Source organism: Corvus kubaryi, unplaced genomic scaffold (genome assembly GCF_017639235.1).
Source record: "Corvus kubaryi isolate FWS band 111438036 unplaced genomic scaffold, C.kubaryi_AGA036_p1.0 37398, whole genome shotgun sequence".
Classification (NCBI taxonomy): Eukaryota; Metazoa; Chordata; class Aves; order Passeriformes; family Corvidae; genus Corvus; species Corvus kubaryi.
The window spans coordinates 39,371,374-39,644,041 of NW_024581137.1; the positions used below are offsets into that span (position 1 = coordinate 39,371,374).

Consider the following 272,668-nt stretch of genomic DNA (forward strand, 5'->3'; position numbering starts at 1 on the left):
TATGTAGAGCGAGCATGACTGCTTGGAAATCCTCAGGAGCAGTGTCATGCCAGAGATGTCCTAAGGACAAAATCAATAATATGGGAAAACTTGGTAGATAAGGGGTTTTTATTTTTAGTCTGGTTACTAAGGTGTATACTTTGTTGAGACTCTCTCTAGATCTTAGCAGCCTAATTTTCAGCTCTTGGGCATATGGACATGTTTCAGGACTAAAGTTAATATTTCTGGAGACACAAACCTCGGCTGTGCTGATTTAGCTCCAGTTATGGGAGATGAGCCCAGGGATATTTCTTTCTTCCAGATTTCTCCCTGATTGTGCTGTTTTTTCTAACTAATGTTGTGTATGACAGAAGCAGACAGACCATTGGAAGGATTTATTTGCCCTCATTGCATATTTAGAAGTGATACCAAAGGGTAAGTTTATTTTACTGTTAAAAAACATCAGGCATCTCTAAAGTTGTTTCACTCAGAGATAGACCTCTTTGGGTGGTTTGTCCTGAGGAGGTGTTTATCTGTCTGTGCTACCTCTAATGTCTTTGGTTGCTGTCCCAGTCTCTGGCAGCCAAGGTTCGGATAGATGAGTTGAGATGGATAATTTAATTTATAACTGTTTCATTTGGTTCAGGTTTAGTTTTTATAATATGGTTTTTTCACCACACTTTGAAAGAAAATTAGATCTGTTTATGTTCCTTAGGAGGAAGGGAAGGCCAGCTCTTTTTCCAAGAGTTGCTAAGCATGCTTAGCACGTTAACATTTTGTTTCTAATGAGGGCTGCATTATTGAAAGAAATGTTCCAACAATCCCTGCACCCGGAGTGACCTGAAGCAGAGGAACCACAGAGAGTGTGAAATGGACACCCTTGCATGAGACTAGAGCAGAGAATGGACTCTGGGAGCACTCCTTGGCCACCGATGGGTGTTTCTTCCCAGGACTAGTCTGGGGCTAGTTTAAGTTAAACACCTTCTGAAACATCCTTAGCCATGTTGTGTAATAGTTCATACCACATAATGCCTCAGGTCCTCTGCTTCATGGGTTTCACTCTCCTGTGAGACAGTGCTACTTGCTGTAGGTCCCTTGCAGGGACCAGGGAGCTGCTTATAGGAGAGAACAGACCAAAATTCTTGGTAGAATGATGTGATAGAGGAAAGACAGTGTGGGAGCAGTACATGCTGAAACCCGTTGGAAGTCTTTCGTCTGCAAAGCAAATGCTGAGAAAATCTTTATTCCATTCTTATTTCCCTGAAGAAGCGCATATAGGCAGGAGGTAGAAAAGCTTCTGCATGATCAGAGTTTATGCCAATTAATAGTTTTGCCTTCTAATAGGATATTATTTTATGGACTAGAAGCACTTCTGGAAATTTTTCCCCTCTTCTTACTTTGCGGTTTACAGAAAGAAGGGCAGTTCTTGACAGTTCAGAATTGAAGTAGTTTTTTTCTTCAAACTCTAGGTGCAGAGACAATTTGTAGTACGTGGTATACACAGGGATTTTAGTATCTCCCACTAAATATTTTCTCTACTTTCTCTTTATCAGCACATGTGGTCTCCTCTTGAAATTTATATGGTCTGTCATTACAAAGATGGAAAATATGCTACCAAATTGTTTCCTGAAGTGTAATCTTTTTTCAGACTGTAATGATCTAGGACTTTGACCTGATTATATCTAGTTCATCACACCTTTTCCTAATATTATGGAATGTTTTCCTTTACTAGTTGTAACTATAGTGCTCATGCTGTGCACTGATCAATGCATTGTTTGGTTTTAACCTCTCAATTGATTTTACTAATTTCTTTTAGCAGAGATGAGTAATAAGAACAGTTACCCACAACCCTTTTTAGTCCAATATATTAATATCCTATTCCTTTTTCAAGATAACTATTGCATTAGCGCCACTTAACTGGAAGCAGATGCCATGCAATTATTACCTGTCACATCAAAAGAAAGAATTCTGTCAATTCTTGTTAAAAATGGATCACTTTGGGGTAACTGTGATTGCTTGACTTTCTGCTACTGTACAGAAGTCTTTCAGTTACAGTTTGACAGTTTAAAATTAGAATGGTCATATGATAATATGAATATGATTTTTTTGGGAAGGGGCTCTCAGATTTAAGTCTTGTCTAAATATTTGGGAATTATTTCAAAAATACAGTTTTGGTGGTTTTATTAACAAGTGGCTAAAATTGTTCTTGCATAAAAAATTTGTGAGGATTTTATTAAAACTAATGATGTTTACTAAAACTCTATATTAGAAGAAAAGGAGATAAATGTTAAAGATTTATACACTGGCACAGTACTGCTCCCCAGTCTGACCACATTAAAAAAAAAAAAAAAGATTATAAGTTTGCCATTAAAAAGTTATGTTAAACTTAATGAAATTTTGATTACTCTGAAAGGGTGACTTTGTTCTACTCTATAAAACTTTTCCCTGAAAGAAAGTATTTGAAGCAAAATTTGAACATGTTCTCCGATGGTGAATCTCATAGCCAGTTTTTTAGATCTTTCCTCTGTTTCATTGTTAATAATTGGCTCTACAAAAAACTAAAGCAGAATTCCTAACTGCAATCTATTTTCTGCTTAAGCAAATAACTTTCTGTTCACATGAAAAATGGACTTAAAAATGCCAAATTTTTCTGGCCCTGTTTCAGAGCCTGTTTGGACTTCTTTCTAAGACTTACCTTTTAAAACTCCTAGGTTAAATACCTAAAAATTTGTCAACAGATTTACTTAAGTTGAAGGCTGAGTGGGCAATCTTTTTCACTTACATGAAATGTGGTATGTCTTGCCTTAAATGAAATTAATTAGGCTAAGCCAGAAAAATCCAGCTTTGACGTAAATTCAAACACTTTTTTCTTTTAACTTTTTTTTTCCTTTTAAAAACTTCTTGTTTGCTAAAGCAACTTTGAAAATAGACATAGTGTTTTGCTCTGCTTGTTTTCCTTTTAGTCTTCATTTTCTCTGCAATATTTCTCTAGTCCTTTAAAAAATACCCTTTGATTAGTGCCAATCTTCTGCTTTTCTTGACATCCTGCACGTTTTTGGCAGTTTGTACTTTTCATTCTCCATCTCTGACTCCTTTTTGGTTTTCAGGGTGCTTGCTGTGTAGTACTTGAAGTATTTGTCCTTTTGACATTCCCTGAAAGTCCTTTGCTTCTGAGTCATCTTCTTGTTCCTTTCTAGATAATTCTCCAAGATATAAAAACCTTTGCTCTAATTCCTAGTTGACAAGAGGGCCGAATTGTTGCAATCATCAAGAAACACTTGCCCAAAGAAAGAAGAGTCACTTTTTCTTTGGTTTTGCACTTTCTGTTAGACCTTCACTCAAATACTTTTTCCCTTATTCACTAAAAATCCATGGATTGCACTCTAAATATTCCTGAATATTTAATGTATTTTTCATTTATTTCCACTCATAACAGATTTTATTGTAGCTTTGACTTGTTTGGGCTATGTGAATTTGCTTGTTATGAATGTTTTAGAGCATATGAAACTGTAAATGGATACCAGTTCCTGTAAAAAATTACCCTTTGACTCAGAATACTTGTATACAGATTTATACTACAGGCAGAGCAGTGCAACAGTTGGGAACAATGCAGTGGGAGTTTTAATAAAATGAAAGAAACCTGAAAGACAGGGAAATCCTGTTATTGTGAAGTTTATCAGTGTGAGGGGGAGTTTTAGAATATATAGAGGACAAGGAGAAATAAGATGAAATATTGTATATTGGAAAAAATGAATTGAAAGCAGCTGAGTAGCAGAAATATTTAAGCTTTTACAAAGGTAGTAACATGAAATATATGGCATAGGGTTTTCTGTTTTTTGGTTTTTTTTAATATAAGCTTCTAGTAAAAGCTGTACTTAGAGAATGGAAGAAAACAATTCAATGATATGCATTCTTGAGGAATATATATATCTCTCAATGGACTCTTAATTAATTTAGTCATAGATCTGCTTTTCATCCGGAAGTTTTCCAAACAGCTCTGTGGCCTGAGGACAAAGCATTAAAACAAGGTAGAGAAAATGATATCCACAGAAATAATGATGGAAAGGGCGGAGTTGAACCAAATGAGCTGGAAAATATTTTCTAGGCAGAACAGGAACCTTTGTCACAATAAACATGTGCCTGCCTCTGGTGTTGGAGATAATAGGAAGTTACATCAGACCTTGCACTTCTCGCCTTAAGGTGATGTTGGAGTAGTAGTCTTTGTTCCCTGACAAGAGATTTCTCACATTATGAAAATACAGATCTGCAATGCTTTATTCCCTTCCAGGCAGAGGCAGCATGTTTCTCTTCACAGATACTGTGGCACTTGTGCTTTCCAATCAGTATACTTTAGTTACAGAGATATATCCTGTCTTATTTCTGCTCACCAGGTCTAACAGGCAAATCAGAGTTATGCACAGTGGAATGTGCATTCCCCTGACTTGATATTGTGAATTTGCTGGTGACAAAATCTCCAGACATGTTGGCATCAGTTACTTTTACAAGCAGTCACTTGGGAAATTTTTTTTTGTCTCACTATTCCTATTAACGGAGTGCCATGTTTACATGATTGCCAGACTTATTTTGTCTAGTTCTCACCATCATTCGCCTTGGGCTAATATTGTCCTTTACTTTTACAATAATCTTGTCTTTCACCTACTATCTCTCCATCCCCGGGTTTGGGGCATCTAAAGAGTTTAAGGTACTTCATTAAAACAATTTCCCTGATTTCATGTGATTCTAGGTTGATGAAACAAGTTGATTCAATTTTCTCTCACAAGGCTGGCTTTTCTGATTGTCTGGATCTCCCTCCCAAGTCCCCCTCCTCCATTTGAAGATCCTTGAGTCATCAGTCTAAAAGCATGGCCAGAACCAGTATGTTTTGGTGAAACATTGAAACATGGTGAAAGGCATTACTAAAACATTCTCATACAAAGGACTCTGATGCAAAATCAACTTTGAATTTCTTGACTGTTTTTTACATCTGATGTACAAACTTTTCATACATTTTGTAAGCATTTGTCAACTCCTTCTGAGCAAATAGAGATCTTTATGAATGTTGGTCATTTAGTAATTCTACTTTGTTTTCCTGTTGTTTTCTTTTGTAATATATTTTCAAATCACTAAGCAATAAATCCAATCAGTAAGTTAATGATATACAGTTGACTTGCATAGCATGTGCCAACATTTTTTAGTCATAAAACGTTATAATTCAGTTAAATATTATCCCAAGACATACCAGGTTGAAAGTCACTGCTTTGCAGAAGCCGTATTTCCTGTAACCTTCAGGTTCAAAAAGAGAGATTCTAAAAACATCTCTGAGAGAGATGTGTGTAAACACAGCTTGGTCAAAGGCACTTCATGACCAGTACTAGGCAGTTTCAGTAATTGTTTTCCAAGTGAAGGCTTGGATAATAACCTAGCCCATGAAGAGGCTGATACATGTCTATGTGTTGTGTTTCTTTGCTCCGGTGGATACTCAGTCATCCACAGCAAGTGGATGCCAGTGCTGTAATGGCTCTTCTGCGCCACCTGGAGAAGTCTGCATCTCTACCAGCTGGTGTGGGGACAGCAGTGATGAGAAACAAGGTAAGTCTCATGGGCCTTAGCAGAAGTGTGATACAGTTTGGTAACCGAATGCGACAGCGGAGAGAACTAGGGGGATTTTTTTATGTTAAAAAATGTTTGAGAATTCTTTTTTTACCCTCTTCATTTCATTTTTTAAGAAAGGTTTTTCCAGCTTCAGTTTGATTTTTCCTGCTCTTTTTTATTTCAACATTTGTGAAGTGCAAGGCTCTAAGAAATCTTCAGATGGATATTATTTGGCAAAGCAAGTGTTTCCTCATCCAAATTCAGTGCAGATCAGGCAAGTAATACATTTTTCTTTAATTTGTGGTAAAATTGTTTAATAGAATTCAGTTTTAATCCAAAATTCCTAGACCAAGGTATAAGCTACAACAGCGCTGCTTTTTTTTTTTTTTTTTGCCTAGACAAGGCTGGAAATTTTCTTGAATTCGTGAGCTGATTATCCTGGCTTTGTGACATTAATTGGTTATAAATACTATTGGTGCTGTTTCCTGTAAGGAATTGATCTAAGTGGTGAGAGTGAATTTTAACTGCTATTGTCTGAGAAAATTTGCATCAGAACTCTAGTATTTCCAGAATACTGTACTACGGAATGGTGCTGCAAATAATTTAATGTCAGGTTTTTAAGCTCAGCTGGAGATGAAACACCACAGTCACTTGCTCATGCTGGAATGTAAAGGAGATTTGAAGTAAAATTTGTGTGTTGAGATTAGAAGGGTTTGAAAATTGAAAATAAAAATAAAGTAAAATACAATAATGGTAAGGGTAATAATGATAAATCAAAATATTAATAAAAAGGAAAAAAATGCAAGTGATGCACAATACAATTGCTCGCCACTCCCCCCAGTTTATACATTGGGCATGACCTTTCCCAGCTATATTCCCCCAAAGCTTTGGTGGTTTTCTTTTATTTTTTTCACAGAATTACAGAATATTCTGAGTTGGAAGGGACCCAAAAGAATCATTGGGTCCAACTCTTAAGTGCATGGCCCATATGCAGACCATACCTACAGCCTTGGTATTATTCGCACCAGGCTCTGATCAACTGCGCTAACCCTGCGAACCTCACTGGCAGAGCATGAGACAAAGGGACAAAATAAGTCCTTGCCATAGGATATATATGACTTAGCAGAAACCCAAAACATCAGTGTGTTATCAACAACACTGTCATTCCAAATCCAAAGCAGCACTGTAACAGCTACTGAGAAGAAATTAACTCTACCCTAGCTGAAACCAGGACAGACGCATAAGATTATCCTTCTCCTTGAGGATTTCTTGTTCTGAATGCAAAGAAGAGCTTGTATTTATCAAAAATTTTAGTTCTAACTAAAAATCTTATCTAAGTTCTTCTACTCACTATGCAACAAAGGAAGCTACCACCTTTGTTGGGATTCTAAATTTCACTTTAAATATAAAAGAGATGGTCTTTAGATGAGCCTGTGTCTTTCTGTCCACACTGAAAACTGCTAATTAAAACTGATAGCAATCACTGAATTCAGCTGAAATCTGTGAGAAAGAGCAGTGACTTAAATCTAGGTTCTTCAAATTACAGTTGTGTGTCCAGCTATGTAAAGTTTTTCTTTCTCTCATAAGACTCCCTGTTTTATCCAAAGAGGATGCAGAGATCTGTTTGGAACAGGAGTCTAGAATCAAATCTTGGATACTTGACTTTTATTTCTCTGCAAATAGAGCAATTGTTAAGACTGTATTTGATATCAGTACATTTTTGTAAGTTTCTGGAGCTGTACAAAAATGTATTAAATGGCAATGGCTGCAAATTATGCCTGTTGAATTCCCTAACATGTCTAACACATCTCAGATTAGAATAGATTTTTATCACTTGCACAAGAGATGGTTATCCTGAGTTCTGCTGCATAGCCTTGAAATTCTGATTGTGCTTGGTCTTAATTTCCCTGGAAAGGGCATTTCCTCCAGGCAGCATTTTCTATTGTGATTGTAGAATATGGAACAAGAGGTGCACTCTTCCATTATTTTTTTATGGAGGCTTTTTACACTGGTTTGTTGAAGGAATACAGCTATAGAGAAATACTTATATGAAAGAAAGGAATTAAAGGTTTCTCCAAAGAGCATTATAGAAAAATGAGTCTATGGGCTCTGTAAAAACCTAAATATGAAATTATATTGTATTTCATATGAATGAGCCACAGGTGTAGAACTAGGCTTTGAGGGACAGGCTGCATGCTGGGACTGCTTGGATAATGCTCCGGATTACTTCAGGAGATAAATCAGCTGTCAGACATGAAGATACAGATCAGGCTGTCGAATCTAAGATTTGTCCTGCTGCCACTCTTTCTTGTGATTTGGGATTATTGCAAAATTATTTTTCTGCTTAGGTTTCAGATCCTGATCACATGTTGGTGACAGGTTCCTGCTCTTTCCCTTGGGCTTTGCTCAAATTTAAGGAAGCTTCTGCAGTGAAAATATATAAAAGTTGGAATTCCAGTTTTTATTGTTCATTTGATCTTCATATTGCAAAATATTTGCCAGGAAATTAATGATAACTAACTACTCTTAAAAATATTTTGTTCCTAGAATATCCCAAACTGAGATTTTATACACACACACACTTAAAATAGAATGTTTAACTGTAGTCTCTTCCCGGAACACTTGGAATTTTTTTGTAGAGGTTATTTTAGATAATTTTTTTGCTCACAGGAAATTCAGCAAAAGTTGTCTAAAAAATCCCACACATTTCATCCTTCTGAACTTTTCCTCTCTAAGCAGTGACTTTACCTTTGTAAATCTATCTTCCAGCAAATTTACATTGGTTTGCTTTGAAGTTATATTTTCTGTGAAAATGAATATTGCTTTGGAAAATAATGATGATTAATTTTTAATTTAAAACCTAAAAATTAATTTAAAAGGGTACAATTCTTGCTATTTCATGCATATTAATTTGCAATTGTTTTTTCAGGTATGAGAAAATTCCTGAAGAAATACTGAAGATGATTTAGTTCATTTCATGCAATGTGAAGCAGATATGCTTCAGCAGTGTTTGTGCTTTTGATGAACATCTGACATGCTTTTTAGCCACTTAAACATCCAAGGAATAAAAGCATCAATAAAAATTTGGTTGATGATTCAGCCAATCTGCACATTAACTTGAGTCTGGAATGCTTGTGTGAATTATTTCTGTTTTCCCCTCTCTCACCTTGTAATTAATAGTTGCAGTAAACTGACATGAATATGAAAGTCATGAAATTGAACATCATAGTGTGACTATAAATGCTGCAGTTGCAACTTTATTTAAAACGACTAGTGAACTGTGATAATACAGACTAGACCAAAGGCATTAGCTGGGGCCTGGAGCAAGCACCAATTTGAGAGGGAGTGTGAAGTCATTGTAGTTCTTGTGTCTAACCAGAATCCCAATTAGAAGGCAGGGTCTTAACCCATTTTCCTCTGCTGTGTAAGACAAAGGGCAGGGAAACAGAAAGTTTCCACACAGGACATGAAATCCAGAGACAGAACCACATACTGGTCACCCTGCTTGGGCTGAAGTTGCAAAAAGTTTGCTCTTTACAGCTGCCTCTACTTAGACTTTTTTTTTTTTTTTTAATTAAATCCTTCCACCGCCACAATAAGTTCTTCAAGGAATGGGGATATCTAGCCTGTCAAGCACATCCAGGCACTTTCATTCAGCTTGGATATGATGCATAAAGAGCTTTTTGACACCCATGCAGAAACCAAAATCTGTCCCTCCATCCCAGGAAGTAATTATTTATCTGGTCACATACCCTCCTCAAATTGCCTGAATGAACTCGTACACCAAACTGGGTTCTGAGGACTCATTTAATCTCTTGTTTTAATGATGTGGAATACAAAAAAATTGCTATCTGATTACATCCTGATGTTAAGTCTTTGTTTTTCTATGCAAGAACTCTGGACAAATTCTTTTCCTTAGAGCTGCAGTGTATTTTAAGAACAGTCTCTGCATATAAACTATACTAGCTTGGAGAGTTTCCTACAAAAAGGTAACTACACACACATTTGTGATGAGAAGAGCATATATTATAGTAATAAAATATAAGCAGACGAGTTTGGATTTGGTTTGGTGAAGGAAGGACTTGGTTCTTTGTTTGGGGTTTTTTTCCAATGTTCATTTTCATTCCCACTTGTCTCTCTTCCACTGTGCTGTTTCTTTGTTCATGATTTTTTTTCAGGCCCTGTTCAGAGTGTTTCTGTGTGTTAATTAAACAGCAAGTGATGGTGAAAAAATACTCTTTTGCTTCTGTTTTTAAGCTTTTAATTTTTTGTTTGTTTTCTTCAATTCAGGTTCCTCCTGGGACAAGTGTGATTTTGAAACCAATCTGTGCAAAGCTCTTCCTGAATTCAATTTACATCCTGTCTGGATAAGAAGAAATGGCCAATCTGGCATGGGACCACCGTATTCTGACCACAGTGGGAATGAGAGTGGTAAGACTCCTCATGTTCTTTGAGGAAGCCACGGACTCTTACAAATTATGTAGTTTTCTATTTAGTTTGCTACATTTTGCTAATTTCTTGATAGTTGAATTATATTCAGCTATGTATTTTCTGAGCAGTTATGTCTTACGTTGTTAGGTGATTGTAAATACAATAATCCAGAATTTGAGGGGCGGGGGGGGGATGGGGAAAGACAGTATTCCAGTAAGCAATTCTCGTTATCATAGAGGAGTAAATAATCCATTTCAAAAGATGTGCTTATCTAGCAGAGTGATCTTTACTTGTTTTGGAGATACTGGGTTATAAATTCAGTCTTGATGATTGCAAAGTTTAGAAATTTTGAGACATATTTTCATGTTTTCTTGGACTGGTAAATGCCTGGATTGTATATCTATTATCTGTGGCTAATATTACTGTTTCAAATATTTTGAGAGAGGAGGACTTTGTATCTGGAGACAGAATAAGCTTTGATAGTCTGTCTTTGAGCCAACTTCTTTCTAAATCTTCTTACAATTCTACTTTGCCTTGAAGACTATCTCTCAACTAAGTAATTCCTTTTCTCTGTTCTCAGACAGAACATACCCTTTATACTTGTCCTATGGCCAAATTAATCCTGCTTTTCCTTCTGTAATACGAACTGTAATACAATAACTGTTTAGTTCTCCATATTTTTTGTTATTCTCTTTCCCTTCATCTCCACCCACACCCTCTCATCTCTCCTGGGCACAAGCAGTGCTTTGGCAGCCCTCAGTGTGAGCACCCGGAGGCAGGCATGCAGTGTTGGAGCAGGTACAAGAAGATAATCCTATGTGGGATGCAAGTGTTGTTGTGATTAGCCCACGTGCTTTACACCTTTTTCCCAAACTGTGATGATCTGGGAGCGTGGAAATCTGCACTGTTCTAAAGTAGCATCTCTTACACATTGCATAAGGTACCAAACAGGTAGAAGTTCCCTGACCTGATGAGTATAAACTGGTGGTTTCAAGGTGAATGAAGGGAAAACTTGCTTAGAAATCAGCAGATGAAAATGGAACCCAAGTTTAAACATTTTTATTGAAAAAAACAACAAAAAACCCCACTCTACCTTTTCCTTCTGATCACTTCAAGTTCTCATCTCACAGTGGCTAACTCTCATGATACTCTGCAATTAGGAAACTTTATACATGTGGTACGGTTTTAGTAACTTCAGGTTTTGCTTGTGTGTATCACAGAAGCACTGCTGTGAGTATTACGCTTCCAAACATAAGGTTGCTCTTGAATAAGCATTGATTTAAACTGATACTAGCACAAAAATATGAGCAGCTGCCAAACCTTTTTCATAAACTTAAGCTTTGTTTCAAGTATGCAAGTTGTGAAATAGTTTATCTTTAAAATAATAAAACACTTCTGATCAAGAAACACATTTAAAAAACCCAAAAGTACCATGGAATACAAATGTAGCAAACTCTTGGCTGGAATCTAAACAGGTTAGCCAGACAACAGTCTTGCTGTAGTTGAAGTTTCTAGGATTTGTGCATGATTGCTAGTACACACCACATCAGGACATAACAAAGTCCAGAAAAATGCTCCTATAACCATAAAATAGGTTACACTTATCTTGCAAAAAACTAGTGGGGAATGGAAAATTTTACTTATATAGACAGCCAAAGCTATCAAAAGATTGAGAATCATCAACTGAAGTGTTTGTTATACACAAAACAAACTGTTCAGTCACCTGTATATTCACATTTACTTGTTTTGGGCATTCAGTCACTGCTGTGTCTGCCAGGTCTGAATTGTCCAGTCGTCATGTTGATCTAAGTTATTTTATTCAGGTAGCAGGAAGCTTGAATACTTGCAGCTATTCAGCTTTCTGAGAGGCTGTGTACTCAGATCTGTGAACTGAATAGCTAAGGAGATTTAAATATATTTTATTAATTTGCTTTTATTTTTCTACCTGGAGAATGTCTGAACTGTACTTTCATTTTCTAAATGCCGGTTCTAATCGCCTAGGAAATATTTATCTTCTTATGGCAGTGAGTCAAGTTTTCCCACTGCTGGTGACTCAACAGCCTATGTAATCAGTTTTATGTTGTATCCTGCTTAAAACCCAGAAATGATTCTCTATTGTGACAAGTGAGCAGAGTATGCTCTGTGGCAGAGTGTTAAAGGGAAGACTTCCTGCCATCAGGATAATACATGCACACTAGCAGAAAAGCAAAGATCCCTTGGTAAATTTAACTCCTTTGAAGATTTATGTATGTATTTAGTAGAACCCAAAACATTTCTTTAGGTCAGTCTCTCACGGCTCTTTTTTTTTTCACTGAAAAAGTAATTGAGCAGACCAGTGACAACTACTTTGAAAAAAACCCAAACCAAAACACAACCTGATTTTGCTAGCTGAAACTACTCTCTATGCAAAGGTCCAATGTGAGATGAATGTTCAAAGAATTTCTTAAAATTACTATTTCTGCCCCATCTGTGTAAAAAATCCTGTGGCAGTGAAAAATACATTTTTAACTCTTAGACACATTTATTTTCGGAGAACTAAAAGAAAAGTTTCAAAATTTCATGGAAGCTAACATCCAATGGAACAGATTGGAGTCAGGGACAGGGCTCTGCAGAGGCACCAAGCCATCTGTTGTGGGTAGGAACAATATCCTTGCAGCTGGCAGGCTCTGAAAGTGCTGTCTGAGCAGTCAGGAAAGGTCTAAAACCTGGGGGCAGCATGGCCATTGCCCTGGTATCAGGCTGCAAAATGCTCCTCTGTGGGATTGCTCAGCTGGCTCCAGACCTGAGCTGGGCTGGTGGTGCTTCATCAGGGGCTTTCCAGTTCCACATAAGGATGAGAGGTCAAGGTGGGTAGTTTAATAAATTAAGTATTTAGATGGTTTGATTTATCCTCTAATATTTTGTTAATGTAATAGTCTTTATTTTTATGATTTTTTTAATTCCTTTTTTTTTTAATCCTTTTTTTTAAATTCCAAGTCCCACTTGGCTTTTTTTCTCTTTCATCTTCCTCCTTTCATTAGAATGTTAATGTCAGAGGACAACAGTTTACTTGACATTGTTTGGAGTTTGGGAAGGAGAAGAGAAAGGAAGAAAAAGGATTAAAAATAGATTGAGTCTTTTTCTATTCTTTATATTTCCTCTTGCATCCTTTAACATCTAACATCTCTGAAATCTTCATGTTCAGGAAGAGCCAAATTTTGACTTGCAGTGTTTGATATCCTAAAAAAGGGTGGTTGCCTTCCATCTTTCATAAGACCTGAAACAATATTTTTAGGAAGATACACAATCAATCAAAGGTCAGGACAACAACCATGGTTCACTGACTCCTCTTGAGCTGTTTAGACTTTCAAGTGAAGCAAGGGCTTGTTTTGTAAATGGAAGATAATGGTACCTTTAATGGTAGCTTTGAAATTCTGAAGACAGCTTTTTATGTTGGGAATGTGTACAGGGATACCACAACCTTCTCTCTGCAGTGAGGGAATTTTCTCAGCAGCCAGAAACCAGACACCTATCTGAACACCAGCAGAACCTATAAACACACCACAGTCTTCTCTCCCATGTTCCACCATCTCCTCAGAGACCTGAATTGTCATGATAAATGTGTACTGTTGCTTATGGCAGTTTGATGTTTAGGCATGAAATATGTTATCTATTCAATAGTTGGAGTTTAAAGTCTTTGATCAGCTTTCTGAGTTAGTCTCACTTTGTCCCAAAATTTTGCACTTCCAAGTTGAGTATTCAAGCCATCACCACATGAAACATTTTGGAATCCTACTTAAAATTTTGGCTGGAACATGGAGCAATACCATGACAATATTGAACATGAAAAAAAGCTTGGAACACAATGGCTACAAGTGCTATTAATCTTTTCTGAGGAAACAATTCTAGCTGGCTTTTTGGTTATTAATTTATACCTGTGCATATTGCTTTTCGTGTTTTGTTGTTGATTTTTTTTTTCCAAGCTTCTAAGTTTTCTCTTTTTATTCCTTTTAATAGCTTATTTCCTCTCATTGTCCTCTGAAATGCAATCATCTTCTGCAACTTTAAGGACAAATGTTTTCCTTCCAACTGATGAAGAACACATTTGCCAGGTATTTTAATACACAGTCCTTGTATTACATTCTTTGCCGTAGTATTTCCCTAGAATAATCAGATGTTCTTATTTTTCCTAGATTAGATTTCATTATTGGGTCAGTCAAATGAGTGGAGCATTGATGGTGGGGCTTCAAAAGCACTCTGAAGATACCATTACAAATATTTGGCAAGTGTCTGGAGAACTACGAAATCAGTGGAATGTAAATAACATCACAATCAATAGCACCGAAAAGTATCAGGTTAGTAAATTGAGGTTGCTGTAAAGGAGATTTCTTAAATGGGTTATAAACTGTGGGCCTTTTTAATAGGTCAGCACTAAATATTTTGTAAATGGAAAGACAGCACTATCATGAGGTAAACAAGAAAAAAGCCATTTTGAAGATCATAGTTTGCATTAGCAAATGCAGCTTGTCCTTATCTCTTAATGGTGTTAAAACTAATATCAAACTTTGCTTGAACTGTGCATGTGTCTTAAATAAAAGTCAGTCTCATTGAGCCATAAATTATCTACCAGCCCATAGAGGTGATATACTTCTGATCTTAACTTTCAGTACAGTATTCTCTTAGCCGCAGCCTAACGGGACTGATAAACTCAAGGTTTCATTTGTATGGGAAACAGCATTTTATACTATGAGATACTTTTTTCTATAGGGGTGCTGCAGGTGCCAAACACAGTACTTAACTATTAATTGCAGCTTTGGGCCTTTGTAACAGAACACATGTGTGCGGTTTTATTTTGCTCAAAGCTACTGAAGAGCAATGCAAATGTCATAAGCTATTTAAATGTTATTACATGTGCATTTACAGAGCACATTAGCATAGTAAATGTAACTTAGGGCTGTAATATTGTGGGTGATGTACACTCTCTGTCATGTGTAATACTGGAGAGAAGGTGGGGAGCAGAGCAGAAAATGAGAGGCCTTTCCTGCTACAGCAGTTACTGTGAAGTTGCTTAGCATACAAACCTGAAGGCATAGCAGCACAACCTCATTTCAATACACCAAATGAGTAATATAATTACTTGACTTGCATATTGTGCTAAAGCATCCAACAGGATCTTGATGCTTGAAGTAATACTGGCCTGCTCAACCCTTCTGAGAATGTATATTGCAAAATACCCGTACCCAACTTAACACAAGTATCAGTGCTGGTATTGGTCAATAACTTATCTCTACCTGATAGGAGAGTATATATAGCAATCTGAGGTTGTACTGGAAGGGTTTACTTCTAGATTTATTTTTTTCATCCTTCATATTATTTGGAAAATTGACCGAGTCCGGGAATGGTTAATATAATATGGCATCTACTTCCTCTGAATTGCTAGGTCAAATCCTAATTAGATCATTGCTTGCAAACCTGGTTATCCTTTGGCCTCTATCAAGTGAACTGATGGGCAGAGTCCAGCTTTAAAGAGGCAGGTGTCAAACTTAGTGCAGTAATCATTACAACTAGTTTAAGAAATACAGCTCAGCCCCTCACAAAACCTAGAGTCTGAAGCTGAGCAAATTTTCTTCTTTGTTTGCACATTTTGCTCCAGTGAAAACATGCAAGATATCACTGTCATAGAACTGAATGCAACTCACTTGCCCTTTTGCACTTGTTCTTTTATATGACAAGATACTTAGCCTACAGGGATACCTGTGGCATTTTTCAAGACAAAATTTTGATTATTAATGTTTCTATGGAAAAAAAATGATGGGAGACATAATTTTTATTTGGATGTACAAATCACTTTGAAATAGGGTGCTTTAATACTTTTGTCAATTTTACAAATATTTTTGAAGTGAGATGTTAGTTAAAATCAATCTCTGAACCTCCACTGCTTATTTTCTTTGCTCATTTTGATGTTGACTGTTTAACACTTAAGTCTCTTCCTACTAAGAGTCTGGATTATATTTATGGGTTATAGAATTTCATGTTGGCACTTAAAAATCTCCATTTTTTGGAATTCTGAAATAAAAAGATTGTCAGTGATTTAGCTACTGAACAAGTAGCAAACTCAGTATGTCTGTTTTGGCTGGGTTTTGTAGAACTGTGTCATGATTTTTTCTTCTAAGCTTATTTTCCTCTTATTTACTGAGAACAAATTTCTGTCTCCTAGAATTCATTAAGGGAAGGGGTTCTAGGCTTGGGGTTCATTTCTGTCTTTGTGCTTGATTCCTATTCTACCTTGTGCTTTGCTGCTGTGCTGGCAATCTGTCCCTGTGGCTGCACTGTGGAGTCAGTCCAGCTTGTGTTTGATCCCACCTACAGTCCACCTAGAACTTTCATCCCACTAATGGGGCCGCAAAGTTAATTTGTTCTGGTGCTCACAGATATTGCATAGATATAGATCATTGCAGATATGAGCAAAAAGTGCCACTAAGTAGACTCTTTTTGTTATTGACTTGTGAGCTTAAGGAACTCTAGACTTTGTATGAGAAAGAAAACGGAATGAGTCCTTGCTGGAGTAAACTTGGGTGTGAGTCTGTTTGGTTGGTATTAGACTGAACTCAGCGGGGGTCAGCTGGGCATCTGCACGAGTAAAGCCTGTATAATATTTTTTAGATACAAGAGCAGCTGGAGGCATCTAGCAATATTATCTTCTGGAAGTGGGGAAGTTGAGAGACTGTTCATGAGTTTTGGGGAAACACAAGTTCATACAGACTTAATGGGCTATAATGGAATATGACCTTGAAGCAGCCTCTGATTTTGGACCAGCAAAGTGAGCTAGTCCCTCTTTAGCATTGTCTAAGTCACTTTGTTTCACTATATAATAAAATCTTTGAAAACCCATCTGCAAGCTACAGAAAGATATACATTAAAAATGAAGCTATTAATAACTGAATTTTGAGTTCACAATGAAACAGCACTCTGCAAAGGTGAAATATTTATCAAATCCTTGATATTAAATAATATTTCTTGTTTCTTCTTTCTAATTATAAAACAGTGCACTATATTGTTTTAGAAACTTATCTGAAATCATGTAATGATAGAAACAGAAAATATAAATACACTTTTTGTCCTTCTAGTGGGGATGTCATGAAAGTACACATTAACTGCACATATCATTGCAGCAGAATTCAGGAATTCAAAATACTGTTCTCTGAACTAAATCAAATGAGTGAATTTCCATGATGCTGCATTTCAGTCATATAAACATATTTTTGAATGGGATATGGCTGCCATTCTTCCTGTGCAAGCCAACTGCAGCTTCAGAGAAACGAACAAAAGACAAAAGGTTACACCCCTCAAAACAATTCCCACTCATAACATAATGGTCATATAATTGGATAAGTTGTGTCATCTTGTACAGTGAAAAACCCAATTTTTGATAATTTATAGGTTTTCTGCATCAATATGTTAAACTATGCACAACATTGTTTCTGAACTCTCAAGGTAATATTTGAAAAATTATTGCTAACACTGTGAATTCCTTATTAAGAGCTAGAATGTATCTCTAGGTAGATTGTGCCTCCAAGACTCTGGAAAATTCTGGAGCTGTGTCATCCCTAGCTGTGGCTAGGGAATAATTTAAGGAATGTTATTCATAAGATTGATTCGTTGGGTTGTTTTGATTGGTATGTTTTCTTGTTGTGTTTTCCCAAGCACTGTGACTGATCAGTCAGTTCCCTTGTACACCACTGCAGAAAACCTGTGACAGTCTGTACATTTACAAATGTGGATTGAAATCTGCCCTTAAGATGGAAATGTAAAATATTTGTAATTTTTTCTGTATAGAAGACTTTGGTAGGGAAAACAAATATCACTGTTGTAACATTAGAGCAGAATAATGGTCGACCAAGTACTCCTCAAGGTTTTTTTTTTGCTAAAAACTTGATTAAAGACTTCTGAATAATGGTGGTTTTTTGCTGTGACTTTCCTCCAGGTTTCTGAGAAATTCTGAAATCAACCAGAAATTGTTCACATTTATAGTCTCTCCTTGAATAATGACTTGATAAAACACAAAATCCTTTGTGTTTTATTCTTTAATTGTCACGATCCTTGCTTAGATTTTAAGGCATTTTATTGTGATTTTCAGATCCTTCCTGTTGAATTTTACTTTAATCTTGAGTTAGATGATTGGACTACATATCTGTGCTTGTGTGAATAAGCCACAGATGTATGAAAAAGCCAGGATGGTAATCCTTCAAAATTGTTAAATGTGTGATTAGAGTTCTCTTATTTCCAATAGAAACTCCATGGGCTAGACTGGCATATACTGTGTGATCTTTTCTTTTTTCTGTGACACTGGTAAGTTCCGTTTCTTGTTGATTTGCTGTTAATCTCTTCAGGTTATCTTTTGGGGGATGGTGAAGACCCAGACAAAAGGTGAAACTGTTGCCATTGATGATATTACCTTCAGTGAAGGATGTTCTTTGGCATGTGGTAAGAATACCTGCTTTTCAGGAGTAGGTCTTTGTACTTTGTCTTTTCCTTGGATTAGAAAAGAAGAAACAATGGAAAGCCTTTTGTTGTTCAAGGGCCTTCTTAACGCTGTAAGTGGTTTCATTTGGCTCGTTTTAATTTCCCTAAACAATCATCTGTCTTCTCACATCTAAACACAGTTACAAAGAAAGACAATAAATACTTTAAGAAATCTGATACATTATAAATGTAGGGCTTAGTGGGCAAAAAAGATCTACTGTTTTTGGCAGAAGAATTGATGTGTTCAGCCAGCTCAGGCAAAGTTTTGGAGCTGACTAGGAAGATTCCCAAGGCACTTGTGTATTTCTAAATGCGCAAAGGTCCTGATCCTCAGCTGTGCGGTGGGGTTATGCTGTTCTGCTCTGCTACATCCAAGAGCTGTAATGTCAGGCTGGTCATCTCTGCAGTCAGACCATCCCTGCATGCCAGGATTCTTTAGCAAAACATTTCCTATTTCCCTTTTCAACCCAATGTATTTTCATGGAAAAGGAACACTACCCATCCTAGCATAAATTAAGTTGCTTGCTGCTCTGTATTACACAAGAGTACTGCCCTGTGGCACCTAGGTCACAGCCTCAGGTGAGGGCAGTCCTGATTCAAAGCACCTCCTTTGTTTTCCTTTCTCTTATTCTTGGCATGGGCACAGAGGGTTTAGACTTTAAACTTAACTTGAGATATGGAAAGCAATGTTTGACACAGACGAAGCTAGGTTGCATGGTTGGTTTTGTGTGTACCATACTCCTAAACAGTGCTCTATAGATTTCCCCATAGGAAAAAACTGTTGAAAAGAGATGCACATGCCTATTACTATCTTAGAGTGCTGAGCAATTGCAAGCAGATACATTCAAAGCAAGATACAAACCCTAATTTAATGATGCCAGCAGGCATGCCTATTTAGTTAAAAGGGGATCTATATTGGGGAAATGAAGTTTCAGGTACCTAAACTCGATCATGTCAGCTTCCTCATGTTAAAACTTTCTTACAGTGGAGAATTATAGATGTAAATATTATATGAATATTTTCATGCCAGGGCACAACTTGCTTTTCTGTTTTGTAAAGCTTTTCTAGCTGTATTAATTGAAAGGCAAAGATGCTAATTTAAAATTTTGGGTACTCTTGTCTATGAACTCAGGAAAGTATACAGTGTGCTTACTTTGAAAAAATGAATTTGAAATGGAATTTGAAACTTGTCCTCAATGTAAAGATGACAAGTATATGATTTTTAACCCAGCTTCTTTCTGCTCCCTGGAGGATTTCTGCAGATAAAAGGCTGGCAAAAATGAAAAAAATGCACTGCTAAATTCTAGAAATCTAGGTACTTGTTTAACCAGTTCCTGCCAGATGATGTAGATCTGTCTGTAAAAAAATATCAAATTTTTCAACACAGTTATTCTAAAGCAAAAAATATTAAACCAAAACCAATCAGTTATAAAGATGAAATACCATCTCAAAGAGAGGGAAAAAGAAAAAAAAGAAACTGATTTATGTACTCACCATATCTTATAAATCCAGGTGTTAAACTCACCTTACATGCCAGCTGTTGAACTGCATACTGTGTCTTACAGGTTGAGCTGCTGCACTGTTAAGTGCCTCAGGTATATTCTAATAAGAGCCAGTTCTTATCCTGTGTTTCCTCATTAGGAGAAGTCAACTTCATTAGGTGACATCTAAATGGCTCACAGCAGCCAGAAACAGGGTCAAAGAATCTTAATTTTCTCCCTGAAAGAGGAATGTTACTACAGAACATTTTCCAATAATTAAAACAAAAGGTCAGACTACTGTTTTTTTCTCTAGTCCTTATGGAATGTCTGGATGAGTAGACTCTTAATGAAAACCACTTTAATTTCATGAAATTCCTAGTTAAAACTTGCATTTTTAATGTACCCTTCATGATTTTTAATCCCAGTATAAATGCACATAAGAGATGACCTGCATTTGTGTTCATTAGTATGACTGTGCTTTAAGGGTTGTAAGTCAAATACCTTAAATATTTGTGCTTTCAGGAGTTTCTTGATACAAACTGTGACTGTTAAATACAAAAGTATTTTCATTATGCTTTAAGTTCTCCCTTCCCTTCTATCCCTCCCCTGTCTCTCAAAATGTCTTACTTCAGTCTGTTGTCCAATTCTACTGGACTAAACTTCATGCATTGAAAAAAACACAACTAAAACCCTATCTTCAATATAGCAATTTAAGATACTCTACAGTTTGTAGTTCCCCCAACAGCTGCCAAATAGTTTGTTATCACTCAAAACCCTCACAGCTCTTTGCTATACATTTGAATATGGGCTGCTGAAAAATAAAATACTTTGGCTGTAGAATAGAAAATATTGAAGTTATTTTCTGAAACACACTTAATGCAAAATCTTCTTTAATTATACCTTTAGTAGACCCTCAGTCCAAAGGCTTCATATTCTTATCCAAATGGCTGCTCTGCAGAATTTCCTCTCAACTGCCAGAGAATTATATATGAGAAGAACCCCACTAAGACTGTCCTTCTGATCTCTACATATAGAGATGAAAGCAAAGAGGTCTAAGGCATGAAAGTGGAATGCTATAAGGTAGAATCAGGCTTTTGTCCTCCTTAAGTCACTTGTAACACAGAAGTGACAAAGCCTCACTACAAAGTTATGGGGTTTTTTTCAGGAAACTGAAGTAATTATATATGTATTACTTATGATATATAAATTTTGACAAAAATCCAGTATGAATACTTCAACTGAAAAAATCTTAAACTTAATTCCTTAGTTAATTCTAATCCTGCAAAGACGTAGCCTTTAATATTACAGAAGAGGGTATTTGAGATGAACTGCTACAGGGATGAAAGTCAGAAAATCCAAAACACTAATCTTACTGTCGTCTGACATGCTGTGGAATTAGGAGATGGAAAATGGGTATTTTGTCAAAACAAACAAAACCTCAAAAATGTCTAAATCTAAATTTTAAAAAACACCACAGAATGACTCAAAATGTTCTGTGTCAATACTTCAAAAGTGTTAAAAGAAGATCTTGATTCCTTTTGAAAGAATTTGCAACTTCTTTTGCATGTTGAAATTTGACAAAAGCCATCCTTTTCTAGACCCTTGTGGGATTTTGCATTTTCCATGAAAAACAAACTTTTGACAAGCTCTTTGTCGCATAATATACATGGTTTGAAAAAAGTGCACATTTATCCAGCACTGGAAGAGGGAAGAAATGAAAGGTTTGCAGCACTGGCTGGACAGGCCATTTCACTGAGGTGTCAGTAATGTGAATAATACATCTCTCGGATGAAGGAGACAGTAACTGTGTATACTGACCTTAAATTGTTTTCTCCATATAGTTAGGAATCTCTATGTTTTCTCTGAGCTATCCTGACTCCTATTTATTAGTGTCTCTTAACCAGGAGATTACCTTTCCCTTGCAATCACATTAAGAAATGGAACTTCCATTATCATACTTCAATCCTGCTTAAAATCCTGACCATTGCTGAAGGCAACTAGATTAGTCAGGCATGCTGTGCCCTTAAACAAGCTCTTAAAAATATGTGGTGATGCTTTCACAACCTTTATGTCTCTAAAAAGAAGAATTCTGTTACAAGTATTGTGGAGATGCTGCTGAGTTTAACCTCTCAGTTAAAATTGATTTTTCTGTAGCTATCATCTAGAAAGTAAATAGGTATTTCTTATTATTATGTGTCAGTTTTTATATTACCTGGCAACTCTCTCTGCGGAATTGAATTCATGAAGGTTGTGATGACTGGCTAACATAAAGAGCACTCCATTGCTTTGAAAGAAGCACCTGTCTTCAGGAAATGATTTCTTAGAATAATTAAAGATGGCAGGCTGAAATATGGGACAGCAACCAGGGATACACAGGGCTTTTGAAGTAACCTTTTGAAAAAGCAGAAATGTTGTCAAGGAGTTTAATAAGCATATTTTTCTAATGGGGAATGGTCTCATAAATAATGACTTCTTAAGAAGTAATTGTTATTTTTGCCTTTTAGCACCACAGGTTTCCAGTTTTGAGCTTGGCATATGCGAGTGGCACTCAGACCTGCCAGCTAAGCCTGCTCAGTGGGCACAGCTGCAAGCCGGGCACAAGATTGCCTCCTGTTCCTTCCTGAAGGATTGGAGCAACAAGACTGAAGGTGGGGATTTAATTTAACTCAAAATTACTAGCTGTCATGAAGAATATAGTGCTTTTTAGGGCAAGATGGTGCCCCAATGCCAAAACAGAACAAAACTACAAAAAGTAATTGTATATATTTTGTACTTAAATTAGGTTTTGTTTTGGCTTGTACTTAAATTAGGTTTTGTTTTGTTTTGTTTTGTTTAATAAGGGCATTGTGAGCACTCCTGCTGGTAAGACATGAAATATTTTATTGTAAGAATTAATGAAATTTTTTCAGGTATCCATGAAATATTTTAACATAAGAATTCAAAAATAATAGCCGATTTATTCTCCAGTTTATTATTTTTATGAGATCTGTGGAAGAATTTGTGAAATTAAATTAAATCAAATTCATCTAAGCCCACAGCCCCTGTGTGTGCTTTTTTTCTGTTTTGTTTTGATTTTGATACTTGGCAGTTTGACTTGTGTAGTACTACTCTGCTTGAAGGTACAGCCTGGAATTTAATTTTAAACCTTTTATTAGGGAAACTGTAAATAAACAGTTATTCTACAAAATAGTTTCCTACCCTTAAAACCAATAAAATTAGCCCAGCTGCAATTTTAAGAAGCAAAGAGCATCACTTGTTTTGGAGGTCACTGTGTAGTATGTGTCTATGGGTTTATGGGAAAGGTTTTTGAAAGCTTAATGGATGTAAATCTCTCAGTGTTCTATTGTGAGATGGAATTGTCTTGCCTGCTAAGTGTTTGGCTTTTGTATTGGGACTGCCTTCAGAGCGGTCAAGTAGTGCTAGTTGTAATAGTGCAGTTTGTGATGCAGCTCTGAAGAACTGAGAGTGTGGAGATTACTGCTTGAACTTTGAGCCCACAGAAATGGAGCACATCTCGTTGATAGAAGCAGAATGAGTGTTAGATACTGTTTTCATTTTAAGAAAGATTTTTAAAATAAATTTCAGCATGCATTTCAATACAGTCTAGTAACCATAAGTCAAATTATCATTGAATAGCAAGCAAAAGAACCTGAGTGTATACACTATGTTAAAATGAATTTTTGCAGGTATGTATAATGGAGAGCATAGAGTACAGCAGATACTTTCCACCTTAAACATGAGGAAAAAAGTCACATCATCTTCCAGTTTCCACTGGGGTATCTAACAAAGGAGAGACTTTTCATTTGATTTCATTTGAAAAACCTCCCTGAAAGTTGTTGTATCTGTGCCATACCTTAACATGAGACCTTAAGGGCTATTAAGAGGTATGGATTTCCCTTTTAAGGCAATATTGAGAACAGAAAAAAACCTGGAATTCTGTAAGTGGCTTTTATAGGACTATATTACAAGCACTGTCTATGGAAAGAGAACATATTTGGAAATGTTTGCTATATAGGTGCTTGGGCATTGTTGTATGGATATGAACAGGGAGCTGAGTCGGCTGAATTTCCCTAACTGCTTGGGGACATTCCCTGTACTTCCAAGTCATAAAGAAATGTGTGAAGAAACAAGCATCAAAACAATATACAGAATTTAACTCATCATTAACATTGGAAAGTATTGAAAAATCTGAACTGTGATTGCTGACCTCTCAATACATTCAGTATTTCTATTCATGCAGATGTGTTGAGATATAAATGAAGAACCTGAATATTAAAAAAAAATATTCTAAAAAGTAAAGAAATGGTATGCAAACTGCAAAATGCGACGCTTGAGGGCTCAGACTTGCAATGCAAATAGAGCTTGACTAAGCTTTGTATTCTGATTTTGATCAAAGCTTTCACTTCTATGAATAGAAGAGAGGTAAGAAGCAAAATTATAAAGCAGAGGTCTAGACAATTATATTTATAAAGTAAAGATTTCTTATAGTCTTTGAACAGTCCTCCCTTGCTGGTATCCTTATATTTAATAAAATACTTTCTGTCCTTGGAAGACTATTTTTCTTTGTTCCTTTATTGCTTTGTTAAACTGTTCTACTTTTAGAGGCCACAGAGAAGAGGTGAGAAAAAAAAGTCAGTTTTCAGTTTCGGTAGTCTTCATTTATGAAAAGGCCTCAATTTTCCCCAGAAGTAATCACAGTACTTGCATAAAATATATTCCATAAAGAAGATTAAGCATCCCTCTTTGGACTCAGGATCATTCTGGATGCTTCATAGGACTATGACAGATCTAGTCCTGTGCACTTGCTTTCTTGTCAAAAAATCATGTCAACTTCTCTTTGCCCTGCTTTTAAAGATTCAGGTACTTGAAAGGAAAGAGTGAAAAGAATGTTAATTACCATTGGGCTCAGAAACTAAAATTGGTTGGTTTTATAATGGCATCAGAGAACTCTGAAGTTAGATAAAGAATTGGTAGCATATCTTCTAATGTTGTATATTGGTTTTATGCACAAGATAGTAGTCATAGAAGTGTAGATGCTTTATTGATGTCAGTCAGAGAGAAATCTGGGTTAAATCTATAATATTTCCTTATATCAGGGCTAGTTACTGTGGCATGAATTTACAAGCTTAATTCCAAGGAAATTGCAAGAATATATTACAGTGTAAATCATTGCATAACACAGAGTAAACTGGCAACAAAAGGAAAAATACATGGTTCTTTATAAAGATCAGCATTTTTCTTGTGAAATGACACTTTCTTCCTTCACCTTGAGATTTTGTAACATTTTCATTTGAGATAAGTTGTATTTAGAAAAATAAACACAGAAAGTGCAAACTTAAGACCCTTAGTCAGTCCTTGTTTATTACTTTAATAGTTGCTGCAGAAGGCAGCAAAATATTCAGTGACTCAGGAGGCAGGGGAAAGAGCTGATTTATTTGGTAAAAATATTTAGCCTTTTTATTTCTGAAAACTAATAGACACTGTTGGGGGGATGGAGTACTCCTTTAGATCTCTGTAGGAATGCTTTTATAAGGGCCAGTAGGGCAAGAAGAGCACAAATTGCTTTTCTGCTTCAGATGGAAAGACAATATGCTTCCAACATTTTGTTGCAGAAGTTCTGGCTGAGAAGTAAAGACCTTGATTACACAGTGCAGATGGGACTGCTTCCTGTAGCAGCAATGCAGACTGCCTTTTTGTTTTGTTTTGTTTTTTTTAAGCATTGCTGTAAAAAGCATATTTCCTGGAAACCACAGTGGGAAGAAAGCCCAGTTTCCACACATATTTGTCATTAGATATTGAATGGTTGTAAATGTAAGGAGGCTGAGCTGGGACTTCTTGCAGGTTTTAACATGCAAAGTAAAAACTTTGAGATACTATCGACTGATATATTTCTTGGTTGCTGGGGCTATCTGTGAGTAAAATGAAGATATATATCTATATCTATTTAATAGGAGACAGATGACATCCAAGTCACATCATCAGCATGATGATCAGATTTCATTCTTGCTGGGATGGGTCTTTGGTGTAATTACATGAGAGCTGTCCTTACTTTCAAAGATTGAGAAATGTGTTCTGTGAAAAAGTGACCTTTATTTCCTTTCATTTTTTCTTCAGGCCATTTTGAGTGGTTAGAAGCTAATGACAATGCACTATATGAAAGTGCTTCTCTAAACAGCTCCATGTGTCATTGTTCCAGCAAGAATTGCCATTTTCAGTTTCACTACTCCATGGCAGACAGCAGTGCTCTCAAGGCAGTACTGCTTATGAATCAGGTAAGGAGAAACACGTGTTCATTTCCAAAAGGTAGCCAGGTGTTACCAGACAAAATGCAAGAAGATACACCTGCTGCTACATACCTGTCCCCTAAGTTAGTTTGTGCAAAAAGTAACTTGGTGCCATTCCACTGGTCCATGCAATTGCAAAAACCGGGTGTTCGCCATATCAGCTCTAAACTAATTTGATGGGTGAATCTTCTGCAATAAGACTTCAAGGACAAACCCAGCTGTTATGGAATTTAAATAATTTCAGATTTCAGGGGTGAGATCTATAGTAACAGCTTTTCTATCCCTCTTCCTGTTATGGAAATAAGAAAATAGGTGTTTTTGTCTATGGAGATATATTAAAAAAGATGTCATTCACTCAAGATGACTGGAAAGTTCTTGATTAAACACCTGCTTTTCTTTGCCCAAGTTTTAGAGCAGTAAGTTTTCTATTCTTCTACCTATTCGTAGCTAAAAGAGCCCTGTCAGAATGAAACACAAACGTCAGTTAGCAATGCTAACTATTTCCATCTTTCTTACCTCCCTTACCTTGTGAGACTTTCTAATGCTAGGATGTTCTCTTTTGAAAACCTGGTTTAATAGGTTAGTATTGATGCTTTGTACTGCTACTTAATGAAAGCAGTAGAGCTGCTCTCATTAAGTTAATGGCTCTCATATCTTGATGCTGGAGTTGAATTCTTATCACCCAACAATATACATATTAAAAAAATTAGATCCACTTTGTTCACAAAGATAAGAAGCTAAAAACCCCGAAGTGTAACACAACCAAGAGGTCTTCAAATCAGGACAGGTAATGGAAATAATTTATTTCTTTCCAATTGTGTCTTTGAGTATTCATGAAAACAACTCCAGGCTTTTGCTCATGTTTCATTTATAGAAGTGCATAGTGGTATTTTTCTATGACCCATTACTGTGTCAGGGAATTGTAACATAACCAGTGCTCTGGTCAGAATACACTGAGTTTTGTGCCATAGTACTTGCCAATAAATTCTCAGGCATGACACTTGCTGCAATCTTGAGACAGAATAGGAATATTGATTTCAGGGGTTCACCTAAGTAGCAGCATCAATGGACCCAATTTAAGAGTTTTCTTTCCCTGAAAACAGAGCAAATTATGTAAGTGAAAACCATAAGAAAACTGACATCTAAGTTCCCATAGAACTGGGAGCTAGATTGAATTATTTGATAAACTGGTTCTTACATGCCCATTAGAAGAACATTTTCTGGCATTTATTACATCCGTCCACTCTGTTTCCACAGGTTCTCTTAACCCTTTTGTGGTTTAGGTATTGTATTTCTCCTTCAATCAGAAGTGTGTTTATTGCACATAGACTTATTTAAAGCTGATGTGAGTTACTCATACTGTGAAATTTGCCAGAAAAAAAACCTTCCAAAACATAAGCTTCTGCTGGTAGCTTCAAAACCCCCCGCTACAGACTCATATTTAGGACTTCTTAAACTGAAATGAAGGAAGAGTTGGCTTTTACACATTTTGCTACTGAATCATTAGTTTGTTTATGAAAAACAAATGAATTTTCAAAACTAGCCATTACTAAGAAACAGAAGTGAGGGTCAAGTGCTTTTTCTGACCCTGGAAGACAACAGAGCTGCTGTCATGGAAGCTGTCATTTCAAAATAACATTTCACTTGTGTGTACCTTGCAGTTTTCTTGCACATCCTATCACTATATTTACTGATCAAAACCTCTTGTCTTTGGATAACTCTTGCTAAATCCCAGCACTGACAGGCCTAACACACATGGACTGGATTACACTAAATGTACAGTTTTGGTACTGTTAGAGGGCAGGTGCCACAGATGTTGAAAATTTATCCCTGGCTTTCCTCACCCTTTCAGCAGCAAGGGAAAAGATGAATGAACATATTTTGTAATATAGACATTATGGTATCAATCAGAAGAAAGGGAATTTAAATTGCTCTTGGGTATGAAGAAGGATAGGGAAAATGGACTCCTTTTGTCAACAGTAACCTGTTGTTTACTTACATTTAACTTGCAGTCCATGATAATCTGCAGCTTTTCCTCTTTTATTGCTGGTTTGCCAAACTACTCTTCATTAAACACTACTGCATTTGACCATTTGATTTTTCTTAATTATTTAATTGTGACTCATATATCTTTGAACTTTGTCTCATTGGTTTGGAACTGGTGTCTGTACACTGAGCTGATTTTAAATTCTAATGATGTCCTTCAGAGTGCTTGTAATTCCTCCCAATATAGTATTATCCACATTATTTTAAAATTTATTTTTCATCCCACTCTCCACACTCTCCAGACAGTTCGTTAGCACTATAATTATATGAGGCTCTGGAACAGACCTATGCAGAACTCTATTATGGTTTTTTTTTTTAGTTTAATGGAAAACTATTGGCATCTCCTCTTTGAAATAAGATCACACTTCTATTTGCACACACATTTTACAGTAATTTTATCAACACCAAATCACCACAAATTTTTTAAAGCATGTGTTATATGAGATTGTTAAAAAAACCTTAACAAAATGAAGCGACTGATTTTTCAAGTCTGTTTATGATGAAAAAAATATTACACTGCTAAACACAACTTGCTCCTCATCAGAAGCAGCTAATGCAGGTTTCTAACTTTCTAATACTCTAGCTGCTTACAAGGTTGTTAGCAATTTGTTCCAGTGTCTTAAGAATTGTTCAGCATCTTGGCTATAATTGCATAGTCTATATTTTTCTCTTAACTGTAATAGATGTCCTTTGTTCTCCCAGTTGTCTAATTTCCTGCATATTCTCCTCAGGTTCTCAGAGCTTGCTGTTGATAGTAAGATATACCTTCCAGTATGTAACCTTTACTTAAAACTTCCTAATTCCATTCCAGTTTTAGTAATTCTGGCTTATATGTGTTTGTAACATTATTCTTCTATTCCGGTCCATGTTTCTGTTCCCATTTGGCAATATTAACTGCTCAACTAACATAAAATATTCACAGAATCATAGACTGTCCTGAGTTGGAAGGTACATACTAGGATCATTGAAGTCCAACTCCTGGCCCTGCATAGGTCACCCCGAGAGTCACACCATGTGCCTGACAGCATTGTCCAAATGCTTCTTGAGCTCTGTCAGGCTTGGTGCTGTGACCACTTCCCTGGGGAGCTGTTCCAGTCCCCAGCCACTGTCTGGGTGAAGAACCTTTTCTTAATATCCAACCTAAACCTCTCCTGGCACAACCTCAGGCCATTCTCTCAGGTCCTGTCATTGGTCACCACAGAGAAGAGATCAGCGTTTGCCCCTCCACTTCCCCTCATGAGGAAGTTGTAGATTGCCATGAGGTCTCCCCTCAGTCTCCTCTTCTCCAGGCTGAACAGAACAAGTGACCTCAGCTGCTCCTCTTATGACTTCCCCTCAGACCCTTCACCATCCTTGTGGCCCTCCTTTGGACACTCTCCAATAGTTTAATATCTTTTCTATATTCTGGCACCCAGAATTGCCCCCAGCACTCGAGGTGAGGCCACCCCAGTGCAGAGCAGAGCAGGACAATCCCTCCCTTGCCCGGCTGGTGATGCTGTGCCTGATGCCCCCCAGGACACGCTTGACCCTCCTGGCTGCCAGGGCACTGCTGGCTCATGTTCAACCTGCCATTAACCAGGACCCCCAGGTCCCTTTCCACAGGGCTGCTCTCCAGCCTCTCAGTCCTCAGTTTGTACAAAATTAACCATCTCTTAACTGACAGATAAATTTTGACATTTTCTGTAAAATCTAAAACCAAGTAAGATAATGTTGAGTCTATCTTTTCCTGTTCATTACTTTTTTGTTACTCTCCTTGGGTAATGGACTTATTCTTCTTCCTTTTATTGTCTTAATCTTTACATCTTGTATGGCTTTAAAAAATATGGAAATTAATCAATAAAAGGTAATTTAAACTAATGCTTATACATGCAAGAATATTTGTATCCTAATGCACTAAAATTTTTCTGCGTGTTCAACAACACTTGCAAAAGTCGTGTGAGTACACTTCTCTGCAGAAGGTAAAGTTGATCTATTAATCATTGTGAGGGAACAAATAAGCCTTTGTTCCAAATTACTCTCTGAAAAGAGAAGTAGGACCAAAATAATGGGTGCAGTTGCACAGCAGTGCACGTATCTATAGAGAAATATATTAAAAAAAAAAAAAGATAAAAAGTATTTTATAAATGGAGAATTTTATAAAAAGTCATGATTTCTCTTCCATCCTTCAAATCTGAGTACCATTATCTCAGAAAAAAACATTGTGAGGAAAAGGAACATTTTAGCTTTACGAAAGTTGTTTATTGATAGTAATATATCACAGTAAGGGGAATAGAGTAAAAGTATCTTGAGAAACTGCTCCCCTGCATCAACAAAATAAATCTTGAAGGAAAGTACTGGAAAAGCAACACCTTCCATATTTTAAAAGAAGGCTAGTGACACAAGGAATGTGCTACTGGGATTAACCCATTTGTAGCAAAGAGGTGGAAGAATATGGCAAGCAGAGTGAATACTACAAGTATTGTGAGGAAGAGAAATAATATTATTGGCTTATTAGAGCTGTATAAAATCAGGGGGTAAAATCTGCTTAAAATATTGGTTCACCTGAGGTGTCTTACAGCTTTCAGTGTAAATAAAAGTCCTAGAAGGTCTGGATACTGTACAGAAAACTCAGGTTTTCTGCTACAAGCCATTTTTATTAAAATGAATCTGTGAGAAAAATGGTCATGGGGCTGGGTTTCTAAGCTGTTATGTGAACGTGAGGTGCATCCTGTCAAATACACAGCAAATACAGAGTGTTCCCCAAAGACATACAGATGTGTTTGAAGGGGTTTTTATGCAGGTATATAGGGGGAATATGTTAACAAAAAGCAGACATTTAACCACAGGCTATGGTTTTAACCTGCCATGCAGTATGGCTCCTAGTACATCATCCTTTTCTGGGTCTTATATGTGCCTGCTGTAGGCTAATAGATTTCCTTTGGAAGATGAATTGTTCAGTAAAGTGAAGCAAGTTTTACACAGAATAAAGTCTCCTCAACCAAAAGACTTTTGCTGAATATGTTGCATAAACAAGTGGACAAATACATCTTATAGTGATGTGGAAACTCACGGCTGACTTTTATTTCTGAAGTATGTCGTGCTTTATCCAATTTGATCTCTTCTGTTACTGAGTGTCTGTAATTACAGTATTGCCTTGGCCCTGTCTTGCAGTTTTCCAAAACTGATCTTTGAACATATGTTCAATAGGGATGTAATCTTCCAGCTTTGCTAATATATCAGAATGGCCTTAGTAGGAAAAGAGCACTAATTGGCTGCCCATCACAAATCATATCAGTGTTGTTCTGCTGGCTCAGACCTCACAGCCTATCAAGCAGTAGACAGCACATTTCTCCTTTCTTATATTACAAAACAGGAAAAAAATAACTGTCTTTGTCTATAGTATTGATAACATTTCACATACCTATCATAACCCATTTTATTAATCTCCTGTAAGATAAATTGTTTTTATACTATCAATTTCTCTTCATACAAGAGACTCTTCATTCCTCTTACCCTGCTTTGCATCTTTTTCTGAACTGCCACTAATTCTGTAGTATCCTTTGTGGAAAAGGTATGACCAATACTTTGCACTTTCCTAAAAATAGTCTCAATATTGATATTTTTAATAGTAAGTCTGTGTGTATGTATAGCCTATATTAACTTTTCCTGCAGGCTTTTTCTATCTTTCTCTTTTTGCTCTATTTTGCAACTGCTTCTTGAAAAGATTTTCTAAAGATATATAAAGTTCAAATTTCTGCCTTCTTTCCTTTATGCCTCAGTATGTTCCAAGCAGGATCATGACCAGAAGCAGAATGAGTGGGAGCTACTTTTGCCAGATTATTGAATCAAAAGGGCTTGGAGTGCTTCTATAAAGGGAACATCACCATAATTAGCACTCCTGCTGTTATCCTTAGGAGATGGAATGAAAATGGGAGGATTAAGGTAACTCAGAGCATGACTAAAAGTTGTTAGGTTTTACTCTGTGTGCTTGCTTTACAGATCTTAAAAAAAAATGTTTTTAGCACAATTGATTGGGCAATTCTGGCAGACCCAAAATTCAGCTCTAAGAGAACTAAATCTAATTAATTACGTGACAAAATATAAGCAGTTATTTATGAAAAGGAAACTTATGTAGAGAACACCATGGAAACATATTGTTAAATTCAGCAATAACATGGCTTAATTTGCATGTTAATTAACTTTAACTATACCAAGTCTACTCCTGATAATTATATTATTAGTCTGTTTAGCCAGAATACACATATGTTGTTTCTCCTCTCTCCAACAGACCTCAGTGAAAAGATTGCAAATGAATATGAGAAACTATTTTTTCACATGGAGCAACTTTGTGTATAGCGGTTGTTCGGCTGGGAGATGAAAAGATGGAGGACAAAAAATGGCCTTGACAACTTCTGGAGGAACAAAAATTATCTTTATAACATTGTTTTCTACATTTTACAGGAGGAGCAGGTCTTGTGGGAAACCAACAGCATGACTAAGAGGGAATGGGTCAAAGTGACTATACAGCTACCAACAGGGCTAGAAAATATAAAGGTATGAATGAAAAAGGCATGTCCTCAATTTTTGAAGATGCTTTACTTTGTTGTTTATAAATCTTCTAGGAAGCCTAAAAATTTGTTAAAATTGTGTGTATCTTGAATGTCTTGCTATTTTTTCATTGCTTCAATATGAGTAAATCTCTGGTGTTAGCTCAACAAAACATCTACACAAACATGACATGCAGAAGCTGCTGGGCTTAATTAACATGCAAGAAAATGAATACAAATCTCATCTGATTTTAAGTAGTCATCTGAGTCCAACTCAGGTATTGCCAACTCATTTAAATGTATATATACTATTAAGTGAGATGCTGTCAATGATCTTTGTGGAACTTCAGTGAAATGATGTAAACCACTAATTGAGAAGATACCTTCTCCTTGAAATTTCGGGCATAGAGGTAAATGCTAAATTGCAACTTCTTAATTCTTATATGAATTTACAAGTTCCATTTTAAATAATTTTTCCTTTACACTTTTTTTTTGTAGTTCTGTAAATAACCATCATATTTTACTGTTTCAGCAATCAGCTGAATATATAATCTCTATGAAAGGACAAAAAACTAAGCCCACTCCAGAAATCGATGTTTTGACAGGTATAGAATGAATGCATTTCAGCAAGCTAGTAGGTTCTAAGTGTGTGTTATTGCCTGTCTCTCCTTTTCCCGCAAGGATAATTTTGAATAAACAAGCAGATGTGTAATTAAGCTACTATAGTATCTAAAAATAAACAAACAAAAGCCTGCTCAGTTTATATGTGTATAAGTAGGAAGGCAAAACGAGGTATTCTTGTACAAAGACTGCAAGGATCCCTTGCACTTAGGGAAGGAAACATACTATCTTTAAAATTGTGTTTATTTCATATTTTCAGCACAGCATTCTGCTTTTTGAACTGGTAGAGCGAGAATGGAGAGTATTAGAAGACTTTTGTCATTTTGAAGAAATTGTCTCTAGCGGAAGACAACGACACATAACTTATTTTTTAGAAAGACAAATGCCTCTTGAGATTTCACTCCAACCTAATTCCCAGGCTTTGGGGAGTGTGTTGGACCCTTCTGCTTATGCCCCAAGTCACATCTGTTGCAGTTTCCTTCTGTTTTGCCAGATACTCTTACACCTTGCTTTCTGACTCTTGCACATAACTACTTTCTGAGACTCACACTTTGGTCATGTCCCAGCCTGTCAAAACCCACAAATTCATTTTTTATTTATTTCTCCAACTTCTACTCTTGTTTCTCAGTGCTCTCTTTTATTGCCATCCTAATCTTTTTGATGAATCCAAGCTTTCTTCCTCCTGCTTGCTGCTTTAACTAGGTAAAAGAAACCTGGAGAGCACAAATTGGGTAATTTCATTGCTTTGAGAGCCAGGAGAGCTGGGCTCCACCTTGGAGCAACAGATGTTCTTCTGGAATTTCATTGCTATAAATCAGCTTGTGCTAAGTCTGCGCAGAGCAAGGCAACTCCGTCAGAGAGACAAATGGTCTCTGAATCTCTGTGTCTATGTCAATAGCAGTAAAATAAGCAGGGCAAGGGCACAGGCCCAAGACTGGTGTGTGATAGGCCAAATAACTAAAACATCAGCATGGTTCCTAGAAAGGTTTTGACCTAAGAAAATGGCCACATCCCATCCAGTGCTCAGAACAGTTCCAGGATTACAAGCAGGTAGGGAAGAACCCCACTGCAGAGACTGCGTGCATCCATTTTATTTTACATGATGAAACAGTTATCACTTGTTAAGCTCTGCTATGCCAGTTGGTGTCTGAGGACAGTCCTCAGCCCAATTTATGTACCTGTAACTGGAAATTTTTCTCTAGAGCATCTGCAAAATGAGATTTTGCAGACACTTCAGAAAGGAAGATGGAGTCTTTGGGATATTACGTTTCAGGACACCTTTCTAAAGCACAGAAACATTACTACTTTTTAGCTAAAAATTTATGAGATCAGGAGTTTTTCTTTAAAATAGACCTTTTTTTTTTATTAAACTTCAGCTTAAAATTTTCTGTAATTTCCACCTGAGATAGTCACACTAAATTTCAGATTCTGACTGGAAATTTATCATGATTCTGCAATGGAAATTATGCAGCACTTTTTACACCTAGAACTGCTTTGTGAAAATAAAAATCAGTTTCACTCCGTTGTCTGTTAATGCAAATACTTTAACTGTAACAATTTACAGCTTATGTTTAAAGGAACACTCCATAGCAGGGCAGGTTTCATCTGCCTGAATAGCATCCAGCTCTTGGATGCTGCACCATCAGAGCCACCAGCTTTCTGCTCCTCAGAAGGACCCACCTGCAGCGATGGGCAATCCGCGGTGCCTGGATCAGCCTGTGCCTCTCACCCGGATTGCTCTGATGGCAGCGATGAGGACCCAGCCACCTGCTGTGAGTGAATCCCATTGCTTTGGAGGGAGACTGTGCTGAAGAGTGCTGTGAAACCTAAATGGTTCCATTCAACAAATCACTAAAAAAGTATTTTAAATTTATATGGCTTCTTTTCCCCAGAATATTTAATGAAGTACAGGTTAGAGAAAATGTTCATGGCATTTTCTTCTTTCCTGTCGGCCCTCAGCTTTATGTTTTATATACAGCTAGTAATTATTACCTCAGGCCTGGGCCCTAGGGTATATCACCATGTCCTGCAGCCATAGGGAGGAGGAGGAGAGAAGATCCAGCAGGCAGCAATTGTGCAGCAAGATTGATTTATTTAATTATTTTACAAACTCTTTTATAGACTTTTTTCTTCATAGTCTAATTGGACAAAGTATCAGCCACCCCTTGGGGTGATTGGCTAAAATCCTAAAACATCCATTATCAAAATATTTTCCTACTATACCATAAACAAGACTTTTCAAGGTTGCAGGTGGCTTGGTTGTTTACATACTCTGCTACCTCTTCTGTGAGAGAGAAAAGTCTCTCACGGATTTAGAAAATAGCAAGAAAATCCTTGCTAGCAGCATTTTCATATCTACAAGTAATTTGTTTAATAATCTGCTGAAATGCTACATTTACCGTATTTTTGCTTAAAGGTACTCCTTACATACCAGTTTTATAACCTCTACTTCCCTAATTTGCAAGGGAATGAAATTTGTCCTGGGATTTGTTGTTTGAACAGTTTGCTAATTTAGATGGTTTGTGAATTACCATCAGAAAATGTATTGTGACATGATATTTGCACTGTGATACAAATCACCACAGAAATGGGCCACAGTTCAGAAGCTACATCTTCTTCATTATATTTGCAGTTAAAGGTAACTTTGTTTAGAAGCCACAGTTTCTACTGTACAATCAAGTGTAAGAAGAAAATAAATAACTGAAAAATGTCTGTAAAAAATCTGAATAGTTTTAGATCTCCTTGTGAAAATATCTCTAGAGAACCTATCATTTCTACAGTTACTATTATATGGCATGCATCTGTGTGTATATTTGCCTGTGGTAGTAACACTTAAGTATATGTTGCAGATACAAATGTGAACATATTTAAGATACTGGTGATATATATTGCTGCTGGGAGGTACCAATTAAAATTTCGTGTATTGCTCGAGGTAGCAGGATGAAAAATACTGATAATGCTTTATTTTCTAATTGCTTGATGAGACTTTAGGAACTGTTTGTGACCGTAAGCCTTTTTTTAACTCACAGTCTGAATCTTTAATTTTTTTCAATTACTTAAATAACCATCTGGGAACCAACTCTGAAACAAGTAATATATGCAAATGATGAAATAACATTTTAAATAGGAAGTTATAAACTGTTTTGTCTCTGGGTAGGATCTAAGCAAACATTAAAGTCTGTAGGGACTCTGCCTCTGAGAGGTCTTTTTGATTTTTACAAGGCTTGACCCTATGCTGCTAGCTCTGTGTCTGTCGTTCCTCCACTGGTAGAAGCGTGGAGAGTCCTTATAAATTCTTTGGGAGGAATGGAATGAAGGTGAATTGTACTTTCAAAACTGGACTTTATTTCTCAGCAATTTAGAAATCCCACTTCATAACAATGAGAGAGAATTGTGGTGAACAACTGGAAATAAAAGAGGATAATTTTTAGGTTTAAAAGGATGAAGAAAAATAATTGTCACAGTTGAAGGGAGCTTCTAACCAAACTACACAAAGTGAAAATAAAGATAACTCCAAACACTTGCAGGCCTGTTTCTCAGACATTGACATTGACACTGGGTAACCAAAAGATTACAAATTACGTAGATCTACTCAGTATTTTAAAGATCACAGTAGGACTCTTGGGAATATTTCTTCCATAATGCTGATGTGGATGGGTCAGCAAAAATGGAGATTGGGCAGAAGAAGGAAAAGTCAGAATGGCCTGGTGGTTTCAACACTGTCCTTTGTGGAATCCCCAGAATTAAGGTGCTGGGACAAGGACTGATGAGAGCCACAATCAGTGCAAAACCCTCTTCAATAGCTCTGCCTGGTGTTCCGTTCTCTGCTGCTGCTTCTGCAATTAACTTTGGTTTTTCTACTGGCACTGATTCTCCACTAGCTCCCTTCAAATTAAAGAAACTATGACACTCAGTTGAACCTGAGATGTAGGAATTGTTTGCTTAACTATGTGTTGAGATAGTCACAGTTTGAAGAGGTATAATTTTGTTGGAGCAGTGCACAAAGTATACCCATCCCCCCAAAAGACGGTGGAAAAAGGTTCTTTTCTAAAGTATAAATAACCAATAGTAGTTGCTTATTGCTCTGACTACTGGCTGAGAAGAAGGAGAAGAAAAAAAAATCCATCTTTAAAATACCAATAACAATGGTTAAAGTTGGCCCATTTTAATAGATAATATTGTCTTGGATACTTCCCACGCTCCTTTTTCAGGAAAGAGAACCCTAATGGAATTTAACTCCTCAGCAGTTTGTTCAGCTTAGAAGATTCATCTTTCAGACACTTTCCACGGTTTTGAGCAAAACAGGTGTAAAGAAAAAATCCTCATTTATTTTTGTTCTTTTATTCCCATTATATCAATTTTCCACAAGATCTTTATATTGTCCTCCATGATGTTTAGAGTTCACTATACTTATTCATATTGATTTTCAGTAAAATTTCCTATCTGGTACAGTGATGCATATTTTAGCCTTTATTAGGTCTTTTAGCATTTATCCTTGGACACCTCCTCAGTAGTTTCCTTTGATGAAGTGCTCTGTGATACTGAAAGAACTGACAGATCTCCTGAATGAAAACAAAGGCAGACAGCTGTTACTTAATGTAAAGGATTCCCCTCTTCTAAGAGTTTCTTTGTTTCATTATAATAAGGAATTAAAATAATGTTTCTCTTTGGTCATTTTGACTTGCCATGAATAGTATTATAATAATACAATTTATTACAAGAACAAACACATATAGGTTTTGAAATGATTCCTAATCTTTCTGTTTAATCTCTGCTCATTTATAGAAATATATATTTAAGTCTATGAGACTTAAATGTCTCCAAAATTAGGAAATTGTCTAGGAAACACTTATGCACATGAGTAACCATCTTTATTTGAGTAGTTTTGTTAAAATCAACACATCTAATGAAGCAACAAGTTAAGAAAGTACTGATTTTACTAATAAATTCTACATTTTCCTTATGTCTTTTTTGACACCTCTTACTTGTGATCACTTCTAAATTTCTTATTTCAGTGAATGACAACAAATTATGAAAACCTAGTTAATATATTCAAACAGAAAATGACATGCAGTACTTAGATAATTTAAAGGACTATAAAGATCCCTTTCATGCTGATGCCTTTTCTTTATTTACTGCCTAATATTAAGGAAGTTTTGCACTAAATACTGTGTCAAATAACTAATATTTCAAACACTATACTTATTACTATTTTACATTATTTATACATAACCTTCACAACACTTATAAACCCATAAACAAAGTGAATCAGTAGCTAGCAGTCCTAGCAACTTGGAAACAAGTCTAGGAAATACTTGTTATTTTCAAGTAATATCACACATTGATGTAGCAGTATTTCTAGAAATTACCTGCTCATCAGCATCCATGTAAATTCAAAATTATTGTAGGGTGGTGTCATCCTACAGGTATTTCTGAAAGATGATCATTTCCATTTAGCTTAAATAGAAACTTTATTAAAACACCCATCTTTACCTCTTCTGCTTTTAATTTAACACCTCTAGTATTACCTTAAATATTCTCAACTTTTCATAGGATTTGTATAATTCATGAATATGGAATACATAGAATGAAGAAAACCTGTATAATTTTAAAGCCATGTACCTTTTACTGCATTTCATTTACTGTATAGCAATTTACCATTGCAAATCCTTGAAATGTTCCACAGCAGATGAACTCAGATGCAAATATTTCTATTACCATTCGACATTAAGGTGGAAAGAGCACTTTTTATTCTGAAACACTTGTTTTACTAAACATTTGTGTGTTTTCTGTGACACTGAATTTGCCTGAAGTTGTCAGTAACTGTTCTTTGATCTGGTATGTGCCTGTGGAGAACAAGAAGCTGAACCCATGTTATTTTCACCGACTTGGTTGCTGACGAGTCCTGTGTAGCACTGCCATTGTGTTTCACCAGAACAGCTCAAAGTAAACATGATCTCTGCAGACCAAGGGTTGACATGAGATTCTCTTAACCTTTCTTAACCCTAAGCAAAGGGGCTGAGTAGTTTCAGAAGGAGACGAGGCCATCTCACCTGTGAGAGTTATGAGTCATCTGTCTAATGACTTACAACATAAGGAAGTTGAGGCTGGATGGCCTATGGCCATCTGTGATAGTTCTGTATGAATCCTTTAGCAAATTCTAGATAAATAAAACTAATCACAAGCTGGTAGGGGAAGTGCACAGACACTCAGAAAGAAGGTATATGCCCTTCACTTTCACAAAATGACATAAAATGTTAGCCAGAAATGACAAAATATTAATGACAAAGAGGTTCTTTGGTTTCTGTTCATACAGATAGCTGTTACCTCAAATTCCAAAGAAGTTTAGGTGCTGCCACGCTGAATGAAGGGACCAGCCCACCACATTCAATACTGTTATTCAGGGAAACACCAAGGTGATGGAGAGACCATCTGAGTGTCCCCATTTGTGTTCATTTGATTGGACTCCCAGACTAGGATTGAAAACCTTTATGCAGTTGCAGGCTAGCAAAGCTGCAATATGACTTGGCTGGTAACCCAGCCTAGTTAACAGAACTGCTTTATTTTCCCCTGGGAGGATCATGAGGAGCAGGGATAAATAGACTAAGCTAGTCAAAGAAAAAAGCATTCCCATTTAACTTCCCAGTGCTCTTGAAATATGTGCTTTGTTTCCTGTTTCTTTTTTTTTTTTAATATGTTGAAAAGGGTTTGTATTAACTGAAAAAATCACTTCAGTGTATTTGATGGCTTTAGTAACCTACACTTATTCTTGAAACTCAAAAAGTTTTTGGGGAACAATTTTTCTTGGTTGCATCATTGGGTTTTGTAGAAATGGTTTCATAATTCGCTCCTTGACTAGTTAAGATATAGCCACATGAATATAGTCACTGATATATCCACATGAATAAAAAAAAAAACCAACCAAATTTGACTTATTGTTAAAATGAAAGCAAGTTGTGGTTTCCTTTCTATTTTCCTTTCTGTTTTGCTGAATTTTAAATAGATAAAGGTCCAAAATAGAGAATTGACTCATTTTCCATTCAAAATGTCAAAAATATTTCTGCATTTTGAATCCAGTGAAATCTTCCTAGTGATATATGAAACATAAGCTCTGGTGCTGAGAATTGCAGTAGGAAGGGACATAATATATCAGAAAAGAGCTTTATGTCAAACTTAACTGTAGTATGACTACTCAAAAACTGTAGGCTGTGCAGGCACTTATTTTGCAACTAAGTGAATAGTGAAAGATTACCTATAATCACTTGAAGGTTCAGATTAAAATGTTGAATGTGTGATAGGAAAGGCACATTTCTTAAGGTTTATTAATGTTTGAGGAATGAAAAAACACCCTGAGAAACTGTCTTACTTGGATTTGGGTTCCAGCCAAAGCACAGAACTTTTCTTTCAAGCTTGATTAAACATTTACAAGTACCCCTTAAGTTTTTAGAATTAAATAGGGATAAAGTTTAAGTTCTACTGTTCATTTGGACAAGTGCATTTCACTCACAGTTGGAGTGCAGCTGTTCTACAACATATTTACACTTTTAAATTGAAGTATCACTTCCAGATACTACATAGGGGAAACTCTTGGGTTTGGTAATTGACTCTGGTCAGTGTTTCTGCATGACTGGGTGCTTGTGTAGAGCTTTAAATTTCAAGTGAAAGGTGTAATGAAAAAACGTTTAGCATCTAAATGGTGGTCAGCATTATCATATTTTATTTGCTCCCCACCACGCAAGAGAAAAAAACCCAAACCAACCATCATCAACAACAAAAAACCAAACCCAAGCATGAACAACAACAAACAAAACACTGAACTGCACCACCATGAATGTTCTACCTTTATAATTGTGTTCAGACTCAAAGTTTGAAAAAATAACTGGACAAAACCAATTTGATTTGGGATCGTGTATGTGCATATCTTTTTTTGCCTGCAACTGCTTATACGTTCAGCCTAAAAGCTGATGTTTATTCATTTCTTTCTAAGTTGATGTTTATACATTTCTTTCTACATCTATAGTGTTAGAAGAAATTTTACTACTGGCTACCAATGTAAGAAATGCTGATTTCACCACATCTCTCTTCCTGTTGAACATCAAGGGCAGAGATGGTCTCTGTCTGGTCACACAAAAGCTGTTGTTTTTATCATGATGACAAGTCTTCTTAAGGTCCTAAATACCTCTAGTTAAAAGCAAAGAATAATTTTAAAAAATGTTTCCATGCCAAATACATTTAGAGCTGTAAAATATTAGTTATTAGTACCATCTTGATTTTAGTTTCATATTTAAACCATTATTTTATGGGGTTTTTTTTCTTTGGTGCCTATGGGGTCATTTATTGATGTATTTTTGGATATCACTATGCAGACACTGCAGTCAGCTGTTTATGCAGAAGACCTTTTGTGGGGTTAGGGAGGCCAGGAGAAAGAGATATTTAAGCAAAGAATATTTTCCTTTTTTGTGTCACTTTGGTTCTCTCAAGACTGCTTAGCTAAGGAGAGCAAAATGCCTAGACATAGTATTAATTGCCAAAACAGATTAGCCTTGGATATCAATTTGCATGTTCAACCTTAATGTACTCTCAATTGAAGTCTAATTAAAAAGATACCTTGTGAAAAGCATGACAGTGTAATTAAATAAGTTAACCAAGTTTCATTTTTAACTAAATATACTGCACTAAACAGAAAACCATGCACCATCAAATTTTAATGTATATAGTGAAGCCAGATAAGAGACACTGATATTTGTGGTTTATTTTGTACCTTAAGATTTAGCTGCTCAAATAACTTCTTTATTCCTGGGAAACTCTTACTATTTAGCTTTGCGACAATAATGCTGAAAGAAAGATGCATTTCATTTTGGTTTTGTACAATCTGAAAGTTGGAGTAATATGTATGATTTTGTCTGAGGCTGATATGATCAGATAAATGTGCTGTGGGAGCAGAAAGTGGCAAATACAGTTCTAAAGTAATGGTTGCAATTCCAATAAGTGACCCCAGGAGTTAAGTGTAGTGCTTTGGGAAGCTGTTCTGGACAAGGAAAGACAACTCAGAGTATAGAATTTTCTAATCAAAATAATTATTTGTACTCAATAAATGTAAGAGTCTGTGAAATTTTTATATAACTTAAATTGGTCTAATCCATACCAACTGAGAAAATGGTCTTTTACTTTGCAATAAAAATTTCTAGCTGATCTGAATAATTCATAAATTTAAATCTCATTTTCAAAAATAAATTAAATGAAAGCTTAATTAATCTTTGCTTTCCATATATTTCAAGCTCTAAATACATTTGATTTTTCTTACACATTCATGACTAAATTACCAGTACAACTCTTCTTTAAAAAAAATTTAGTATTATTGGTCTTTTCTTTGATATAGTTTGTTCTCTTAGAGGTTGTTTGTTTCGTGGTTCTGAGTTTGATTAAGAAAGGAAGGGCCTGCCCGACTTGTTACCTGTATTCTAGAACATTTTATCCATCTGAATAACCTGGCAGTGCTTCTTCAACACTCTTAGTACATCTAAATACACAACAGTCAGAGTTGTGGCATTAAACTGTTGCATCAAGTTCACTTATTGATCTCTTCTTGTTGTTGCTCTTCCCACAGCTAATTACACCTTGTGTGATTTTGAGACTGACCTTTGTGGATGGAAGCCACTGAGCAAAGGTGATGCTGACTGGAACATAAAGAAAGAACAGGCTCCCCTTGACAGAAAACTCCCTGGCAGAGGTCATACAAATAATATGGGCCATGGTGACACTTCTTTTTTTATTATTTTTCTCCTTCTGTCATGAAAATTCCTACTTGTAAATGGTCACAGACTGATAAAAACTGGTTTGAAATGGGTGCCACAAATAACACGGGTAATGTGTTACAGAAAGCCAGTCTGTTGGAGATGCTCTTTCCTAGCTGTGATCTAGTTATCATGTCTTTGTAACCTCTATTTTTAGCTGGCACAATCAGTGAGGTATGAGACTTAATGCAGTTTTTTTGAGATACCTGCCTTTGAACAGACAGCTGACTTTGTGCATAACCATTGTTTACCCAATATTCACATAGGGGCCATTCCTGGAAGCATTGTATACAAATAGCTTTTGAAGATTGCAGTTAAATTAATCCATATTTTCTGGGAAAAATAGAGTGAGTATAATTTCCTTTAAATAGTTGTCCTTCCTTTAGCCTATATTTGCCATACAATGCATTCAGCTGGAAAATAATTTTATTCCAGAAGAGGGCTATTAAAAATATTTTTCCAAAGTGAAATATCGTATAGCACACTGCATAAAAATAAAACTGGCAAGCATGTTTATCATTGTCAAATAATACTGGCAAGTATTCCGTGACTTTAATCTTATTAAAATGTATCTATTGCACTGCTTCCAGTGGAGATAAAATTACTTTAAAATCTGTGTAACACTTCAGAACCCCTTTAATTCAGATTTAATTAAATGTATATTATCTTCAGCCAGAGCTCTACACTTCTCTTCCATGTTCATGTTAAAGAAATGTGACATGTTAAGTGTTCCGCCTCAGGCATTCAAAGGTATAGGAACTGCAGGATTAAAATTCACCTGAGCAAACAGCAGTGGGTGCAAGTATGTGTGCGTGCTATAGAATGATTCTAACTGAGCAGTCATTTGTTCCACCGTTCCTCATGTGATGAAACACATCGAAGTTGCTACTCACTTTTCTCAGCAGCTGTTTGATATTTCATTTAATGTTGTCTCTGTGAGTGGCACTGGATCTGCATTACTGCATTTTATGTAAACACTACGGTGTTACAGGTTCCAAACTCTCAAAGCTCCAGAGGGGTGCACTGATCTGTCTGTGTCTTTCTCTGCTCCAGGTGCTGGTGAGATCTGAGGGGTAACGTGGTCAGAATGAAGGCTGCTGGCAGTCTAAGTAGCATGTTAAAATCACCCATAAGGAACTATGTGGTGCTTCACTGAAGCTGCTTTGACACCTGAATTATTACAAGTTTGGTTCAGTGTTGCTGCAGGTTAAAGCCTCAAGCAGATTTGGAGGTTACCATGCCCCACCTCACAAGTCCAGTAATGTTGCATTCCCCATATGAGTTAGCTGAAAAGGTATTTCTGAGGTGGTTTTGTACCCATCTATCATAGTGCCTGGTACAGCCATGACTTTCTCTGGAATCCTAGAGTCTGAGCAACTTTTTGCCAACATTAAACCATGATCCTTCAGGTTGCAAAAGTTCTTTTTAGTACCACAGAGTGCTCATCTCTCTCCTCTCCTGGGGAGGGCAGCAGTAAATTTTGATTAATGAAGATCTTAACAAGGCTACTGTAGAGCCTCAGCTGCAAATTAAAAGAGGGTCCTTTGAAGTACCCTTGCATTCCAATGAGGGGAGCTTCCCTCGTGCTGCAGAGTGCAGCATTCCTGTTTGTACAGGGAGCTGGAATGGTCCCCTCTTTGTGCCAACCTTGCTAAAGCGGTGCCATTATTCATGTGAGGCTGGACCTAACCCTCGGCTTCATTACGTATCCATGGGAAATAAATGGCTAAGGAGTATGACTGCAGCAGCACAATAGCTGATTTTCCAAGATGTAAGGCAATATGTGTAATATCAATGCTCAAAAAAGACTGAGCCTTTAGTGTTGTTTTGCATAGACTTTCATGAAAAAGTCTCAGTATTCAGCAAAGGCATCACTGACAGCATTCAAAATATGCTGCTTTAGGGCCCCTTGAAAATGTTTATCCTTCCCTACCTTTGTCTGAAGCACATCTGCTGTAGTTCAAATCCAAACGCAGTGCATTTGCCAGAGTTCAGATTAGATCTTTAATTAAGCTTTCATCCCCACTAGCACAGACAACAATGTCAAGTCTGTGGACCCCATGAGAAAATATAGCTTATTCCATTGGCTCCTGTGGTCTGCAACATTGTTAGCATGCTTAAAAGTGGCTGGGCTGTGCTGAGAGTGAATATTGTACCCTAAAGGAACTAATTTCAGGTTTAAATTTGTTTGAAACATTATTTAAGCCAATTAAAATGTGTCCTTTAGGGATCTTGGCTGAGCTCTCTGTTGTTTGATCTCCAGGGTGCTCTGTGTTGCAGCTCCTCAGCTCTCCCCAGTCCATGCAGAGAGTGGATGGGCAATTTGTGAAGGTGATGGTTAATAGTTTGTAGTGTTTTGAGGCTGGAGATCTTAAGGTTTTTGCTTGAAGAGAGCAGATAAAAAATGCTTCCAGCAGGTCTGCACAGTAATGCTCTCAGAGAAACAACATCTGAACTCCCTTTGAGGGGCTCCGTAGTCACTTCCTTGGGTCTAGGTGCTTGCAGGCACCATGACAGGGTAGTCTTAGTAGTCTTAGCTGCCCAAATAGCCTTCTTTCCTTCTCCCTCTCTCCTTGTGTTTGGTATCAGTCATGATAGTTTTACGAGAGGGAAGAGCCAGGAGCATTTAGCAATTCTGTTTTGTCTTTGCCCACACAGACACTGGTTGTCACAGCCTGTTACAACACCCTCCTCATTATCCACAGAGACTGAACTGATAGCAAAGCAGTTTAGATTGTTCTGATCTGTGAATAAGCTTTATGTGTCTCATGAAGCATATAGTTACCTCTCTGACCTATTTGCCATTGGAGAATGATATATTTCTCATACTTTAAAAAATTTTGTTTATAGGAACATTCATTTACTTCAGTGGATCACATCAGATGAACACAAAGACTTCCATGTGTCATCTGGAAAGCCCTTTCCTTGTCAAGCTGTCCCCTGGGCTCACCTGCTGCCAGGTAACCGCTTGATATTAACATTAAATATGTACATCAAATATGTAAATATGTACAGCAACTATTCACTACAAGAAAACATTCACAGCTGTACTTCTATTTGTCCTTTTGCCCCCTAAATAAAATTAATAGATACTGTACAGTTTTATAAATTTTTTTCCTCTTTCCTGAGGCATTTTTGTTTCCTATTCTATAACTTTTCAAAGCTTATGCCATATTGGGGAGAAGTTGTGTAGTTATTATATGGTTTTTTTTCTGATACTGTATAATCTCCTTCTGATTTAAAAAGCAGAGAAAAGAAAAGGAAAAGACAGAGAAAGCTTGCCAAAATAATTTTTTTTTTCAGTGGAAAAAAGAGGCTTTAGAGAAACAAAATAAAATCTAGACTGGTTGCTTAATTTTTCAGACTCAGTGTAGAACAGAAACTGTTAATTCCACTTAAGAAAACTTTTTTCAAAAATAAAAATGTCAGAAAAGAAGGAACTGCACTTAGAAGGCCCAAGAAGTAGCGGAATTTTATTCCACAGGATCTAGGCTTCTTAGGTTATATCTCATCTAAGGGACCAGAAACAAGTGCTAGCTTAGCTAAATCTGTTTTACTTGAAACTGTAGCTCACTTGGGACTGCACGCATCAGTGAGTTACCACATCTCAGCTGAATAGCTACAACTTACAGCTGAGGACTGGAAGGCTCTGAAACAATTCAAGAACAGTGCCTTGCTGTCATTTAAGGTACTCTCACAGTTCTTAATCTTCATGTGACTTCTTAGTGTTATAAAACATTAGAAATAAAACAAGTGCAGGATAAACTCGAGCAGAATGCTGCCGCAGGGAACTCAGAAGGCCTGAACCATCCCATCGAAGGCCTGGGACACCCAACAGCCTTTGTAATCACAGTGCATTTGTTTAGACAGTTTCATCTCTCTTTTGTTGACTTTGATGCTGAGTAGGTAAGTACCTTTCAGATTCAGGTTAGTTTATCTTAGAAACCCTTAAGACAAACTGGGCAGCGCTGATATGTGAATCAATGAATTATTCTGGTAAGATCTATTGCAGAGTTTGGTCTGCATTCAAAATAAACATGAATGCAGTGGGGATGAGCTATTTTTCTCTACTTCAAAGTCAGAAAAGAAACATTTTTTTGTCATAAGTATGCATGTATTGAATGAATTTAAAATTCTCAGATTCAACAAAAGCTAGAGCAAGTTGTTACCTAGCTGTACATGTCTGTCAGGAGAGTGTTTCTGAAGATTGGAAGCCTGGCTTTCTGCCACATTTTCCCTGCAGACTTTTATTCTGGGAAGGAGCAAGGAGTCGCAGTTGCTCATTAAGATGTGTTATGTTCTCTGCCTATAAATGTGAGATGATGCCCTCTGTTGGATGTCTCACTGAGAGGATAAAAGTATCCACATAAATAGATCTATGTTCATTATTAGCTTTACAAGTTCTTTAGCTCCAGTTGTTAAAAAAAAAAATTGAGTTGAAGGATAACAAATTTATATTGTGCCTTTCTGGTTAATTGAAGTTTAGAAGTAACTTCTTTCTGCAGCTTCTTTTAGCTGGGTCTTTTTGTAGATGTAAGCTAAGAAACATCTTCATTAAGCTCAAGGTTTTGGAGTTGTGGAAGCAAATTTCTAGTCCCAGCTCTCTGTTTACAACTCTTTAATGAACACAGTAGTCATTGTATAGTAGAACGTGTAGACATAGAGAAGGAGACTAACACTATTTCTTACTTAATGAAAGCATAAATTTGTTTGAAAAGCTGTTTGATAGACAAAAGCCATCTAAATTGTTTAAAGTTCTTCAAACAGCTCATTTTGGAAAGTGTTTGTATAGTGCTGCTTTCTACTTCTTAAGTTTTTTGCTGGGGGAATGAAAGTTGCATGAAAGTATTTCAATTTATTAATAAACAAGATTATTTTATATAAGACATGATTTTCATAAGTGGAGGTAAAAAGAAACATTGAGAGACTGAGTCTACCAGACATGAAGCCAAAAGATATTAAAAAGTAGCACTGTCTTTTAACAGGAATATTTCTGAATGACTGATCCAGCTCTCGTTTTACCTTCATGAAGACTCAAATATTATCAATATCAAGGGTTTTGCAGGGAACTAAAGATACTGCAGTTGAAGAAATTTTAGTCTTTCACTATGTAGACAAGCAGAAAGGACTCAGGGGAAAAGAAAAAAATTAGTCTTTGAAAATCTTATTTCTTCCCCTCAGCTATCAGCTGAATTTTTGCCTGGGTATTATTAAAAAAAAAAAAAATATGTATCTATATATATCTATATATCTATATATAGCAGACTTACTCTGTGTTGCAGGGGAGTGAACTGTGATTCCCACTCTTTTCTGATCTTTTCTGCCCCACAAGCAGCCTCATCCACCTACAGTTATTGTTTTTTCCTCCCATATATTGGTCAATCTTCTTGTTTCAGGAGATGAATAGATTATTTTAAAAATCTGTCTTCAGATCATATTCATTTATGTTGATTGTGGAAATAAAAGATCATAAGGTTTCTTTCATATGAGAACCTCAATGATTGCACTTCTGAAATTAACACACCTATGAAACTGTCATATATTCAGCATTTGTAAAGAAAAATAATATTTGCGAAGTTTCGTAATGCTTACTAAGATAAAGAAGTTAGGGGAAGTTGTATCATTCAGTCTGCATAAGTTGATGGATACAAGCTCAAAGTAAATTGTAAAAGTAAGCTTTACTTTTAAATATGGTTTTGTCTTTAGGCATGATACTGCTCCTCAACTTGCTGTAATTTCAAACATCCCCATCTTTTATGCCAAGCCTGTGTTTAGACCTGTCATGTCATTCTTTGTTATAATGTACATATATTACTTGGTACTGAATTTCTTGCAGATTGATTATATCATTTTTTAAAGCTTTTCATTAAAAACTCTTTCAACAGGTAAGATTTTGGTACTGGTTATCTCAGGATTCCCAGCTTTCTGTCTTTAGGAGAACTGCATTAAATGGAAGTTTGGAAAAATTACGTGACATTTCAGGATTGCCTGAGATGAATTGGACAAAAGTGAATATACCTGTGGAAAGTGCAGCTGAGGAATTGCCTTTTCAGGTAATTAGAAATCACATTTACATTGCTTTCAAAAAGATATTTTACTTTGGCCTTTAGAATTAATTTACTTTTAATGATGAAATATATAAAAAGAGAATCTCTATTCTTTAATGCTCATATGAAAAAAGAATTTAATTTAGCTTTTTACATAGGTGCAAATATTAAAGAGCATAGCCATTGTGTCAGTATTCTATACATTAGAATAACTTTTTATAACAAATATCAAGGGCCCCTAAAGATTATTTAGTTCCAAGCCTCATTGGCAGGGACACCTTTCACTTGACCAGGTTGCTCAGAGCTCCATCCAGCCTGGTCTTGAAAACCTCCAGGGGTGGGGCATCCACAACTTCTCTGCGCAACCTGTTCCAGGTATCTCAAAGTGTAGGATTTCTTCCTAATATCCAATCTGAGCCTACTCTTTTTAAGTTTGAATCCATTCCCCTTGTTCTGTTACTACGTGACCTTGTAAATAGCTCCTCTCCATCTCTCTTGTAGGCTCCCTTATGATACTGAGGGCTGCAATTAGGTCGTTCCGGAGCCTTCTCATTTTGGGGCTGAACAAACCCAATTCTCCCAGCCTTCCCTCATAGGAGAGATGCTGCATCCCTCTGATCAACTTGGTGGCCTCTTTTGCACTCACTCCAATGCATGCTGGACACCCCAGAGCTGGGCACAATACTCTGCATGGGGTCCCACAAGGGCAGATTAGAGGGGCAGAATCCCCTCCCTTGCCCTGCTGCCCACACTGCTTTTGATGCAGCCCAGGCTTTCTGGGCTGTGAATGCACATGGCCGGGTCATGTCCAGCCTCTCATCCCCCAGTACCCCCAGGTCCTTCTGGGCAGGGCTGTTCCACATTCCTTCATTCCCCAGCCTGGATGGATACTGGGCATTACCCCAGCCCAGGTGCAGCAACTTGCACTTGGTCTTGTTGAACCTCATGAGATTCCTATGGGCCAGCCACTTCTCAAGCTTGTCCAGGTCCCTCTGAATAGCATCCTGTCCTTCAGGTGTGTCAACTGCACCCTCAGCTTGCTGTCACTGGCAGACTTGCTGAGGGTGCACTCAATCACACTATGTCATTAATGAAGATATTAAGCAACACTGGTCCAAATACAGATTCCTGGAGGACACCTCTGGTCTCTGATGTTCATGGGGACTCTGAGCCATTGACCACTACCCTCTGGATGTGAGAAATTCTTCCTCATGCAAACAATTCTTTATCCCCTGAACAGTTCATCCATTAAATCAACCTCTTTCCAATTTAGAGAGAAGGATGTCGTGGGGGCCATGTCAAAGGCTTTACAGAAGTCCAGATATGGGACAGCCATAGCCCTTCACTGATGCAGTCACTTCAGCACAGAAGGCCACTGGGTTGGGCGGGCAGGAAGGACTTGCCCTTGGTGAAGTCATGCTGGCTGTCTCGAGTCACCCCCTCTCCTCCGCGTGCTTTAGCATAACTTACAGGAGGATCTGTTCCATGGTCTTCCGAGGCACAGAGGTGAGGCTGACAGTGCAGGAACTTCAATTTGCAATCTGTCCCTACATTTACTGTACCACATTGCTAACTTCAGCAGGTGTAGTATACATGGACACAATTAACAGTGTTGTAAATCATCATATTTGGTAACCATGAATAGCTAATTTAAAAAGATATGTAATTTTTATCTGTTCCAGCAGGAAGATGATTCATGCAACAGTGATGACTTTTACCAGTTTGATTGAAGCAAGGTCATCTCAGTTGCATAACTTTCCCTAGGTAAATGCAGTTACAGCTTTGACAGTTGAGGAGCAGATTTCTGACCTGATCAAATCTCAGTTGTAGTTTCTCCTGGCTCATGTTCAGAGTTGGTTGTAGGCACAATTTAGTTCCTGTGCAGATGTCATAAATTAAAAAGGAATATATAAATGTGTGTGTGTGTGTGTGTATTTGTGTCTTTTTATCATGTCACCTTTAAAGAATTACTTATTTTTCTGTCTTTACAGATTGTTTTGCAAGGTACTATTCTAACAACACATGCTGCTGTTGCTATTGATGATATCGGTATATCAGAGGAATGTGTAGTTGTGAATAGATCACTTCCAGGAATCAGCCAGGAAAGTGAAGGCAAGTTTCATGGTTTTCAATACATTTTCCCCAATTTCTGCTACATATATCTGTGATTTGACTAACAACTTGAAGATACCTTTAACAAAGTAGAGGATAATCTGAGAAAAAAGTCCATATGCTGTAATCTGTCTTCTCCCTGTAAGTGTTCCATGCTGCATTGGTTGGGTCTTTGACTCTGCCTATGACAGACTAGATGATCTTTAAGGCTCTTCCCAATCCAAACCATTCTATGGTTCTATAATAAAGGTTTTCATCCTTGTGTTATACACTAGCTGTTGTGGGAAGTTTGCACTAATTCTGCAAAGTGAGCTCTTGTGGGAATTTCCTGATACTACTTACTATGTAGTACCTGCTCACATTCACATTTGGAGGCAGAAGCAAAGCATCCTGTATTTTCCACTAAAGAGCAAATTCTGCTGCTTTACTTTTAGGGCAAGAGGCTTTTCCCATCATTACTGCTAAATATCTGACATATAAGGAATGCCCACCAAACTTGTCCTTGTACTCACACTCTGTAGTTTTGAAGTGCCAATGGATGGAAATATAAACCAACGAAACCTTCTGTCAGACTGCTGGTTCTGGTCCTCTTGATGCTACCAGCTGCTTTTCAAAAATGGCATGGGCACATATGCAGTCAGGGGTAATGTTGATAAGTTATAGCCATCAGGTATCTGGATTTAATCCTGAAAAATTTAAAGGCATAATAGAGAACTTAAGTGTTGTGTTTTTAAGGCTTTTATGAACCCTATATACAGTTGGGTTGAAGTATTTAGAGAAACATTAATTTGCTTTCATTATTTTCCCTACAACTGCCTCATTTACCCATTAATCACAAAGATATTGTTCTTAGAATGGAGGTTTTTTTAAAAAAAATCCTGTCTGGATAGAAATATGAGTATTTATAAAATTTAGTTTAAACGAAAGAAATGAAAAGCTGCACATCATTCCTCTCACTTACTTTCCAGAAATCTACTGAAGAAAAACCAGCAGACCCTGGCTTTTTTTTTGCCACATTAATTGAAATTTGGGATGTTCTCTAATGTGTAGGTTGTGGTGCAAGGTAGTAGTGGTGCAGCACCCAGCCTGGGCTTCTTGCAGCTTTCATTGTGACCTGAGCACAGAGATAGCACGGCTACAGCAGGAAGGTTTGGTGAAAAACCTGCTTCTGGCTCCAGGGGAAAGAGCAGGGAGCCGTACCAGCCTCTCATCTCTGAACAGGAGCCCAGCTCTGTAACCCTAAGGTGTATTGGATAAATTTTCACAAAAAAATTTGAATATTGTGGAGGGTAAGATATAGTTTAGGACCGTCAGACATTGAGATCAGCTGTGTTTCTTACCAACTGTGGTATAATCTAGCACACTGCATAGGTGGTGCTTGCTTCCTTATGCTGAACAGGTTGCTATATTAAAAGAAGATAAAAAGCACTTCTAATAATTTTATATATTTGTGGTTTTACTTACATGTCCTTTTCTGATTTTTAAGGGGAAACAGAATCTGCAGATGCTAATGCTTCATCTTTTTACTGCCCAGCGGGATCTTTCTCATGTGGCGATGGGCAGTGTATTTCATCTGGCAAATTTTGTGATTTTAAGCCTGACTGCCCAAATAACCATGATGAAACCAAATGCCGTAAGTGAAAACTTTAAAATCTATGTTGTTAAGCTCCTGTGACTGGGTTTCTTTGTCCTATTTGCAATGCTTTCATGACTTCATAAATCTTGCAATTTAATTAAAAGTAAAAGCTCTTGAGAAACAGTTACTTCACTTTGATTCAGTTCCGTGATTTTTTCCCCTCTTATTTTCTGTAGCAACTACTTCCCTCTTAGCAATAAAACCAGAAGAGAAGATTTTGATTAATTATTTAGTAGAAGCTGCTGCTTAAAATATAGTATTTTATTTTGTAATTCTAATGCACTGGTCACAGACTTGCATTCAAATTTTATATTTTATATACTTACTTTTGATGTGAAGATGCCAGAGCTGTACCACAGCTGTACCACAAGCCTGGTCACAGCTATAATTTAAGCTGAGTCAGAATTTTCTGCTTGGTTGTGCTGTGACTGCTGTCAGGGCCACATGCCCAGACTTTCTCTGCATGGAAGCAAACACGTGGGAAAGTAGAGGGAAGTGGAGCATCTCAGAATCCCTCTCCACTGTACAGTCAGCAGGGAGCTCGGAACTGTTTCAGGGTTTCTAATATGTAGCTTCAAAAGTCTTTTTGATTGATTCAGTTTCCTGCTTTGCATAAGAAATCACAGTTATACTTTGCACTTTTGAAAATGAGTCTCTTGCTTTGAACTATCAACTTTGCTGTACAACTTGTGATACATTTTCAAAAGGAGTTGCCACGAGCAATATTTAATGCAAGTTTTCTTTTTAAAAATAGGACATGATGCTTTCTAGCACATTCAACACAAATGACAGAAATATTGTAGACAAGATCCTCAAATTATTTTCAGTGCCCTGTTATGCATCAAAAAATGTAAACTTCTTCAGAGATGCTAATACAGTCCAAATTCACTGTTTATATTTTATGGTTTTTACTTGGAGATTGAGAGTTGTTGCTCAGGTAAACAAAAATCTATTTGACTATTAGCAGGTAAAAGAAATATTTACAGCTTCAATTAAATTTCTCTACTATTTTAGTATTGCATTTTTCTCAGCTAGAACATTGGTATTGAGGGTTATAAGTGTTTAGAAGGACTGGTATCCAAAATATACAGATCTTTGAGGTATAAAACTGCATTTTGTTATATTAGATAACAGTTTGCCTTGCTAAAATCAGAAATAACTATTAAATGTTCACTAAGCAGAATATTCTTCCTCTTGTGGGCCAGAGTAAAGAAAATTCTGATATTACTGTATCACAGTTGAGGTTGGAAGGGATATCCGAAGATCACTAAGTGGTTAAAAACTACTCTGCTCAAAGCAGGGCCACCGGAGCAGAATGCCCAGAGCTTGACAGAGTTAGGTTCTGAATATCTATGAGGATGGAGACTACCCAGCCAGTCAGGACACCCTGTTCCAGTGTTTGATCACCCTTACAGAAAAAAAGTGCCTGTTGCCCCTTCTCATTTCACTGGACACTACTGAGAAGAGTTTTTACTTCTTTACTCCCTCCCTGCCGATGTTACTCATATTAAAACTCTTGTAACACTCCAACATTTTTTGAATTTACTTTATGTTTTTTCTACTTTACTTATGCTTACACACCTTGTCAGCATTGGGTTATGATAGATTGGATTGTTCTCCCATTACCCTTTTTAAATTCAGGTACTGGGTATTTTTCTCTGACAAAATAATAACACTTCCAAATCAATAGTTTAATTAAATATGTTCTAAGTAGATTTAGCTGCCTGCAACTTTCACTGCACTGTGATAATGAACTGGTAGCTTTTAATCAAGAAAATTAAGATCTGCTGTTTTTTGTGGCTATTTGTATTTCCTTTTAACTATTCAGCCTGTGTTTCCATTTCAACATTACGTATTTGGGTGAAGAAAAATGTCCAGCAAGGTGTTTCACCAGTCCTAGACTGGCCTTAATTACAAGTTGCCTATCTGGCAACTGATTTTCTCCTTCTTTTTCCTCTAATTATATGACTGAAGAAACCTTTATTATACCCAAGTCTCATTTGTCAAGACAATACATTAACAATGCCATGCTAAAGGTTAAACTTTGGAACCATTATATTTATGGTGATCTTTGCTCTAAGTATATTGCTGACTTATAAATCATTGTTACTGCTGAGCTGGCTCAATGTGTGCTAGCACTACAGCTTGTAATGTGGGAAGCAGAATGCAGGTACACAAAGGGCCCTGCAAGAAGTTTGGCAAGTTGGCTGTTTCCAAGCAATAAACTTGCCTTTCAGCACATTAGTCTCATGGTCTACAGCACTAGAATAGCTCTTAAAATTATTTTCAAATAGTATTTCATCATCTTCATGCTTATGTAGTGCACCATTACTTTCTATATTTTCTTTGCATATTCCTGCACTTGGATGCAAGCATTTCATATTTCTCAGAAACTTTTCCTTATTTCCAAACTTGGCTAAACATAGATTTTTGATCACTTCACCTTTTCCAGCTACATCGTTTCTTTCATCAATATTAACATTTTTTTCCACAGTGTTCCATCTAATAGTGATTTTATGCACCTTAACCTTGTTAATGCTTTTCTCTTTGTATGAGAACCAGGCAGGGATATTACATGGGCTTAAAATGTCTTTCGAAATATGTTTCATTTAAATATTAAAACCTTAAATTCCAGTAAGATGATTTACTTAAGTGCTCAGGTCCACTAAGTCCACCAAATAAGCAAGGTCTCCATCCAATTTTCTTATCTCTCAATATCAATCCTTGAGACATCTCTTGATTTTCACTTCCACTCAAAGGAGTACCTTTTTTTCTGTCAGGCCTGAAAGAATTCAGTTGAAGATTAACACTTCTGGGACTGCCAAAATGTTTTCTTTCTTGAGTGTTGCTACCGTTGACTATTGTATCACAGATGAAAAATTTACTATGGTCATAAAGCTTTTATACTTGACTTCCATGCATTAAAGCAGAAGAGAGAAGTGACAGCCTTTTTCAAACTGCAGATTCATAGCAGTGACCTAACATACCTATCACATTGTGTGCTTGTGCTCTGGAAGATGAATGTGCAGCATGAGTTCTATGGTCTACATCCTATGCATTTGGTGGAGTCTAAATGTTCACTTTTGCACCCTAAGAATTATGTTGATGGAATAGGAATAAGAGCAGGTTGGAAAGCAGTCTGGTAACAAATGTGTTCTTGATATTCTGTCTGACCTTTATTAATTTCTCCCTTATGATCTGTCTTTTGTGTCTGTTAATTTTTTTTTTGCTGTCTACATATTGTGTGGATTATCAGGAATAATTATATGGGTTTCTATATAAAATAAACACAAAATAATTTACATTTATATAAAATAATTTACATTTATATAAAATACAGCATATTTTCACAGGTTTATCCATGGTCACATGCTTTGAGGTGCTCCAACATGACCTCGTGCACAGTCACGGATGTTTTGAGGTATACCCGTTGCAGCACTGACTTACCCACAGGAAGTAAGCTGTGGAACAGAAGAGCGTTGAGGAAAGGCCGAGGGCATTTTTCTGACAGAGACCCCACACACTTTCAGAATTTCTATAGAACCCAGAAGTCTTAAGTCTAACTTGTCTACTTCTTTCAGCAAATACCTATGTGGTATTTTTTGGCCAAAACCTATGTCTCATTGCATAGTTACTCTTATTTGGTTTCCAGCAAATTATTCAGTGTGATGACAAATATTGAATGAGCTTCAGTGGCAGAGAAAAGAGGGTGAATAACAAGAAGACCTGAATAGGGACTATGGGATCTTATTTTTGTATAATTCAGTAAAAACAGAAGCTTCCCCTTCAGTTTCATAGAATATTTTTAGAATTTTATTTTCCTCCTGTAAAAGTCTCAGTGTTTGTAAGTCCTGCAGCTGAGTTAGGAGACACGTAGTACCATTGTTGTTAAAAATGTTGGTGCGCAGTGAAATCACTAGAATTATTTATAACAAAAACCCTTTACTCTGCATATTTTGCCTTCCTTACATGCAAAGCTATTTCTCATTTCACAAGTGATATACACCTCTGTGTTATGTATAAGTCATGTCTGTCTAATACTAAAAAGCCCACATGACTGAAATCAAAAAGAGGTCTGTTGCAATTTCATGGCGATTGAAATGGATTTCCCAACAGAATTTAGCAAAATAAAATGTTCTGGAGTGCTTTGTTCCCCTAGCTATCTGTAGAGCAGACTACTATACCTACTTGTTTTAAACTTTTATGTTTTAAGCGTGGATTTTTTGGTTTTGGTTATTTTGTTGGGGTTTTTTTTTGGCAGGGGGAGGTGGTAGTGGTGGTTATTTTTTTCAAAATTGTAGCGGTTAATATTTGGAGATTAAAAGTGAGGGAAGGGGAAGCTCTGCCTTGGATTTTGTAAAGATCAAACTTGTTTGATCTTCAAGTAGTGACTTGTTTTTTGTCTTTTGTTTGTTTGTTCCAGTTAGCATTACTTCTTGCTGATGAACTTTTGCATTAATTTTTTAACTGGCCTCTATTCAGTTTGTCATTGTAAAAATTAGCCAATGCATCTACAAAGTACGGTGTTATTTGAGTGAGCATATATAATGAAATTAGTAAATAGTAGCTGGGATAGAAAACATAAAAATGGGAAGAAAGATTTGTGTTTCAGTGTGTTTGTATTATAAAGAGGGTTAAAATAGTTTAAGATGACTGTGTGTAGAGTTAAACTGGTTCCTAGAACTGATGATAGTTTTATTTTTGCCATCTAGCAATAAGTTCCTAAATTTATCTTTAAATTGTGGATTAAAAATTAGTGTAATGTTTACTGACATATTGGACCCTTTAGAAATAGTTTTTAAGTAAAAGAAAATATTATAAGCCAGTAATAATGATGATATCTCTTCACCTGGATTTTTTAATTTATGATGCATTCTGTATAAATTTACACAAGCTGAAAGACTAGGAGATATTTTGGGGGTTGTAGAGATTTATGAACTTCCATTCTTGAAGAAATGTTAATATCTTAAACACTTGTTTTTAAAATACTGTTTTGAGCAGGACTGTTTATTAAATTCCTATTAGGTGCCACTCCGCTAACAGAGAAACTGCACATCTGATTTGTGGAGGCGTTTGAATAAAGCTCCTCAAAACAGAAAAGGCAAAAGCGCTTTGCATAAGAACCCAAAATCAGGAAGAAATCTAAGGTTTTGTGACAACAAGTCAGCTCAGAGAAAACTGAATCTGTTGAAGATGTAAAGGCAGCTTTCTCAAAGCATCAACAAAGCCAACCACTCTCAAATGCTATGCTCACAGTATCACTGATTCCTTCTTGATTAGTGAGGGAGCTTGTTAAAAAAGATGCGAAAAGGGACAGCAAGGAAAAATGTATCCAAACAGGTGACATGGATACCACTAGAAGTTAAAAAGCATCAAACAAATGGTTGATGTATTTTCTAAATGAAAAATATAGAAAAGATGACGAATTTTGGTAGGTTAAATGTAAAAACACAGTAAGGATGACAAAAGAAGTTTAAGAAACACTAGCAATAAATTAATCAGCATGTGAAGAGAAGACAGCCTGGCAGAGCCCATAGGCTCATGTGATGATTAGAGTATAAAGACAGCATGTAAGAAAATAAAAGAAAATAGGACAAAAGCAAAAACAAAAGTCTTAGGATAGAAGGCAGATTAGTTTGTATGAGTTCACTGTGAGAGAAAGTACAAAAGTACCCAAGCAAAAGCCTTTTTTTCTGAATAATCTGTCTGAAATGGAAGTGCCAGTCGAAGAAGTTATGGGACAAGACAATTAGAAAATTGAAGTGTTATCAAGCATCAAGATCCAAGTGTGTTTCACCCAGGCTCTACCAGTTTGCTCTATTCTTGTATTCTTGTATTTTCCCTAGGTGTTAAATAGTTGGTTTGAGATTTAGTTGAAGATTTCAGGGTTATTCTATCTTAGTGTACTCATCCATGCTTAAGCTAAATGGTCTGGTGCATCCTTTCTTTTGTGTTTTATCTGTGTTACAAGTTACAGATGCAAGAAGTCTGGGCTCAGACTTAACAGTTTTATCTTGTTTACTTGCCTCATTTGGTGTAACCATCTGTGTCCAAGGTCTGTCATATTCTTTGTTGCTGTTCTCTGGGGAATATGTGATGGTTTCTTCTATTGAGTAAAAAGCAAATCAAAAATAGCTCTCCATATTCCTTTTTCATTATGTTCTCTCTGGAGATTTTCAGTCATTTCTCTCATGCCTAGGTCCTTGAATATTTGCAGATATATTTTGTCTTCCTTTTATTCTATCAAAACATTCTGTCAAAAAACTCCTTCCTTCTGTTTTTTAGTCACATTTGATTTGCATCACTTTATCATTGGCATTTCTGACCCACATACACCATATGTAGAGCAAACTTATATTTTCTTTGATCTCTTAAACATTATTTGTCCTTCCACACTTGTGGAATGTTTTTTGTTTTAAGCTAACTGTGGATTTTTAAGTGCTTTGCTTAATAATTCACAAAACCTTCTCTTTTTAGAAGCTATAGCTATCAATATAACTAAGACGCCTCATTAGTAATTTTTCATTCTTTCTAAAAAATTATACATAACTTAGTGTAACATAGTTTCTAAAGAGAAAAGCAAAACAAAACAAAATCAAGCACAACAAATTAAAAAACCTCCCATAATTTCCATAAATAAACACTGATGTAATCTTATTCCCCATGAGACTTCATATGATTCTGATATGTGCATATTCTACATACCATTTTATGACCATAGCATCATATGACCACTGAAAGCTGTGATAAGAATTATAAAATAATGGCAGAATTCTGACAGTCATACCTGAATATTTGCTTTATTTATTCTAGGTATATGACTAATAAATTATTACTTAAAATCTTTAAATAATTCTCTTAATGTTTTCCATTTAGTTACATTTACAGGAATAAAAATATGATTTTGTGATTTAATGAAGATTTTTTATAAAATGCAGGAAAGGAAAACCTGATATAAAGAAGAAATTCTTTACTGTGGAAGTGGTGAGCCGCTGGAACAAGTTGACCAGAAAAGCTGTGAATAGCCCATCCCTGGAAGTGTTCAAGGGCAGGTTGGATGGGACTCTGAGCAGCCAGGTCTAGTGGGAGCTGTCCCTGCCCATGGCAGCAGGGTTGGAACTAGAAGATCTTTAAGGTCCTTTCCAACCCAGATCATTCCATGATTCTATGTTTCTTCATTGTAACATAATCAATATTATTCAGTTTACATTCATTCATAAATGACACCCTTCCACTCCTTTATTTTTCCTTTATTTTCTAAAATATTGCTGCTCTTTTAATTGAAGAATTGAAGAATGCAGCTGAATGCAGCTTTTCAGATCTTTTTCACTTCAGTAGTTTGTGTTTCAGGGATTACAAATATCACAGTACCTCACTAATGCCTGATATTTAACTTTATTCCGATTATGAATAGAAGAAGGATTTTTTTATCATTAGCATACTTGCTGGCATTTAGGAAAAAGGGGATTTAATTTCTGTCTCCAACAAAAAAAAGATCTTGCAGAAGGTTTGTTGCTGCTTTGCATGCCCAATGTTCTTGCTCCATACCAGGAGGACTGTGAGGTCTTTTGTCAGCACCTCCTTGCCTGCTTTGAGTGCTTTGGCAGAAGCAGCCTAAGAGAGAAGGAGTTGTTTCACTGAATGCAGTGCACATAGCGATGGCTTGGTTGTTCCTCTGTGGCTGCTCTTTTACTCAGCTGTTCCTAAGCAAATACCTCATGTCTGGTATGAAGCCACTCTGCTTCTCCATGCCCCTTTCCTGGACTTATTTCTAGAATATTGGTGACATATTAGAAACATTTTATTTGCTCTTCATACTGCAAAGCTCGTTTAGTAATGTTTGGTATAGAAATGAAATGTCTCATTCTTTATTCCAGCTGCTGTATGTGACTTTGAAAGAGAGAGCTGTGGCTGGATTGAAACTGTAAATGCAGATGAATTTGACTGGGTAAGAAGTTCCAGCAGTGCTCTTCCACCCACATTTCAGAAGCAAGCCCCTCCATGGGATCACACCTATAACAAACCTGAAGGTAAGACAAGCCAGGCCTAGAAACAGAGAAGTGGAATAGATAAACCATCTCTTAAAACAGATTTTAAGTGGAGGCCATGAATGCTTTAAAAACCTTCAGAAACCCTTTATTTTTTAAGCCTAAAAAGTTGTTTTCTGTTTTAACAGGTCATTTTATGTTCATTCTGAAGAACAGCAGCAGCATTTCACAAATAGCTCGGCTACGAAGCCCAAAGTTCAGGCAAACTGGATCAAATTGCACACTGTCCTTTTGGTAAGGAATAATTTACATTTAAAATTCCTGGATCATCTCACATTGTTTCTCTTGGACTGAAATTGAAGTTATAGTCTGAAATAGATACATCTTTCTCTGAAGAATTTATTTAATTTTATTCTGTCAGCATAGAGTCTTCATTGTGAACAATATGCAGATATAACATGAAGCGCTTGGAGAATAAAACAGAAACATGACATGACTTTGTTTTCAGGCTCTGAGCAAAATTACAGTAAATGATTGTGCCTGCATATATGTGGGCAACTACCACAGTCTTTTTCCTAACAATTCTTTAGTTAAGTAAATTTAAATATGTGGATTTTTTTCGAGAAAAAGAAAGCATTGAAAAATCTAGTAGGTCCTGGAGTCACTTACAGTATCCAAAAGTAGATGTCATCATTTTTAATTAAAAGTCCCAGTGCAATAACTGGTTCTTTGCTTTCCCTTCTCTTTTTTATATGCACAGAAAAAAACCCGAAAACAAAACAAATATAAAAACAAAACAAAACAAAACAAAAAAAAAAAAAAAACCCAAACAAAAAACCCCCAAAAACACACACAACAAAAAATCAACCATCAAACCCAAACAAACATCTTCAGTAATTGTCTTCTCAGTGTTTGTGCAAACTTGTCAAAGATGGACAAAAAAAATATAACTGTGATAATTTGTTTACTATGGCCAAATTGGTGCTACTGTTTAATTAAAGATTTGGCCTGACCTTGGTGTTATTAAGTGCAGTTTGTCTCAGTGAGGTCATATACATCTGCCATAGGAAGTGGAATTGTCTTTTTATCTGAGATTCATGACTTGAAGTTGGACATTACAAGTTGTTGGTTGTATATCTGCTTCTGCTTCCAGTTTTGTTGTACAATTGCCAACCTAAGTATTTAATAGCTTTAAATGTTGGAGAAGGCAACATGTTAACAATAACTAACATAGATAGAAGGCATGCTTATGCATTCGGTAAGTGTTCTGGTTTTCCTTCTTGAAACTTTACAATTATGTACTGAATTACATTTATAAAAAGACATTACACACCTGAGTGAGCAGTGTTGCTTAATATGAAAGGAAATGTGTCTCTTCAGTTATGAGTTTCAATTTAATGAAGTATACTTCTTCTCTCAAAATTTTCAATTCTTGAAACAAGGCCTAGACTGATAGCAGTCTATCCTACCATCATTCAGAAAATGGATGGAATTACGGGCACTGTGGACTTCCTATGTATCACAGAGATATAACAGAAAAGGTACTGGTCATTGTAACTGATGTCCATTTTCATCACTTGTCCGCTTAACATTCTTATTTTTATCATTTTAGGTATTACAATTACGGACAGTCAGTTGGGGCAGCAGAGCTGCAATTGATTGTGGATGGGCTGAAACAGCCTACTGTCCTTTGGAGGACGTATTACAATGAGGGAAATCAATGGTTGAAGGCAGTCATTCAGCTTGGACGCCTTCCACATCCTTTCCAATTTTCACTTGATAAAATCAGTCTGGGTTTTTATGAGGGTGTCTCAGCCATTGATGATATTAGATTTGAAAACTGTGCTCTCCCGCCTCCAGCATTAAATTGTGAAGGTCCAAATCACTTCTGGTGCAGAGACACAAAAGCGTGTATTGACAGTTTATTGGTCTGTGATCTTGTGGATGACTGTGGGGATGGATCGGATGAAGACAGCTGTAGTAAGTACTTTCCACTATTGCTTACTTATGCCACACAAAAATTGACTTTCCAATTCATCCCTGGACAGAAAGAGTGCAGAATTGCTACAGCCAGTAATGATTCCACTGAATACAGTTAGTGATGAAACAGAATGATAATTTTAAACTTAAATGCATATGATGAGCTACAACTGAGGGTAAACGGAATTCAATCTCCTTTATCCAAAACAATTCTATTTCTTTAACTTGGGTAAAACACGACCATTCATTACAAGTTTATTTTAAAAGAGAGGATTTAAAGTCTGACAGTTGTTTTGGGTCAACGTGATATCTTTGATTTTACTGACAGAAGTACAGCAAAAGGTGTACTGATGGACTGAGAGGTGTATGTCCTGCCTCTTCTTAGTACCTATACTCTACCTATCAAATAATATGTTAAAATATCTATGCCAAAGATAGGAGTCATGTTGGACATATTTGTCCACCCCAAAGAAAGAACTTGAAAGTACTGAGGAAAGCTATGAGTCATTCAAATTTTTGACATTCACCTTGAGTGCTGAAGGGTGCTGTTGATGGTTTTTCCCCTGAAGCATGCATTCATCAATTTTAAGAACTCAAGAACATTAATATAAAATAAAATTAACTAGCATTTGCTTTATCACTTCCTGAGGTAACTAAATTATGCAAATCACAATCAGTTTGAGAAACAGGGGGCACCTTACATGCTTGAGGTGATATCTATCTACAGTAATATTTGCTGAATATCAACTGCTCTAAATTTAAAAGAAAGTGAAGGCTTTCCATCTTGTCTTAGTTTTTCTGCTTGTGGAATGTCTATCCTCTTTATAACCCATTTTGAGGTCTACAATAAGATTTGAGATGAAGTTTTAAACATCATTAAATGCAACAGCTCAATTAAAAAAAATTGTTATAATCTCAGTTACTGCTTATGAAAAGCAGATGCAAAGTTGGAATGCAAGTTCACGACCTCTGACACATTTTATTGTTTAATATTAGAAGTAATCAATATATTTTGCCTTGGTGTCAAATTAAAAAAGCGCAGTTCTGTTATAAACTCTTTGATTTAGCCTTGATAAAGCTATCATGTTAATATTACTGAGGATAATAAAGACCTAGACCACAACGTGTTTTTAGGACTACATCTCACATGCAAAAATACATTAGATCACTTATCACACATACCTACAAGACAGTATGGTGTGGTTTATTTCATCTAATTAACCTCTGTTGATCTGTTCACTTTCAGTTAAAGAACTTTACAGTCTTTAATTTTAATAGTACATAAAAATTAATAACATGGATAATTTTTTCACAGTTCTGTTTATTCAGTAAATTAAGTACAATTTGACAGATATATATTGAAAGATAATATTGAAAATAATTTTTTTATGTACAGACAAGTGTACATATATCCTTCAGAGGGGAATGTCTTCAAGGAGAAGTAGATATGCATTTTTTCTATACATTAGAAATAAATTTTTGTAAGGATAAAAAAAGTATATTAAATCACTATCCCCTTTTGATACTGTTTTTTTTATTTTTGACGGTCTGTTCTGTTTACATTTCAGACCCTGACCTACAGTGTAACTTTGAGAATGGGCTGTGCAATTGGGAGCAGGATGTAGAGGATGACTTTGACTGGATCAGAATCCAGGGTCCAACCCCCACAGTTAATACAGGCCCATTAAAGGATCACACGACAGGCACAGCCAGAGGACACTACCTTTACCTGGAATCCTCTGAGCCATGCCAATTCCAAGATAAAGCAGTTTTGCTTAGTCCTCTTTTCAACCCTTCTGGCAATGGAACCTGTGTTTTCCGCTTTCATTATCATATGTTTGGAAAAGAAGTTTATAAGCTGTCAGTCTTCCAAAGAACTGTGAGTAATACTAAGGGATGGCTGTTGTGGTACAAGTTTGGAAATCAAGAAAACAGATGGATCAGACAGACACTCTTCATCAGCAGTTCTAAGCCATTTCAGGTATGATCCGTCTAGGTTGTGAAGTGCTTATTTGCTGCATCGTGAAACACTGAGAGTATATAAATGACCACACAATCTCAAAGCTATTTGTAACTGTCTGATCAAACTATTGTCCAATCAAACAATTTAAAATTGTTTGTCGGGTTTTTTGAGGAAATATGTGAAATATTTTTGTTCCTGTTGTTACATTAACTTTTCCCCCTAAACTGCTTAATTTTAATGTTTTGAATATGTGTTATTTAAAATAGATACTGGTTTTATTTTTCAAGGATTTGGTGAAAAAATCTTATCCAAATCTACTGCAAAACAGCTTGATTCATTAATGTAAAGACTGTTCAAAAGAATATCCTCTGCTCTGCCTTACTTTTCAAGAGTTACAAATTAACCTTTAATTATATAATGCCAGTAAATACATCAATTCAAAATATTTGGCTGCTGGCTTAGACTAAGAGTCAAAAATCATTTGGAGAAAGATAGGATTATAATAAGTTACAGCTATAAATATTGACTTATTTTCTCATCTTTTAAATATTGTATCTATTATTTATCTTTCACTGTGTGTGATCTGTTTGTTCCAGTGGGATATTCTGCTGGGTTATTAGAGGAGACATTAGTTCACTTGATTGTCAACTGGTCATAAAATTAACACCCCCTCTCCCTCCCACCATATTATAAAAAGAAACATCTTCCACCTTCCTTTTAAATCTGATATAGTGCAATATTTTCTTTAGATTGTTCATGTTTATTTCCCAAAACACTGTTTTTAAGTACAGAGATGTTTTCTCCTCTTTGGAGGAAAAGGCATTAATATTACTGTAGATGCAAAGAGGCACCTGGAAGGAGAGTGTTCATTTTCTGTCAAGATATTTTGTAGAAATATGAAGGCATATAAACATAATGCTATCGAAGCCTCCTTCCCCCCCTTCCCTTAGCTTCCCTTCCCCTTCCCCTTCCCTTTCCCCTTCCCCTTCGCCTTCCCCTTCCCCTTCCCCTCCCCTCCTCTCCCCTCCCTTCCCCTCCCCTTCTATGTTTAGTGGTTTATCTAAAGAGCTATAAACCTACATATCCTGTATTTGACCCCCTGAGAGTTAGGAAGGTCTATTCAGTAACTGAGATGTTTTTCACGTGTTAATGTTGTAGGGTTCTCTGTTGTACTTGTCCAGTTCTGTGCAGGGAATTTCAAAGATCTTATATTATTTTGATGTAGTTTTGTTTCTCATAGTCATTTTTGAGGAGCATGAGGTGTAAGTTTGATTGTTCTGAAGAAAGAGTTCAAGGACTAATGTTCATTATTGTGTATTGTGTATGTTATAATGGAGCTTGCCTTGTCACAACCTACAACGCTTCCACACTCAGAAGTTTTGAAGAGAGCAAGTCGTGTTCTGTTTCTACTAAGTTGCCAAGTGCTGATCTCTTTGTCAGTCAGACCTTAATTTTGATTTTTTTCTCCTCTAAATGTATGAGATAATCATACATCTATCTCCTCTTCCTCTTCCCTCCCTATGTAAGTAGGTCATTTGTTTACCACATTCCAAGAAATAATCACTATAAATAGGAAATCCCTCAAATTCACATTTTCAGTTTATTTGCTAAGCATGGGAAGCCAACTTTGGGAGTATATAAACAATTGTGCCTATACACCAACTCCTACGAAAAGGAGGAATTTTCAGCCAAAAGTTCAAAGCAGCAAAGAAAGGCATTTGAGAACCTCTTGAAAGACAGATTCAATTTTGAAAGTTTAGAACTCTATAGGTATGAAACTATAGGCCCTTTAAGTGAATGCTCTGGCAGAAACCCAAAGGCAATAGCAGACTCCCTTGGCTCACACCAGCTCCCAGTAAGCCTCAGAATCTTAATTTTGTCTGGACAGCTTTGTCCTAGCTTCCATTAAACCATGGTGACATTTGCTGCTGTTCCATCAGATGTTTTACACCAGAGTGTTAAATATGACATCAGTGAGAACAATGGAAGTAGCTGGATGAGGAAAAGGTAAATTAAGAGCTAAATTATTTAATTGAAAGGAATGCAGTTTTCTGAGACAAAATTAAGCACCTCTGTCAAATACTACTATGGACAAGTAGTAAAAATGGTCCCAAATACACATGCTTATAAAAATTTTGCAGCTTTATTGATCTCATTTCTCTTCCTCTGCAAAGGATATTATTGGCAAGAAATTATAAATTTCTTTTAGTTGGAAACATTCAAGTTAAAAATAAATTTCTTATAAACTATTCCTTTTAATTATATGAGATACTTGTTTCAACATGAGAAAACCCCACTGTTGAGTGTCCTTGTCTCTTTACTTGATCTGCATTTATTTTCATCCTGAGAAGTGTACCTACATGTTTTTAGATAAACACTTGAAAAGGTAGTAAAATAAGATTCTCTCTGTGGTAACCTAGTCATATTGATGATGAATAGTGTTTGCTTTTATCTTCCTTGGAATAATCGCATCTAAAATAGTTTCTTCTCAGAACAAAGTGCAAAGATTCTATTTCAACATTTCAGAAAAATTTTGCTCTCTTAGCTTGCTCTATTCATTCAGATTTCTGATGATCCAGAAAAGGAAATGATGATATGTGAAAAATGGCAAAATTCTGTATCTCAATCCTTTTGGACACTGTAGTCTCCTTTTCATCATGCTATAAATCACATAACTTCCATGTCTGTCTTAAGAGACTTAGGGCAACTTTACTATATTGCAAAACACATTGTTAAAAAAGAATCATTATCTTTACCCCCGATACAGTTATTCACTTTTTGCTAATCTGCAAACTATATGTTTATCTCTGTAAACAAAGATTGTTATAGATTTTGATACTTCAAAATCTAAGTTATACATAAGGGAGTCTATCATCCTTTTGTGATGAGTTTATAAAGATAAGTTTTGCTTTTTCTTCATTGGCTCTTATGAAATTTAGAAGTGCAAGTACACTGTTTAAGTACATGGTTAACTATTAATGCTATATTTGGTATCATTACTAAAAGTTTTAGTATTCTGAGTATCATATATAAAATCTTCCTTGTTCCTTCAAATATAAAGGTTTTTCCACTTAAGTGTGAAAGATGAGGACCAAAATCAGGAGAATAATGTTGCAATTAAGTAGATATAAAATGCATTTGATATTTCCCTATTTTACAAGTAGTAAAGAAAAATAAACAAAAAAATTTCACTATAATCATTTTAATCTTTTTATCAGTTAGGTATTAGCTTAGAAAGGAATAGAATATTGATTGAAAATTAGAATGATACATTTGCTATGAATCTAGAAAAGCATTACAACACAAATATAAAACAACCTTATTTTTCCAACTGCTATTTTTATTATCTGTTGTGCTATCTTTTTGTACTATACAGGTACTTCTTGTATTATGTTTTTTAGCATGACTTTGACATATCAGTTTGGTGTCAAATCCATATGTAGTGCACATACATCATTTACATCCAGGCTGTTACTGTTCATCTTGTCAAGAGAGATAGGAAGGGCTAAAAACCATACATAAAATGCTAAGCGGGTTAGGTTACAATCACATAAGCTGTTCTGCTTTTTCACCCTCTACTCTTTTCATTCCTCAGTGAGATGAGATAGCAATTGTTCTTTGGGGATTCTGATGATCTTCTATGTAATAAGCGAAACAGCATCACAAAAATGACTCTTATTTCTGCAATTCTTGCTGTTTCTTGCAATTACTTTTCTGAGAAAAGAGTGGGTTGATCAACAACCTCACCCCAACAGCCATTTCTGTAATGAAAGACTCAGAATTCTAGTGGTAAATGGAATTTTTGGTGTAATTCCATTTTACAAACTATTGTTATAGTGAGTTGGGGTTCTGTTTCAAACAAAAAGAGACCAGTGTGGCAATTTGTGTGGTCTCAGAATGTAATGTCTTTCTTTTGTGCATTTCTACTGGTGATAATTATATTTCATACATGAATAATATGAGAAGACTTACAGTAAACTAAATGCCCTTTTTACCAATTTGGGACAAGATAATGACTTACTAGTCTTCTTTGTTTGCTATAATATCCTTCAAGTAAGAAAAATTTTTTTTTCCTACATAACAAGCATCAAAACTATGGAAATTGCGAGTTTTAGATCTTGTATCCCATTTCACAGCCCCTCAGAGAGAAATTTTCAGTGGGGCTTGTATCATCAATTCTTTTGTAGACAAACTTGTGTGAATTTTTCAATCATCTCTAATCATTAATTGATAAACATTGGGTTGAAATTCTGGACTTCTACTGGTGTATTCCAGAACACGGAGCTTACCAAACTCAACCAAACTTCTTTACATGCAACTTCTCTGGAAGAGTGTGCATTTCTCTTCATTGTCCCAAGGAGAAGTATTATTTCCTAGTGTGGAAAGCACAGGAAGAAAGAAAACAAATCAATGTAGTTGTGCATTTACCCATATTTTTGTAACATTAAACTGGGGAAAAAAAGAAAAGAAGTGGAAATGTTTTGTTTGATGCTTTCTAGAGCACTTGGGTAAACTGTGTTCCCTTTAGAAAAAGAGATGCTTGAGATTTAGCAGAGAAACATCTAATCAACAGTGTCACAAAGAAGCTTCATAGAGAAAGATTTTTAGTGATTTTTCTGAATACAGAGAATGAGAGGTATTCTGTGAAATCACTAAGTAACACAGTCCAAGAAAAAGGAAGTAGTATTTTAGGAGGGTCTGTTGTGCAGTTCATTGCTGAGGGATGTTTTGGATGCAAGAAACTTCAAATGAAATCAGTAAGTAACTTGGCAAATTATCAGAAGAAATGTCTGTTAAGGGCTAGTAGCACAGTAATGCGGCTACGAACCTCTCACCTGTGATATCCTGCTGAGAGTCTGGGTGGAACCAGTGCACGCTGGGTTTGCTCTTGCTGTGGATGTGGCAGCAGTCCGTGGGGAGACACACACTGCAGTTGGCTGGTTGGCCGACCCTGCCACCGTGCATCTGTGCTCATGCTGTGAGGCTCGGTGCTGCACAGAGCTTTTGGTGCATTGGGAGGCTCACTCTTTTTGATATTCTAACTGTGATTTCAGATTTTCTGCAGTCACTTTCACCTTTACTGAACCAGGTTTATTATTGTCAAGTGTTGTTAGCCTTCTGCCTTGATTTGATTGTCTACTTGCTTCCTTCTTCAGGGCCTCATTTCAGCGTGTTTTGACATACCAGCAGGAGTTTGTTAATATTTAGTTGGTCGGATACATATTTTTCATTAAAATCTGGTGTTGAAGCAGCTCTGAATTTATCAAGGACTTATCTAAGACATTTATTACACCTCTAATACCCACTTGTGACCATTTTTATGTTACTGCTTTTGATCCATTCGCTGCTAGTAATTTCCACACAAAGATTTAGTCAGCATGGATTTCCACTCAAAAAACAGCTTCAATTTCAATTTTCAATTTATCATTCCTCATCTTCCTTCTCCTACTCTTATCCTTTGTATTTCCCCTAATAATCTGCTGGGATTAGTATTCAGGAATTCTTTTTTTTTCTTTTTTTTTTTTTTTTTACTGTCCTTTAAATGTTACCATTTGCTTTTGTTGCTTCTTTCTCCTCCAATACTACTTCAAATAAATGGATATCCACACATATTTGCTTCATCTCAGTAGCTCTTTTTCTGACTATTCTTCTTTGATCTGTGTGATGGCTTCTTTCATCCCTGATACATGTTTCCATGTTGCATGGTACTCTTTGGGCTTTACATTTACATTGTGATGTTAGTTTCTAGTCTGTTTATAGTCATCCTTCTCATTTTTGTTTTCAGTGTGGTATTGTACAGCCTGTGGTTTCAGGCAAACCTACAAAGTTTGCTATGTAGTTGGCTCTGGAGTAAGTCTTTATTAATTGGCTAATATGGACCTTTAAATATCCAAATGCACTGGATTGGGAAGAGACATTTGCACTAGATAAAATATTGCTTAAATTCTCATCCAACCTGACTAACACATTTCTCCCCATTGTTGTAAAAAATTTCTTCTTTATGTCCAATCTAAATCTCTTCTCTTTCAATTTAAAATCATTGCCCCTTGTCCTGTCAGTATAAACCTTGGTAAAAAGTCTCTCTCAATCTTTCTTATGACCCAGCTTTAAGTATTGAAATGTTGCCATAAGGTCTCCACAGATCCTTCTTTTCTCTAAATTCAAATCTTTCATACTGTCTTCGTAGGAGAGATGTTTCAATAGGAGAGATGTTCCAGTGCTCTGACCAGATTTTGCAGCCTTCCTCTAGACCTACTCTTAAACAGGTCCATGTCGTTATTATGCTGGGGGATCCAGAGCTGGATGCAGCACTCCAGGTGTGGGCTTGCCAGAGTGGAGCAGAGCAGCACAGTCACCTCCCTTGGCTGGCTGGCAACACTTTTTGTATGAAGCCCAGGGCAAAGCCTACGCAATTCTGCAAGCTATTTAAACAAAAAGGAAAGAAACCCAACCAAACAACCAAACAAAAACAATAACCTTATACCCAAACCCAAAAAGGTTGCTGTGTTACTGGTATTTAACACTCATGCCTTTTTAGGATGTGTCCTGGCAGTTGTGATGTGCAGAGATGGTTTCAGGGTGTCTGTGAACTGTTGCAGCCAGAGGTCACTGATGTCAGGCCAAATCGTGGATTACTCAATATCTGTCCTGTTGGAGTGTCAATGCCTTTGGTATGGCAGCTCTAATTCTTGCACTTGTATGATCTAAGCTCTCCACCATGTGCCATCCTCATGACCAGCATCAAGCGGGCCAGAAACAAAAGATGACATATTTCATGTCAATTTCATGTTAATATGTCAAGCAGAACTTGTACAGGCTCTAGTTTGGACAACTCTTGCTCAGGTTTCCTGACTAGTCCACAATCTAGGCCAGAAACAATATATGTGTAGTGTGGACAATGTGGGAACCAGGGCACTTGTGGGAAGGGGTGAAAAACAACCTTTAGACTTTGTGGTTGGTGGTGAACTTTAGTGGAGGCCATTCAATACCTACAGTATGAAGTAAAGTACCGATTTCAATATTTTCATATTGAAAATGTGTGTGGTGCAATGCAGTATATTCAAAGGGGAAAAAGGAGCATGAATTTTAATAAAAGTCTCATTCCTAAACATCAGTTTTATCATTTTTGGTACATGGACTTCAGAGCATAGAAAACTGTGGAAACAAGTCACATGAGAAGTCAGGAAAATATATTGTACAAACCTTCAGAGAAAATTTCATGGGCTTAGTTCAGGTCTTTGGGAAAGATAGTGGCCTTTTTTCAGTGCTATCAGAATACTTAATACCATGAAAATATAACCAACTCTAAAAATAGAAATAGTTTATTCTTTGTGCTATTGTTTTATTGATATGCTGTGGAAGACTTGTCATGATGTTGTCAAGTCACAATATGTGCACAAAGAGGACCAAGAATAAGAATTTCTAATCTGTCTTTAATAATGCCTTTTCCAGTGGAAATTGTAATCTTAATTTCATATCTGTCATTTCCTTGCAATTTGTTTTTTCTTGAGAAGGGAGAGGACAAGGGGGCCGGGGTGGGTTTTTTTACCTTTTTTCCCTATTTACATGTAGGCTGCTCAAAGGAAATCACAAAAAGTAAAAATAGCCTTTCTATTCACTACTGAACTTTAAAGTTCTGCCCACATTTTAAATATTTATTTAAATATGTATTTAAATATGCCCACTTTAAAACCCAAAGTCATGAAAGGTTTTCACCATCTTTCAGAAACCCACAGCCCACTGAGAAACTGTGTTGGGCCATTTGAACTTGAGGGGCATCATGTAAGATAGGAGTTTTGCTTTCCTGAAAATTAAGAGTAATGTTTCACATTTCCTATTGATATTATTTTATTACTTATCAGCAACTGCTGAACAGGAAAATGAGACTTGGATAACTGCAAGGAAACGAAAAATGTTAGTGACTTTTATCTCATGCCTTAACTGGATCTAGAAGCCATCTTTGAAAATGTAACAGGAAGATTACAGGAAAGCTGTATTTCATTGAAGATTTAATTAAATTTCCTTATGTACTTCTATGCTTGATATCAAGCAGGGAGTTTTAAAAAAAATTTATAATCTTTCTGTTTATTGAGTATGCTTATAGCAGAATTATGAAACAATGTAGAAATTCTACTCCCACTGAAGTATATATCAAAACTCTCATTAATTGTAATGAAGACAGTATTTCGTGTCAGCTCACATGTTCCAGTGATATCCCTATGCTATTGTTTTCTTACTTTGGGAAGTTAGTATTTCTGTATAGCTAAGAAATTCTGTATAGCTAAGTCAGGAAAAATCCTTTGGGTCAGGAAAGGTCCGTATCTGTAGGCAAAAGGTCTAATAGTGATCCCTTTGCTCACTAGCATTTGCTGCTGAAAAGATAATTCACTGTTACCACAAATGTTTTCATAAGCATTGAAAAGAAATCAATGAGTGTCTCCTCTTAGGATGCTCCTTATCTCAGCATGGATGAATTGCCTTATCAGTAAGCACTGCATAGGTCAGATACAAGTCTCTCCATTCAACCCAATTCAGGCTTCCCTACACAGAGATGTGGAAATGCCTTTATGTAGCCCGTTATATCTTGACATGCTCTACTGTACAAAAGGGAGGGACAGAAGTACTCAGGTCATAACAAGTCATCATGATCAATGTGGAACACTTCTTTCAGGACCGTAAGTCCCAGGTATTTGATACAGTAACTCAGACAGACAGAGTTGTGGTGGGTTTTCCGTTTGTTATTTTTTTGCAGTTTTGGGGTTTTTTTCTTACCTATAAAATGTGAAGGAAACTATGGTTGGGAGAAAAGAAAGAAGACTTTGTATATCCTTGTAGATTAAGTAAAAACTAACCATGAACTTAAGCTGGTTTAGATACAGCTTCCCAATTATAATTGCTATATAGATGTTTCCCAAGTGGGCAGGCTAATCATGTTGTTTTATATGTAAAACCAGAAATTTTTAGGCACTGACATATAGTACTTCTGCACTAATTCTTCCAGTGCTAATATTACAGAGTGACAACAGGGTCTTTTCTCTTGAATGAAATTTTGTGGCCTTAACACAGCAAAGTAAAGACTCCCAGAATATGTAGTTATTAATCCCACCAATATAACTGAATAGTCTAAAACAGGATAGGAATGTGATTCATGCCTGCACTTTAGAGAAATGCTGTGTAAAACATCATAAATCAGCAGGAGGGTTCACAAGCTTATAGTGAAGTGTGATAAAGTGCTTTACTGAAGTAGAACTAGGGTTTTTCACTATCTTATAAAACCAATCACTGTAAAACATCAAATATTTGACGCAAGATTTTTCATATTTGATGTGTGTAACCTTAAGGGTGTTGCTAACAATTCATTTGGACACCTGTGTGAAAGGACTGTATGTCAACTTTTGAAGTCTTGAGACATTTATTTCTAGAGCATTTTCAATGGTCATGAACGAAAGGGGCTGATGAGCTTTGAAGAAGGGCAGTGTGATCTTGAGCTTTTCAATCGGTATAATTAAAATGATGTGGTGACCCAGTGTTGATAATCTTTCCAGAAGCTGATGCCTGGTCTCCACTTGTGCTTGCTTTTGGGGGCAGAAGGGTTCCATGTGGCACTGAACAGCTCTGAAAGCTGGAACACACTGTGACAACCCAGGCACCCATTTTTTTTTTCCCAAAAGAAAGAGTGTCACAGAAGGTACAGAGGAACAGTTCAGTGCCACGTAGACAGGATGCAACCACTGGACATCTAGATGAGAGATTGGGGGAACAGTCTCAAGTCCACAGTGCCTACTCCTTTGATGGCAGCTGAGGAAGCAGAGAAACAAAGCCAAGAAGGAATAAAATACTATGTTTGGACTCATCAAAGCCATCAATACCTTATTTGACATGAATTAATAACTGCTCAAAAATTCAAAATTAAATCTAAATTTCTCAGATTTTTTTTTAAATCAAAATATTTCTGAGAGAATTGTGTTCTCATGAAAAACAGTTTCCCTTTTAATGTACTTCTTGAGAAATTATAGGAATATGTTCATGCATTCTTAAAAAAATCATTCTACAGTGAAGACTTATGACATGACTTGTGACAGGATCATTAGATGAAAATATTTTAATAAAAAGGAGCTCTGAAGCTTGGTTCTGTGGCTTGACCTTTGTCTGTAAATACAAAAGTTCCATCACCTCATAAGGAGTTTGTTGCTTTTTTGATGAAAAGTTATTTGTCTTGGGGTGACTTTATGATGTGTATCTCATATTGCTGCCCTATGCCCAGAAATTAATTCCTGTGCCTTTCTATGCCTCTAAACTGAGCCTGAGAGGGGGAAGGAAAAACTGAGCAAAACTTTTTCAAAGCAGTTTGCAGCTTGTTCAAGGTCACACAGAGATAGCGTTGTTTTTCCATCTGCGGCAGGGGAGGGAGGAGGCACCCGGCTTGTGGCTCCCCGAGTCAGTTTTCTGGCCAGTGGTTCAGCTTCTTTTTCTCTGGAGAGAGACTGAGAGTTGAACTTTTTTCCTTCCCTGGAATTTCGGATTTTCTCCCTTTTCCACTGGACTGTTTCAATATCAGAGCACATCAGGAGGACTTTCCACCGAGCGCAGAGGGCCTGGCCCTGGGCCAAGCCCCAGGTCCAAGGAGACCAAAGGGAGGACTTGCACACTTTCCCAGGTTTTTTTCTCCACAGTGAAAGATTTTATTATTTAGCATTATTTTCCTTTTCCCGTGTGTTTGTTAAATAAATAGTTTTTTATAGTTTTTATCTCTTTCACTTTCCTTTGAAGAAAATTTATTTTTCCCAAACCTGGTGGGAGAGGGGTGGTGACCTGCCTTCTCTCAGAGGATATATTTCTAAATTTGGCCAAACCAGCATTATATATATATATAAATCATATCATTTTCTTTATTTATCCCTAGCATTACAACATAGGGTTAGTTTACTTCAGAGATATGCAGTGAAATGTGTATTAATTTGCTTTCAGTAAGTTACAACAAAAGTCTTTTAAAAAGACAAAGTGTTTTGTCAGTTATTTGTGTGTTGTTCTTTCCTGTTCAAACCAAATCACATGATTTCTTGCTGGAAATCATTGTAGAAACCTAATCAAAATAGCATGCTCTAACTACCAATAAAATAAATAAATAACACTGTTGACACCTCCTGCGATACCTGAGATAGTTTGTCTAAATTACAAGTTAAATACATTAGAACTAATATCACTATTTCCTATGCATTCAGAAACCCTCCGAATTTTGAATATACCACAGGTTTTGAAATTAATTCCATTCAATCTTAAACTATGCTTGTATAGAAATTAAGGTTTTATTTTGGTAACCTTCAGTGGGCATTGGCTAGTGACAGAAATGAGCATTACTATAAAAACTGAACATTTGTACAGAACAATATTACCCATTGTAATTTCTCTATTCACACTTGTCATAATGTTACTTCACTCTTCAAAAGCCTATTTGGTTCAAAATCTTACAGGATCATTCCTTTTATGTATAGAGAGTTTCATTCTAATCCAGTCTGCTTTCATTGAGCTGGGCTTTTTCCCCTCTTTTCTTTATGTTGAATACCTTTTGATACCTTTACAGATTTCATTGAGTCTGGATCTTAGACTTCTGAAAATGTGAAATTGGGACTATTTATTCTCATTCAAATAATAAATGTGGTGTGAATTTCCAGGAAGTTGTTTAATAAAACAGTATCTTATGAAGCTTGCAGAATTACAGCTGGCAAATTAATTTAAGTGGTCAAAGTTTAACCACAGCTGCAGAGAAATTATGCTCTGTATCAAGGCCCTAAACTCATAAATTGGTCTTATTTTCAGTTCTAAGTGTATACTTACACCGCTGTTACGTTTTCTGTGTTGCTAATGAGTTCATGCTTTTTGTCAAAATATTGGACTCCCCAAGTGCATAAATGAAGAAAAAACAATTTGTGTGGGGAGATTTTAATCAAATCAATCATAATCATCATCATAACAATATAGAGGTATTCTCAATTTAATTCGCCCTAGAGAACTTTGTCCTGTCACTTCTATATTTGGATATTTTTAATCCCTTTCTAAAAATATTCCTGCTAAAGGTGTAAGAGTGCAATTTTCTTAAGGGAAACGTTGGTGGAAGATGCTACATAAGGATGTCCTCAGCCCCTGTGACTGTCAGGGCTGGGGATATGGGCACAGGCAGCTTTGGGGAGAAAAGCTCCTTGAACATCCAGCAGTGATATCCACCAGTGCACAAACCAGTCCCATGGAAAATTAATGTAGTTGCAAGGGTATTGGGGTTTGTCTTAGTAATAATTGTGTAAGTAAACAAACTCACTGCCTCTTTGTCTGAATTTGAGGTAATTAATAAGTAATTAATTGCAATTGGATAGTCATTCATACTTTGAAAACTGAAAATTATATTTTAACTGCTGTGTGTTTGCCAGTCAAAATTACACTGGAAGGAGATTTGTCATTTTGGAATAATAAATTTCCTTGCATGGTATTTCCAAATAATAGATTGTTTGGGTTGTCCTGTTTCCTGTTTCTAACCATTTTATTGCTTTTGGTATCAGTACTGTAGCACTGTCCCTATTTTAATCTAAAAAACCCAAAAGACTGGGGTAATATTAAAGAATATTTGTGGGTATTCTGAGGGAAAAATAAGAATCCCATACTGACGTGAGAGCAATAAAAAGCAATGCTGTCATTTACTGTCATCATTCACATTAAATATATTTTGTCTAAAATTACCCATCTGGAGCATATCCATAGTATGGGACATATATCCATCTTCTTGTAGCATACTCATTTATTTTATCTAATGTATGTAATATATAAATGAAGTGTAATCATTCTTATTTACTCTGGTGATGTCAGCATCCGTAATAAATCTAAAATTCACATGCAACGTCAAAATAACAGAAACTAATTTGTCAGTGATAACATATCCAGACTGATATTATTTTACTTTTAAAAGGTTAAGACCATTTCTTGCATCTTTTAAGTAATAAATTTCAAGTGTGATGCTTAAAAGCTCTGTGTACATATCATATGAAAAATGGTTCTTGTTCATCATAACCTTTCTTTACAAATAAAATTGCACATAAATAAATTACAACAAAAATATCAGAACTAAAAGAATTCTGAAGCACTATTGTCATATTTTTGCCATTATTTATGCTTCATTCCTATGTAGGAATTTTATACTGAAGTGAGGAAAAAACTGAAAGAATACATTAGAAATTTTATACAGCATTTCAGAAGCTGAATGTGTGTGTGTAGTATGTGAAATAAGTATTTAAAACAATGGTGAAGAAATAACAGTGTTTGAATTCCACTGGATGAGCAAAAACGTACATTTACCTTTTTTCAAAGTGTGTGCTCGAGAAGGCTTTATTATTTTTAAAAATAGGGATTTATTAATTATTCAGACTAAGAATATTCTCACCAAATCTTTCACTAATCACCTTCTGGATATTTATCACTCAGCAACAGACAGAAGACAGGAGGTTTATGTAGTCTTCCAGAAAGTATTCACAAGCACTAACTTCTCCCATTCATTGGCAGTAGACAATAATGAAACAAATATAGCATTGACAACTCTAATGAAATGGTAGAATATTTTTCTTTAAAAGGTTCCATAGATCATTTCTTACCTGCCTAATTGTTTTCATCATACAGGAGTTTGCATAAGAGTCTATAATTTATTCAAATGAATGATACTATATTTATACTATATTTAATCATGATTAATGTCATTGCAATAAATACCAAAGGAGGTAATCATAACATGCCACTTATGATAATGTCTTACCATCATTTTATATCACAGTGATGTTTCAGTGCATTTGCACCATTGTAAAGTCAACCATGCTGTTATGGTTCACTGTGATTAATGTGACCACCAGTGAAAGCTGATAATAATTAGTCTCTTTCATAAATTGTCATTAAATAGAATATATCCCCTAGAATAAATTTAATCTCATTTTAAGTGTGAAACACGGCAAATGACTCCTCTATCAATTCATAAGAAATATTTAATGAGAAGTAGAAGTCTACTATACACTGAAAAATGCTTTTGTAATTTGTGTTTTCCTAGATTTTGGTGAAAGGTACCGTAGGAGATGGTTTCACTGGAGACATTGGACTTGATGATGTGTCTTTTCTGGGCTGTACTCTTTACAATGGTAAGAGCTGAAGTGCACATCTCTGACCTGTGAGCTGATTGATTGCTGTCATTTGAAAATATTGCTACTAGAAAAGTATAAACCAGGTTAAACTGTGACTATGCCTGACAAGGACATCCTGACTTGTTTCCCTGCTTCTCAGACCCTCATATCCAGGCATCAGCACAAAATAGTTTCTGCTGTGCATGTAAGGTCCAAAAGAGACCCTTAGTGAGAAGTGTGCCGCTTCCATACTCTTTGAGATTTTTATTCCTAGAAGGTAAAAGAAACTCATCTGTGTGTAAATGAACTGAACTTTTATTCATCCTATTCAGTTTGATACAGCTTTCCACCCCAATAATTCCTAAGATACTTACTGTGCCAATTGCTCTCACGTGACAGCACAAAAGTAGTTCAGGTGATAGAGCAACCTGTCATCAAAAGTCATTGTTACTACAGGTAGTACAATGTCTACAGAATTGTAAAATATTATATCCCAAAAGACATGTACTTCAAGACACCAGCCTTGAGATCCAGAGGTCATCACAGAAGGGATTTTAAGAGGGCTGCTGTTAGCTGCAGCAGGCATTGCAGGGTTATTATATATGGTGTGACAGTTGCTGTAAAGTCATGACAGGGCTGTAGAGCAGCAGTTTAAAACAGTGTCTGAATATTAGTATCCTAGCACTTCATATATACACCCTAGTGCAGATGAGTTTTGTTCTGCCACTCCAAAAATTTCTTGTAGATATAATTGGTTCTACTAGGAATATCAAATGTGTATGGTATTTCTTTTGCAGATAATTATCTAATGTTTTACCGTACTTATACAGCGTAAAGCTGTTATTATAACATTTTGGATATAAAGGCTTTTTGTAAATAGTTAATGTACCGTGACTTATATTCAGGGGAAATAATCTTAAAAGAACTAATCAGAAAACACCTAAATATTTTTAAATTAGTTAGGAAGAAAACTTTCAAAATAAACAAGAAATTTGGAAATTATTGAGGGTCAGAGTTTCAAAGTTAATAACTAAACAAAGAAAAGCTCATTGTGTGGAAAGATAAAATAGTCAAGTATAATGGTGGACAGGAATCAGGTTTTGTGTTATGTATATACTGAAAATATTTTAAGTGTTGAGAGCAATTTTTGAGACAGTCCAGGGTCCTGCCTTTATTTTATCTCCTCCATGTCATAAAAGTATCCCAACAACCAAAAAACAGTCAGAGAGACTGTGGGAATAGCCTGCAAAACAGACAACAGCTGTGGCATATTCCACCATATTTAACACAAGTGGGATCAGGCTGAAAAAGCAGGGTTCCCCTCTCCCTGTGCACTAGAATCAAGCACTGCCCAGTTGCTCTTGCTCCACTTTAAGTGACCAAGTACTGACAGGGAGAGATGGTTTTGACAGCTTGGTGGTAAAGTCTCTCATAAGTAACATTGAAGATGTTGAATCTTTTGAATCTTGAATGTACTGCTTCAATACATCATTTGAATGCCCTAATCAAAGGCTATTCAGTGATGCTTGCTCTGGACAAAATGGTGTTTAATAAAGTATAGAAAATTAATTGTTTCAAAACAGAGGCAGTATCAGGCCCTCCTTTCTTTTCACGTGTGGCGAAGGCTAGGGTACTTCAAAATTTCTTCTTCCATTTCAGCTTATCAGGAGCAGAGGCTTGAACGTGGCATTTATATTTAAAAATTTCTGACCAATAAGGTCCTTGCTATTATTATGAGTTGTAGATAGATTTATCAATTAATACAATTCTTCCTTCAGAACATTCCTTCCCCTAAGTCTTTTGTGTGAGTTTTAGGACATTATGGGAGTATCATTCATTTGACTGGAATATAATTTATTTAATGTCATAGATTTTCTATCTACCCTACAAAATAGAAATGGGTAATTTATTATCAGTATTATTGCTCCAGCCTTCAAGGGTAAAAAAAAAAAAAGAAATTCCTTGCTATCCCAGACACATTTAATATAAAAAGTCTTCACGCATACTTTTTAATTAACTCAGGTGTATTGCTCAGGTGCATTGTGCACTACAGCTAAAAATTTAATAAATTATTAAATTTTAAAAAGGAGTTTTATGATGAAAATTCATTTTATGGACAATAATAGCAAAGGTTTTCAAGAAAAGAGAGTAAGTTTGAAGAAAGGTGCATTTTAAAGACTAGGAGGACAAAAAAAGATGATTTGCAAGAAGTGGTAATGAGTTTGAATGAAACATAAAGGAGGTGGTGGAACAAGGTGGTGACCTCAGAATAATTTCTCTAATGAGAAAATAATTTTTTTCATGGATAAATTTACAAGGTAAGAAGGTTACATAGTAATTTCCACAGTCACTTGTAGTAATCAACATGTTAAAAAACCCCATTATCATCGGAATGATCTGTTAGCCTTGGTTCACTGAGAAAATCAGTTTCTGTGATTGCTTGGTGAGTCTTGGCATCAGTTTTTTGAAGTGATTCACTGGGTTAATCCAAATTTGAAAGACAGGCAAGAGGTGTAAATAAATTCCTGCAAGTGTCAAAGATTATATGGATGGAGTGACAAAACTAGTGCTTTCCACTGAGGACAGCTCCAATTCAGTTCCTGCTGAGCTCAACTCAACTGTCCCGGCATGTTTCCATTAAGCTATACCCTGGAAAAGGGTGGGAGCGGCAAGGGGAGAAACCATTATGAAGCTGGAGTGCCTTAGTCCAGGTGCTCAACGTTCTTTTGGCTCCTTTTTCAAAGGAAATTTGCCCACTATTTCTACAAGTACTTCAGCAACTTCAGTTCCTGCCACACTCCCCATGAACAACTGCACAGAGAAGGAGTTTGTCTGCAGAGCCTCTGGCCACTGCATCCAGATGATCCAGAAGTGTGATTTTAGACCTGACTGCTCTGATAAGTCTGATGAGTCAGCTTGTGGTGAGTGGAATAGATGATGTTCTTTGCTACCTTACTAGTTTTGTGTCTTAAACACGTTGCTTCAGCAGTTCTATCTTATCTTTGCAATTTGATATTAGCACCTAGATGTTATTTTAATGTGATTTTCCCCAGAAATATAATAGCAGTTTGCTCTTAATAATGTGTGATGTAATGCACTTTCTGCCTTCTGATTCAGACTCAATGTTTCAATTCAAGTAACTGCTGAAATATGGCAGGGGAAGGAATCCTCAGCTCCCTAATGATTGATAACTATACATGACAATTTTAAGTGAGCATAGTTTCTTAAAATGTTCTCTAGTCTAGACTGGAAGAGAGAATAACTTTAGAGTTTCATGTTCGGGGTGGATGTCTGGGAGAACTGGATCCACTTCTTACCTACTTCAATAAGTATGGGTTTCATTTGCTTGTTTGGTTGTTGGGGATTTTTTTATACCAAATTGTTTCAGCAGCAGCAACTATTGTGAAATTCACCCTACTCCACACAGAAGTGAGTTCCAGCCTGTAAAGCTGTTAGTCTTATGGGAATGCTGTAAGTGGGAAAATGGACAAGGTCCGCATATGATGTCCATAAAGATCTAAGGCAATTGTCTGTTGCTTCCGAGTTGCAGCAGTTCACACTGTAGCATTTTAGAAGCTGTTAATGACTTCCTTTTGCCTCAAAGAACAGTACTTGAAAGAACTATTTACTGAAGACAGTTAATGTGGGGGACAGACATCTAGAGACAGTGACCTCATCATGCTTTGCAAGCAAGACTATTGTCACTGAAAATGAAAACTCTGAATTCATTACACAAAGTGTAGGGAATTCAGTCACCTCTCTCAAGGCTGAGGACTCAGTGAGGAAAAGCATCCTTCACTCCCTATGTCTATTTCTTATGTGGGAATAACTGGAAGAAATGAATCTGATGTTTAAGTATCACTGGGTAGTTTCCTATAGTGTGAAAAAACACCAGCCTTGAAATCTGGCCCTGAGAAATAAATGCAGAGCCCTCTGATTATTTCTCTCCTCAGAAATTTACATTATCTTACAAAACATCTTTTCCTTCTAAGCAAGATAAGTACTGTGGAGACTACACCTTTACATATTTGCTCTGTCTGAGGTCTCCCATCACTAAGATGGGAATTTATCACTTAAAAGACAACGCTGGACTAGGACTTAAAAACATCCTGACTGAAACAGAAATATGGTCACAGGAAGGTGTTATCTTTCTCAGAGGCACTTTACATATAATGTTTACAAAGCATGTTAAAAAGGGGAATATGCATTTAATGCAACTCATCGTTCTCATGAAACATCACAAATCTTCATATGGGCAACTCATGAGATCACACTGCCTGCAGTTTGCTTCCTTTGTGAGGATATACAAGCTGTAAATCAAAACTCACTCTCTCTTTAGTCTACCATTTTTAGCCTTCAAGGAAAGAAGTATCAGGCACAGTCTACCAACAAACTATGATTTCTCGATGCAGCATTTTGTATGGGTTTATGGGTTAAAATAAATTCTCATTTTCCTCGCACAAGTCTCAAAAAAGTCACTTAAGCGTAATAATCTGTTCCAAAGTTCTGGAGAGTGACTAGACTCAACTTGGATCATGTGCTGGAGAATAAATATTCATAGGAGAAATGGAAAATAAATTGGTTTCTTTACCCTAAGGAGGATCAGTAGTGAGCTCACTTTTCTTGTCCAGTTGCTCAGGAAGCAAAAAGTCATTGAAAGGCAGTTGCATATTTATTTAGTAAGACAACAATTCAGTATTTGACACCAATACCAAATAGATGCATTTTTATGTAACTTTCAAGTTTTGTGAGAACTGCTTTGTTTTGTTTTGGGTTTTTTTTTAGAACTTTGGGCATGGACTTTGTACACAATTTATAATGGTTTGCTAATGTCATCAGCCTACAGGACTGGAGACAGAACCATACAGCAGCTCACAGATTCTTGGCTGATGAATTTTACATAAATTTCCATGTATATTATATGGCAGGTTATTAGAATGACCTGAAAGCTGGTCAGAATGCATATGAAGGTAGATACTGTGGTGCAAATAAATTGGTGTATTCCCAAAATTAGAATCTGTCTAATAGAGGAGAACATATATAATTCATGTTTTATCTATAAGGAAAAAACTATGCATGTTAGTAATGTGTAAGTATTCACAGATACTATGAATTGAATGCGTTTTATCTACATGTTGCTTTTTGTATTGTAACATGAGTTAAAAATTTTCAATTTTTATATAAACATGAGTAATCACTGTTAATCTCTAAAGTTATGGAAGTCTGTGACTTCGAAGATAAAGGCCTGTGTGGATGGCATCAACCAGCCTTGGAACAGATGTCAAGAAACTATTCCATACATATCACAAACACATTCAAGTGGCAACTTGGAAGAGGAGCAAATCTCTACCCTGAGCAAGAACAACACTGCCCATTAACCGATCATACTACGTGAGTACATTTTTTCAGGTGCTCGAGTCTCTTCTAGAATGTGTGATCTTAACCACATACAGATTGTCTAGGGGAAAAACTGTTCCGTTTACAATACAGAAACAGTTTACTGATTTAATAATGACACATAATTAACTGACAACCAGTGAAGTAGGTATGCAGGATCAATACTACAGATGAATCAAAATAAAAAAACATTAATAAGCAGATAAAAATTACTAAACACCTTTCTATAAGTAATTCCCAAAAGATTCAGTACATCCCCATTCAGAGAAGCACATGTGTACTCCTCCCACAGGATATGTGGAGTACAAGCATGTTCCCACTTACGGGAAAGCAAGTTTGGAAGACATGGCTGCTCCAGCTTTATGTGTACACATGCCATGAGAAATCACCCTCCTTGTAGCATGCCAAACTCCCAGCCCAGCAGTTGGCTGCAGGCTGTTGGCAGCATCCAGTGGGGGTGGTGCTCTGTCTGGTCTCTGCAGTGGTTGTGGCATCAGCAAGATGACCTCTGGCATGTCAAAAACAGATGTTGGCCACTGCTCTTTGCACTGCGTTATCAATCCCTGCTACTAAAAATTCTCATCCTACTTTTACACTTCTTTTCAAGCTGACTTCTCCTTTGAAATCTGGCTTTGTAATTAATTTGGTACTAATTTAGTTCACGGTGGTCATCCTCTTGGTCAGTTTTAGGTGAATACCTTCTCAAATAGTCTTTATTCACACAACTAATTTATGCTCATTTTTCTACCTTACTAACTATGGTTAGTTGTAAGCTATTGCTACCAGTTTTGTTATTGTTATTGTTATTGTTAATTATCGTTGTTAGCTATTGCTCTTATCCCAGCAGTTTTACCCACGGATGGGCAGTACAAGTTAACACAATAGGTCTTGTGAATCCTGCAGTCATTTAATATTTGACTAATGCAGTTCAAAACTACTGTAGTTAGAGCTAACTTCAGTTTAGTTGATATTTTATTTACCATTTATTTTGATTTTACCATTTTTCTGGTAAATTATATCACCTCATATTAAAATGTAAAATATTTCTATTCTCTCAGTGAAGATTTGTAAATTAACATTGCATTCTAGGTAGATTGCTTAAGATAGGTACTAGCTTCCTGGAAGATACCCCTTTCATTTATCTCAAGGAACAAAACTTAAGTTTTCTGCATGCACCTTTGGTTTTAAATGTGTGAGGTTTGTTTTTTTTTTTTTTTTTTTAATTAAGTAAGAAATGTGTTTTAAAAAGATGCATTAATCCAGTTAAAAGTAACAGTAAGATTTATTGATAAAAAACCCCTACAGATAACTAGCAAATGTATTGAGTACAAACAATTTTCAATGTAATACAACTTCATTAATAAGAAAATTTCTGTGCAGTGTATTTATTCTGAACAGAAAAATACTTGCCTGGTTCTAGTGACACATATGTTTACTTCCTGTGACAATAGCCCATAGAGTGCAGAGATGGTCTTTAAATTAAGATCACTCCAACAAAGTCTTTGCTATATTGCTATTAACTAGTTTCAAATTACATTATATTGCATTTAATCAGCCTGAATTCTATCACTATTAAAGAATGAGCTCAATATGTTAGTTTCACTGTGCACTTCATTAAAATTACTGCATTTTTACAAAAATCCCAAAACAACAATACCAAATCCAGAAAAAATCATTCAACAATAGCAAAGAATTGCAATGCTACCTAGTTGTTTCTCGGTCTCATGTGAAAAGGAAGTATATTCCATAAAAAAGAGCAACTGTTTACAATAAATTAGCTGTCAAATCTTTCATTGACTGCTCTTTAATTGTTATATATTAGCCAATACCAGCCCTGTATGTGTACTTAGTAAATCCTCTCACAACCTTTCCACTATAGGTTTGAATTGGCACAGTGATACATGGAATTGTATTACTGGTTTTCAACATATTTTCAGGGTTTAATGCAACAAACAGTATATTGAAAAGGACTGATGAAAAGAGAAAGTAAATGATCCATAGAGATTGCAGTTTTCAGGCAACTCTGTAATGTATTTCTCTTGTGGTGTCTCACATGAGATGCAGTTTGGTTCTATGGTTTCCCCCTTCCCCTTGTTTATTGGTCTATAGAGAAGTACAGAAAATAGATCCTTCCAAATTACAACAGGAGATGCAGAGCAGCAGTTTTGTGGAATTAAAACCCTGCAACATTTAGTTTTATTTTCTCATCCATTTTCCCCAAACTTCCATGGAGTTAGATGAGGCAAGCTGTGTTACTGTAATCTTGTATGTTTACAAATTAAAATAAAATATGCATGACTACATATAGAAATGTTTGGATTCATCCTGATTCAAGAGTAGCTGGCAGTGCAGCTTACAGTGAGTTCTTTCAGCAAAAATACATGTGAATACTTGGACTCAAACCATCTGCTTCCCCAGAATAAGTACTTGGGCTAGCCACATGTAGACTGGTGAATTGTGAGGTGGAGGTGTGAGTCTTTAAAGCTGTAATTACATTAATTAAGTGAAAGTAATTACTTTGGAAATAGTGAGAACAGCTTGTATGTGTATATATAAACCAAAGGCTGGAGGATTAGAAGCCATTTTGGGAGTTTGCCATGGGAGCCTGGCTTGAGATAGACAGTCCCTGGCTTGAGCTAGAAAAAGTCAGTTGTGTGTTCTACAAAGGACTAGGAGGCATTGGCGTTGTGCACGGAAAAGACCAATATTCATGTATGAATGTAGAGCTCCTGTGACATGTTTCTATACTTAGCAAATGGAATTCTCTATTGCAGATTGGTTTAGAAAAGCTATAACAGTAAAAGTAGCAGTTTGTGTAGGCTTAAACAAGTGTACAGAGTTGACACCAGCAAATGGATAAGTCTATCAGTTTATTTCCTTTTTAAAGAATCTGGATAGGGATGTAGCAAATTCTTTGACATTATTAATGATATTTGGGTACAACTGTTAATTGAAAACTTTGTAGTCACTTAATTGACATGATAATTCATGCACCAAATCTAATGAATCAAACCAAAAATGGATGCAGAAATAAAATTCTAAGCTGACATGATAATTATTGCTGTGTAAATAGCTCCCCTGATGAACATATTTTTAACCCATGTGTCTTGCTTTTGTGTCTGCTTTTCAGACAATCATTATCAGAATTCAGGACAAGAAAATCAGGCAAAATTAAAGTTTTTAAGTAATATACTTAAGCCCAGCAGTTTTTTCAACTATCAAGAAATGCTTTAAATTTGAGAGTCTAAGAACTTCAAAATAGGAGAAAAAAATATTAAGTATTGTATATATGGTTTTACTTGTTTGCTTGGGGTTTTTTTTGTTTGTTTGTTGTTGGTTTCTTTTTCCTTGTTTGTCTAACTTAAATAATACCATTTACTTTTAAGAATAAGATAATGGCCAGAAATTATTTGCAGGATGATGTCATATTATTTCATTGCAAGTAATCATAATTTAATCAGACCTAATTTTGTACAAAGAAAGAGAATGTACCCAAAGTCTTTTTTTGCCTCTTATGTTAGGATGCCAGAGCATGGGATTAATCTCATAATGAAAATAAATTAAACTGTGAAGACTTTAATCATTCTGTGTCAGTAAAACTTTGCCAACTCATTTTCTTTCTGGAATTCGTATTTATTATATAAAACAAGGCATCAAAGTTTTATGTGATACACTTGGAGTATGGTCACAGATAGAAATTTTCTTCTAGAATTTTGACTCTCAGGATCCAATAATAAATATACCATGCTTTTATTTAGTACAAGAATTCCTTCTCACACTTCTGGTGGTTTTCTTTTGAGCAACTTTCTGATGTCAGTGTCCAGTTACAGGTCTCAGTATGACTTGTGTTTTGGTGTGTTAAGCACCTTTGGTTCCATTCAGTTTGAATTAACTATTGAACTCAATCTTGTATTTGTGTGACAAGGATAGAATTTTTTTCTCTGTGGCACTATGCAAGGAACTCTGTCTGTTGGCATTCAGCTGTAAACACAAGTAGAGGTTGGCTTCTGCAGTAGGAAATAGCTCTATGGCATCCTTTCAGAAAGCAGTCTTCCAAAAAATTTATGTCTGCTTTATTATGGCATGACAGTCATATTATCTTTTTTTGTTTCTGAGTTTATTATGCCGTAATATTAAATGTTAATGGATGTGAGAGATTACTAGGAAAAAGAAATGTTTCAAATCATAAGAGAACTTACTCTTTTTTGGAATAACCACATTAAAAGTAATTTATCCCATATGGCTGTAAGTGAAAATCTGCATTCCTAATAACTGTTCACTCCCTCTTTTCTCTTTTAATTTTTTTTAATCCATACTGAAATGCTTACATTTCATTCAAGGAAAACTTTCCTTTCTTTTTTTTCTTCTAGTTGTTAGATACAGATTTTAGTTACTGACTATTTAAGACCTATTAATATTTAAGTGGTTGGAAGTGTTCAGCACAGAAAATCCTTCTCTCATGCATAGAATTAATTAAATTATTGGAGTTCTTATTGTCCTTTAGGAATATTGGAAATTACATATTTCATAACATTTTAATTTTGAATATATATTATTTTTCTGAAACAACATCCTCACAGCTGCAAACTGATTTTATTCAGGGAAGAAATTTTTTTAAGCCTATGAATATGTTATATGTCAAACTGCAAGAAGAGGTCTGTGAAGGTTTTGTTCACGTATTGTGATCTATAATAGGCCATCCTATATTATCTACAGCAGGATAAGTAGTCAAAGTATTTCTGATGTAGACACTGAATATCTAACAAGTACAGATAGGAAAGAAACAAGGTATTTTTTTTATCATTCTCCATCCTTCTCATCGTAAATCTTCTCATGCTTTGTAAAGATTTGTGCCCTACTATATTTCTTTCAGATTCGCATTCACTGTAAACCTTAAGTAAAACCTTGGCACTGTCCACCAGGAGTACCCTCTCCTTCCTACACACCTGTGGCCTTCTGGCTGAACTAATGGGCATAATGGGTAGTGCATTGAGGAGCTGTTACCCACACCACAAAGGAAGTGATCAATTTCTTTTTGAATGAATTCTTGCATATTAAGGTGTCTTTCACTTCTGAATTTTTGTAGCATTTTTTGTTATTCCTCCAGGAAGATGCAATGTTGTGGGAAATGTTAGGGTTTGGTTTTTTTTTTTTTTTTACAGAAGGATTATTCTATTTTTATATATATATATATTTCTATAACACTTTCTGTAACAGTTCTAAATTTTCTCTACTCACCTTTGAGCAGTTTCCCACATTACAGACAAATTTCAAGTAAAAGGCTGAATATCTACATGGCTTCCCCATTTTACACTTAATACTGAAGTTACATTGGACTATATATGAACACATAAAGATTAAACTGTCCTCATTCTTTGCCTGTTTCCTTTGGAATATTGTAATAATTAATTTTGAATGCTATATATTTGTATTGCAACTTTTTTTGCTAGAAAATATAACAAGTTTTCTTTTTATACCCTCTTAAATTTTTGCCAGAATTTTCATATCATCTGGTTTTGACACTATAAACAAGAATTAATAGGAGTCAACAGAAAATGAAGTTAGTATGATGGAAAGGTCAAAGTATCACAGTTTACAACCACCTTTTGTCAAATATATAAGGCATTAAAATATCAATGCTATATTCTGATGACAGTACAAGAAAAAATGACAAAAATATAAATATTTTCTCATAAATATGTTTTTTAGGAATTAAAAGGTTAGAATTTAACTCTCTATTAGCTAAAATTTTTTCTCAGGAATCTTTTGATGAAATGTTTTTAGCTAGGAAATTGTAGCTAATCTAGAAAAAAAAAAAAACCCTGCTAATGAATTAACTTTAGCAGAACTTCTGTCAGGTGGTTACTTATGCTTTGGGGGAAAGAAGCTAGAGAAGAGAGTTATCTCCCCTAGCCTCACTACCCTGATAAAGGGTGCCAAGGATGTGGAAAATGCAAACTGAAGCCACTGTCTTGACTGATTGAAACCATCAGCTTGAGCTTTGATGTCCCACATTTTCCTGATATGTCCAATATCCCACTATCCTTCCCCTTTGGTCAAGAGAGTGCTTCTGTTGAAGGTCACCTAGTGCCCTACTGGGTGTTCTTGGCCACTATTTTGGTTTTTTCTCTATACAGAAACCCATCTGTTCTAATTGCAGGTCACTCACACCTGGCAGATCCCGGACAGATGGTGGTGGAGAGCTGAGGAACACTTTCAATGCATAATAGGTGCAATAGGTGTGGGGCTCTGATTTGCTACATAGATACTGCACAGTGTTTATGGACACAGAGAATCAGGAAAAATGGAGCACGTGGAGGCTGCTGCTTTCTGAATTTTGAAGTTTAGTAGGGTATGCTGATCATTGGGATACTTGTAACTCTGACTAAAATTTCCCTCTCCAGTTTATGTTTCCTGTTTGTTTGTTTTTCTCATTATTGCTGAGATTTGGAAGGAAATCAGAACTTTTTAGTGAAAGGGAGTTGTTTCTTTTCTAATCAAGTTTAGCCTTCAGTCCTAGGGAAAAATAATGAGTAAAGGCTATTTTATAAGTCCATTTAAGTGTTTAATCAGACGTTCTCAAACAATTTGTAGAAGATACATGGACGAATTAACACTTTAAAACTGAGAGATGTCCAACAATTCATTAAATAAGAGTTTGAACTTGCTGTACAAGACAGCATCTGAATAATTTCGATCCACTTTCAGACACTGCAACAATAGACAATTAGTACTGTGAAATGTATAACTCACAGCATGAGATGTGACTTGATAGCAGTGCCAGATTTAAGATGGGCCTAATTTTTCTTAACCCACCTAATCTTTCCCTAATTAGTATATTCAGTTCATTGTGTTCTTTTGAATGCCTTGAAGGGGAAAATGCGTGAGGATTCTTCTATGAATGTCCATTCTTTGCCAAATACAGTTTAAAAAATATTTGAAATATTAAGGTATTAACAAAGATAAGTATGCAAATATAGGTCAGTTGTTCATGTTGAAAATTTTATATCCATTACAATGTTGTGAATTTCCCTTTGAAATTAATTAGGATTTTTGGACTGGCACAGGAGTGTCTTTGTATAGGGAATGCTTCTAGTACAGAGGTAAAATTAATTATTTTCAAAGGGTAAATATCTAGATTTTAATGACAGCTAGTGTAGCTGCCAACTAAGAGGTTTTCCATGGGTTAGTTTTCTAAATTGACCTGAGCTCTGCAGCTACTGGCAGGGGAGCCTGCCTATATTCTGCTGAATTTCAGCACTTACATAAGAGCTATGCTACAAGCCAGATTTATTCACTATTATAAATGTTGAAAAATACCTTGTTTTACAGTTCTTACCATTAACTTATTGAGGTCTCATTAAAAAAAAAAAAAAAAAAAACACAAACAAAAAAATACTCAAAGGAGCCTTTTTATGGAATAGGAAAGAAATGAATTTAAGGAGGGATCAGTTGATTAACTCTCATGATGAAGAAAGTTATCTTCTCCAAAGATCACTTAAAAAACAAAGGTTGAGGGTGAAGAGGTGAAGAACATCATCTGAACAGAGTAACAGAAACTGATAATTTATTTTTATGGAAAGCTTCGGAATACCTTCTTACTAGTTTAAAATAAAAATGGGCCAGGTAAGAAAGAAATCCTTTACTTCCAAAGTCAGAGCTTGACAAACTGAACAGGTGATTGCATGTAAGTTAATTGGCTTTCTTCAAACTCTTTCCTGTAGATCATGCACCTCTCTGGAAGTTCCATGCAGGCTTCTATACCAGGCAGCTTAAGATTTCAAGACAGAGAAATTACTTTGTTCTGTGAGCAAACATGATGCAGGTTAATTTTCACAAGAAGAAAGCTTTCCTTTTAAACACGGATAGGTCGCAAGTACATTAGTCTTGTAGTCCTACAAAACTATAAAACTATAAAACTTTTCTTGATAGGAGTGAAAGTGAACAAGGATGCTCTTCACATACTTACCCATCCCCTTCTGATCCCTCCATTTCCCATTACTTGCTCACATAACCTTCATATTCTTGTAATCACATACCACCACCATGTTTAATGGCTAGCACTGTGAAGTGTTTCATACAGGGGACTTTCATCTGGTTTACTAGTTTGAAATGTGATATTATAGCAAACACTGAAACAAGGTCAACAATTTGCAGTGACACCTGTCTTCTTAAGATGGGCTATGGGACAGTAGTATCTGGGCAGAGGTGTGATCTTTGACCTGCCTTCAGGTCAAAGACATGTCTGACAGAACATACCAATGAGAGATGGATGATTGAATTTCATCATGGTATTGATTGTACCCTGCCACTATTTCAAACTGATCTCACTGAGAGGCATGGCTGTAATACTGAATACTCTGGAAAGTATGAGGTCTGCAAATGCTATTTGCTTTTCAGAGCTTTTTATCATTCTTCTTCTTATAGTCCTTTTGAATGCTGTTGTAAATACAGTGCAGACACCCTTGGACCATTGAAGGCATGAGTTCCCAGAAGCAGAGTAATTCTGAATTTTTCAATATTTTTGCAAACCTTAAGAGAACTGGATCCTATTTTACCTCCAAGCCAGGCTCTGGTAGAATACTCAGCACCAAGGCAAAAAAGAAACTTAAAACTGCTACCTTGAAATAACAGCTTTCTTCAGCAGAGAGAAATAAATGAATTGTCCAAATACACACTTCTTGAAAGGTCTGTAACCACGAGTTTTCAAAGCTTTCAACTATTAGTTATATAGCACAGGCAGTTTATTTGGAGAATGTTTTATATACTTAGGCTAAAGGATGAGGTAAATGCATGCAGCAATTATAAAGATGTCTGAGTTGCCAGGATTCAGTGATAAAAAAAAAGCATCAGCAGCAAGTCTCTCATCTGTCTTTTAATGAAAAGAAAAACAAGATCGTGGAGAAAATCCTGATTTCCACAGATCCTTACTCTTCCCCCTAGGATTCCACACAGACAAACTTTGGTCCCTGCTATGTTTATGAGCAGTTTTCAGTGATCTCACATGTAACATATCTGACTATGCAAAATGAAGATCTGTCCCATTAAAATGTTGCCTTTTTAATTGTTTGTTTGGATGGGTGTTTTCTTTTCTGGTGCGACACCAGGGGAGGTAGAAGCAATAGTGCAGCTAACAAGCAGTGAACAAGTCCCTGATTTGTGAGGATTTTTGAAGGCCTGTTTCTGAAGCTATACTATCAAATTCCCGACCCTTCCCATTAGGCAGGATTTTCAGATGTGATGACATCTTTGAGCATATTGTGTTTCTCTTGGCAGTGCTTGCTGGGTATGGTCATTGTCTTCTCACAGCTGTAGTGATACAACTTTACAGAGTGGTTGCTCAGAACCTGGCCAATCAGGAAAACCAGAAAGAAAGAAAAACCTAATATCAGCACCTATTTAAAAACATAGTCTCCATTGTCAGGTTTGTAAGCACTTGTTGGAAAGAGTCTTTTGAGGAGTACTGAGCGTGAAGCAACTCTGTTGGAGAGAAGAGAATCTTAGCTTTGGTAAACAGCTGCATTTTATTTTGGAAAGTAAGGGTTTTAGGGGTTAAATCTTAAGTACCCAAAACACTAAAACTGTACTTCTGGTCCCTCTGTACCCTCAGAGTCTGATGCTTGCTTCAAAGACAGCTTCGTCTTTCCCAGTAGCTCAGGGGACAAAATTTCACCCAACATCCTGGATTTTCTTGACTTTAGGCCAGGATCAAACCTTCTAATTTCCCTGAGGAAATAGGGCAGTAGGGAAAGCCAGAGTCCCTCTACCCACATCTACATGATCCTGTGGGTTGACTTCAGTTCTTTTTTTTCCTTTTTTTGCCAATATCTGATATGGAAATACTAGCTGCCTTTGCAAGGGTTTTTTTTTTTTTTAATATTCTGGCTACACACTAAGTTGCATCCAGATAGTCAGACAGCAGATGCTATCTAAGGAAATATTACAATCATAAATTAATTATGATGAAATGTTTTGTTTTAATAAATTATAACCCTTTTTCTCTGAGCAGGTGCACTGAAGAAGGCTGGTATATCTTTGCAGACAGCTCAAATGGAGAATTTGGTCACACAGCTGACATTGCTACCCCAGTTATCTCCCTTACAGGGCCCAGATGCAAAATCATATTCTGGAATCACATGAATGGTTCAACAGTAGGTTCTCTGGAGGTATGGAGGTGCTCTTTGTTCTGTTTTTCTGCATGAAATTACTGTGAGAAAATTGATGCCCTTTCTTTTTTTTGGTTTCATTAAAGCCTAGGCTGTGAGTAAATGAAAATGAACAATTGCTAACACTCTACTGCTCTCAACATGTTATGATCAGAAGGAAGCATGAGCTCAAGTAGACTGAGAAATAATTTTCTATAACAACCAAAAATTGTGACTGTTATAGACATGCTATGGTGGGAATTTCCATACAAGAAAAAGCTTTGTGTCACACAGTACCATTTGACACTGAAAAGCAACAATAGGTATTTGGACATCAAGGTCTTTGGCTAAATGTGGGAGCATGAAAATAAGAAGTATCAAAATTTGACATAAAATTTTGTAGAAGAACCGTATTCTTTGAAAAGCTGAACATGTCACTTTCAGGGATTAATTATATTCATGTAAGCAGCATTGAACTATTTCTGTGGCATATAAGCAACAAATTTGCTTTCCCACATCCTTTTCGTTACTCCAGTTAAAATAAAAGCTTTCTGTGAAGGAAATTTAACACATTAGCAGCTTGTATGAGTCACTGAAGAGAGAAATGAAGAAAACAGCAATGTTGTTCTAAACAGTTGTTTTTACCATGCAGCTCTGTGCTTATAATGGGATCTCCCAGGAATGCTATGAAATACCTACAGCATCAGGAATGGATTGAAAAAAATACTCAGTATTTACCCAGTCACCAGTGCAGTCAGTATCATATCGGATGTGGGCAGTGCATGTGAATTTAAATATACAAATAAATTCTGACTAGCTCAGTTACTCGGAATAACAAACTATAATAAAAGGCTGACAGAACTCAATAATTTTGTAATTCAAAACAAATTTTGTGATTTGTTTATATACAAATATGTGTTGATATTAGAAATGAAATCTGGGATGTGGTGACCTACACACCCTGCGTGGTTTGCTAGGTATTCAGCGGAAGCATGTTCTGTGTTTTATTGGATTTTTCCTAAATAATTTTTTAAAAAATATAGTTGAATTTCTCCCAGCTAGGTAAAGATCTTGCTAGGCTGCTTGGCAAGCAGTAAAATATTAATTCCTCAGAATCAGTGGGAAATCAGGGCATAAAGATGGTTCATCCTCAGTTTTAAGGCTTGGGACCAATTAACGTGCTTTGGGACCTCTCTGCGTACTCCGGGGTCCAGGGCTTCTTTAAAGTGTAGGAACCCATGTCAGTTGGAATCACATTCAAAGAGTGTTTTGTAGGAATCAGCAGGAAATTCTATGGAGCCACGGCCAGTATTACCACCACAAAAGGCAAATGTGTATAGTATAATTTTTTTTTTCTCAGTTTCAACATAGATTACCATTTCCCTGTGTTCTTTAACTGATTCTCCCTCACCCCCCACCTAATTGATTTTAAGAGGTACCAAAGGAAAATCATGAGACCTTTGCACACTGTTAATAATTGCCTGGTTTCAATTGCTTGATTAATCAATTAATAATGGATGTAAGAATAACTCAGAATATAAAACTATTTAGGTGATATCTCATTATTTATATTAAGAAGGCTCTAACTATTGTATGAATGTGAATATTTTCTGTGCTTAAAAGACCTTTAATCAATATCTTTCCCCAAGACTACCACATTTTTTGGACTTTTGTGTCTTAGTCTGTATCCATGCCATCAAATATCATGTAGGATTGCTGAGGATTTTCCTGCTATTTGCACGAATGGCTACCTTCCTGTGTTTCTATTATTTTCTTAAACATTGATTTGCTGTCACTTTCCTGAGCAACCTCTGTTTGTTTATTTGTTGGAACCTTTTTTATTTAGTTTATGTACTCTGACTTGGCATGGGTAATACTACCAAAGTATTAGATGTGCTTTTTTGTGATGTAATTGAAATGCACAGAGCTTCAAAATGCATTAAGGTACAGGGAAGCCTTGGGTTCTAATAGCTCACAAATTTATGGCCATGTTTTACTTTAAAATTTTAACCTTTATCATGATATGATAGAAAATATGAATTTCTGATGAAGGAATTGGATATATAATAGAGTAGATAATTTACAGTCTGTAAGAGCATGTGCATGTATGTCTATAGTCATACATATATCTACCTTCATATAAATATATAGTTTGTATTTGAGAATAAAAAAAGATATTTTCTTTTTCAGCACACTTTATTCATTCAGATAATATCTGTAATCTCTTTTTCTCTAATATATTTATTTTCACTTAAAGTTCATGTCTTCTATGGGCAGATCTTCCTGTCTATAAAGTCAGAAGTTACTTGTTTTTCTATCCAATTTAATATATTATCTATTTGTTTTGTTCCCCTGAAATGAAAGCTCTTTAGTGTGAGGATTTGCTGTTTGCTTGGCAGAACTTACCTGTTATGCAATATCATGTACACTCATGGGACTGCATAAATTTAAAACAAAAAAATAGGGGTTTTCCATTATGATGAAAAATGCGTGGGCTGCCCTGAGAAGATTACACAGAGTAGCAGTAAATCTTTGAAAGCAGAAGTACTTCAGGCAACTGGTGAATGGATGTTTAGCTCTGCTAGTACTGGCTGGAGACAGAGCTTGACACACTTCATCAAACACCCATCTCGTTATTGTCAGCTCAGTTGAATTTGGATGCCCATGAGGTTGGATCAAAGAATATTTAGGGCTTTCTGCTCATGTTGAAGAGTGTTATCATTCCCCAATTTGCTGTTTACAAGGGTATGGGCTTTTAAAAGTCTTTCATTGCTCAGACAGATGAAATTTGGTCTTTACAAAAAAAGAGAAAAAAATTTATTTGTGGAAGAAACAAAATGTTTCATGAGAAAGGACAAGAAAATCTATCCTGGAAGAGCAGTTAATTGTATGCATGAACAAATATATTTTTCAGTAAGTCTTGTTAGCACTGTTTCCATGTTGTACAACTGAATCACAACCCATTAATGACCAATTTTTATTCATTGCTAGCCACTCTGGATAAATTAATGAGATATGTTAGTCCAGTTAAGGCTCTGGGCTGGGTATGTTCATGAGGAGATCAGAAATTCTCAAAGCATCATTTTCTTAGTATAATCATTTACACTGACATCTCCATTTGTGTTAGATTGGACATTAGGAAAAGGTTCTTCACCCAGAGGGTGGCTGGGCACTGCAACAGGCTCCCCAGGACAGTGGGCACAGCACCAAGCCTGACAGAGTGCAAGGAGCACCTGAACAGTCCTAGTCATATGATTCAGCTTTAGGTAGTCCTGCAAGGAGTAGGGATTTGGATTTGATTGCCCCTTCCAATTCCAGATATTCTATGATTCTGTGAATTTTAAAGGTGGAATAGACATTAGATGTACAAGACAATTTCATACTCTTGTATACAATTATAGGACTCTTAAGTGTGTTGGTAATGGAAATATTTTTTTGTGACCTAGAATTACTTCATTTTTTAGGTACTCTGTAAAAGCAGCAACAAGACTTCTAAACTATGGACTCAAAGTGGCAGCCAAGGTCCCCAGTGGAACAGAGCAGAAGTGTTCTTAGGAATTCGTTCAAATTTTCAGGTGTGTCTTCATATGTGATATGTTTCCTGGAGAGCTGGCTGTTAGTACTTCCATATTAAGCATTCTTCACCTTCTCATTTCCCTTTTTATACCACACATGTACCTCTCCTCCCAAATAGAAGAAATCGTCTTTTTGGCTGTCTGATTGGTTATCTGAGCAGGACTCAATTTTTGGAGATTGCTCACTCCTCTTTAATCTCAGACTGCTATCCTTTTTTAAGACTGAGAATCCCTTCTATCCTTGAATCCAACTCTGCTTAAAATATTCTGCTTCTTTCTCCTTCGTGTGCAGTAAGTAAAAACATCTGGGTTTTGAAAAAAGAACCTTGAGTATGATGTTCTCTTTGAAATCAGAGCAGATTCCCAAGCCTCTTAGAGGCTTGCTTTGTTGTAGACTTATGAAAAAAAATCCCAAAAAACCAGCTATAGTCAGTAACATGTTTTTAAAAGAGTTACATTTCCTGATACTTCTGTCTTGGAATTTTAATGAAATTTAAAAATTCTTTTTACATTCACAGGAATAAATGATGGATGGCAGACTAGTCTTTTTCAGAGTTACTTTGCAGAAGTAGGTGGTACCCTTGCCATTAATTCAGGATGAGTGGGGACTAGTATGTCTTTGAGTGGCATGACTTATTTCCTTTTTTTTGTGTGCTTGGTAATGTTAGCAGATGGTCCTTCAATAACTGTAGTGACAGATCTGTACCAAATGTAGTACAAGATTTTGTAGAATTATGCTTTGACAGTAAGAACTGACCACTTCATATGAAAAGATTTGTGAGGACCAATTTCAGTCTCTGTTCTTTTCATGTTGTGTGTATAAGCTGTTCTCTATCTTATCAGTGGCTTACTGTAATAGCTCTGTAATTTTTATTAGGTTATTTTCAGGGCGAAACGTGGTGTTAGTTACATGGGAGACGTGGCAGTGGATGATATTACCTTTGAAGATTGTTCCCCTCTGCTTATCTCAGACAAACCTTGCACATCAGAGGAATTCATATGTGCCAACAAGTACTGCATCCCAAAGAATAATCTGTGTGATTTTGTAAATGACTGTGCAGATAACTCAGATGAAAGCCCTAGTATTTGCAGTAAGTATGGTAGTTTTTTAAATATAATTATCATAAATAACCTGCCTGCTGTGAATTTTTATTACTCAAATATTTTTGACAGCTCAGCTAAGAAAGCAAACAAGAAGGTAATAATTTAATTCTATTCCTTGGCTTTTAAGGATTTTAAATTACTATTATTTAATTTAAAGTCACACGAATGAAAATACAAAGAACTGCTAATGAATTTATTAAAATAACTCAGAAAGCAGCTGTCTTTAAAAGCAGAATATAATTATCCTGCTTTCCATATGAAAAGAATGTATTAAAGCTGAAAAAAATAATTCAAGCATAATGCCTTTGGGAGATGAGGGACCTACCTTCTTAGATATTTCAAGCGTTATCAGGTCTCAGCAAATCATTTTAATCTGAATATTGTACAATTTTGGTTTTACAAGACATATCAAGAAGCAGCATGTGTAGTATCTGATTCAAAGAATGATATTTCCTACCAAATGGCTCCTCCTGGATCACAATATATGGTATTAACATCTCCTTTTTTTCTACTACTACTCACACAATCAAATTTGCATTGTTTGGTACCATATTAACAGTTGCCTCATTTTTCTTAAGATTATGAATTCAGTTTATCAAATTCTCAGTCAATACATTTCTATGAAGCAAAGGTATGCTGATATCCTACAAAAGCTAGGGTACATGGCAAAGGAATCATGTTTTGCAAATTATTTTCATACTATTAAACTACTCAATGATTTCCCGTCCAGGAAGAGTACATCACTAACCTATATGGGACCAGTTCAGATCTTCTGCAATTAAAAATGAGGAGTATTCCAAGTTGTTATTACTCTGTTGAAAAAGGTTCTCAAACTTTGGCTTTTATTTTCTGGAATTTTCAAAAACTGTTTATTCATGGAGTTTTTTGGGGGTTTTTTTTTAGTTTTCTGGATTGTCTGTCTTTCCCATGAAATATCATCAGACAAGTAAAAACTGAAGCATTAAGGGCAAAATACTTCAAATAAACTGATGGGATCTAGTTTTGCAATTACCACAATGAGGATTTTATTCTAATTTCCCATTGGAAGAGATGAATTGAACCAGCCCTACAAAGTGAATGCTTTCCTCTAACATGTTTTTTAATTATTATTTTTACGTAACGAAAAAAATTGTGAAATTCTTTATAAAAAATTTCCCTAATTGCATCTTTATTGTAAGCTTTACAGTGAAGCATTATGGTGCTTCAAAAGCATGGGAGTCATTTAATATGCAAGTGCACAATCATCTGCAGTAACTTGAGCTTCTAAGCAGGCTGTCTAAATTCTCTCTTTCATCAGTGGAGTAACTTGCTTTCAGGCTGAAGTTCATGCAACTTAAAATCAGTTGTTTGAGTTAGATTAAATAAATTGTCCTGTAGATATGAGTATTTCTCTTTGTTGACTCTAGAGATCCTACAAGGACATCTAAATTTAGATTAAGTAATACCCAATATATACAGCATAATCAGGGATATTAGTGCTCATGCCTTACGGTCTTGATTCTTGAAAACCTGTCTTTAAAATAAAATGGTCAGCTGTATGCATGAATTTTATTGACTTAAGATGGAATTTTTAAATAATGGAAGGAATTTCTTTCTGAATAATATTGAAATATTAAGTAATTAAATCAGTTAAAAAATATGATTATGACGAATTTTATGGGCAGTTGCATTCAGTTGAGTTAATCTACAATTTGGGATTTTCATAAAAGATAATCGTATCATTTAGCACATCAGGTTTGGGTTGGTTTTAATTGTTATTTCAAATGGCATTGTATTTGCAGACAAAGGTAAAAGACAGTGAAGCTAGTTTTCCTAAATAGCTCATATTTTTAAGAAATAGTTTCTAAATTTTTCTCTTTATGACATTCATAGATTAAAATTTAAAAAAAGAAATATTTTATTTTATTTTATTTTATTTTATATGAGCCTGAAATTTTTGTGGTAGCTCTCTGTCCTGTTTTGGTCCATGTCTAGATTCCATGGATTCTAGCTCCTTGGCCTCATTACTGATGCTTCTGAGTTCCTTTTAGTTAAATAAAACTACTTTCAAGTGGCTGAACTTTATAAGACCTCAGAATAGGCTCAGATTTTGTTTACATTTTGGAAGAGACTTTTTTTAATTTCTGATATTGTCCTACAAAATGATCCATACAGTTTCCGAATTTATCTTCAAAGCACTTTCCTTTTCAGCAGTAATAGTAAGAATATTCAGGGCACAGTTGAAAGTCTCTCGAAGTCTCTGCTGAAATTCCAGCCTACTTCAGCAATTTTAGTCTTGGTAAACATTAAAATGAATTTATACATTTATAGAGAGAAAAATATACAGAACTTAAACTTGTAGCATGATGAAATTGACTTAATTTATGTGCACAGTTACATGGTTACTCACCATGATGGCTGTTTTGACATTCAAGATTCAAAAATGCATGTTCTTTCGTATAAAAATCAACCAAAATTATGACAGCTTTCTCCTTTTCTAGGCATTAAGTACAACTTAAGGAGAAATGTAGATTATCATAGAATCATTTAGGTTGGGAAAGACCTTTAGGATCATTGAATCCCACTCTTAACCTAGCATTGCCAACTCCACCACCAAGCGCCACATCTACATGCCTTCTGAAGACCTCCAGGGATGGTGACTCAATCACTTCACTGAGCAGCGTGTTTCAATGCTTGACAACCCTTTCAGTGAAAAAATTTTCCTGGTATCCAATCAGCCTCTACTGGTGCAACTTGAGGTCCTTTTTTCTTCTCCTAGCACCTGTTACTTGGGAGAAGACACCGACCCCCACCTCGTAGCAACCTCCCTTCTGCTAGTTGTCAGGAGCACTAAGGTCACCCCTGAGCCTCCTTTTCTCCAGACTAAACACCCCCAGCTCCCTCAGCCACTCCTCATCAGACCTGTGCTCCAGGCCCTTACCCTTCTTTGGACACAATCCGCCAGCAACTTTATTATCTGTGTTTCTATATTGGCTAATAAAATACAAGTGAATTGAGGAATTTTTCAAAAGTAGGCTAACTTTGTGTGGGATTCAGCTCAAGGTTATCACACCTGCGTTTATCTTTTGCCTATATGTGTCTGTATAGTGACTGTGTTTTTATGGTGCTCAATACATTCATTTGAATGTATCTGTTCCCTAGATATAGGCATTTGCTCTTGTTCTCACCTGAGCTTAACATGTTCCTTCAGAAAGAGGCTGGTTTTCTGCATGTGTCTTGAATGCCCTAGGGAGGTCAATTAAGACCCTAAGGAGCTAAAATAGGTTACTAAATTTGGTTGCATTTACACCAAGGATTCTGTTGACTGTAATAAAAAAAGCACTGAGACCCACCTCATATATATGCAAGTATATCTATCCTATTATTATAGTCTAGAACATTAAAAAAGCTGTTTTTAATGAGATACATGGATATTATTTTTTTATAGTGAAGCTTTTTTTTCCCCATGGATTTGAGTACTACCTTGTACTATATGTACCTAATTAACTACTTGAAAATAAATCTCTTTTCATGTGTGTGCAAATAAATTTCAGGTACATCTATTGGGCATTGCAATTTTGAGTTTGAACTTTGTGGATGGAAGCAAGATGAAGATGATGATTTCGACTGGCACCTCAGAACTAGCAGTACTACAAAACTGGGCACTGGACCAGCTACTGATCATACACTGCAAGAGCCGTCTGGTCATTATATTTTTATAAAGAGTTCATTTTTTCAGCTACCAGGACAGAAAGCTAGGATTTCTAGTCCAGTCCTAAGCAGAAGGAATAAAAACTGCAAGGTATGTGAGGGTGTGGTAGTAGCAGGAATGAAGAATTTGCTTTCTAGATTCCACCAAGGGAGTACTCCTAAAATGATTAAAGATGATTACTAAACTAATTCTTGAGAAAAAATAACCCATCTTGTTGTAGAGAAGTCAGGATCTGATCTTATTTCATTGAAATCACAAGAAAAGAGATATCTTGGTGCAGGAGAATTGTTCTGGAAGTAAATGAATACTCTGGGAGATTCAGATGAAGCTGACAGTGAAGGTAGTGTCTGATTTACCATGTCTTATGCAACCTGTCCAAAGTAACAAACAACTATTTAAGGGTTTCTGATTTTATGGAGAAAGTGTGTATAAGTGCAGTAGTAATTGATTTTCAGAGAATACAACTGCAAAGGGAAGAGTGTGTGACAGATTTTGTCACCAGCTTTTCTCTGGAGAATGGAGAAGTGTAAGCCTTGATCTTCCAAACCAGTACAGCACATTGTAGTGACTTCAGCTTGAACATTTCTTTGCAAACCTGGAATAAAAAGTTTCCTGATTTTGATAACATCTTTTATAGTCTTTGCTAAAAGTATAATTTCCCAGAAACTTTAGCCATGCCTTGTTTTGAACTTCAAGTTCGCCTTTATACATCTAATAAGTAGGTCTCTCAAGAAGATAATTTTGATTAGGCCATTTTTTAAAAAGCTTTTGAAATGAACTGTTTGTGTGATCACAGAAATATGCTCATCAAAGGAAGACTGTCTTAGACTGAAATAGTCCTAAACAATTTACTGGCTATGAAGGTGACATCTCTGTGTAAAATGTCTGGTCGCTTGCCTCTAGTTTCATTTATCTCATACTATTCATGAGGAAAATCAAAACAAGGAAAGAGTTTGTCTGAAACTCGGAAAGTGTTCTGCTTATGTTTGAGATTTTAACCAGTTCATTTTACTGAAATACTTCTGTCTGAAAACTCTCCAAACTCTTTATAGATAAGAAAGTCAAGAAGTATTAAACATAAAATCAAACAATTGTATGATTCAAAAGAAAACTTGACTAATTATGATATTCAGTAGCCATTATATAAATCTATATAAATTATATAAATCTAGCCATTATAAAATTATCTTCAAAATTGGAACCATGTTAATTTTTTATGCCTAAAATACATATATAAAAAAAAATCTGCTTACACAAGTGTGGAGATCTCAGCCTTCTGATTCTAGCATTATATTTGAGAGTATCTCTTTCTCTACATTATCTGGTTTTATGCTCTAAAAACACCTTTTCCATTTTTAATTTCTATGAAGAGAAAATCATGCAAAAAAAAAAAAAACCTGAGAATGACATGTTCACCTCTGTACTGTTATGATGTATCACACATCAAATGCAATTAAGTGCTTGAAGCGTAACTATGGGAAACTGTTGCTTTTATCACATGAAAAATCATTTGCAAAATTGTGCAGGTTTAGGCACCTTGTACAGACCAAACTCTTGACACCTATGATGTGGCCTGAAACAGTCAGTCATATTTGTGATATTTTACTTTTTGAAGGTTCTGAGCAGTTTTGAAACTTACACGTAGTCAAATGACCAAAGTGAAATTTCTGGTACAGGAAATTGTATGAAGGGAAGAAAATATTTCAAGGTCTGAAACTTCATCTTATAAGATCAGAGAGTCCCTTCAAGTATTTTACTCCTTCCTATGGGTTATTTGAGAAGAAAATGCTAAATCATATATTGCAACTGATTTAGTTTGTGATCTTAGACCCTTTAAGATAAATGGAAAAAGGAACATTTACATCAACAGGACAAGTTTCAGGCAGAGAAAATAAATATACATCAGCAATTATAAAGGGACATGCATGAATAAAAATCTTTTTGATTATTTTCTAATTGCATGCTCTAAAATCTACATAAACACATTTTTAACCAGAAAATTGTTCAGTAAACTGAAGTTGTTTCATATATTGTAAATGGCACTACTCCATTCCTCTGTTTCCTTATAAAGTATCTTAGTTCTTTTACATTTATATGCAAGAGTCATTCAAAGGGATTCAAGATTAGCTTTTGAAGATTTTAATGCTGGTTTTAAAGTTTGGCTTGTGGAATAGTTAAAAGATTGCCACTAGTCAGGTTTTTTTTGTTGCATTTTGATTAAATTACTGTTCAATCAGTAAAATTAATGCCTACTTTGAATGCTACTAGTAATGATCAATTTAAGAATTAGAGCAAATACAACAGCAGAATTTGTCTGAAGTCATGTATTGCATACTTTATGCTCTTGCTTTTGCTTACAGATAATTTTCTATTATCATATGTATGGAGCTCACATTGGATCGTTGATTATCTACCAGAGAACTACATTGAAACATGAAAAAATTCTCCTTAATCTTACTGGAAACCAGGGAAATTTCTGGCAGCGCAAGGCACTGACCCTGTCTGGAGATGGAGATGAAGATTTTCAAGTTGTCTTTGAAGGGATAGCTGGAAAAGGTCCCAAAGATGGCATAGCACTTGATGACCTCACGTTTTCCAGGGAGTGCTTACCATCCCAGGAGTTTTTACCAGCAGAACCCACAAAGCTACCTCCAACAGGTATGTTCCTGCTATGGATAGTCTGTGTAAGTTTGGAAAGAAGGACTAACAGCATTGCTTTCATTTCTTTGTCTCTCTTTCAAAAGAGAAATAGTATACATATCTTGCTAACGACATGTAGAAATTAAAACACTTTTAGACAGCCCATGAAATTCTAATAAAATTATTTTATTAAATAATTGTTTGGGTACTGAGTCAACCCTTGTGAATCTGCAAAGTTTCTTGTCCAGCCATGTACACTTAGCCAAAATCCTGCTTAATTCAGTAGGATCTATTTATCAAAAGTTGTAAAATAGAGTTGTAGAATAAAGAACTGAATGGGACAGAGCTAATGTGGGTAATTTGCAATAAGGCCAGGAGGCTTAAATGGTTTTTTGCTGGTGGGAATTGCTACTAATACTGCTTAGGCACCATATCCATATTCTGCCTGTGTGGTATGGTGCCAGCATCAGTGCAATTATTTGCACCATCCTCACTTACTGCACTAGGGAAATAAGACTCAGAAAACGTTTACCAGAAATAATACAGTTTTGATGGGGATGAATCCCAATAACCCCAAGGTAAGAGCTACTCATGAAAGCACTGATGCTGTACATTAGCAATATTTGCTTGGACACAAATGATTTCTTTTTGACAGAACAGGACAAATCTTTTTCCTCCTTCCACATTTATCACAGAGCTACTGAAATGTAACCCCTGAAGTGGAATTTAGGAGATGCATTTTGGTCCTGGGCCTACTACAAATTTCCTGCATGGCTGCAGAAAGTAATTTTATCTCGCTTCTCCGTCTTTCTGATCAATAAAACAAAGTTAATATTTCCCAGTGTCAAGGACTACCACGAGAATGGATCATTAATTTATGCAAGGAACTTTGCTGTGTTACTGCTGCTAATGAGTAGCCTTCCCCTTTAGGATGTCATTAAGCACTGCTCAGGCATTGGGAAATAACACTGATGAGACGACATCAAGCCCAAGAAATTGCACTGAACTTCGAGCACAAGATAAGCAGGGAAGACATGGGCAAAATTTTCCAGACATCTCTCTGATAAGGTGCCAGTTACAGTACTATTGGCTTCTTCTGCCCAGCCTGTCATGGAAATTTATTGCAAATGAAACTGGTGTTTTAAAGTTCAGCTTTATATTAACATTACTCCAGGAGGAACACTAGCCAAGGTTTCTGATTCTTTATTTTTGTTGTATTCAGACTCTATCCTCTTAATGGGAGATGCAAGTCCCTGTGGCAATGTTAGAAGTTTTAAAAGCCTTGGTTTTGATAGTAAAGGATGTTCCAAAACACTTTTATGTTTTATAATAAAAAAGCTACTAAAATCTCAGGAAAGAGCCACCAGAGACTGATTTCTTGGTGTAGCTCATCTAAGATGTACTTTGTGAACTTCATAGGTTCACAACACTTTAAGGCAATAGTTTAAATTCACCCTTATAGTAAACCATATTTTTAATATTGAAAAATTTTACTTGTCCAGGATGAGAGTTTACATGACCCACTGAGGGGTTCAACTTACAGCTGCTACTTAGCAGTGGTATCCGTTTGCATCCTTGCTTGAAACTGGGTCTGCTTCTGCCTATAGAAATGCTCTGAACTGTGGCAAAATGCATGCTGGATGTTGTGAGAAGTGCTCTGTAATGCAACTTTTTAAAATAGAACCACCTAGAATGGCCACGATGATCAGCTGCAAAAATCTGCAGCCCTAGACTTAACTGCTTATATGTAGAAATAAAAGAAAGATTAACCAAAAGTAAAACACTTATATCCATTGCTCAATTTTTTAAAAGTTTCTGAGGATAAAGAAGATCATGCAGCAAAGATCTGTTTCTTTCTTGTCTCCAGCTAGGGAAAACATTTGCTAAGAAAGTAGAAATGCTTCATCTTTAAGAGAGAAATTTTTAGTTTTTGAGGTCTGCTCTAATACAATTCCTTTTCAATTTTTTCTTTTAGATAATCTTTGTAATATACACATCAGAGGAGATCCTTCTGAGTCTTATTGAGCCATATCCCTGTGTAAGACAAGTATACTAGGGTGTCTTTGCTTGTTATTTCTGCACACAGAGTCATATGGCAATGAATGTAGTGTAAAGACAAAATAGAACAGAGTCATTAAATGTTCTCACCTATAACACAGGCTCTTACTGTTCAGAAGAATTTTTCCCTGACTCTATATATAAACACCTTGAAATTCTGCGCATTAACAGAAATATATTCTAAGGTGGTTGTTTCTTTCAGCCAAATATGCAGTAATGTTTAAAGGCTGGAAGTGAGCACTGGACAGCTAGAAAAAATAATTTTGATAGTTAGCATTGTAATTTTCTACAAACTACAGGATTCTGTAGATTGTTCTCAACATGCTGCTTAGCAACAACAATGCTGAAGTGCAAAGCCACTGAGAACCACTGAAATTGCTGGGCCTGAGAAACAATAAACATCATTTTAGGCTGGCCCTTATCAAATTTTCATTGTATTAAAATCAGTTTTTACTCGTATGCTACAATGGTACTGTGTGCAGGAAAATGCGAAGACAATTTTGTTCTAGCAACGCTATTTGTGCCTATTGCTGTGTCTCTGCAGTGTGCTAAGATTCTTGAGTTAGATTCAGCCTTATGTAAAGGGCTGCCTGTACCCACATGAGCCCATAAAGAGTCCCTGGCCACACTGAACCTTGTGAAAGTTGCAGTTGTTTCTGTATTTGCTTTGGGTGGTGAGGTTTTGGTAGCTGGGGGCTATAGGGGTGACTTCTGTGAGAATGTGCCAGAAGCTTCCCTCATGTCTGACAGAGCCAATTTCAGCTGGCTCCAGGATGGACCCACTGCAGGCCAGCGCTGAGCCCACCAGTGATGGTGACAGCATCCCTGTGATAACAGATTTAAGAAGGGGAAAAGTTGTTGCACAACAGCAATTGCAGCCAGAGAGAGGAGAGAGAATATGCATGAGAAAGAGCTTTGCTGTCACCAAGGTCAGGGAGGAAGGAGCAGGAGGAGGTGCTCCAGGTGCTGGAGCAGAGATTCCCCTGCAGCCTTTGGTGAATACCATTGTGAGTTAGGCTGTTTCATGGCAGCCCGTGGAGGTTAATGGTGGAATAGTTATCCACAAGTTATCCATGAGTAATATCTTATACTTACAGTTGTTTACAAAGAGACACCATGGATTTCACAACAATTTCCATGATCTCTAAATTTGATTTTCCTCTCTTCTTTCTATCCCTTCCCTCCTGCAGTGTTGTTACTGACTATAAAAATTGCATATCCCTTCATCAGAGTTTCTGCTCATGTCTCTGTACTATTCACCTGGGAATACAACAGCTGCCAAGGGCTGCCTGATCAGATTAGCAGGCTACAATAAAGAAAAGTTATTCCCGGAGACTACAGAACTGGTATCTGCTGACTTCAGTTTTGGAGAGAAGACAGTTATTTTCAGCAAATTAAAAGCAATTCACCGAAGTGTGGAACATGTCTTTAAGAATTTTGAGAATATAAGAATATTAACAGAGAATCACATCAAGGTCCATTTCACTTGATATCCTGTCTACTGATGTCAGTGAGATGCTGAACATATATGATACTTCCTCTTAATGTTCCTAATATTTCCTTTTTAGGAGACCTTATGAACCAAATGTGGTTTTGGATATGTACTAAACCTTAATGTATTTGCCTTCTGTATGGAGCTTAGTTTCCCTGGAAACACATTCAGAAGTATAGCCCCTTCTCACTTTTTGCAGCAAGTTGTACAGTTCTGCCACCGGCTGAGAAAGTGACTCTGTTTTCACCGTCTCCTTTCACTGAAAATAGTGAACAGCCAAACATACCTACTCCATATTGTTCTCTGTGCAATCATCCTTATGCAACACTATACACTGAAGGAGTTTCAACTTATTTCTTACATGGAAACTATTCCGTATGTTTTCCTTTCTCTGACTTTTAAAAAAACCCACGATACTCTTTTGGGATTACAAAATCAGGTCTGTGTAGAGCAGTAAGGAAATGAATGACCAGTAGAATGATACTGTAACAAAATGATTCTTTTTCTCTTTTCTCTCTTTCCTGAAAAATCCTAAAGCCTTGATTGTTTTGTCCTTTTTGAACATTGGGCTTTTGTGTTCCTGGAACAGTTTCAGTACTGTGCTGTGTCACTCTTTAGGAGTGGTAGTGATAGGATTTCACAACCTGTGAAAGACGGACTGTGTTATTCTGTGTAACTCAATTAACATCACATTTCATTGTCACTCAGGATGCAATTAATTTGCTAAACTGTGATTGTTTATCTCCATTGTAGTTGTAGAAAATAACTGACACACCGGTTGGGGCTGGATTATAGGAAAGTAAGTGCCCTGCAATGGCAGCTGATGTCAGGAAGGTTTTTTCAGTTCATAACTAGCACTGGGTACAGCCCCATTAAGCCACTTCCTTTTCACAAAAAGACTTTTCCTATTATTCATAGTTATTCCTTGCTTATATCACCCTGAATACCTTTGTATCACTGGCAAAGTTTCTTAACTCATAATTCGCGCACTTCCCTTGTGTTTTATAAGAAAACATTAAGGAATATTGCCTTGCTGTTTTTCTGTTCTTTCCTTGTTTGTTTGTTTTTTTTGTTTTGGTTGGTGTGGTTTTTTTGTTCCATACTGATTTTTGAATCAAGTTTCTACTTCACAAAAAAAATTAAAATGCATAGAATTCAGTAATCAACATAATTAAAATAAATATACACAAAGTAATAGAACAATCAGGAAATCAGATTTGCCAAAAATATTTTCATTTGAAATATTGCTCAAAACTCTAGAGTGTACTCTAAAGGCCAAAGGATATTGCTTACATCACTCTTTTGCAGTTGTAATTAGATCTATAAAAGTTTATGGACACTTAAATAGAAATAACTTTGGCAGTTTTTGTAACTAATATATAATTACAAGAATAATAAAATTTTATGCTTCAGTGCATAATATGATCTACTGAAAAGAGGAAAAAAATATCTCTTTATGCAGAACTAATCAAATAACAAAGCACTTATAGCTTCCTTTGAAACAGCCCGCACTGACCATTGCCTGAGAGAACAGGATGTGAAACGAATGAAGTAGAATTTCTAAAGCATTTTAAAACCAGTTCTGGGAAGAGAAAGAAATAAAAACAGAACTGAAACCAAACAAAAATAAAAAATTAACCCTGAAGCAACAACAACAAAAGCCTAAAGAAGCCCAACCAAACAAAGACCCTCCACAAAGCCCCCAAACAAAAACAAGCCTATAAAGAGGACTTATAATTTCTTTTGGAGGACTGATTCTGTCTATAGTTGCCTTAATTATGTACCTCAGGTTGTGAAATTTTTTTTCTTCATTAGTACCTGAACAGCAATATAGTCTCAGATGTAAGTAGAATGAAGTCCCATGCAAGTTGCAACTTTCATTTTTACCTATAAAATAATACAAAAGGTTTCTCATTATGGTATTTTAAAACTAAGAAATCGACATGTTTATTTTTTCTCTCTCCTTTCTGATACAGTATACCATTACTTCCATATTATTCAGAAAAATGGTGGAAATACTGTAGAATATGTGGATTGGTTTAGGAGCTTGATATGAAGCTACTGCTTTTGACTATAAAGTAGTCATTCATACAGGTGACTTGAATTCAACTTCCACATATATTCTCCACCCGTTATGATGAAAATTGTTGAGTGTGAAGGAGAAAAATATACAGCCTACAGATTTTGGTTGTGTATCTTCTAATTCTGTTAAGCTTTTTCCTGTCAAATTCCAAGTCTGTGTAATTATAATCACCGTACTTTATCAATTTAAGTGGAAATACTGCCCTTGTACCACCTTTTTAATTCTACAGTTTCTTCTGATCATTTTTCCTTGTTGGTAGCTTGGACTCTGATTTATCTCCTTTTATTTTGAGCTCTAGACTTACTAGATTGCATAATGGTTTGAAAGCAATGTGCCCATTTGCTAAACTAAAGAAGAAAATCCCATATAGTTGTACCAGTCTAATTTGAAAAATAATGATAAAAATTTAGAATGGGTTGTAATTTCAAAGGAGTTAAAAATATCTTTTCCAGTATTCTGTGGGGATTTAGGACACATTTTAGTCCCTAATCAACTACAACAGTTGAATATACAATAAAGTATGTTCAGTAAAGATAATGTGCAGAAATTTCCCATAATTTATTATAATTTTATGTCAAAGAAACAAATTTTTTCCTCTAGGTATTCCCAGACCTAATACCTTGAATGTGAAATTAAAGCTCACAAATTTTTTTGTAGCAGCAGTCAGATGAGAGCAGAGCCTGGATTGGGCCCATAACTGATTACAACTCTAGAAACTGGCCAACAGAATGTGATTAATGTCATCTCAGTACATGATTAATGTCATCTAAGGTCCTTGGATGTAGGGCATTGTCAGCACTTGTTTTTCGGTTTCACAAAACTATTTAACATCTTCAAAACTTTCTTTAGCCCTTGGGTCTCCAAAGACTTGTTTCTGAGAAAGGTGTCCCAGAGCAGGCATCCAAATAAATATAAGGTTGGGAGAAATGAATTTTCAGTGCTGGCAGTTTGATGTGAGCCTCTGAGCAGCAGGTGAGGGCAGGTATTTATATCTACATTCATAGTATGAGCTGGTAATTCCTTTTGGCAATGAGTAGCTAGGGTTTGGGAATAGCTTTTATAACCAAACTGCTCCAAAAAGTGTAAGAGGAATTCCTGATACTATATTTATAAAGGAGAACCCTCTTAAAGAGCCCTGCTCTTTCATTTTCTCCCTACTGGGAGAACCAAATAAGAAGACTTTTGCCAAATCCGAGCTTTCTCAGGCCCACCAGTGCTGCTGACATTATTAGCTCTCATTACTAGACTTTTCCCTATGTGTTACATATTACACATTCAGAGCTGGACTTTCTTTGGGTGAACTGAGAACGTGAAAGCTCTAACGCTGCTCTGCATTCCAAGAATTAGATAACAAATTACTCTTACTGGTGTGCAATTACTTTTCTTTTTCTCACACATCTAAAAGTAGAGAAATGATGTTACAGTACAGAGCTTTCTTAGAAACACTGAATGTTTCTACTGTTAAGTCTTGCAACAGCAAAAGTAATCTGAAAAAAAAGTTGTATTTCACAGTATCTAGTCCTATTTTACCTTAAGTGCAGTACACCTTTGCTGGGCATTTGAATTTTCTAGACGTCCTGGAACAAAATTTCTTATGTGTGGTTAAGACTGAAGACAAGTGTGGTTCTTTATTCTCCTTCTCTAAATCTAGGAAACAAGATCTAACTCAAATGTTTTTTAAGTTTATACTTTCTGCTTTACACCAAGAAAGATTTCAGGCAACTCACTGCACAGCTTCATTTTCATTCTCTGATATTTTTTCTCGAATTTTTCAACAGAATATGACTTCCAAGTAAAATGATATTTTAGCTTTCACAAGGTACCCAGCTGTCGCAAGATGTGCCTGGGTGCTCTTTAGCGTTAGGATAAAGAAAGTTAATACACAAATAAGTGGTAAAAAGACTGTTAGCTGTCAAAATTTATTAAGCATTTTTGGCTGTGGAAGGACCACAATCATATTTTGCTTAAAAGTCAGATAACCCCCTTGGTCCATCATCCATGTTGAAGACAGAGGTAACGAATGTACTGAACACCTCTGCCTTTTCTCTGTCCCTGTTTGTAAGGAGACCATCCTCCTCCTGTAGTGGGTCGATTGTCATTAATATACTTGAAAAAACTCTTTTTATTGTCCCCAACAGCTCTGCTCAGCTGAGCTTTAGCCACACAAATTTATTCACTACAGTGGAAAGCAGCATCTCTGTATTCTTCCCATTTCACCTGCCCTTGCTTCTGCTGGCCATACACCTTCCTTTTTTGCCCTTTTTCCAAGAGAAGATTCCTGTTCAGCCAAGATGGCTTTCTGCCTCACCTGCTTGACTTTTGACATTTGGGAATTGCCTGCTCCTGTGCCCTTAGGAGGTGATGTTTAAAAAGCAACCAACACTGATGGAGCCCAGCACTTGCAAAAACATTTTCCCGGGGGAAACTCACTAATTGCCTGAGCAGTCTGAAGTCTGCTCTCCTCATATCCAGAGATGAGGTTTTGGCACTTTTCCTTTTGTCAACAGAGATTTTAAACTCAATTTCTTTGTGGTCACTGTGGACAAGACAGCTGCCAATCTCCACTTTGCTCATGAGATCCACTCTGTTGACAAGCAGTAGAACAAGGAATTTGTCAAAGCTTCAAAAGAAGATTGTGTAAGAAATAACTTGGCTTGTATTTGACTTAGAGATGAAGGTTTGGGTTAGGTAAATATGAGGGGTTTACGTAGTATTGTTTTTTGGGTTTCAGGGCTGTTGGTACTTTCCTCTGTATTTCCCTTACCTTCCTTTCCAAGCAGAGGAAAGCTGAATGGCAGAGCTTACATGGAAAGTGCTGTGGAAATCCTGTAAAGTGGCATCAAACAGTTTCATTAGGGTTATCTTTCTAACCATGAACTATTCTGCTCTTTCCATGTTCAGTCACTTGCTAAGCAGATGTGCTACTACTCGCTTACCTCGAAGTGTGCTGATAAATGCGAACACATGCTGAATGGTGGTGCCATTAATAAAGCTATTAATGCTTTTGGGAATAAATGATTGTACTGGATTGGATTAACGTTAAATGAGAACAATAAAAATATGGTTTTGTCTTAATTGTTCATACTGGCTGGAACAAAAGGAACAGATCTCCTTAATCACACTAGGAGACAGTGTAGCAACATTACAGCATAACAGTGCCAAGTGTAATCCTTGTTGTTTTCAAAACCTCACCTCAAAGCACTTTTGCTGACTTTATAGGTGTAATTTTAGTCTTTTTCTTTCACTGTCTGAGAACAAACGCGTAACTAAGAGGAAAGGGAAAAGCTGACCATATTTGAAGCTATATTTCTATAAGATACTGTGTGATTAAGGAGTTTGTTGTTATCTTTCTCCTCCACCGAGCATTAGGCGTTTTTCATTTTCCTGTTGATGTCTTCAGTGGAGGCTTAAATGTGTGTGGAGGGCTGTTCAAGACATCAATGAAATCTTTTAATCATCATATCCTCTTCAGATGGATGTGGCAAATACAGTAGTCCTGAAATTTAGTCCTTCTGAGCAATGACAGATGAGGATTCATAGGGGTCATGAGATTCAATTTAATCAGTTTTGGGCAGTGTTAGTTTCTCCTACACCTGACTCTTACTCACATATTTCTGAAGAGTTTAAATATAGCTGTGTTTAAATGTTGTAATTTCTTATAGAAATTCTGAGCAAATTATCTTTCTTGCAGCTCTTTCACACTTTAATCCCATCTGTACACAACTGAGAATTCTCCAGAACAATTTCCTTTGTAGTTTACATTTGTATTGTTGAATATTAATACTGATTTAAGGGAAGAACTTGACATTCGTAAATAGTAGAGATCCCCAGCTGATAATAGATGTATCTTGTTATCTTCCCCTTTGAATATTGAACAATCTTTTGTCAAATTAAAGCCTTGACTGGACCACCTCATAGTGTCTAACATGGTGAAGAAAATGCCATTTTCTGGAAAACATTTGAGGTCTTGTGGACGTATGATAGAAAGACGATTTACTACTTTCCTGTGTCTTTTTACATGCCTTTATTTGCCAGAGAAAGGTTTCTCAACATACTTTTGTTCACACTTTCAGTTCTGGAGCCAGTGTTTCTCAGGTTCTGGGACTGCATGTCCACTGACTTCTCTCACCAAAGTTTAATCTGGCCAGGACAGTGTCCTGCCATCTGGTCTCCGAGTCAGGGCTGTGACTGTGAATTAGAGCTGGTTGGTCAGACTTTGAGTAGGATTTGAGGGAAGTGCTTTCCACCTGTCACATTTACTGGGCACAGTCCAGCAGCTCTGGTAAGTTGTACAAAGGTGATTTATCACTGCAGTGCAGCTTCACCTTCCACTGTACGCTTTGGGAAACAGCTTGGGGTATGATGGAGAATATGAAATGAACACATATTCCAGTGCAGCCAGTGAAGATCTCTCCCCCTTCAGATTCAGTTATAAAATCATAGAATGCTTTAACTTCACTGTTTAACCAACTTTTCTTTGATCTCCTTGTAGAAATTCCCTTCTGACATACCTCAGCCATTCAGAGTTTGTGAAATCTGCTTCTCCTGGTCAAACTGTTCTGATTTATGCGTGTCTGCTTTACTTCAAGCCATACTTTAAATTCAATCTCCAGACTTTTCTCCCATCAGAAATGCATCAGAAACAACTGACCAGAGCCTGCTCTCGGCACCAGGAAATGCAGATACCATCCCTTCTTCCACCCTCCAAACAAATCAGATAGCAAGTTGGACCATTAAACAAGAGGTCACAACTAAACCATTTGGGGGTCTAAGGCAGAAATGTCACCAGTTAGTCACCAGTCCAGGCTCTCATAAAAGCACTGTTACATTGATTTGCTTCAGGCAAGATGTCGGTCTATAGTTGTAAGATACATTTTATGTGAGCTTCAAGTTGTACTTCTAAAGGACATACTACAGGTTTTTGACATACTTTTAGGATTGTGGATTCAATACCTAAGGAATGTTTCTTCTTTCTGTGCCCTTACTAAGGAGTTCAGGCAGTAAATATTTAGATTTCATTTATTTGAGCAAACCAAAATTTTGTGCAATGTAATTTTATTTTGGATTTTTGCTAAGAGTAAATTCAGGAGTGTGAGTTAAATTTTGCACTGTAGTTAGTATTAATATTTCTCACTGTAGTAGATGCATATGATGAATACTATTTTTTCTGAGAAACCTTTGCTTAAAAACTAGATGTGGATTCCTGTTCTCTTAGTATTTCTTTTTCCACCCTCAAGATGATAGGTTATAAATTTCAACATGCCTTTGGAGAGGGAAGACTGTATAAAAGAACTGATGTATCACTGTTCCCATTAAGCGTATGTCCTGTTACAGCAGTTTTCCTCGCTTGTCCTTTTCTTTATGTTGGAGACATAAACCACCTGACTAGCACTGGAATAACAGTATTAACATGTATTGTATATCTTGTTTCAGTTTTCTGGCAAGGAATAAACCAATCTTGATGCTATTGCAATAGAAGGAGTATCTTTCAATGAATCCAGCCCTGGGTCTCTTCTTATCCAGTATGGGGATTTACCACCTAAAGAAAGTAACTAAAAATTTCCTTTTAAGTTGACCTACTAGCATGTTTTATAGACAAAATAGGGGTAGAATTACTCAAGCAACATGGAAAGTATGCAGTATTTCTATTACTGAAGGTATTAGTATGCTAGCACTGTAAGAGTGGAGGAGTTAAAAAGACCTTGTATCTTTCTCTAGTCAAAACCTGGTTTTTTTTTTTCTTTTGAGTGAATGCACATTTATATGCATCTGAGCAACTGAAACTGAAGCTTTTGCTCTTAATAATATTGCTTTTAGCATGGCCCTGTTTATCTTACATGCAGTAAACTCAGTATGAAGAGGCATTGAGTTGCCCATCTTGCCTTTAGCTCAGGATTTCTGGTTACGTTAAATAAAGTAAAGCACCATGTTAGGACCCATTGAATGTGTCACAGATTGGGTATGTCTTAAAGGGTATTGAGTGACTGATAAAAACCAATACTCTGAATAAAAAAGTACAAACAAACAGAACACAGAAGATTCTTCAGTGCTCTGTTGTGGATGGAGGCAATAATACAGAACAGTGATAGGCTACCTTGCTGTTTATGTTTTTGGTTCTTTTCGGTTCTGAGGTTGAATATTACTGGATCTGATTACTGGAAAATAATTTTCTTGTGCTTGTGTGTTGGAATGGACAAGATAAGAAATCTGTTGAGGAAGTTTTGGTTGTTGGAGAAGCTTTCATCTGCTCTTTCTTTGTAATGGTCGTGACTTAGAAGGTTAACAATTTCTTCTAAAAGTCTCTTTTGCAAATGAATTCAAGCTGTTGTTTTTCTAACTTTCAGTTGTTCACAATGCAAATCAATATGTCAAGGTACTTGCAAGGCTTACAAAACCAAATGTTTGCACTCAATTCTAGAAAAAAAGGCTATTTCCTTAAAAAAAAAAAAAAATCTGATATAGTATAATACTTTTTAAATCTTTTTTTTTCCCCAAAACCCAACATCTGAAAGTCTTTGAAAATTCTTGTAATTTCTAAAGCTTTGCTTTTGAAATGAGATGCATTTTTCACTTTCCTGCACTGACAAGTCAGTATTACTATGCATCATCAACAGTGATAAAAGCACTTTTCTCGGTGTCCTTGGGCTATACTGGTAAGATATTAGAGGAAAGATGTTCTTGTTAACAAATTATTTTTTTAAGGACACATAGATTTCAGTCATACAGTAATGTCAACTCAGAGCAAGAAGGATAATGGAGTAATTGTTGCAGGGAAAAACTCAGAGATCTAAATTATCCAGAGAGCCCCTATCCCTGGGATGTCACACTCTTAGTCTGCTGATTAATTACTCTGGCCTCTATACCAGAAAATGGTTCTCCAGGAGCTCTAGCTTTGATTTAGAAGAAGGTACGCTTCTATCGATGTGAGTGTAAATAAAATATTTTAAAAATCTTTTGAAGCAGATCTAGATTTTCACACCTATTGATGGGTTATTCTGATAATTGTAAACTCTCCCATTCATTTGATTTGGTTTAGGTTTGGAAAACAACAATGTTGATACTATTAAATATAATAAGTTTAAGAAGGTTAAAAATTTACTAAATTTAACTACTTTAAAAAAATCCCAGTTAGAACATAATCTGGCCACTTCTGGAAAGAATAATAAAAATGTTTCTATAAATACATTAATAGAAAAAGGAGGGGCAAGGAAAACCTCCATTCCTTATTGTGTGTGTGGGGGAATATAGTTACCAAAGATGAGGAAAAGGCTGAATACTTGAGACCTTCTTTGCCTCAGTTTTCAACAATAAGACAGGTTGTCCTCTGGAAAAATTTATTTTTTCTCTTGATGTTTGCAGGTACATTTTATTTTTCAGAATATTTAAGAGAAACACTGTTATAAAATAAGGAGATTAACCCTTGTCCCAACTACATATTTTAAAATATAGCAGTTTCACCTGTTGATTTTGCTCAGGCTGAATAAACAAGGGGATTATTTACTGGTGCAGCTGTTTTCCTCTGTTGTATAAATCCCCCTCAATTTAAAGATTATTTATCTGAAGGATACATATAAAGATAAGAAAAAAGATATTTATCTAAAAGGAGGTCTAATAGCCTCTTAGGATCTACTGTAGCCTAGTGTGTTGATGCAGTTATCACACAGGACAAAAATGGGAGGAAAAATTTACTGAACCTTGTTAAGGAGAAGTTCCTCTCAATTATATATCTCTCTCATACCCACAGGAATCTATATAACAGAGTGTTTGAACAATTAGGATTGAGAAAAAGTAGGGAAGAAAGGAAGAGAGCTCAAAAAAAAAATCCTTTTCATGTAGGTTCAGGGTTGTTTTTTGCGGGGAGGGGAGGTTGTTTGTTTGTTTGGTAAGTTTTTTTCCCTGCAGTTTTAAAGCCTTAGAAATGTCATTTAAAGAGAAGCTATACTATGGAAGTACATCCAGAAGCAAGTCACGTTACAGACTCAGTTAGGCAGTGTAATATCATTCATTACACATGCTTGAAAAGATTCATTCATGCCAGGATTCAAGATGGATTTTTTTGTTTTCCTCAGGAAACAAAGACTTCCACTTTTCAACTCTGCTTTTTTTTTCAACCTGAAATTGGAGGCAATGCTACAAAGGGACCTCAAAATTCAATAGTTATTGCAATTATTGATCATTGAACTGCAAGGGAAAGTATTTCAAGGCATGAACTGCATCCTGAAATTTAAATTCCTAGTTTGCTGACAAAAAAAATGTTTTGCTAAATTCTTACTGCCATCCCATAAAAGAAAGATAGGATTAAAATAACTAGCTCCTAAAAATATATTTCATTTAAATTAGGCTGCGACTTTATAATAAATCTCTGTCACCCTTTGGGATACAACACAGATGACTGAAATTCTTAAGAAAATTGATAGAAGTTTCTGATGAACACTGACTGATCGATACTATTGCACCATTCTTTTGATCAGGACCATTTTCAGAGATTGTGTACTAATAAAAATCACACTGATGCTTTTATAAACTTGTAGTTGTGAACTTCAAAAAAGTTCTTTTCTTCTGGTCAGATTACCCATTTATCTTGTCTCTATATCTGGAGACCTTTTCCTGATGTTCTTGACTTTCCAAGTCAGTATGAGATTTTTATTCTTACTTGTGTCTTTTTGATCAGAAATTTTTCGTCCTTTCTCTGAGCAACTGTTAAAAGCCAAAAAATACATAATCATCAAGCCTGATACATATTTTTATGTTACTAAGAAATCAGGAATTAAAAATTAATAATTTCCCTAGAAATCTTGCTAGATATTTCTATCATATTCCAATATTTATTCGTATTTTAAATTTATTTTAATAAGGATTGTATTAGGAGGATTTTTACTTAAAAAGGAGAGGTTAACACTTGTTTTCTTTAGCTGACATCTAGGAATAAAATGACTTGTTTTCACTTTACCCAAAACCAACAGCAAAGGGTTCTGACAATGTTTTTTCACTTTGGGGTATTTGTAATTTAGAGTCTGACTGAAACAAATGCCATGGGATGGATGTTGCCAACATGACCGCTGAATACCCCATCTCTTATCCTCTTTTTACTAATAAATCAGTTTTTCTGACCTCTTAATAAAATCCAGCCTTATGTGAATTTCATTTGGCGCCTTTCAATTAATACAGTGGTAATGGAAACAAGTTTTTAGCACCATGTTATTTTCAGTATCAATTAACTTAGATTCTCCCTGTACTGGTGCAACTTTTAGACATATGTATATATTCAAATTTTTTTCTGTTGAGCTAATATATTGATGCTTCTATTTTTAAGTAAAATTATGCTTGTTAATTTATTTCTGGCAGAGCAGAATGTACAAAGTAAATGGGAAGGGGTCCATTTCAGAATTTTCTGTTTCATTTCTTGATTACAGAATGTACTAAAGTTGCTATGTTTTGTTCAGAGTCCTGCAGAAACTGATCTGAAATGAAAACATGAAACTTGGAAACAGATCCTGTGATCTGAGTCCTACAATCTTTAGGCTGTACAATAGCAGAATTATCCCTAAATAATGGCAGGAATACTGGACAAAAAGGACACCGCCAACCTACTGAACTCATAAAAAAAAATCCATTAAAAGGCAAACCTCTGTAGTTAAAACAGAAAAGTTTCTTCTTCCAAATTAGGGCTTCTAAAGTAGGCTCAACTTTGCAGCTGAAATAAAATGATTTAATCCAACACCACATGAAAGGAGAATGTCAGCAATTAAGTCAGACTAGAAAGCTTTGTTAGTGAAGGAATGCCTGGCTGGAGCTTGCCCTCTGAGGCTTTACAAGGGAAACAGTCATTTATTTAGGCAATCACTTGACAAAATACAAAAGAAATAAACTGATAATGGATTGGCACTTCAGGGGAACCAAAGGATTTTAATTAAAGTGCTCTGGACCACCCTCCTCCCACTAAATATTAAGCTCTCTGAAACGTAACCTTCCAGTAACCTTGCTGGGATGCATGGCACTGTGATTCACCAGGACACCCTCATTATTCTCTTTTCAGGCTCCTGCTCACATGGCCATAGGCAGTGCCAGAATGGCAAGTGTTACAGACCAGAACAAAGCTGTGATTTTGAAGACAACTGTGGGGATAATACAGACGAGAGTAAATGCGGAACTTCCTGCACCTTTGAGAATGGCAAATGTGGCTGGCAAAATTCCCTGGCTGACAATTTTAACTGGGTGCTAGGGGTCGGCTCACCTCAAAGTCTTAGACCTCCCGGGGACCACACGCTTGGAAATAGAACTGGTATGTTGTTAGTTCACAAACAAGATATAATTGCCTTCATGAAATGTTTCATACCTTCACAGGCAGAAGGGGAGTACTAAAATATCTAATCAGGCTGTCATTTTTAATGAATTAGATGTGTTACAATATAAAAATATTAATTACCATTGTACAATAACTTTAATTTAGGACAATTGAATCTTAGGTTTCTTCTCATATGAGTCAGGCAAAATAATTTGATACTTGTCTGGAGAGAGGCGTTTGGTCTGGCTGCAATTTGTAAGGGTGAGTTAGCTCAGCTCTGAGATCCACTGGGTCCCACTCCTCCAGAGCTTGAGGTTGTTTCCAGGAAGCTTACAGTTTCCCATAGTGACTATTCATACTTTAATTTTAGATAATGTTAAATAAATAAATAAATTTAAACAAACAAAGCTCCTTTGTTAGTGCATCTCCTGGCTTTTTTTGGCCAAAGCACTCAGTTATCTGTTCATGTTCTTGCTACAAGCTCTGTGCCTTCATCCTTTGCTTTTGAAGGTCCCATAGCTCAGGCAGACATTACCAAGGCTGACCTCAGAACTGACCTTAAATTGAAATATTTCACAGCAGAGTTGCACAAAGGAGTGGTAGTATTTGTTGAATGTTTACAGGAGCTGCTGAAGGACAAAACCCAATAAACTTGAAAATATGTAGAAAAAAAAAATTCATCTTCACTGTCTAATAATATATATGTTGAAGGTAGTATCACAAATACATCACTACACGTGTTAAATATATGCTTGACCTCAGGAAAAAAGGCAAATTTCTTATCCCATAATACTATGGCAAACATCTATGGTCATACGTTAGCCAGAGAAGTGTCAAAGTTAGAATGAGCCCATTCGTTTATGCAATATCTAGTGAAGTAAAATTTTTTTGCCTAATTCATATGGAAACATTAATAGATGTGCAATTAAAATTTAAGTGTGTTACTTATGCTACATTTATGTTTATGTGAAATACACATTTCTTATTTGTACAAACTAAAAATATGAATTTGAAAAGTTGGGAGAATTTTTTATACTTCTGATTAAAAATAAAGATGGAAGACTCAAGGACCATATCAGTCTTGAAAAATATTGACTGTAGGCATCTCTTTTTGCAATTTCCTCTGACTAAATAATTTATATGTGCATTAATATGCATACAGAGTAAAAATGATAATAGGTAAATTGAAAATGATAAAAGGTAATATGAACCATTAGGGATGCCTAATGATTTATAAATGCAGAAAGGTCTTTTCCATGTTTCAGAAGTTTTTATTTAGTGTGACTTGCTATTTTAAAGATTACCTTTCAGGAAACTTCATCCTGAAATTTATCATGATGTGGCTATTGTATGACGTATTGTCCGAATTGCAACTACTGCTGTCCAGCAGGGGGGACATATAATCAAAGTAACTGGAAAACATGGAAGCGTTCCCAGATTTCTACATAGGCCATCCAAGTCTTAAGCTGCTACAACCAGTTTACTCCTGGTATAAGAAGTGCACAAGGAATGGGATCTGGTAATTTTTTCTCCTAAGCTGATGTTGACTGGTATGAGACCTATGAGGGAAGTGTGCTTCATATGTCTCTGCATTTACTTTGCTCAGTTTTGGAATCTAATTTGAAAATCTAAAACATTTTTTAGTAATACATCATTTAATTTCAGGGCATTTCCTATATCTTGAGGCCACTGCAACAGGCCTAATAAATGAAAAAGCCCATGTGAAGAGTTCCATATGGAAAGAATCAAGCAGGACTTGTGTGATGAGCTTCTGGTACTTCAAATTATCAAAAGCCATGGGACATATTCAGGTTCTGATTAAGGTAATAAAAATCCCCTTTTCTTTTGAATATATTATATCTGTAAGGGTGTACATGCTCCCACAGAGTGCTTCAGACTGTGACATTCTGTTGTTTAGCTGATAGACTGGAAGAGCTCCCACGCACCTCCTGGTTCCGTGCTGGTTTTTATTACTCCAGTCTCTTAAAAATGCTTTTAGCATTTCTCTTCCAAAAGAAGCTTCTCTGAAAAGCCACAGAAAATCTTTTAAAATCCTCTTTTCATTTTCCCCTCTTCCCATATAGTACCTTTCTCTTTGATATTCTCCATGTGAGGCTGTTTTCATATTTTGCTGCCGTCCTGATTGGTAGTTATCAGTATACAGCCCTATTGTTCTGATGGGATAACACACAAAAAAAAGAATTGACAACATACACAAAATTAGAATAAAATGCAAAAATATGACTGCATTAAATAATTATATTTTTATATAAACAGGTACAGAGTACACAATCAATTTTATTTAGAAATATATTTTTTTCACTAAATGTGAGATGACCAAAAAATTATTTTAAAAGACTGTCTAGTTATTAATATGCAGGTGAAAACTGAGACATTTGTAAAAAATTGGCTGCTCCTTTGTTGTTCATTAAAAAGGATTAACTGCTTGTAAAAGCAATTTTTAAATTATTATATAGTTCAGACAAGAAATTAATTCTTATGTAGAAAATAATAATCAACACTGTTCAGACACAGTGACCAAATAGACCACTTCTAGACATACTAGAAAACTTTGCAAAAGACAGTGTGTGTATTTGTGCTTACTTGTATCTGCGCAGGGAGCTCTGGTTGTTCAAATACAAATCATGGTGCAATTTATTTGCCATATGTCTGTTATCTTCCCTTCCTATGATATCTCTAATAATGTCTTGGTGAAGTGCATTAAAGTTTCTATCTCCAGTGCATATGTTGGCTGGCTTAACTTTAAATGATAAATTATATTTTTTTCCTTTAAAATAAATTACTAAAAATTATTTCTCCAATATTCTGGATAATATAAAAATAATTTTAAAGACTGAAAGATAAAAGACTTCAATAGGATTTAATATCTAGAGATACAAGCTAGGATATGTCTTCCTGAAATATAAAAACGATAAAACCTTTGACAAGCATCAGGAGATTTTTTTCATGAATTAGTCCGAACACCTACAAATAACCGCAGACCACTCATCAAGTAACTGTATAGTTATTGAGATGTATTTATATAGTTCTTTTCCCTAGAAAGGCTCAAATTTGTAAAGGAGGCAAGTAGATTACAGAAAAATAATAATTGTTGTCCTAAAATAACTTTCAATTTTTAATGTATTAAAAAATGAAAACAAAAATAGATCCCATTATATAAAATAGATCCCATTACATAAAATGAATGTGAAAATAAATATTTATCTTAACTCAAAGATAGATAAATATTTATCTTAACTCAAACATCAGATTATGTTGTCATTTCATTACTGCACTGTGTAACTTGTAGTAACTAAATATTGTAGTTATAAGCATTTTAAGATTGCTTAATTTTAGTTATAAGCTAAGTTGCAAACTAACTTTGGTGGAAAATAAATACTAGACACATCAGGCATGTGTGAGTCGTTTGCATGTAGTGTTTGTGTCACTGTTGATTGTGTCCAGCAATTATTTTTTCCGCCCTCAGAATGGACAAATTGTTTTAATATATTTTTTCTATATTAATCTGAGCAGATGTTTATTAGATAGCTATCCCTTTCATAATATATCCTATCATTATAGCCTGTAGAGATCTGCCATACTAAGATTCAAATATATGACTTAAATGGAATTTTATATATGACAATAAAATTTCCTTTTTCTAGGTTTTGGGAATATTCTATATGTTTTCTCTTTGTTTTATTCTTATTGCACTGAGACATTGCCCTCTTCTTATTTTCACCTTATTTTATTATCCTAATAAACTTTCAAGACATTATTTTTACGTTATTTTAAAACCCTGTCTCCAGGGAGTTTAAAGATATTTTTAAAGGCAGTCTGAATAGAAAACATTTGAGTCATGACTTATTCAATTTTTTTCTTTTAATAAAAGCAAGAATTCTACTTGGAGATAGGAAAAATTATTCTCATCATTGTACCTGGGATTTTTTGTAGATCATCTTACGTTTACCTGTTACGCTGCTTATAAGGATCCAAAAGCCCATATTTTAATTTGAGTTTCTATTTAGCAGTGTCTCTAAGAATAAAATCTAATTAAACAACACATAGTAACGGGAAGTCATACTGAAGCTTCTCCTGCTGGTTCGTATTTCCATCCAGATTGAGTATCCCTTGATTTAAAGTAAAGTTAATGTCAGTGAAATCAGATCTGTAGGTAGTGAGTAGTTGAAAATGCAAGGAAGAGAAGATCTGGGAAGGTAATTACTGTCTCAAATTTAAAACTTAGCAAACTGTCTCTGGCTGAAGTCATCATATCCATTGAAAGTTTAAATGACAGTGAAGACTATATATACAATGGCACAGCAATGAAAAGATGAGGAAATATGGTATAGAGGAAGAATTAAAGCCATTTCTTAAAAAATTGTAGTTCATGGTATGCATCAGTGCATATCTTTTCTTAATATATGCATTGCTTGTTCACATTCAGGAAGTCTAAGAATATTATCTATCATACTACTAAAGTGGTATCTCAGATTATGAGATAAACAAAAATGAGAAATGAAACTAAAAGACCATAAAAGGGTACTATAGCCAAGCATGAACTTATTTTGTTAAGGTTTGCAGCTAGAGAAAATCAATTCATTTTCCTAATGGAATTTCTCTGAAGTTACTGTTGTTTTGATTTTTTTTCTCTTGAAATTGTACTACATATTCTTTGAAGAAAACTGTCTGTGTATGGAATGATAACAATACAGTCAAAGTTATGGGCTGTTGAACTAGCTGAAAACATATAGTATTCTTCAAATTGACCCCCTCAACATTTATGTAAACAAAAGATGTTGACAGTGCAGCTATTTTTGAAAACTGAAATACCCAACTCACCACCCATCGAAATTCAAATTACAAAGTTTTTGATAGCGATGCAAAAGCTAACAGAACATTCCCCAAAGAGATCTGGATATAACTAGTCAAAACTTTTTCCAGTGAGATTTTGAGACATTCTAGTCTTGTCTGTGGCAGTTGTAAGAGAATAGCATTGTAGGAGATATTTCAAAGATCAAGTGCAGCATGTTCACTGTGCCTGTTTTAGTGCTGATGGGGGGGGTGCCTCATCGGCACTCAGTTTGTTTTATGAGTCAGAAGAAGCCATGTATTTTTAAACATGCTTATAGAGGGGCAAGCAAGATTATTAGGTGAAAGGGGTAATACATTTTATTATTCTGCTGATCTAGAATAAGCTTTCTATTGCTGCTTAAGTTGTCTCTGCCATTAAAAAAAAGAAAGTCCTAGGTATCACAGTAGAAAAGGAGCAACAAAGGATAAAACCATTTGTTGAAAATAATTGTTGTGGTATCAATGTTAATTGCTTTCATATATAGACATTTTAATTAAAAAATATTATTTCAGATCTAGTACAGTTAGGGGAAGATTCTTTCAAAGATTTGAAACAAGGCTCTAAAACAAGTATGCAGATGAATAAGGAAGGTGAAACCTGCCATTAGTGACTCCCTCTGCTGACTGTGACAAGGCCAATACACACAGGATCTCATTAGGAAGTTCCAGTGGACCTTACCCAGGCATTTAATTAATTCCATCCAGTTACAAATGAGCAAAGACATAATGATATTCAGGAAGACAAGAGGTCCTGGCCAGCGCGTGGCAAGTGAAGCAGGGCCCCATTTATACTGCGGCATCCACAGCCTGACCTGGCCAGGGCAGCAGGCAGCTGGAGCCAGCACCCAGCCTCCTCCAGCTGCTCAGGGCTGCTGCAGCACAGACCCTGTTACCTGGCTGCTGCTTCTCAGCAAAAGCTGGAAGCCGTCACAGTTGTTCCCTTGGTATTGTTATTGCTTTTAACCAGCCTAATGTAGAGAGGAGAGGGTTGGTAATGTAGAAGTGTACAGCTTAGCAGGTGCCAGAGCTCAGGTATAGATCACTCACAGTGGATTTTCTAATTCCCTGGTTATTTTTAGTGGAGAGGTCTACTATCCTGGGCTGTGGAGATAAAAATCTGCAGCAGAGGTGCTGCAGATTCCAGCTGCTACATTCTGGACATTTGTATTTGTAGGATCAAGTAGCTAAAAGTGAGATGTTTACAAATCCATATATTTGACCCTACTTCTATGGGAATTCAATCAAGAATAAGGCTTAAGAAAACAGCTTATTCTACTTCACAGCATAATATAGAATGTGTATTTCTACATGGATTCTTCTCATTGACTGCATGAAAAACAATTGGCCCTTCACATTAATGTAGAAGTTAGAGATTGCATCAGGTTCAGGTAGCCTCAAAGTAAATTATCTGACCTCCATGAAGCTAGAGGAAGAAATTAAATTTTCAAAGATTTGCTTGAATGCTTTACTTAAGAGTTTGCTGAACTTCAAATCATGCTCCAAAAAATATAGAATATCTGTAGATTTAATAAACATAGACATAAGGTTTATTTTGTAGACAAAATTAAATTATTAGCAAAATTCTTTAAAACTAACAGCGAAGTGTAAATTTTTCTAGTATTTCACTCCACACAGCAGCATATGGCTTTTATTTAATGAGTATCTACAGCTCTCAAAAGGACACCGTTTTAAACTACTACTCCCGTTTCTGACCTGCGAACTGTATTAAAACTTGTATTTGAGTCAATGAAATGTCTTGTCTGACTAATGAGTGAGAGTAAGAGAATATTAGTCCCAAGAGTTCTGAAGGAAATCAGTGGAGATACTGTGAAATACAGTATTACTTGTCAAGAGTAACTTTCATGGCATCTTTACTTCCCAGAGCAAGATAATTTTTTATTTGTATTTCCTGAATCTCAAACAGCACTTTCCATCTTTATAGACATTGTTTCAAACAGGGTTGTTTTAGGCCTGATTCTGACACAATGACATAAGCATATTTCCAAGCAAATTGAGAATGAGAGAGTGATTAAATAGAAATAAGTCAGTTTTTCAAAGAGAGTTTACAGTGCAGACACCATTCAGTGTGTTTTATTTTCTCAGGTGAGTACATTAGGAAGTTATTTCAATCTTCTTATTGTCAGTTACTGGAAGAATATAATTAATTGTGTTCCTATACTGCAACCAGATGTAAGCATTCATTCCAAAGAGTTGGTGAGAGAGAATAATGTATTTAAACATCCTCTGAAGGAAAAAAGTATTTTGAAAAGAGTTGAATAGTCACCCTTGTATTTTGGCATCCTTCTTGTGAAGACAAGAGGTTCATGAGAGGATTTGTAACCTACAATCATTGTTTTTCTAGAAATACATGTAAGTGAAATTGTGCATATGTGAATTATCAGGTTTTTTTCCTTCAAATTCTTTGAGAACTTGACCATTTCCTCCCTTAAGAGCTGAGGGTGATGAATAGTATAGGATTAGTGTGACTAGGGCATGTCTGTCATGCAGGGCAGTGCCTAGTTATAAAACTGGGCAGTCTGACAGATTTAGACAGAGTGATGCACACTGAGTCATTGAAGCAACTCAGCAATATCCTGTAACATTCCATGTGGAGTCACAAGCCGTGTGTCCCAGAGTTGATACCACTGCCCCAGCCTGGCACCAAATAGCATAATGTGACATAGATAACAAATGCACTTTCAGTCCCCTCCACACTGCACAGTTCTCCAGTGCTGTTTCACTGAACCCATTCCCCAAGTCAGAGATCTCTGGGACTGATTTGCTTTATTGACTTGTCAGCTCATAATCTCATAGAGTGCTCCTTTTACATTGCTGCTTTTTATCATATGAGACTTTGAAGTGACTCTGGGATCTTTGCAGGTCAGACATACTCTGCTTTTTTCTAACACTTTTCAGGACACACATTCAACAGTGAAAGTTGTGATTTAAATGGGTCTCAGGGCAGAGTTCTTTGAAGGATGATAGAGCTACTGTTTAATGATTTTTACTGAAGCAACAGGCATCAAAATCAGATCTTTTTATAACAACTGTGAAACAGGCATAGGACTTTGTCTGAACAATAGCCTCTGAAGTATACCCTTGAGCTTTGAGCATTTTCCACACCACTTCTGCTAAAGAATTCAGAAATTTAATTAACCTATCTTTTTTTTTTTTAAGATAATAAATAATGCAAGATGTAACCTTGTGCCTGCTGATAGTTTTACAAAGCATAAAGCATTGATCAGATCTAAAATCCCAATACAGTATCTAATTTTCTTGATCAACCGCCCCACTTGGACAAAACACCCCAAATTTCTAAGAAATGTTCTAAGAAAAAAACTGAACATTTTTGAGTTCCATTTGACCTCAGAAAAGGTGGAAGATCTTTCTTTTTTCCTTTTCTCATTCACTCTTTTTACCCCCCGAAGCCCCTTGGTCTTCCACTGAGAAAAGTATCTTCCATTTTTTCAAATAAATACTGAACTGAGCAGATGTTATACTGTGAAACTTCAGCAAGATCACATGTAGTACTAGCGCTCATGGTGCAGAACATTAATTTGTTACAGGTTTTGAATTCCCTTAATGCAACTTTTATTTTTAATTCACAGATCACTTTTAGTGTCCTGGAGATGTTCTAGTTTCTGGTAGTCCTTGATCTTTGGCAGGCTTGCAGTATCAAGTTGTAGTGTGCTTAAAATTACTTTGATTAATTCATAAGGGTTCTTAACGTAAGAGTCTAATTTTTATCTTTGCAGTATTTTTTTCAGTTTCTGACCTTCAGCTTTGAATCCTCATTAGCTTCAGGAAGAAAAACCAAACCAAACCACCCCACCCCCCCAAACCAAAAACCCAAAAACAAAACAAACAAAACAAACAAAACCACCCAACCAAACAAAAAAAAAAGCCCCCACCAAACCCCAAAAGCAACCAAACAAAAAAAAAAGACCTCAGAAACACCCCAAACCAGATGTGTTTCTGTATTTACCATAATTTATTTCACAAAATGGAGGGACCTGATCCTAATTAATTTCATGGGAGTCAGACTAGGAATTTTTTAGTATACATATTTATGACTGTAGTAATCTCTAAGTGTATTTTTTTGTAGGTTGACCCCATAACGTGAAGTAGAATTGTCTTATCATTGCATGCACTGACATCCAAGAGTGTTGTAGAGAGCAGGTATTATTTGCAGCAGAGAATAACAGTGTCAATGCAATGGGAGCTTTGAGAGACATCAGTTTCTTTCCACCACCGTGCTATGGAAGCCAACCCTTCCATGACTCGGTAACTTCATGGTGCTTGCTGGTGCAAGGGTGATGGCAGCTCAGAGATTAATTTCCTGCCCACTCACAGAAACCCCATAGTCTATGCATAGCAGTTTCTTATCTTTGTAGACTCAAATTCTTCCAATAATCTTTCTGTTCAGTCACACTTCTCAGGTTTCCAGCTTCCCTCAGCACTTCCCAATGTTCCTCATTGTTTTGTAATGTGTTTCCGCAAGGTTTGCCAGGCCATATCTGCAAAATTAAAAAAGATCAGGTAGCTCATATAAGGAATTTTAAACTACTCATAAAACTAAAGAAACCATGTTAAAATGATTTTTTGTTTAAATTAATGAAGTCATGAGAGATGACACTGTAATACTACTAAAATCAGGAGTTACAGACCATTTGCCATACAGTCTGGAATATGTGGGTGTACCTGTGTGGTCTGCAGATTATATTTGATTTTGCCTTCAGCAGGAGCACTAAAAGAAGAAGATTAACACTAAAAATTGCATTTCTTACCTCGATCCCACATACCAAATGAGTAGGGGCTCTTAATCCATCTATGATACTATTTTTTCTTTAGCTCCAGTTGTTTAGATGATCTGGAAAGTTTGTGGAGGGCTTTTTTTTTTGTTTGTTTTTTAATAAAAAAAATTTATTATAAGTATGGATCTTATGGAATTAAAAAATAAGGAGAATTATTTAATCTTAGCTGTAATGTGAACCAGGAGTAACTGGGTGTGTTCAAAATATGAGCATTTTCTTAGCAGAATTGGGGTCTTGTTTTCTAAAGAGAATGAGCATTCCATAAAAACCCACAACCTACCAAACAAAAAACCCAAGCCTTTGAGACTGTATCTGTCAAAACCTGATGTGGATGCTTTTCAGATATTCATACTAAACGAAAACTACCAGCCCAAATTTTTTGCTTACTATTCAAATTCATACAAGTGGAAAAAAAATCTTATAATGGAAAGCATTCTTATTTGTTGGATAGCAGTCATTGAATAAAAATACAGTGATATATTTTAGCTTTAATTCGAAAACTTATGATACTAAAACCATTAAAAGAAAGGTGAACAAAAAAGTGCAAGTAACCTTACTTCATTTCTTTGCAAAATCATCTCTTTTCTCTAAACTGTGAGATGTCACCACACCTTTCTTATTATAACAATAGGATAAGGTTTGATACCACAAATTCCATTTTATTATTAAACATTTAAATTATTATTTGGCATCCAATTTTATGGATGTCAATTTCTCTTTCACTGAAATGTAAGAAGAGTGAGCTGTTGTGGAAAGGTCATATGACCTTTAGGAAAATTAGGCTTGTCCAATTGTATAACAACATTTATTTTATATAGTTAACTTCTCAGTTTATTGGAAACTGTTTTCTTGTTTGAAATTACTGTGGACCAGACACTCAATCTATATTTGGCTGAATCAATAAATCAAGGCACAAACGTGAAGCATCTTTCAGCTTTTAAATAGTTTGCTTACACTTGTCTTCTGTACATTTATACCATCTCATTTAGGCATCTGAATAAAGTGCTTCTTCTTTTAAGTGACAGAATGATAAAGCTACTCTGCCATTCATCCAATTAAAATTTTCAGTCTATATTTAGATGTGATTTGGTCTTCCCCTCAGCACCTCACTCTTGCCTTCCACGCTTTCCACTGAATAGCACAGCTCTAGTATATTACTGTTTTCCAGTTTAATTTAGTTTGATCTGCATGGAAGAAAAACTTCTTTAAATAAGAATTTCCAATGTGATCCAGAAGAGGTACTATCTAAATTTTGATACATGAGGCATCTAATTCACTTCACTGATCAGCAAACAATATAAGGCTCTTCCTATTTATGACATGGAAATATCATTAGACGTGAAGGATTCTGCAGTGCACAACATTATTCTGAACATTTTTACAGTGTGATTCGGTTCAGAATTGTGTTCCACGGGAGTTCAGAGGGAGTATGTTACCAAAAAGCTTATTAGCAGTCAAAAATTACGTATATGGGTTTCCATCTCTTTAACATTTTATACAACAGCTCTATTCTTCAGGACTTACTAAAAGAAAGAGAGTTCTGCTTTTTTTCTTTTCCCAGTCTAGCTGTTTTAGGAATATGTGGGCTATGGAAAGAAATTAAGAACTAATGAAAATCTTCCCCGACTCACTAGCTGCACATTAATTAATCTTAGACTTTCCCTTAGTTAAAAGTATAGTCTTTTAAAGTCAGTATCTCTGGAATTTAATTTCTATAAAAATTGCAGTCCCCTCCTTCCAAGTTGTACCAAGATTTGTTTCTCAGAGAAGTGAGGGGTTTATTCAGGTTAGATCTGAAATCTTTTGGCCGTAATGGTTAAAGAGACCATCTGTCTTGAAAAGACCAATATTAAAGAGTTTGACAAGAGAATTTTCACTGTATGCATTTGAAAACCTGAGTGGTTTTACAAATAATATCCACAGAAGATGTGGTCATATAAGAAAGAAAGGTAGAGATGACCATGTGGCAAGACCAAAGTAGGAACATCATGGTAAATGATAATAAAATACCCTACAGCATACCATTTAGTTTTCTGACTATGCCAATCTAATTGCTACAGAATTTACACAGAGGATGCCATTGCTGTAGAAAATTCTTAAACATTATTTTAAAATCTGTCCTTCCATACTGACATGATGAAATTGAATTTCTACTGTAGAAGTGGTGGGGAAGGTACATTCTTCCAAAAATCCCTTGGAGTTTTCTTATTTTTGGTTGTTTTGTCACTTAGTGGCTATATTTTTCTTTGATTTGCCTTTTTTAATGTTGCAATATTTCCTCAGTTCACACTAAAAGGTTTATACTCTTCTGATAATTAGCTCTGTGCTTATTTGCTGCAGGGAATAAATCCATTTAGAAAACGCAGACAGAACTTCTGCACTGTCTGCAAGATCTAGGGGAAAACTGAAGAAGTGGAACCAGAGAATTGAAGTTATCACAGCTCCTGAAACTATAAAGCAGAAGTGGATAATGTAATAGTTGCTGCATGGGGGGAAAAAAAATGGAAGGACCTCTGAGGGATTTTAATTGAAAACAAAAAAAAAAATTAATGGAAGAGAAAAAAATGCCACTGAATTTCCTGTTCTACCTTGGTTTCATTTGTATGTGTTTGACAGGTTGAAAGGTATTACAAATTCTCTTATACATATTGAAGTGTGGCTGACGTGTTCTCTTGTTTGTTCTTAGATCAGTCATTTGCCTTTCTCTGGAAAATTGTGTCTCTTACCATAGCAAAGACATCTTAGAAGGAGACTTCTGCACTTTCTCCATCAGGGAGTTTTTTCTAAGAAATATGTTAAGGTGACAGGACTTGCTGTTATAATGCAATTTGTCCCAGTCTGGATGGGATTCCAATTACTTAAAGTCACAGATGCCCCCAGAGCAGCCACTGCTGCAGTCACTTTAGCCTCCTTTGTTGATGGTGGATTTTTACTCCACATGTCAAAAGGAATCTTAAGTATGATTTGTCTCATTGTAAAGCAATCATCTACAAGAGGGAAGGTGGCTATTACTTTCCCTACAGCTTCCTGTAGACTTGTAACTATATATTATACCTTTCAGTAAGCAATATTGGGTGCCATCAGGCATGTCACCGGATAAATATTTGAATTTTGAATATTTCAGTAAATGTTGTCATATACTTATGTAAATTTTTAATATGTATGCTGGCAATGCAAACACCAAGATCGCGTGAATCTGTCTGCAAATTTTTGTCTTCTATATCTCTGCTGTGCTATGTGTATTTAGTTATTTGTAACTTCATATGTCCTTCAACATAGTAGGTGGTGGCCATTGGATAGAGAACTGTTTTATTATAGGAATATCTATCAGTTATAAGAGCCCTCAGTTTGTAGAGAATATATTTCATAACTGCAGATTAAAAAATTAAATCAGATAGCTGGTTCTTTGGCACTCTCAGAAATAAATAGTCATATCCATTAGATGTTATAGAGACAGGACTTGAGCATTTCTCTTTAGGATGTCTCATTTGTTCAGAATCGATTCAGTGAAGCTTAAAATACTTAATTGAGCTTTGACTATATAAAGAACATACTATTTTTTTCAGCCTCAGCATTTTGAGTCCCCTGAGGCTGTCCAGTTCATCTAATATCCCAGAGGATCTGTTCTGTATTTATACAAGGCCAAAAGCTACAATCCAATTGAAAAGAATATTCCAATAGAATAAAAATAGGCTGTATATTAGATGTCACAAAGAAAGAAATACAGTTATACCCCAGAGAACATCCCACTGCATCAAAGTAGGAACGACACCTGACTGCCATTAATCACTCTCATTCATCTGAAAAAGCATACGATGCACTTTGATGATTAGTAGGGAATATTCATGTCAATCCTTGTCCTGCAGAGTTGTCACTTGGAGGAAGTGACAGATTAAATATTTAGTAAAACATTAAAATTTTTAATGTCAGTGTACAAGAATTAAGAATTACCATTGTTGGTGTTGAAAATTATTACTAATCTTTTAATTACATGGTCCTGCCTAAAATAACCTTACTTTTTCTAAGTATGTTTTATTTACATCACAGATATGTACTTCTTTTTTTTTATTTTATTTTTGCCTCACCAGAATTCTGGTAAAGATATATTTTCCTAGTTCCATTCAGTATCATACAGAGAACCAATGTGTTATTCAATGTGAATTGCCAAATTGAAATATTGACTTAAAATCTCTGGAAGATTCCAGATGTTTTGTTCCGCTGAATTGGTTTTGCCTTGGGGATTTTATTTTTCAAGGCAGCTATAACGGCAATTCTTTAATTCTTCATGAGCAGATCTTCACATTTTGAAGAGCTGAGAAGACTTTCACACAGGCTGATGCCATAATTCCCACTTTGTGGAACACTGTAGCACTGCGAATGGAATGCTTCTGGCCTTACCAAGTATCTATCAAAATGTCAGAGGAGAAAAGTTGTCCTGCTAGCACAGCTTCTGCCTGCCCCCTGTGTCACTCAAATGGTACTTTGATCCATGGCATGTGAAAGAAAAGGTTTTTCTCCATCCTTTTTCTCCAAAAGGCATCCTGGACAAACACTCGTTGGCAGTGTCTGGTCTGATCTGCAGACCTGAGACATGAGTTTTACCCATGTCCCAGTTTCACTGTGGCTGGTTGTACACACAGATTTTCCAAGACGCACAATGGCTGTGCCCTGCCATTGTCCTTCCCAGCTCTGAGGTCAAGATGCATCATGGATGTCACCATTGGTCCTAGAGTTGTTAGGGGTATGCTCCTCCTATTTGGAAAACAAGTTTGTTTTCCTTCTCTCAGTCCATATCCAAACTGATAAAGGAAAACCTTAATGGGGGGAAAAAAAGAAAAGAAGGAGAAGATGAGTTAAAAAGTTAAAGGTGAACAAAAAAAGCTGAAATTTGATAAGTGACTTTTGCATCCCATCTTTCAATATGGTATTCAGAGTATTCCATATAGAAGGAAAAACATGACAAGTTTGAGGTTGCAACAACTTTTTATGATCTTGATCCACAAACTGTTCTGTTGCACCTGTTACTCGATATGCTCTGCATTTATTTAGGTTGTCAGTAGAAGTAAGGGGTTACTTTCATTTTATAATCCAAGAAATCTAGCATTGCCCAACATTTAGCACACTGTCCTTGTTTGGTGTTATGGAGGGTTGTAACTGTTGTCCGTAGTCTTCCTAGAAATTTTTGCAACTGTGATTATTTCTCTTTGAAGCTTTTCTTTTCCAAAATATTACAGTTGCCTCAACTCTGAGATGGGAACAGTCCAGAGACCTATAAAATGTGATTTAAAAAAAGGTGTAACAAGGTTTGAGACAAAACAACTAAGTTGCTTGAAATGCTAATGGTCTTATCAAGTGGCTTTGATGCTTATTATTACTTAGCAACAGAACTGAAGGAAAAAAATGTAATCCAAGCAATCAAAATTGTATCCCTTAAGCTACCTAAAACCCAAAATCAAACAAAGGTGGATTATGAGAGGAAATGAAGAAGAAATGTATGCATTTGAGGAGAAAGAAGGGCTGGGAGGGCTGGGAAATGAAGAGAGGATGAAGTAGTACAAAGTACCTAATGAATTATCTTCTACAATGAGGAGCTGTTTTATTTCTGTCTTCTAATCAGTAAGGATAACGTATGAGATGAAGATGTATTTTTTAAGAACCTAAGTACATAAAAGCATATTTGATAGAAATACTATCATAGGAATGTAAAGGGATGCAAATGTCAGAAAAGTTTGCTTGGTTATAAATGAAAGCTGGTTATAATGAAATCTATTAGATTTAATAGTTGTGACAGGATAAACCCAAGGTATAAGAAAGTGAGATACACAGAATAATTCAAAGAAAAACAATAAGTTATTCTTTACTTCCCATTATGGATTTCCAAAATAAGTGGGTTTAAAGTATAACTTCATCTTTTTTAACCAGCAATTTAATTGTCATTCCTTCCAATATGTACCCACTTGAAACAAAATCCTGTCTCCAGGTGAATTACCAGTCACATTTTATCAAAGCATCTTTTAAACTTTTCTCAATTCAGCACTTAGAGTAGTTAAGAAAGAATAGTCTTACTATTTAAGAATTTTACTTCTAGAAACATTGCAAGCATGGCAGGGGGAGGTGTTGATGTCTTTTGATGCTCTGGAGGAATTCACTGAGATTTCGGAATTCCAACAAAATTGGTGCATTTTAAAAAAGGGATTTTATCTGTGGTATACTTTTATTCATCTATTTTTTTCATTAGAATAAATGGGTTTTTTTCTGAAATGCATGTTCCTTTTTTATAATGAGGTCAATTTCAGAAATGAAAATTGGGGAAAAGATATTTCAGAGAATGAAAATCATCTAAAACTTTACACAAAGGAGGAAATTAAGGGGGTGACTGGATAGACTTTGTCATAAACCCTTATTATGAAAACCTACTGAGACTAATACAGACTGTAATAAAAACCTCGAAAGCTGAAATATCCCTGTTTCATCTCACTGTTTTCCTTCTTTCTAAAATGCACTGTGGAAATGGAATTGTTTGATTTTTTTAAGTTGGCCTTAAAAGTGAAACCAAATTTTCATGCATGCTGATGTACATATGTTGTATGGTAGTAAATATATATTGCCCGGATCAAATAATTTCTCCAATATGTCATTTGATCAGCTTCAGGTTTCTTTCTGTTTTTTATTGAAGACAGAGACATACTAAATAGCATGCTTGGTTCCCACCATAATATAACACTGAAAATTTTGAGATTTTTATTGTATCCTTTTAATGCATTCTTTTCATTGTTGAGAGTCACAAATTTTCATTGAGGACACTGGAATTTGAGTAAGCACATCAGTATCATATTCCTAAGTAAAACTCATCCTGTTGCATGCTTGTCCCTAATTTGTTCCTGCCTTTTGGAACCATTACTCTGCAGATTCTTGCAGTTCAATTTTTCCTTTTTTGGATGATGTTTCTTCATTTTTGCTACCTCAATTTGCCAAAAAACTCAGAATCCCATAGCGTGCATCCTGCAGCATCCTTCAGTTTAATGATGAAGGATAAATTTTAAATCTCTTCCTACATTGAAATTTTTTCTATTTGTCTCAGAGTTATTCTAGGAAGACTTAATAGTTTTGGAATTGTATGTTTAATGCAGAGCTTCAGTGTTCAGATAATTAGCAGCAATTTACTAAATGCAACAGTATTACTAACCACAAGAATTATTTAATAGGAGCAACAAATTTTCAAAACATTAGCTAAAGGCAGAATAATAAATAACTACTTCTCTGCCCAGATTTTCCTACATTATTAACAACATGTACAAATATTTTGTTTGGTTTGTTTGCATACACTTATCAACCTTACATTTAAAATGCAGAGTATGTGCCTTTCTCTAGAATAAGGTAGCTGATTTATTTTAACTATTAACTATATTTTAACTATAGCTGCTGTTATAAAGCACCACTGAGCTGTTTGTATTGAATTGTTATCAGACTGGTGATTGACAGGTGTGCCAGAGGACATACATGCTTGTTCAGAACTCGCATCTTCATGGCCTTATTGGCTGCTCTCATTTTTCTTCGTGTCACTGTGAAGGAAAAACAGAGAGAGAAAAGAGGAAACAAGGAAACAAAGAAAATAGGGGAGAGGATCAGAAAGAAAATGTTAACTTGAACTTTAAGTCTTGGATGAACAAATCTTGACTTCAGTTCATTTTTAATTCATTTAAATACATTTGATAATTTCATACTCTCTGATCATTTAGCTCATGTAGAGCTTTTTTTGCTTGAGTAAAAAGTAAGGTCAAACTCTGTAGGGTTAATTTACTGTTTAAAACAATAGTGTTTTAGGAATTTTTAAGAGAAAATTAGTGAGAAATGAAAAAAAAATAAACTCTCTCGTGTACTTTGAATAAACCTTCAGGTGAAGAAGATAAAATAATCACTTTTTTTTTTTTTAAGAGATTTTGCTATACAGCATCAGTCTTGAGTTTTATTGTATTTTAATGTGCTTTTGTTTCAAGCTACTTATGAGAAAATTAAGCCTAGGAAGTGAGATCTTTAAATTAAGCAAGTATTCTGTGTACTGCAGTGCAGAGGTAACAACAGCGCAAATCGAGGTGTTCAGACCCTTCTCCAAATAGGACTCACTCTCAAGCAATGAAACCGAAATAAGTAGATAGATGATATTAGAATTGTCAGCAAAGATATTAATTGTTCTGTGACTTGGAGAAATACAAATTCATTAAAAGGTCTTTAAATTATGGACAAATAAAGGAAAGCTGTGACTCTTCTTCCTACTGCCTCCTGTTTCTTTGATGTGCACGTGAAGCTCAGTACTGCACTCCACTCCTTGTTGAAAAAGGAGGAAGCATGGAAGTAATGCACCTCATCATGGAATAATTCAGTTTTAAACTACTTGGTCAGCCATGAAAAGTTATTAATAATGTTTCTACACCAAGGAAAATAAAACTTCATTAAAACCAGATTTATTAATTAACTTCATTTGCACATCATGAAAATACATTTCATTCTAAACCAAGAAGGAATGCCTGAAAAGTAAACTGTCCTCCTGAAATACTCCTGTAAAACAGAGGGATAACAGTGCATCCAAAACTAGAGAAAAGAACAATGACAGTTAAGGTCACATTACGCTCATTCTATACTATTTTTCTGTGCTTTGCATAACATATATCATGTTTAAAAGATTCTGGATCATCAAAGCTTGTCAGGAAGATATGGTTTTCAAAGTAACCTGAATGCAGACATGTTTTTTCTAATTTTTTAAAAGAGTATGTAAAAAGAGTTTTACTTCTCTCAAAGGTCTGAAAGGTTCTGCAGTAAGGGAAGTCTTTTGATACAGTGAATCTTGAAAGTATTCTTAAGGTATTAATAACAAACAGTTAATTGTTTTTTGATGAATCATTTGAAAATATGCTGTCTGATTAAAAAGGCCTCATGTATATTTGATTCGAAGAGTCCAGGAATATTTAACAAATGCTTTCATTGCCTCCATCCATTTGGTAAGCTCTGCTTCATTTCCTGTGGCTCTGCTGAAATAAATATCTGATGGGAAGGAACCAGGGAAATATTTTGAACCTAGCTCAGAATATGAATAGGAGAGGTGCAGATCAAGAACAAAATCTGTGTTTCATTTCTGTTTCACTGCAGATGCAACTAGGAAGATTGTCTCACAGAAGAATATTTATAATTGCATCTGGAAAACTTACTGTATTGCTCTGAAAGAAAGTGTATTCACAGGAAGTTTCTTTGCAATATCTTGTAAGGGAAAATCACACATTCCTTGTGAATGCTTTGGTGTCAGTTCCTAATATTGTTCTGACTCTGTTAGAAATGTAGTCTTGAGAATAATGGTTGTCTCTCATGGATAGAAAAATATTAAACTCAGCCACAAAATAAAAGGAATTCTAAGACAGAAAGAAATCCTTCCTCTCCTTTATTCTTACTATCCCCAGGTGAATTAATGAGGATATTGAGCCTTGTAAGTCATACCTTCCCCCTTGAAGTGCTCGAAAGAGAAGCTATAAACACTTTAGATCATCCTTCAGATGAAGACAAGCATGAGAAAGATTCTGAATTGCAATGGAATGAAATCATTAAGAAATAACTCCCCTCAGACCATCAGAAAGCAGATAAAAATTCTCTGAATATGAATACAAATTTTCTGATAAGTCTAGGCGTATAGACCTACAGACCTAAACAGGTTGTGGCCTTCTTAGAAGTAATTCTGCCATTTTCAGAGAGTGTTTATTACTCAGCGTGATGTGCCAGTGGAAGACTCGGACCTACTGCCACAAATCAATGTAAAAATATGCCCTTTACTGTCAGGTTTCACTTAATGATGGCTCCTCACCTCAGCCTGACCTTTCACTATCTTCAACCCACAGAGGGCAGTGATGTGTAATTAATAATAACTTTTCAGAGCCTTAAATGGAAACACCATCTGTTTTTAGCAATCTTGGTGTGTATTTTTGGGAAGAACTGACAATTTTTTTTACGTGATCTGTCAATAATATTGAAGTCTCAGAATTCCTCAAGTTGAGTTTAGGGAATTAAAAAGTACAAAATTACAAAATGGGTTGTCAAATTTATGTTCTGGGGAACTTTCCAGATCTTTTTTGTAGTGGTATTTCCCAGTAATAGTCTGCACTAATAAATAGTAGACCATATACTGGGAAGAAATAATTCTAAAGGATAAATACATATGCGAAATTAGGATGTGTTCTATTGTACCCCGTAGTCCAATCATCCTGTTGGTATGACCAACAATCCTCTTTAACTGTTTCTGCCTGCATAAAGCCTACATGCAGCTAAACTCCTGAGGGTTAGCAGGAAAATGAGATTTCTGCCCTGACCAACAGCCAGCACAGTCAACCCACAAACATACAGACAGGACTGTCCACCAAACCCACAGATCTGAGCCACCTTTTATCAGCCTGTCAGAGCACAAAGTTCAACTGGGCCTTTTGCCGCCAACCAGCCCAGGCTGACAAGCAATCTACACTAACTATGAGTAGGTGTCAGCAAAAGAATAACCTCTTAAAAGCAGAAAAATAAGGTGATACTGGCCTCCAGCCTCCTCTAGGCTGAGCTTATTTCTGCTTGTCATCTATCTCTTTTACATACGTTTCCTTTACATTAGTATATGTATACCAGAGTGAAAAAGATCGAAGGATTTCTGGATGCAATGGGCAGGTCAAAGCACAGAATAATTTTTCCATACCCCCGCAGGCCATACTTTTGTTTTAGAAGCAAACACATTCCAAAGATATGAAAGAAGTGCCAAAGCACAAGACAGATTAGAAGGTTGGAGAATACAGAAAACAAAACAATAATTCATGAAATGGAATTTGCAAAGCTTACAAGCAATGATCCTCTCATGCCAAGCATGTATCCAGAAATGTATAGCTTACAGCCCTGAGCCAAGCCAGCTTCACTCTCTGGGCCTGGGGAGAGGAGGAAAGCCAAGTTTACTGCTTGTCTCTCCCTTTGCCACCTCCTCTTGGATGTCTGATGCAGACAACGTGTAGAGCTTATGACTTTGAAGGGACTTTGCACTCTGGATTGGAACAGCTTTCATACAGTTATGGAGTGGATGGGGATGCTTTTGATTTTCATATGTAGAGCCGTAGCTGAGCAGCTGAAAAATCAGCCTTTCATGCTTTTTGAAGTGCTACTGTTGTATAGGAACTCCATCTGTGGAACCCAGGCAAGAATAGAAATGTCTCTTCTGCTTTTTATTTGTGTGCTCACATTCACTAATTTGTGAAGTGCAAGGAGACTGCCATAAAGTTTCCATCTGCAAAAATTCTTCTTAACAAAAAATATTTCTGTGTCTCACTGTATAAAAAATACCCCAGTGCCTATAATTGCATAAAGATTTGATACGTTATGGCTATGATACCGTATATAAATTGATTGCTACAACATTTTTATGTGGTTATTTCTAAAGAAATATGTGATCCCTATCACTTGTAACTGTAGCATTCTTTACTCAAAAATCGATGTGATAAACACGTTAGTCTGAACAGAATGTCATGTAATGAAATATAATGTGAAATCAATCAAGATCTGGCTAGCAGCAGACATGAGGCTCGTACTCTGGTTAACTGTGCAACAAATAACACACCCAGATTTTATATAAATGCTTATCTCTGTGTATTTTAAAAAGCTCCACCTATCTCCATACATCCAAACTTAAATACATCTAATTTTATAATAGTTTTGGGGCTTAATGTTCAGATAGATACAAACTTTGAATTTTTCTATCGTGCTCAAATGCATGAATGTAAGGCAAGTCCCTTATCATTTAGCATTGTTATTATCTATTTCATTTTAAGTTTCCTAAATTCACCACTAATACACAGCACTGAGCTACTTTTGTAAAATTAATCAGTGATTTATTATAAATAATATTTGTGAAAATTATTTGTATTCCAAACAGTTCTCAAGTTCAGAGAGAAGAGGGTCCATATACAACAAATGGATTAAATGTTCAAAAGTGCATCTTTTCTAAGTTTTGGGGTTGTATTCTATGTTGGAGAATACAACAGGCCAAGTGTAACTCATAACCATAAATTTTATTTATGTCATGAATAGGTGGAAGATGTTTGCAGACTAAAAAAACTACCCTAATAATAAGAAACACTCTCTTGGATGTTATTCAAAAATATCAGAATCAATGGAATAGATATAGCTGAGTTATTGAAATAAGTTGTTGACTACATATTTGATGAACAGGTATAATAGGAGTAAGTTTAAAATTTGCCACTCTGTTTTACCACTTTTGAAATCAGCTTCAATTACTGTACCTACTTTTTTTGAGCACAGTGTTAATAATGAGTCCTCTAAGCTGTGCTTCTACACTGAAGTGTACATAGAAGTTTTACAAAAGGTCTTACTCTCATTCTGATTCCAGTCTACCTTAACTGCATTGACTGTAGGCCCAAAAGGGGTTTCTTCACTGGGAGTGTAGTCAGTTCCTGGAACAGGCTCCCCAGGGAAGTGGTCACAGCACAAAGCATGCCTGAATTCAAGGAGCATCTGGATGATGCTCTTGATCATGGTTTAGTTTTAAGTACTTCTGCAAGAAGCAAGGAGTTGGATTTGAAAATCATCACAGGTCCCTTTGAACTTGAGACAATCTATGGTGCTATGACTCTTTTAAAAGAATGGACCCCTGATGTGATGGCACATAGAGTCAGGAGTCTCACTGGGAGAAATACTTTAAGAAAATCATAACAAGTAGTCATCAACTCTGGAATTAGTGGTGCAAAGCACCACTAAGGTCCTGTTACATTATTTTCACTGTAGTGGACTATGCCATTGGCTTTAAACAAATGAGACATAACTGAAGAAGCAATGCCTAAACTTGTGTCTGTAGGTCCTTGTGTCTGTAGGTGCTTGTGTGCTCAAACATGACTTATAAAGGGCTGCTATCACCACTGGTCTAACATCACTAGTTATGTGCAGAAATAGAGTTATCCAGCTGGATACCTACAACTTTACATGAAGTTAGGGAAATTCATCCCTGTTTTTTCTTTCCTGTTTAGCATTTTAAAGTAAAGTTGTCATTGTTTTCAAAACTTCCTTTACTGTTCATTATGATTTTCCAGAATACCCTTGCCAAGCCACACAAGTGTCTCTATGCTTTGTTAGGTCTGAGGACCTCCTTCTAAAAGATATCAACAATGCTATGAGTTCCCTGATTCACAAACAACAAATGTAATATTTGTGTGCATGCTTGTCTGCCCTTTCTTATTCAGAATACCATATCTACAGCACCAAGATTCATTTTCCCATCATAAATATGCATAAGACAACCTTATTAACATAAATCTGATCTAACAGGTTCACCACGGATAAAGAAATGTAATTAATTTTCTTCCCTGCCTATTTTACTGCTGTCTCTATTTTTCTTAGATTTTGCTTGTTCATGTACTACAGTCTTAGAACCTTTGTTATGCATTATATTTAGCTGTTTGATGCATCTCACAGTGTTTTTCTTAAAGCCTAGCTAGAGTACTAATGGCTTTTGCTAAGAAAAGAGTAGAAAAAAAAATCCTATTTACAGTTTGGATGGTTAGTCAGACACTCATAAAGAAAAATAGATTTAGACATATACAAAACTTTTGCAAATATTTCCTTGTGATGTCATCGTATAGATGTGTCATTCCTTCACAGCAAGGAAAATTGGTGCACCTGCATTCTAACACTACTATGATAAAATGAAACATGTTCTTTGCTGATGACTTGCCAGATAGGTAGTATGATAGGAGGTCTAAAGAAAAGCTTTAAAATATATCAGTGTACTTGAAAGTCAGAGTACTCTTATTTACCTTCAAATAAGCTATACTAAATCTATGCTTATCGCATATTGGTTAGTTTTTTCCCCCTTTATCACCATTGTCACAACTTTTTAAAGATAGATAGATACAATTTAAAATGGTAGAGTAGCCTTGCATCTAGTAATATATTCTAAAAACAAAGAACAGTTTTGTATAAAGATAAATACAATTCTAACAAAATGGATGGTTTTGCATTTCAATCACACAGAAGGTAATTTCTCTACTGAGACTCTACTATTGATGGTTGTTATTTGCACAGTGCTCCTCTAATTTCACTACCTTTCCTATTATCCTAGCAAAGCACCTGTTTGCCAGTTCTTGACACAACTGCATGGCTGTCTTCCAGATTTCTCTCCATTTTGTTTGGGTTTGGTTTTTTCCCCCAAAGCTTGTGTTTGATAATCCATATTTACATGTATCTTACTATATATTGTTTATTCAAATTTCAGACTGATGATGGGATTGTGAAAATATGGAGTGAATCAGGAAATCATGGTGACAAGTGGAACAATGTCAAGTTACACTTGGGGAAGCTAAGGAATTTTGAAATAATCTTTGAAGGCATTCGTACCAGAGACCTGGGAGGAGGAGCAGCGATAGATGACATAGAGTTCAACAACTGCTCCACGAGTAAGTTCATGAGGGAGGTTTCTAGAGGGATGCTACATGAGATGTAGGAAGTTCTTGTTTGTTTTTAAATACATCATCATTTTACTGTTTTCATCATAATTTCACTGCTCATAAAATCAGTTATGAATAAATTGTTTTCACTCCTATAACTTTAATACTCTTTTCTGCACATGCAGTCATGCAGTGTTCTCACACTAAGTTATGGCAGATAAATCCAAGAAATTACTAAGGTTTTGTTTCCTTTATTTATTTTGTTTAGAGTAAGAACTTTCCTTCTTTAATACACTGGTAAGTTATTGAGTCTTTGATGTTGTATATAACCATTTCATACAAACTGTGTCACATTATATAATATGAAACCTTTGGCCTCTGTGTTTTCTTATAAAGACTCTTGCCATAAAAATAAGTGGAGGCTACAGATGAACCTTTATCAATATTCTTTTTCCGAGTTCAGTTGAAGTGTTAAGGCCAGCAAAATAAAATTTTGACTCCTTCACAGAATACTCTATTTAATTCATATCTCTATGAACATAGGCTAAAATGGGAACGAATTTTGCCTTTATTAAAAACAACAAATGCAACAACAAAAACAAAGCCAAACAAAACAAACCACCAAACAAACAGTAACAAAAAAACTCCCCAAACCCAAGATAAATACTGAGTAGATAAATCATGGCTTCTCTCAGGAAAGTGTGTGGTCTTTCTATCTTGTAGGAAACAGTGTGACAGAATATAAGTGATTTTTTTGATTGAGGTGATCATATCTGATGGCACATATCAACACTGAATTAGTTTTGTGGAAGTTGTTTGAGCAAGCTCTACTCTCCTGCCATAGACTGGATGCCCATTATCAATGCAAGTATGAAAAACAAACTTCTGAAGAACATCTCTTGATTTAGTTTCGTCTAAAAAATGAAGAGTTTGATTCAGAAATTGTTATATAATTCAAAGAATGGAAACTGGATACAATCTGGGACCTTCTTCAGAACTGCACTTTAATAAAACTCTAAGGCAGCTGTACTCTTAAAAGCTCTACCAAGCTCATAAGCATTAGTGATCCCCTTATCTTTTTTCGAAGGGTTTCATTATCCCCATTGTTGTGCATGCAATTGTTCTCCAAAAAACAAGGGTAGATAGGTAAGGATGCCCTGGTAAGAGATGGTAGGTCAATATCTCCCTATCATCTTGAATAAAAAAGTGGATGCTGGTCTCTCTTTTAATGTGTTGTCAGTTGTGTTCACGTGTATTAGTTCATACCAGTGGGGTCTAGTTAAACCACATTTTTGGGATTATGTTCTGTTTTGGGGCTACAACAAATTAGACACTTCATTTCAGTCAGATTCATGAAGATATTCAGCAAATAAAAATAGTAGAGGTTTTTTTTTTTAAGGAAGAAGTAATATCTCTGTTAAGTTCATAAAGATGGTATCAACTGATACAGTGGGGATACTGTAACATGATGTACCAAACAAGGAGTCCCATGGAAAAGAAATATCTATGGACCGATTCTTGCTAGACGTTTCAGAGATGTTTATTTCTCCAGCCCCATGGCCGGGGCTCTGCCAAGGAACTGCTCAGTCTCGGGACCCAAGGGTCCCTGCCCGCGCAGGGGAACACAAAACAACCAATGGGGAACGAGGCTGACCAGGGGCAGAGAAACCCCATGTCTCCCCCCAGGGCCCCTCTCCCAGGACTACATGGCAGGGGGAGGAGACCCCGACAACCAACATATCTTAATATAGTGTAAAAATATTTCTTCTTACTCTTAAATCCACATATTGCATTATAATCTGAAAAATGTAATCATATAAGCATAACTGGAAATATCCCAGAGTTGTCATTGCAAGGAAAGAAATTGTTTCAATAGGGATTTGGAAAGCTGTCATATGAAGGATCCTCAATCTCTTAAAATGTTAAGATTGCTGAAATTTACATTGGTTTTAGTCTATGACCCTACAAATCTGAATGTTAACAGTGTTTTATAACCAGTCTTGCATTAAAATACTTTTGCAGTGAAACAGTTCAGAAAGTAACTTGGTTTATTATTTTATAGCAAGTATTTGTTTTACAGCACTGCTTCAGCAAGAAGCTCTGTTGGGAAAGCAGTTGCACCAAGTGCTCCAACTACTTTCAAATACAGTTTTGGCATGGTCATATTTCTGTGTATTTTGCAGATAATTATGTTTTATGAAGATGTATGATTCAGAGGAGGCTTTTTTATAGAAGTTTGAAATGTACAATTGAAGCTCAATATGCACACAAACTTTTTAAAGATTGGTTTAGGAAAGTTGGAGACCCAAGATGGTAATCCTTTGTAGAGCTGTCACTTGCATGGTCATTGCTTTTGCACTCTAATAGTGTCTTTGTACACTCAGGAATCATTTCCTTACAGCATCTCTGGTAGTGTATGCTAGGTACAGCAGGGTTATCACTAAAGTTTAGGTGTATGTATCCTATGGGAGTGTGTTTATGCTTATGCCTTTGCTTTTCAGCAGGATCAGAGGCCTATAATTTGTTTGCTTTTTAACTGTATCTTCATGCATGTTTGTAAAAAAAGCGAAACAAACAAACAAAACCTCAAAAAACAGCCCATACCCACCACACCTCACCCCACCTCTACCCCCTGATTTTCTTATCTGTAGGAGAATACTTAGGCTCAAACCAAAATTAAAAGGGGATCATTTAGCGCCTTTCACATCAGCTCTGTATATGATTTTTTTGCCTTCTACTCCACAAGTTGATGCCTGCTTGCTTAATGTTCTCAACACTTTTGGAATGCTGACCTTCCTTTTGGCATGATGACATGAAGGAGCTTGGTCTGACCTTTCTCATTCTTGTTGTTATTGATTCTTTACCTTTGTAGAACAAACAAGCAAAATACTTTTTGCCAGTTTTTCAAAAATAACATTTCCCACCAAGCCTGGGGCATTCAGGATAGAGAAAGCATGTCATGTAGATCGCATTTTTTGCAGCACAGGGTTCACAGTTTTATTGTGTCTGTTGTAACAAAGCTAAAAGTCAGCAAACACAATCTCACTGTGGCCAAACTCAAAAAAAAGAGTAGCATACAAAGATGGGGAACAGGGGCTTCTTACCAACAAAATTACTTGATTTACAGCACTTACCCATGTACTGTGTTGGTAGATGTAGAATTGCTGGGCTAGACACACTACAAGGGTCCTCTAGGACAACTGAGGCCATATTTGTGTTTTCTACTTGATCTTATTTTGCTGAACTAAAATCTTATATATTATGGGTATCCTGGATGTTTTAATTACATAATCAGTGGAATATACCATGCACAGAAAAAAAACGGGAGATTGAAAAGAATTAAAACTTGAAAACAGGTTTAAAATAAACAGAATGGATTTGAAATGAGAATGCCTTAAATTGCACAGGGAAAAAACGGAATATTTAGCTGCTTCTCAGCAGACAGCATTTAGTGGTGAAAAACAGTGTAAGAGCAATTCTGGAGCTTTCAAATATTTTGGGATAGCCTCCTCCTCACAGACTGTCCTTTTGGAAGCTACTGAATGGTATTCCTGGAATATGGTTTACAGTCAGCACAACAAAATAATTGCCTCTTTGCAGAAATTATGCACTCGAGTCAGCAAAAAGGAAGAGACAGGCAGCCCATGCGATATTTTTGATATGTGAATATTAGATCTGCTTTCTGCAGTACAGTAATATTCAATGGTTGTATCACTGCTTAATATACCTAAATACTTTTTTTATTTTACATGTATTTTCCTTCAGCTTGCTTCCATACAGTGTTTTATAGGCTGTACACATCATAAGAGTATCTGCACTGAGGTGGATTCCTTGATCTTCACTTACATAGCTGTGATTTCCATAGCTCCTTTTATATGAGGATTTTCAACTGATCACAGAGAATCTTTTCACTATTTCCTTTTAAAAATTAATTTGTCGACAGCTTCTATATCAGTAGAATACAACAAATTACTCTATTTAGTATGATCTGGGCTTCTGGGGCCCCTTCCTCCAAGGCTCATTTTCCTCAGGTCTCACTAATTTCTATGGAAATGAAGGACAAGAAACAACTGTGGGTTTGTTGGAAATATGAGCTCTAGGAAATATTGTCAAAGATGGAGAGAAACAAAGATATAAAAGAGTCTTATCAGTTGGTTTTGAGAGGGTAAGCTATGTTCTGATAATAAAAATAAATTAAATTCCAAATCTGATACATTTTATTTTACAGGTTAAAATAAAAAATCTGAAAAATAGTCAAGTCACATCACAGCTGGAAAAAATTGTTCTTAATATTAAATTAACTGATGTATTGTTATTTTTTTCACCTTCTTGTACAATAATTCTTTATACAACTTTACTGAAACTATGTAAACTGAATGGAGTTTACTGTCATCTTTTCTTGTGCTTTTTAATAATTGACTTTGACCATGCATGAGGTTATTTGCAGGCTGGAAAAAAATGTCTCAATTTTCACCTTAATAAAAAGGTAAAATACCTATGATGGTCATACAGAATAAACTCTAATGATAATTTTTTTTGACACTTATGACATTTAACTTCATGATAATGTGGTCTGCTATCATTAAAGAGCACTTCAAACATTATTGATTTGCTTTCCCAGCTCATGGCTCACTGTCATATAAGAGTGAATCAAGAGCACAACTTGTCAGACATGCTCTTGACAGAAGTCTGAATTTTGTGCATCTGTAATTTTAAAGAAAAGGAATTTTGTACTCCCAGATACACAGCAGCAAGCATGGACATGAACATGATTCAGCCACATCATATATACTGGCATCCCAGGGCACCACCTCAAAAACTAACAAGGAAAGGTAAAATGAAAATAAGAGAATCGTAACTCTGAATTAATTTGACAGAAATTTCTAGAATATTTTGTTATTTAGTTGATTTATATAATTTTTCATAGCCTGGGAATTCAGTACCATAGAAGTCCTGGAATAAGAAAGAGCCATTACAGCTCCAGTGATTTTTGTCAGTTGACTGGGATCAGACTCCACAACCTTTTCTTCTTTAAGGTAAATAGGATAGTGGAATTACAATTATATTTAGTTTTTAAAAGAAAGAAAAGTAAAAATTCCACAATCTATTAATAGGAAATTTCTTCACCAAATTGAGCAGAACAGATATTTTCCTTAAAATATAAAAAAGCTTGATTTCCTTGCGGTAAACTTTTTATTTCCCTTTCTCCTCATATATTTGTATTCCTCCTCACCTACTGTTTATGGCAAAGACCATAGGTGAAGGTACTGAAATCCTTTGAACAACTTTGCTTCCATGCTCTCATAAACAAGAAGCTTTGAAAGTCTCAACAGAAAAATCCTTTCTCATTAGAATTCCATCCTAGCTTTGCAGATCAGAGAGACAATAACTAAAACATCCCAGTGTTTGTGTACGTAGGCCAGCTTTTTTTTATTTTTAAAACAAGCCAGTGTTTCCTTTGAATCCTCAGCTATGTATCACACAAAGCTTTATGTTTAATGGAGAATTTAGTCCCTTCTTCTCAAACACTTGAGAGAAGTTCAAACTCTTATAATAGAAGTATTCAGTACAAATCTGGCCCTGAATTAAGAGGGAAGGGAGTTCAGACAGAGAAAGCTGCCAGACCTAAATTAGTTACTAAAGATATTCACTGGCGTTCAGACAGAATGTATGTCCAGTTTTTTAATTTTCTTTTCTTCCCCCCTTCAAATACTTTAATGATTCACAATGTCTTTCACTTGTTTTTGTAAATAGGTCAGTGTCAGGGTATTCTGACATGGAGCACTGGGATCACATGACCTGTCTAAAACATCTCAGTAAATGTGCTGAGAAGAATAGTAAAATTCTTAATTGTTAGTCTAATATTTGGATTTTGCCTTTAGAAGGAAATTATTCTTCAATTTCATCATGAGCTGTCAATTGAAAATTTTCTGCTACGTATTGAATCTCCTTCATTACAGAGAAAAAAAGCTCATTTTGAGAAGTCTAGAAATTTTGGTAGCTTTATCTTAATTTGGCTTAGTGTAACATACATTAACATGAATGTACTTTATAATTTGAGGGAAAATTTTACTGAACTCAGATACACCAGCAGAGGGTACAGATGTGCACAATTTGGTTCTAGACAAGAAATAATCTCCCTTTTGGCAATGTGAAGATCAGCCATAGCTGCCTTTCAGAGGGCATCCCCAATGCCCTTGTAGGAAGGACTTAGTGGGGAAGGCAACGTGCTCAGGACAGATGAGGAGGAAATACAGGCTCCCTCATCCCAGCTTGCCAGGGCTGCCAGTTACACTGGGTGAAGATGTGAATTCTTGCACAAGTCAGAATGCTTGAACAGCTTTGAATATTAAGACTTTCTAGAAATGTTTGAAAAATATAAATTAATTTTTACAAAAGGGGCAAATATGATACGGTCTGGATTCAGGGAATGAATTGCATTTGACAACCTTCCTAAAAAAATTTTAAAAATGGAATAAAGGGAAATATGGCACCAGCTTGAAAACCACAGAATTGTGTAGTTTTACTGCACTGTTTAGAAGTCATTGACATACCTGTAAACTAGGATTTCTGTTTCTGCTTATGTAAAAAAATGTATGAGCTTAACCAAAATATTTGTTCCCCATCTTTTTGCAACTCTCAGAGATGTATTAGGAATATGCACGAGAGCATTTGCCACAGATTTTGAATATGAGAAACAATTAATAACTTTTACCTCATTTTTCATGAAGAGACCTCAGCGCCATTTTAAGTTTCTGTTTATCTCATGGGAAACTGTTGAAGAAGATTTGCTGACTCCAAAGATAATTTGATTTGCTAGCATATGGCTGTAAACCGGTGTTTTCAGCACAAAATTAAAATCTCATCATTTTGACATTTACTTCACATTTTGTTTACTCTTCTATTCAGTGGTAGATTTCTTGACTCCACCTATTTCAAATGAGCCACAGGAGAAGGCTTTTTATGGCTAGTAAAATATACAGGGTAGAGGTGAATGGACCTTATATCTTTTTTCTAACCTTATAATCTTTGTCTGTAAAGATGGTACTAGAATAATGACCACTGTCCCAGCCCAAGTTCATTTTCTTATCAAATTACTCTAGAAAGTAGGCACCCTTCCAGTACAGCCAAGCTGCATAAAACCCATCATACACCTTGGTGAAAGGTGACATCCAAGATGAATTTCACATCTAACAGCAATTCTGCGGAGACGGGGAGAGCACTCAGCTGAGGAAGTGTCTCCTTGTTGCAGATAATTGCAGATTGCACTGTGTGCTCTATTCCATTGGTCTGTCACAACAACCCCTGTGGACCACATAAGGACAAAATAAAAATAAAATATTCATATGAGATGCTTCTAAGATATCTGTGATAACTGGAGAGTGCTGTGATTGAGTGGCTTTGATTGATTCTGCATCACAGTGGAAGCAACAGTTTGACAGTCACTTTGTAGTGTAAATATCATTGAAAAGCTCCAAGAATAATCTATTCATCTGAACTTTCTGAGGTACAAGCTAAGTCTACACTGGAATTAGCATAGAGGAGAGACAGGGAGGGGGAAAAGGACTGAGAAGTAGAGATCACGTGTCAAATTGTTTCAGGAGATACTTTTATCTGGTTGAACACGTTCCTAATTACTGGGAAATAGAATTTTCTGCAAAAGCATGTCATAATTTTTTACCTTATGTCCTCTTCTCCCTTTCTTTTACCACCTGCAGATTCCAAAGAGATAGAGCCTAAAACAGCCAGACCCTCATTCATTGCTCAGCCCTCAGTGCTTCTCCCTCATGTCTCCTTTGGTATCAAGCAAACTATGGTAGATCCCTGTATGAGTGCTATGAGTACGAGATCCTTATCCTGCTGATATGCTCTAAGCCAAAGCTGGTCTCTCAGTCTTTATCAAATATAAAAGCTTCTGTCCTTGTCTCCTGTGGATTTATATACTCCATGATATCAGCACTGGAAGTTAAAGACAATTTTCTTACCTTTTGTGTTGCTTGAGCCAGAGCCAATTCTACATTTCCAGAACTATGAATAATTTTTTTATTCTTCCAGGTTATCTGGGGACCTTAAGCACAGTACTGCTTGCTTTGAACAGCTTTGGGAAGTGCTTTGGCAGAATTTTGTATCTACAGGTCAGAGTCTCTCCTGAGAGTCAATATAATTTGTTAGATCTAGTGTTTATCTTGGAGTCAAAACATATCTTTGAATTAAATATGGCCTTTTGAGTGATAGATTCCATGAGGAGAATTCTCTATGGTTTTAGAATTATAAAAGAACCTTATTTGAAATTATATCTAGCTTGCTTGAGTAGAAACTTTTCATCTAGTTTTCTTTGCAATAGATTTCCAAGGTCATCCATGGAGAGAATCGTTATTGATGGGTTTGCTAATACAATTCTAGTGTTCTATAAAAAGTCATGCAGAAAAGAGTACTGAACAATTTAGGTAAGCAAGAAAAAGCTTGATGAAAATTGTATTTCATAATTTCTGAATCTCAGAGTACAGTTGAGTAATGAAACCTTCCAAGACTGTGTATTTCACAAATTCCAATTTAAACAAAGGGTGAAACTTGCAAATTAAATTTCCTTTAATTGAATAATATTTTCAACAAGATATTTTAATTATTTTTTTTATAGCTCAAGTACTGTGAAAGGGAGAAGTGGTATAAGTACTTCCACTAAGCAAAATGATTTAAACAACAAAAAATAGAAAGAGGTGAATTTTCAACATTAATTTGAAAACATTTCTACTCAGGAAGGACTGTAATTTCTAAAAAGACAAATAGTGGGAAAAAAGTCTAATTTCCTTTGAATATGCATTTTATGTTTCATTTCACACTGCTGACATGGTGGTGCTGTACGTGCATGGAGTGAGCACGTGTGTTTCTCTTGGAGAACAGAGATGAGTCTCTTGCTAAACAGCAGCTCAGTGCACTTGACCTTGAGGTACACCCTGCCTTCCAAAACAGCTCAAGGTCTTATTCACTGCAGCCTTTAGGAACCATAATCATTTTGTCACCCTATGCCTTTCAAAAGCACAAAGCGTTGGCCAAACACAACCTCTGACAACCTATGTCTTTAGTGTTGTAATACTACAGCATCTCTTCCTGTGTGATCAATCACTTCTTTAGTAAGTATTTTAAACATTCACTCTGTGTCACCAAATCTATGATATTTAGTGCTACCTATGAAACTTAAATATTTTTGGCCTTATCCATTTTGTTTCAGACGATACAGATCTATAGCTTCGGACTGATATTTGAGTTGTCTGGTTCTTTCTGTGATTTTAGATGTAATGGATATCACAGGAATATTTAATCTTACAGAGCATTGGTACAAGTAAGCTCTTGTACTCAGAGAGTCAGAGAAATAGTCAGTGACCTGTTGCTGTCCTCTAGTAGCAAATTTAAAGGAAAGAAGACTGGTTTTGTGACTTCTTTCATAGTCAGTCCTTTCCTGGTAATTGAAAAAAAAAAAAAGTCTTGGTTAATAATGTTTTATTTATCAGCTCTCTCCAAATGAATCTTGTCGTGTCTATAAATTCTATGTCTATTATATGGGTTAGTCTTCCATAGATAACATATACTGGAGATGGGTATAAAATAAATAAAGCTCTAGCTTGTGCTGTATCCACAACAGAGTCACAGTTTATTTGTGGTATGCATGATGAGCATCTGTGTCTTGCATGCTTTCTACATGTATACAAACACACACAGGTTTCCTTGTTAGAGAAGATCTTATCTTTGCTGGTATTCTGAGAATTGCATTGTCCAAAACAAAATATGTAGAAAGGAAAGCAAGTGTATGTAAATGAAAGTTCTGCAGAAACCATCCTTAATATGCTTATTTCATACCATTTAGTGATCCAGAAGCCAAGCCAGTTCTATTGGCTTCTTAAAACTACTTAGAAGATTACATGGCTCTTTGCTGCATCACTACAAAGTTGTACTTAATTGAAAAGTGATATCCTGTATATGCTTTTTCCTTTTCAAGTACTGCCATTTCATTTGGTGAAGGGATTTGCATAACATGAAGTCATTAGTTACTACTTCATCTAAAATATGTCTTGTGCTAGTTTCTTGTGGTGTCCTGGCTTTTTGGAAAAGCGGCAGTACTGAGGGGAAACCAAGTAAATAGGCATAATAAAATGTTATAATTTTTCTGTACCACAAATACAGTTTGTTGGATTGGGTTTTTTTAACTTAAAAGAATTAAATCCCCAAGTATTTAATGTAAGGGAAGAAATTGATTTATAAGGATATGTGCTGCTGCCAGATAACTTTGACCTATGAGAAAAGAAATGGTTTAATTGGTCTACTGATTCTTATTAATCTACGTATTTCTATGCTGATCTGAAGGCTGGTTGTTATCATAAGCCATTCAATTCTTATCTGTGTTTGTGTTTTATATTCTGTATTCTTTTATTTTGGTTTGGGTTGACTTTTCTGCTGCCTATAATGATTTTTTTTTTTTTCTGGGAAAGGAACGGATTGTTGTTTTTTGACCTGCAGCATATCTATATAGTATTCAGATCCCACAGATTTTTGGAATGAGTAACTGGAGGAGAAGAAAGAGCAAAACATAATGTTTAAATGTCCTCTCTTTTTTTCTTATTCAAAGCAGTTTCTAACATATTTTCCCATATGTTCTTCAGTATATTTTTTTCTGATTAAATTGATTTTTTTTATATTATATTTGAAGAATGTCTTGTAAAAATGAAACTTCTAAGATGCAACTTCTGTGTGAACTTGTCTTTGGGTTTGCTGACACTGAAGTTGCGTTTTATGGTTAAACTGCACTGTATTTCTTGTTTCGATTTATTTTTTAGCTGGTGTAGGAGTTTTGGCCAGAATGAGTGTACTATGGAAAGTTGATTTTTTATGCCATAATTCCAAATAGAGTTTAGAACATTTGGTTACACTGTGCTAATTACAGTTTGATAATTTGAAGAGGGATTTTATTTCTCTCTGTCAAAGACTGTGGCAGAAACTCCATCATTATCATAAATTTAATCTGGTATCCCTAAAATTACATGTAAACAAGGTCTTACTCCAAAAGGATAAAATTCATAGATACATAAATAGTGTTTGGACTTCATGACATTCACACCTCTTGAGATAAACGAATCACAGGTTTTATTTTAGGATAACCAAAGAGATTAATAATATTATTAAATGCTGGTTTATGGTATGTTTGAAGTATTATATAGTTGCTTGTTTTTTAAAAAAAAACCAATAACTGTAATTAAGTCCTAAATATAAATGATAGGGTAACATAACATAACATAATGTTGCTCTGTGTAGGTAATCGTATGGAATATGATCAGTCACAAAGCCACAGATTTTCAAAAGTCACTCTCCTGTATGGTGATAACGTACCCCTTTCGTATGCAGTGAAATAAGATGTGAAACTTACTCTCTGCTAATGGCTCTGCGATTTCCTAATTTATGTCATTATTTAAGCCACTGAATGACTTAAAGAAGTTGTTTAATTTTCCTGTGCATCATTTCCAGTGCAAAGGAGGGGGTGAACATAAGGGTTTTAGACTCTTCTCAAAAGTGCCTACTGACAGAAGGCAAGGGGCACAAATTCAAAAACCAGGAAATTTCAAGTGAACACAATAAACCACTTTACTGTGAGGGTCACCCAACACAAGAAATGGTTGTGCAAAGAGGTTGTTGAGTCTCCATTTATTGATATATCCAAAACCCAAGTGGACATGGTACTGCACAACCTGCTCTACTAGAGGTGGCTGAAGCAGTGGCTTGGACTAGAGAGGACTTGAGAGGGCCCTGCCAACGTCAGCTATTAGGTGGCTTTCTGGAATTTAGGATAAGCCATATTAATGAATTTTTAGTGGTATCTTCAATCAGGTTTTATCACATCATTTTGGAGAGGTGTGAAAACTGCCTTAACCATCACAAATGCCTAGGTCAATTTTTTTCTCAGGAATCTGCTCCTCTGCTAAGGGCTCTCTGCCACATGGATTCTCTGTAAAAATTAGCCACAGCTCTTCATGTATCTAATTCATGACAAGCTGTTCATGGTGTGGATCCCCTGACACTAATCAGATCAAACTGACAGTGAAAAATTAAAAATTAAAATAATGAGACAGATACCAATTTGGAAACAGATTTTGTGCGTGTGTGTGTGTGAGTGCACAGGGTCTTCTGTATTTCAAAGCTGAAAATTTAAGTCTTAAGGTCCTGCAAGTAACCAACATTAGCACTGATTTTTTTCTCTTTTGTACTATCCATTTAAAATATTTGGATTACATTTTAATTCTGTATTTTCACTCTATTTAATATTAGTTTGATTGCATGTTGAAACTAAACCAAAAGTTTAGTTCTCTTTTCCTATTCTGCATCAATGAGAATGCAGTTCCTCAGCCTGTAAAATTCAGTAAGTACCACTGTTTAAAGAGATTAATACCCTGACAACAATAATAATTCCTCTGGAAATATGGGCCTGCACAAAGGTAAATATCATGGTGTTCTGATCAGCCTGTGTTTAACAATATGACACATTTTAGTCATGTTTGAAGGAAAAAATGAAACACATTACAATGAATACAGTAAAAATAAATTCTCCTAAATGCCTTTTGCAGAACTTGAAGCTCTAGACTGAAAGGCAATCTAAGGTTACCAGAGTGCTTTTGAAGTGTTGCATTTGGGGCTATCAGAACTGCTTCAATTAGTGTTAGCTGAAATTATACACACAGTGCACTGAACTAAAAAATAACTTACATAAGTTCCTTTATAGTCTTACAGTCCAGGGATGGCTGAATCTCAGCACTCTTAGGATTTGAACCTAATGTTTTATGTGCAAGTTACTAAGTTACTCTCATTTTATGAGATCATTTTCACTCACCTTCAGAGACGAACACAAATTGTTGTAAAACAGATTTGTATATTAAATACCATAAGAGAAATTTCTGGGCATGACACTGAACCACGCCGTAAATCAAGTCCCTCCGGATGGGAGAGAATTTGCTGAAAGTCCTTGCAAGGAATTTCAAAGATAAACCAAGACTTTTCCTTGAGTTTCAGTGCTTCCAGATAGTTGTTTATTAAGTCTTATCAGAGGAACAGAGCCACTAGCATGACCCAGGTACAGCATAGAGCACAGAAAAGCAGGAGTGAGGCCTCTCTATCAAGATTTAAACAGCCTTTTAAAGATATTTTAACCAATAGTTACTAAAAACGTACATTATTTTCACTTTCCTACCAATTATTCAGTAACACGACAAGGAACTGCGGAATTTTCTATCCAATCATTCCAAACTACTTTTACTGCAGAACATGGAGTAGTAGAAGAAGGAGAAGAAGGTTTAGAGAACAACAACAATCCTCCATTTTGATATTTTTTACTCTTATCTATTTACTACCAAGAGAAGCCCAAGACCTCTAAATTTTTCACCCTGTGACAATCTTACACAGTAGTCTATCACCTAATTCACGCCACTGTATTTTCTAGTTCTTGTCTGACCGTTGGTAATTTTTTCCAAGGTTGGAGGCTAAAGCAGTGTTTTTCAGGGGGGGTAAGAACCCTTAAAAACAGGCAGAGAAATATTCTCAGCACTCTGGGTTCCTACATGGGCGGTTCACACAATCAGAGCAACAATTTGTCTAAACTCTTAAAAAAAAAGTTAAATGTCTTAGAAAGGCTTTAAGAGTTTATGTATTATGCAAATGTGTATAACAGTGATTTTTCTCAGCTAAAATGTTATTTTCAAAAAAATATATTCTAATTGTGAGCAGAATAAAGCCTTTTGCCTGTCTACTTTTCAACAGCTCACAGAACCTGTTTTTTGTGGAATGTCCACAACAAATATACCAGGCAAACTGTTATGTTGATGCTGAACTGAATTTTCTTCCAGCCAAACCATTCTACCTTTGAAGCTTTGGGCAAGGCAAATAGAGTAGTCTAGAAACATATAATGCAACATTAAAAGAGTGAGACCAAATAACATCTGTTGGAAGCAGTAAAACCCTAACACCATGATGTATAATGGCTAAACAAATTAAAAAGAGCATCCTTTGGTTTTATTACAATAATTGATTTAAATGTCTTGTTGGTTTCAGTTGGAGAGAATCCCAGGGAATGCCCTGCCCTCACTGATTTTGTGTGTGGGAATGGGAATTGCATAGAGTCTCAGTTCATCTGCGACTATAAACCAGACTGTGAAGACCTATCAGATGAAGCTGACTGCAGTAAGTATCTCTTTGTGTATTAATGTAATCTTCAGTTAAAATTATAACTTTAAATTCTGTAGCATAGTTTAGGTGAGTTCACACAGATGATTCACTCAAAAGATGATCACAAGCAGGTGGCCTTCTCCACAGCTTGGAAGGTCTGACATCTTTATATCCTCAGAGATACTTGCTGCAAAAAGTATTTAATGTAGCTTGCTAAAACCAAAGGTTAAATACTGAAAGAAAAAAAACCCATACCAAGGCCAGAACAAGCTTAAGGATTAAAAACATACTTGAGGAATTAAATCAATGAGTTACAATACAAATTAACTCTGAGAACAAATGTAAACTCATTTATTAATGTGAAAACATGTTGAAAGGAAATATCAATGTTGAGTGGAAAAGCTAAGCAAGCAAACTTGTGTACAATAACATTTAGGCATGATTCTGCCATAGAAAGGTGAATATTTAAAAATAAGCTTGTCTTTCAAATGAATTCTGTCTTTGTGATCTGAGTAGAGTGAATACAGTTTCATTGTTTGTTCTTGCTTCTACTGCAAGCTGTGAAAATATTTTGTTGTCATTTCTCTATTACAGAACAGTTGGAAAAAATCAAGTCTGTTTATGTTTTCCTAAGTCCTAGTGAATATTGAGACAAAATTTGTCTGTAGGCATTCTTCACTGCGGCTGATTGAGATGGAAGAACACAGCTCCATTTTAAAATCTGGATCAAGTTAACAGGATTTCCAATTCTAAAACTCAGAAGCAGTAAAACATTGTGCCCTTGTTCCTGCTCCATGTCTTTGTTTACTTACAGTTACTGTCTGGACCGGACATTGGAGTTGGAAGATTACATAGTCCATATATACAGTCCAGTAATCAGTCTAATTGTTAATCTTTGAGCAGAGGGTCAAATTCTTCCATGATGTAGGTATGCCCAAAAGTAAACTTGATAGAGAGAGTAAATGTATCACAACATCAATTCAGCCTTCATCCTTTGTGGAAGTAAAAGTACTTCATTGAACTAAGCCAATATGTTTTGATCCCTTGAAAATCAAAGGCATTTTTTCTAGCATGGGGTTGCTAGAGGCTTGACTGAACAGGATTACAAAACTAATGACCCTTTACTGGATGATGCACATTAAAATGTTTTAGCCAAACATCAGACTTACATACTTGCTGAGAGAGATGCTAAGATATCACTATAGGAGATTTAACTTGGAGTTTCTCCCTTTCATAAAAGTAAATAACAGTTCTGAAGTAAAAAGCTGAAGGTAGTGTCAGTATTTCTGATTTCTGCCTCTTGTGGTACTTTGTGTTGCAGTGAACTTTGTGAATCATATTCATGGAAATGGATTTACATTGGATGAGAAGTTAAAAGTACTAGGTTTTTAAAATTAGACTGCAAGATAGATTTTAAACAGCTAATCTGTATTTCTTTTACAAAGTATTAATACTTTTTCAGGAATTAGGCAAAGTAAGTTCAGCAAAATACTCTATAAACTCACCTTTGTAACATTTTCCAGACCTAACAGGCACACAGTAAATTTGAATTACTGTCCAAAGTGAACTGTTCAGTAAAGATACTCAGAAAATTATGGAGGCACTTGATTTATTCTCTAAATATTGTTAGAGGATATAGTAGCTTCATTGGGGGAGGGTGTTGTTGTGTGTTTTCTGGAAGGACTCTTTTTTTAGTCAGATAACAGATGGGAACACTTCAGGCCATAAATGATCTTGAATCACAGTAAAGCAACTCAGTGTTTGCTATACTGAAGAAAAGCTTTTCCAAGGGGAGAAAAAAAATAATTGCTGATATTCACTTTTAAAAAAATAGACTGAGATATCTTTTTATTGTAGATGGAAAGGCTGTAGATATATCAAAATAATTTCTTCAGTCTTTAGTCTTGCTGCCGCTACCAAAGTGTAATGCAGAGATACAGTAATCTGGCATTCAGAATACTCAGATAAGCCTCAGGTATAATATTTCCCTGTCTGCTCTATTTTAGTTCAAACAATTGATGCCTTATATTTAGATAAACACACTTTTTTCCTGAGCATATATCTTATAGATGGGAATAAACAACATTAAAGGGCACATATTGCCTTCTAGATATGGAAACCTGATTTTTTTATTGAAAAGGCAACAGGAGCTGCTTAATCAGAAAAGAAAGCAGAGCAGGCACAGAAAAATCCCTTCATGGCCTAAGCTGTCCCATCACAAGTGGTTATGGCCACATTTGTCTGAAGTTTTCTCCTTTGCACTGAGCTCAAGGTCTGAGCTTATTTCACATTCTACTGCAGTTTTATGCAGTAACTTTTTTTCTTTAATGTAACTCCAAAGAAGTAAATGGACCATAATCTACTCAGGAGCAATTCCTGTATGCAGGATTTACAACAGAACCTGGATGAAATGAACTGCGTCCACATAGGCTGGTAGACTTTTTTTTAATAAACTTGTGGAAATTACTTACTCTGTGTTTCATGCAGTCCAGTCAGGCAATCCTGGAAAATTTTCATTCTCTTTCAGTAAGCTGCTGGAAGTACCGAGGTGAAAAAACCACACATGAAAGCAGTTTCAATTTTCATGAATTGCAGCCAAGTATACACACGGATAACAAACCTCAGTGTTGATGAATCAACTAGAGGAGTGCTTAAATTATTGAAATAAAAGCAATTTTTTCCAATAAATGGAGCAATCTTCTTCTGTTGGCTTCTAAATAGGGTATGCTTACCCATAAAAAAAAAACACCCAGCAGGTGCAGATAGGTCACATGACTCTTAACCCAGTAATACTGTTCATAAATATTTATTAATAATTACCTTCTGAATGCACTGTTAATATATTAGGGTAAAAATCCTGGAGTCAGGTATTCTGTTATGACTAATGTAAATCCTAAATGGATTTGGACTTTGATCTTGTCAGAGATGTACAAGAAAATGTACTTGGTTTTTCAGTTAATGGGTTCCCTTTGCTCTACCTGTGTGTGAGGGTGTTTATTGTTGGAGTTAGGCTTTATTTGGCTTATGTGACGTTCGTAATACAGTGCCATGCAGATGCTCACTGCATTTGACCAGCACTAGCAAAATCACAGAAGGGTTGAGGTGGAAAGGCACCTCTGGAGATCATCTTGTTGAACCTCCTGCTTCAAACTGCAATTCACTGCAACAGGTTGCACAGGGCTGTGCCACTCAGGGTTTGAATACCTTCAAAAATGGATATTCCAAAACTTATCTGGGCAATTTATATCAGTGTTTTACCAGCCTGACAGCTAAAAAAGGTTTTTTCCTTAACCTTAAAAATTGCTTCCTCTGTTTGTGTCCATTGCCTCTTGTCCTGACACTGGGCACCGCTGAGAAAAGTCTGTCTTTTTCTTCTTTAAACCATTCCAGAAAGTATCTATACACACTGACAAAATCCCACTGAGCATTCTCACCTCCAGCCTGAACAGTCCCAGCTCCCTCAGTCTGTGCTCAGGGGAGACACTTCAGTCCTTGCAGTACAGTACATTACAGATACATACATTGCAGAACAGTGCAAATTCTTCTCCTAGTATACAGGATTTTGATCCAGTGAATAACCTATATCGGATCAAAATTATACATATTTTAAGATATTTGTATTATACATTTAACTAAAGGGACACTTTTTTTTACAGAGAACAAAAGTCCACATGGTTACAGTGTGTGTGCAGATCTTGGTCATAAGCAGGTTTATGATAATGCTAAGTTGTTTTCATAAAGAATGGCCTAATTTTTTCTTTTAGCATCAAAGTAGACAACAGGAAAAAATCCCAAACCAGATCACTAGGAGGTAAACTCTATTATTTTTATCTATATCCTTTATACCCAGACAATGACACATAAATAGTTGTATTTTAATATTGCAGAATATTTCTAGATCAAGGAACATAGTCTAAATCCTCAAATCCATTCTGAACAGTCACAGTCAGACCTGTTTCTAAAAAGCATGGCTGATTGTGATGCTTAATAGTTTGGAACATTTTTCCAAAGTCTTCTCACAAGTGTTGTCCTAACTCTCACTCAGCTGTGTAGCTGCCTCTGCTTTATAACTAAGGAAAAGATGTTTTGGAGCCAACAGAGGAGGTTGTGGTGCTATTTGATTCATCTGTACCAAACCATTTATATCATTTTGTTGATTAATTACTTTCCAAAGTCACCTGAAGCATCAGAAGCAGAGTTAGAAATGGGCAGTTTAACTCAGGTCTCCTGAATTTAGTCAGTGAGTGTCCTAATCACTAGAACATACCTCTCATCCTAAAGCTGCCATCAGACATAACGTTCACAAAGCTAACACATGCTTATGAAAAATGCCACTGTGAAAGGGCAGTCCAGTTTTGCTAGCTAATTGTCTGGAAGCCATTCTTTCCATTCACCTTGGATAAGAACTAAATTTGGCAAAGTCATTGGTTTGTCCTAAAGAGTTACATGGGCATTTATCTGTAATAAAGTTTATACCTGTTCTTAAAGCAAAGAATCAGTTTTTCCTTTCCTTATTAACTATCACATATTATTTATGTCCATACATGGAATTCAGGGAATCACAGTGTTAGCCATACAGAACCCTTGCCACTACCATGTTTAGTGTGCATATTATAGCACCTTTACATAGAGCTGGGAGGATAATTTACTTTTTGCTGTATTTTCAGGTTACTACACAAATATTCCTGGAAGCTGTAACTTTGAAATACAGGATCAAGAGTGGACAACTGTATGTGGATTAATACAAGACACTACTGATGATTTTGACTGGAGTATTAGCAACAGTGCTGCACAAACAAGTCCTCATACTGACCACACACCAGGTATTGTCATGTGTACTACATCACTTCTGGAAAAGTAACATATTCACTGAATTTACAAAACACCTACAAGAACGTGGATCGGTACCAAGATAACAGCGCATCTCAGTGGTCAGCTGATGCATGGGAATGGCTCAAAGCTGCACCAGGAGCAGTTCAGACTGGATATTAGGAAGCATTTCTTTACCAATAGGGAAGCCAAACACTGGAAAAAGCTTCCTAGAGGTGTTCGGTGCCCCCAGCCTTTCAGTGTTTAAGAGGCATTCAGACAATGCCCTTAACAACATGCTTTATCTTGGGCAGCCCTAAATTGATAAGCCAGTTGGACTAGATGATCATTTTGTGTCTCTTCCAACTGAAATAATACTATTCTATTCTATTCTATTCTAATAACAAATTTCAGCTACATAATGCCAGCTTTTGACATTAAAAGATGAATTCTCTGAAATTGTAACTGGCTCTTCTTGTCAATATTTTTAAATAATCTACTTTTACTGGAGTGTGGTATGATCTAATGAATTTTAGAAAAACATGCAGTCATATGCAGGATGACGAGCAAAGTGTATGGGTGTGCGTGAAATGCTTAAGACTCCTACCTTGATTTAACTTACCTCCCTGGCATTGGCTTGTCAGAAATCTTAATATAGAAGTTCTTCCCAAGATGTTTCTGACAAACTGCTACCAGAATGCCTACTGATTTTCAGGAGAATGAAATGTATTGCTAGGCAATTACAGTAATCTGTGTCATGTAGTAAGCATAATTATATACAGTATTACATAAATATTAAATAATATATTCTTTTATTATACAATATATCTGGGTAGGATATTAATTTCCATCACAAATGTACCAATCTCTATTTGAGAAGTAGTTGCTTTCTTTCCAGAAGACTTAGTGGTTAGAAACGCTATCTTAATTTCCATCTAATCAGCAAAGCATAATTAGTATTCAATCTAGAAGTATCACAATTTCTACTGTTTTTCTCTTGGGTTTGTGAGCAGCATCATCTCCAGGTTTTGACTCTTTTTTTTGTATTTTGTTTTCAAAATCAACAGAGGCACCTTATCACAGGTGGCTGTAGCCATTTCTTTCCAATTCATTTATGCTCCCTTTTCTTTTATTCTGCACCTGCTGCAGGAACTGCTCACCTGATCATGAGGGAACTGCTTATTTACCACAAATCACAGTTTCTGCAGACATTCCTACGACTTTGTATTGCAGGCTGTAAATCTGGAAGTGCATTCCTCTTGGAAAGGGACAGAACAGACAAGGTAGAGGTAGAAACTATTGCAGCTGTTCCAGGCAAGCTGTTTCTTGCAAATAAGTAGTTTGACTTGCTTTCTTGCTGTTACTTTGATGCAATGCGATAACAAAACAACTGCTAGCCCCTGGCTTTTTGAGGAGATTTTGTGTGCTTTTCTATTTCAGTTTCTGTCACTTAATTAGTTCTTTGTTTCTGTGAAATTACCCAGCAATTTTAAGAAAAAAATAGTTAACAAAAAGTCAAGCAAAAGGAAAACAAAATTAGAGCAAATGTGTTTACAAAATTATCCAGATTTGTAATTTACTTTTAAATTACCCAGGCGAGATATATTCACATTAGCTACAGAGGAATCGCTTGCCCAAATTGCCAACAGCCTGTAATACTTAGAAATATCTATCAGTCCATCAGGTTTAGGTTGGATATTAGGGAAAGGTTTTTCACCCAGAGGGTGGTTGAGCACTGGAACAGCTCCCCAGGAAATGGTCAGAGCACCAAGCCTGACAGAGTTCAAGAAGCATTTGAACAATGCCCTCAGGCACATGGTGACTCTTAAGGTGTCCTGTGCAGGGTCAGGAGATGGACTTTAACGATCCTTGTGGGTCCCTTCCAAGTCAGGTTATTCTGTGATTCTGTTTAGCACAAGGGACATCTAGGACAAGGAACATCTTTTTATACCAAAAGGGGAGAGACCTAGATTAGAAAATAGGAAATTAGAAAGAAATTCTTTACTCAGAAGGCAGTGAGACACTGGAAGAATTTGTGCAGAAGCTGCAGATGCCCCATCCCTGGACGTGTTCAATGCCAGGCTGGGTGTGTTTTGAGGAGCCTGATGCAGTCGGTGGCATCCCTGCCCATGGCATGGGGTTGGAACTAGATGATTTTTAAAGGCCCTTCCAACTCAAACTATTCTACAATTCAATTAAATACACAAAGCATTAGCAAGAAAGATCTCCATACAGCCAAGGTATGGTATACATGTATGCAGTAAAAAGATAAAAAAAATATTAATTTCTGTGTTTATAAAAATGCTTATAAACTCAAGCATAAAATAGTATTGAAGAACTCTAAATGTTTTTTATCTTTTTATTAAGGTAAAGGACAGAGTTTTTTGTATGTAAACTCATCTGCCCAGAAGGAAGGAGACAGCGCAAGGATAACTACCTCCAAATTCTTCCCAGCTAGTCTTGGGGTCTGTAGAGTTCGTTTCTGGTTCTGGATGTTTGCTTCTAGGCAAACAGGAGTCTTAAAGGTAAAAACCCTTCTACTACATTACGGCATAATAATACTTTCTTTAGTACTATTTGCTTTTTTGTGTCTAGGATTACCAAAATCTCAGGAATTTAAGTTAACAATGTTTCATCACAACTTCTCTGCAGTGATACCTATATATAAATCTTCTCCTGACAGGATCAAGTGACAATTCTGCTTTAGTTTTAGTTCCACTTGAAGTCCTTTTACTACATATGAAAGAATTAACATTGCACATTTGACTAGCATAATAAAACCTTCCCAATACTAGCACGGTTCTTTGCAGAATTCACTCTAACATAAAATAGAGAAGGTTTCCAATGTTTAGTGGTTTAAAATAATAGTTTTAAAAACATTAATGTAACCACGTGTGAAAGGTGTTTTTTTAAAAAAATTGGAAATAAGGTATTTAACTGCATTAACAATTATACCTCATGCTTCCATGAAACTGTCATGTTGCTATTCCCCAAGCATCCTTAACAAGTACACTTTTGGTTGTTAAGTACTCTAGCAACAGTCCAAGCAGGGATGTGAACCCTTGCCAAACAACTCACTTCATGTGACTCACTGAATAAATACATTGCACAGTTCCTTTTTGAGTGACCTGAGAAAGACTCCTATCTGTGGGGTTGGTTAGATTTTGTAAATACAGGTTATGTTAATTTTTAGTCAGTGACAGAATACAAGTTAGTCTATGTTAAAAGTGAACAAGAATATTTTTGTAGTCTTGGACATTGAATTCAGTCACAAAGTTCATACCACTGGTTTCTCCACTGGAAAAGATTATCATAGCACAACTCCATGGAATTATAATGCAATTAGGCTGGAAGGGCCTCAGGTGGTCTCCAGTCCAACCTCTTACTCCAAGCAGAGTCAGCTACAAGATCATGCTGGGAGGCTCAGGAATTTACTCAGTCTTGAAAATGTCCATAACTGAAGACGGCTCAGCCTCTAGGGGCAACTTGTGCCACTGGTAAACTTCCCACCTTCTTCTCTTTACATCCAGTCCAAGGATAATGTTGCCCTTCATTCCACCCTTTTTTTTTTCTTTTCTTTCTTTTTTTTTTTTTTTTTGGTAATTTTTTTCAGGATGGGGTTTGCATGTCAATTTTATCTCTAGCATCTAGTTTATGGATACTCTGAGAACTGCCATAAATTTACTTATTGATACAAAAAAAAAAAAGGACTGTATTTCATGAAGTTAGTAAAAGCAGCAGTAAAAAGCAAACATAAATTCCTTTTTTTGATTTGTTGATAGCTGAAATACTGTGAGATTACCTATGATTAGCTATTTGTTTAAATTCAATTATCCTGGACATTACAGCATGCAAGATTGATGATGAGACTCTTTGAAGGAGCTTTTGAATGTTTCCAAGCATCACAGAACACTTAGCATTTGTGAATAAGTAGATGTGTGTGGCCTGTGTGTGAGTTAGTAGGCAGACAGCCAAACAGAGTCTGCTTTTTAATTGTTTTTTTCTCTTTTTAAACAGGCTAGTTTAATTAATTCTCATTGCCTTCAATTTCATAAAGAATTGTCTTACTCCCACATACAAATAAAGATCCCTGTTTATGGCTTTGCTACATGTACTCTTTATGTAGGAGCATATTCACAACAGACTGAAGCACTCAGCAAGGAATATCATCTCATCAGAGAATCAATTTACCTCTGTGGACATTTTGCTATTTTCTATCAAACTAATAAGCCATTTCAGTATCAACTGTTGCTGTTATTAAATCAAGAATATAAATTAACTGTACCCATTCAAGTGAAAAAGAAAAAAAGCCTAAAAAGAACAAAAAAGGAAAGCAATAAAACCAACAGCACAAAACTTCTAAAACAACAGCTCTGTGAAGTTGGTTTTTTTTTTCAGTTTGCACTGGAGGTAAAAGAAGTCAAACTGTAATAGGAAGTTTGAATAATGTGCCAGAATATAATAACATCAGTACAAAAGCTGATATAGTTCTTATCTGCAAGACAGCTATCTGGTCAAATCTGAATTAAAAAAAAAATAAAAAGGACGGCAGATGTAAGACATACTGTGATGTGTGATTAAAATGGCATATAGGGAATCAGTAAAAGAAAGATAAAAATTAACACTGTAATGGTATAGGAAGTAGATGTGGTAGAACTACACACAATAAAGTAAAGTTACGGGAACAATCCCATTTTTACTCAGAAAAGGAACTAGTCACCAAGGAAATGGAAAGAGGAACTAGAAGTGCTTCTATTCTATATTCACTGAACATTTCAGTTACACAATTCCATTGTCATAAACTCTTTAATCATAGGGAAACCAAAAGTTATTATTTTTTAAAGGACACAATATTTACAGCAACTCTTGCATTAACACAGAGTGGATGCTATTTAAAAGAAATCTGAATACTCCTGCTTCAGGACTTCAGTCAACCATTAACCAACAGGAGAAAAAATTGCTTTGTAATGTTTAGGTGCAAACCCACCAGCTTTCGTTAGAAGTGTGTGGTAAAGGCCTTTGACAGGGGAGTTATCCAGCACTAAATACATGGCTGGTCTAATATCTCAATTAACATGCTCTGAAAAAAAACCACCTCCTAATGCAAACAAATTTTGCTGCATTATGCTACAAATGCAAATTTAAAAAACAATTTCACTTTACATTTTTATGACTACTTAGTTGAATTTAATGGTGTAGGAGAGAAGTTTCAGCAAGAAGTGAATGTGGTTTTCACATCTGTTTTATTCCAATGGAAATTCTATTGATTATCTGTCAGTTAGACTGAAAATACTCAAAGTTTATCATGCTTTAGTATTCTGTCTCTGCCCATTTATCTCAGGAGTCTGCCATATCCATACAGTGGAGAATAAAAATTGAAATTAATTCCTGATGTGACAGTATAGCTAATATACCAGTTTTCTGCCTTGGTATTTGTTGATATTAATAGAACAGATTTATAATAAATTTTGGTATAAGACAGGTCTATTTCACTTAGAATATATAAATATTTTATTACTTCAAACTAATGTTTAGACAAAATTTTTATTACTTCAAACAAAAGTTAAGGGGAATAAAGAGAAAAGAGCTAAGTAATTTTTTTAAAGTGCTTCTCTATTGGGACAATGAAATAAGATACAATTTTGTAATCTGATTTGTGGACTTAAGAGAAACAATTTCAGTCTGTCTCTGGTGGGACTTCAGTCCAAGGAAGACATGCACTGATGACTGCCGAGGAACATGAAGTTTTCAAAGGCATTATCTTAAGGACAAAAAGCAGAAAACATATCATCATTATTCACTGGAATCAGTGGAAATTTTCCTCAGCTGACACAAGTCTCTGGTGCCTAATGAAGCGAAAATACAGGTTGTCTTTCTCAAGATTTTCCCATTTCCTTGGCTGGCAATTAAAGACTCTTAAGTTGTCCATGGTGGAAGAATACATGTCTTATTATGCACCCTTCAGATCTGCATTGGTTTCTTATTTATTAGGCAATCAGGTGGAATGTAGTACCTTCCAGCATTCCAACTTCTAGATTCAGGCAAGATCAGGAAGATAGTCCATCATCTTGAAGAGTCAGGATGAGGGTACAGGATAGCCATGAGTTGTAACTGCTGATTAACTCAGTAGAAGTTTATATATTATGACCTTTAAGAGTAGGTCATTTTCCCTAACCCCCAAATGAAATAGAACTGAAAAAAGAATTTGGAATTTTCTAACACACAGGATGTTCTGTGGAGAATTAGAACTAAGTCATGACTTCGAGGCAGTAAATAGGATTTTCTAAAGAATGTTAATCTCTGTGGATCAGCTAGATCAGTATTAGGCTGGAGAACAATCTTATCAGACTGATAAATACAGAGTTTTTCAATGGGATTTTGCTAAAACTTGTTTGGTTGGTTTGGGGTTTTTGTGGGTGGTTGGGGTTTTTTGTTTTTTATTTTTGTTTTTTGGGGTTTTGTTTTTTGGCTGGTTGTTTTTTGTTTGATAGTTGTTTTTCTTCCCTTTCTTACCATATAGTGCGATTCATCTAGCGTTTTTCTTTTGCACATCTTAAATTGTTTTCACTACCAGGCTAGGTTGTACACTTTACATGGGATGCTGTGCAGGAAGATGGTGTAGTCCCTGGAGGTATTAAGCACCACAGAGTTGTAACATTCCAGAGCTCTAGGGAGATCTTATCCATGAAAATTTGCTCTACCTTTCACATGCTGTATATGCTTACACAGGCCAGCAAAAGTCTTGTCTACACTTGATGTAATTCCTGATCCAGAAGATGCTCAAACTCTGAGTGACTTGGGTAGCCTCAGAAAAGAAGATATTATTATATTTCTTCACTTTCACGGGGCACAACCTCAGAGAGAATAAGATCTGTATCCCCTGTTAAAGGAACAGAATACTTGGGCCTCCTATTTTTCTGAACTCTCTTTTAATCTCATTTGACTTACCATGCATTTTCTGTTATGTACTATTCTTTTAGAAATTTCATCTAAAAATTTAAAAGACATTTAAGAACACAGACCCTTTCCTGGCATAGTTGTGGATAGATAAAAGTCTTGGAGAACTCAAGTATTCAGGAGTACTTTGGCAAAAAGTGGAACTGAAGCATTACCCCAGGAGTGCACATGACAAATGAAACAGAACTGGGAGTTCAACTAAGATTTCCAATGTACCAGTTTAGAGATTTACACTAAATGCTATCCATTTCCTCAATTACTTATGTGATTGTTACACACCATGTTTAAGCTTTAGTCAAACCTGACTGAGGACAGAGTCACACAAATTACTGCAACATAGTAATTCATCCATTAGTAATTACATATCTGCATACCCTCATTCTATGGTAAATATAAGTTAAATATCAGAGAAAAGAAAGACAAGGCATATAAAATGACTTTGCATCTACATGAACAGGAGCTGATGTCATCAAATGTCACACTTAAGACCCAGTTTGACTCGCTGCAGTTCCAGACTCACGGGCCAGGAAACATACAGCAGGTTTCCTCATTGGTTTATTGTTTGTACTGAGCTTGAACTTCAGGGTTGATCTCTATGTCACAGAATGGGTCCGTGCTGCATCTGAGACCAGACTTTGTATGGACACAATGAAATTTCTCTGTACCTAGACCAAACTGTTCAAGCAACTATTGTGCCTTGAGACTTTTAGTATGAGAAACTTCTCCTACCAACCTGACCAAAAGAATTGAAAAAAAAAAAAAAAAATCTGGCTTTAAACAATGGGACAACCTTTAAACATCCTGTTAGAGAGATTCTAGTTTTGTCTTCAAATATTTTTGATTCCTCCCACTTATTTCCCCAACATCTATTTGTGCAGCTGTGAGACTTAACAATGAGATATATTGAAAGGGATATTATCTCAATATTTACCTTCCAAAAGGAGAAAATATCACTGCATATAGCTAAAACCATGCTAACCTTATTATGTGCTGTAAAATTCCAAATCGTCAAGATTGTCATATTTCATGACTGGTAAAATAGTGAATGGTTCCAGAGACACACACAGGTGCTGTAGCACTGTTCTAACCTCACATGCAGAGTTTCTCTAATCAATGGTTTTAACTTATTGAGGCCTTAGAGCCTGGTAATGTGAAAAACTGTTACACACAGATTTTCATTTTATTTTATGGGTTGAACCAGCTATTTTTTCTCAGCACCTGTCCTTCTAACCCAGCAAGAGGCATGCTTTTAGGAAGACAGTGATAAGATACTGCTGTTACACAGTTCTGTAACCAAAGATCAGGCTTGACAAAATTAGGTCCTTATTTGAATTACTCTGTGTCAGTATTCTTCATGCTTCCCTGCTCAAAAAATGAAATAACTTGCAAGAGGTTTCAGGCATCAGAGGTATTTTACCAAGTTCTACAAAGTATTTATGGTGTCATTTGGGTTTTTGGCTTATTTGTCCCACCAGGTGGACTGGGAGACTCAAAGGTATTTAATTATACAGATCATTAGCATGGGTTCAAGTTCACAACTTTCTTGAGCCTCAGGTTTTCTGTTCCATTATTAAACTGGAGCATTCAGTTGGCAACATGAACCTCCAGGTCACTGGAAAATTAGTTTAAAGGCTTAAGAGAATTACATTTCTGAAAGTGATGAGAAGAGGATAATGATTACAATATTCAGTCCCTTAAAGAAATAGTTATGATCTGGAATGGTAAGAACATGCATACTTTCTTTAATTCAGTTCTTTTTTCATTTTTTTTTGACCTAAACTAGATCATCTAAGGATTTTTAACACATGAGTGGGAAAAGCAACTATCTCTGTATTCTCCGGTTTCATTTTCTTGGCATAAATTCATCAGGTTTTGGTTAATTGGAACTTCATTCATTGCTATACTTATTGCTTTCAGTATTTAATTATTTTATTTATTTTTATTCATGGCTTTGCTAAATGTTTGCAATAAAAAGTTGTGACTGTCTCAAACACTTTATTATAAATTGCTTGTACTAGATGACAGGCTTAAATCCCTAGGTGCTAAGTCTTTTATTTATATCTCTAAAATCTTCACTTAGTCTAACTATAAGGAGGTCACCTTTTAGAGATGAAAGGATAGCTCAAGATCCTTCTCAGCCTTCAATTTTTAGATGAATTTGGGGTTAAGCCTTTACTCATTAGCTTCTATATGTCAGGCTGAGACTGGTTGTAGATTTTCCAATTAGTGATTGTATTAGCAGCTCTTTTTTTATTTTCTTTTTATAGTAGCTTTTTATTTGAAGGTGAACTATCATTAGAAAAAGTATTCAGTAACATTTGGTCATCACCAATATGAAGTGGATTTGAACCATATCTAAGAGGGTCAGTACTGTCCAAGCAGGAAGGAGCACTGCTGCATTTGAGCTGTGTTACTCTCCCAAGCTGCACTCCTGTTGCTTAATGCTGATACATTTGCATCTCTTGGGTTCTGTCATCAACAGGTATACACAGTTGAAGAACATGGAATGGATATCCTTATGTGGTCTTCTAGTAGAAATGAAGAAAACAAATGGATGTATGGAAGTGTTGTTCTCTCCAGTAACAGCCCTTTCAGAGTTGCCTTTGAAGCTGAAGTGGGGTGGAGTCAACCCACAGAATTTGCTCTAGATGATATTTCTTTCACCCCAGAATGCATTAATGGAGGTATGCTGCTACACAAATATTTATCATACATGTTTTCAGAGAGCAAGGAAAATTGTGGCATTTCATATACCTGTGTATAGCACAGTTACAAAACCTGAAATATTTTCTTTTTCTCAGGGTTTGTAGAAGACATTTTTGTGTTTTAGCTAGCAGTTGAACATATGAGTAATTATAGCAACTCAGAATATTACTGTCATTGAGGGCCTGAATCATAGTTGAGAGGAATCTACTACAATTCCACCATATTGGTTTTCTCCTGTATGAAAAAGTCAGAAAAGACTTTAGTTTGAGATGGAAGAGTTTTATGAGTATCAATGTGGTTCACAATTTTTTTCAAAGAAAGTGGTTAGTTTTTTATCATTGCTCTCTTCATATAATACAAATATGTACCATATTTGCCTTGCTGACATGTTCTTCAAGAATTTACAATCTCACTTCTGCTACATAAATACTTTATCTATGTAGAAAAAAATTCTAATGTCTTATAATGCCCTGGTTTTTTTCTGTAAGAAAAGCAGAGGTTTAGTCTGCAAACAAAATGCAGCATATGATACAATATCAGAAGAAAGGTATTCATGTAAATACAGATTCTGTTAGAAATATCAGCAGAACTTAATGACTAAGGGACAACTAGGAATTATTAATGTTATGTAAATGCCAATATGAAGGTTATAAAAATTGTCTTTGATAAGCTTTCTTTCTGTTAATACAGCTCTTGTTGTTCAGATAGGATGGCCTTTGTATGACCTAGTTGCCATGCTGTTCAAGAAACTTCTTTTATTATTTTTATTGTGATAAGCACCTCCTGGAGGAATTAAACACATGCTAATTAAAGCTTAAAGTGGAATAATATGTTCACACAGGTAGTATTTGTTCAGTCTCAAGCTGAACAAGAGTTTTGTTTATTTTCTCTAAATAGGCTCAGGCAAATAATATTTTGGAATGTAATTCAATGAGCTGCCGACTATGTGCATAAACAGGCATTTGTTCTACCCCTATTATGTTAATCACCTTTTTTAGCCATATCTTAAGAATTACATAGGCAGTTTCATGCATAGTACAGCATAATAGGGAAATTTTCAAATTATATATTTTAAGTATCTGTAATTCTGAAATAATCATAACTACAGAAATAATAATATTAATAGAGCAACATTTTCTAATGACTTTAGTTTTCTCCAGAGATTTTCCAGTTGTAGAATACTTCAAAGTATCTAACTTGTATCACAATCTGTCTCTCTTACAAATGTGATGTATCATAAGTTTGGCCTGAAGAAAATTTGTTGGAGTTATATTGGTTACTTACAGTTTGTTCAATAAGTCAAAAACTCATGTCTTAGCTACATGCAGGCTGTGATTTGATACATAATCTCCTCTCCAGACAAAAAAATATACCTAGATGCTATTACTTAAGATTGGTTTCATACTGTCCTTAGAAGAGTCCTATCCTAATAATCCTTGCTGACCTGGTAGTGCTTGTGAAAAGGCAAGAGAACTACATAAAATCCATGCAATAAAATAAACCACTGCAATTTAGGGAAAAAAGAACCTGCCTCTGACTTTTTAATACTGTTCCTGACAAAGAGGTACTTAAGAAGAGGTGCTGTTTTTTACCAATTGTTGTTGCTAGAGAGCTGCTTAAATATTCAGATGGTAAAATTTGAAGATATTACCTTCCAGTAGTAAAAAAGCACTGTCCTGTAGATATTTGAGCAAGAACATTTTTCTGTAACAGAAACAGTGGGAAAGTTTACCTAAGCAAGTCAGCCCTGCTTTGGTTGTGGCGCATTATGTTTATTCGAAGACCTAGCTCAAAGAAAAGAGTATTACATGCAGTACAGGTTTTGTGTAACATTCTTCCTTTCAGAAGATAGCTATACTACTGCAGATCTTTTTCCTCTCTCTGTATTATTATTTTCCAGCTTGTTTTTAATTACTTTGAGTTTCCTGAGGCACCATGTTCTAAATAGAAGCAATCACAATTTAGCTGGTTGGGAGCTCTAACTAATAAAGCATTGCCAGCAGCTCTAATTCAGTTCTGGTTTTTATGTTTTTAAGTAGTCAATCCATATTAGCCATGAGACTTCCTAGATATCCAAGAATATTTCTGAAAGCTTAAGCAACGTGTGGTCAAGGTAGTGCTAGGTCAAGCTAGGCCTACTGCAGAAGTAGCTCTGAGTGGATGCTAATGCAGAGGGAGCTGTCAGTGGCACAGGATCTAGTTCAGAATTAGCTGCTAAATGAAATATATTCTTACCACTTTTCAAGGTCCATGATTTTCTGCTGATAAAGTTGTGTGAAGATCTTGTTTTACATCCTAGGGACAAAAGAATTTAGTTGTTACTTAGGTATAACAATCTTCTTCAAATTTGTAAATAACAGCTTGATTAAAAAAACCCACACCATTTAATTTCTATTTAATGTCTTAATTTTTCAAAATAAAAGTGAAAAAACATTTCAATTTCTAATTTCAGATGGACCAAAAATTCCAAAGTATTGAATCAGTTTTATGTTCATTAATGTCTTTCTCATAGTATTTTCTAGTTCAGCTGAAATAGTAGGTATTATGGAAATTCTAAAAATTACTGCTATACCTAATTTAAATCCTAGCATTAACCCAAAGATGCCTAATAACCAAACTTTATTCTGCTTATGAAAATCAGAATACTATATTTTGTCATTTACTCATTACCAGAGAAATAAACCAGATGGACAGATTTAGAGTGTGGTAATAGTTAAATAGCACTTCCATGTATTGGAACAGTATTCTCGAGAAACAAATAAATAGTAAACATATTTTGGGACATCTTGCAGAGATGACCCAAGTGAAATATTTGTGCTTATGGAGATCTTCTACTGGAAGAAAGTAAATCTCAGTACAAAGTCAGTACTGAATGACAGTCCAGCTCTTTTATGCAGTCAAGTTACTTGCTAGGCCCTATTTATCTGCAACTCTTTGGGAACTTATACCTCTAAATAGTACTGCTTTAAGTAATTGCTTAAGTAATTTTGATTTATTAAAAAATAATAGTGTTGACACTTTTAAATGAATATTTGGGATGAATCTTGGGTATAAAGAGGAGTGCAAATATCATGTGGTGCCAGAGGCTCCACAGTATTTGAGAAAACAGTATTTGCTTTTCCACCATCAGTCATGCTTATCACCAGTTCATTTTTAATATTGCTTACTGAAATAATTAATTTGAATAAAATTAATCTGGATGCGCTTCTGTGTCTATTCTTCTACTTCACCTCTCCTTATCATTCTTTCCTTTTTAATTTCTGGTTTTAGTCTGTTTGCTCCATAGTTTATTTCCTGCAGTTGCTCAACACTATCTGAAATATTTTCCTCCTTTACTTCTGTTTTGTGAACTACTTTTTATCAACTTTGATCATTTTATTTTAAAACCTTTTTTTACTTCTGCTTTCTTTTTATCCATTCCCTTCTTTACAAAACTTTTTTCAAAAAAATGTCATTTTAGTCTATAAACTTAACACATGAGAAAGGACTGTCACTGTTACCAATTTCCTACCACACCCTCCTGCAGCTTTCCTTTCACCTGAAAAATTTGTCTGCAGTAGAAAATATTATTGTGTAAGGATACACTGGAAATAAAAGGGCAATTTAAATAGTGCAAAGCATTCGGTACAGACAGGACATGTCTTCTCTAATACTGTGTCATCTGACCATGGTGGAATTGTGAATATAGAAAGTGCTATTTCCCAGATGCTATGGGTTGGGGCTTTTTCCTGATGTTGTCATAGTTCTTGACTTCACCACACAGGTTACCAACAAAAGGATTTTCCTCTTAGGATCTGAAGTACAGTAAAATTTTCAGTGGTTGTTGGCAGCTTTCACTTAGCAGAAACATTTGCTTTAACATATCAAAACTCTTCCAAGTCTCCCCATTGCTCTGTACCAAAGCACAAACTAGACCTTCTGTAAAGGTTGTATATAATCCTTACACTGAGCAAGCTTTCACATATTGTGAAAAACAAATAGAAGAAGCAAATCAGAATCTGTGAATTATAAGACAAGTTTTGCTTTACATTCAACCCCAAGGGTATTTTCAAAAACAAGTACAAAGGTTTTCCAGTAGCCTAAAACCTAATATCCTTCAAAAATTATATTTTCATTTTATTTGAACCATCATAAGACAGTCATGAGATATAGCAACATCCATCCATTTAGATCACCTATCCTCGTTTTCTAGAAGAGACAATATTGTAAAAACTGTGTGACAAAGGAAATTATATTTCAATCAAAATTTAAGATAGATATACTCAGAATTTTTGGTCAGCCATGATAAGTAAGTAAGAAAAAAGTGCATCTATCAATATAACCTGTCTCCAACAGTTCTGAATGTCAGGGAAAGAGTATAAGGAAAGGGGAATTATACGTACTGTATTAGCCCTATACATTTGCCATTGCCAGCCATTTGTAATTCAGTCTTCCTGAGCCATATGTAGTCTCAGAATAATATCCTCAGGTTTTTTGTTTCCCTTTGAACATGTCTGTTCCCCTTTTAACACCAGGGAAATTTTTAATATTCAGAAATTAAATTATGTGCTGCTGCTTATATGAATCTTGGCTTATATTCATGAATAGGAAAGCTGTTCAGTGCTTTCTTATTTGGGTCTTGAAATGTATGAAACTTTTATTTAAACCTTGGTGAGTCACTCTTTTGTGTGGTGGGTAGGATTTTCTTAAGACATCCATAATGTGGAAATGTCACAATAGATGCATGCCCAATAGATGCAGACCAAATCCTGAAGTTCCTTCAGAGTACAATAATTTGCATTGACTTCCAAACAATAGCAGAATATAAGCAATATCATAACAAAAAGTTGTCATAGGTGGAGGTTCAGGCATCAAGATGAGAAGGAAGGTGTCCCAAAGGGCCAGAGCTATAGATCATTCTCTTTGTTCAAGGTGGAAGGAAATGAACTGGCATCTAATTTAAACTCTGTTCATGAAGTTTATAATTTGAACGTAGCAGAATGAAGGTAGATTCTAATACTTTTTATTGAATAATTTAGTAAAAGAATAGTGGCTCTGAAAACTATTTCCATATAGCTAGATAGCAGAAAGAAAGAGAGTGGTAAAATAAAAATCTATGTAGATAATCACCTGATAATGAGCCAAGGTTTTCAAAATCAGTATTAGTTGAAACTACTCTAATTTTAGATATGTGGTGTCTTGAAGGTATCTAATTTTCAGAAAAAAATGGGAGCAACAATTCTTTAGAAGTGATTCCCCTTGAAACTTCAGATAAGAAACCACAAACCAAAGGTACATATATGTGGAAATCCTAGTGTCATGATATCTTGCCTAGTTATTATTTGTTTCTCACAGCATATATTCATAGAATCACAGAATATCCTGAGTTGGAAGGGACCCACAAGGATCATCGAGTCCAATTCCTTGCCCTGCACAGAACCATCCCCAAGAGTCACATCATGTGCCAGAGGGCATTGTCCAAATGCTTCTGGAACTCTGTCAGACTGGTGCTGTGACCGCTGTCCTGGGGAGTTGTTCCAGTGCTCAACCACATATTGAGAATTTTTCCTCCCTATTTTATCTCTGCTTCATGAAACACACTCTCTGAATACCGATTGTTTATAAACATTCCCTGCTTTTCCTGCCACAGACTTCCATTTGCTTCAAAACAGGGTCTGTGTGCTTATATGTAATGACATAATCTTTAACCACATTATGAATACTATTTTTCTCAGAGCTCTCTTTTCTTTTTCCAATACAGAGATGAGAGATAATTGAATATTTTTGTTTCTCTGTGCACATTATTCAGATATATCTTTGGATGCAGAATTTCTTATCTTTATGAAAAGTTTTTCTAAACAGCATATAGCTATGGTGTCCAGATATTTGAAAACTATTTGATAACTACCTTGATAACTACTTCTTACTACATAATGTTATCTACCTGACAAATAAAAAGAGGATGAGATAAAATAACCTCTGTAATTTTGAGTACTACTTTGGAAATATCCAAACCGTTTTTGTTTTCAGAGTCATAAAATAAAGAATCCTGAATTGACCAAAAAAGCAAAATATGAATTGGCCAAAATGTTCCTCCTGTGCAGACCCTAAACTGGCAGACTAGCAATAAGCTGTCTTGAATTAATACAATTTTTACAGGTGGAGACTCTAAAATGAGTTACGTCCCCTTAGTTTTAACCCATCCCTTTCCACCAATAAGGAATGAATACAAGTAGATACGAGTGAAAAAATAACCATTTACCAACAAGTGGAACAGCAAAAGGCAAAAAAAAAAGCCCCAGTAAATAAACCACTAGATACAAAATTGCTAAATCTCACAAATCCTACGGGAAAAAATCCTACAAAATGCCAGAAATACCCTTCCCAAGATGGCGACAGTGTAGTTAGAAACACAAAGGGAAAGTCAGCTCTCTCCCCAAAATGGTGCTCCCCAGGTGACCACATGGTCTGGGAGGCAAAGGGAGAAAAGTTGGTGCACAAAAAGAACCTGCCCGGGAAAGTGGCAGCTTATGGAGCTGGATGGAAACCCGCCAGCGCCTGTGGGGTCAGCTCTGCTGCCCACCGCTTGCTCCTGCTGCCCACTGGACCTGCCGGTGTTGGTGCTGATGTCCTCTGACCCACTGCTGTGTTGGGGAGGGGGGGGAAATCCACTCTGTCGGTGCTGACATGGGGTGGCCCAGCCCCATGGGACCAGCAAAAGCTTCACTGCTTATGGAATTTGCAAAGTTCACTCTGAAGACAGTTTCTAATTGCAAAATGCAGTTTTTCCAAGTTGCTACAGTGGCAAGCCCAGAAACCTGCCCAAAGCAACCCCTTCCAAAGGGCAGCATCCACCTTCAGCAAAGTGCACTAGGCAAAGGCAGTCCCCAACTGCCCTGCAATTCTGGTTCTGGATGTGCCAGGGGTTAAAGAGACAGTAACAGATAGTAATGAAATACAATGACATTCTGGGTTACCCATGACAGAAGCATTACAGGCGAGCTAGTCAAAAAACTAAACAGCTCAGAAGCCGTCCATTTGCAGGTAATTTTATATGCTCTCCAGCACTTTTTGCAGATCCCATTTCATCACAAGAAAAACATAAATGACACTTTTATCTAATTAAGAGACAACAACCCAAAAAGTAGAGCAGGTGTTTGTGTGAGGTTTGTGCAAAAAAATAGCTGAGTGGCGCAGAGAGAATCTTGCTAAGGGGTGAGCATTTGTGTGTCCCCGTGTGTCCATGTGTGTGAATCTGTGTGTCTGTGTGTTTGTGAGTGTGTCCATGTGTGCCCATGCATGAAGCATCACAGAAAATTCTGCAGCAGAACAGGAGTCATTTGACAAAGCCTTAGCTGGAGTCAAAGATCAATCTCTGAAACTCCCAGAGCCTGAGTGCTAGAAATACTGGAAGGGTGAACTGCCTGAGCTTCAGTGTTAGATCATGGAGAAAAACACTGTAGAGGAGACTTAACTTCTGATTTCTTCAAGCTGCAGAGCCAGGGGAATCGCTGTTTGCTTGTCTTCTCATTCTTGCAGTGAAGCAGAAATTTCTCTCACATTGAGTTTCTTTCTCAGGGAGAGAGAAAGAAGAAACTCAGGGAGTTTCTTTCCTTGAGGGCAGGAGATGAGTCATGGGGGGAGCTCTAGGGGGAGGCTGCTCACAGAAACAGAGGAGGGGAAGAGGAAAGCAGGATGAGTAGTGATAGAGGACTGGATATACCAGGGAAATTTGTGAATAGTTTCTTTAGTCAATTAGTTTTTCCCTGAAACCAATCACTATATGCTTTAGATCTGTGTTGCTTGGCAGAGATAGGGCATTTATGCATCTTTAAAGACTAAAAATTGTGATCTAAGGCAAAGTACCTTAGAGAGCTTCTTCAGCCTGTTCTGGTATCTTCCAGTGCACAGACCGAGCTGGCATCACTTTTGTGATCACCAGTTTTGATCATCAAAACTTTTTGTGGATTTCACAAAAAAGGAACTGGGAATAATTGTAGGATAAGATAATTGCACTATATAAACTAGAATAATTATTGGCAATTCCTAAATGCAATTATATTTTGTATGTTTAAATTAATAATTATACTATCTTCATCCAAACCCTTCAGTTCCTCTCTGCCTTCTTATAGCTTGTCCAGAATACCAAGATCTTCTGAAGAAAGCTACATGACTTTTGGGAAATTAAAATTATTTGGATTTATTAATAGCGTATTTAAATAGTCTCATTAATATTGAACCTCCAAACCCTATCTCTTTACACCAAAAAATCTTCAAATCCCAGAGATGATATTTTGCCTTGCAAAGTTCATTCATAAAAATCAACATATTCCCTCGGAGGAATGGAGAGAAATAATATTTGGGACTAAATGATTTCATGATACTATCTTAAAAAGAAGTAAATTCTTAGATTCTTCCTTATGTAAAACTTACTCTTCTCCTCAATAAGTCTCCAGCTCAGATTTATCTCAAAAATTATATCCACTTCATTTTGTCAAAGACTAAAGCCTCACAGCTTCTCCAGTTTGTCATTGCTCCTAATAAATAAACCAATAAATCCATCACATTAGCAGGCATAGCTGGCAATTCCCAGATTGTTCTTAGCAGAAATATGGCAAATATTGCCATATTGCTGTCACAGGTAGTCAGCATGTTCCAGCCAGAAGCAGTAGTTCTCTGAGTGAAAACTAAATCATAGCTTGACTTTACTGGCAGTAAACCTGTCTGTTTTCCATTTTGTTTGTATGTTAGCAAACTGTGATCATTTAAAATAAATTCAGCACAGACATATAAAAATCTGAAATCATTGGGCCATGTTCTGCTTTTTTAAATTCTGGCTTTGTTACAGGGTCTCTGGGATCCTTTCCAGCATGCTGCCCCATACCTCTGTCTTCTCATGAAGGGAAGAGAGTTAAAGATTGAATTGGCCGGACTCAATTTCCTCATTTTTTTTGTCTTTTTAAAAGCTTGGAAATAAACAGCAGAAGTTTTATTGAAACTGATAAAAACCCATGGAAAGATTGTTGAAGTATTTGAACAATTTTAGTCCATTAATTTTTGTAACAAGGTTGTTTCTTTGCAGCCACCTTGAATGCATTGATTTCATTCCCTGATCCGATGTTTACTGAACAGAAAGTGAGGACTGACATCTATTTCAAATTAATTAATGCACTGGATTGGGCCCATAATTAATTTATACTCTTGTCTAATGAAATCTATTGGAGGGAGTTATTTTTGACCTCTTTTAGCTACAGTTAATAGGTCCACCGTTTTTATTAATTTACTGTGTAAATTACTTATGCAAATAGATCAAACAGGTTGTTAGTTTTCAAGGGTCTGATGCAAGGCCCATTAAAATCAGTATGAGTTATCCCATTTACTTAAATGGACTTTAGAGCGATCTCCGATACAACTGAGGTAATGCTGCCTAACAGCATACGTGGTAACTTTATTTCATGCTTCCTGGTGTTGACTCTAATGCCAGTGCCCACTAGTCTTAACTAAAATTCACTGTTACAGATAATATATAAATGGGGACCTACTCTGCACCAGAGATCTTAGTGCTTGAAGAGAAAGGCAGAAAAGAGGAGGATAGCCTGGAGGTGTTGCTTCTTTCAAACCAAGCATGTTTGTGTGTTACTTGCTGTCATAATGACTGTGCAATACAAACATTTATTTTATATTAGCATTCAGGTAATAGCAGTTCTGTGGTTTTCTGCAGCTGAATCCCTGTGATTCATGGGCAAAATATTTGCAGTGCCGACCTGTGAAGTTTGCTTTATGGCCAGGAAACAGGATCATATGCTCCATGACAAAGACAATAATACAGCAAAGCATAAGTGTACAGAAAATGTTCATCAAACAACAGTAAGCCTTTAACAAATCCCTATCCCACAAATATATAAATACGTCCTTGACATGGAGCACTTATTGACTTAACATTTTTCATATTGTAAAGGCTCCTTTCTCCCAAGTCATCAGCTCATGATCTCTATTTACCAAATTATTATCATTATTATGGTTTGATGGTTGACGCATTGCAATAAAAATGTATTTAAAAGCACCTGTTTGATCTGGCAACAATGAAATACAGATATCTAAAGAGGTAGTTATTGCAGTTCATGAAGCAGTACATGCCAGATTTTATTTGCTTTAAACACTGGTCTGACTTTTATGTTTTTATATCTACCTCAGCTACTTAACTTCTCTTAAAAGTGTGAAGGTGCTTGTGAGGTAGCACTTTTGGTCCTTAGATTATAACTCAGCCAGCACAGCTGTGTGAGTAAGTTTTAAAAGGCATAGGACCAAATTAAAATGTCATGTTTTAGGACCTAATTAAAATGTCTTTTTTATGATATACAAGTAGATGTTACATGCACATTTTTAAACCTTTCCATTAATTTTGGTTATTTGCCATATGCAAGGTAAAAAAAAGTGCAAAATAAAACACTGAGTGCAAAGTAAAATAAATAAGGACACGTACTCAGCTTTCTACTTAAAAAGTCATGATTCCTTTAGCTATAATGGAACATCAACAATTTACTGCTGTTTTTCATGTGGATCTAAATTCAGGCTCAGTGTTTTGCAGTGCAAAGGTTATTTATGCTGAAATTGTTTTTGTTTAGTTTGCTTTTCATCTGTGTGCAAATACTGAATTCTTGAGGATCTTTAGTCCTGCTTTTTAGTGGTCATGCAGACTGGATACAAAAAGCTAAGCTTTTATCCTGTCTTCTTTAGAACTCATCATTCAGTAGATTTATATCCAAGTACTTAAATAGTTTCAGACACACACTGGTTTTTAAAAAAGCAACCTGTATAATATCTCCTCCACTCCTGAATATGGTCTGAAAATGAGAGTCACACGGCACTCAGGAGATGAGCGCTGCCTTGGGAACATCTTTTCTGCATTTGGGAAAAGGTGAGGGAAACATTTTCTTGGCATTCCAGTATTAGGCAATTGTTGAATTGAACGATATTGAGTGACAGAAACAATGTGTGAGCCACAAACAGTCCAATTTGCATTGAAAAGGCTTCACTTCAGATTCTGCTGTTTAAATAACTTTCATATATACCTACAAGAGGAGAATATAGAATTCATGGATATGCATAAGTTTAAAGTTAGTTTTCATTGCTAAATTGTGCGTGTACTACTGTGTGAGTCAGCACATGGAGAGTGTTTATGAAGAGTCTCTCATTAGTGCCAGCTCATTTTTCACTGCAAACCACATTGCAGTGTTAACATGTTAGTTTAATTCTTCACAGTGGCAAGAAAACAGGATGAATATTCTCACTTTTTAGATGGAAACATGTCAGTAGCAGATACTGCAATGATGAGTTTAAAACAAGTAATTACATAGATGGTAGCTTTGAATAAAAGTAATTAGTTTTGCATTAAAGTTGCTTGAGATTTCTTTTCAGTTGGAATTAGTTAATGATTTCCTACATTTGCATATTCTTAATTAGTTTGTTTTGAATGTTAGCTATGTACAAATTAATGTTTTTATAAATTTTCAAAATTTTTACCAGGCATATTTAATTTATAATTAAGAAAAGCATTTATAAACTACTTTATGTAAAGAAAGTAGATTGAACTTGGGAGTAGAGTTTTGGCAGACCATGACAATAATGACATCTTATAGGATGTCATCCAGAGCACAATTTTCTATTGTATCTGAAACCAAACACATGTGAAGTAATGAACTAATTAACATATAATGTGAGTTAATAAGCAAGAGATACGCATATGATCTTTGAAGTATATTCTCATCTCATGCACTGTTCTAATCTAAAATGATTTTACTTATTTCAGGGTATGACTTTGGATTTTTTTAATGTACTGCAAACATAAACCAGACCTCAATAAGACCCCCTGGTCTCAATAAGACCTTATCCATAACTTAACCTGAACACATCTTCGCAGCCCTCAGTGAATATTGCACACTCTAACACAATTGCTATGCAAGTCAGGAAGAACTTCATCCTACAAATTATTTTCTAACAACCAGAGGGAATAATGATAGAAAACAACAACAACAACAACAACAACAACAACAATAATAATAATAATAATAATAATAGAAAGATAATCATGCCCCATTCAAAAAAAGCATTAAAGAATTTCCCTAAATACTGAATTTAGTACAGGATTATTCGCATGCATAAGTTCATCATGTGATTGGGACCATAAGGCCAAACTGATCAGTGTTACAAAAGTCTGAAAATAGTTTAACACTCAAGACCAGATTCATAACAAGCACTGCATTCAAGATTTTGAGTTTAAGAGGGGATTTCAGTTTACAGAATAAATTTGGGTAGAAACATGCGAGTAAACATATCATGAACAGGAAATTAAACTGGGTAATAAATGCTCACAAATTTATTAGAAATGCAATCTTTCCTGCAATATAAACAGGCAACCACAGGAAAGTCAAATGTATTGTAACTGTGTGGGGTTAATTTCCATAGTATCAAGAACAAACACAGAAAAACTAACAGAGGTCTATTCAAGGACAAAAGAATGTGCATAAGCAGAACTGACTGCAGCTTAAGTCATTTTCGCTGCCTAAATGCCCCCTAGGCACTGTGAGGACAGGGTCAGAAATAACAGATAGAAAAAAAAAAATAATATCAAATATAATCATACTTTTTTATTTTTTCCCAGCGCAAGTGCAAACTAGAAATATGAAAATTTTTTTTTTACCCCACTTTGCAAGATTTGACAGCACTAGTTCTGTATTAATGGAGAGAGAAATATGTTCCCCAACGACATTTCATCAGTATATTGGCAGAATCATGACCTTATATACAGTTTTTATTTGACAAACCAAATTCAAACATCTTTATGGGCTACTGTTATTATCTGATAAAATATGGGACCAAAGTAGAAAAAAGTGCAAAATTTAGAATACTTTCAATTTGTAAAAAATCAATCCACTATGTGATTCCAATGTCTATAATCAACTATCTAAAACCAACTTCCATAAGCCTTTTGAAGCAGCATAAATAATTTTTTTAGACTAACACATTTATAAAACACATATGAAACCACAATCTTTTCAATCCCATGTAAATGTACACGTCTTTGAGGTATCCATGGCATAATTCTGAATACAAACAGGAGAAAAGATCACTAGGTTATGATTTTCACTGAGTCAATATCCATTTTTGTTATTTTATGTTTACATTATATCCAGTGTATTAAATACACTTTGCTAGTAGAATGATTTAATTTAATAAAATTAGGTGTGTGAAATAATATCAGGAATGTTCTATTGTATGAAGCTTTTCAATTATTATGTTTTGATATAAACACAACATGAAAATCAAAAATTTCTAATCTAGAGAAGGTCTATGTTAGGCAGAACTTTGAGCTCTTTCTCCTTGTAGCTGCTTCACAAGGAACCAGATGGTAAAATACTGCTGGTACTCTGTTTACCTGAATGCATTAGCAGTTCATTTACTTGTACAAAATGCTTTTGTGACTTATGATTGAGGTATCTTTGAAACTGAGCATGTTTCAACAAAGTCCTCATGCTGTCAAACCCCAGCCTGGTATTGCAGAATGCACAAACATACTGATATGACCAGTGGATGAAAGGTCACAAAATAATGCCAAAATCCATACACTCTGTAAGAGTGTCATGCATTAATGCAGCAGTAATATTTGACATCTGAGGTCAGAGAACAATGGTTGTTTCAACCATTTCAAAAGACAGGATGAAATCCACCCATGACTTTTGTGCTAGTCTCACTTGCCTCAGCCCAAGTCAACAGCAAACTCCTCCTGTCTTTTACAGAGGTAGTGACATTAATTTATCATACCTTGTCTCTAATGATCATATTATATTTTTTACTCAGCTGCTGCAAATTGACCTAGAAAAGATTAAATGTATGGTATGGAGCTAAATTCTGGAGATTATACTCCTTTCCCTGCACATAAAAAGTGCAGGAACCCATCACATTGCTTCCATGGGAGATACTGATGCCATAAAGAACACAGCATTAGCATAGCCAACTCCTTAGAAATTAGTTTCCACAAATAGATCTTATGCTTCTGCTGATAAAATCAGTTGTAATGGTTTTCATAGGAAAAAAAGAAGGACTTAGGTATCTGGGACAATTTATTTATATACATGAAGCTTTTCCCAGTATTTTCTTCCATCAATGCAAGTAAGTATGGATTTTATTTTTTTTTTTTTTTTTGGTCAGCTGTCTGAATTAGTTAACGTTTGAAATTCTAAAAACACATTTTTATTTACTTGTACCCTGGAAACCTATCTAGGATTTTTAAATTTTTTTTTTAAATTCTCTATCACATCAAGCTAAGCTAATGATTCAGAGTGATAATAAACTAGATCAGTAAAAAATTTTATTGTTGCTTTATAAAAATCTTTCTTTTTATTTAACTTAAAATTGCAACTGAGGGCTGTTTTAAGGCTTTCCAGATACAGGGTTAAAGGCAAGATTTATTAATACTTTGGTATTAACCCTTCTATGCATACATGGCAAAAGAAGTAATAGGATCAAAATAAATGCTGAACTTGAGCTTTAGAAGCAGAATGCTGCAACAACAATGGAGTTAATATGAGACAAAATGTTTTTAATACTCTGTTTTGCACTTAAGAGCTGTGTTTTTATACAGGTTGTGTTCCTTTTATTTAAAGGGTTTAGTAGCCAAAATCAGTTGCATTCCCAGCAGTTCCTATGTCTGTCTCAAAGGCAGTATGAATGACTACTGAAAGAAAAGAATCACTAAACATTCCTTTTCTTCTTGTAGGAGCAGCTGATCCACACCCTCCAACTTGCAGTGGTGACAAGTTCACATGTGCATATGTGCAGCAGTGTCTGTCCCTCGCTGCGCGGTGCAACGGGGTTGAAGAGTGCATGGATGGGAGTGATGAAATGAACTGTCCCATGGAGATGCCTACCACCACGTCTCCGGGCTCCTGCAAGGAAACAGAGTTCCTGTGTCCTTCTCAAGGCTGTGTCCCATCCCTCCTGCGGTGTGATGGTGTGCCTGACTGCCGCCTTAGTGAAGATGAAGTTGGCTGCCGTAAGTTACTTTCATTGTTGTAGTTACGGCAATGTTACCTTACCTGCCTAAACCAGTGATGTTTTAGGAAAGAAAAAGAGCAACATAGTGCAGTTTAGTGTAAAATTCATCATTCCCTTGTCAAAAAAATTCCTATTTGTATCACATATAATGCATTAATTGCAGAGACACTTTACATTTCTAAATAATCTTGCTTATGCATTTTAATGTCCTGGCTATCAAGTTTGGTAAATGCTTAAAAAAATTGTGGTCGTGTTTCTGTTAATATTAGCAAGCATTGCCACATTTTTTCCCTAAATCAATCAGCTGCATTTGCATTGCCTCTGTAACCTCTGATTATGATATGACAGAAAGGCAGACTTCTGCTGTTCTGTAATTCAATACCATTGAAGGCAGTCCTGGCCTTTCAAGGATTTTGAAATCAAGTCCAGTCATGAAGTAGCAGCAACCTCTGCCCAAAGCAAGGAAAAGGGCTCACAAATAAAACACAAGACAATAGGCTTTGAAATGTAACTGCAATGAGATGCCATGGAGAAACACCTGAAAAGGTAGACACAAAAGAGAGTGTCTGCCCATTTAAAAATAATTTATTAGTAGTAGATGAACTGAGGCCAAATGTTTAATTCCAGGAATTTCAATAATAAACAATTAGCTACATATAATAAAAAAGAAAGGAGGCTTTTTACATATAAATTTTTTTCTTCCTAAACATCTCATGCTGTAAAACTTTTAACATTTTTCTCATCCTTATCAGAAGTAAAAAAAATTGCTAAAATATCAGTTTCCAAGGGGTTATTTAATATTTTTTATCAAAACTACTAAATATAAATGCAGGCTACTACACATGCCATTTATTTTAGCAAATTAGTCTACCAAACTGGCATGGATTTGGCAGACTATCTCTGTAAGCCTCTTGTTTAGAAGTGAGCTCTGTGGTTTTGCTGGCAGAAGACATGATTTTGGAGATAACTTTTATGTTAAATTCTACATACCCTGAAGACATGTAGCAATGTTGCATGTCCCTTTCTTCAAAAAACCTCTCATCATTAATCTACATTTGACCTTGTTTCATCCTCAATCTGGCCTCTGGTAGAGACCTCCATGCTGTTTTCTATTACATGCACATCCCATCTCCACACCACAGAAGCTGATGTAGAACCTCAACATTTGAAAGCCAAAAGATTTCCATGATTTTCTTCATTCCCCAAAAAACTGAGATATGGTTTTGTTTTATTTATTGTATTGCTTTGACTTCTAAACAATACCCAGGAATTAAGGAGAAATTAAATCCTGGTCTATTCAGAGAACAAATATTCTCCACAGATATTTCTCACCTTTGGGGTTCCCAGTCTGAAGGAAACTTAGTCAAGTTTGTACTTCATTGTTACTCCAAAATTCAGTTTATAATATATATACATGTAAGCATTGATAGTATAAGATAGAAATACAGAAGAAGCAATTCATGTTTCTTCTCTGAAGATAGTTCAGAGAAAGAAAGCTAATTAGGAAAGAAGGCAAAGCAAAAAGGAAGTGATTCGTGTTAGTTTGCAATGAAATCAGTGGAAAGCTGATTACTGTCACAGCTGGTGCTGAGATCCAACTGTGTATGCCATGAGACACAGCACTTAATCTTTAGCTTCCTACTTTTAACAGGTGAAAAGCCATAGGAGTTTGTCAACAGGGGAACATCAGAGAGAAAAAGTAAATGCCTCAGAAATTTTATTTATTTTATTGAAATTTATGCACAATCTATAATATTGAATGTTGTGCTAGGAACTCCAGCCTATGTGTACTCTCAGCACAGATTGAGAGTGGGTTTTTAGTTTTTTTGGATTTCAGATTGATTTTTTTATCTTGGTGCAGATCAAATCTACCTGCTCATTTTAGAAAATCTTCAGTTTAGGCATTACTGATGCTTTCCATTTTGTGTCCCATAGCAATTTTATTCATTAAAGTGTAACAAGAAATGGCCAAAAGTGTTCTGAATTCAGGAATTCATCAGGGAAAGTTTTGTTTTGGGATAAAGACCAGTTGTCAAAATGCATCTTGCAGAGATTAAGGATAAAATCCAAAAGGAGGCCAGGACAAGAACGTCCCAACCAAACAAAAAACCATTAGTTAAGTCCCTACTAAAACCACAGTTTCTACCAGAGAAATGCTTTTCTTCATGACTTAGAGATTTATGCAGACAGAATTTCCTGTAGAGTTCACATAGCAGTTAGGCTGGACAGTATGATGCTAATACTGTTTTATACCTACTAATGTAATGGACTTTACTACTTGTTGCATTTAACAAGAAAATTCTGGAACTCTTTTCCAGTTATAGATATTCTATTTGGCTGGCTCTCTTCTTGCTGTCAGTTTTAGTGAAGGGTGTATTATCTCACCTATTTAGTCTTTTATTTGCCTGATTACAATAGTAAAGGTGTAAAACAAACGTATTAACATCAGTGGGATGTATACATTACTTTTCCACAGACCAACATACTTTTCCACCTGCATCATCTGATTAAAGTGCTAATAGCAATGAATAAAAAGTCATTTCTCAGTTTTCTGTAGTGCACCAAAATATATCTCTTGTAGTCCTGGTAAGTTTTAGATACCTATGGAATATTAAAAATTTTATACTTTCAAACAGGCTGTAATATTATTATCCCTTCTACTGGTTTAATGTGCACCTGGAAAATTAAATATGGATGAAAATCGTATATTTACACTTTCATATCTTTGCTGGTTTTAGTGCCTCCATGTGCCTCTTAATATTCTTTACCTTAGCCCCAAAACCTTGGTGTCAATGTCCTTAACTGCAAAATTTTCAGCAGTTAGATCCATTGCTATGACTGTTCCCTCTGTAATGTGTTAAAATAATGTGTAAAAAATTGATTCTATCATTTTAAAACTAGTTTTTTAATGAGAGTTGATTGTGGTTTGTGATATCTTTTTTATGGGTTTTCGTTGGGATTTTGCAGCATACACTCTCAACATTATAAGTTAATATGTACTCCTTCACAAATATTATGTGGGAAAATTTGGGTTCTGTACCATCTGTGCTCTGTATTTGTTTACTTATTTAGCATCTCAGTAGTAAAGTTGTATGTCTTTGAAGATGAAGGCTTGTAGAGATCACACAGATTCAAGCTTATATCCTACAGTACGAATCAAGTTTTCTGCTAGTTTTTTTTAACAGTGAGAAAATAAAATACAGCTGATGATAACCACCATGTTACTTTTCATTTCAGCCATTAAAGATTGTTCCAATGGTTCTTTGTTATGTGCATCAACTAATCAATGTATAGCCTTCTCCCAGCGTTGTGATGGAATTGTAGACTGCATAGATTCCAGCCTTGATGAGTCTGGCTGTTCAGGTACTTCATTTTGCATAAAAATATCATTTGAAACAAAGAAAGTATAGTTATTTCCTACTGAATGTTTTGGCAGTCCTCAAACTTGACTGACATTCCTCTGCTAAAACTTTGTCAAATTATATTAGGCATGAATTGTCCTGATGAAAGTATGACAGAGATGAAAAAAGATGAAGAATAATACATCTAGTTAACAACTTCACAAGGGGTGTTTCTTAAGGTATAAACACATTGTTCAAAAAAACCCCAACCCTTTGTAGTACACTTTTAGGACCTCCCTTGATTTCAGCCAGTTGAGTAACCCACTTCAGTTAACCCACATTGTTGAGTAATAGGATTGCTTATTTGTGGTTTTTTTCAAGTATGTTGCAAATCCAGGTTGGAAAATAAACCAAACAGCATTTTTTTAATCACAGTGCATTTGACACAATATTCAGATTTGGTTTGCAGTTGTTAAATGGTGGAGAAAGATAAGTACAGGACAATAATACACATTCAATGTGAATTAGATTTTTATTAACAAAATCTAACAAATGCATAGATAATGTTGATATAAATAAGTAAATCTAGATTCAAAACATCCCATTCAATGACAAAAAGTTACTGCAGCTCTTCCCCAGACAGAACTCTTGACCAGTTCTGTGTTGACAGTACTCTGCCAGCTTTGCTGAATTTGCATTAGCTGAGAATTTAGCTCTCTTTTTGTAATTTTTATGAGTTTTGTGATAAAATTCACAACATTTCATATGCATTGCAATAATATAGTTCATTATAATGTGTTAAATGTTTATTCACAAACTAAAAGTTTAGCAAACTCTTATTGGTAGGAGGCACGGTTTTCTTTGGGAGTGAAATGTGACCACAAGTATTGTGTTCACCATCTCTCATAGCATCATGAAATGGTTTGGGTTGGAAGGGACCTTAAAGATCACAGAGTTCCAACACCCCTGACTAGGGCAGGGACACCTTCACTAGACCAGGTTGCTCATGTGAGAGAAGGAATCATACTTCAACATTAAAAAATTACGGCTTCTATAAGAATGAGAGAATTCATACTTGGTAAATTTGATTTATAAAAATGATTTTAAATTAAAAGGAACATATTCAGAATTTAGTTCAATGTAGAAGAATATAGAACATAAACTAGTAGACTCGCATGACACTAAATTACAAATCTTCCATTATTTTATCAGAAGGCAGATCTTTTAAGTAAGTAATTTACATTCCAAAATTTAATCCTGAAACTGGAGGTGTCCACACTGAGTAACACTGTTATATGCCATAAACAATTTCATTTTGCATATATCCAAAACTCTTTAGGTCCAATTTGTATTATTACCAGTTATTTTCTTATTAAAGAAGATTGAGGGGATTCTATTTTGATTTTGAGTTTTTTCTTGCTAAAGCAATGTAAAACTAAGCTTCAGTAAAACTAAATGTGATGATGTGGAAATCCAAATTAAGGGACATCAAGAGTTTTTAACAGGATGTCACCGACTACTTAAATACCTTTTGTCTTTTAAAGCCTGATTTCCCTAGTTCTTATGAGAATATGATTCTAAGTGTTAAAAGTCTGAATATCTTCAATAAAAGGATTGGTCACAAAGGAATGTCTGTTCACCAGCCCTATATAAAAGCTTTTAATGATAACGTAGACTTAGGTACTAATTAAATATAAGTTCAATACTTTTGGATCTCATTTTACATATTCCTGTTGTTTGAAAATCAAGTAAGTGGCAAAAATCCCATTTCTGGAATCAGATGAAAATCTCAATTGAGAAAAATTTGAAGCCTGTTCAAGTGAAGCATCAGGATTTCTATAAGCTCAAGAGCACTCCATTGCTTATAATAATGTTATGACTTCACACTTGTATCACCAAGTCCAGGTCTAAAAAAAGAAGTTTTGGAAGTGCTAAGCACCAAAAGGACAGGTGTGAATATTTTACCATTTTGAAAATCAGACAATGACAAATGTAATAACAAAGAGGGGGAAATTACAATTTTTACCTTTATGTTTGCAGTTTGTCTTGAAGAATACTGCAAAAATGGAGGAAAATGCATCATCAAAGATGACATTCCATTATGCCAGTAAGTTTCATTGGCAACTGACTTTTTGCTTGACATTGGAAAAAGCTGCAGTTGAAAGAGGTGGCTTGCTCTCCAGGGACTGAAATGACATTCCATAGAAGTGTATTTTAAAATGTCTGTATGTCTACACTATTTTTGTTTACACTTAGTGAGTTAAACCACATTTTGAGAAGAATGTTATTTATCAGATAGAATTTTCTGTAACTTTCATCTGGCATTACATGAGACAACCTGTTGGCCTGACACCTTAAGTTTTTTGTGTCTCGTGCTTCACATCAACATTTAAAAACACACATTTCTGTGCCTTATTTGCAGCGGGTGTTGTATACCTCAGATGAGATTTTAAAGCAGGCCACATTCTCATCTTTATCTTCTTGGCAGTTATTTGGAAAAGAAAGTGTTTTTCCCTCCCGCAAAAAAGGGGGTTAAAAATATGCTTGCATTTTTTTCTGGAAATACTCTGCTGAAAAAAAATAACGTATGGAATTCTCATGTAGAATGAATGAGCCATTAGAAAGTGTCAGGCTATCTGAAGCAGGTCATTTACACAAGATATCACTTTGTTTCCCATTGGGAAATTAGAGGAGACTTTTTAAATGCAAAGAAAGTGATGGTATGTGTTATGCTTTTGTCCTTCACGTGCTTCAGTGGAGCTTGCTAAAGAGTTTACCAAATTACTAAAGAAGTGACTGCTTTATCAGAGTAACTAGTCAAGACTAGATGTTAAGGTTTATCTCCTAGCCACTAGGAAACACATTAATAAGCCTGCTTTCTCTTTCAAGTCATGTTTATCCTTTATTGGCTGAAGAAATGTAATATATAACATACTCAGAAAATATCGGGACATTCATACAGGGTACTTCGATTTGGCTCTCAGGAAACAATTACCTGCAGATTTCCCCAAAAATGTCCAGTATCATAGAACAGAGAATTGTCTCTGCAAGAACTGTGGAATTTCACTAAGGTGGCTGTTTCAAAAGTTTTTTGAACACATAAAGATACAAAGGAGACAAAAACCATAGGGAAAGATTGCAGATGAAACAGAATGAAAAGTCATTGGAAAATCAAGGGATTTGCAATAGGGGGGTTGCAATTTGTAAATTAAATCCTTGATCGAAAAGAAAATTTGCAAGGAAAAAGCACTGGGGGAGTAATTGAGATTTTAAGTACACAAGAGAATTATAAGACTTGAACTTCTGTTCAGACTTGCAAGAGAAAGTAACCCAAACAAGCAAATATTTTTTATCCACAGAAATCAAAGACATTTGGAATAAAAATATTAAATTAAACTAGTAAATAGGGTACTTTCCCTCAGCATTCAGTAAGAAACATATTTAATTCTGATGTAATGCAAAGGCAATCAGAGCAAAGGCACAGAAACAAGAATTCCTTAACTGGTGGACTAACATAACTCCAAGAGCTGTACATGCTTCTGTTGGGGAAATTCTACTCAAGAATGCCAGAACTCCAGTGCACGCTGCAACAGGCTTTCTGAAAACTGCCTGTAAGGGACATGGCTGGAGAATGGCAAATGGAGAAGAAAAGGGATAGCCAGATCAACAGTCTGATATCAATACCATTCAAGGCTTTATAATATTTTTAAGGAATTACTTACACATGTAATAACAGGAGAGTTAACCATTACTAAGATAAACTACATGACTGTTTGAAATTCCGTGTCAAGACCATGAAAAGACAAAAAAACCCCAAAAACGTACCTAAAATAATAAAAAATTTAGAAATATATCAGTTTTCAATACCCAGGGGGGAAAAAAAATCCAAAACCAAAACAACCAAACAACCCCCCAAAAACCCAAACCAACAGAACAAAATTAGAAATTATAATGAAAAATACGCTATTTTTTATTCTCAGTTCTTACTCTAAACTTCCTGAAAAAGAAATGATAAGTTTAGCTAGAAATATCTTCCTCCCTTGAGAGCAACTGTTCTTCTAGTCTGCAGGATAGGTCAGGAGAAAAAGCATAGTGTATAAGAGTGAAGGAAGCCTGTTGCACAGTAAGGAGAAGCCTGAAAAGAACAGAGTACAGATCCTGCCCTGACACAGAAGTGACAGAGAGTCTTCCTAGATACCCAGAGGTAATTGTATGGGGAATAAAGTGATCTTAAAAGTCACTGGCTTTGACTAATACTATGCAGCGACACAGTGGAAAAGGAAAAAATTTGTTAACATGTCCTTTTCTTTTGATTTTATCTGGCAAAATGGATTCTGATCTTCCCCCATGTGAGATGATTGTGCTCTAGTTTCTATGAAAAAAGCCCTGAGTCTGGAGTTTAAAAGTTTCTTTGGCCTCTCTGAAAATTTTGGTTTAACAAAAAACAGACTGGACAGGTCTCAAAGCTTCATTTGATTCAAGGTTCCATCATGCTCCTCTAAGAACTGAAATTACTGCTCATTTTAGGTCAGATGGCAACACACTGATAGAAAAGAATAGAATTTCTGGAAAACATTTTTGCTGGTGATAATAGATGAGGTTTTCTATGTTTTTAATGCAGTGGGGTTGAAGTAGTTAACTGTATAGACCCCTTCTAGTTGTTTAACATGCAAGCATGGGAACAGTAAATTTGTAGTAGCTGCTTAGGCAACAGAAACATTTGAACTCCTTGAAGAGACTGAAAGTGGATAATAGATTTTATAAACTGAGTACTTCTCCAGTTCCTTTGATGCTGTATGTTTTTACATGTGTGAACTCGTGTACCTTAGATATATATATATAGTTAATACTTAGGGCATCACCCTGTCTTTCAATACTATGCAACTAGGAGGGATCAGTAGCAGGTGGAAGGTGAGGTATGACATCCCTCTCTGAAGAGATATCTGTAGACCTGGTGGAAAAGAGAGCAGTGCATCCAAGTCTAGATAACGTTTCAGTATATATTGGAGTGAGCAAGAGAGTTGGTATATCGGGTTGCTGTAATTTTTGTTCATGCTACTGAAAACAGCTTCTCTAAGCTGGTGCACAATGACTGCAATAATATCAGTGAGACGCCCAGTGTTTGAGAATGTGACTAGTGGTTGGTGTTCTGGTGGATGTTCTCAGGGAGAGTATGCAAGTTAAATCAGAGCAATGGTGCTTTGTGGGTGATGGTCATCTTCCTACTTGAATGAAACACAGCTTGATGGCTGTCCTGGACCTGCTTGGTATCTGAATTTTTGAGTCAGCTTTGAAAGTCACTTGCATTTGTTTCTGCAGTTTGGTCAGGAGAGAAAATGGGGTGCATATCAAACATATTTATCTTGTACTTACCATTTCATGGGTATTTTCTTTGTCTGCCAAACTAAACTGAGCTTTCATCTGAAATTCTATGGCCACTCTGATTTGACAAAATGTGACTCCTATTTATCCTGACTGAGGTCTCTTCTGTAATCAATGTGCAGCCAAATGGCTGGTGCTGGCAATCAGCTACTGTGGTTGTGCAAGCAAATCATGATAGTTTGAGCAATAATGACGAGAATTTTTGCAATTTCAATCCTCTGATTTCAAAATCATTCCTTTGATTATATGTATGCTTTTCCCAACCGTTCATCCAGTATTTCTTTGTGTTTGTTTTATTTTAGCTTTAAAGTGAGACCACAGATGCCTGGTAACATAGGAGAAGAATATAGAGGATAGCAAGCAAGCTGGGAAAAGTGTGTTTGTAACACATTGAAGTGGAAGGGTGAAGCTTCAAAGATTGTACTAGTGTTGAAAGAAAAAGAAAACACTGAGAACAGGAGAAAATAAAAACAAACCAACATCCCACCCCCCCAAAACAAAAAACCAAACCAAACCAAAAAAACCAACCAAAACACAAACCAGACTGTTCATACATACTTTTCATTCTCATTCAACTGGACAAGAGTAATACTAAACACTCACATTTAAAATGTACTAAACTTCACATATAATAAATGTTAAATCATTGTCAAATCATCAAATGGTTTGGGTTGGAAGGAACCTGTGAAGTTCATCTAGTCCAACCCCCCTGCAATGAGTAGTTTCATCTTCAGGTTGGTCAGAACCCCATCCAACCTGACCTTGAATCTACCAAATCTCTGGGCAACATGTTTCAGCATTTCACTAAGTTAGTTGTAAAAAATTTGTTCCTTACATCAAGTCTGAATCTCCCCTCCTTTACTTTAAACCCAGTATTCCTGGCCCTGTTTCTGCAGGCCCTACTAAAACCAGAATTGTTTAGGTTGGAAAAGATATAATACAATGCTTGAGTTTCCCTTTATTTTATACAAATATTTTCTACATAATAAACCAAATTTCAGATAATTTACACTGACTAGTACTAGAGAGTATAATGAGAGCACTTTTATTAATGTCTGAACTATAAGAAGGTTTTATCCTTTAGCAAAAAAAAGTGATTGCATTCACTGCTCTGTAATTAAACGGAGTCATATTACGGATTAGAAATAATTCTTCATTAAACAGTTTTTAAATTCATTCAATATGTAACATCTAGCTAACTGAGCTGTGGAGATTGGAATTGCAAGGAGTCATTATAAACAGATAATTAATTATGGCTATCTTTGTAGTTGTGTATCTAAATGCTGATTTGGCCCAAAATATAGAAACTGAATTACTTTGTTTGTTTCTTTTATGTGATAAAAGTAAAGAAGATTACTTTCCCTTTTATTTTTTAGAAAAACAATTGATTTTACAGGGTGATAATTCATTCGGAGAAGGGGAATTCTTGCTTATTCTTTTTTAAAAAGAATAAAAATTAATTGATCCTCTATTTTTTGCTTCTTTCCTTCTCCTTTTTACCATGAGCTTATGATTGTAACACAAATGATCTGTTTTAAATTGCAAACAAAGTATTTTATCCTGAGTAGTACAATAGCAAGCAGTATTTCACAAAATTTAAAGAAAAAAGGGGGTTTTTTGTAGTTGAGACATTTTTTCAGAATCTGGTTTTGTTTTCAAAATACTAGCTTCTGGTAAGCACGATAATTTTTTGAGGAGCCCTGCAAAGTGGCATGCAGCTTTAAATAATGTCTTGGTAGACTGTTTGCTACCGCTTTCAGTTAAGTATCACATATGGCAAAGGAGGGAGATCCTGCATCGTCACTGGACAGTATTTCAGTGAGGAGCATAGGTTTGATCTTGTTTTTTTCCTAAACATGTTTGACTTTGGATCTACTCTTACCTGTATTGTGCTACTGAATTTTTGAGGACTGATGGTGGTAGTTATCTTTAAAAGTGGGAGGATTGTTTTAATATCACACAGGATGTGTGATAATAATATTCCAGCCTAAGAAAATGAAATGCTTGGAAGCATCTGGAATGTGATTTGATGGAAATATGAAGTCTAAACACTGCCAATGTAGAAACACCAATCCATAAGTAAAGAGAGTTTATAAAGGGAGAAGATGGTAGTTTCCATTTCAGCTAAATTTTCTCCTGCTGCTCTCAGAAATCCTCACCTTAGAGGGAGAATTGCTGACATAGCAGCTGCTGATTCACTGCAGATTATTAACTGTTCAAACAAAGCGAACTGGTACTGATTTCACTTCTTCCTTAAGAATTTTCCTTTAGATTTACTGAACAAATGGGACATGGGTAAATTGGTGAAGCTATATTGAGCATATACACCTACTCAGGAAAGTCGTAGTCGTGAAAATCAATTGTACATAGAGGAGCAATGAAATAAGGATGCAGCCATGAATAAAAACAAAAGCCGTGATCAGTAGCCAAAAAGATAACACACTGAAAACAAATGTCATGCTAAGATTTGGCTTTTGGGAAGCAAAGGCATATCTACAAACATACACATCTAGCATAGAGAAGGATTTTTCTCATATCTTTCCTTTACCCAAGTCTCATTTGAAAAGTGAGGCTGGGGCAAATTAAATAACAAATTCAGGTTACCTGAATTGGGTAAAATTAAGAATAGGAAGACAAATTAATACATCTGTTCTCCAGAATAAATTAGATACAATTTGTCATGAAACAAAATATACAATATATAGATGGAAATGCACTTTAAAGATTTGCCTACAGGAAACTCTTTCCTAAAGTTTCTATTTATGATACTATTTTTTATTTACACTTGATCCTTTCTTATTTGGAAACGTTTCATGAAATCAAGATGCTTGATGCAGCAATACTCTTGCCTTTTAGTTTTTCATGTTTCTAACTTCATAACCTTTTCCAAAGGAAAATCCCATAGGGATTATGGTGCAATGCGACAGAAACTTAGATTCAAAAATCTTAGCATTTGGTCTATTTTGCAATAGGTTGGGACGAAACAGCTTTTGCTTCTCATGCTGATTGCATGCTCTCAGGAAGTTCAGTGATCATTTCACAACACAAAAAAAAAAAGGAAAATCTGTTGAATCCTTCATATATCAGAATTCAGGAAATACTGTTCCTCTGTATAGAAAGATAAATGTCAAATTTGTTTAATAAGTTGGGGTTTTTTTCATTTATATTTTCCCCACTTGTACCAAGTGACTTCAAAGTAAATACGTTTGGCTGAATGAGTTTTACCTAGTGAGAAACTTGCCATCGAGCAAATTATCAATGGCATATACTGGCTATTTTTGTATTTAGAAGCACTTTACTTCAAGTTTTGCTCTTCTTCTCCCTCTGCAGATAACAGTATGATCCTGAGGTCAGCTCTTTATCACACTGAAGCCAGCTGCTTCATGCAGTTTGTAACTTCTAGAAATGACAAAAAACCTCCAACTGACATTTATCTTGGTCAAACATTATTGAATATATAGGGCAGTTTGCCACCTTCTGCAGTGAGGTAGGGATATCCTGTCAAGTTCTCCTGTGAGTGGTCTGAATCAGTGAATTGCTGAATCCAATGATTTCAGAAGGAATCTGTCTTTTTTGGTTTTTATATTATAAAACTAAAAAAAGGTTGTCTCTATATAACTTACTAAATTTGACTGCACATAATTGAAAGCCAGATGTTAGAGTCAGTTAAATAAATATAACTGAATAGAAACAAAGCGGGGTCTCACAACAAATGTTTCTAATCATGTTTTTTAGAAATCTCTAGCACTTGATTCAAATGTAAATCAGGCTTTCTCATTTAACTCTTAGGTTTTGGTCTTTTGTACAGAAAGACAAAGTTCAAGATATCTTTAAAACTGGAAACAAACTAAGTAGCTTATAGTCTTTCTCTGTTTTCCTGAGGTAAAATATTACTGTGACAAATGGAAAAAGTCTCTCTTGAATGACCCGTTGATAGAATCTGAAGAGCAATCACAGTGGAAGTGTTTATTTTAAGTACAGTCCACCGGTCATTCTGGAAAACAAACTGTGAACTACGTATTTTCAAATTGCCTCTTAATGATATGTTTGCTGAGTGGGGACATTTTTACCTGTAAAGAAAATCAGCAAGGAATTTCTGGGACAATTTCTAAATTGAAGAACTTGATGAACATTTTGTACAACCTTTTCTTGCAAAATTTTGGAGCTGAAAGGTGCTAACACAGCTTTGGGAATAAAAGTACCTGCATGTTTCATTATAAAAGGTGATTTTCCTACATTATCAAAACCATTGCAACTCTCAAGATCAGAGAGAGAATGATATTTAGTGTCTGAACAAAAGAATTGATGTTTTAATTTAAAGATACTATAATCTTATTGAGAAGGGTATAATTTAGTAGCTACAGTGAAAATTATTCGGACATATAAAAATGATTAAGCAAAAAAATTTCTCCTCAGTTGGATCAGCAATGCTTAAGTCACTGAAAGCATTCAACCTCTCTGATAAATATCCTATATTTCTCTTTTGATTTTCAATTCAGTCTTTTAAAAGGTTCAAAGTAAAATGAGGAAACTACAAGGTGTAGGAAACCACAGCTGGTAAAGGTCCAATGAACCTTTACCTCAGAATGACTTGTACACCAAAACTATAGACTTTATTGCATTTAAAAATCAGGAGACAGGTTTGTCTTCAGTAAGGAAAAGCTTAGGATGTGGAAAGTGTATGTGTAGGAGAGGATGTATTTTGAGTGATGAGAGATTTTTTATATGGGAGAACGTTAATGAATATTGGATACTGGATGTTTGCCAAAGCATGGAGGGTCCCCTGAAGGGTTACTCCTACTAATACCAGATGCTCAAGAGTAGGAAACATGGATAGAAAGCTTTAAATCAAAACATTTTTTGTTCTATTTTGTTCAAAACAGGAAAGAATAGAAGTAAAATAATAAATATTTTTCAAAAGAGAGAAAAAAAGGGAACAATTGAGAAAGTATAAACAAGGATTGCAAAGATTCTTGTGCTACAGCCACTCCTTCTTCACATTCATGTGGCTGTCTTTTGTCCACAGAAATTTAAAAACATCTGGATATATCTATTTATAGACACACAAATTACTCTACATTTTTTGGATTATATTAAGTCAAACAATTTAAAAGTCTTAGTTCAGATGTTCTTATTTATCTTGAGTAACAATCTTTTTTCAGATTCAGTCTTCCTGGATTTAAGTGACAGTAAGAAGCAATACTTGGAATGAAAACCAGTATTTTCACTCCCTAAGATTCCACCTGCATGTCTGCATATCAGACTTTGTTGTCTAGAATGCCAATCAGCTCAGCATTAGAGTCCTCTCTGTAGGAGGCTGCTGGAGGCTGCTGGTTGGATACCCCTAATACAGTACAGAATGTGTCATAAAAGCTGTAAGGGAGACTTTTGGAAAACACGTATATCGTGAAGCATGTTGATAAGAATTTTGAAGTGTGACTAAAATGAGGAGTACTCTGATACAGATGGGTCTTGGCTGAGGGTGTCAGGAAAGATGGGAATGGTGGGGGTCTGTATTTGAGGATCTGTGCTATTGAGTAAATCGTGTAGAAAAGACTTACATCTTGTATTCTGTACTAACCATGTCCTGACATTTGGCCTACTCAGTCTGACCCACTAGACACATTGGTGTCACAATGTCATCAAGCTATCCTGCACGTTTGCAATTTTCCCTCTTGTTCAGTCAGTGAGAATTTAAGTCTCCAAGAATTATACCTTTTGTGCGGTTGCTAGGTGGCTGAGGGATTTCCTAAAAGCAGCAAATTCTACTAAATTAAGAACTTTTGAACTTTTCTTGCCAGCTTTTGCAGTGTTGACTGATCTGGAAAGCTCCATGCATTTTAATTTTAAACACATACAAACACTGAGGATTTTTCTCAATGCTTGGAAGGAGCTTTTCATGTTTGCTATTGCTCTAATCAGCTACTAGGTAACATCTCTAAGCGGGTAGCAGTAACTATGTGCTGTTCCCACAAAGACATTTGTATGTCCTTTGAGGAAAAGGTACACATACCTTTGAGCTAAAATAATTTTGTCTGCATCTGGAGTGAAATTTATATTTTCAATGTATGGAAATATTTTTCATTAAAAATATGTATTGGATTGTAAGACATAAATGAACTTTGAAATGTCCTCTAGAGTATATCACGGTCATGTGGCTCATGCAAGAATTACAGTGTGGATCTCAACACCAAAGTTACTGCAGGAATAAACTTCTGGAGGAGGAGGAGATGCTTAAAGCTGAAATTCTGTTGTGAAGCTATGATATATCAGAGTATCCTGTTGTAATTTCATGAAGATATGGGGGGTGGAGTGTTCAATTCGTGAGCAAAAGCACCTGCGCTGAGATAGGCAGATGCTGACGCAGCTGTAATTTCATGAGAAGTTTGGACAGGGAGAGATGAACCAGATGAGGACTTTTGCTCCGAACGGGAAAGGAGAAAACCTCAGTCCGTAGAGATGCTCCCAGAGATAGTCCTAAAGATGAAGATGATGAAGACCCTTTGCTCCCAGGGAAGGAGAAGGGCCTCTGTTTTTGTTTCTGAACGGCTCAACCTTAAAAATTGTACCCCAAAAAACTTCAAGAGTGGACCCTCGAAGGCAGTTGCGGGAAAAGCTGCAAGTCAGGGGAAAGGACTCACACGCAGGCAGAGAGACTCCTCTTCCTAAATGGACTGAACGATATTTGGAAGTGGGCGGCTGTCTCGTTGTGATAATGTTTTCATAGCATGAGCAAGAAGAGACTTCTCTTTCTAAATGGACTGAACAAGGTTATTATGGAAGTGGTAAACAGACTGAACATCTTAAGGGTTGTCTTTTCACATCGTCAGTGGGAGAAGGGAGGAAGGTGGGGGGAGGAGGAGAGTTCTGAAGGTGGTATTTTTTTTTTTTTTCTTCTTTTAGGTCTGTTAATAAACTTCTTTATATTCTTTCAAGTTTGGTGCCTGTTTTGCATTTCTCCTAATTCTTATCTCACAGCAGATAAACAGTAATGAGTATTTTGGACCAAACCACTACAGGTGGGTTGGCCCTGGCTGGGTGCCAGATGCCCACCAAAGCCACTCTATCACTCCCTGCCTCAGCTGGACAGGGGAGGAAAAATATAATGAAAAGTTTGTGCATTGAGATAAGGACCAGGAGAGGTCACTAAGCAATTACCATCACAGGCAAACCAGACTTGACTTAGAGAAATCACTTTAATTTATTACCAATCAAATCTGAGTAGGGTAATGAGTAAAAAACCTAGATTTTAAAATGCATTGCCCCCACCCCTCCCTTCTTCCCAGATTCAACTTGACTCCATGATAACTCAGGTAACTCTGAAATAGGACAAGAGAACATAGTCTTAAGCTGTTCCAGGGGAGCTTTAGGAAGGAAATTAGGAAGAAGTTCTTCACAGAAGGAGTGATTAGATATTGAGATTGCCTGCCCAGGGAGGTGGTGAAGTCAGTGGCCTTCCAGATGTTTAAGGAAAGACTGGATGTGCACTTAGTGTCATGGTCTAGTTGAAATGGTGGTGTTGGGTTATAGGTTGGACTTGATGATCTCAGAGGTCTTTTCCAACCTAATTGATTTTGTGATTCCTCATTTTCTCTGCCTCCTCCCGTACGGCAGTAAGGGGGATGAGGAATGAGGGTTGCAGTAAGTTCATCACAGGGGCAGCCACCATCCCTTATGTGCTCAGCCTTGGCCAGTGCCAGGTTCATCTTGCAGCCAGCTGGCATTGGCTCTGTTGAACATGGGGGAAGCTTCTGGCAGCTTTTCACAGAAGCCACCCCTGTAGCCATCTCAGCAGATACCAAAACCTTGCTGTGCAAACCCAATAAAACATCAATCATCAAGCTAGGCTTCAGAATTCAGTAAACTGCAGGAGGTTGAGATTTTGTTTGTTTGATTTTAAATGACGGAGGTCAGAAAGGTTTGGATTTAAATGAACTGTGTGTTTGAATTTCTGCAACCAGATTTTGGTAGCTGGGAGGGGGACTACAGGTGGGGCTTCTGTGAAAAGCTGCTGGAATATTTCCCCCATGTCTGACAGAGGCAATGCCAGCCAGCTCCAAGACAGACCCACCAGTGGCCAAGGCCGAGCCAACCCGGGAAGGTGGTAGCACCTCTGTGATAATATATTTAAGAGGAATAAAAAAGTTATTGCATGGATGTAATTGCACTCAGAAAAGAGAGGAGTGAGAATATGTGACAGCAACAATTCTGCAGACAGCCAGGTCAGTGGAGAAGGAAGAGCAGGAGGTGCCCCAGATGCCAGAGATAAGATTCCCCCACAGCCCATGGTGAAGACTGTGGTGAGACAGCTGTGCCCCTGCAGCCCATGGAGATCCATGGGGATGCAGAGATCCACCTGCAGCCCGTGGAGGAAACCCACACCAGAGCAGGTGGAAGCCTGAAAGAAGGTTGTGATCCCATGGGAAGTCTACACTGGAGCCGGCTCCGGGCAGGGACCTGCAGACCCATGGAATGAGGATCTCATTCTGAAGCAGCATTCCTGGCAGGACTTGTGATCCCGTGGGGGATCCACTCTGGAGCAGCCTGTCCTTGAAGGGCTGCACCCTGTAGAAAGGGACCCATGTTGGAGCAGTTCCTGAAGAACTGTAGCACATGTGAACCCATGCTGGATAAGGTTGTGGAGAATTGTCTCCAGTGGGAGGGACCCCCCCAGTGTAGCAGAGGAAGGGCTTCTCTCCCTGAGCAATGTCAGAAACAACCTGCAATGAACTGATGATATGGTCATTATCCATCTCCCTACACCACTGGAGGGGGAAGAGAAAGAGCCCAGGAAGGAGAGCAGAGTCTGGGAAAGGTGTTTTTATGTCCCATTGTCCTGCTCTGATTTTGATTGGTAATAAATTCAATTAACTTCCCCAAGTCTGTTTTGCCCTTGACGGTAACTGGTGAGTGATCTCTCCCTGCCCTTATCTCAACTTGTGAATCTATTTTTTGCATTTTCTCTCCCCTGTCCAGTTGTGGAGTGTAGTGATAGAGTGGCTTTGGTGTGCACCTGGCATCCAGCCAGATTCCACCCACCACAAATTGTTTCCCTGAGGATGAGAAAACTAACTGACCAGGATGCTTGACATTTTATGTGTGCTTCTGTATTAGCAGACATAGATAACAAATTATCATATGGCTTCCTAACTATGCTGGACTAAACCGTGCCTTATCTCACCCTCTGGGCAGCCACATGAAAGCCAAAACCATGATCATTCTCTTTGTGGTCAGAGAGAAAGAATTGCCATCAAGCCCAAAGTGTCTTCTCCATTTTTAACTCTAGTTCTGTACATACTTCGGGTACCTTGGCAGCCGTATAAATTCCTTGGAGAGAGGAATATATCAGTTGTGTATAGACACATGCATTGCACTTAGGCTAACCTCGACAAGTGCCTTTGTTGGAAAAGAAGACAATATTGGAGACAACAACATGTGACAATAGCTTCTTTAATGTAAGTGCTAGGTGAGATTATACAGTAAGGATTGTCTAAATTCTAACATTAAATGTGTTTAAGCTCTGGGTCATTAACTTAGCATACTAGAAGAATATTTTTATTGCTCCATGAGTTTCTTGTTTCCACTTTTAATTTTCCAATTTCTTACTTTAATCCTTTTGCCATTCATTCTTATTAGCTATCGTGTTTTCCATTGATGAAATGTCTGCTCAAGCGAGTTTGGTGGCAAAAGTTGTGCAAATATAAAAATACTCCTTAGGGTTGTAAAGTGAAGCTAACGAGTTTACTACCTACAGTAAAAGGGAGCCTGTGTTCTGCAGTCCTTGCATGCTTGAGTTTCCTATGCAAGCTACTGCTAGTGCAGCTTTGCATGACTAGCAGCTGAACAAAACAGTTTTAAGCAGGGCTACATAGAGCCAAATATTAATGTGTGCTTTTCACAGAGCAGAATTCCAGTTTGAAAACACTTATTTCTCCTCTGATGGTTTCATTTTCAGATTTTAAGTCCTTTTGCAGTCAACTGATTTTTACTTATTTTCAGGTAAATTAAAGTGCACAGCTTGATTTATATTGTAGTCTATCAAAAAAATTTAAAAATTTAAAAGTCAGGACTTATTAACAGACTTCAATAGATGGGGAAAAAAAGCTTTTATTTGCCTTGCTTTTCTTTATCCTTTATTCTTTATCTTTTGTAAACCAATATTTTATTAATGTGAACTTTTTTGGGACTTAGGAAAATAGAAGATCTCCTAAAACCTATTAATATTTTAGTGTGTGGAAAATATTGTTTATATAGTCATAGAAATTCATTAAGATTATCTTCCTGGCTCTCTTGCTTTTAGAGTTTAAGGTGGGATGATTTGGCAGAATGCATTTTAAGAGGTGACACAGCAGCTACTCGTTATTATAGTTCTAGTGTTTTAATAGGTCACCAACTTTTTCTTCATTTATAGACTACTCTTATGACATCAGTAAAGTCTATCACTTCCTTTGATGCTAATAAGATCAGCACAAAACTCCACATACTGAGAGTATTGTACTTAATGGAAGTAGCTGAGAACTTTTTTCTGACAGACCATAAGATAATAGAGGAAAGCTAAAAATGAATATACAGATGTGTTGCCAATACCATAAACTAGATTATCCCAGTACAGCAAGTATAGCAAGTATTCTTCATTTAGTTTTTAAATCTATACTTATACGTATATACATATATACATATATACATATATACATATAATGCTTCTACTGCTATCTTTCTAAAATTTTCTGCCCTTAAAATTCTTTTCAGTATGCTGTTACTACCTGCAGCAACATAAAAGTTTCTGTAAACACAGGAGTTGGTAATATTCCTATTGCTTTGTTCTGATCTACAAAAATCATACTGCCACAGATCTATGAACACCTCATTTCAAGATGGGACCATACAACACAACTGGGCATTTAAATATAATATAGAAGTTGGTATATTATCAAATTATGCTTTCTTAGCTTTTTAAAATTATATACATATTTATATTTCCACCAAAACATATCAGAGAGTAAGAACAAAAATAAGATTTTAATAAGTGACAGAATGAGACCACAAGAATGGACCTGACAGTATTTATTTCTCTCTGTTAAATGTTTTTATATGGCAGAACCATTCTGTAGTTGAAAAAGGTGGTGAAACACTTATCAGCATTCTCTTTGCAGTCTTATACCTACAAGAAGGTCAGTGTCACTTGAATCTTAGTCTTGTGAAAAAGTCTTCCAGAAACCCTTTGCCTCAATAATCCTGAACTACTCTGCAATTCTACACTCTGAACTTCCCCTAATGGTACAGGTTGCATTTGTACTTTGCACATTATTTCCTGATTTTTCATTTTAAGATGCATTCTTACCCATAACATCTCACTGAATTTTTTGCCCAAACTGTCATCAGCATGCATCTCAGTTAATGCAGCATTGACCCTCCTTGCTTGCATGACTAAAAAGCTTTTAGGCCAAAGTTCTTCAAAAGTAACTGCAGAGAGGATTTTTCTTTTTTATGTCTCTGCTCCCTCTTCCTTATTGCATCAAATGTTAATTATTGACCCTGCTTTCCTAGCCTTCATAATTTATTCCAACTCCATCTATAATTTTATATTCAATAAGTATAATTTGAATATGTTTCAAATACTGTTTGCTCGAACAGAGTACAACCTGTCCCCTACCCACTAAACAACAACAGCAATAGTTTGTCTATGTTTTAACGTGTCTCTGCACCCTTGTCAAAGTTTAGAGTAAAATTAGACAAAACTCTTTGTACTTACTGAGCAGAAAGTGCGTTTCTCTTTCAAAATAACTTCATTCCAAATGTTCATGAAACAAGGACTGAGTGCAGGAAGGAATAGGCATCTGCTTTCCTCATAAATCCAGAGAATCAAAGCATAGTACAAAAATCTTGGCTTTGACATTTGAGCTTCTTTTACAACTTCTTTTCTTCAGTCTCTTGCCTTGTTTTTTAATTACTTACTTTGTTCTGGTAGTATGAAGTCCTCAAAGCTGATATTGGCATGCAAAAGATGGAACAAATAATTTGATAAATGTTCAAGATTGTCTTTATTTGAATATATCTTCTTACATCTATGAAGAATGTACAAGTAGTCACAAAAAATGCACAGCAGTGAACTGTACAATTCATTTGTTAAGGCAGGCTAGACTGCAAGATTCAAAGCTATGTTGATATTTCAGAAGTACACATCTGCTGCAGTATTTATCAAAATTAAGCTTCCCCTTTCTAAGCTGACTCAAGAAAGTACTTTATAGTTCACAAGATCTTTGGGGAAAAACAAAGAAAACAAACAAACAAAAACACAAAATCAAAACCTTAGTTGATACCATGGGCTAAACTCATTCATTTATACCTTCTTTTTCCTTGGAACTTGGGAGAAGAACAATATGCATTCAACTTAGATGATATTAAGGCTAATTCTTAAAAAGACAGACAGATTTTCCCCTGGTTCTAAAAATTCTAATTTTTTTAGACTTTGCTAAATATTGCATGATGGAATTAAAGATTAGTTAGAAGGTTTATCATGTTTTCTCCTTTCATCTTTCCCTCTCAAGGACATGTTAATAAAAATGAGAGTAGAGAGTAGAATCACAGAATCATAGAAATGTTAAGACTGGAAAAGACCTCCAAGATCATTGAGTCCAGCCATTAACCCAGTCCCACCATGTTTCTGCACAACCATCTCCGTAAATGCCACATCCACGTTATTTTTTGAACATTTCTAGAAGTAGTGACTTTACCACTTTTCTGGGCAACCTGTTCCAATGCATGACCACCCTTTTAGTGAATTTTTTTTTCCTAATATCCAAACTAAACCTCTCCTGGTGCAACTTGAGTCCATGTCCTCTTGTCCTGTCACTTTTTACTTGGCGGAAGAGGCCAACCCTCACCTGGCTGCACCCTCCTTTCAGGCAGTTGTAGGGAGCGATAAGGTCTCCCCTGAGCCTCCTTTTCCCCAGGCTAAACACCCCCAGCTCCCTCAGCCTCTCCTCATCAGACTTGTGCTCCAGACCTTTCAACAGCTTCATTGCTCTTCTCTGGACTTGCTCCAGCTCTTAGTGTCTTTGTTAGTGTTATTATAATGTTAATCTTGCTCATAGTTATTGTTATTCTTGCTTAAATTCTCAAGGTAAGGAATAATTTTTTTAACTAGAATAAAGCATTTTCAAGTTTTCTGGTGAAAAGCAGAAATTTTATGAAATATACTGAAAAATGCTGTCTATTCAGATAAGTGTCTACTTAGTCTTTTTTGATAGAAAATATCCCTTCTGACCAAGCCAAAACCTCTGGAATATTAAGAAAATAATACTTGTCTTTATTCTTAGACTGTTTCTTTCCATACAAGCCTAGGCTATCACTGTACAGACACACCAGGGACATGTATATGTTACATGATGAAGGGGAGAGGTTCTGAGGAGATGGAGTAATTTTTCAAAATATGAATAAACAATTTTTCTTCTTGTGAATGTGTGTCCTCAATACAAAGTATTTCCATCCAATATCCTGTAACAGTCTCCTTTCTAATGTTACTGAAATACAAAAGATGTCAGAAGACTTTATCTGTGGCTCATAGTATGGTGTGGTGTAGTGTAGTTAACCCTGGCTAAATGCCAGATGCTCACCAAAGCCACTCTATCACTCTCTGTCTCAGCTGGACAGGGGAGAGAATATGAAGTGAAAGGCTTATGGGTTGAGATAAGGACAGGGAGACATCACTCACCAGTTACCATCACTGGCGAAACAGACCTTGACTTTGGGAAAGCACTGATGGTCTCAGCCTTTGCCAGCAGCAGGTCCGTCTTGGAGCCAGCTGGCATTTTCTCTGTTGGACACAAGGGAAGCTAATGGCAGCTTCTTACAGTAGCCACCTCTGTAGCACCTGCCTACTTCCAAAACACTGCCACACAAAACCAAAACATGTAGCATTAGTGAAACAGGAAGCACAGAGAAAATGTAAACCACATTTTTTTAGCAATTTAAAAAATTATTGAAGCTAAGTTTTCAGAGCAGTGCCAAGTGTGTGCATTCCTTATGACCAATTTTACTCTTCTGCAACAAAGAACACACAAGGAAATATTTTTTGCTGTTGTTATTTTTAGGGCCGTTCAAGCAGCAGTTTCAGACACAGATTTATGAAGCCTGGCAGTCCTGAGAATAACTGTGCAATTCTGGAATTGAGGATTTCTGAGCTTAGGATGTGCAGCTTCCCTAACATAAGGTCTTCCAAAGCATACAAGCAATTTTAAAGCCCATATCCTACCTACTTTCAAGAGGCTTTTTGATAAAATATCATTTAAATATTAATAAGGGTCACCCTTTTCATCTATGACTTCATCAGTAACAAGCTTATAATAGTGCTACCTCTCCTCCAGAACTTTTAGTGTGCTTGTTCAAACTCTTTATGAGAGGGACTCTTTGGACTTTGATTTGACTTGATGAAATGGGACCCAGATATAATAACAAACACAGGAACTGCAGTAGTAAATTTTAAGTAAACAGATGTTAAGTTTCTACATACTTAGAGACTTCTGATTCTAAACCAGTTTTTGGAAAAAAAAATATTTTGTATAACTGTGAAAACATAATATGTTCTTTGCAGAACACTTGGATTTTCTTGTGTACTTTTACCAAAAAATTGAAAACCAAATTAATTATCAGCACACTTTTTTGCTATTTAATTTTTTATGTTACTGAAGCTCCTGGAAGACTAGTGTCAGAATAAGGCAATGATAGATGTACATAATAGTTTGATGAATAGATTCTGCTGGACTTTATTTGTGAAGTACTCTAGTTTGTGAGTAGACTCTAGTTAAGAACATTCAGTAAATATTATTTTCAGTCATGTAGTAAAGCCAAACTGGAATGATTTATTCTTCCTGGAATCAGTGCTCAACTTTCAATGAGGCTTTTAGTTTTTTGCTCATGATGTCACATATTATATACAGGAATAAATCAGATATCCTAAACAGCAAGCAATATTTTTCTGTCTTTAATTTCTTCTCACTTCTTTTATGTAAATGTTGGTTTATGTGTTCATTTCTGCTTCCTTAGACATGACTGTGGACTATAGTTCTTGTAGGAAAATATCAATGATATTAATTGAAATTCCACATCTGGGATCTAGGATAGACTTTACATATCTGTTATCAATGAATGTATCAAATTCATCTGTATTTTCCAAAGAATGCCAGGGTAAGATATGAATTGATGCAGATACAATTGCTCTCTAAACAGTTCCAATCTTTCCAAATAATTATGCTACGTTTTCAGCCAGTTCAGGCAAACCACAATTATATGCAGATCATAAAGGATGGAAGGATTATTTGCCTTTCCATCCACATTCACTTTGAAACCCTGTGTTTATAAAATGTCATGAGAAAAGCAGTGCATTTACTGACCTTCCTTATGATTAGCTAAGCTGGAGTTTAGGGGCCAGAGAACGACTTTCTTCCACTGCATGGTTACCACAAAATAAGTACATCTGCTGTAACTTTAAAAGTGTGGATCCAGTAATGCTTTCCTAACCACCACAGATATGGCACACAGGACATTTCTCCAATTCTTGGCTCTTGATTCCTGGTGAAGTCACCACCCACAAAGTATTGTCTGTGCAAGTCAGACTTTGGCAGCAGGCTCAAGAGCTAAGGCTCAGACCCAAACCATAAGAGATATGTCAGCAAACAGTTTAACTTCCTTTTTGCTGTGTGGGTGACCAGAGCAACAGGAAGCCTGCTTTTATTGAATCCTCATGGAGAGTAAGTTCTCAAAGTCTCTTTCTTGAGGAAGAAATAAAAGGAGAGTTGGAACGGAACTGCTTAGGAACAAGCTCAGGAAAAAATAATTAACCTCAAAGATAAATAAAATCACATAAAGGTTTATTCACAAGACCACCAACTGCATGAACACCAAGTGTGGATCTCAAGTTAACCCTTAAACCTTCAAGAAAAGGTTTATAATAATCTGAGGTACTAGCAAAATTCCAGTGGTGAAATAAAAAAACAACATTCCGTTCTCAGTTTATAAAACTAAGAGGATCTTTCAGTTTGCGCTGATGTTCATACAGGCTCTACAATGTGTATATGCCTGCACCAAACCCTGTTTCCACTCTTGTCAATACTTTGGCCCCACAAGATTTGTATTTTTAGATTCATTCTTGAGCACCATAAGAAGTACATAATATTAAGTAACATGACAATAATAACTGAAACAATTCTTCAATGGATGTAAATGTTCTTCTCTCCATCTGTAAATGTAAAGTGGAAAAGCCACTCAACCGTACACCAATGTTTACTCCATAAATTAGGCAGATTTTTGCTCACGTCTTACCAAAAGGAAATACTTTGAAATAGAACTTTTAAAATTGGTTTGTGTTAGGCTTGAACAGTTTTTAATAATACCCTGGATCTAATTTTTCCTTTTACTTTTGAATTTGTTTCTAAACGGTCCTTCACAGAGTTAGACATTTATTGACCTTTATAAACTACAACACTTGACCTTGACTTTTTTCAAGCTCTGATTTGAAATTTGTGACAAAGCCCAGTCCTTCAAGTACCCGTTCTGTTTGATTGACAGTTGCCATTTTTGAATGTTCAAAGAATCATTTTTATAATCTTTATCCTAGGATTTCACATATTTAAATTTATTGGATTTTCCTTGTGACACTTAACACAGCTGATTCAGTTTTATTCTTTGTTATAGTCTTATTTTGCCCTAGTTTAAATGTTTTGATATTTAGGTTACTTCAGATCAAGCATGATTTTTTTTTTTTTTTTTTTTTTTTTTTTTTTTTTAATAAGTAATACCAACAGAGTCTCTATTATGTGAAACCAGTGATATGGGTGTTCTTTTTCATTTGTGTTTAGAACAACTCATTATTTTGGTTTTTGTTGGTAAGTGTGCCTTTCTTCCTCACTTTTTTTTCTTCATAAGATCTTCTGTGGAAAAATCCTACATAGTAGTCATGTGACATTTATCATCTGTCCTAAATATAAAATATTAAGGAAGATACTTTTTTGTTGGAATTCCAATTGAAATCAAGTGAAGAGGCTCAGAAAATATTATTATCTGTAAACTCTTATGGATGGACATCACTTTTAATCTTCCATCTTCAGAAATCCTAACTGCTCCAATGGTTGTGATTATATACCCATCTAACTGTTGGCCTTCAAAGTAAGTCTTGGAACATAAAATAGGATTATAAACTTTTCTTTCGCTCCTGGATATTTGAGAAAAAGAACATGAATTGAATTCCTTATAATAGAAGTCTGCCATAACTAACTTCTTAAAGCAGAAAATCTATATATCCATAAAATGTTAAAAAAATATATATGTAAATCAAAGTTTGAGATTTTCTGTACAGCATCCCAAAAGGTACTTTAGGTACTGCCACTTAAAAGTCTTCCTTCTTATAAGCAGGTGAGAAGCAAATAATTGTATTTTATTTATGTAATTATTTGCTTGTTTATTTTAATGTATTTAAGATTAGAGTTAATATTTTGGCTTTCATTTCTGTCAAATCAATTTAGAGTTTATTAAAAAGCCAGGAGAGGTGGGTGGCAGGGGCATGTGTATGCTTGAGGCCTGAGCCAAAATTTGTTCTCTGAACCATTTCAAATAGCTTTTACTCTCAAATAGAAATTATTACCTGTCCTTCAAGTCAATTAATTTAACCTTTCATCAGGTCAGCCCGAGCAAAGAGCTGAGTTTTCTGTATTCATTTGGCTCAGTTAAGCTCAGGAGAAGGGCATGCAAGAATCAGGCAGTGTAGCAGAGAAATCTCTCTGGTGGTGATACGTAGATGTGTTTCTAAACTGGTGAAACTCTGAGTCATTTTAGAACATTTCTAAAACCTTGTGCCCAAGTAATAGCGAAAAGACTCTCAGTCAGGCACAAGAAATATGATCCTGATTATGTGAACAATTATGAATAAATTAATTGCTAATACAGCCTCTAATTACTGCTAATGTGTTATATAACATAAGCAAGTCTAAAGGGTTATATTGTAAGCAGGTTCACCTAGAAACAGACAAGTTTGCAGTCTCCGGCCTTGAAGCATGCACATTTAAAAGGCAGCAAAGCACTTATGTAGTTTCTTTAGAATTTTATCTCTGTATTCTACTGGATCTTAGTGTTTTTACTCTCCTGTTCAAAAGTGAAACCCTGGCAGGGCAGGGATCCACCTGGAAGATGCCTACAACCTCATGAGACCAGTTGGCCCAGTCTCCAGCAGCATTTTATACATTTTCAAGCTGCTGTGCACCAAAGTCAATCACAATCATCACAGCTTTCCCACCTCTAGAATCATTTATTGTGCAAGCTTCCAGACAGTTCCTCCCACAATAACCACCCGGTGTCCTTATCTTAGGGCAAATCATATTGTCCATTAGAGACGCAAGGGGGAAGGAGGCAGGATGCCCACAAAGACTCAACTATAGACCCAATTATCTCTCATCACTCACAGACCTTAGAAATAACCACGGGATGTGTTCAGTTAATAATGGAAATAGGGCAATGCCAGTTACAGAGGTGGAGAGAGATAACCTGAAGAGCTAAAAATTAAGTTAAAGGTAGCACATTAATGATGATGATGGCAGAGGTGTAAATACTTATAAAATATTATTTTGTCCCGGTATTGTTCCTTACTGTGTAAGAGCTGAGGGAAGAAAGTAGATACTGTTTTTCCTTTCCATTTTCTTCTGGGGTGAGCCTGACTACAAGATTTTTCACAACTAATTTTCAGGGAAGGGAGAGAGGGCAAGAGGGAAGGGAGGATGGGAGGAAGGAAGGAAGCCACAGTGTATGCTGTCAGCTGGCTATGCTAAAAGCATGCTCATTCATCAAGATTTCCTCTTGTGCCATTCGTCAATATACAGTTCTGGCACAGGGCTGCTCTCTGGAATTTATAGTAAATAACTGCTGAGCCTTCCCTTAGTCTATTCAGATGTAATGACTTATGAGAAAAGGTGTGTCTGTTTGGGACTAAGTCTTAGTAGACATTGGTCACAATTGCAAACAGAACAGTAGAATTCTGTATCTTTAAACTTCTTTTTTATCCTGATACACTAAGGAAACAAATTAGTGCAACTACTGTTCTATTTGTCAGACCATGACTCTTTCTACCTAAATCTGTATTTAGCTGGTCTGTCAAATTTGACAAATCTTGACGAGAGAGAGATGTCCAAGATGTGATATCCCTAGAACAGTTTTTAAAAAAATAGGTACTGAAGAATGACCTGAAAACCTAATTTTTAGTCTCCCGCTGTCTTTAAGGCAAAATGGAAGCATGAGCCTCAATAGTTACCTATCCCTTTTGCCCTGCATGTATTTGCCAACACAAATCTCATGACACAGCGCTGTCTTGTCCAGCAGCACGTGCTCATGTGAGAGAGTTGAGATCTGAAAGAAACAGGCTAAAGGTGGAAGAAATCATTAAGACATGAGAAATGTAATTTTATTGAGTGCACGAAGGGATGGGAGCACATAGAAAACTAGGCATCATTAAATCCAGTGTTAGCAAAATATATTTTTATTAAATTTTCTAATAATCACAATATACAATCTAATACTTAGAGATACTAAAGTCTTACATAAAGACATAATTTAGAGAATAATGAAAATGAACGTTTTTATCACTTGTGCTGTATATTAAAAAAAAATATTTTAGAAAGTAAGTTCCAAACATTGGCTCATAGAAAAAGTCCATCAAGCAAGATATTCTCCTCTGGTTTCCACCTTTTCAGACAAGCAGAGGCAGGCTCAGACTCCTGCTGCTTCATAGCAGCTGCATGTCTCCTCTTGTACTTGTGCATGGGAAAACACCTGCAGACACAGCTGCTACCTTAGCCAATCATTTTTACTGGACGTTTTACCATATTGTAACACCCAAAAGATGGAAATCCCTAAAGGAAACTTTAGTTCTGTGGCTGGCAAGGTCACAATATATTATGATCTACCTTGAGGTCAAATTCAGGCCAAGAAAAGAATTGGCTTTCTTTTCCTAATAATATTGTTATTTTTTGATCCCATAAGATGTACTTGCAAAATGCTCTATCTTAAAAGTGGATGTGCCCAGACTAAACACAAAAAAGGCTTTTAAAAAGTCAGCTTTTACTGGAATCTGAATTAGAATACTATTTAAATTGAGAAACCTCAGTGTGACTAGGAACAATAGAGTAGAAACAAGAGCATTTACTCAGAGCTGTCCCCTTGACTACTTGTCCTCACAGATGTGTTCTCACTTCCCTGTTTGTTGTGGTTAACTCAGACATTTTCTGAGTAACTGCAAGCTTTGCTCCTTCTCCTTCTGTTCTAAAGGAACATCCCCTGGGCTCTAAGGGCCTGTCTCTTTCCTCTCCCTACAGTTGTTCCTCAGCCTTTTTAGGTGAACCACAGGCCAGCAACTTTCCAGTGTTTCCCTGTCCTGCCCAGCCTGATTTCATCTGCCATCTCTGCTCTTCTCCCCCTCTCTCCTCTGGCTGGTCAGTAGTTTCCCAGAAGAGAACAGCCTCCTTGCTCCATCAAGAGGTTCAAGCTATCACACTAAATAAATGAATTTAACATAAAGCCAAAACTTAATATGCATATTTACCTTTGGAAACAAGCAGGCTGAGATTTGAAGAATTTCAGTATGAAAATCAAGCACTGGATAAAATGGCAAGAATGGACAACAAATTAGCCTTGCATTATCCTATCACTGTTTCACAGCTCTCTACATGTCCTTGGTGCCCACAACATATCTTCTGGGCTTCAGTAGGCTAGGTCCAGATGTGGTTCTGATGGTGAGTTGTGGTTAATATCACAATATAACCAAAAAATTATACCATACAAGTTTTGGATAGAGAAAAATGGTACCATAGACTACTGAACTCTAACACTTATACTATTTCCCAAGACAAGAAAAAGGACAGAGAAAAACAGGCAGGAAACTTTTAGATGAAAAAACTGGAAAGTGTAAAGAGGAAGGTCATCAATTACCTCACAAAAAGAAGGATAAACTTGGGGTTATTCTTGTTTTTACATTAACAGTGTCAAAAAAAGTGCTGTGAAAAAAACCTGCTAATAAAAAAAAAACTAGCAAAAGAAATTGAAAACATCAATGTCTAACCTCACTCAAAAGATTGTAAATTATCTTATGCAAATAAGTTCAGTCTCCTTTTACACACTAGAGAGTTGATTACCTCAGGTCATATTTGAGAACATATATGTAATAATATAATATATTACAAACTTATTTACTCTAAAAGAAAAAAGGAACCAATGTACATCAATGCGATACATTTCTTATTATAATTATTTGAAGATATTTGTGAAATTTTGTTGTCTTGTCTTGGTTTTCAGCTATTTGGTGTAGAAGAATAAAGGCAGAGCATTGTACCAGCTTTGTAACAGACTGTTTCAAGAGCAGTAAAAAAAAAAAAAATCATCTGCTAGGAACTCTGCAGAAAAAAATATACATTTTTTATTCCAAATAGATGAAAAATTGCAATGTCCTTAGATGACGAGAAGTGGGTTAATGAAATCACTTTTTCAGCTATATAAAAGCTGACTTCAGCTTATATAAACCTCTCAGCGCTGTGGCTTTACGAAATGTAAATCTGCCCCTTATTGATACAGAATGTTTGTCATGGCTCCCTGCCACCTTGTCCCAAGTGCTGCCATAAAATCATCAGCAGAAAAACAGAACATAGCAAGGATTCTTTGATCTTACAGGTTTTTGGATACTGCCTCTGTCTGTTAGGGCTGTTGACCAGCAATGCAGGCTAACTAGGCTTTTGTTCTGCCTGGCAGTACATGCTAAAGGAGCATAAAGGCTGCTCTGAATTGTTCTATGTACAGTGATTCATTGCACAGTAGTGTTAACATCAGGGGAATAGTTCTCATTTCTTCATCTGTACTGCATATTCTGTGGCTGTAACCAAGAGAAGACTTTACTGAATGGATGCTGGAATGCTGTTAGAAATTTTTCTATCATTAGCTATAGCTTACCATATGTTATTAAAAATATGTGACATGTGAAAGATCACAGGAAAGATTTTGCTTCATCGAAGTGCCAAGTATAACAGTTGAAATTAGCTCTTCTATCAAACTAATTCAAATAAACCACACTTAGACCTATTATTCTCCTCAGTAAAAGTTTCAAGAATGCACTTGGAGTTCAAATTTCTCTTCATATCAATAAATAGAGTACTATTAAGTGCTGACACTTGAAGGTTTAAATATTAAGAACAGAAGTGATGATTTAGCTATTCATAATAACAATTGGGGGTTTTCCTGTTGGATTCTTTCCTTTTTTTAATTTGGTATTGTGAATCTGCAGTATGCCATGATTATAATCATGTTGCAATGCTAAACACTGAATACCAGAATTAAACCTTAGATTTGGGAGGGAGGTCCGTGGCAAGTTTGTGATCTTCCAATTAAATATGGGCTTGAACAGGCATACCTGAGGGTTTGAATTGTAATTGCATGGGAATCCTCGTTCCATCTTCTCCTAAATTCTCAAGTCTTCACTCTGTAACCATAACAACACTAAGAGAATGTGGAGCTGGAAGAAATGTTGTGATGAAATTATTTTTATTGCATCTAAAGTGTCTTAGGTTCTCATAAATTGTTTAAAGGTCATTCCTCTGAAGATTCCATAAATTTAACTCGATAACAAGAGACTAGAGAGAGAATTCCCCAAGCATCTGTGAAATTCACCTCTAATATCTGCAAATTAGGCAGAGACAACATCCCTACATTATTTTCTATGAGGCACACTGGCATGTGTAGAACTCATTGCAGAACTTAAGTCTTTTCTGGGTGATGTGCAATTCAGAGTGTAAACCACTGTCTCTCTGGCACATGGATGGCAAGCAAAACAGAAGTTTCATGTCTTTTTTGTTTGGTTTGGGGTTTTTGTTCATATAGGCATATGTTTAAAATCCAAGGAAAATGTTTAAAGAATGTGTTTGTGTTGATGTAATCTTAGCCTGTACTTGTGCACCTCCCTTGTACAACAGTGAGAAGCAGCATAAGATGTTATTGTACAGTGCTGTCCCCTGTGCAAGCAGATAAATTTGTGACTGTCTCAGAATGACAAAATGATTTATAATCTCCAATATATACAACAATCCACCTGCCAGGAGCAATGTCTGGTGTTGGCAGGCTCTGGTTAAAGCCGACCATTTCAGCTGATAAAATGAATAACCCAATGCTGAAAAGGGGCAGCAGAAAAAGAAAGAAATTTTTTTTTTTACTTTTTTTTATTATTTGTGACAAGTTTGTAGTTTAATATAGTCAAAACACTTCCATGATGTAAGCTTTCAAAATAACTATTTAATTTCACCTGGACATTGTAGATTCATTCATATGAAAGCTATTCACAGGGTAAACTGCAGTGAAAAGCAGATACATGAACTGACTGAAATAAATACCTCTTATTTCTTACTTAGCTATAGTGCAAAGTAGTGAGTATGTAGTATTGTTAGTATTATTGATTAAAAGCAATAATACCAAATATTAAAAACAAAACAAACAGAACTCTCCACCAAAAAACAAACAACACCCCAAAAAAAACCTCAAAAGAAACAAACAAGAAAAAAATTACCAAACAAAACCAAAACCAATAATAACAACAACAAACAAACAAATGAAATGAAACAAAAAAAGAAAAAACCCAACCCATAACCTAGCAAAAAACAAAGCAATAAAACAATAGTTTCTGTGATAAAACACAGGCACTGTAAACATATTCAGATCTTTTATCAGGTTTTTTACTAACACAGAACTCTATCTGTTCTATCACAGTGTTGTAATTCAAGCAAAAAGCTTTTTCTTCGGTGAAATGAGCAGGTCTCTTCTATAATTTATTGCATTATTTCCTAATTTTGCTTAAATGTGAAATCAGTGCTGATTTTGAAAGCAAAATAATTTTGCTACCAGCTGTCAATACAGCTGCACAGCCAGACTTTCTGTCAGGTCATTCCTTAATCTCTATTCAGCCCTCTAAAAGTTGCAGCTAAGGTCTATATTTGAGACACAGATATGTAAAACATGTTTTCCAGAGGTTTTGTTTCTCTATCTCTTTCTCTCCTTGCCCTCTTTCTCTCTATATTCTTCCCTTACTTGGAGTGCTCTTCAAGAGCAAATCAAACATCAGCTCCAAATGCACATTCCACAAAGAGCAAAATGGAAGGAGGGACAGAAGAGAAGCATAAGAAGGTCAAAGAAAGAAAGGCATGTAATATTGGACAAAAAGAAAAAAAAGAGGAAGAAAGAACTGGGAAACAAGATGGATAGGCAGGCTGGCACGAAGGACTGCTTCTTTTCTGTCAGCTGATTTAAGATAAGGTGTATCTCTTCAGAGAAATTTTTCACTTTGCTTCAACAGTTTAGGTGCTGCTGTAGGGATACAGATTTCTTGAGTAGGTTCATATGGCAAACAGTAATGTGTAATACTTCAATCTCCAAGGCTCCTTAGAGCCAGAGAAGGAGGAGATTGGTCACGTTTCTCACTAGAGAAATGCTCTACGTGCCAAGCACATCGCTTACAGTACCTGCACCAAACTTCCCTCAGCTGACAAGGTGCCAGCCCAGTGCTCACAGTATCCCATATTTTGATTCTAGTTCATAAAATGACTAATTTTCACTGCTTTATCCAAGCTTAAAATGATAAGAATATTTTATGGACAAAGCCATTTATTCTGAGGGTCGCTTTTTGCAAGCACAGCCCCAGAAGCAGTGGGCAGAAACTCAGTTGTAATTTGGGCTCTTATCTCCAGTCATCAGTGATCTGTGTCCCTACTGCATTGTTTCAAGTTGTTTCTTTCTCTGTTGTGTGGATGTCTCATGTCAGCATCAGTTAGAATTAAATCATATGTTTGCTGGTAGTTTGACCTTTAAGTAAAGTAGGGTTGAAATACTGGTTTTGTCCTAGGGAAAATTTTATTTTAAAAAAATCACTTTTTTTTCTTCTTAAAGAAATCTTAACACTTTTAATTTGTTTATTATCTAGCTAAGTGAATAGTCATTTCATTGCTGAATTTAGCAGCAAATTCTTTCTTCAGTGCCAGGAGTAGCTTCACAATGTGTCTCACTGGAGCTTTTAACTCAGTGATATAGTAGTGAAAAATCTGTTATCAGAAAACTATTATTTAGGAAGGTGGGGAAAGGTAGCATAAAAAAGAGTGTAATTGTTTAAATGGTGGATTTCAGGTCTGACCATCTGCTGTAGATACATACTTCTGCTTCATTGCTGCAGCTGAATAAATCTGTGCCATAAAACTCAGTGCATGTCACATACCAACCTTCAATAAATTCTGCTGGGGCCTATTTCATCAAAGTGTAAATGCACAAATGCAAATGACACAGTAAATACTTTCCATATAGGTCTGCATTTCCTTATGATAGGATTAAATCCCCTGGAAAATCTCTGTCATGTGCAAGACTATCAGACACTGGTCTGAAATAGAAAGAATTTTAGAGAAGCCACTGTTTTTCAGATCAGTGTAATTCTCATCAGAATAACTTCAAAATTTTATTTTGTTCTGAGGTGTTTAGGTTAGGAGGCAAAAAGAAATCAGGCAGGTCAGGCAAGTTTCAGGTACTGACAGAATTTCTTTAAAATTTAAATTCAAATTCTCCATGAAATATAAGCTTTTTCATGTATCAACTAATTTCAGAGAAGAAATATTTGCTCTGAAATTTTCCAACCTCTCTGTTTAAAATGACAGACGTTAGAGAAAGCATTTACCCTTCCCCAATGGAGAAACAGTTTGCCTGCACCTAACAGGAAGTCATTCACCAGCTGTCCATGATACAAAACTCACCTTCATGCTCTTAGTCTAAGACCAGAAGTTCCTTGTTTTCTGTTTCAACATTTAACAGCAAACATTAAGGTGTTTTTCCTCTTGCCTAGCTGTGAAAAAGTTAAATGTATCTATCCAATCTGAATTATTCATTGTGACACTGTTACAGACAATGGTAAAGGACCCAGTGAGTATTGGTCTTATTTCAGGTAGTCTAATTTTGTCCAGACTGTCTCTAGATACCTCCTTTCCCAGGTAGTTAATGTTAGAAGAATTAAGTTCTGCTCTAAACCTTTAAACTGGTTACCACAGTTTCATTGTGTTTCTCTATAAAAAGCAATTAGATACACTGACCTAGTCCTTCCTTATAACAGCTCTCCTATTCAACTCAGGCTGTAATTAGAACCTCTCATTGTGGCTATAAGAGCCATGAGTAATCAGTGTGTCATACTAGGGACCTGGGAGTAGCTCCCAGCACACACTAGGGAAAAGATACATGTAAAAGATTATGATGCCAATATATGAATTTTCTTCCAAATTGCCATCAGTTATCACATTGAGTTGAGTGCAATCTCTAAAGAGTTTCATTATCTGATTTAAGGAGCTCTCTGTAGTACATATCATTAAGTTCTTGGCTTCTAAGACTTGCTGTGGCAAGGACTCCCTCAGGTCAGTTAAGAATTGTGTAACAAATAGGTTCCTTATTATTAGTTTAAGATGTATTTCCTTTCAGTTTGATTGAATGTTCCAGAAGATAGACAGCAACACACAATTTTTCTTCCATTTACCATATATCATTTTGTTTACTTTCAGCATATCTGCTCCCACTCATCTTCTGTATAAATTAAATCTGATCTTTTCAGTCTCTGCCATATGACTTTAATCACTGTAATCTCTAAAGTCTTCTATCTTACTCATTATGCATACTGCATGCTTTTATGATACGAAGAGAGCCATTACTTTCCTTGAATAATCTATGAGGATGCATAGATCTTTTCTCAGAATACTTATAGCTCATTTAGGATCTGTTTATACCTCATATTGCTCTCCCTCATGTTGATTCATTTGTATTTGCCAGTTATGAATTTTAACAGTTTTCAGAATAGAAGCCATATCTAGGTCCTCAAATCCAGGCCTTTGTTATCATACAGAGTCACATCATATAATTCTATTCAGAAGTTTAGTTAGCTTTCTTTTATGACCAGTTATGGGGAGTTCTTGCTCCTCTCTACCTTGCAGTGCTACTGGGAGTTTACAGCATCTGGGGATCTTTGGAGTATGTGTGCAAAAGGATAACTACTTTCCTGAAGTAGAGTTTACTTCTTCCTTCATAATGGAATGAAGAGTTGCTGTTTTCATCAAGAGTCTAGTGAAGCTTATTTTGCATAGTACTGATTGCAAAGACTAGTGAGCAGAGAAACTTCTACACTGATATAGCAGAGAGATGTAAAGTCTCTGTTTTCTGTGAGGAACTAGAGTTGTGGTTTTGGTGGGTTTTTTCCCTTGTATCCTCCTACACCACTCCTGGAGCAGCCTGCACTGCAATACAGCAGCTGTACAGCATGTAGGCATACATGGCACAGCTCCCAAATAATGTCAGCACTCATGTGTAATGTTGCCCTTGTAACGTATTATAAACAGCAAATACACAGCAATGGCAAATCTGAGTTCACACAGAAGGTACTGGCTCACTGCATTGTAGCAGATTCATAAGAACAGTCTCTAAAGGATATTGCAAGGTGTACAGTCATGTTCAGAGGAATGTATAACTACAATCACCCATGTGTTACTGCCTCAATCTACATACTGTTAATACCATGTACACTAAATATTTGGCTGAATAACTTTTGGTCACTCTGAATGTACACAAGACATAACAGATTAGGTTTTCTGTATAACAGATTTTTCAGATGAAAATAGGAAAAGGAGGTGTGCTTGGATATTCTGAAATGAAGCAGTGTATCAAGCAGACATGTTCTTGTGGATTAAACCTGTCCTGACTGAACATGGAAAACAACAGAAACCTTGTCTGGTTTTTATTTTTCATTCCAAGTGAGATGAGCCACAACCTCAGGCACTAGATGCAGCAACACAGGCAATGCTAAGTTCTTTCCTCTGCATTACCAATATGTATATGGGGAATAGTGAGTTGGAAATACTGGAAGCAAATTTGAAGGGTTAACATTCTCCCTTCCAGGGTGACTTTTCCATAAGAACTTGCTAATAGCAGAAGACATTTTGTCAGGCAGGATAGATTAGGATGTGCACTGGGATGGAAGTATTCAAGTGCTGTTTCATCTGTCTTTCTCTGTTGCTCCTCCTGTTTCAACTATGAGGAGTTTCCTGTCTAAATGGATTGCAATGGCTGTATGTGTATTTCAGATAAGCTTAACACTTTTGTAAAATGTGGTGCTGCTAATTAGTGAAGATGTCATTAGTCCAAGGGAATTAATTGTACATAAATAATGTGGAATTTCAGCTTCATGGCTCAAGAGATAAGTTCAGAGTATTTTCAGAATTGTCTGTCTTAAAAATAAAATAGCAGAAGATTATTAAGGAAGCTCTTCAAAACCCCCATTATCTTGCTAATGAAGATTTAACACATAGACATGGTTGATCTGTACTCCGTAAGGTCCTTACACCACAACAGCATTGGCTGCTCTCATCTAGAGAGAAAAGTAATTTTCACTTTGAAGAAGCAACTTATCAGCCTCCCAGAAGTACAGTCCATGCACAGCAGTGGATGGGTAGTTAAGAGTGTTCTCCTTCATTATCTGGACTTCAAGTGAGTCATCTCTTGGGTGCATGCAAAGGCTTCTCTGACCTACCTGGAGCTGTTAGAGTAATTAAAGTTCATGTCAGGATTGATTTTCTCAAGGATTGCACAGTACAAAAGTGAAGTTTGACTTGCTTTCCTATAAAGATGCTTGGTATTATTACTGTTATTCACAGATACAGTTTTGCAGTAAGTCAAAGGACCAGGTCTGAGGGTTGAGACTATTTTATTGTGAATGCAAAAGCACAGAAATATGTATTCTGTGCCCTCAGTACAAACACCTAAGCAAACCTCATCCATCTCCTCAAAATCACTGTAAACTAATAGCATGATTGCCCTTACCACCTTTTTTTCCCAATATTTTTATTTTATTCCTCAATGAAAAGAGGGACTCTTCCAGTGTTGTATCAACTGCCTCATACTTCATGCATTGGACAGAGTGTGAAGCCTACAGGAAAAGTCAGTAGATGACAAGAACATCATTTCAATTCCCAGCTTACACAGCTGCAAAAGACTGTACAGGCAGAAGGCTCTGGGGAGTCAGACTCACAGAAGGGGGTACATGTACCTCATTTCTTAATAGGTTCTGTGTTTTGTCATGTAAGTTTTGCATAGCTTCTAAAATAGTTTGATTGGCTGGTTATTGCCTGCAACGGTTTCTGGATTTTGTTAAATGTAAAATCATATATAGTGGTATAGCATTTTCAAACCTGTAAAAGATTCTCAATCTTCTGGATTTCTTACCAAAACCTCCAACTACTCTATAGAAGACCATACCTAAAATATTTGTTTGTTTTGAAAGTATCCCTCAGCTTTCTAGTAGAGTGAAATAACTGGAGTAGTTCGATAAAAAATATTTATATTTTATTTGCCTTCATATTGTAGAACTGTTATCTTCTCTAATCTAAGTTACTGGCAGATATTGGTACCAGAAATCTCATTTTATTCTCTCCTCTCAAGTTAGAGAGTGATTTCTCCACCACAGCTATCACTGTAATCAGCTAGAGTTTCTACAGATGATAGATATAAAAGGAAAAAAATCTTGCAAGACATCTATGAAACAAGATTGTTTTGAATATTTAAGACAAACTTCCCTGTATTCTGGGCACAGAAATGCTTGGCTTCATTAAAAGCCAGAGGCAATGTTTGTATCATCTGAGAGCCAAGGATATTAATGAGCAATTTTCCCATGTTTTTCTTGGACCCTCACTGAAAGTTGCAGGCTTCTAAACTAGCTGTAACTATTACTTTTTCTTGTCTTTTTTCTTTTTTTTTTGAGAAGATGGAATTTTGTTAGTAACAAAAAAAAAAGAAATCTTATAAAGAGTTGAATGACTCTCCAAATTATAACTCAGATTTTTTGAGCAGTCTTATATCTTACCTCAGTGGCAGGGATGATTGCTAAGATCCCCTGTCAAAGTTAAAAAATAACAGATAAATTAATGTGTGAAGATACATGTGGGAGCAATTAACCAACTGATACACTCACTCTTCAAATTTTTTTGTTGTTTAGCACTCCTTTTCTATCCTGGTCTTTAAGGTTAGCTATGTTGTCTTTACTATCTTTGTCTTTTTTTTGCCTTGACTCCTCCCTCTCCCTATAAAATAGTTCCCATGCTTCATGCTTTACAATATTTTTCCCATCTATTTGTTTTTGAATTTGTCCTTATAGCTTACCAAGAGATATTATCCAGAGATAATATCTGGATATAACTTATCCAGAGATATTATCTTTGCTCCACCTTAATCCATTTTTACCCCCCTTTTTTTCCCAAGCAATGTCGGTGACACTTATGGTAACAACCTAGATGGACACAGTGGAAAATCATTTCACTAGCCAAAATTGCACATTGATAGTCTGACATCAGATTCCTAAGTGGTGTGTGTCATGTAGCATTCAGAGATTTGAAGAGGAATGAATGGCCAACCCAAGAGAGTTTGTAGCTGATTATAAAACCTGTGTGTATAGGAAGACAAACTAAAAGATGCTTAACTTTTTTACCCACGATTCAAACATAGCATGAATACGTGGAAATATTCCATTAATAAATGGAAGTGCAGCATATGAATATATATTTAGATATTTCTGTGTAGTAGAGCTTTCCTGTACTCCTACCAGGACACACATCTGCTTCATGAGAACTACCTCTTTGCAGCTCTGAGGTGGGTTATGCCCTGGTGCCTCCAAACCAGCAAATGGCACCTCTCATTGCCACTCTGAGTAGTGCTTGTGCACAGCTGCAAATCTGTTTTCTTATTCATTCTTTTACAGTCAGGTAAGTTCTGCAGTGACAAGAAAGAGGCCAATTTTGGTTAAAAGCATATCTAATTCAACAGAAAATCTGGCAAACAGGGAGAAAGGAAATTATACAATTGAAAGCAATCAGAAAATTCTTTTGATGGGTGATTACCATCAGATTGCAATGTTTCTACATGGATCCACAGAGCCTGGTATGAGCACAGCTGCAATTTGACATTTTTATGTCATCAGTCTGCATAAAAAAGCATCTTATGAATGACATGATTTTTTGTAGTATGCTGAAGAAGGAGGATTGAAGATATCAGGTATTTTCAGTCACTGAATACGATGGGTGTCCAGATCAGCCAGAGCTGTCAGCTGAAATTATACCTTTTTTTTTTTTAAAGTTAACATGTCAGAATATGCTACTGGCTCCAGTTTCTAAAGCTAAGATTCATTACTATATCAATTACTAACCTTGAACAAGATAACCCTTTAACCACAGAAAACCCATCTGTGGGGTAAATGGGTTAAGTAAAATCTCTCCCTGCCCACTGCATTTGAGTAGGGCTGGTACTTCCCTTATGCCATTGTCTCTGGCCACAGTTTTTCAATCAGACATTGAACTGCAACAAATTGTGCATCAGTCTCTTTTGGTCTTTAGTGAAGTCACCCTCCTGTCATGTCTGAAACTGGGATATCGATCTGGTTTCTGACATGCCCTGATCCTTCAAGGATTCTAATTGTCACTGCAGCTGCAGATTCTTGCTGCTCCTATCATGCCACCCTCCCTCTCCCTACATCCACCACTCTTAAGTCATTTTCTGGAAAATGAAGCACTCGTCTCCTGAAATGCCTGGTTTAACTCAGTGTGCAACTGCTAGGGTAAGGCACGTAGCCAATACCTCGTGCTAAACTATGGCAAATAGCAGGAAGTCCTCTCTCACATGTTCAAGTTAAATAACATTAATTTAAAGACTTAATTGTGTATATGTGAAGTTTCTCACTACATATTTAAGGAGAGGAAACCACAATTTCAAAATTACATTTTAAAAATTGGTGACTATGGAAAAAAATTGTGGTGTTGCAGTTAGAAAGCATCTCGATATACATTCCAGCCCACATTAATAGTTTGTGAAACTGTAAAGACAGAAATCATAAGTGAAATGAATTTTCCATGCATTTGACATTAGTAGGACTGAAACTGGACTACTACCATCACTTCTTTCTGATGGTCCCTTCTAAAAAAAGTTTAAAATTTAGGAAGCTCATACATTACCAGCCATACATATATAATTGGAAAGCTGGTAGAAGTCATTCCATCAGTACACTCAAGGTGGAGTTCCATCATGTGGGGTGCCTGAAATTCAGATGTCGGTATGTGGCCATCCCCCTGATAACCCTTTACACTGCAGCCAGTTTGAGATTCCCCAAACCACATGTGTCTCAGCAAAGGCAGCTGACCCTCACCTGGGTGTCCAGGGTCCCTTCCTTCTGGTGGAGAGAGAAGGCCACAGTAAAAGCAAGTAGACAAAGGCTTAATCGAGGCAAATTGAAGTGACAACTGATACAGACCTTTCTGATTAATGTGATTAACCATTAAGCAACAAGTGTAAATCAAAAGAGCAAAGCTTGTGTCAGATATTTTGTATTTTGGTCACTTCAAATCAAGACTGGATTTTACCAAACAGAAAGTTAGGAATAATTTTACATGGCTCCAGTCAAGTGTAGCTTTGGCTTTGACGAGGCATTTTTTGGAGAGGTATCATTTTTACAAAAAAATGGAAAAACAAGAGAGGCAAATTAGGTGATGAGAGAAAAACATCTTTCTCATATCTAATTCTGTGTCTTTCTCTACATTAGGGTCCCAGTTCCTCAACTCGGAAATGTATTTAGCCCTCACCTGGGTGATACAGGGAAATTAGTCAAATTTCTTTTGCTGTGAGAGAACAATACGATGGCAATATGGACAAGAAAGCCAATTCTAGTCTTTGAACTGAGTTTTATTTTATTTTCTTCTCTTCTAAGTTTGTTTTGTGTATTTCTCACTTACATTCCATTATATTAACTTTGATGCTGCTCTTTGTGATTCCCGGATAAGCTTTAGTCTCTGGCAAAAGTGCTCAAAACATTGGCATTTCCTCTGTGCTCATCACTGTTTCTGATCCTTTCTTCTCTCCCTTTTTCAAAAATTCCTGTTTTATTCACAGATGTGGAAAAGGATGGAAAGGAAACCGTTGCCACATAAGTCTTCTTCAGCCTCCAACTTCAAGTCTGCTACAAAATGGTAGGTCTGTAAAAAGAAATATCTTTCAATTCATTCTTTGAGTCCTTCATTTTACTTATTTCTGTCTTTGATTACTCTTATTTTGCAGATATTTGGATTGGATTGGGTATCGGTTTCTTACTGATTAAAATTACAGCTGCTGCCTTATATTTTCTTTTGAAGACGAAAGTGCCAGAAAAGTAAGTGAAACTTTTATTTTGCGTATAGCAGACACAAATATGGCACAAAGCAATGGCCAACTGCCCAGTCTCATTGGTTTCAACTTTTAAATCTTCCCTGAAGACAATTTGTCTTCGTATGCAGCACTAAGCAGAAAACATAACTTTGTGACAAAAGCTGACCTTAGTGGACCCAGTCTGGAAACAATGAGCAATGGCTTGATTGCCTAGAATGTTTTGATTGGAGCATCGTATGAGTACTCTTAAATTATAAAATACAGAGGTTTTTAGGATATGCCTTCAAATGACAATTCACTATTTCACAGATGTATTTACAAGCCCTTCCTGTCATGCCTCTGATAAGCTCTGCTTTTTCTCTCCTCCCTAATATAAGAGGTTCTTTTTGTTTGCTTTTCTCTAACTTCTGTATTGCTTCACACAACTCCTGTTGTGCGTTTTCTTGTCCATTTTTGCATTGCTAGATTTTCCTCACCCTTCATTTTCTTCTCCAGAGTTCATCTTCAAAGCTGTCTCTTTTCCTTTAAACTTGTTCTCTGCTATAGACTTTCCTCTCTTTGGGGATGTTGTTATCTCCCAAAGTATCTACTAAACTGTGCAGACTCCTGCCCGGACATTATTGCTGCTGACATGTCTCCTATCTCTGCATGCTCCCCTGACAGGTAGAGCTGTCTATGGACACAGAAGCAAAATGTTGAAGCAGGAACCTTTATTGGTTGGGCTTCTGTTAATTGAGTGCATAGCTTCACCTGCTTTCCTTACATCTCCTTCCTCTTCTTTAAAGCAGGAATAACATTTCCTTATCTGATTTCATGTGTCTTTAAGATTTAATTCATTCACATTAATACAACCTGCTAAGGCACACATATGGAAAAGCACTTCAGAATTGCAAGATTACTTGTATTGTAAGAGCTGCTGGATTTTGGGTTTTTTTTCGTGATTTCAGTAGTTATCTTGGGAAGAAAAAGGTTAATTTCTCAAAACATATTTGATGGTGTTTTAATTTAAAAATATTGTTTTTTCTTACACTACTTCTCCTGTGCTCTCAACACTTCCTCCTACCTTTTTCTTGAATAAATGTCTACTTAAAGGTTACTGCACTGCCATTCACATCTCTTTTACCCACATATCTGTATTTAAGGAATATTTCTTCTTCTCTTGTAATTATATGCTTAAAAAAAGTAGTCTTTTTTTTACCCTGTTGCAATATGATGCTACACAATATGGTCCTATTAGGTATGTATTAAAACAGGGATGAATGAGGATCTTCTTAGTATGGCTCTAAGAATATACCACAGCCTTGATATGCAGAGAACTAGAGCTGTGAAAGACAGGGTTGGACAAGCTTACAGAACAAAGCTTGAGGTCTTGATTGTTTTCTTTGGAGTTTCCATAAAGGTAAATTATGATGATGGAAATTTTTGTGATTACAAGTTTTGTCTATTAGAAACTGAGATTGTCAAATTATTTTGCCCACACTACAAACGTTTTTATTTCTCTTGTTTTTAATCACAGTTGACTCAACATGTAAGTTAAAATGCTTTTTATAAGCATCTTGCTAAGAAATAATCTAGCTAATAAATGGCAATTTGTTTGAAATTGTGAAAACAATGAAATCCGAAACTTTGAATTTGAGAAGATAAGCTCATCCAGGCAGTTTACCTCTTCCTCTTCAACTACATAGTGGCTGCCATGATTTGGTATACAAAAATCACAGCTGGAAACATAGTAGTAAATTAAAGCAAGTTATTCCTGAACTGCTTAATCACTAACCAGAAGGGACCAGTCAAAATGCAGCCAATGGTATTGTACTGAAGTTTGGATCTTTAGGATAAGACTTTATAATAAGAAGTGATTTGTGTTTGCGTAAGTCTGTAAAATGTACAATGTGACAGCACCACAAAGAGGAGTGAGACTTTATTCCTAATTTTTTTTAAGGGATTTGATGAATGAGAGGAATTTACTGGCACATAAATGATACTGTCCTACAGTTAGTTTTCTCTTGTGTCTGCTTTTAGCCCTCCTGACCCATGTAGTTTTCTTAAAGTCATTAGGCACTAGAGTCACTCTAGGGAAGCTGCCTCGCACTTGAAGCTGTATTTACTACCTTTTGATAGATTTATTTTCTAGCTGTTTTTATGTAATTTCTATTAGTATCCTCTTGTTTTACTGGTATAGACCCACCCATGCAGGCATTGGCAGGTGGCTCTCCAGAGGCACATTAGGAGTTGTAGGTGCTAGCTCCCACAACATCTTAAAATGGTGTGCAGGTCCATCTAAGTCTCAATGGAAATAGTACAGAAATGTGCACAAGAGCTGGAGAAGTTCAAGAGTCCAATATAACTCTTTTTTTTTAATCATAAAACCTGGTAGGAGGCAGTAGGGGTAGGCTGGGGACCCCTCAGGCAATTGTCGGTTAGAAATTTGTCACTAACAGCAGTGAGAACCTAATTCACATTTGTCCCTCTTCTTCTTCTCTAGAAACATTAATAGTGCCTTAACCCTTCCTTTCAACCCAGAAAGGATGCCTCACTTCCCCTTTGCTCTGTCCTTTTCCATCTCCTTTGCTGAATTTAATTTCTGATCTCCAGGCTTTAAAGGCTCCCGTTACTGAGCGGGAGTTATTGGAAGTCACCATGTAAGTTTACTTCCTGATGGACAAAAGCAGCCTTACATGGCTTGGCAGCAGCGTACTTCATTACCATGATGGCATTCAGATATGCCAGATACTTCCCAGTCCCCAGCTGGGGATATGTGAACCTTTTGTAACCCAGAAACCCCAAATCAGGGAAGCTTATGAGTTTCTCTCATTCCTGTTTGCACTATAGAGATGATGTTTCCTAATCCAGAAGGGAAGGCTGCCAGTTACTCCACTCCATCAGTGACATCTGTCCTTATTGACCAAATAAAAGAAAAACTTCATTTTAGCTTCCTTTTTGTTGCAGCTGCCTTCTAATGCTTCATTGTAATTTGAAATATGAGAGTATGAAAAGTAATTAACTTTCTGCCCAGCCAAGCTATGCCTTTTTGCTGTTGCCTCCAAAGCAGACAACATCCCTCGTCCTTTCAGTTTGTTTTTTTCCTGTTCTTGATCTGTGCCATCAGCTACAAGGCCAATGTACCACAGCTATTATCAGTCTTGTCAATCTTAATGAACACAGTACATTAAATTTTCCAGAGCATATCAGCAATGTATCTTGTCACACAAGCAAAAGAGTGAAAAACTGAGGTGTTCCAAGAAAGTATTTTAAAATGATAGAAAATCATGGGAAGAAAGGGCCCACAGAGGCCATTTTTCATCCTGCCACATCACAGACTCAATTGTATCACTCCTGAGTTTGCATTTAAAAACCTCTATGAACATGAATTTGATGGCATCCTCGGGCTATATTGGTACCTTGGGTAGAAAGAAGTTTACAGTTAGAAAGTTGTTTTCTAACTACTGATATGTCTGTTTATAATTTCATTCCTATTCCCTATGGACAATAACAGATCATTCCCTTCCTCCTTGTAGAAGCTTTTTCTGTTCTTGAAGGCAGTTGTCATGCCTCCTTACAGGCTGCTTTTTTCAGGCTAAAGAAGCTCAGTGCTTTTGCCTTTCTCCATAGTTAAGGTTTACTTATAATTATGATGATTCCCAGTTGCTCTTGCCAGACTTTCTGCAATTAGGCCATACCCTTCTGGAGGTCTGGTGTGGAGGAACGGGTGGTGTATTCCAAGGGAAGCTCTCCAAACAGATTTGAAGGGCTGCCAGAGGTCATTGCTGGCTGTGCCTCTCTTCCTACATCCCAAAGTGATAAACAGAATGATAGTATAATGACATTTATTGAATCATTTTCAGCTTGTGAACTGGAACAGAGACAGATACAGTTCATGTATAATGGGAGAAAAAGTGCAGTTTTATGGGAAAAAGTAAACCAAAATTTGGAAGCATCAGCCATAACTGTTGTTTGGGAATTGTTGTATTAGTCTAATGCTGCTACTCAAATCCATTCATTCTTCTGCAGAATATTTTTGTTCTGAAGGATGAGTACTGTAGTCAGAAGTCTTCAGTTTTTCTGAGATGTACATCTCATGACCACCACACATAGGAATGATTGCATAGAAACAAGAGGAAACATGCTGAAACAGAGCCAATCCCTGTAGTCTGTAGCCTTCAAGATCACTAAGATGAAAGTTGCAAAGGACTGATTTAAAAAAAATATTCCCTAAAATGACTCAAAAGGTACAAAGTACAGACTTAGGAAACCCAGACAACATATTAATAGTCGAATCAAACATCCAAGTGACTTGTACATTATTTTAGATGCAGCTTTTGGAAAGTCTCTCCTTGCATCATGCCTCCTTTTACTTTCATGGGATGTGCAAAATATAGCCTACTTCAGCAAACCTAAATTTAGCTGAAAAGATTTTAAATACACTTCAGAAATTAAGATCTTGGGGTTTAGTTTCTGTTTAGAACTGGAGCTTTAGCACATCGTTAAAATTTTTTTTAAGGATTTATTTTAATTAGTATTTTAGTTGTAATTAAATCTTTGGCCCAGTAGGATTTTGTCATTGTTATGAACCACATGATAAGCATTCCTCTAGTACTGTATTTCATGAAAATCTGTGTCTTTTATAAAAGATTTGGTTTTTCTTTGGAAGGTACATTGAAAAGTACAAAATTATGAGCTCTTGAATTAAAGAGAAAGAAATCTAGATATTTAATTTTCCATTAATAAGAATTATGTTACTCAGCAGTCTGTTTATACGCTGGTGGGTATTCTGTGGAGCATACAACTTCTTCCTATCTTTGTGAAATTGTACTGGAGAAACCTCTGACAAGACAGTAGTTTTTGCTACTAAAGAATGCAGACCAGCTTAGCAAACTATGCCTTATGTTACCTCAACCCAAGATGATTAATCCTCTCCTTTCCTATTGTGGTATTTCTGGTTATGTTAGAAAACCCAGTTCTCTCTAAACTACCTTACACACTTATTTGAGTATTTTTCACTTTTTTTAACTTTTTTTTTTTCCTTTTTCACTGCAATTACCACTTCATCCAATTGATAGATTCCAGCACTTGTATAAACGTGATTAAATTTTCACTTGCATATTCTTTAAGGTCTTTTAAGTAATTTGAAAACATTTCTGAAATTTTAAGGATAACTATTGATATCCCTTAGAAAGAATTGCTTGCTGCATTCACAATCAGGGAGTAACAATATATATGTTTGTATAAACATATTCATATGTATGCATCTATGTGTTTATATATGTTGTGTGCATGTGTAACATAAATTACGTGTAAGTTAATATGCTCAAGGTGACTTTCAAAGCCCTGCTTTGGCAAAAATGTTCTTAAGAACAGGAGAGAACTTAGGAAGGCTCATTTTCCACCTAAGTTTGTGGTGCATAAATTCAAGCAGCGCCCGTATTTTTGGCCATAAAATTCCCATTATCCCTAAGATTAGGTGACCAATACATGCACATTTCATGATTCAGATCTAGAGTGGGGGGGCACCTGAAATCTGCTGAATTAAAAATCCATTTTAATGCTTGAGACATAGACAGGACTGATTTCAGCACTAAGCACAGCAACCACAAACACGCTGTTGGAAGAACTTGGCCAGCACTGTTTTTGGTGCCCACAGTTTGGCACAGTATCCTTCTGGTTAGTTATCCTCCTTGTAGAGGAAGCTGGAGATCTGTGTTCAGCACTTTCCTGCCCTCAGGACAGACCTAAGTTCTCAGCACGTTCTTGCCCAAAAAAGCTGTATATAGGTCTTGCACAAACTGCTTCAGTTGAATGGAGGAGCAAGTGATGAATCAGACTTGTCCGTACCCTCACCGTTTGCTATTGGCACAGTAAGGGTGCTTCACACTGAGGATTGTGTGACTTGGGTTGCCCTTTGGAAGTGTCTTGACTGACTGTAAGCAGAACTGATTTGTTTAATTCCGTATCATGCTTTTAGGCCATACAGTTGGTTTGTGATGTCTAAATGAGACACCAAAATTAAGGCATGCAAGTCTGGCCCTTTGGGCACTTGTTTAGAAGCAGAGCCAATCTCCTTGAAAACTTCTCATCTGAGTTTGCTTCTGGCCTCAGATTTTGTGAGCCATGCTTTCATTTTAGAGTAAAAAGTAAATTTTGTACACATTTTCTGGAATTTATTCAGGAGAACTGGGATGCAAATAAAGGCTTAATATATAAATAATCTAATATATCATTGCTTCACTAAGCTAACTAAATGAATCAGAATATCATGATTTATTACAGTTAAGATAAAATCAAATTAAAAAATCAACAGGTTCAAATATTCAGCCCTCCCCATTGTTGTGTCAGGTAATCAAAATAAATTATGAGACTGGCATTAGAAGCAATTACTTTCTGACAGTCTTGTGAAAAATTTTAGGGAAATATGTCTGGTTTAGACTAAAACCCAAACTTAGTTTCTTGCACTGATTTAATTCATAAGGTAGAATATTCCTGTACCTTACTTGTGTTCTCCTCCCAAGCAGCCATTCTGGTTTTCATTATTTGCAAAAGAAATCATTCATTGTGTTCTCCTCTGTGGTTCCCACTGAGGAGCAGCTTCCCTTCCCAAGATCTCCATGGGCTGTGCTCCTGTGACTACTCTTGTCCCCTCAGTCCTGCCTACCACAGTAAGATAGAGCCTGTCTATCAGCTTCTAGGGAGACACTGCTTCAACCACCTGTAGGAGCAGCTTTGGAACAGAAACACTTTTTAATACAAGAAAATTTATTTCTCCATCATGAAGATTGATGGGAAGCTTTAGGGAAATTTTTTGTCTTAGAATACTGTACATGCACAGATTTCTATGTACACAAGGCATATGCTCTTATTCATAAAAAAAACTGTGGAAAAAATCCCAAAAAACTAAATGCATCTCTTCAAAAGCAAAGATTAGCTTCTGATTCATTCTTCAGTAATTTTAACTAATACATCTGTTGCTTTTTATATAGTATTGGAACAGCTTTGATGGTTCTGGGCTTCCCACTACAAGACTTTGAGGTGCTGTAGTGTCCAGAGCAACAAAGATGGTGAAGGGTCTAGAGATCAACTTCTGTGATGAACAGTTGAGGGAGCAGGAGGTGTTTAGCCTGGGGAAAAGGAGGGTCAGTGGAGACCTTATTGCTCTCTACAACTGCCTGAGGTAGGAGGTTGTGGCCAGGTCAGTCTCTTCTCCCAGCAACAAGTGACAGGACAAGAGGACACGGCCTCAAGCTGTGCCAGGGGACTTCAAGTTGGACATCAGGAAGAATTTCTTCACAGAAACGGTTGCTAAGCATTGGAACAGACTGCCCATGGAGGTGGAGTCACCAAACCTGGAGGTGGAAGGGACTGGACATGGCACTTAGTACAGCTGACAAGGTGGTGATCAGTCAAAGGTTGGACTCGGTGATCTTAGTGCTCTTTTCCAACCTAAATGATTCTGTGATTTCAAGCATTGTGGAATACTGGCAACAAGTCATCTATAGGGGAAAAAAATTTAGATCTAGGCTGCAAATTCCACCCCCATTCTGCTTAACTGCACACGTCATAAGTGCTTCCAAAAAAATGAGGATATGTGAAGACCTCTATCAGGAAAGCATATCTTTAAACCTCTAGATGGGGTAATGGACATGAGACCCATAAATGGCAAAATTAGTCCTATTAATCTATTAAAAATTGTTTAAGGCATTGTGTTAATGAAAATTTTGCATTTCAATACCTCAAGTGATTATTTATTCCTGGCATTGTAGCAAAAGATATGGGTAGCTTCTATAGCTTTAAAACTGATGCTGATGATTTTGACCCAAAATACAAGTTCTTTTCCAATTAATTGCAAAGTGGAGTACTTATAACAAATAACTAAAATGTTCTTGAACTTGGAGCCGAAGACCATGTTAATAGCTGAGTTTCAATGTGATAGCAAAACACAGAAAGAACATGATCTCATCCCTTGCACACAAATTATAGCAATGCAACTTTTAAGGTAATATGTTATATTTAATATATAGCACTATACATGTATTTTATTAATACTAAATAGTTCTATGCACATCCAAAAGCATATATATTTTTAGGAGCAACAAATGGAAAATTATTATTTTAACCTAAATATTATTTATACAGAATATTGGTTCAATTTCATTAATTTCAGTAGAACTCAGTTGTAAATGTATTTAGCCACCTACTTTTTTGGAGTCCAGTCTTTTCAACCTTAAACTGCTTTGTTCTTTGACAACCTGTGTGATATAGTGGGTGTTTTTCCTCTTTTTTTTGTTTGACTTCTCAAGGAAAGTGCAGGAAACTGCTATTTCTTCATTTGCCAATCCATTGTACAAAGACCTTAGTTCATCTGGGAAAGTAAAGGTAAGTAGCAACAGCTGCTTCTATATGTGCAGAAAAATGTGAGGCTGTAGTCCTCAAATAGTTTTCTATTAAAAGAGTGTAGTCCCTCAGTGAATGCTATTTAATAAAAGAAGTGAGAATTAGAAATTGACTCAGTACTCAGATCAGTTCCAGTGCATTTTGAAAACATGGGAATGTTTGAAATCAGTTTTGACAACATTTCAATATTTATAACTATTATGACTATGGGCTGGTGATTCGGAGGAAAAAAAAGGTGGTTTGGATTAAATATTTACCCACACACAGATAAGAAGAATCTCAGTGGGACTTGTCTCCTTTTGTATCTGGGAAAAAAACAAACAAGCAAACAAAAAACCAAGAAAAACCATCCAAAAAATCAAACACACAACAACAGAAACACACCAACAACAATAAAAACACAAAATGCATAATTCAGCAGCCAAGCTGCCTTCCCACACTCACTTAACTTTAATAAAACAGTTTAGAATCCTTCCCAGTACCTTAAATGTACATCACAATTCCCATCACTGTAAAATTCACCTTGACACTAAACAAGTGAATGGTCACAGATTTCCCTAGTACCATTTGCTGATCAGAATTAAGAGACTGATAGAGTAACAAAGAAATTTTTGAATAAATTGTGTATAGAAAAGTGAACATATTGCAGCAAAAGACTTAAAGGCAAGATTTAATTATCAAATTACAATGATATCTAAAATTCATGTCTTACATTTAACAAGAAATAAATGATTGACTTAAAATGAAGATATCTCTGGTATTTTGCTTATAATTTAAAATAATATAGACAAAGAACCTTGGAGTATTTAAAGTATCCTTCCTGCCCTCATTTTGATACTACCCTTATTAGCATTGGAAGAGCTAGGCTTGGTTTGAAATAGAAAATAAAACTTCCTTGTTCTTTGCACAGTCAATAATATAAGATTCTACTGCAGCTTTGAATAGGATTAACTATGACATGCCATTTACTTTCTATAAAAGGGTCCTTACACCTGATTTTAGAGACATTAGATCAAATGAATTCACTTTTAGGTTGGAGTTTGTGAGAGCTCCAAGTTGGAAACATTCCCATAACAATCATGTCCAATTTATCAGGACATTTTTATTTTAGTAAAAATAGATTCCTGACAGGCTTCATTTAATAGCAAGTTGAAAAACAGAAGCACAGAGTAGGGAGAGACATTTTCATGGAAGACGGCCCCAGGCATTGTGATTGAAGTCCAGCCATGTATCAGAATTTCCTCTATTTTCTCTGAGACTGGGAAAATACATGTTTACACTAATTCTTCTTTTTAAAAGAAAACAGGAATTATGAGTTTTCTCCAAGTCTGGTGAGACTTAAATCTGAATGGTATACCATCAATCAAAAGATATGACAAACTGTGAGCAAAAGCTCTTATCTCGAGCTGAATACTCACAAGTTATGCACTTGTGGGAGTCTCTCGAGTTTCATAAAGAACAATTCTTCTGAACCTTTCTGAACACCAAAACCATGTGGGCTTAGCATAGCTACGCTCTTGCTCATAATACTGCCTCGTCATTTTGGATCCATAGAGTGTGCTACCCAGGCACCACATGGCAGAATATATTATTTTCAGCTCACTAAAAATATTCTGAAGCAGTTTTTGTCTTTTTATAGCCTCCTGGGTATGCCACCTCGCCTGCCGTTCAAATCAGTGTTTCTCCATGGCATGAGGTATGTAATAACACATTTCTAGGGTATGTGTTGGGCTAGTAAAGGAAGTTCATTTGCAGAGGAAAGGGAAAAATATCGCTTAAAGTCAATGGTGTATTGCTACTTATAACGTTAGCACCTCTGGGAATCTGAGAAAGATTACTGGGACTGAATTGGTTGGCAACGACCTCATAATAACAATTTTATTAATGTTGCTCATCATAGCTACTTGTTACACCATACACTAATTCAAAACGTTTCAGTCTGGGCAGATGCTGAAGAAAATGTTTAGAATTCTTGAAATCCTTACCTGAAGAGTTCATATTACCTATTTTCTCATACATTCCTCATTCAAGGAAATTAGAACCATTCTCTTGAATAAAAGGAAATTACAATACCATGTACCAAAATTAGCGAGCCAATGCAATTACACTATTGTATTCAGATTGCCCTAAAATAATTCTAAATGTATATTAGAGCAAGGACTCTGCAGACAAGGGGAAAAAAGGTGGAAACAGATACAGAAGTAGGTTAAATAACTTGATCAGGTGCATGTGGTAGGTAATTGTTTTCGTGGAGCTATGCTAATCAGCTGAAAGTCTGGTCTAAAAATATTTAGCGATTTTACGGTTTTCTTTTAATATGTCACTTCTATAATGATGCTACAGCCATTTGCATGTGCATTTTAAAAAATTAATTTAATTACTTGGATTTTAAATATAATTCTTTTTTGTTTTAGTATCCATTTAATGAAGATGTGAATGATACTTCTTTTCCAAATCCTCTCTATGGTGTAGCAGCAGAAGACATGGAGAAATTATGCAGTTCCTTGAAAACACAAACATAAAACAGGATCAATATTGATTATAACTTTGCCTAAAGATTTGTTATAAAATCTGAAAGTGTCATGATACTGTAGTATTTGCAATATGAATTAATAACTCGTCACAAAATTACTTTTATTAAAACAATTATGTTCAGAAAGTAAATTTATATTTAATATAAAATCCATACATAAGTAAAATATAATTATATATAGTCTTCTGTAATTTCTGTTGGTGCAGAAAGAGATTGATAATTATAACCATGAATTCATTTTACATTTGTGCAGTTCAAATTCTAGTATGTTAATAAAATGTTTAATCAAATCCAGATTCTTAAGGTTTGGGAATCATATTTTTATGCCCATTATTTGAGAAATGATAACTTAAACGATTCTGTAATTTTGCATTAGAAAGGGATTTTAACCGACTCTTTTAGTGTTCCAAGATGCAGAAGCAAAAGAAAAGTCTTTATAAAATTAGAAACATATCGAACTAAATTGAGAGTGGTCATGAATCATGGATTTGAATATCAGCTCAGCATGTGATTCATCTATGTGACATACCAGTAGATGCACTTATTTTTAAAAAAAATTTTTAATATTAGCCTTGATAGTTATATCTGAACAAATTTCCCTCTGGTCAGCTCTGTGGTTCTGCAGTGCTGACCACAGTGCTACTGATAAATTTAGCTTCATGGTTGACAGAGGGTGGAAACGGGCATGTTCAGGAAACCATATTTCTGCTGAATAGGTTGGCCTCCCACACAGCTGAAACTTATGTCAGCCCATGCCTCCATGAGAAAGATATTGGGGAGGAATTCTGGAGTGCCTTGTGATTTTGATTGTCATCCTCTGTGGTACCAGGCATAGCTTGTTATAGTGTTTACGCTTTAAATAACCTGACAAAATGTCATCTTCCATAATACCCACTTGCATTACACGATCGTCATTTTTAGCTTGAAGGCTTAAGTGTTCCTGCTGTGCTTGTGTTTTCTCCCTCCCTGTATTTCTACAGTCTGCTTAATTTTAAACCCATTGGCAAGTTTTAAAGTTACTAAACTCCTATAAATTGCATAAAAACAGACATCTGCACTGTAGATGGTATCTCTGTTAATACCTTCATTCAGGGAAAGCTGAATTCCTTGACATTTATTAGACTTTTGAGATTCCAGACAAAAAAAAGCATACATCATTCCATCATGTACAGGGCTCCTTGGTTTGGGTTTGGGTTTGGGTTTGGCAGTGTTTTGTTTTTCTTTCACTTTTTCTTCCTAGCATAACCATAACCTATATCTTTCTATATTATCTATATATCTTTCCATATACCTACAGATCTTTCTACCTGGGGGCACAGAACTACTTTTTGACTTAGATTTTTTTTTGTCTGATTTGTTTTTTCACGGGGAGCAGAAGTAACAAGGCATGACGTTTGCCCATCATTCTCCCCACACTTTTTCAGCAATATGCTCATCAAGTGCCTCTCTGCTGCATTCATACACACACCTGCCTTAATGCCATTTAGTTGAAAGTTACCAAGTGTTATTCATTAAGGTTTTAAAAAAGGAAATGTGATCACACATGCTGTTTTCTTTCTGAAACAAGATTAGTATCACTGAAACATAGAATTTTCTTATTATATTTGTACCTCTTAGGTTGAGATGCAGAGAATACATTTGATCCAGGAAAGTGCCATGTGCATCCAGCTTCTGAACTCTGATGTTTTGATAAATCTGTGTGAGATGATTGATTTCTGTATTATAAACAGGCATTGAACATTCCTACATGGTCAAGCCCAGGTACTCAAATTCTCATTTATTCCGCAATAGACTAGCACTGCTTGCAGAATTTCATTTGACACTAAAATGCTGGTCATGCTATAGTTCTTAAATCTCCATTCATTGTGTCATGCTATGTATATCTGTAAAAAATTACAATAACAAAAAGGATAAGATTAACGATAGTTATAGTAGACTTTTATCACATTCTCCCTTACGAGGAAAAAAAACCCCATATTTATTTTACTGTTTATGGTAATCATATTTTAATGTCCCAAATAAAAGTAGATGATTATAAAGAATTTTTGTAGAAGAACTCAAGGAACATTATATTACTCATCAGCAATTATCTCCTGAGAGAACTGTGACTCTTCTGGATAATCTCTGAAACAAGGTAGGCCTTGCACCAAAATAATTTTCAATTTTTATAATTGACAATGATTACAAAGAAAGTGCTGAAATTCAGACTTTTAATCTTCCTGAACTTCAATAATTTTTTCTCTTCTTATTTAATGAAGAATAGCAGATTTAATTATATTTGGTATATGGTAATTGTTTCAGCTGACTAACAGCCCCAGCCTGAAATGTTTAAGACATAAATTTTACTTTTTATTTAATTTTCTGAAATTTTTCAGTACTTTAAACCAAATTCACAGGATTCATATTCTCAGTCATCCTTTCCACAATTTCAATTTCAAAATCTAAAGAACAAATCTAAAGGAAATATACAGGATATGAATATACAGGAAAAAAATATTGTTAACATTTTCTACATAGATTTCTTACTTCTTCCAATTGATAATATCCCCTGGCTAAATACCCTCTGTAAGCTTATGCTGCTATTGCCATAAAATTTATGTAATAAAAATTATTTGTTTCCAAATGACTTTTTTTTCTGGGAATAAATTGGAAGATAAATATTCTACACAGACAGTGAATACTATACCTAGTCTAATTTAAACATGTTTGTACATTAATGATCCAAGGTAACAGCAGAAATAAATTACAAGACAAACTTTCAACAAAACCCAATACCACTTTCAGTGTGGTCATTATGGTCCTCTCAGAGTTGTTTTGCTCCTGAGGTCTCACAATCATAAGGAATACAAGCAACCAAGTCTCTTGGATTTGGCTAACCTTCATTTCAATCCAAGATATATTTGCAGTACATATCAACAATCATGTTTCACACACAGATGGCTGGATCTTGTCTTAGAAAGCATCCCTGTATTTGCAGCTTGTTCCAATACTTGCCTCAACATCTGCCACTGGCTACAACGTCTCAGTTTTGGAAAAGGTGTTGAAGGGGAGCAGGATCTTTATCTCTGTCTGCAAAACCTGAAGTACAACCTGTGGCTGTGTACCTTTCTCCTTGCCAATACTGATGGGCTCAAGCCTTGCTCAGAGCTCCCCTTTGGGTTCGGTGGTTGCACTGGTGCAGCCATACCTGTGTTTTGCACTGGTGCCCCATGCCTCCATGCTTTCCTGCATCTGCTGGTCATTACAGTGGATATGCCCATGGATGTAGTCCAGGTGTTTGCTGCTGGTGACTTTCTCTCATCCTTTCCCTGTTTCACCAGCAGCAGCCTGATGTATGTGAAGATGATAAAACTGATCAACCACGTGATCCAATTTTGAAGTTATTATGGTTTTTATCTAGAGGATGGGTTAGATGGCATCCAGAAGTCCTTTTCAACCTAAATGTGCTTGTAGTCCTATGTTTCCATGGTGTTGGTGGCACCCAGTTCCTCCTTGATATCATTGTCCTCTTTAAATTCTGTCTCCAGCTTGTGCCATGCATATGTCTGCTGAGATCATCCTGAAGCCAAGGGTGTCCTCAGCTCCCCCTTACGGTTCCTTCATTATTTGTTCAGCTGTGGCTGAGGCCTCAGGCGCAACTTTCGACTTTTTCATTACCTCTTTCTGTAGCTTACACAGCTGGAGATAGGCTCTTGGATTACTTAGATCTTTGCTCTGATCTGCTGAATCTTAATCAGACATGCTGCCAAATATAAACACTGGAGCTACAAAAAATGTCCACTTTTTGTAGCCATCAAGCTGGCAGGGGTTAAATTAATCTTGTCCTCAGGTAGATGCCTACCCTAGAATGCAGTACATTGAATTCTAGAAGCTCCTAATTCTTTTTGTTGCCTGTAAAGACAGTCTAGACATTATGTCTGCAATGGAGATGTCCAGATTTAATTATATTAATGCCACTCATACTGTTTTAATTAACTCAAAATTTCATTAATATATGTATATAATAGGAAGATTTTCACTGGATAATCTTCCTTACAAATGTGCATACAAATGCTCCCTGATACACAATCATTTTCCAGGCCTCTCTCTGTTTGTATAAATTAGACAGAAAGAGCTTAATAAACACATATAACTTGCAGTAATGCATCTGTCAAAAACCGACATCTTCTGGTTTTCATTTTCAGTTTGTGTGTGGGAAGAGAGGGAGAAGGGGTGGGAAGAATTCATATGAGAACAAAAATGGAAGTTCCTAAGCAGAAAAAGCTACTGTGGGCTGTATTGCTCCGTGTAGATCACAGCATGTGAGAACTCGGGCACCTGACATGGAACAGTATTCCTTCCTTCTCTGCTGAGAACTTAAAGACAGTCATTTATTCTCCAAGGTACCAGTCAGTTACTAAGGCTTGTGAACAGGAAATTGTTCTCCACTCTGTGAGAATGAAGTACAAAGCGCAGCAATGGAAGGAAACACAATACTAAAAACATGCATATTAACATCATTCCAAACTGTTCCTAGAATGTTACCACTTCATCAGCTGCAGCTCTTGCATTGTAGCCCATTTTTATTTGAAAGCAGATATATAGCTGACCAGAAGGGTGGCCATAATGGGCATGTTCCTGCAGCAGCCATCCACAGACCTTCACAAATGTCAGGCAAGTTAATATTCATATCTGGATTTCAATTTACCATCTGCAGCTATTATCATTCTCATGGATATATTTCATGCTCAAGAAAAAAAAAGGTTTAAAAAGAAGAAATGCATTTTTCTACAGGATATTTGTACAGGACAACTAAGATATGATAAACTGTAGAGCATATTAGTCTTGGTGGGTTTGCATTTTACTTTTGTTACAATACTCAAGCTGCATCTTAAAGGGGGACAGGGGAATAGATCAGAACATAACCTCAAACACATCAGGAATTTACAGCATATTTACTGTTTTATTGTAAAACCACATTTTTTGCCCTCAATATAGCCAAAAAGCAATATAGTGTTCAACCTAGATATGGGAATATGAAACTTGACTTAGTGTTCAGGTGGTGTAAATTGGGTGTAGGAGGTAAACTAGAGTAGCTTGTGGTGTGACAATGAATTTCTTTCAGTCTTCTGGGCCTTCATGGACCACAAGCTAAAATACATCTCCCAACATTGATTCCAACTACTAGAAGGAATTTTCCATTCTGATAGTTCAATTAATTTTTAAATGTTTCTTTTTACCATTTCTTCATAAAATGAGTTAATTTTTACTTTTATAATTAATTTATGAAAAATGCCAAATGATTATGCTTTGGAGAAGAGCTGGTCAAGTTGTCAAGTTCAGGGAAATGTTTAGGCAACAAGATAAGCCAGAAAGAGCTATCAGGTGCAGGGGAGGGTGAGTATTCTACTTTTCTAATGAAAATGTGAGTCTCTGAAGCAAGTCAGCAAGGCATGCTCAACTGGGTTAAATGGGTTTAACAGGGAGAAATGAGCACAAATTATTCATGGGAATTCTTTAATCTTCTGTGTAATTATGTGATCATTCTCAGAACAAAGACTTTGGTTGCTCATAACAGGAGGAAAAAGTCAGTTCACACTCAGCACAATGATTAGCATAGAGCTATGGAGAACAAAAAAAACCCTGATAATCTAGTACATTAATTTTTTCTGCATATTTTGAAAGTTTGGGATGCTAAGCCTAAATAATTTAGAGGTAATAATAACTCTTTTTTTCTTAAAAGAAAGCTGTTTTCATTTTGTTCTTTATCTTAGTTTTTAATTTTGAGTCCTACTTCTTCAACAGACTAATTTTTCTTTTTCTCAACCACTTTATTCAGGTCATAAAACAGTATCATTCTGTGACAAGTATTTTACAATGCATATGGTATGTGAATTTTTAAAGCTTTAGTCAATGTTATTATGGTTTTGATATCCAAGGCTTAGAATACAACTGAGCACCAACATACAGCTATGTCAGACACATGCTATGTCAAGATCATTAGCATGAGTAATCTATTTGCTATTCACACAGACATATTGGCCAGATGTGGACATTAATAAGCACTATATTACAATTGGTCTCCAATGCAACTGTGTATTACAGCTACTTTAGTAGTTAAAGTATTCAGTGTGATTCACGTGAAGTGTTGTCATGGAATTAATAATGATTTGCATCTTTTTGTAAAAAGGGTCTGTATTCATTGTAACAATGTGATTATTCATGTAATAAATTGAAGAGGTAAGTGGGACTCAGGGTTATGCACTGCCTTGAGCTTATACACAAAATTCCTACTGACAAAAAGACAATTCAAGGGATAAAGGAATATACTCCTAGGAGTATACTCCTAGATATATACTCCTATACCAATTTAGAATATCCAGAAGACAGGGATTAAATTACTTTGCAGTTCCTGTTTAGCTGTTTTAGCCTGAATGAGGTTTCTCTGGACACCCTTGAGAAAATGCAGTGGACAAAGGATGCTCAGGCTGAAAGTTCTGGTAACACATGCCTTTGCATATGTTAATCAAGGGAATTTTTAAAAGTGTTTCTGCAGTTTAGCCAACACATTAAATGCTACTTTAAATTACTCTAAAATCTTCCTAATTTACTAGCTTTGTGGACTTTCTCTTGAAGGTCGGTTTCTCACAGGTAAAAGATTTGAAAGGAACCATTGAAAGGAGCTTATGGATTCAGTCTCAGTTTATTTTCCTGTTTGCATGACTGTATCTAACTTTTCAACTAAGAAGTAGATAAATCCTATCCAGTTCAACAAAACTGTCTCCAATTATGGATGGGGTAGAATGATGAGAAGCAAGGGAGAGAATTAACATCAGTTAATATTCAACATATTAGGTATCCAGGAATAGAAATATTTTCATGCTTCTATTCTGTTAATGACCCATTTCCTGCTTACAGATAAAAATTAAAGAGTAAGTTAACATACTGCTTCTCTAAGTTCACTGCAAATAATCCTAAGAAAATTCTTAAGGCATTTAACTGAAAAAAAAAAAAAATATTGACCAAAACTTTTGCTTTGCAATACCCATGGGAATTCTAGAAAAAAATCACCAAGAGGAAATTATTTCACAAAATGTTGCCTATAAGAAGACATGTGGGCTCCCTCCTTATATTTAGCTTGTCATCTTCCTATAAATAGGAGTTAAACTCACCACCTCATACACTCCTGAAAAGCTCTCTGGAAATGAAACTGAAATGTAAGTGCATACCCAGTGCATACCATACACAGATCTCAGGTTGTTGTACAACGTTTTATCTTTAAATGAAATGATAATCATAGAATCAAAGAATGGTTTGGTTTGATAGGGACCTTTAAAAGTCATCTATTCCAACCCCCTGTAAGGAGCAGGGACAACTAGATCATGTTGCTCACAGTTCCGTCCAACCTGGCCTTGAATGTTTCCAGGGTTGGGGTATTGCCTGCCCCTCAGGACAACTTGTGCCAGCGTTTTACCACCTTAATCTTAAAAAATTTCTTCCTTATGCCCAATCTAACTCTATCCTCTTATAGTTTAAAACCATTATCCCTTGTCCTATTGCTACAGGTGTCACTAAAAGGTTTGTCCCCATGTTTTTTATAAGCCCCTTTACATACTGAACAGCTCAAAAAGGTCTCCACAGAGCCTTCTCTAGGCTAAACAACCCCAACTCTCTCAGCTTTTGTCATAGGAGAGGTGTTACATCCCTCTGATCATTTTTGTGGCCCTCCTCTGGACCCTCTCCAGCAAGCCCATGTCTTTCCTGTGCTGAGCACTCTGCAAATATGATTATTTACAGAGTCTTACAAGAGAAAATATAAGATCTCTCACTGAAGTGGTTGCAGGGATAGCTTTGATTTCTTTTACCGTGGAACTGATTAATGAAATTGCACATATTTGTTATTTAAAACTAAGTTAAGCTTGCACTATATACTTTAACCTGACACAAATTAATCATACATCTATATACAAACACACACGGTAGCTGCCATGAGGAAAGGCAAGTGAAACATGTATATCTCTGAATCTCTGAGTTCAGAGAACTGTCTGTGCTTTTGGCTGGACTTTTCTTGTGCCAATGGGTTGTTTATTTCAACTTTCAATCTTTCCATCTTTTTCATCTTTTCAATCTTTATATATGCCTTTTTATCCTCTTGCTTATATTCTCTCACTGGTCATTCAACCCTTCACTTATTCTCTTTTCTACATGAAAGGGAAATGCATTTTTGATCAAATAGACAATTTTTTTCAATCCTGCTGGTTAAGTTACATGTACCCTCTATGCTGTCTCTATCGTATATATTGCATTGCAAATTCCTCTAGGCTTTCTAGGTCCTCAGGTACTACTACATTGATTATCATGAATAATGTCACCTGATTTTAAAGAGTTTCAATTGCCTATAAGTCTTATTGAAGCCAATGGGAACTGCAGTCCCGGGACCTCAAGAAAGTCCAGACACAGTCAGAAACCCTTATTTAATAGGCAAAATATGGCTTGAAACTCTTAACTTCTGGGATCTTCATTTCAGTGTTTTAAGTAACTTGCTTTATCTTTGTTTCATTGTCATTTCTCATGGAACAGACGTGCATCATTGGATCAAATAATTTTCAGATAGTTCCAGACTGTGGTGAAGAATCTGTACCTAAATCAGACCATCACAGACATTTGAAGCACTGTTTTCCTCCATCACCCTATGCTATCTGCTGTGGTAAGGGCTGTGCCCTGCCTGTTGTTTGAGTGAATGTAGTGCCGGGGAAGGAACACAAGACACATGGTGGGGAGGGACAGTTCATTGCAGACAATTCATGCTCTTCCATTTGACACACAGCAAAGTAACCATATAACAATAAGACAGACAAGTTTGGTGTTGAATTTCTGCTGTTTCAGAATGAATTTGCAATAAGAGCAATATACTTATTTTTCTGATTTAAGTAGCGTGGTTCTGGAGCTCATCTATCACTTTGATATCTACTGGTTACCTTATAATTTTGCACTGCCACAGAAACTGCCCCAGTTGCCTGTAAAACAGCCATGCTTAGATAACAGGATTAGATATAATTTTTAATTCTTCTAGACAGAGAAAATCTTAGGCTTCAATGTCACCTCAATGAAGTTTGAAGACTTTGAATCCCATCGAAAGAGCCTTGGACCACCAGCAGTATGGGCTGTTCACTTAGGAGTTTGACTCAATGAACCTTGTGGGTCCCTTTCAACTCCAAATATCCTCTGTGGTCTGTGAGTCTCTGTGGGAATCTGGAGAATCGTGCAAAACAAACAGCTGTGGAAGCTGGATGCATGTTTGGTGTGCAGGTACTAGAATTATTGACTATAGAACTTCTGTTTCTCCAGTGGCAAGAACCTAACAGAATGAAATATTTACAATTCTGAATAATTTTCACAAACATGTTAATAATCTATCAATATGCTTTATGAAAGTGGTATCTTCTTCAGAATGAAAAAATATGTGGAGTTTTGGTTGGTTGCTTGGTTGGTTGTTTTTTTTTAACTGGGTACACTCAAAACCCCTGTAAGTTTCAATTTGGAAAGAAAAGGTGTACGCTGTCTGAAATGGTATACTTGTTAGCAGATTCCTCTTTGCTGAATAGAAAGGTCTTAGTTCACATGAAGGAAAATTACAAGTATCTCTGTATTGTGTGGTTTACTCATCAGAAATGCTCCAATTCACTCTTTTTTGGGAATACACCTCAAATGGGTTGCCATTAGAATGACTCAGGTGACTTGGCGGAGAAATGTAATCAGGAAAATAAAAGATTTGTTGGTTGCTTGCATACTTTTGGGCGAGATGTGGTTTGCAGACACAGGAATGGGGACAGATGGTTCTGGTTTTGGCTTTAATCTATTAAAATGGCCTAATCTGTTTGAAAATATGCCCAAAGGACCAACAGTGTTCCAGAGATCTACAATACCATACAAAGTAAAAATTTGCTTAATGAGTGTTTTAAGTAGTGAATTAAAATTCCACAAGAAACATTTGAGGAAAGAAAAGAAATAGCCCACCAAGGAGAAATTCTTTTTCATTTAACCATTTTTCTTTACATAGCTTCAAGCTTCATGACACATTCTGTCCTTAATAATATGTGAATAGTGAGTGCTTATTGCTATGACTACTTTATATTAGGCAACTATTGACTACAGATTTAAAGTGCACTGCAAAAGTACTTCATGCCATGTTTCCATTTATATTATGCTAAAAAAGTAAATATGTTAAGGATGACCCAAGAACAGACTTGCAGGAGGAGCCTGTATAACAGAAGATATTTTGTACTTCTCTGACACCCACATGACACATTTAATACACTGCCAGCAATATAAATCACACAGACAGCCTTTTCAAGATAACAGAGAAGTATTACTATTCTCTTAAAGCTGTACTTTTTTTGGGTGATAGCACTTGCTACTTTATGCAGCAGTCAACAGAATCCTGTATCAAAATAGATTATTGTGTAAGCAGAAAGCAAACATGCAAGTTTTCAATTGCAAAACTGCTTCAGCTGCAGTACAGACACAACAGTACTTGCTTTCAATAGCTAAGGGGAAAAAAAAAGATTGAAAGGCATACCAGTCAAATTGCTGTAACTTCCAATCCAATAGAACAACGGCAAACTGCCCAAAGGAAATGCCCAAAATATTTGATCTGAGCCATGTTGAAGGACAGTGTGTTGCACATTGGGAACTCTTAATCTTAACAATCATGAATGAGTTTTAAAAGAATTAAAAAGCCATCACTACTGTTAAAGATATCTTACCTAGAAAAAAAATTTAGGCACTGGTATTTTTTAGAATATATTGTATCTGTATATATTTAACAATTCCTTGTGAAATTAATTCCTTTAACAATATCCTGACAATCTAAATTGTAAATAAATGTTAATTTTCATACATGCATAATATATTACTACATTCTATTCTTGTTTATATATTTTATGCATTATATATAAATTTCACATAAAATATGTATTTGTATTGTATTTTGGGGTATGTGTTAAATTGAATTCTAAGAGCAGCATAATAAAAAAAATTAGTTTGACTAATCTTTAAAGTAACTTTCTGTTAATCTTTTTGTTATGACATAACATTTTTTTATTATTTTTGAATGGAAAGTAAAGCTGTGCATTGTTGCTGTTAAACATTAATAGCAACACTTAAAAAACAGTAAAAATAGACCTTGAAGTTATGTGCAACATGTAATTACACATTCAGTAGCCCAGTTTGTAGTGTACTTTTGTACAACATGTTCGTGATTGATCAAAAAAGAACAGGTATGCTGGTTCTAAAGCTAGCAGGAGGACTGCAGTGAAATGCCTTAGCAAGCCTTCCTCTGATCACATTACAGCAAAGTATACAGCTTGTGCTTCATTTCAGTCATGTCAGTCATTCCAGTGCAGTGCCATCAAAATCAAGGTTATACAAACCATGTAAGACAAGCCATGGCCACAGTTGTTTGGTTATTTTTTTGGGTGATTAGTGACACCATAAATTATCAGAAAATACGTCCTGTACTAATTGATGATTGCACAATGTGAACAATCAGGGATACTCTTAGGTGGGATTAATTTTGCATCAAAAGATGTTATATAATAAGACTACTAAAATATTAATATACATTCTCAGAGACACAAAATTCTGTTCTTATATGAAATTAGCTTTTCCTAAGCAGAAATAGATATTAGCTAGTCTTACTAAATCCCCTAAAAGTTGAAGTGCCTATCAGCTTCTGTTTAATGTCCATGAAATGGTGAGAAGCACAAGTTAGGTTTTACTTATGAAGCTAGAAATGGCACTACAGTAAATGACACATTTCAGACTAGTTCTGTTGAAGGGGAAAATTCAGAAAAACATTTAACTTTTAAGCATCTGCTGAAGGTATTGCCTAAGCTTTACTGGAATACATGCTTGAATTTCATTGCTGTGATTTACATCTTAACTGCCTTAAGCACTAAAGGTCTGAGCAGGTAAAGCAGCTGTTTTTAACTGTTTAAAGGCTGAGTAGTTTTTTCCTTTTTCACAACAGGAAAAAAGGAAACCTTTTACCCTCATCTTCATCCAGCTCACACCCCTAGACGTCCTCATTTCAACCAGCAGCCCCCTGTCGCTTTATGTGCACCTCGTGTGCACCCTGCATGTGGAAGACAGAAAGGACTACCTGAGTTGTGTCCTTGCATGCCTTGTGAAACCAGCACAAATGTTGCTCTCCAGCTTTTCTAAAGGACTCCTCTTGCCCAGTCACTGGCCTCAAAAAACCCCTTCTTTCCCTTCCCTCTTTTCCTTCCCTATAACCACCTCTCGCCATTGTGCACACACATCTCTTCTCTTGACATAGCCCCAGAGCTGCAACCATCAAACCCCTGAGTCTCTTCTCCCACCAGAGGAAGAAGCAGGGTGCTTACACAGGGCTACTGCTCACACCAAGACCAGCATAGAGAGGGAACAAAGCAAGGGAAATGAGAGCAGCTACAGCTCCAGCATGATCCATGATTTTCTCCTTTCCCCCTCACTAAAAATAATGTGATACAATTTAACTAGCAAAAAAGAGAAAAGCCCAGCTACAAAAGAAGCTAAATCTTCTTCAGGTTTGAAAACAATACTACATTTGTGCTAAGGTTTTTTTTTAGTTTTACAGGTGGAAATTAAAATTAATAATTCCTGGAACTGACAGATATCCATACAGATAGTCTCCCTTGGATAATATACTTTGATCCCAGCACTCTGTAAAGGAGTTTGGTGAAAAAAACTAGATATTCTACATTAATTTTTTAACTTGTTACAACCATTTAGAGAGCTTATATAGCCCCTCATATAAGAATATCCTTGTTAGATGCTTGATCCATAATGAAACTATTGGGTGGGCAGACACTAGTTGAGGTTCAGTTTAAATGTGGGAACTGAGGCAGAATACAAGTCTGGATCTCCCTTCCGTCTCCAGCTGTAAGGATATAGGTTTATGCAGTGTAACACGATAATTCAGACCATTTTATCCAAGCAAGTAAAGGCAAATATCCTGCCTGAGATGAGTGAAAATTTCAGTCTCCCTCATAGGAGGATGAAACATTGTCCACATGTGTGTTCACAAATAAGGGCAGGAAAATTACCTGCATTTGTCTCAGAATGGTGAGATGTGAGTACCTAGACTATATTACTCTTCTGGTGGGAAGAAGTGAGAGGCAAAACAAAACAGCTGTCAACCCCATATCTACTCATTTTCCAGAAAAGTACATAGGCAAAGGCAAGCTCTGTACACTCTCCAAAAGTTCTCTTGAAAATACACACTTTTAGAGTGAATGTGAGATTCACTGCCAGAGAATCAGAGGCAAGAGATTGCTGCATAGGGATGTTGATTTCTGGTTCTTATCCATCATGCAATTTCATGACTAATCCCTTGAAAGAAAATGCCTTCTTCATGACCTGAAGAAATGTCTTTCAGAAGCCAGGATCAGACATCAAGACTCAGTCCCCATCAGAGACTTGAAGGAAGTTATTTTATGATCCAAAATCAGATCTATGAAGGGGCTTTCATGCTATGAACGCAAATTTAAAGATATGGCTTTGCAGGTGTGTGGCTAAGAGCTAGAAAGCTCTGGGAAGGCAGACTCAGGACTTGTCACCAAAACATTTGCTGCTTCTGAGTGTGCTGCCTGGTGGAAAGCATCTTCCTCTGGAACTGGCTTACTTTGTTGACTTTATAGGGAGACTTGGTTGGTGACCTCCCCCACACCTTCCCCAGAGCAGTGCCTTATTCGCAGCATACCCTGCTCCACTGGGACACTGCTTGTGAGTCTGGACCATAGGGATTTGCCCAAGCCCACTGTTTCCAGGCTCGTGATTGATAAGCTTTGCCTCCCATTTTCAAGTGGTCACAGGTCCTGATGGAGCTGACCATGTGCTTGGGACCAAACGTGCCACACGGTGAAGTAGTGAACACGGTGCTTTTCTTTGGCTCCTTTGTGTCCAGTGCCTGCTGAAGACCACAAACCAGTAAGAGACCACTTCCCTTTGGTTCTCCTGGTTAATCAAACTGATGTCCCCAGTTAATGTCATCAGTAATACAGCTGAAAAAAGACTTAGCTTAGTAATAATAAATGACAAAGAATTTACTTTTCCTCCCAAAGCTTTGAAACAGAAAGATGCAAGTGTTGCTTGAATAAATAACAAGTAGCCTATGAAAGGATGCTGCCAGCTGGACATAAGAATCCAGACAATGCAATGTATACTGTCTGTGCCTTTCCCGTTATCAGAGACTGGATGTGCAGAGTGCCTTACAATGCAGGGTTAATTGAACCTATTGTAGAGAATCCACCAAATTCTGGAGTGTTTGTGTCTGCAGAGATTAAAGTTCTGTCTATCCTCACAGCAGACAAAACTATATTTGGCATCTGGAGATATATTTTTAAAATTCAATTTGAGATACTGTTCCAGCAGTATTTCTAATAGATTATTACAGTTTATAAAAGTTGACTTTATTTACCTTCAGTCCTGGGCATTCAGACTTGTTTTTTCTCTTTTGTTCTTGTGCTGCACATTATTTAATAAAGGGGAAGGAGGGAATTGGAATATAGTTACATGTTATTGTATAAGGAACAATGTTCGGCACAGGTTTTCTACTCTATAGTTCCCACCAAATGTTATATTTTGGGTCCTCCATGTACCCAGAATAGAGATGGTTTGTCTCATTGAAAAGTATTTTCTCCTTGCTCTGTTTCTCAACTTGGCATACAAATACATAAGAACTTGTACAGATAAACACAAATTTGCACGTGCTTTATACATTTTAAAATGCAATTACTTTCCTGACAGCTTTTTTAATACATGATCAACGCAGAGCCAAGATCTGAGGAAATTGTTTGGGTTTTCATAACCACAGCAATCAATCAAAAAGTAGAATGAGATCTTTTAGCACTGATATTTCTGAGCAATGGTAAAAAAAAAAAAAAAAATACTTCAGGTTTTCTTAACAAATATCTTTACCACACCATTCTCCCCAAACCTCAAACACACTTCTTTGTGAGCTGCAAATGTAGGAAAATTTGATTTCAAGAAATGACTACTGAGACCAGTACCAATGCAGATCAATCACATCATGCCACTTTAAACTCTGTTCCTGCTAACTTAACAATTTTGGGCACAGGCTGATCTTTATGCAGAATATAATTGAGCTGATAAAACTTTTCAGCCAGCTTTAATCTGACAATTAGAAACTTCTTGCCCCAGTCACACCAGCTGGAACTACCAAAGACCATGATGAACCATGTACACTTCACAGTGCAGCAATGAACATATTAATAACACCCCAGTTCACTCTCCTCCTGCTTTTTCCTCTACCAAGCAGTTAATGAGGGGCAGATGCTATAAAAGACCAAAAATCAGCTTGTGCAAAGGTGATGGATGGTGATACCACAGCTGCCTCTAGAGCTGCTGGAGCAGCTTGGTGTGGAGAGGGGCCCTGCCCATGGCAGGAGGCATCAGCAGGCTAACACAGGTTGCAGCCTGAAAGAGAGGCTGAACTGGTGCCTGGATTTCCCTGCAAAAGGGGAAGTAGTGGCTCTGAGATTAAGGGACTGATAACACAGGACTAATCTCTGTCTGGTTTTAAGTTACCTAGAGGTGGGTGATATATGCTGTATGTAGGAGAAGTGAGGAGTTGCTGTGCAGACACTATGGGACATGCCTTAGGCACAGATATTGGCTTTTGGTAATATCCTGAGATTTTAAGAACTTGTATGATCAGATTGTAATGGGGCTTTTAATGTTATTAATTTTAAGAATAAATTTTTCAATTCATTTCTTCTTCTATTTCATCTCAGAACACTTTCTTCAACTCCCCCTTTACCAAGAGAAAGCCAGTTCTGTAGTGTCACACTGTGCTGGTCCCCAGAGCTAGGCCGAATTCTGCCATCAGTGGTAGCAATAAAGCAATTAGGGAATCACAGCCCTAGGGAGGAATCACCTGAAATAAGAGGAACAGAAGCTTGCCTTTTGTTTCTGTGGTGACGTTTGGTTTTACTTGACTAGGTTTTATGGTAGGGTTTACATTTTTTTGGCTGTTGTATAATAAAACACTTTTACTGTGGTTGGTTTAATTTTCAAAGCTTTAAAAAAAATCAATTTGTTCCTTTGCACTCAGTTTATTTGAGTTGAAAACCATAATGTGCTATTACTTCAGGGTCACTGCTTAACTTCTGTTGACCCTCTCGCCCATGAATTCCTGGAGTTTATTGTTACAATCTATTTCCTGGATTATTTATGTATAAACTTACTTTTCTTGTTCTTAAAGAACCACTATCCAAGTCTTTGGAACAATGATTAATTTTAGGGCAAAAGCAATTTGCTAAATGCAGGAACACAAAATCCATGAAACAATTCTTATGAACATCTAGGTTCTCCTCTTTGTATTGAAGAGATTTTGAGAGGGTTGTGACAGATGTGAATGTTTCAGACACCACAATGTACAACAGGGAAAGAAAAAACCACAGTGCATAGAGCTAATAGGACACATTAACAAATACGATTCTGTCCTTTGGGTCAATTGAGTTAAACACCTGCTACTGTATATCACAGCTTCTTTAAGCAGGAGAAGACAAAGAAGAATAAAACAAAATCCTTATTAGGCTTTTGGTAAACTCTGAAAAATTACCAGGTTGTTGGGTTTTTTTTTGGTTAGTTGGTTGTTTTGGGGTTTTTTGTGGGTTTTTTTTGGTTTCTTGTTGTTGTTGTTTTGTGGGGGGTTTTTTTGTTAGGTGTTTTTTGGGGGGGTTGTTGTTGTTGTTTGTTTTGTTGGGTTTTTTTATAGGGAGTATTTTACGAGCTACTTAAAGTACTGTGAGTTGACTGGAGAGCAGCATTAGACGCAAACCAGGATTCTTTTCATAACTCCAGGAAATGGTTGACCAGTGAGTTACACCTTTACAGGCAGGCATCAGCAGAGCTGAGGACAGAACATTACCCTGATTATCTCTGTTGTTAAATGCTGGTATCTACATTCTTTGACAGAGTTACATATTATTATAGTGACTCCAAGGAAACCAAGTAATAAGGTTTCTGTTTGAGTATGTATATATTCACATAAGTAATCTCTTACATCAGGCTAAAAGCATCTAATTCCTCACCAACAAGAAGCTGTTTTGTATAAAGACTTCTAATACCTCACTCCCGCTTGAAAAATAATTTTTTTTATATCAATGCAATCTATGTAATGGATAAGATGCCAGTGTTTCCTTTACTGTTGTTACCCAGTTTGGATGCTCTGTAGCAATATTTCTTATGATGCTGGTATCTCTGTGTTTCACAGGTTATAGCAATATAATGGTGCAACATTAGTCACACCAATGACTCTCACTCTACTTATCAAAGCAGCCTTTAGATAACTTCCAGATGAGACACGACAGTGGGTAATCCATTATCCTCTTTGCTGGTTCTTTTGTCTTCTGAACAAAGGATTTGATACAAATTGTTAAACTGATTCCAGCACGTAGCAGTTAGGACTAGCATTTTGAAAATGTATTTTCCATACTTAAATTAAACGAATGAGCTTCTACTTGCTTTAGGGAGAGAGGGCAATGTGTGGAACCTGAGATGAATAATGACCTGATTTAGTAGAATAAAATTGCTGTAGGGAGAGATAATAGGAGGTAACAAATAAAAGCTTCAAAGCAAGGAAGCTGAATACTACTTGAGGAAGGTGGGGGGAAATGTTTGAATACTCTTGCTCTTTGTGAGAATATCATAGAAGAAAAGAAAAGAAAAATAAAATCAAGACTTCCTCAGCACATGACTTGTAAATGAGAGACCACAGGACACCCTGATTCTGAAGTGTGGGAATAGCACCATCTATTGCAGGGCTGTCCTTACCTTGTATCAGACCTCACAGCCCCCCCTGCCTGGCACTCACTACAGCTTGGTAAGGTAAGGACGGGGTATTTTCTTGAATTAAGAGGGGGCAATCTGCTTTCCTAGTGGCTTGGACAAAGCCAGTGATAAGGCAGGAACTGAGCCTACTTCTTCTGAATGAGAAGCTCATGCTGTAACTTCTGGCTCTGTTTCCTCTCCTACTAAGAAGTGTCATCTGCTTGAGAACCTTGATAAATCAGGCTAATGAGACCACCTATAACTATATTTTTTTCTATTAATCCTAGGCAATGTATTTACCCTTAACTTTCCATTTTTCAGTTATGCTGTCTTTCAATTACAATTGCATCACACTTTGCAAGCATTAGAAAAACTGTGAACGTTTGTATTAGGAAAACATGTTTTCTAGAGTTGCATGTAGAAAGTAAAACAAAGGAAATTTATGGAGTAGTAGAAAGTAAGGGAGGGTATATATACTAAAACTTATTCAAATCCAACTTTAAAGCTTGGAAAATAGCTGCAGTTCTAGAAAGAAATACAAAATTTCAACAATTTTTTTCCTTATTTTGTTGCAATATGAAAAATTCAAGCATTTTTCATGTCTTGAAAATGCAGTTCAGTAGATGAGAAAAGCAGTAAAGGCATCATGTTAGAACATCTCCCTCTTTGAAAATCAGTATCTGTCTACAAACCACAACTGTCAAAAAGTAAGAAAGGGACTTAGAAACATCACATCCATGCTTCCATGTGTCCTTTATATGGACTGCTCTTAATTTTCTTGCCTTTTTTTATGTGACTGCCAAAACAAAAGTTGGATTTAAGTGGGTGTTCCTGATAGATAGTGTACATAACCTAAGAGGGTACTAACTAAAACCTGAACCAAGTTCAAATGGGAAAAAATTAGCTCACAACTCTCTTGCTACCAGAGAATCCTGGTCTCACATTTTCCAGCAGGCAGAGGTGTATGTACATGTGCACACACACACCCCCCCACACCTTGTAAGCCCCTACCCTCCCTTTTCCCTCACAAATCAGTTGTCTAAAACCCTCCAAGTAATAATGCCAGCTGATATAATTATTTTTCATCTGATTGTTTTCAACAAAATAAAGGTAGTGTAACATGTTAGACTTTGCTCAGGTTCATGAAAATATGAATGAAATGAAAAAATGAAAAAGAGTAGCAGTCCAATAAGATGGTGGCTGTGGTTCTGTTGAAGCTGTGATCCTGTAGAAAAAGGGTCTGCTCTTCCTCAGGTCCAGTGGTGGCTGTGTAGCTCCTGTCCTCTGGAAATCCAGTGGGAAGCCGGTGTCTCTGGTGTTCAGAATCTCAGATTATATCCACGATGGGATGCTTGGTTCCTCCCTCTGGGCGGAGCATCTCACAATGGGGTAACGAGTCATGAGGCCAAGTGTTGATTAGGCTCATTAACAGAAGATAGTCCGGAGGGAGTTATCTCTGAGTCATGCGGCAGGACAATGATGGGCCATTAACAGAAAGATAGTCTGGGGGGAGGAGGCAAGGAAACACTGCCCCACCTGATTGCAACAGCTCATGAGGATGGCAATGGAATACACTGCAACCCAGGACACAGGTTTTTAAAGGCTGGATATTATTAAGGAAACAGCTATTTTCTAATTGTTAACTGCATAACCATTTTACCTGCTGAAAGACTCCAGGCAAGTCTGTAATTCTCAGAGGGGTGTTCTGGAGGAGGGTTTGAAATCCAGCCATATGTTGCCACTGTATTCCAGATACTCAAAAGTTTTCAACTGATTTAACTCTCTTGGGCATCCAAGTATTTCAGTTCACAAAATCTGAAGACTGTGCTCAGATGTCTTAACTAAATAAAAGTGTTTTGCCTGTTGTCAGGGTGGACCTCTAAAATTGATTTCCATGTGGAGTTTTTCTTCAGCCATACAAGAAAGTAAAAATATTCTACAATTGTTGTTGTGAACTAGTACAGACAAAAAATAAAAATAAAAAAAAAAATCAGGAGGCCAAAGTCAGTTGCATATGTTTGGGTTTTTTTTCTCCCTAGACTACAACTTGCTCTTATTTTATACACACTGGCTCAGTTTTCTAACTTGGCTAAATGACTTTGCAGGTTGAACCCAGAGTGTGATGTGACTAACTCTAGCCAAGGACATCTCCTTGTGGTCCTGCACATTTAACTCTTCAGACCAATGTAACCACACTTACAAGGAATTTAGATAAATGGGGAATGTAGGATTTCCTATTTGTGTTTCAATGACTGAAAGAAAGAGTATTAGCTACATGCATTGGAATGAGTCACAGTTAGTGTTGAACAAAATTCTGAATTTAGAAAAATATGCTGCTCTATGATCACCTTTTCTAAGCAAACTAACAAACAAACAAAAAATACAGATGCATCCAAAATCTCAAATTACAATAAAAAAAAAAAAAAAAAGCCGTTAGTCTTCTTTTTATCCTGGTTTTGGCTGGGACAGAATTAGTTTTCTTTTTAGTAGCCGGTACAGTGCTGTGGTTTTTTTAATTTCATATGAAAATAATGTAGATAACACATTAATGTTTTAGCTGTTGTCAAGTAGCACTTACCCTAAATCAAGGACTTTTCAGTGTCTCATGTTTGCTAGTGAGGATGGGCACAAAAATCTGTGAGGGAGCACGGCCATGACAGCTGTCCTGGACTTGCCAAAGGGATATTCCACATCACAGGACATCATGTATATGAACTGGGAGAGTTGTCTGGGAGGAGCTGGTCTCTGTTTAGGGATGGACTGGATATTGGTGAGCAATTGTAGTGAGCATCCCTTGTTTCTCCTGGATTCTATTTTCTATTATTCTCTCTCCCTCACTTTACCATTACTATTATTATTATTATTGTTGTTGTAGTTATTATTATTATTGTCATTGTTATTATCATCATCATCATTATTGTTTCAATTATTAAAGTGTTCTTATATCAACCCATGAGGTTTACCTTTTCTTTCTGATTCTTCTCCCCTTCAGGAATGTGTTAGGGGCAGTCAATGAGTGGCTGTGTGGTACTTAATTACCAACTGGGATTAAAACACAGCACTTTGAAAAACATGTGGACAAAACTGCTACTGTCAAACCTCTAAAAAACAATTCACTTGAATGATAGAGTGTAAATCTCTCAAGTATATTCGACATAAACTTATTTACAGAGCCTACAGTTTATAGCTTTCTTGCTTCAAAACACTATTCTTCATGAGCAAAAAAAAAAAGAAACAAGGGAAATGCAATTAAAAAAAAAGGCAGAAAGAAGTGGATGATGGATTATAAAGCAAAGAAGTTTATTTTTCAGAACATATTTTGACTTGTGACACTGATTGACCTGCATCTTTTAGATACATTCCATTACATGTGGAAATTTATAGCTGCAAAAATACCTAATAAGATTAGGATAAAATCCTCAGACTGTGTGCAAAGGTATTAGCTTTATAGATTTCTTGGTTTATTACTGAAAGGAACATAAGGGAATTGTTTGTTTTGCATCATCTGCTTATTTGATATTGCTAAAGAGCTAGTTGTTGCCAGCACAGCAGCATGTTTGGGGAGAAACTGTGAGTTATGATTTCATGAATTAAACAGATTTCAGTTAACATTATCATGTGTCATCTGCCCTTAAAAATTCACTAAGTGCTTCCAAATTTAAAATTTATCCTCCTTTTCCTTTTGTTTGCTAGCATTCAAACATTGCCAGCTTTAGATGCTATTTTCAGTTTAGAAAACCTTTGGTTTAAAATCTTCATATACACAGTATGTCTTCTGTATGTAGGATTCATTTTGCACTAGAGATTAAAAAAAACTAATTCTTCTTGATGTTAGCAGAGCAACTTTGGCAGCTGCAGCTGGGAAACTCAGATCAGACTTCATGGTGAATCAAAAAACTGAGATCTCAGAAAAATTTATATTTACTGAGTAGATAGATCTAACTTGTATGTTTTTACTACCTACTTATTTTTGAAATCCACTCTGAACTGGTGACATGACCATACTGGAAACATCTTTGAAGACTTATTTCTTCATTATTTTGTGAATGAAATAAATGCGACAAACTGAAATTGTAACCAAGCATTAAAAATACATCCAGAAAATCATCCTCAAAAAGAAGAACTCCTGTTGATTTAATGACATTTCATTTAGTGGCATCTTACAAACACTACTGGGAAACTGATTTTTCGGATCACATGAAATAAGACTGTTCAAAATGAATGTTAGGAGACAGAGGAGCTGACAAAGTAGTCCACAAAACCTTCCTGAATCAAGCTTAAGATCACATTTTGGCAATAGTAACCTCAGCTTTTCACATGAGCAGGTATTTTGACCTGGACAAGTAAGTACAAGAATAAAGCAGCATACCATGGTATGGGTTTTCCTGAATATATCAACAGCTTGCCATTGAAAAAGGTTTAAAATATTTACAGTTTACATTTACTTAGAGCTTTGTTTAAAAATTTGTATTGAATTGAATACATTTTCTGAGATTCCCAAACTTTTCTGAGGTCTCTAGCATCCAAAGAGTTTGTTCTGTGATTCTGTATTGGCAATTCTATCTTGTTAGGCTTCCCAGAGGAAAAAGCTCTTCTGATTTATCAGAAGCACCTGAGATAATTTTAAACGCCACAACAGATTAACAAAAAAATCAGAAGTTTTACTCTACCGAAAGGAAAAGTTTTAGGTTCTTAATTACAAAACTAGAAAACACCTAATACAGTCCTGACTCACATTACCAGAAATTTCTTCCTTACCTGCTTCAGTGACGTGGTTGACGTGAGGCAGACCTGGCACATTAACATCTCCAGTTTCCATGGCTGGCTTTGCTTGGAGAAACTGCTGAATTGATATCTATTTTGAGGATGCTGACTAATGTGGAATCTCCTTCCCTTCTCTTCTCATACCTCTTTTCCTAAGTCTATTGTCTTGTAAAACTAAGATTGCTCTTCATCCATTATAACTATGATAACTCAGTTTTCTCTTCCCCTGTTCAATACATGGCATAAAGTAAATCAGTCCTGTTGGACACTTCCTGGCCTTGTCTCTGGGATTTAATGTGTTCTTCAATGAGCATTAATTAAATAGGCTTTCTGTAAGTGTTAACATTTATAAGACTCTTAAATGATAAGTATTAGCTGTAAATGTATGTTATCAAAATCCTTAATCTCTAGGTCCATGCTAAAGTCTACATAAGGACCATCTGACCTAGAACATCTCTCAGATTTATTACTGTTAATGAAAGCAGGTTTTTATCCCGACCACCTTATCATCCTGCATCTTTCAATAGCATTAGACACTTGCAGCTTCATGAAACAAAGCAGTGTAAATAGGTTCATCCTGAAGTAAACATGGTAAGCGTGTTGAATTGTTGCAGTTGAGTTTAAAAGAGGATGTAATAATCTCTTTTCCACTGTCTAGACATTTGAAAGGGTTGTCAGGACTACAGCTACAGCTTACCAAGCATCTGCTTTTGCTCTGCAGGGAGAGCTAAATCTTTGAGATCAAAGTCTCACAATAAACACTTATCTGGGGTGGATTTCTGACATGAAAAATCATTAAATAAGTGCTACCCTTCACTGGAAGGTTGCTTACCATTTCTCATTAGGCACACAGCCAGGCTTCATGGTGTATGTGGAAACCACAAAAAAGTATATCTTAATGTTTATATAGGGGTTAAGGTGTTCAAGGGTAGTTTGGACCAATGTCCAGGGGAAAATTACAGGGAAGTCTTACTGGAGAGAGGGGTGGCAGCTGTCAGAGAGCAGAACTTACTGCTTGGGGCAAGCCTGTTGCCTGGCAGATGGAGATACCTACCTTTGGCTAAATAATTCTTATGTCTCTTAGAGACAGGAATCACTACAGAAACCTTTTCAATATGTGATATACAAGCAAGGACCACTTCAAAATAAGATAAAAGGAGACATTCCTCTGCTTTAGCATCCAACTGCTCCTGGAAAGTTCTTCCCTTGCTAAAGATTTCCCTGGCAAAGGAAGTATTGCCACAGCAGCTGAAAGGAAGTAAACTTGCTAGGTTATGCTTTTCACTGAAGATATATCCCCTCCTTAAGCCTGCTATCAGCACAAGTCACAGTGGCATTTTGCACATCAGCTGTGCATTCCTACACACTGAATGTTTATAATGCATTTTAAGATCCATCACAACACACATGAAATGTGCTAAGGTGAAACTAAGACAACACAGCTTCTAAGTAACTGTATCTCTTATTTCTTCATAGCCAGATCAGCTCTGTACAGAATGTGATTCAGTTCAGTTCAATGGAACCACTGTTAAAAAGAGTGCTTCTGACAGACTCCATTTCCTGCCTGCACAGGCTGTGGTCTCTGTGGTCAGTTTAACTGGCCATTTCCTTGCTTGCCCACCTCAGTGTGGTCCTAGAATCTGTGTGCTGGGGATGCAGGCTGCTGGCACTCTTCTGAAGCGAGTTTCAGGGTTTATGGTTCGTCAGATATGACAGCCTGGAGACATCAGCCCATATAGCAGGGAGGAAGCCAAAGTTCTGTACTGCTTAGTCTTCACATTTAAGGGAGTCAGTTATTCAACAGTGTTATTTCTTTCAAGTGTTGAATTGAAGAAAAAGCATCATTCATATCTGAGCTGCACTTTAGACATGTTGCACAGTCTTGATGCCCATAATGGACCAAGCTGGGGCAATCCTGGTCACAAACTGCTAAAGCAATCTGTGGTTTCACGTGCAAGCAAGTTTGGAAAGACAAACAGGCAACAAGCTGCGGGACGTGCAGCAGATTGTTATGCTGCTCGGGCCAGTGCACAAAAATGTGGTAGTTGCTTTCACTACTTAACTCCCAAACTTTGCCCACTTGTTGCAGCTGCACCTTTCCCCCACCCCCACAACCACTATTAACACCAGGCATTGACCCTCTACAGGTCAGTGTCACAGCTACTCCTGTGTCAGTTGTCTCGGCTAAGCACTTGTTAAAATCATTCTAGCATTAAAGTTTGCCCAGTCTTGCTGACCTAAAACCTAATCCCAACCCAATTACTTTTCGTAACACTAGTCCTAACCCTAGACTGCCTTCCCCTGCTGTGCTCAGCAGCAGATTTCTTTCTTTGGTCTCAAATGATTAAAAAAGCTAACTCTACTCACAACTGTATGGGCCATAGCAATTGCTCAGGCCCTCCTACCAGCTCTGGATCATGAGTAAGAAAGGACTTAGTGGAGAATTGCTCGGCATGCTTCTGCAGATTCTAATAAAGGTTGCTTTCTTGGAAAATGTGGCCACTGAAAAGCTATGTTTGAGGTTGATTTGGTTTTAATTGTAGCTGAAAATTTTTGTTCTTAGCTTTCGTGACTACTTCAGTGACTACTGGTACCACCACGCCCACCAAGGAATGTGTCCTTTCTAAACATTATCCTGTGCTGAGCCCCACTAGCTTGGCTGAATGAGAACTAACGACTTGTTTTGCCACCTTTCCTGTCCTCAGGGCATCCCACTTTCCCTGTAGCCATCCATAAAAAAAGGCTTGGGTCCTGTGCTGCATGTATGGTTCATCACACAAAAGTCTGCATCCATACATAAATAAAGTTTCCATCACAGCAATAGAGAAATGTCACTGACAAAATTGGTTTTTTTCTTCTCTCACTTTCATTTCCATGCTTGCTTTCTCTTCTGTGTCACACTTTAGCCTCTTTCAGTTCTCCTATGGGTTTAATTTAGCCTGCTGACCAGTGCTATACTGAAATATTAACTTCTCTGTTAAACCTGGCCCTGCCACAAGAGTTCAGGAAACCTTCTAGTTCCTCCAGTCCTGGGTCCACAGCTATCACTGTACTGGACATGAGTTGAGTAAGGGTCACAGCCACAGCCTTTGCTGGAGTTGCAGGGATGGGGTGTGTGACTTGGAACTCCCAAGGGATTTTGGGATTTTCTGCCTTGTGGATGTTGAGTAACATCCTTGTAGCTCCCAATCACAAACAGGTGAAGGCATTGTTTGGTGCACCATTGCTTCTGCCTCTGTCAGTGTTGTTGCAAAGGCAGATTCATTGAAAGAATAAGTTTGAAGCATCTTGAGTTCAAATGGTTGAACTTTTTTGGTTTCTCATTCTGGAAGTATGTGCCATTTCTAAAACAATTCCATTCTTTTAAAATAATTTCAGAGTTCAAATAAATATCAAAACTGTTTTGGAATAAACTTTTTGTTTAACCTCAAACTCTATTATTTTTTCATGCTGCTTTGCTTGCTGAAATGTTCCTCTTTAATTTTTCCCCTCCTCAAATTTCCAGTGAACCACTTTATCACTGTGTGAGATAATGAGACTGAGTTCCACTTTCCACATCACAAAGTGTCTACCACTCCATGAATCTGAACTCTCTTTACCCCAAAAGAAATTCTCCCTAACCATGCGTCGTGGCAGAGGCGAAAGGCAGTGCATGTGGGAGTTTTGCAGTCCTGCTGTCTTAGAGATAAGCAGAAGGCTCCACTGAACAAAGCTGCACTGGCATTAACCACACAGGTCTTAGAGCCACAGTATGGACAGATTCTAATTAGGCACAATTATGCAAACTCATGTATTTGCATACAGCACCTCGCAGAGAGTTACAGGGAACCTAGCAGAAGCCTTCTGCATGTGACTCAGTCAGAAAGGGAACCTCAGTGCTTTCCCCAGAAAATTAAGCTGACTGACTGGTGAGACTCAAGGCTCACCCAGCCAGGGGAAGAGGGAAAGAAACAAAGGCTTGTTTAAAAGTGCAGTGCAGCTTCTCTGGAAAGTTACTGTATTTCCCTGTTTAACAAGGAAGCTGCCTCTCTGCCTCATGCTTAACATCTGAGTTTTGCAGTGCCCTTTAGTGATTCGACTAAAATGCTGTGCTCCTCCTTTGAACTGGCAAAGTCAAAGGCAGCTGCCAGCTGGGCAGGACTCTTAAGTTCACAGCTCTAACACCTCCTTTTGACAATACTAAATCTAATGCATCAGCCAAATCCCCAATAGCTACACAAATCACCTTCTTGAGCTGTAACCAATGCAGAGCTCCAAAGGGAGGGAGGTGAATCTCAGTGGCAAACTCACCCCCGGAGATTAAAAGCTATGTGCAGCTTCAATATGTGATACTCATAACATCAAGCTGTGGACTACCTGCTCCATAAGGGTCCCATAATCAATTTTGTCCCTGTGGGGACTAATCCTGGCAGATCAAGTATTATTTATGGCTCCAAAATGATCTAAATCTTTTTCCCTCTGCAGTTAGGAAAGTAGGTTATTTGTTAGGCACTACTCAGTTACAACAGAAAATATCGATGGTTGCAGTGTGTTTATTAATATGCAGACACCATCCCTTACAGAATAACAGCAAGTGCAAGTTCACCAAACAGGAAAACGCACTTTTCTTTTTTCTTGGAAGAGAATACAGATATATTCTCCCCTCTCTCAGGAATGCTGCAATTATCCCTACCAGCTTCTTTTTCCCAAATTAAGCAGAGATATCCTCCCCTGACTTCTCAAATGCAAAAGCAGTTCTTGTTCCAGCCCAGTATTGGATGCTTACAGAAGTGCAGTTGAGAGGTGCCTCTCTTATATCTACCAAAGCAGAATAGCTAGCAACATGTTAAAAAAAAGAAAGAAATGTTAAAAACTCTCTTTTTCAGAATCAGTAATACAATAAGGCCAGAAATCATGTAGATCGAAAAGACTATGTTGATACACAAAAAAAAAAAAAAAAAAGAAACACAACACCAAAAAAGCCCTTAAAAAGCCAAAAAAAAAAAAAAAAGGCAAATTCTTAAGTGAATATGTGAGAGCAGGCACTTGCAAGCAGTATAATAGAACACAATGAACAGCGAGAATATTCCCACCTTTCTTTCCTGAGTGATTGATGTTATAAACAGGGATGGATTACATAGGAAGAGAAATTATAATGCCATATTCTTGACTGGTGAAAGTGGAAGTGTTCTCATTAATTTCTATGGAACCACTGCTTTTTATGCCACTGCAAGACATATAGCTAAGAGAGGTGAGATAATGTGCAAGGATGGCAAAGATAAAAGAGTAATGAAAACTTATCACAGGCACTGTGTTTCAAGTAAAAACAGCTCATCACTTCAGACAGCCTTCAAGAAGTTGTTCTTTCAGGTTTACTTGTGCTTTATAACAACAAATGCATAAACTTCTGTGCTATGAATGCCTTTCCAGCAATGACGTTGTATTAATCACTACATGTTTATTATTAGCTTTCATTTCATTTTTTAGTGCAATAAAAAGTTTTGCCTGTACTTTTACACACAATTCTACCAAGATAAGCTATGTCCTAATTATGTTTTGTAGTACAAGAAGCACAATGCATACAGCCTTCTTCAGAGAATGCAGTTTGGTTTTTTTTGTGGAGAACAAGATGTATTGAATGCTGTGACTCTCTGCTAACTTTGCAGCAGGCACACTGCAAAAACTGTCCCACAACTGCACAGAACACAGCAAATTAGGACTGTGGGACCTAGTATGTTGCTGACACTTTTATCTGCAGCTGCATGCTTCAGCTGTCTATTGCTAATCCTTTCCTTTCTTCAGCATGCAGTTTTTGTAGTATATCTATGAAGAATTTAAATCTGAAACTATAGGACTGAGAAGGAAAGAAAAAATGAAAAAAAAAAAATTATTTGTCCTCATTTAGGCTTCTCTATACTATACATAAGGGACTTGATGGACTATTACTTATTTTAGCAACATGTAAACTTTTTCCTCAAATCATTCAAATCTCTTGTATCTTAAGATTTACTATAACTTTACAATAACCTAATCTTTATTATTATTTTTTAAAAAGGACAAAAGAAGATGGAAACAGATTATGAAGGTTTTACAGATATAGTTCTTATTCTCAGCTAATAGTTTTGCTGAAAAACAACTGAAAAGAGTGGTCAGCCCTTCTTAAAGACTACCTCTCTACCACTTCCTGTAAAGGCCAAAAGCTCAACAACCCTCTCAGCAACTTCAATAAAACTTTGTGTAAACTGAGCAATCTGACCTACAGTCAAGAGAAAAAAATGATATTCCAACAGCATGAAGAAGCCTGTCTTACACTTTAAGAAACAGCAATAGGTTTAATAATAACTTGACTAAATCTGCACAAAAGTCTGTGGCATAATGCAGACCACATGGTATACAAGGTAGTAACACTCCCTGAATCCCCACAGATTTCAACAAGGCCAGGATTTAATTCCTGATGCATAAAATTTCCAGCATTATTTTCTCTTATATAGAGAATATAGAATATATTTTCTGCAGTTATTTTTAGCAATACTTGGACTGCTTTTTTGCTTTGTTTTGTTAAAGGGTATGTGCAAAAAGCTTGAAACTAGAAAGGCCCACTATAAACTCAAATATAAACCTTACTTGTAATATTCTCCAGTATCATATTTCAATATACATTGAAAAGATTTAGTAAATTTCTGCTTATACTTTAAATATATTTCTTGAACCCACAGGTGTTATGCTTTGATTTACACATAAACTCATCAATGATTAAAGAGCAAGACACTTACAATGGACCTGATGAATTCTTTATCTCAGGAACAGTGGTAAATTAAAGAAAAACACGGTCTTGTTACTGGTTGTTCTTTTGTGATTAAGTATTAGTTATCTCCTATGTTTGACATTCCGTAGACCTATTTATTTGATTAATTTAATTGTCGTCCTAATTAATTTAATTATTTGGTAGCAAGTGCTGCGAGGCTGGTGCATTCATGATTCTCTACATGTTGCTCAGCTCATTACCAGCTCCACAGCTTGCTGAACTGGTAAAAAGCCGCCGCCCGGTCCCCGGTGCCCCTTTCGCTTGTCTGGGTTTGATTGATGTGCCCTCTGCTCGCTTCTGTCTCCGTGCCGTTGTTCACAGATTAATGTAGGGGATGGGATTATTCACGGTGCGTTTAATCAAGCACGTAGATAATTTTTTTTTTGCAGGGGAGAACCCTATCAGTCATTGCACTTTTGAAGTGATGAGCGTACATAACTCTTTGGTGTGAGAAGAGAAATAGAAAACAAAAGGGAAAGGGTGGAGGGGGGTGTGTGTGTTCCTGTGTGTGTGTGTAGGGAGGCTGCTTTACCCGAAAGCACAGGGAAATTCTGGAGGGAATGGGGGAGCAGGGAGCGGGATTTAGGGGGTTTGGGCGTTATTACAGTTGTCATCTGCGAAACTGACGCATGTTTACACAGCAACTTTTGAACAAGCAGGCGGCGTTGGGCCGGGCTCTCCCCGTCCCGCGGAGCGGCGGGGCTCGGAGCGGGCCCGGGGGTCTCCGTGCCGCCCGCCGTCCTCCCCCCGCACTCGCCGTGCAGCGGAGGCTGCCGGCGCTCGGGGCAGGACCCGCCCCGCTCGGGAGCCGCGCCGGGGCCAGGTGCCCGAACGGGCAGCGCCTCCCGGGACCGCCGTGCGGAGCGCGGCACCGCCGGCAGCGGCGGCAGACACGGTGCAGCCCCGGCGCCTGCGCCCCACCGCGCTCTGCGGAGGGGGCGGGGGGCAGAGCG

At 36.3% G+C, this 272,668-nt stretch overlaps 1 protein-coding gene and 1 long non-coding RNA gene across 2 annotated transcripts; one reads left to right on the plus strand and one right to left on the minus strand.

Annotated features, from left to right (window-relative positions):
- Positions 1–5,388: 5,388 nt before the first annotated feature.
- On the plus strand, positions 5,389–242,623 carry MALRD1 (MAM and LDL receptor class A domain containing 1). The gene is made up of 40 exons (XM_042044140.1): positions 5,389–5,568; positions 9,862–10,002; positions 13,999–14,093; positions 14,175–14,336; positions 18,372–18,465; positions 22,490–22,633; positions 26,100–26,257; positions 32,756–32,848; positions 35,027–35,234; positions 43,070–43,216; positions 46,107–46,216; positions 49,142–49,309; positions 51,295–51,415; positions 60,929–61,081; positions 61,228–61,333; positions 62,652–63,019; positions 64,588–65,000; positions 79,060–79,147; positions 81,874–82,050; positions 84,343–84,520; positions 94,536–94,692; positions 98,136–98,246; positions 99,124–99,337; positions 102,884–103,131; positions 105,402–105,699; positions 121,351–121,596; positions 123,265–123,422; positions 145,558–145,738; positions 159,815–159,943; positions 164,596–164,751; positions 167,105–167,262; positions 174,177–174,378; positions 189,156–189,431; positions 192,671–192,796; positions 194,815–194,881; positions 231,163–231,239; positions 231,328–231,418; positions 239,703–239,778; positions 241,436–241,492; positions 242,211–242,623. The coding sequence occupies exons 1-40, from the start codon at positions 5,406–5,408 to the stop codon at positions 242,316–242,318; spliced, it is 6,423 nt and encodes a 2,140-aa protein (XP_041900074.1). The 5' UTR covers positions 5,389–5,405; the 3' UTR covers positions 242,319–242,623.
- Positions 36,261–53,465, minus strand: LOC121671870. Its single transcript, XR_006018646.1, has 3 exons — positions 53,378–53,465; positions 51,928–52,101; positions 36,261–38,024 (listed from the first exon to the last, which is right to left on the minus strand). It is a non-coding gene; the product is annotated as an uncharacterized LOC121671870 (long non-coding RNA).
- Positions 242,624–272,668: the final 30,045 nt, after the last annotated feature.

Coding starts and splice junctions, on each gene's coding strand:
- MALRD1 (XM_042044140.1), top strand. CDS start 5,406: ATGAAGAGGCTGATACATGTCTATGTGTTGTGTTTCTTTGCTCCGGTG. Junction 46,217..49,141: donor CTGGGCTCACCTGCTGCCAG/GTAACCGCTTGA, acceptor CTCTTTCAACAG/GTAAGATTTTGGTACTGGTT. Junction 159,944..164,595: donor ATCAGATGAAGCTGACTGCA/GTAAGTATCTCT, acceptor CTGTATTTTCAG/GTTACTACACAAATATTCCT.